This window comes from Sciurus carolinensis, chromosome 1 (assembly GCF_902686445.1).
Source record: "Sciurus carolinensis chromosome 1, mSciCar1.2, whole genome shotgun sequence".
Lineage (NCBI taxonomy): Eukaryota > Metazoa > Chordata > Mammalia > Rodentia > Sciuridae > Sciurus > Sciurus carolinensis.
In genome coordinates this window covers 195,895,760-196,180,208 of record NC_062213.1, presented here as the reverse complement: position 1 = coordinate 196,180,208, position 284,449 = coordinate 195,895,760, and the positions used below count along the sequence as shown (strand labels likewise).

At 48.4% G+C, this 284,449-nt stretch overlaps 7 protein-coding genes, 1 non-coding gene and 1 pseudogene across 23 annotated transcripts; 5 read left to right on the top strand and 4 right to left on the bottom strand.

Annotated features, from left to right (window-relative positions):
* The first annotated feature begins 37,987 nt into the window (after positions 1-37,987).
* LOC124988457 (keratin, type II cytoskeletal 8-like) lies at positions 37,988-40,292 on the top strand (annotated as a pseudogene).
* Positions 40,293-71,565: 31,273 nt separating this feature from the next.
* Ubr4 (ubiquitin protein ligase E3 component n-recognin 4) lies at positions 71,566-205,034 on the bottom strand. 10 transcript variants are annotated; one of them, XM_047542310.1, is made up of 109 exons: positions 204,836-205,034; positions 197,171-197,268; positions 195,774-195,877; positions 194,872-195,001; positions 194,628-194,767; positions 193,392-193,494; positions 193,118-193,259; positions 192,838-192,962; positions 188,738-188,862; positions 187,945-188,004; positions 187,661-187,851; positions 185,170-185,269; positions 184,891-185,028; positions 184,069-184,186; positions 183,123-183,310; positions 181,724-181,883; positions 181,521-181,606; positions 175,189-175,358; positions 173,578-173,860; positions 172,825-172,960; positions 171,694-171,773; positions 171,110-171,238; positions 170,094-170,276; positions 169,828-169,950; positions 169,510-169,739; positions 167,837-167,958; positions 166,803-166,900; positions 165,906-166,063; positions 164,976-165,185; positions 163,975-164,076; positions 163,563-163,663; positions 163,118-163,316; positions 162,549-162,737; positions 161,979-162,042; positions 160,673-160,864; positions 160,075-160,145; positions 159,734-159,881; positions 159,087-159,314; positions 158,308-158,478; positions 150,465-150,647; positions 149,457-149,615; positions 148,971-149,123; positions 148,311-148,538; positions 147,833-147,990; positions 146,702-146,873; positions 146,278-146,479; positions 145,069-145,232; positions 144,409-144,625; positions 143,395-143,611; positions 142,615-142,647; positions 141,418-141,481; positions 140,867-141,001; positions 139,785-139,959; positions 138,994-139,077; positions 138,764-138,904; positions 137,252-137,373; positions 136,482-136,593; positions 134,302-134,432; positions 134,006-134,183; positions 133,446-133,550; positions 131,755-131,910; positions 130,760-130,934; positions 123,026-123,122; positions 122,321-122,428; positions 121,657-121,773; positions 120,484-120,693; positions 118,957-119,106; positions 116,992-117,219; positions 116,121-116,199; positions 115,420-115,665; positions 114,401-114,569; positions 113,763-113,907; positions 113,039-113,124; positions 112,533-112,620; positions 112,078-112,271; positions 110,134-110,373; positions 109,590-109,728; positions 108,629-108,754; positions 108,388-108,516; positions 107,051-107,394; positions 105,503-105,593; positions 105,126-105,210; positions 104,822-104,949; positions 103,161-103,290; positions 102,893-103,050; positions 102,067-102,176; positions 101,474-101,615; positions 101,047-101,128; positions 100,544-100,717; positions 98,343-98,464; positions 97,315-97,512; positions 96,531-96,611; positions 94,100-94,187; positions 93,445-93,572; positions 92,480-92,587; positions 91,887-92,006; positions 91,050-91,240; positions 90,472-90,645; positions 89,789-89,888; positions 86,075-86,293; positions 85,216-85,329; positions 83,818-83,960; positions 83,065-83,220; positions 81,457-81,651; positions 78,815-79,039; positions 75,116-75,206; positions 74,312-74,474; positions 72,619-73,102; positions 71,566-71,733 (listed from the first exon to the last, which is right to left on the bottom strand). In XM_047542310.1, the coding sequence occupies exons 1-108, from the start codon at positions 205,009-205,011 to the stop codon at positions 73,038-73,040; spliced, it is 15,711 nt and encodes a 5,236-aa protein (XP_047398266.1). In that variant the 5' UTR covers positions 205,012-205,034; the 3' UTR covers positions 71,566-71,733; positions 72,619-73,037. The 10 variants fall into 10 exon arrangements, with proteins under 10 accessions (XP_047398266.1, XP_047398276.1, XP_047398282.1 ...); XM_047542320.1 differs by having other exon boundaries at positions 131,755-131,892; XM_047542326.1 differs by having other exon boundaries at positions 131,755-131,886.
* Trnaa-agc (transfer RNA alanine (anticodon AGC)) lies at positions 74,499-74,571 on the top strand. The gene has a single exon. It is a non-coding gene; the product is annotated as a tRNA-Ala (tRNA).
* Positions 205,035-211,994: 6,960 nt separating the features above from the next.
* Positions 211,995-238,948, bottom strand: Emc1 (ER membrane protein complex subunit 1). Of its 4 annotated transcripts, none has more exons than XM_047557308.1 (24): positions 238,822-238,948; positions 236,101-236,225; positions 234,891-234,956; positions 234,619-234,712; positions 233,497-233,625; positions 232,264-232,390; positions 231,547-231,696; positions 231,053-231,220; positions 230,513-230,584; positions 230,100-230,162; positions 229,360-229,482; positions 228,516-228,612; positions 227,641-227,763; positions 227,015-227,023; positions 225,861-226,060; positions 225,565-225,714; positions 224,323-224,484; positions 223,860-223,979; positions 221,060-221,197; positions 217,489-217,662; positions 216,739-216,949; positions 214,771-214,855; positions 213,659-213,788; positions 211,995-213,503 (listed from the first exon to the last, which is right to left on the bottom strand). In XM_047557308.1, the coding sequence occupies exons 1-24, from the start codon at positions 238,914-238,916 to the stop codon at positions 213,324-213,326; spliced, it is 2,991 nt and encodes a 996-aa protein (XP_047413264.1). In that variant the 5' UTR covers positions 238,917-238,948; the 3' UTR covers positions 211,995-213,323. The 4 variants fall into 4 exon arrangements, with proteins under 4 accessions (XP_047413264.1, XP_047413273.1, XP_047413281.1 ...); XM_047557317.1 differs by having other exon boundaries at positions 230,100-230,159; XM_047557325.1 differs by lacking the exon at positions 227,015-227,023.
* Positions 238,949-239,062: 114 nt separating this feature from the next.
* Positions 239,063-245,516, top strand: Mrto4 (MRT4 homolog, ribosome maturation factor). 3 transcript variants are annotated; one of them, XM_047556085.1, is made up of 8 exons: positions 239,063-239,233; positions 241,129-241,187; positions 241,948-242,051; positions 242,455-242,536; positions 242,855-242,922; positions 243,159-243,310; positions 243,645-243,721; positions 243,833-245,516. In XM_047556085.1, exons 1-8 carry the CDS (start codon positions 239,206-239,208, stop codon positions 243,980-243,982), a joined length of 720 nt encoding a protein of 239 aa, XP_047412041.1. In that variant the 5' UTR covers positions 239,063-239,205; the 3' UTR covers positions 243,983-245,516. The 3 variants fall into 3 exon arrangements, with proteins under 3 accessions (XP_047412041.1, XP_047412048.1, XP_047412057.1); XM_047556092.1 differs by having other exon boundaries at positions 239,177-239,233; positions 241,926-242,051; XM_047556101.1 differs by having other exon boundaries at positions 239,199-239,233; positions 241,860-242,051.
* Positions 245,517-246,044: 528 nt separating this feature from the next.
* Positions 246,045-254,733, bottom strand: LOC124987103 (aflatoxin B1 aldehyde reductase member 4-like). The gene is made up of 7 exons (XM_047556073.1): positions 254,458-254,733; positions 251,533-251,720; positions 251,259-251,363; positions 250,490-250,586; positions 250,187-250,286; positions 247,535-247,664; positions 246,045-246,443 (listed from the first exon to the last, which is right to left on the bottom strand). The coding sequence occupies exons 1-7, from the start codon at positions 254,669-254,671 to the stop codon at positions 246,282-246,284; spliced, it is 996 nt and encodes a 331-aa protein (XP_047412029.1). The 5' UTR covers positions 254,672-254,733; the 3' UTR covers positions 246,045-246,281.
* LOC124987122 (40S ribosomal protein S27-like) lies at positions 248,794-249,123 on the top strand. The gene has a single exon (XM_047556114.1). It carries the CDS (start codon positions 248,817-248,819, stop codon positions 249,069-249,071), a length of 255 nt encoding a protein of 84 aa, XP_047412070.1. The 5' UTR covers positions 248,794-248,816; the 3' UTR covers positions 249,072-249,123.
* Positions 254,734-260,939: 6,206 nt separating the features above from the next.
* Positions 260,940-268,232, bottom strand: LOC124966302 (aflatoxin B1 aldehyde reductase member 4). Its single transcript, XM_047527351.1, has 7 exons — positions 267,878-268,232; positions 265,766-265,953; positions 265,491-265,595; positions 263,798-263,894; positions 263,495-263,594; positions 262,828-262,957; positions 260,940-262,222 (listed from the first exon to the last, which is right to left on the bottom strand). Exons 1-7 carry the CDS (start codon positions 268,200-268,202, stop codon positions 262,061-262,063), a joined length of 1,107 nt encoding a protein of 368 aa, XP_047383307.1. The 5' UTR covers positions 268,203-268,232; the 3' UTR covers positions 260,940-262,060.
* A 135-nt stretch (positions 268,233-268,367) lies between these two features.
* On the top strand, positions 268,368-284,086 carry Slc66a1 (solute carrier family 66 member 1). 2 transcript variants are annotated; one of them, XR_007104995.1, is made up of 9 exons: positions 268,368-268,462; positions 268,851-268,959; positions 271,937-272,180; positions 277,256-277,385; positions 278,017-278,104; positions 278,972-279,125; positions 279,214-279,306; positions 279,822-280,007; positions 281,245-284,086. XR_007104995.1 is itself a non-coding variant. In XM_047525054.1 (9 exons), the coding sequence occupies exons 3-9, from the start codon at positions 272,017-272,019 to the stop codon at positions 281,314-281,316; spliced, it is 876 nt and encodes a 291-aa protein (XP_047381010.1). In that variant the 5' UTR covers positions 268,368-268,462; positions 268,851-268,959; positions 271,937-272,016; the 3' UTR covers positions 281,317-284,086. The 2 variants fall into 2 exon arrangements, 1 of the variants encoding a protein (XP_047381010.1); XM_047525054.1 differs by having other exon boundaries at positions 278,972-279,114.
* The last annotated feature ends 363 nt before the right edge of the window (positions 284,087-284,449 follow it).

The following is a 284,449-nucleotide window of genomic DNA, read 5'->3' as shown; positions in this document are numbered from 1 at the left end:
CGGAGGAGGTGGCCTTGAACTGGGTCCAGACGGAGGTGGAGACAGGAGGGCGCTCAGGGATCCAGCTTGCCAGCTGCTCCGCACAGGCTGCGGGCAGCAGAGCTTCTTTTATGTAGCTTCTACCCAGCACTTAGCTCATGCCGCGTAACTACCTCCCTGTGATGTGGCTGTGATTATGCTGGGGTTATAGACAGGGAAACTGAGGCTCAAAAGTATGACTGACGTGTCCAGGGCGGTGGCCTGGTGGTTGAAACCCAGGCTCATCTGATCCCACCCCTGCTCCCTGAAGACCCCAGCCAAACCAGCTCCCCACAGGAGCCACCCCACGTCAAGACACAAATACAGTCCAGCTTTCCACCTCAACTTGCTGTCTTATCTCAGAAAATGTGCTCGCACTCTCTGATCCTTGGTTCTCTGTAATGTGGGAGAACATAGGAGACCAGACTTGGCAGGATTTCTATGAAGATTAAATGAGAAACTTCATCTCAAGTGCTCAGTGCAGTTCCTGCATGTTACACACACCTGCCAGTTATTATCGTCACGTCATTACTATTGTGACGACTATGGTTTCTACTAGTAAGACGAAGAGCACATGTTAAGCAGCAATCACAACTCAGGTGCCTGCAGGGGCTGAGCAGAAGGCACATCTATGAACTGAGCGGTGTAGAACACCAGGGAGTGGTGGGGTCTGCGGCAAATTGGAGTGGGCGTGCCGCTTAAAGACCTCTGTGGTTTAATGAAAAATAAATGTTTAGTGTTTGTCCCCATTTCCTGGCTCTTGGTAGAGAGCATCTAAAGCCCTTGGAATCTACTCTCTTTTGCACACTAATAAGATAACTTATGGGGGTCTTAGATACCTTCAGAAAGGGGATGATGGTCAGAAATAGCAATCACAACTACAGTTGGACCTCTTAGCCCTGTCCCCGGCCTCTGGGGGGAGGGACAGGAGACAGGTGCATCGCCAATGGCCAATGACTTAATCAATCACCAGCACATAATGGACCCTCCATGACACCCCTGAACACGCTGTTTAGAGGGCTTCCGGGCTGGTGAAGGACGGGGGTGCCCCAGCTCTGCGCCCCAGCCCCACACCTGGCCCACTTGCTCTCCGTGAGTTCTGACCTTCCTGATGAACCCACGCACACAGGTGAGGTGTCTCCCTGGGGTCTCCGCGTCATTCTAGTGGATTATTAAGCCCAAGGAGGCGGACATGGGAAACCCCGATTTATGGCCCATCCGTCAGGAACAGGGGAACCTGGTGGCTGTGGATTGGTCTGGCTGAGGGGCGCCTTTGGGGCGCTTTCTCAAAGATGGAGACCTGCACAGTGTGGCAGCCGCTGGGCAGGGGAGAGCTGGCAGGCCCGGAGCAGGACCCAGGCGCTGGGGCCCAGCGGCTCCTCCTGCGTAAACTGCGCGGTCGCTCCGGCTTTTCCGATGGGCCGCTGAGGCCGCTGGGGCCGCTGGGGTCTGAAATGCCAGAAAGCAGCCTCTCGCTGGGGGCCTGACTCTGGCTCACCCCGCCCCCAGGCAAGCCGGGGCAGGCGGGTCACACACGAGCTGTCCCTTCGCTCTTTTCCAAGGTCCAAGCGGCCCAAGGACATCCTTGAGTCACCTCTGATGCGATTTTAATTGTTATTCTAGTGATGCTTTTAAGAGATGCTCCAAAGTGATGTCTCATCGGCCGACTCCTCGTTATGACGCGCGTCTCATTAACAACAGGACCAAGAACCGCCGTGACTGCTGTGACCGTCAACTCGTCGATGGGCGGTCTCTGGACGCTGGGCGAGCTGACTCACGCACAGGTGGACAGACAGCGGTTTTCAAAGCAAATCGTGGCTCTAGGTTAGAGCTCAGGACCACGCTGAGACCACCAGCAGGCTCCTGGGATGCAGCCGACACTAGGGTCCATCCACGCTGCTGAGCACCCAGGAGCAGGGATCATGGGGGAAGAGTCTTGCTCTTCTTTTCCTCTGTCCTTGACACCTTTCTGTCACTTGTCAAGGGACTCAGACCCCTCCCTGGGCCCATCTAGAATAATAACGCAGCTCACCTCCCGGGTATGTTGAGCAACGTGAGTACTCAGGGTCCTTTCCCAGTAAGAGGCAAATCTAAGGAAAGTACGAAATAACAGCCAACTGCGACCCACAGGACAAATCTGGCCCGCTGCCTGGTTTTGTGCTATTCGTGAATTCAGAATGATTTTTGCATTTCTAAATGACTGAGAAAAAAAATCAAAAAAAGAATCATGTTTGGTGATACGGGATGAATATATGAAATTTACATCTTAGAATCTGTAAATAAAGTTTACTCGGGACACATCGTTGTCTTATCTGTGGGCGTGCATTTGTCCTATGATGGCAGAGTAGAGTAGTCACAGCAGAGACGGATGGCTGCAAAGCCGGAATATTTATTATTTAACTTTCCGATAGAAAAACTTGGCTGACGTGCCTCAGGAGGCTGAGGCGGGAGGATCACAAATTCAAGGCCAGCCTCAGCGAGACCCTGTCTCTAAATTTAAAAAACAAACAGGCTGGGGATGTGGCTCAGTGGTCGAGGTGCCCCTGGGTTCAATCCCTGGTATCAAAAATAAATAAATAAAAATAAAAACTTGGCTGATCCTGTAGGAAGTGTTGACTGATGTGGGAAAGATACTGATGACGGTACCAGAGTGAACGAATCCCTTGTTGAAACACTGGGAGATTGTTTTCATTCGTTTCCACCCAGTTTACAGAGGAGGGGGAGATGGAGGCTCAGAGAGGTTTAATGATTTCCCCGAGGTCACACAGCTTGTCGTGGGCAAGCCAGGATTTGAACCCAGGTCAGATTCCGAAGGGGCAGGGTTGCCCGGGACTGAACATCCTGCTCTGGACTCATCTTTCTTCCCACAGCTCTGCACCACTGCGAGTGTCTGCAGATCCCAGCTGGCCCCATTTCCCAGGGCATGTTCGGAGGGTGGGTGGGACTGGACATGTGGGCCTTTGGAAACCAGGGGCTGGGAGACCCCTTACTTATCTCTCTATCTTTAGAGGTCTATGACTTCCAGAGAATTCCCGAGGAAGGTGTCTGCAGTAGCCTGTACCCTGCCCACCATGAGAGTCCAGATCCCAGCCAGGGCCATCCTGCCAGGGGCGGGGAGTTACCACTTGCCCCCTGGCCTCCCTGCCTGCTGCCTCTGTCCTGGGTGGCCTCCCTCCCAGCCCTCCACGCAGCCTGCTTTCTCCTGACCTCAGGACTTGGCTCTGCTTCCTGGCTGCTCGGTCCCTGTCCCTTCTCTGCAGTCCAGTGCCTCTGCGACCCGCCTCTGGGTGACGCCCCTGTTGGCCTGAGCCGGCTCTCCTGCCAAAGTCAGGGGTCACTCCCTCAAGGACGTGTCTGAGCAGCTGCCTGGTGCCCAACACCCAGGACGCGCAGGGACAGGACGCGGTCCGTGCCCTGATGCGCCCCTCAGCCTGGAGGAGGCAGAAGCCTGAGGGACGGAGGGCAGTGGGGTATCATGGGAGCAAGTCCGGGGGCTATGGAGTAGTGCAGGGGAAGTGAGGCCAACTTGGAAGGCGGGCTCTGTGGGGACAGCAAGGCCACGGCAGAGAGGGCAGAGCGTGTGCAGGAACTGCTCGTGGCTCTGGGTCGCTGGGGTGTGGAGGGCAGAACCGGATCCAAGAGAGCCGGGGTCTGCGAGGACTCTGAGTGCCACGCAGAGGAGTTTGGAACAGAGGAAGTAGGAGAGGATTTCAAGCAGGAGAGGGCTGGTCAAATCTTTGGTTTGGAAAAGAGGGGCCGGTCAGCCCCTCTTACCTGAGCCTCCAGGCCTCCCCTGGGCCTCTGTGCTGCCAGGCACTTCCAGTACCTTCCCAAGCTGTTCCTGTTCCCTCCCTCCAGGGGTGTTCACGCCTTCCCTCTCACAGATTGGGACCCCCTCCCTCCTCCTCCTCAGTCAATGACCTTCCTCCCTATTTACTGAAGAAACAGAAACAACCAGAAGAGACATCACACACCCTCCCTTTCCTCGTCCCGACCTGTGTGACCGTGCTGTGCTGTCCCCCGTCCCCCCTTGCTGTGCGTGAACTCTGGGCCCCCCTGGGTGCTGGACCCTTTCTGCTAGGAAAGGAACTGCTCCGTCTGCTGGCCCCTGCCTGCTGGCCAGTGTTACCAGCATACAACTCTCTCCTTTAACTGAAGGTCTTGCTTTTTTCCTGATTCTACTTCTTCCTCCTGCTACTGGCTCATTTTTCTGATTATTTTCATAGTACAATTTCGCAAAAATAGTTGTGAATTTTTCTGCAGTCACATTCAATTTCAAGAATGAAATAAATTAATCAAATGGAACGAGACACTATAAAATGACCAGGAAGATTTCAGATGAACTAAAGAGTATGTCTGCAGATGAAAAAAATACACACATTGAAATTTAAAAATCAATGACTAGATTAAAAAGCAGATTATAGAAGGCTGAAAAGATAATTGGGAAAAAGCATGAGAGATCTGGAGAAGCTACACAGAAGCTGACACAGAGAGATGAAGTTAAAGGCTGAAAACACGATTGCAGACCGAGAGGACAGCGTGGGAAGCGTCCCGTGCACTCCGCAGCTCTGTAAGGAAATAAAGGAGGAAATGGGCGTGGCGGGCTGAAAATGTCCCCTCTAAAGAGACTCATGGCTTAATTCCTGGAACCTGTGAAGGTTACCTTATATGGCAGAGGGCGCAGCAGCCTGTGCAGATGCAATTAAGTCATGGCTCACAGGGCGGGAGATTAGTCTGGATTACCTGGGTGGCTCTAAATGCAATCATATGAATTCTGTATATTAAAAGGGAGGCCGAGGAAGATTTGATGATATGCAGAGGAGAAGTCTGTGTGAAGATGGCGGAGAGAAATGCAGACAAGCCTGCCTTTGAAGACCGGGCTACTTCTGCTGGTCAAGGAATGTTGACAACCAACCAAAGCTCAGAGTCAAGGGCTGGATTCTCCCCTAGAACCTCCAGAGGAAGGATAGCCCTCCTGATACTGTGGTTTCAGCCCAGCGATGCTGATGTAGGACTTCTGGCATCCAGAATGATGAAAGAATAAATTTCTATTGCTTTAAGCCACCAAGTTTATTACAGCACATGAAACCAATACAATGGGAGAGAAGCAATAATCAATGAGATGATGACTAATAAATTTTCAGAACTGATGAAAGACAGGAATGATCAGATTCAAGAAGCCCAGCAAATCACAAGCAAGATGAACGTTTAAATTCACATCTCTAGATACATATACGCTGTAGGACAACATGGCCAGAGATTAAATAGAGAGAAACCATAGATCACCAAAAAAGAAACAAGGAGTAGTCGGCAGCTGACTTTTCAAGAGGGACAACTAGAGCCTGATGATAGTGGAACAATATTTTCCAGGAACAAAGGGAAAATAACCACCTAGAATTGTGTACCCAGCAAAACTAGGTGGGTACAAGGAACAAGGACAAGGACAGAACAAGGACAGAAGTCTTCAGTCAAGATCAAGTGACTGACCACCAGCAAACTTTCACCCAAGGAACTTATGAAATACACCTGAGGAAGAAGGAAATGGTCCCCAATGGAAGGGTTACACAGCAAGACAGAAAAATGAGAGGGGCAAATGAATACTAACTACATAAAATATAATGTCTTCACAAATTAGCATATTATTCAAGGCCATTCCAAATAAAATCCCCAATAGGTGTTCATGACACATGACCATCTGTTCTATGTAAGGAAAAGCAAAGAGTCAACAGATTCCCAAAGAAGAATAAGCAGGAGTTAGGTGTGGTCTGCCAAGCACCTATACACACAACAGAAAGTACATTCAAAACTCGTTTCAGAGCATCAGCAATTGAGAGAGAGTGGTCATGGCTCATAGGCCAGAGGACCAGCCTAGAGAGTCCAGGAGAGATTCAAACATAAGTGGAAATAAAATCTGCAGAAGATACAGTTTTGCAAAAGAATATAGAAGATGAATTACTCAATAAACAGAGCCAGGGCAATGCTTAGTGCTTATCCATATGGAAAAAAACTGAAATCTGAGAGACGTACGTATATAATCAATTCCAGGTGTATTAAAGACCTAAGTGTGCAAGGCTAAATAGTTAGGAGAAAATACAGGAAACCACTTCTCTGACCTCAGGAAAGGGAGGAATTTCTTTAAAAAGAAACAAAAAGCGCAGACCATAAGGAAAATATCCATCAACTCCACCGGGCTAAAAATAAGAACTTCTATTCACAAAAAACACAACATCTAGAAAACGAAAAGACAAGCCACAGATCAGACGACCACACTTGGAATGCACGTCCTGTGGAATATCTGGAGGGCTCAGAGAAGCACAAAGAGGGGAGAAGTGCACTGAACAGAGCTGAGAGCCGCCGAGCGTTGCCCACACCAGGCAACGGGCTCTGCCAGTAAGCATGGGGGAAATGCCCAGCTCATTAGGAATCAGGGCAGCACAGAGCAGAGCTCCCCGGAGTGTCCGTTTACCCCACCAGGCCGGCAGACCTGGACGCCTGACAGCAGCAAGGGTTGTCAGGGCAGGGGAACAAAAGGGCTCTGATCACTTCCTGGGGGAGGCGAAGTCCACACAGCCACTCTGGAAGGCGGCTCGGCACCGGCAGGTCCCACTCAAATGCACAGTCAGCCCACAGGCATTTCTATCCCCGGGAGACCCTGCGCCAAGAGATGTCGTAAATATGGATGGTGGCAACCTCATGTCCCTCCAGAGGACGGGTCCATCGCCTGTGGTTTGTCCACACCACACAGGATGCGGTGGCGGAGAAGAAGGGATCACATCTCCACTCGGCAACCAGGCGAAGCCCACCCTGCCCATCCGGGCACAGTTCCGATCCCTCCAAGCGCCAAAGCATGCGCGACTAGACTCAGGACAGCCTCCTTCTCTGAGGGAACAGGGCGGAGGGAGAAGAGATCCCAAGTCCAGGGTAGTTCCTGCCTCGGGGTGGGCGAAGAGCAAAGCGTGAGGAGGGGCGTTGGCAAGGGAGGCTGGGGGCACGTGGCGGTGGGCATGTGGGTATGTGGGTCAGGTTATTATTTGTATCGCACAGACGCCTTTAATGTGGATGTTCTCATTCTAAAGAGGGAACAGCCACTCCTATCCACATACCTGTATGCTGGAAACCACAGGACCGCGTGGACCACAGATGCCAAAGAGAGACTGGAGAGAGACCTACTCTGAGGCTGGCACCTCTCTGGGGTCTATGGGCATTATATGGACTCATGGGTGTAAAGGGCTTCAAACAGTGTCTTCCCCGAATCAGCATGTGCTCTTATTGGGTGTTGAGAGTGGGTTTAGGGGAAAGGAATGCATTTGCAAGACGCTTGCAGCTTCGGCTGGCGGGGAGTGGGGACAAGAGAGTCCAGCATGTTGTTGCTCCACCGTACTTATTAGTACTCTTAGTGTTTGCAGAAAATCAAGCAGGGACTCTCAGGAAGATGGGTTAGAGGTAGCAGGGGTGGTACTGGTTTCTGATCCAAGCATGGGTTGTGTGGACGATTATTTTTATCAAAATGTGTGTGCACTGAACTGGGGGAATGAGAGAGAGGTTAGATAGAGCGTTGTAAATGAGGCAGCACCCAGGGTCCCTGGAGGAGCTGCCCCCAGTGTGCCCTGGCCACCACGTGCACACTCCACAGCCCCTGAGCGGGGCAGCTCCAGCCCCACACAACTCCGGAGAGTGTGCTGGTCACACAGGCACCTTCTATCATGTGACTTGCCCCGGCCTCTTAAAAATGCCTGGCGTCTTGGTGTGGGAGACAGATACTACCTCTCAAGGTGACAGCGCGTGTCGCTAATGCGCACTCGGACTGTGCCTCCATGGATCCCTACGGGACCTGATTCTGACCTGAGCTCTATGCGGACAAAGTCCTTGGAGAGTCACCCAGGGGCCTTGGCATTCACAACCAAGGTCAAGGTTCACCAAAAGTCAGGGTTGACCTTGCTGCAGATTCCAGGACTTGTCCTATTGTCACTGGAACCTCAGATCCAGTTCTAGAAGGGACTTCGTAAGGTCCCTGGTAGCTCTGGGTCTGAAGACCAATGTGGCAGACTTTCACCTCTTCCTTCTCTCCAGGTGTCCCACGAGGGAGGTGCCACCGATTCCCTTGGGAACAGTTTCTCCTTATGGATGAGAAGTTCTTCTGGAAAAATTTGAGGGAAAAGGGGTTTATGGGAACATCCTGCCCCATGGTTCTGCAGCGAGCTTCCCGCCTATGCAAGGCCAGATGCCGCACTTTCAAGTAGCTTCAGCCCCGCGTAGGGTTCTCATAAAAGCCTCCTGAATCAGCCACAGGACGACTGTACAAAGACGCACAGACAGGGCCGTGTAACGAGAAAACTCAGACAGAGCTGCGCGGTGGCCTCAGGAGATTTGAATACATAATGGCAAATTCAGGCCGCATAACACTGTGCGTAAGGACACCCGGCTTGGGAGGATGAATGTCCTGGAGATGGTCACAACAGAATGAAGAAAGCAGGTCACAGGAGAGTACAGTCAACAGAGTCATGTTTTTATTTTTGAAGCACAGAAGATTTGGAAATACACGTATGAGACCTTAATAATGGTTATCTTTGGGGTTTAGTATTGTGGGTGTTTTTTTTTTTTTCTCCTTCATTTTGTATAACTGCATTTTCAAAAGATTTACAATGGAAAAAGTATGTATATATATATATATATATATATATATAGTAAGTGAATAGTTTTAACTTTCTCGTGTTGTATATGGTGCTGGGGAATCCAGCCCAGGGCCTCACACATGCTAAACAAACCATCCCTGGGCCACGCCCCAGCCCTTTATCTTTTTAATTACACATGTAATACACAAAGACAGACTCACAGTGAAATAGTCAAACGAAGCCCAAACCCAGGAGGCCACCCTCATTCTTAACCACCGCCTCCACCATCCACCTAGCACCTGTTCCCTCCCATGGGTGACCATGGTGGCGAGTTCACAGCTGTCCCCTGCAACCCTTCCTCCTGCGTGGGTCTAGGTCTAAGTTAGGAGCAGACAGCAGTCTGTAGGTTTCCTATTTTTCACACAGTGGGTATCCGTGAGGTACGCCCTGTACTGATGGGTAACTTGCTTGTTCTCTTACCCATGGGAAATCTTTCCATGGTGTGTAGTGAGATCTACCTCAGTCACTTTAACTGCTTCTGGAACCCTCAGCATGGAGGGATCAGTTTGTCCAACCCATCCCCAATGGATGGGTACTTAGGTTGTTCGTTTACAGTGTCTGATGCAGGGAAAATCCTGGCCCATGCCTGTATACCTCCAGCGCATACTCATTGCTCCACAGGAGACTCTGAGAAGTGCAGTCTATGGACGTGCATAATTCAACTTTAAATAGATCACCCCAAGTCCTCTCCAAAAATGAGATTTGCCTCTTGGTTTTCCCACTAACAGTATTTAAGACATGTTTCTCTTAATTCCCTGCCAACACATGACATCATCAAACTTTTAAATTTGTGTGTGTGTGTGTGTGTGTGTGTGCGTGTGTGTGTGTGAGTTCAATAATAAGGAAGAAAATGGGCTTTTTAAAGCCTTCCTGCCCAACCCCTCCACTGCCCGATGACCGACTGGATCCGTAACACCTCCAAAGGGCCCGGCAGCCTTCTTGGCCCATCTCAGATGACCAGGACAGGGTTAGGCCTCGCGCCCTGGGGACTGAGCCTCGTGAGGGCCGGCAAGCACCTTCCCCCTTGAGCACCAGGGGTTCCACCTCCAAAATAAATGCCAGCACCACCTGCCTGCTGCCTCTGTCACCACCGTTCAACTGCCACCAGGACCCTGCAGTTGTCCACGACAGTCCCCACGTCTCCTCTTGTCCCTTCCATCCTTCAGACCATTCTCCACTCAACAGCCAGAGAAATCTTTCCTAAAACACATCCCTCAGATCACATTCCTCTCGTGCCCAAAGCCCTCCTGGAGTTTCCTGCTGAACGGGGATGCTCATCCCCTGGGTGACCACAGACCCCTGTACCAGGGACGCCACCAGCTCCACCTGCCTGGTTCAGCCCCTAGGACTCCATCCAAGCACCCAGGTCCCTTCCTATTGCACACAGATCCCCAGCTCCTTCTGCCTCCGGTCCTGGTTCGCTGTACTGCCTCTGTCAGGGTCCCCAGTTCCTTCTTCCCTGCTGGTCCCTACCCAGCGCTCAGGGTTTGGCTTAAATGCCAAGCACACTGAAAAGTGCCCTCCTCTCCTTGTTCCACTTTTCCATCCTTTGCCTTCATAGTACTTGCCAGAACCAAAACTTAGGAGCTGACTCTACGTATTGTTTTGAGATTATCTTCCCACCAGAGCAGGAGACAACGATGACAGGGATTTGTCCTGGTCCTTCTCTATATCTCCAGCACCAAACACCATGCCTGGCACACTGCAGGCACTTAGTGAGTACTGGTGAGAGAGTGAGGGAGTGGGACGTCGCCAGGAAGACGGAGGGGAGACAGCCTGGGAACCAGGAGAAAAGAGAGAGGGACGAGGGGTGCGGGCAGGGAGCGAGGGAGTCCTTCAACCTGCAGAGACAACTTAGGGGAACCTCAGCCAGGAGGAGTCCCGGGAAGCCGTGGTGACCTGGAGCTTGCTAAGATAAGCATCCAAAGCCACCTTGGCTGCTTGCTATTGTCTCTGTGACCCCCCAATTTCGGGAAAATCCTGTGCTGCTCACGAGAGTGATCCCAGGAGGAGTCAACGTAAAACGGGCTGCTGGAGAAGGGACAGACAGCTGCAGGGGACAGCGGCGACCCGGAGAAATCCAAGCACCCAAGAGCCCCTGGTGATATGTGCCAGGTGCACAGGGGTCTCCTTGGTGGGGATGGGCCAAAGGCAAGGTGATGCCACCAGATTGGAGGAAATGGGTGACTCCATTTTTCGGCCAGATTTGCCATCTTCAGAGATGAGTGTTAGGGGAAAATCCCAGAGAACTCGCAAAGACCAAGCGCTCCTCTGAGGAGGAGGGCAGGGGTGCGTGCTGGAGCCTGGGCTTTGGACTTAGATACACTTTGGGTCCTCCTGACAACTTCACTTCCTCATATGCAAAGTGGCCTGTCAACCATCGCCCCCCGCCCACTTGCCCCCAGATGTTGAAAGATAACAGGAGACGAATCTGGAAAGCCCCGGGCACTAGCTGCAATGCTTTTAGCCTCCTCACAGCCGGTGGAGAAGAGGAAGACAGGCCGTACAAACAGTGGGGACCTGTGTGTCTGCACAAGGTGGTGCAGGGTCGGCTTCCTGGGGTGCGGCCCTGGGCTGAACACTCTCCGTTCCACCATCTTGAAATTCGTCACATGTGAACAAGGGAGTCCATGTTTTCTGTCTGCCTGGGGCTCTGCAAATTAAATTATATAGCTGGTTGTGTGTGCATGTGTGTGTGTGTGCATGTGTGTGTGTGTGTGTGAGAGAGAGAGAGAGAGAGAGGAGGCTGCTGTGGCAAAGGGATGCTGTGGAGCGCCCAGCCAGTCCCCACCCCACGGTCCTGAGCCAACCCCACACACCAACAAGCCGAGACTTCACCCAACAATAGCCCCTCTCAGCTCCAGACATCAACAGCAAAAACAACCCCTCCTAGCCTTTAGGCTGTTACCCAAACACCCTCACACCCACAGGCCGAGGCCTGACACTGGCAGCGATAGGCGTGGGCTCCCCACAGATTTTCCCAAGGTCCCATCCAGCTCTTGGGAGGCTCAGCTGCCCAGGAGGCTGTGTGCGGGGGTTTCCATACACTGGGCACGTGATCCGAGGGCTCCATAGCACTCTGTGCAAGGCCCCACGCCACCCAGTGCACACCCTAGGTGATGTGTAGGCCTGGGTTAGAGGTGAGCCCCTTGAGGACAGAAGCTGGGCTGCCTGCTCCTCCAGGTCCCAAAGGCAAGGTGCTATGTCAAGAACACAGTCGGTGCTCCATAAACGCTTGTTGCAGTCTCTTATGCCATCCCTCCACAGATTTGTAACCCATGGTAGAGGTTGTTCATAGGCAAGATTGACGTGAAATAAAGGAATGCTAAGAAGTGCACAGTCTGAGGAAGAATTGAAGCCCAGCAAGATCTGGAACCGGCGCCCTACCTGGATGGACCAATCAGAGCAGAGCACGCGCCTTTCACCGCTAGGATTGGCTCGGGCATGACACGTGACCCCCAGGCCGCCGCAATGGGACTCCATTTAGTTGAAAGTTTGGACCTGAGTGGGGCTTTCCCCTGGGGTTAAGGGAGGTGGAGGGAGCCCTGGACCTGCAGGTGGCCATCTGGTCGCTGGGCCAGAGCTTCTGCCTGACAAGGAGCCAGCACAGGGGCAGGAGGACCAAGAGTGAGAGTCCAGGTCTAACACCTGAGCCAAGATCTCTCACTAGACTTTCCTCTTACCTGTGTGTGTTGGGGGAATCCATTTCCCTGAAGCCAGTTTTTTGGGTGATTTTTGTTTTGTTTTGTTTTGTTTTTTAACTTTATTGCAATGTCTTTATTGTATTCCTGCAGCGAGTTGGTCAGACTCTCCCCTCTTGGGGAAGGTAAAAAACAAAAGTCCCCAAATTTTCTCCCTCACTCTCCTGCCCTTGCCCACAACCGCACAGCAATGTCTGAACACATTTGGTGACGAGAACTTGCAAAAGTGGCCCAGGAACTACATTCTGAATTGTCCCAACACCAGACCCATAGTTGGCTTGTGAATCAGTTATTTTTAGGTAAACAACATGAATTTTGACTACATCAAGGACAACAGAATAGGCTTCTCACAAGTAACAACGGGGCACCAAAGTCACAGGCTAGAATCTGCAAGGAAATAAGGAGGACTGTCGCAGGTGGCTGGAGCCAAAGCCAGGCTGACTCCAGGTGCTGGGGGTCCCTTCTGCACCCTCTGCTTCTGTGGCCATTGAAGCCTCCCAGTGGCCCACTCTGGGGTCTTAACGGTCAGCAGAGATAACAAGAAACCAGGAATGGCCCAGATGTAATTCTTGATCCTAGAGAATGCCCGGGCTGTTTGCTTTCAGTCCCTGAAGCCCGTGTGACCTGGAATTGTGTCCCCTGAATCCTGAATCACACTTGTTACCCCCTCAGCCTCTGCTCAAGTGACCATGTTTGAAAACCCTGCTCCTCCCTCTTATGCCGGTGCCACCAGCCCCCGCCCCGGTCCTCCACCCCAACACTGCCCTGCCGGGCCCCAGCCTCTTCCCACGCAGCCACCCTGCCCTCCCGGCCCCCTCACCGGGATCAGCTGCTGTGACACGGAGCCGGCCCTGGGGTCCCGCTTGGGCTTTTTCACAGGCAGCTCCCTTCCCCACCCCCACTGCACCCCCACTTCATGGACTTCGCAGACTCCTCAACTTTCAAGCCTCAACTGCACTGGCCAAGGCCTCGGAGGACCTGGGTGTTGCCAGCTTCAGCCGCCAGGCCGGTGCCCACGTCTTGTGCGTCTCCTGACAACACTTTACACCGTCCACCATCCCGACTTCTTGAGGTCGTTCTCCCTCGGTCTCCCTGGTGCCTCACCCCTGCCGCCTACCTCGCTGACTCCTCCTTCTCGGTTTCTTCTTTTATTTATTCTTTCATGCGCCGCTTGGACAAATATTTGCCAAGAGCCTACTGTGTGCTAGCCTTGTCCTACACAGGGAGTCAGCAGAACAGAATGGCCGCCCTTGTGGAGTTACCTTTGGGGGCAGGTCTTTATTGATGCTTCCCTGCTACTTGGCCTCCAAAAGTTGGCCTTTACTGCCCCTCGAATCCTGTTTGATGGCTCTAAACTCCATCCACATGTTGCTGAGCCCTGAATGTCTAGACCTGGCCCTGGCTTAGCAACCTCAATTCCACGTGCACAGACCCAAGTGCCTGCTTGAGGTGACCATTCGGGTATCTACAGCCATCTCAAACCAGACCTGCTGGAAACAGAAATCCCGGCTGCCCCGCTCCAGCCTAAACCTGTTTCTCCACCTGTCAATTTCCATCTCAGACGACGGCACCACCATCCACCCAGTTGCTCAGACCAAAAGCCTACAGTCATCCTGATTCCTATCTGTTCTTCTCACCCCACTTCCAATCCATCAGCAAGTTCTGTCAACTCTGTCTCCAAAGTGTGTCCTGGAACTATACCCATCTTCTCTGTGCTCCCCGCCCCTGCCCCCCTAGTCCAGGTCACCCGCCTGCCTCCCTGGGCCACTGGAATGACCTCCGACATGGCTTGGCCGCTTACACCCATGCCCATCACCCCGTCTACTCCTCATGCCACGACCAGAGCGATCTCTTAAAAATGCAAATCGGATGTCACTGTCTCCTTACCCTCCAGGAAGCGGCGTGGGAGAAGATATGTGCAACATTTATAAAAGACAATGGATTAGCGACTCCGATGTCTGAGCGACTCCGATGTCTGAGCGACTCCCACAAATCAATTAGAAAGAGATGCGCTTGTGGGAAAGGGGCAGGGGATGCGAGGAGACAGCTCACAAGAGAAGAAATCCCAAGAGCCAATAAATACAAAATTACATGTTTGACCTCCCTAGTAATCAGGGAAACGCAAATTAAACCGAGTTACCATTTTATGCCCAAAACATTGTCAAATTTTTAAAAGGCTGACAAGATCAACGGTTGGCAAGGATTTAAAGAAACAGGAACTTTCAGAGGCTGCCAGTGGAAACATAAATGAGTGTAACGACTTCGGGGAACCAAGTGGCAGCTTCTCATAATGTTGAAACTGTGCCTACCCTGTGCCCTCTGCACCCCAGAGCCAGCTGTAATATGAGAGAACAGGATGCATTTGCCTGTAATTTGTCCAGTACCTGGGTCCAAAAAATGCTGGCAACCCAGGACATGGGGGAGTGTCCGTCATGTCGCCTCCTGACGGCGGGGCTGTTGGGCACTGCGGCTGTCCAGCATCTCCAGGCTGTCCTCTTGCATATCAATAGCAGGGCAAAGATCAGAATCAAAACGCGAAGCGTGGTTCTATTAAAGGCAAGTCACTCTCACCCCATCATAGAATAGAAAATCATTAAGTCAGACCACCGTGAGTAGAAAACCACTACTGTGTGGCAGTTCAAAGGACATGACGGGGCTCCGTGACACACGCCTGTGATCCCAGTGGCTCAGGAGGCTGAGGCAGGAGGATGGCGAGTTCAAAGCCAGCCTCAGCAACTTAGTGAGGCCCTAAGCAATTCAGGGAGACCCTGTCCATCATTAAAATGTATAAAAAGGGCTGTGGCTATGGTTGTGGCTCGGCTCGGTGGTTAAGCACCCCTGGGTTCAATCCCCGGTACCAAAAAAAAAAAAAGGAAATGAACTAATTTATACCTACATCTGTCAAACATTTCACATGGGAAGGAGACCGGAGAAAGATGAGGCACACGCTGCTTTCATGGTGCGAACTTAATATTCTAAACTTAAAAAGAAACACGGTCTTTCATGACTATCTGGGTCAAATTGCAACTTCCTGCCCTTGGTCACAGGGCCGGTGTGATCTGGCCCTTGCCAGTGTCTCTACCTCTGTCCGCAGACCACTCACTAAGCTCCAGTCTTGCTGGCCACCCGCCTTTCCATTAGCCACAAAGCCTCTGCTTGGCACTTCAGCTTGGTCTGCCCCAGGTCCCCCGCCATGGCCTCCAAATGTTCTTTTTTGGTTTATTGCTTTATCTTCTCCTACCAGGCTGTATGGTCCAGGAAGGAGGAAGGCTGCCTGTCTTGTTCAGCCGTCTGTCTCCCGAGGGATGGCATTAGTAGGTGTTCAGTAAGTGTTTGTTGAGTGAATAGGTGTGACTTCCTCCAGGATGTGTTCCGTGAACTCCTCGGAAACATGCCCGGGCTCTGCGTTCCTCCAGCCTCCTGGCTCGGCCTTCTCAGCAACGTTCCCACTGTGACTCAGGGACATTTAATCTGGGGTTCTCGAATGGACGTCAGGGGAGTTCATAAACACCTTAAGGTTCTCTGCAAAATGTCCCACGCCTGTGCCCGTTACATTGTCTTCATCCAAGGGGTCTGTGACACAAACAAAATAGTTTTTGATGCTGTTCTCTTTCAGGTGGGCTGCAGTTGACCAGATCCTCCAGACCATGGGTGGCCTGGGGACTGGAAGGTGCCGCGTCCACCACCGTTCCCGCCAATGCTAGTGCCGGCCTGGTGTGTAGCGGGTGAGTCTCTGTGACATCTCGGCGACGGGAATGAGTGAGTGGAGTAATGAGGCGCCGGCGCCCGAGGCCCAGGCCCGCACTGGCACTTGGACCTCTCAGGAGCCTGCGACATCAGAAAGTGGAACAGACAGGAGACAGGGAGCTGACCTCAGAGCCAAGACTCCTGGGCCTGGCAGGTCCTTGGACAGGGCTCTCCTCTTGCTTATCCTAAGCCCAGTTCTGAGGACCCGCAAGAGTTTTCAGCCCCAGTCCAGTGACGGCTGTGGCTGCAGGGACAAGCTGCCACCCTCCTCCTCTCCCTCTCTCCTTCCATCTTGTCCTGGAAGGAAGGCTGCAGGCGCGGCCCCCTCCTGCGTCTGGAGGCCTTGGTAGCAAGGGTGTTGCAGCCAAGATCAGTGCCATCACCAAGCGGGGCAGCCCCATGGAAACCCCACAACAAGACACCAAAACAGAAACCAAGCCCTCTGGGGGCAAGGAGGGGTGCCTTCTCCACCAGCACCTTAGGAATCTAGAAATTCCGGTGGGGCCAACCGGGCCACGGGTGCGGGACACCAGGCCTCTTTCCATATAAAGACATCCCAAGCTCCATGACGAATCCCCGTTTACCATGTGGCCGGCCTTTGTCCAAGGCCACAGAACCCTGTCACACACTCCAGAGGGGAGGGGCTCTTCACCCTGAGAGCCCCGGTCCCAACCCTCCCACTCGCTCTCCAAATACACACACTTAGGTGTTCGTAAGTCATAGATACATTATGCTGCTGTGGACCTTATACAATCTACATTAAGATGCGAGGCAGAAATTTTGAAAGGGGAAGGTTTTTACATATGTATGCATATAAAAGAGAAGCTCTTCTTGCCCCACCCCCCCAGTACCCCCTCCCAGACTTCAGGAATGAAGCCCAGGCAGGCTGGGCCCTCAGTATCACCAGGAATATTTTATAGTGTTGGCTTCCATTTATTGAAGTCTGCCATGTGCCAGGCCTTGTGCCAAACGATCTGCCTTGTTGTTGTTGTTGTTATGCCTAGCTTTGCTTTTGCTTTTTGAGATAGGGTCTCACTCTGTTGCCAGTTGGTCTCCTGCTCCTGGGCTCAAGCAATCCTCTGGCCTCAGCCTCCCACATAGCTGGGACTACAGGTGCACACCTCTGCACCCAGCTGATGATCTATATTTTTTAAAAATTTAATCCTCATAGTACCTGTGTCCCACTGGACAAAGCAGGAAACCAAGGCAGGATAGGCCACATGACTTGCTCAAGGCCCCTGTGCCAACCAGAGGCAGAACTAAGATTCAAACCCAGGTCACTTGCTACCTGTGACCTTATCCTCCACCCTAGAGCCCCTTCGTATGGAGCCTGTCCTCGGTCACACAGGGCCACCCTGGACTGCTGTCAGTCATCACAGAAACCTTCACAAGGGATCACCATTGCTTTCCCCCTTCGACAGGTGCACCGAGACTCAGAGACTAAATAATCTGCCAAGGCCACAGAGTAGGGGGAAGTAATGGCAGAGACTTGGGCCCATTGACTTCAACATGCTCCTAACCCAAGTCTGGAGCTGTTTTTCCTGAGTGCAGGTGAATCCTTCACTAGGTTGAATTTCAAAGACAAAAACCAGCACCCAAAACAATGACTGGCAAATATTCTGAGCTTGGATGGATGGATGGATGGATGGGTGGATGGATGGATGGATGGATGGATGGGTGGGTGGGTGGATGGATGGATGGATGGATGGGTGGATGGGTGGATGGATGGATGGGTGGGTGGATGGGTGGATGGATGGATGGATGGATGGATGGATGGATGGATGGGTGGGTGGATGGATGGATGGATGGATGGATGATGGATGGGTGGATGGATGGATGAACTAACAGGTGCAGAAACGAATGAACATATGAATTTCTCTGATCACATCTTTCCTCTCAGAATCCCACCAGGAGAGACAGATCCTGGTGCCCACTAAACCTTCTCCAAAAGAGGAACTCTGGGGGGCGGTACCAGGGCTTACCTCACGTGCACCTAGAGGATCAGTTCCATCAGCTGCACAGTAAGAGCCAGCCCTGCATCTGCACACCCTCTTTACCTTCTTGTGGGCTTCTCTCCAGCGCCATGCCAAGGTCATTACTACTTGCCCATAGAAAAGATTGAAGAGCCTGTAGCACAGAGAGGGGTAGTGAGTTGTCCAAGGTCACACAGGAAATAGCTGGCAGAGTGGCGGGTCTTACCTGCTATCTCACTTATCCTCCAGCCTATCCCTGTGAATTGGCACCTGACCTTAAGCAGTCACAGTTTCTTGATGGGATTGCTAGGGGCTTGCCCCAAATCCACAGGCCAACAGGTCAGAAACAAGCATTCCAGACCTTATTCTAAGGGATCCCAGTTAGCCCCACCAGGCCTAGAGAACTTCAGGGAGCTACCTGGCATACCCCAAATGGTTCGGCCCAGGAACCAGGCAGAAGCAAGAACATCAACCAAGATGGGAAAAGCAGGAACAACCCCAGAGAGGTTGGCCTCAGGAAGCTGGGGGCAGAATCAGCAATGGTCCTGCCCTGCCTTCCTGCCCACCTTCCTGGTGGGGCTCAGTATCACTGGGAAAGCCAGACACCAGGTAATGGGCCAGGAGAGCAGAACCTCTCTAGAATGAGCACCGGGCTGGAGTACCCGGCCACCCCGCTAGCCTGGCCCGCCTAGCCCGCCTGCCAGGTCTCACCAGACTACTAAGCACAAAGGCCCTCTCAGAGAGGCAGACGGGTCAGCCCCCTAGGCCAGGGCGGCCGGGCTGCCATTCCCTGGCTCTCTGTTTCTCCCTGGCTCCTATAAGTGAATCACTGGAGGAACAGCCCAGGAACAATGCAGGAGGAGCCGGTCTGGGCTCTTCTGGAGCAGACAGAAAGCTGGGTCTGTTTCCTTGCTGTTGATGGAGACTGAGGCGGGGCCAGAAATCCACACAGCAGGGCCACAGAATCACACCGGCCTTGGTCATCAGAACCACAGAAGGTCAGGGTCCCAGCACTGCGGGACCTGTCAATCGCTGAGCCAATCACAGAAAGCCAGTGTTCCAGAAGCATCAATTATTACAGTCTTAGTATCACCTGTCCAAGGAGACACAGACTTCCAGGACCACCAATCCTCGTGACAGGAGGAAAGAGACTTGGGCACCATCTTGTCTGAGGCTTCATTTTGCAGTTGGGGAAACTAAGTCAGCTGATCAAGGTCACAAAGGTCGGGCCAGTGCGCAGGCCTCACCACCCCCCAGCCTCACTCCACTGCTAAAGGAGAGCATTGGCCTGAGCTGGGTCCTCGTCCAGGGACCTGCCCCCTCTGAAGGGTCATCTGACACCCTCAGGGAACCATGGTCGAGTTCCTCCATTGTGTCGAGATCCGAAGATTTGTGAGCTCCAGTGTCAGGACACTGTGCTTGGCAAGCCTGGGCAGGCCTGGATTCCCCTGCCTGATATGGGAGAACGCTTGTGATCTCACCTGGAGCCTGCCCATGGTGACCGCGCAGGGGAGAGCTGGTCCTCCCGGGCTTCCGCCCAGGGTACCATCACCTCATCAGGGTCACTTCAGGTCACTGCCAGGACACCCGAGGAAACCCAGCCTCATTTTCCCAGGGCCTATCACCTGCCGGGCTTGGAGAAGTAACTAAGAAGGGAGAGACCCTGTGCCCACCTCCAAGTCCCATAGGCATGTAATTATTTCAAGTGATGGTCGTATAACAGAAGGGACGGAAATGAAGGAAGTCTTCATGAGAAAAGAGTAGCATTTAAACGGAACCATAAAGAGTATTTCTTGTATCAGTTCCTGATTTCTGCCCTTTCCTGTGTTGGAGTAACAAGGGCTGAACTTACCTTCCCACTCTAACCTCCCAGAAATATGAACAAAATGTTGGAACAATTGTTTCCAAACATTGCAAAAGAGGGGTGACCAGATGGAATCCCTTAAAGAAAAGAAACAATGTGGGGAGCCCTGTGATGACCTGGTTTTCTGCCTGGACCCATATTCGAGACCAGAGTTCAAGAACAGACATCCCAAGCAAAACCTTGTCATTTTGCTGAATTGAGGATATGGAGGTTGGAGTTCAGGGATGCAGCAAAAGTTCTAGAAAGGAGGAAGCTGTGTAAAATAAAAACATTGCTGGGAACCTGCTTGGGATTTTCTTGGGCTATTGCTATGCGCTGGTCACTTGTGCACAGGACAGAACACCGGAGGACTGGGCAAAGAACAACTGGAAAGTTGCAAGCTCAACAATACTGACTTGCAACTGTTCAGAAGGGTAAGAACTCACTGAAAACTATTCACTGGAGACTCAGTGGAGATTCGATAAAGGTTGTGCCTTAGCAGTAAACAGAGCTATTCCCAGAGGGCTAGTCCAGATTAGCCATAGCAGAGCTTAAAACCAGGTTCAGATGAACCAAGCTGGGGTGCAAGTAACCTGCATGCCCATTATAACAAAACCAGACATTCCTTAAAGGAAAACAACAAAGTAGAGACAATCGACACTATAATATCCATGTCTAGCACCCAGCCGGAAATCCCTACATATGCCATAAAGCAGGGAATTGTGACCCATCACAAGACAAATCAGTCAACAAAAGCAGACCTAGAAATAAGAGAGATGATGGAACTAGCTTACAAAGATGCTTAAACAGCTATTATAATCATGTCGAAGTATTTAAAGGAAAAGATCATCATAATGAAGAGAGAAATTTGATATGACATCAAATGCACATATGTGTAACTGGAATTCAGGAAGGAGGGAGGGAGAGAGAGAAATGGGGAGAAGGAGAGAGAGAGACAGACAGAAACAGAGAGCGAAACAGAAAATGTATTTGAACAGGTTAGAACGGCTAGAATGTTCTAAATGTGATAAAAACTATAAACTACAAAACCAAAGATCCAAGAATTCAACAAACTGCAAGAGGATAAACATGAAAATCCCACATCAAGGCATATAATGCTTAAATTGCTAAAAACACTGACAACAACAACTTAAAAACAAATAGAAAAAAAGGCACGGTTACCTACAGATAACAATGATAAGAATCTAGAGACTTCTCATCAGAAACTATGCAGACCAGAAGACAATGGAACCTCTCTAGCGTGTGCGGAAATCTACCCAGCAACAATAGCCTAAGCCGTGGAAGAGAAATAAAAACCTCTCCAGACAAACAAAGCTGAGAGAATTTGTCACCAAGAGACCTGCCCTGCCAGAAACAGGAAGGGAAGTTCTTGAAGTGAAAGAAAAATGATACTGGGTGGTACGCAAAGGACCAGCAAGTACCAGGAGTGGTAAATATGTGAGTTGACATATAAAAGTTTGCCCTTTGTTTTTCAACTTTTAAAAATGATAACTATTTAAAACAAAACTAATGACAGTGTATGGTGACATCTGTAAGGAATCTAAAAACAAAATGTATTACGATGGGCAAAATAGGGAAAGGAAGCACACTGCTACGTGCTTTAAAGGTTTGGTAAAGTCCAGTAATGAAGCCGCCCTCTCCTGGACTTTACTAGGAGGCTGATTCAATCTCATTTCTTTTATTGGTCTGTTCATTTTCTGTGTCTTCATGGTAGGTCGTGAATGTCCAGAAATTTCTCTATTTCTTCTAGATTTCCTAGTTTGTCGGGGTGGAGTTGTTGGTGATAGGAAGTTTCTCATGCTATCTGTGCTGGTGGGTCTCTGTGATGTGAACTAAGCTAAGTTGGAACTGTTTCTTAGGATTCCTTTCCTCATATTTAGAATTGGTTCAGATCAGAAGAGATGTTTTGCTCAGCCTTTGGAAGGTAAGTAAAACAGTAGCTCTTGGATTTTTAATTTTTTACAAAATTTTTGCAGAGAACTGGTGCAGGAACACCAGGTGCTGTGGCGGCCTGCACACACAGTCGCCTCACTGCTGGGTCACCTTGCTGTCGCCAGCCAGCAGCTGGGTCCCTGGCTCCTCTAACTCTGGCTGGATTGTCCTTTGGTTGCTCTGACCTGGGACCAGGTGTGTTTAGCTGCATGATGCAAGTCCCCAGATTCTCCTGTAAGTCACTCCCATCACTGAAGGTGGATGGGCAGGCGTTGAGGAATGACCCCTGAGTTCTAGATTGTTCTTGCTCTCCCCACTCCTATGCCAACCTTAAATACATCTCTCCTTCCCAGCTGCTTCCCTGCACCATCAGTACCAGCACCAGACACAAGAAAAGAGCCTTCTATAGACTGTTTCACCAACTCCACAGAATTATGTAAGGTCAGGCTCCTATAATAAATCCCTCATTTTTTATCCCACTCTGTGGTTCTGTTTCTCTGACTGAACCTTGACTAACAAACATGCGAAGGGGCATAAAACTATGTGAATACTAAGTGATAATTTAAAGATGTATGTTATTAACCCTAAAGCAATCACTAAAAAAAATTTTAAGAGTTAAAATAAAATGGAATAATTCTTAACTAATGAATCCAAAAGAAGTCAGTCAAAGGGAAGTTAAGGAACAAAGAGGTTATGGGACAAATAGAAAGCAAATAGCAAGATGGAAGATTTAAACCTACCCACATCAATCATTCCATTAAAGGTAAGTTGTCTAAACAGTTCCATTTACAGGTTGAGATTATCAGATTGGATTTAAAGACCACAAGACCCAATCGTACGCTGTCTACAAGAAACCTACTTTAAATGTAAAGATACAGATGGGTTAAATGGGAAAAAAAATATGTACTAGGAAAACATCAGTCTCAAAAAAGTTGGAATGGCTACATTAATATCAAAGTGGACATAGAAGAAGGCTTATTATCAGAGGTTAAGAAGGACACTTATCAATGAGAAAGGGATCAACTAATCAAGAGGACATAGGACTCTTAAGTGTCTACGTGCCTCATAAGCAGAGCTTCAAAATACTTGAAGCAAAACGTGGCACACCTACAAGGGGAAAGCAGCAAACCCGTTCACTCCCGACGCCAAGTGAACAGGTGAGCAGAAAGTCAGGGAGGATGCAGAAGACTTAAACACTGTCCATGAACTCGAACTTGCTGACGTTTACGGAACACCCTGCTCAAGGGCACACAGACATTCACCAAGGCACACAAAGGTGAGGCCATAAAGCATGACTTCATACAGTGAAGAGGACTGAAATAGCCGCACTGATTCTGGAGAAAAATAAGGGACTCACAAGTTCCCGGAGGTAAGGATGGAAAGGAACTTTCTACGTAATGCACGTGCGTCATGTTCGATGGTGATGTGCTGCTGCGGGGCCTGCAGACCTGACTCCTTGCAAACCAGGCCGTGAGTCAGGAAGGACCATGGGGCCACAGAGCGGGTCACTGAAGGTCTGTAGAACTCTTCAGAGGAGGCAGTGGCGATAAAGGTGTGAGTCGTCTGGTTGACAGCCAGTTCCCTGAGCTCCTGAGATGAACCCACTGCTACACCTCCTCCTGGTGTCCCTGAGGCACCTCCATGCGCCCAACACCTAGCCAACTGCGTTCCCAGTACTCCCACCTCGACCCACCACCTCAGAACTGTTGATCTTCTAGAAAGATCCATACATATTTCTTGTCAGAGAGCATTTAATACAGATAAGCAAATTCAAAATAAATGAATTAATAAGAAATAAAAAAAAAAAATCCTTCATTGCCTATTGGCTCAATACCACCCAGTGGTAACCACACCTAACATTTTGGACAAACAGCTGGGGATTGAACCCAGGGACACTCGATTACTGAGCCACATCCCCAGTCATTTTTATTTTTTATTTAGAGATGGGGTCTTGCTAAGTTGCTTAGGGCCTCTCTAAGTGGCTGAGGCTGGCCTTGAACTCGTGATCCTCCTGAGCGGCCGGGATCACAGGCGTGTGCCACAGTGCTGGCTGCTTTTCAGCCCTTTCCTAAACATTCATTTAGATCTTTTACAAACCAGAATTGTACACGTACTAGAGTGACCCAGTTCAACCAGGGCTGTCCTGGGGTTTGCACGGAAGGCCTCAAACCCCAGGAAACTACGGATCCTGGCAAATGGAGAGAGTTGGTCCCCTGCAACTCCCCACCTCTTAGACGAGCACCTTTGGAGGTTGACAACGTGCACTCGTGTCCTCATTTTAATAACTGCAGGGAGGCCAGTGTGCATAGAGGTCCCAGGGGCCTTGGAAGCACCCCGAGGTTTGCAGCAGAGAGCTCCAGTGTCGCGGGCAGCAGAGTCCAATACGAGAAGAGTGGCTGGCTCCGGGGAGAAGGGCGCCGAGCCTCTAGCTCTACCCTCTCCTGCCTCACGTCCCAGCCGCTCTGCTCTGTGCCCCGGTGCGTGATCTATTTGTACGACAGAACGTGTATTTCGTTCAGTTACAAATAAGTCTCTGGGTAACGGAGGTTTTCTGCTGATTTCAAGCAGAACCTACAAGTTGGACACATGATCACTGATGGCGTCTCACCTCCTTGACAGGCCTAGGGGGTCCAGCCCGGTCCTGACTCTGCTCCCCAACCCAGCGTAGTCCACCACTGCTCCCACCCAGCAAGCCATGCCAACCCGTGCCATTCCTGGAGCAGCCGATTCCCGCTTCGAGCCTCTGCACAAGCAGCCAGAGGTCCCTATCGTCCCCCTCCCCGCTCCTAGCCAGCGAGACCCAGACCAAGGGCCACCTCTGCCGGGAAGTCTTCCCAATACAGGGCTCCTCCCAAGTCCAGGCTGGGTGCCCTTCTCTGGGTTTCCATAGCGTCCTGGGTTTACCTGTACCCAACACTGACCACGTGACTTTACAGTCGCCTATTTAGCCCTCTGTGACCTCCTCAAAGTCAGGGACTGCCCTTCAGGACTGAATCCCCGGTCCCCGCCCAGCCCAGCCGTCTCTTGGTGAATGGCAACAGAATAAACAAACAATAGCTCGCACGTGTACACAGCCCTTGGAACTCGCCAGGCCCTCTCGAGAGCACTTCACAGACATTAACCCATTTAACACGAAAGACAACCCCACCAGGCAGGTGCTTTGGTTGTCTGCACTTTACCGAGGAGGAAACAGGCACAGAGAACTCAAGGTACTCGCCAGGGTCACACAGCAACTAAGTGGAAGAATGGGGACTTAAACTCAGGCAGAGTGGCCTCAGCATCAGTTGCCATGCCTCTCGGTGAAAGAATGAATAAATAAATGAATGTACAGATGTCACAAGGAACGAAGACACCGATGAAGGCTCAGATAAGGCAAGGAGCACGTAGGTGAGGTTCCAGTAGCCTGCTCCACAGACTGCTCCATCTTCAAGATGCCCTGGTCACTGTTCATCTGAGGACATTCTTCAGTTTTAGTTGGTGCCTGGGAAGGTGCCAGAAGTCTAGTTTCTCCCCCTCTGCACCCCTTTCCTAGCACCCACCCAGCAATCCTTCCATACCTGTTCATGGGGCATCAGTACTGTAGAATCACTGAGTGTCAGAACTGGGAGGTGCGCTTAAGGTTGTGCAGTCTAACCTTCCATTTCGTAGATGGGAAAGCTGAAGCCCAGAAAGGCAAAGTAACTTGCCCAAAGTCACACAGCAGATCAGTGGCAGAGTCAGAATGGACCCAGTCTCCTGGTTTCCAATCTCCCTTTACTAATTTGTGTCTGTTCACTGTGTGCGCCTTGTCTATCAAAGGGCATTTTGGGTAGAAATGCAACAGATGGTTTTAATAATTACTCAATTACAGACGCTACCCTAAATCTGCTTCTGTGTTGGTTTGAAAAGTTCCTGGGAATAGGGAGCTGAGAAATTCAAGGTCAAAGCCCTGCAATTTCCTCCAGGCAGAAAAATAAGCAGCCGAGCCCATCACTGAGGACGGGGCCTGTGCTGGGTGCTTCCTCCCATCACCCCACGGGCTCCTGAGCCTGATGCTAGCGAGCCACGTTGCAGAGGTGAGCACACGCAGGCTCTCAGAGGTGGGTGGTTGACTCATCCCAATGTCCCTGAGTCTGTCCCGGCTTTGAGACCAGAGTCTGGCATCCCAGGAACCCCCTCCATCCCAGGCAAAGCACAGGGCACTGGAAGGATTTGCTCCCAAGAGCCACCCAAGACCCCTGCCCACCCTGCTCCGTCTCCACGCCCTGACACCTGCTCTGGATAAACAGATAAACTTGAGAGAGAGGAGCAGACCCACAACCCAGGGGCAGGTGGCTGGGAACTGCAGGAGGGACCCAGGGGCAGCTCCGGAGCCAGGTCACAGTCGGGGCCACTGCAGCTGAGCCGTCTGGGAGGTTGAAGGCCACCAGTGTCCCATTAAGGAGGACAAACAGGGCTTTATTCCCTTCTTCTCTCTCTCCCAGGAGACTATTTACAGCAACGGCCCTGTTATCAGCCAGGTCTCTGGTTTCTTGCCAGGCAGTGACAAGGAGCTTAAGGTCTGTGACTCTGACCAAACCAGTCTCCCTGGGACCCTTGCCCAGAAGCCTGACGAGGCAGGGAAGGGCGTTGACCTCGGAGGCCACTGCCCAGACCAGAGCAGGCTGGTCTCCCTCTGCTGGGGAGGGCTCTGGAGTAGCCAGTCACCTGCTGGGAGCAGACGCACTGGCCTGGCCTCGGCTAACCTTGCCCTGCCCAGAGCTCTGGAGTCAGGGGTCATCACTGCACATTCAGGAAAGGACACTAAGACCCCGAGGGGGACGCCCCTGGTGAGGTCAACAGCATCGGGCACACAGGGTGTCAAAGGCAGAGCCATGACCCCAACTCTCCCTACCCCCAAGCCTGGCACTTTCCTCTGCCTGAAGTTGTAACTTGAGGACACAGAGTGGACGTCTGTGTGGCTCCTGCTTCCCACACCACACCTGCCTGGACACCTCTCGTGCCCTCCTGCACCCAGCCCGCACCTCCTGGTCCTGGGATGCCCAGAGGCCCGCCGTCGGCCACCTTCCCTGAGCCCAGGCTGGGGCGAGGACCTTGCCTTAGAACTGGGGTGGCCTGCTCTTGGGCAACCACAGTTCTCGCGGTGGTGTCTCCCCTGCGCTAGGACAGGGACCACCCGCCCGTCCCAGCACTGCAGATCTGTTGACTGAAGAAGTAGATCATTCTTCAGATGACCTCCAGCTCCCACCTCAACCACGTGGCGCCCGGCAGGGACCTCCGTTGCACACCCGCCCCTTGGCCCTGCCTGCCACTCACGATCCTCAGTGGGATCCCTGACCACAGTTTACTGTCACCAAGATCCTGTTGGAAATGCAGAAACTGAGGCCCCACTGAGGACCTGGCACCTAGGATGCGAACCTGGCGCTTAGCGGGAGCTTAGTGACTGTGCGATGCCGTGACACGCTATCTTGTCCTGCTGCGCGCCCGAGTCTGCGGCTGCTGTGCGCTGAGTTCAGGTGGGGAGAGCGCCGTCCAGCCTGGGCAGGCAGGAAAGGACCAGGGGTCCCCTCACCCAGGAGGCTCTGGGAGTTAGCACTGATATTCCACCTGGTGCAGGAAGAGGGGGCGTCACTCCTAGGGGCTGGGTGCCCAGGACACGCAAAGCCCTTGAACTACTTTATCCCATTTAATCTTCTCAACTGCTTATGCAGTGGAGGGTTCCGTCTTCTCACGTTACAGCTGAAAACAGGAGCTCAAGCCAGGTGAGGGACAGTCCCTGTGGTCCAGCTCCTGGGGAATCCGTCTGGGCAGCATAGCAAGGTGGCTGTGCTTGAAAGAAGGAGGGGGGAGGGGGGAGGGAGGAAGGGGGAGGGAGGAGGGAGGAGGGAGGAAGGAGGAGGGAGGAGGGAGGAAGGAGGAGGGAGGAGGGAGGAAGGGTGGCTGGCCCAAGCCCACAGCTAGGAAAGAACAGAAGGGACGGAACCGGCCCTCTCCGCCGGGTGCCTGCAGTGTTCCCGGCCCTGTCGAGTGGACCTGGGTCGAGGATGGATGGGCAGCTTTGCAGAGCAGTGACCCTGGCTCCCAGGGCTGCCAAGCTGCTCCGCTGACACCTGTCACCTCAACCACCCGAGAGCCAAGGCCTTGGGCCACACTTCCTCTCCCTCGGTGACCTTCAGCCAATCATCACCAGTCCAATGAACACAAACACACCCATGGCTCTCTGATGGGTGATGTCAGCCCCCAGCCATTTCCCTCGCTGGCTGGAATTCCCGAGGTGTCCCGGGCCCCTTCCGGCCTTCCGAAGGCTCCCTGGCGGACCATGGGAACAGCCGGGCAAAGGCACCGCCCCTGCTGAAGATGCAGGAGAGCGGGCCAGAGTCTCGGTTCCGCGCCGTCCCTGTCCCTTCCAGCTGAGACCTCTGCGGATTTCCTCACCTCTGAGCCTCTGCTTCCTCATCTCTGAAATGGGTGGGTAATGATCTGACCTCTGGGGGTGGTGTGGGCAGCAATTAGCAGCACCTGGTGTCTGCAGTTCTCACTGCCGGCAAACTGAATGCAGCCCAAGATTGGGGGCATGGCAGGCACAAGGGGGCAGCCAGCAGGTGTCAATCAATCCATAGAGGGGCTCATGGGTCACTTGGAAGCAGAGGGAGCATGGGAGTTGGACACGGGTGAGGGTGTCCCGTGAGGAGGTAGCGCTGAGGGCAGGCAGTGCTGCCCTCGGAGGAACCTCTACCCCACATGTTTTTGGTTCCAGGAATTAAACACAGGAACAGTTAACTGAGACACATCCCCCGTCCTTTTCTCTACCTTGTTTAGAGACAGGATCTTGCTAAGTTGCCGAGGCTGGCTGTGAACTCGCGATCCTCTTGCCTCAGCCTCCCTAGCCGCTGGGACAACAGGCGTGTGCCAGCGCACCCAGCCCTCTACCCGACTTCTGCAGGAACCCCACATCACGGCCAGGGTGAGAGGGCAGTTTCAGAAAACAGCTTCTTGGCTTTACTCCACATTCCTGCAAAGGACACTGGCCACCATGGCCAGGCCCCCTCGGTGACTTCAGGGAAATGACACAGAAGGGAAGAGGTGACCCAAGAGAAGGCTGGGGCTGGTGGTGAGGGAGCTGGGCTGCGAGCTCAGGAGGACAGACACTCGGAGAGCTTCCCCGGTAGGGCTGGAGCCCCGCTGGCGGCCAGGCCCATGGACACTCAGGTGGGTGCCGTCCAAGCGACCCTGTTTCTGCCCTGGGCTGGAGGTGGCTGGAGAGACGCCGGAGAGGGGCAGGGAAGGCCCCGCCCGCAGAGCCCAGCGTCCAGCCCGGGCTCACCCGGCTTGCCCTGTCCAGACCTGGACCCGGGACAGAAGGCACGCCCAGGGGACCCTAGCAAGTCCTTATAAAGTGAAAACTCCCGGTGAGTAGCCCGCGGCCGCTCGCTCACTGCAAAGGTATTTTCTTTCCACCTCTTCAGCAAAGCTTCCACCGCGGACGTGAAGTCACGAGGCTGAAGGCTCTGCCTTGCCCTAATTTCCTCGGAATTCTTTGCTTCTGTTTAACCAGCCAAACCTCCACAGGAGCTGGAGGCCAGAGCGGCCAAGGTCACTGGCGCGGGCTCCACCCCCTCTCGCTGCAGGACCTTGACCTGTGCGTGTGCCACCACGGGGCCTCCGACTCTGGGTCTGCAAACATCAGTCCCTGCTTCCCACAAGCTTCTAAGGGGACACGCAGCCCTGCACCCTCACCCAGGCAGCCCTGTGTGGAGCCGTGTGTGTGCAGCACGTGCTGGCTGGTGGTAACGATGGCCAGGGAACGCACACGCTCACACACGCGTGTGCACATGCAGACAGATAGGATCGCGCAGACACACATGCACGTGCATGCACGACACACTCACTCAACGCACACACAGAGTCCCGACCTGTTGCTCCTGGAAGGCGCACATTCTAGGGCAGGATTCAAACACTAGTCCAGGGACCCCCCACTGCAGAGGGAATAGAGCCGGGAGAGGTGCCTGTGACGGGACTCCTGGGGGGCAGGAGTGGGACAGGACAGGGATCCCAAGCAGCAGAGCCCAGGGGGGGATGGGAGAGCTGGCCAAGCCCAGGCAGGGAGGAGCAGTAGGCGACTCCCTGCAGAACTGTGGCCCCAGCCCGGAGGAGGTCCACACCCGGAGCTCGGCACAGGCACAGGGGTGAGGGGAGCAGTCACGGGGTGCAGGGGGGGCAGCGCTGAGCTAGCAGCCCGGGGCAGTTTCCGGCCCTGAGGTTCCAGTTCCCCAGGTGTCCAAGTGGCTTTGTAGGGAGTACTATGAGGGGCCAGTGCGTTAAACTTAACTTGGGGCCAGATGAGACAGGACCGTACCCAGTCACGGTGTGGACAAAAGGCAGTGAGTCCCACAAAACTGACAACGGAACATTCTACCCATTCGTTTATTTTTCCTGTGATCTGACAAATGACCACAATCTGGTTTTGGTGATCTGGAAAACGCCAGCCAGCGGACAGAGCAGCAGCTGCCTGCAGGAGGCCGGTCGGGTGCAGCCAAATCAGCACCTGCCTTCCCAGACTCCGCATCCAGAGGGCCACCAGGTGGCAGCTGGTGGGGGACGGGGGACAGGAGCGGGGGACAGGAGCGGGGACAGGGGGCAGAGGGCACTCTGGGCGGTTGCTGGAGAACAGATAACACGGTGATGGTTCCTGTCCGTCATCCCAGGAGCGGAGGAGAAGTAGGTCCAGGATCCGGGTCATGTTGGACATAAAGAACATGCAAAGGGGGCTGGGGAGATAGCTCGGTTGGTGGAGTGCTCGCCTCGGAAGCACAAGGCCCTGGGTTCGATCCCCAGTACCACAAAAAAAAAAAGAACATGCAAAGAGTGGCCTCCCTCCTACAGCAAGTCCTTGACCACTAGTCCCCTGTCGTCCGGTGGTGACAGAATTCAGAAGCCTCTAACCTGCCTCGTATGCCCAGCCTGGCACTTGGTCACTTGTTTACAGAACTACGTACAGAAAGATAAAAAAGGGAAAGGAGGGGGATGGGCCCCCGCCGGGCGGCCACGCGGCCTCTTGGCCAGGCCAGCTCTCGGGAGCACTAGCTGCGCTCAGCCCTGCCTTAACAGCACAGAGGCCCAGGGCGAGGGTGGTCTGGACAACGCGGGTGTCTACGAAGACGGGGCTGCAAGGGCGGAAGTGGAAATGTTCCCCTCAATTCAGTCCTTGCACCAAGCCGGGGCGTCCAGAATCACCCCTTCTGGCCCAGGGGCATGGAGGACGAAGGGAGGGAGGGGCGAGAAGAGGAGAAGGGACGTCGCAAAGCACCTCCCGGCCCCGCTCCGCGCCCGGCCCCGTGAGCCAGCTCAGCCAGGGCCGCCAGGGAGGCCTCGGAGATGCTGGTCACAATCAGCAGGACCATCGCAGGCTTCGCATCCAAGGGCTCCGATGCGAGGCCCCGGCAGCAGGAAGAGGTTCTAGCCCCACATCCGCACTGGACCCTCGGGGACCAACAGGCAGGCCGCCGGCCCCCAGAGACAGGGGCCTGACTTCCAACCCCAACTGTGCTGCCTTCTCACTCGGGAAGTTCCCTCTGCACTCGAGCCTCAGTCTTCTGGACTGTGAAGTGGGCCACCACGGTTGTGTGGCGGGTATTGACCAGCTGCAGCCCAGCTCTGGGGGAGTCACCCGGGCGGGGCATCCGGGAGGGTTCTCAGTGGGACCGGCGTGAGTCCTTCCGGGGCGGGAGCACCCGGGGAAGGCGTGGGGCGGGGTGCACTGAGTGCCCACCTCGGTGCTCTGTACGCAGGCAGGCCTGGCTGGCCTCTGGTGACAGTGGCGAAGGTGGCTATTTCCTATTCTCTTTGAACGTGATTGACGTTTAAAAGAGGGCCCACCCTCGGCCACTCCGTGCTCCATGACCACCTGCCTCTGTTGACTCCAGCTCCAGACAAGCCTGGGATTAAAGAAAGCTTACCAGGAAATGATGGCCTCACACTTCCCTGAAAGCCCGTGGAGAAATCCACGCGCCATGAGGCCGCGGAAGCTGAGCTAGGGTTGAGATAGGGTCATGGAACTGCAGATTCCAGGCCAAGGGCGAGGAGATGCGTGTCCACACAATGCACAAAAAAGCAAACGCCAAGCCTGGTGCTGGGACCCCATCGTGCTTAGAATCACTGAAACCTACTGAAGGCCACAGATGTCACCGTCGGGAACCTTCCCCCAGAAGCCTTTCTGTTCTTAGATGGAAAGACATCTGACACAGCTATCACGCCGCGAGACTTAAAAGTTCACACTTTTTAGCCAGTGTGGTGGCACAAGCCTGTAATCCCAGTGGCTCGGGAGGCTGAGGCAGGAGGATCACAAGTTCAAAGCCAGCCTCAGCAAAGGCGAGGCCCTAAGCAGTGAGACCCTGTCTCTAAATAAAATACAAAATAGGGCTGGGGGTGTGGCTCAGGGGTGGAGTACCCCTGGGTTCAATCCCCAGCAAAAAAAAAAAAAAAAAAAAAAAAAAAATTTAACGTCTTTTGACCCAATCCTCTCCCCATTATAGGCTTCTTTTCTAAAAAACATCATCTACACTTTTGACAAATAGCTTCACCACAAAGATCTTCACAGAGAGCTACGCATGTTAGAAGAAATTAAATCCAACAGTAGAACAGAGAGAATTCATCATAGGTGCGTTTATTTTTGGCTTGTGAGGCTTTCTAGTCAAGACTTGGTAAAATTTTGGTGATAAAAATCTTCAGCAAGGGCCAATATGTATTTACACTATGACTGAATCTGTAGCTTCCAACAATATCTATGCACGGAGCTGATTTCATCCTGCCCTGCATTTTATTCAGTTGCTTCCCAGTCTCTGCCCTAGGCTGGAAGCTCTCCAAGGAACAAGGCAGTGAATTTGTCACCACATTGAAAGAAAGCACATTAGTCCATTTTTTTGTTGTTGTTACTGTAACCAAATAACCAGAAGCTGGGTACTTATGAAGGAAAAAGGGTTAGTTAGCTCACTGTTTTGAAAGCTGAAACTCCAAGGTCTGGCAGTCCCACTAATTTGGCTTCTGGTTACCAAAATCATCATGGCAGGAACAGGCATGAGAGGGGCAGACCACATGGCTAAACAGGAAGCCAGTACGGGGTTGGGGACTTGAGCCTTTTGTAACAAGCCTCTGGCAAGAACCAACTCAGGGGCCCCTTAGGAACTACCGCGACCCCCACGATGGCCTAGGACTTCCTGTTAGGCTGCGCGCCTACACATCCACACTAAGGACCAAGCTGCCCGCACACGAACCCCTGAGGGACAAACCAAGTTCAAATGATAACAGAAAGGACAGGAGATGAGCGGATTACGGAGAGTCTAAGTTGTTCGTTTAACCATAATAAGAACGGCTCCCGTTCATGGGTAGAGCTGCGTTCTGAGCCGACTCGTCACAGCCTGCCGCTGGACCCTTGCACTATGATGCTGAGCCACGCAGTGTAGCGAGGGCCCTGTCGCCAAGGTGATCCCTGCGACGGACAGCTGGGAGTCACCCTTCAAACCCAAGTCCGAGGCCAGGTGGGGGCAGCGGTCTCTGCTTTCCCAAGCTCCCCTGAGGAGGGGGCTGCCACCAGGCATCCTAAAGGGAGCTCCATCCTCCCCCGTCCACCTGAGGCCACCAGAACAAGCCGCAGTGCCACAAAGTCACATCAGCTGGGCTGCTCAGTGGAGAGGAAGCACCTGAGGAAGCAAGAGGAGAAGGTGTTCTGAGAAGGATGGAAGGTGTGCGGTCCCCATGGGCTCAGAGCAGAGCCGCAGGTACAGGGATCAACACCGTGAGTCTGACAGTGGATCCGAAGTCCCGCTTCCTGGGAAGGGAAGCTGCAGAGTTAAGACAGGTGTGGGAGGCTGGGTCCAGAAAGCCCGATCCGAGCCTCCGCCTGGGCTGGAAACCAGGGCTGTCTCTCTGTCCAAGCAACTGGGACCCTTGGGGCTCTGTTCTTACCTCCGTCCCATCCCCGTGAGTTCCCACTGACAGGACGTCAAAGAACCAGGCTCCCGGTCCCCTGACTCACTGGAGGACAGTTTCTCGGTGAACAGAAAGCAGCTGTCCCCGGAAGGGAGAGTGGCAATGACGGGTCATGGCTGCGGCATGACCTGGGGGCAACACGGCTTCCCGGTGACTTTACAGGTGGCCGTATCCGTCACTCCGGACTGACCGGTGGTGGCCCCATAGGTCCCTTCTCAGTCCAAGCTAATTTTCACTTTGTCAGCTTGAAGGAGTCAAATGGGTTAACGTTCATAACGTGCTCAGCACTGCACCTGGCAAACAGTATGATTTTGTATGAAATATAAACTAAATAAAAGATGGTGTACTGCCATGTTTAAAATGTCCATTAGCTCAGCTCAGAAGGGCTCTGGCTAGATAGATAAAGGGGAGAAAGGTTTCCTTTTTTCTTTTCCCTCAAGCAAGGCTATGGAACGAGAAGCATCCCAGGCTTCTGATTGCAGTCATCAAAAGGCCAGGTTGAGAAAGACCCTGGGTTCCGACTCAGGCGTGCCCAGGCGAGGGAGAAGCCTTTGCCGAGTGCTTCTTTGACCTGGGGCTTATCTACTCCATAGGTCAAGGACTGTTATCCCATTACTATGAAGGGCAGTTGAGGTAGTTGCCTAAATTCGCCGAGCTGACTAGCAGCAGAATCAGGATTTCAGACTGGCCACAGCTGAGTCCATAGCCATCCACGCATCATTTTTCTTTAGGAACCTGGAATAGAGAAAATACAACAAAATGGCCTTTAAAATTTTTTGTCAAGTCAATGTCCTCGCCACAATTAAAACTCAGTGTGGGTTGGGGGTGTGGCACAGTGGTAGAGCACTTGCCTAGTGTTCTGGCCCTGGGTCTGTTCCCCAGCACTGAAACAACAACAAGCCTCAAAAATAAATTTCCCTCCAAAAAAAATATGTAAAAAGATAAGGGTATAATAGTCATTATCATCATTCTTTTTTTTTTTTTTTTTTTTTTTTGTCTTAAAACAACACACATTTATTTTCTCACAGCCTCAAAGATCAGGAGTTGAGCACAGAGTGGGCAGGCTTTGGGCTTTTTACCAGTCTGAAATTAAGACTTCAGTCAGGGTCTGATCTTTTTTTTTTTTTTTTTTTTTTTTAATTTTTTAATTTTTTTTTATTATTGTATACAAATGGGATACATGTTGTTTCTCTATTTGTGCATGGAGTCAAAGCATACCATTTGTGTAATCATAAATTTACATAGGGCAATGATGTTTGATTCATTATTTCCCCCCCACCCCTCCCATCCCTATCATCATTCTTTATACTTTCAAAAATGGGAAATAATCTAAATGCCAAACAGTAGAACATGATTAAATTATAATATATCCAGATGGTGGAATATTATGCAACCATTACAAATGACATTTAAGTATATGGTGAACATAAAAGATGTTCATGATATATCATTCATATATTCATACTATTTTGTGAAAAAAAGTGTTAAAAACTGTGTATGTCATCTCAGAGTCAATGCACTCCCTATCAAAATCCCAACATCTTTTGCAGAATAGGAAAATTCATCCTGAAATTCATATTCATAAAACAACAGTCTTAGAAATCCAAAGGACAATATCAAGCCTTCTAACATATGTATGATTGTAGCCCTAGAAGGAGAGAAAAGAGGGGCAGAAAGAAAAGTGTTAGAAGCACAGTAGCCAAATATTCCCGAATTTAGTGAAAAACATTGACTAACAGGTCCAAGAAGTTCAACAAGAAAGGTAACACAAAGGGAATCATACTTAGATATATCACAGTAAAACTGCTAAAAGACAAAGGAAAAGTTTCAAAAGTGAAGAACAGTGATATGATAAGCAGCGGAGTCCTCGCTAGAACCAGTGGAGGTGAGAAGACACTGGAGAGACCTATTCACAGTGCAGGAAGAAAAATCTTGTCAGTAAAAATTTGTCTATTCAGTAAACCTGACCTTCAAAACAAAGGTGAAGCAAAGACATTTACAGATACACAAAAACTAAGAAAATCTATTGTATGCAGAACTACATTACAATAAAAACTAAGTGAAAACTTCAGAGAGAAACGAAACCTGAAGGTAATCCAGATCCATAGATTGGAATCCATAAAAGTGTGGGGTTTTTTTGTTTAGTTTTCTTAATTTTTTTTATAAATAATTGATGGCCATTTAAAGCTAATGTGATAACACTGTACCATTGGGTTATATGTCACACATATAATCACAATAGTGCAAAGGAGGGGTATAATTGAACTACATTGGTGAAAGTCCTTGATAAATTAAAATAATTGTGACAAAATTAAGATATATTGCATGGTCCAGAGAAGTCACTAAAACCCCACAAAAATATTAAAAAAGAAAATTTAAATGATACATTTAAGAAAATTTGCTTAACACAAAGGAAGGCAGCATAATAGTGACCAAATTATATTGCTCTATTGCGTACATGTTTGATATGCAGCAACGAATCCCATTACAGGCAATATAATGCACCAATAAAAAATGAGGGTAGAGGAAAAAGAAATCAGAAGAGGTGAGAGAGAGGAACAACAAAAAGCAGACAAGCAGAAAGCAAACAGCAAAATTTCAGATCCATTCCACCCATGTCAATAACTACACTAAATGTGAACCAACTAACCCCCCCATCAAAGGCATGGATGCTTCAGACTGGATTGAAAGCAAGTTCCAATTATATTCTGTCTACAAGGAAGTAAAAGGATGGGAAAGAATGTACCATGCAAATATAAGCATGAGAGAGAGAGACTGGTCACATCGATAACAAAGCAAAATTGACTTTAAGGCCATTTCATAAAGGAACATTTTATAATATAAAAGAATCAACACAGCACAAAGATAGAGCAGCTATAAGTGTATATGCATAAGACAGTAACAACCCAAAGTACATGAATATTTAAAAATTCTTCTTAGTAATTAATAGAAAAAGTGTCAGAAAATCAAGGATACAGGTTATTGGAACAATACTTGATATAATTGATAATTATAAAACTCTACCTGACAAAGAATATAATTCTTTCAAAGGGTACATGGTACCTTCACAGGATAGGTCTTGTCCTGGGCCAAAAATAGATCTCAAAACACTTGAAAAAATTGAAAACATGCAGCATATATTCCTTAAACACAAAATAATTAAGTTGGAAATTAATAGCAAAAAGTAATATGGAAATCCCCCCCAAAACAAGTGGAAATTAAATAATATACTTCTAATTAAATAATGGCCAAAAGAAAAAAATCATGAAAGAATTCAGAAAAATATTTTGACCTAACAACTCAAATTGAAATTTTCAGGATTTAGTTACAGTAGTGCCTCGTGGGAAGTTTGTAACTTTTAATGCTAGTACTATAAAAAAAAAAAGGAATAAAAGTAATCAAAGTGTCCACTTAGGAGGGAAAATTAGGCCTGAAGTAAGTACAAGAAAGGAAGTAAGAAGAGCAGAAACTAATAAAATAGAAAACAAATAATTAAGAACATCAATGAAATTTAAACTCATTCTTTGTAAAGACAAAATTAATAAAGCTTTAGCTAGATTGATTTTTTTACAAAAGAAAGAAGTCACGAGTCACCAGTAAGAGGAATGAAATGGGGCATCACTACAGATCCTACAGACAGGAAAAGGATCATCAGGATGACTTCCACTTCCAGTCAAAAGGAAATAACAGGGACACAATTTACCCTCCTCCTTGAAACAGCTGAGAATGCAGACATAACATAGTAAGCATCCATTTCCAGACATCAGATAACAGGCAACAAGCTTCCACGATCCCTGAGGGACAGAAAGCCAACAAAGTGATCCCTGCAATTAGTCCAGCTCTCTGCCTTGAATGAGTTGCTAGATGCAGCCCAGGAGGGGGAGCCCAGATGGACCCAGCAGATTCCCTGAGTTGAGGAAACTGTCACGAGTCCAGGGAAACTGCCAGGGTTCAATCTGGAATGTCCCCCAAAGGCCTCATGTTGACAGCTTGGTGCCCAGCTTGGCACTATTGGAAGGTGGGAGAACCTTTAAGAGGTGGGGCCTAGTGGGAGGAAGTTAGATCGTTGGGGCGTGTCCTGTTTTCACCTTCCGGTCATGCAGTGAGTGGTTTTGCTTTACTGTCTTGCTTCCATCTTGATATACTGCCCCACCACCAAGGGCCAAAGGGAAGCAGGTCTATCAGACCATGAACTGGAATCTCCAAAACTTTGAGCCAAAATATACCTTATCTCTTTATAAATTGATTGTTTCAGGTATTTGTTACAGTACCAGAAAGCTGACTAACACTGAGATTAAGTTGGCAAGAGTTGCAGGGCAGTGTACTGAAGAGAGAGATGAACAGAGAAAGCACCCCAGAATTCTGCTTAGAGTCCCTGGAAAATGTGCATCAGAATATTGACTGGTTCAGGATTGTGGGAAAACCAGCTCAGACCGTGGATAGAGCCATCCTAATGGATGCGAGGGAACAGTCACCAGAGATCATACAGGCTAGATATAGTACCTTTCTATCCCCAAACTAGAAAAACTCATAATTTGTAGGTCCCTGGGTAGTATTCAGGCAGGTCTTGGTAATCATTCTGTTCTTCCATTTTACAAACCCTAGAACAAGACCCAAAGAATTGGACTTTTTTCCAAGTAGCTTAACTGTTTTGGGTGGGGGAGCTCAAGAATGTTTATGGGGAGTCTCTTGTCTTCAGTCCTCCTGCCTTTACGCCAGCCTCCACCATGTCCATCAGGGTGACCCAGAAGTCCTACAAGATGTCCACCTCTGGCCCCCGGGCCTTCAGCAGCCGCTCATACACGAGTGGGCCCGGTGCCTGCATCAGTTCCTCCAGCTTCTCCCGGGTGGGCAGCAGCAGCAGCTTCAGGAGGAGCCTGGGCTCCAGCATGGGTCTGAGCAGCCTGGTGCTGTGGGGGGCATCACAGCAGTCACTGTAAACCAGAGCCTGCTGAGCCCCCTCAAGTTGGAGGTGGACCCCAACATCCAGGCTGTGCGTACTCAGGAGAAGGAGCAGATCAAGACCTTCAACAACAAGTTTGCCTCCTTCATCGACAAGGTACGGTTCCTGGCAGCAGAACAAAATGCTGGAGACCAAGTGGAGCCTCCTCCAGCAGCAGAAGACTGCTCGCAGCAACATGGACAACGTGTGAGAGCTACATCAACAATCTTCAGTGGAAGCTAGAGTCCCTGGGCCAGGAGAAGCTGAAGCTGGAGGTGGAGCTCGGCAACATGCAGGGACTGGTGGAGGACTTCAAGAATAAGTATGAGGATGAGATCAATAAGCGTACAGAGATGGAGAATGAATTTGTCCTCATCAAGAAGGATGTGGATGAAGCTTACATGAACAAGGTGGAGCTGGAGCCTCGCCTGGAAGGGCTGACTGACGGGATCAACTTCCTCCGGCAGCTGTATGAAGAGGAGATCGGGAGCTGCAGTCCCAGGTCTCCGACACGTCCGTGGTGCTGTCCAGGGACAACAGCCGCTCCCTGGACATGGACAGCGTCATTGCTGAGGTCCTCGTCCAGTACGAGGAGATCGCCAACCGCAGCCGGGCCGAGGCCGAGAGCATGTACCAGATAAAGTACGAGGAGCTGCAGACACTGACTGGGAAGCACGGGGATGACTGCGCCGCACCAAGAACGAGATCTCTGAGATGAACCGCAACATCAGCCGCCTCCAGGCGGAGATCGAGGCCCTCAAAGGCCAGAGGGCATCCCTGGAGGCTGCCATCGCCGATGCTGAGCAGCGCGGGGAGTTGGCCATTAAGGATGCCAATGCCAAGGTGGCTGAACTGGAGGCCGCCCTGCAGCGGGCCAAGCAGGACATGGCGCAGCAGCTGCACGAGTACCGGGAGCTCATGAACGTCAAGCTGGCCCTGGACATCGAGATCGCCACCTACCGCAAGCTGCTGGAGGGCGAGGAGAGCCGGCTGGAGTCTGGGATGCAGAACATGAGTATCCATAGGAAGACCACCAGTGGCTACTCAGGAGGGCTGAGCACATCCTACGGGGGCCTCTCCTGCCCTGGCCTCAGCTACGGCCTCAGCTCCTTCCAGCCCAGCTTCAGCTCTGCTGGGGCTCTAGCTCCTTCAGCCGCACCAAGGCCGTGGTTGTGAAGAAGATTGAGACTCGCGATGGGAAGCTGGTGTCTGAGTCCTCAGTTGTCCTGCCCAAGTGAAAGGCCTCGGTAGCTCCTCCCCGTCTCCTGCCTTCTGCTGCTGCCCCAGAGCCTGGAGGGAGGCAGCTGTAAGAGGGGAGCACAGGGAACAAGAGACCGCCCGAGGCTCAGCCCTAGCCCTACCCACCCCTGGGCATCCCCTCTTTTGCCTGGAGTACCCCCTCTTGCCCATGCCCTTAACCCCAAACCAATTCATTTTTTTTTTTTCCAAAATAAAGCCTCCGGTGGCCCTGCCAGCTGACCTTGCAAAAAAAAAAAAAAAAAGAATGTTTATGGGAGGCTATGGTTTGAATATGGTTGAGTGTGTCCCCCAAAGATTCACATGTCAGAAGCCCAAGAACATCCCCCACGTGGAGGTGCTGAGAGGTGGTGGAAACTTGAAACGTGAGGCCCAGGGGAAGGCGATGGGGTCCTTAAGAGGGATTCACGCTTTTCTCCCTCTTGGGAGGACCCCCAAGATCAGGTTGTCATACAAGAGCAAAACTGGACCCTCCCCTGTTTCTTGCTTCCCTGCTCACTCACGCACACGGCCCTTCTGTACGTGGCAGGTTCCCTTCCCACTTCCCCACCATGTTGTGACACATCCAGGTGGCCCTCTCTAGGACACCAGCACCATGATGTTTAGCCCTTTGAGTAAACAGGATGGTGAGCCAACTAAACCCGTTTCATGATAAAGTTCCCAACCTCAGGTATTGTGTTCCAGCAACACAAAATGGAGTAAGCTACAGGAATACAAAATATTTAGCATCCAACAAAGCAGAATTTACAAGTTAAAAAAATTCACAAGGCATGCCAAATACAGGAACATACCCTTCATTCCTAAAGAGGAGAAGACGCAGTGAATTAAACGGACCCGGAATTGACACAGATGCTAGACTTAGCAGACAATGGCTAGCGCTGGGGCTGTAGCTCAGTGGTAGAGTGCTGGCCCCTCATGTGTGAGGCCCTGGCTTTGACCTCCAGCACCGAAAACATAAACAAAACAAAACAAAACATGTAACTGAATCCCGTGTGTTTAAAATCCAGAGGAAAGATTAAAATGACTAGGTTAGGGTTAGAAGGAAAAAGACCCAAATCAAGATTTTAGAAATGAAAACTGTACAAAGGGACACAAGGAAACTGCTGGGGACGGACCTGTCATCACCTGGGACCATGGGTTCACAGGCACGTGCGGGCGTGCGTGTGGCTTGCGCATGCTGGAGAAAACTAAAAACTGGACCCTTTAAACATATGTATTTTGTTGTGTTGATTATATCTCAATAAAACCATTACAAGATAAATATGAAAAAGAGAAGAAAAGGTCAACCGAGAGCATGACAAACACCTTTATGCCGAGAAACTTGCGAATGTGGAGGAAGCGGACAAATATCTCAAAAGATGAAGAATTCTCAAACCGACTCAATAAGACCCAGAAGATGTAAATACCATCACGTCAAGTAGATCAACTGAATTGGGCATTTTAAACATTTCCACAAAGAAAAAGCCAGGCCCCGAGGGCTTCACGGGTGAATCCTGCCCCATACGGAAGGAGGAAAGCCCACGGGTCCTACAGAAACTCAAAAAGACGACAGGAAGAAGCGTTTCCCAGTCCATCTCGGAGCCTGGCAGCATCCTAACGCCAAAGCCAAAGAAATCACAAGGAAGAAAGTCATAGATCAGCGATCCTCACGAACGTGCAGACAGGAGCCCCTGACGCACGTTAGCACGTCAAGCCAGCCGTACGCACAGGGCGAGACCTGGTGGCCCAGCGCCATCAAGGCGGAGTGACGTCCAGCCCCTGGCTCACCCGCTACTCCACACTATCAGGCAGAGGGGAAGCCACACTGTCCCCTGAGGAGAAAAATCATCAGACAACGTTCAACGCGGCTTCCTGAGAAAAACTTTCAGCAAACCAGGAATCGGAGGAAACGTCCTCAACCTGGTGAAGGACCCCGTGACCCAAGGACTGGACAGACACTGCTCCTAAGACCCGAGAGGAGTCGGGGCCGGTGCCTCCACCCCCGCGGCAGGACCAGAAAGCAGACCAGGTGGCCACATCCACGCTGGCCAGAGCCTGGGGGTGGGACCTGTCCCCTCGTCATGGCCACCGGAGGGGCAGCTCAGCCGGCTTTCTAGAAGGCACTTTGCGTGACCCTCCGGCATTTCTAGTCCTAAATACAAGTTGGGCGTCCCTTACCTGAACGGCCAGCATCAGCCGAGTTTGGACGTCCAGCTTCTAACCTCTTATGATACGTGCTCAGACGCAATGAAGTACCCCGGGGAGGGGACCCGGGCTGGCCTCGGGCTTCAACCACCTCGCACGCGGCTCACACGATCTGAAGGAATGTCATGCACCGTTGTGGGGAGCCTGTGCCTTGACTGTGACCTGTGACGTGACACTGGTCACTCGTGGTGTCTTGTCAGTGCCCCGATACTTCAAAGATTGGAGCTTCATGGACTCAGGACCTGGGGGTCGCATCCGCCTCAGTGAGAGGAAACACAAGCATGTCAAGTTCCTACACAAGCAAGCACAGCAGCGCCATCTAAATATAAGGAAATGGGACAAAGCATCAGTGCGGCAGGCCAGGGACGGCCCTCCAATGCGTCACCTCTGAGAGAAGCGCCACTCCGCAGCCCGCACGCTGTCCAGGCTCATGTATGAGCAGAAGCGCCGTGAGAAACACCAGACCCGTGGTTTCCTGGGGCTGGACACAGACTGGCCTTGGGGACACCGGCTCGCTCACCTGACTGCACCCCGCGCACCCCTAACGGAGCTGGCCAAAGATGGGCCACCTTCCCACGTGTGAGTGACACCTCGGGAGAACGGCAAAGAGGGCGGGGGACACGGGCCCCGGGGAGCAGGGGACTGTGGGACAAGGCCGGATGCGCTGACCTACATTCACGTCTGGTCTGCCATCAGGGGCTGCAAACTGCCAGCCTCCTAGGCGCCACTGACCAGGATGATGAGCTACCATGGAGACCAGCCGCCCGCCGCTGGGCAGAAGGACGCGTGACCCACCATCGCAAAGCAGGGTGCGGGATCCGCGGCTCCCAAGCTCCGTGGGCGCACCGACAGGGGAACCAGCGGCCCCGTCCGGGAGCGGGAGGCCTCCCAGGAAACCAGGTGCCAGAGGGGGCCAGCCTCCCGGGATCGAGATCACGGGGACGCAGGGCCGTGGGCTTGGCTTTCTGCACAGCCTCTCTCCCTTTCCTTCCTGCCCACCAAAGGGCCAGGTGGCTGTCGTCTCTCTTTTAATTAAAGTGAATCTAATTCAGTCTTGCCTCGGGAGTTTCCTGATCCCTTCTAGAATAATTAGAATCTCCCTGGGATGTTGCAAAAATTGGGTTGGGCCTCTTGGATCTAAACTCTGAAGGTGGCCACGGTGACCACCTCCCGGATGCCGATTTGAGCTCCACGGAATGGGGGACAGGACAGCAGCAGGAAGGCTAGGGCTCCTGCTGCATGCAAAGGCCCGACCAGTGCGCAGAACTGTCCAGAAGCTCCGCTGACCAGAGCCCAGTTAGCAGCCACCTCAGGGAGACTGGGAGGTGTGGGTGTTGACTACTGATTCCAAGGGCAGGGCAGAGCCCCGATGTTATGTCACCCAGCCCAGCCCGGCCCTAATCGGCTCAAGGGCGTTACTTCAGCCCCGCTCCATCAGCAACCCCTGGAGGGCAAGTCTGTCTGGTCAAAGTTTCCTCACAGGCCTGAGAAAGAGGCGACAAATGTTTATTGCAAGCCTACTGTTTACTTTATGGGCAATGTGTATGCACTCAGGCAACACACACACACACACATATATATATGGATACTAATTTCATGGTCCCCATTTTAGGATAAGGAAACAGGTCCAGAGAGATGAAGTGACTTGCCCAAGATCACACAGCAGCAGAACTAGGATTCAAACCATGATCCGTTTTGCCAAAACCCCAGCTCAGAAATCCCTAGGAGGAACTGGCCTGCTCATTCAGCTCATTTCCTAAGTCCCAGCACCCAGGAGGGACCCAGCAGGTAGGCACCTGGCTTCCTGCCTCAGTTGTCCTGGGTGCTAGGAAAGTCAGATTATCTCAGGGATGACTAATGCCTGAGAGATGTACTGAAAGTTAGATCCAGTGACTAACAGGAAGGAAGGGGTGTCCCTCGGCCTCCCCGCCCCAGCCCCACACGTGGTTTCCCAATTCCCTCTGCTGGTCTGGACGAGTCGGAGGAGGGAGCTTGGGTCTGTGGATGGCAACAGCCTGGCTGCCCTTGGCAACCTGCCTTGCCCATCCCTCCTGACCCCGGCAGGCTGCCCACGCGTCCGCCATCACCACTCAGACCCCTGGAGGTTCCCCATCCCCAGGGTTTTGGCCCAGTCCTGACCTGGTACAGGATTCCTTGCCCTCCAGAGTCACCCCAATACCTTCTGCCCCAAATACCTGTCTGAGCCCCAGCTCACTGAGCCTCGGGATGTGCTCCAACGTCCCACCCTGCTTTCCACGGGTTGACACTGGACTCCAGGTCTTCAGACAGTCCTCTTCTTGGTCACCAAATCAGCTCTGATAACCCTGGTTTGGGGGACTCGGCCTGCTGTTCACTGGGGTCCAGCCTGGGGTGCCTGGCGTGTTGAATCACCTGTCTGAAGGCCTTTCCTGGCTCCCAGGGGATTGCAGGGTCCTTGGAGGACCCTTCACCCACTTCCAGGCAAAGCCAGAGTCCTGTCCGGCAACCGCTCCTCCCTGAGCAGGTCCCTGACAGCACAGGGGACAAGGGGTCGTGGTGACTTGTTCCTGGTGTGGTTCCCATTGGATGTGAGTCTCTGGCACACAGAGGTGTTCAGGGGAAGTTTGGAAGTGGAAGGAAGGGAGAGAGGGGGTGGAGGGAGGTCTAGCACAGTGCCCGACCTGGACGTGCGTACTGACACAGAGACGTGATCCGGTTGCCTCTGCTTGCTGAGGGAGCTTGACGACCTTCCAAAAGGGATACGTGTGCTGTCTCCTTATTATGGCAGCGATACCTGCCAGCGCCGATTTCTTCTAGACCAAGGGCTGGCAAACGTTTCCCTGTCAAGGGCCTCAGTACTTCAGGTCTTGTGGATCACGCGCCTGCTACAGCACATTCTTCTGTTGGTAGTGGTTTTTACAACCCTTTAAAAACATGAAAGCCATTCTTAGGTCATGGGCCAAAGGCAAACAGGCCTCGGCCTGCAGTTGTCCCTCAGGTCACATACGCTGGCCCTTGGTGACAATCCGAAAAGACACAACTGAGGGGTTAAGGGCGCAGGCAGCTCCCTCCTCCAGCAGCCGGGCTTCCTCCCGAGCCCCTCTCTGGACGCGTGTCCTGTGTGTGTTTTGCCAGCCCAGGACTGACCCTCCCGGCTGCCTCCAGGCAACGGCGGAACGTGGACCCAGCTCCCGGCTACTGAGTGTGGATCTAGGACAGCGTCTTCCCTGACGGGCGGCGCTGAGTCGCGGGAGCCCGATGTCCTCGGCGCCTCTCCCGAGGGTGGAAGAGTGATGCTCGTCCTGGTTGTTTGTTCAGAGGCCAGGAGGTGGGGACGATGGAGCCCACTGACCGGGGCAACCCCAGGCCCGGCCCCTCCGCTGCCTCTGACGCTGGGCTCCCTCCTGCAGTGCATGGGGCTCAGATCCCGTGTGCAAACAGACGGTGCCCACGGATGAGGGTGCTGGGCGCAGGCTCACCCACTGGGTCAGAGCCCCTGCTTCAGAGCAGGAGCGTGTGGGCGTCAGCCGGTCTCTGGCTGCCCCACCATGCAGGCTGCGACGGGCTTCCCTGTGAGCGCACAGCAGAGCAGCTGGGACGCACAGTGGGGGCACTGCCACGGGATGTAAGGGGGACACGTCAGGTGAGCTGACCCATTAGGGGCCATCGTGGAGAAGTGGCCCTGAGGGCATGGGAGGCAAAGAAGGAACTGTCCTCTGCCCAGGAGCCTCAAGCTCACTGAACAAGGCCTCTCCTCTCAGTCCTCTGCCCTAAAAACTGAACCCAGACATGTCACTCTCCTCTTCAAATGTCTTTGTGCCCCACGGTCTGGGTCTGAGCGCCAGGTGCACCTTGCAGCCTCCACCGCCCCCCTCCCCCCCGTTCCCCTAAGCCTGCCTCTGGGCCTTTGCACATGCTGTTCCTGCTGATTGACATGTTCCCTCTCCTGCTGGCCCCTAGTGCATCCAAACATCACCCTCCCTGACCCAGGCAGTGGGGTGCTCCCTCCGGGGTGCAGCACACAGGTCAGGACAAAGTCCGGGGTTTGGAAACGTTTGTGTATCCACTCGCCCTGGCCCATCCAGCTGGGTCATCCTCACCTCCAAATGCCGGTGCCCACTCTGTAGCCCGGCCCAGAGTCATTATCTGGCCCACAGGGGTTGGGTTAAGGCAGGGGACAGCTGGGCCTGGGCCCCCTCCACCCACTGACCACCCGCCCAGGCCCCAGCCCACGCGCCCGTCTGGGTGGAGCTTGGGTGCCAGTGGGAACCCGGCAGGCCGGGCAAGAAGGCGCTCGTCTGAGAACCAAGCCAGAGATGACCTCACGCTGACTCAGCCTCCCAAACACGCGGCGGGGCGGGTGGGCGGGGCGCTGGGACAGGCAAGGTGCGCCCTGGCCAGATGGAGGGCGAGTGGGAGGGAGCGGCCTCCTCTCACCTGCCCGCTGAGCACATCACTCGTAAAAAGCGACCGAAAAGCAATGGGAGGGACGAGCCCCAAGCCCGCAGCTGGCACTTTTTCTGGGAGGTAATTAACGCTCATTCGGAAAGAATGATGACAGTGTCCGGGAGGAGCCAGAACCCAGCCCAGGTGTGCGCCAGGCGAGGGCCAGGACCCAGCCCGCCCCCAGGCCCAGCGCCCAGGACACGCGCAGCCCGCCCCCCGCCGCCCGCTCTGGCCACGTGGACGCAGCAAGGGCCCTGAGCCTCCAGGGGCGCCTGAGCTTCCCCCCAACAGCCCGGGAGGCTGCCTCTTCCCCAGCCTGCAGAGGGCTGGGCGGCCGGGCGTCTGTGGAGTGCACGGCCCTCTGGTCACAGCAGGGCCACGGCTGGCCACTACAGACCCCGGCTTCAGAGGGAGAGCTGGAAAGAGGACGCAGGACACCGCCAAGGGCATCCTCCTGGACAGAGGGGCGGGATCGGCTGCCACTCCCAGCCGTGACTGCGCTGCAGGGCCCAGTGGGGACAAGGAGGGCCGGGAGCGGGGACCACAGCAACACAGCTGTGGCCATCAGGCAGTGGCCGGGAGGTGGTCAGGGTCCATGCCCTCCCAGGGGCACGTTGGGGGCCTTGAATCCTCCGTGGCAGGTCAAGGCCTTGCAGTCCAGCTGCTGCGAGTCCACGCCGCCTCCTGGCAGCGGGTCCCCCGGGGACAGAAGGATCCTGCAGGCAAGCTCAGCTGCTCCAGGAGGAAGCCGGGCACAAAACCCAGGTCCCCACGCCAGGCCAAACGGAGGCCTCTGGGCAGGGCTGGCGCCACGGCTGGGTGGTGTCACGCCCAAAAGGCCCCCTGACGTCCTGGCCCCCAAACCTCTGAGCATGATCTCACGTGGAAAGGAAGTCCTCGCAGGGGTGATCGGGTAAAACGAGGGCAGGGGAGCAGGACAGGACTGGGACTTTCTAAAACGGGAAAACGTGGACGGACACAGGAGCCATGGAAGCAGACGACCAAGAGACCAGGGAGAAGAAGCTTGTGACCGTGAAGGGCGGGGAAGCCACCGAGCGGCCACCGCCAGACCAGGGAGAGCCAGGGACCCACCGCCACACCTTGTGCTCGGGCCTCTGCTCTCCAGAACCGCCGGACGAGAATTCTGTGGCTCTCTGTTGCAGGAGGCCAGCTTTGGCCAGTCCCAGAGAGGCCGTGCTGCTGCTGTGGGGTCTCTGGGCAGCCTGCGTGGTCCCGGGGGCTCCCAGGGTCTGCTGGCTTTACTGCTCTGCATTCGCCATCCCGAGTCTCCCGACTGTTCAAGGACAGGCCACATGCTGCGCAAGGCCCGCTAATGGCGGGCTGCTCCTGCGGTTGCGCCGCCCTGGCAAGTCCCGGCCACGGGTCCAGCCAACTCCCCAGCCGCCAGGCCCGCTCAGCTCTCCACGGTGACCCCGGAGGGAGCTGCCCCAGCTCGCGTGGGGTCCCGGGGCTCTGACTCGCCTCCCGCCACCTGGGTTCCTCGAGGACCTCCTCAGGATGCTAGAGACTCCTGGGTGGCCTCGCTGATCCCAGATCCTGCCAGGTTGAGGCTGAGGGTTAGAGGCTGCAAAGCAGGTGACCGTCAGGAGACGAGAGGCGGGCCAGGCACCCAGCACCCCTCCGCCAATCAGCCATGCCTCCTGGGGGCGCAGACGCTCCGTGGGGTGGAGGAATCAGGGTCGAGGACCGCCTTGCTGGGGGGCTCGTGGCCACCTCGGGATGGCCGTCCCGCACGCCAGGGGGCCATGAACTGGCTCCTCTCCCTTGACCTGGGGGCGAGGGGCGGAGAAGGGAGAGGGGCCTGTTCCTCTGGGCAGCTGCCACTCCAAAGGCAAGATGGCAGATAATCACGTTAACTCCCGGCAACAAAGCCTGGGCCAGAGAGGGAGATAAAATGCAGCCGGGATAACGGAGGTCCACAGATAATCCCCACCTCTGGCCTCGGTGTCTGCGGCAGCAGCCCCTCACCCTGTGGGCAGGCGGGAGCACCCCTGCACCCCAGCTGGTGAGCAGGAAGGGAAGCGGGATGCCACGCTGGGGGTGGCAACCCGGCCACTGGACCACCCCCTGGGCAGGGCCGGCCGGCCATATCTCTGGCACACAGTGGCCACCACACCCAACTCCCATCCCTCCACTCAGTCAACTCCCCTGTGCGTCCAGGTCACCACCGCCCACCCAGCCCACCTGCCCTGTGGCTCTGTTCCTCAAAGGCATGTCCCTGGATTCTGTCAATCATCTTTCTTCCCAACCAGAGGACCTGTCCCTTGGAGCCAGAGCCTTGGTGATTGAACGCTTGGCCTCTGCCTGCCCAGAGGAGGAAGCAGCACATCCTTCTGGGAGGGGACTCTGAGGAGACCGAGAAGAACGTGAAGACCAGCCGGGAGGGCCAGGCAAGCGAGGGCCACGGTGGCACCGGGCGGTGGCCGCTGAGCTGATGAGCACGGTCAGGTACTAGCCGAGGAAGGAATGGATGACAAAGCAGACAACAGAAGGGTCATGGAAAATAATACTCCTACAAGACAGCTCCCCAGGAAAAATGGAGGGACGTGCGGCTCCATGCGGCTCCGGAGGAGGGAGGGAAATTGGTCAAACATTGACCTCTCCCGGGGCTTCTTTCCTGATAACAATGGGCCCTGGGGGAAAGGGGCAGTGCGGAAAGCTGGGTCCCAAACCTTGACCTTCCCGCAGGGCGAATGAGTCCTAAAGGACAGTGGGCAAGACTGGAGTCCTCCTCCCCCGGGTCTGGTTTCAACCTGTACAGCTAACCCGAGGTCAAAACCGCATGCGCGGTTTCCAGGGATGACATCATCCTCACTGTGCCCTCTAAAACCAGAGTCCCCTCTGTAACTGACGGCCATTTCCCCATCCGGAAAATGGGCCCCCACGGTGCCCGAGCCTGCAAATCAATAAGGTCCCTCTCTGAATCCCGTGGGGCGCGCGTCCCGTCCTCCTGCGCTTACAACGATCTCGGGCCAGTGCAGACGCAAGTCCAAACCCATTTTCGGGGGTGGAGAGGGATCTACAAGGTGGAGGGAGGGGGTGATTTTTGCCCCCTTCCGTGTCCTGATCTCAGCAACCTGGAATGCGCACAGCCCCCTGGGGCGGCAGTCAGATAGTGACACTGATTGAGTAACCTCTGGAGGTTTGGGACATATTCCTGGCATGGACTCCGTGCTGGCAACCAGGAGAGGAAGCGACGGCCGCGCCCGCAGCCCCAGCCCTCCAGGACCGCTCAGACCAATCAGGAAAGGAGGCAGCTGCAGGCGGGACCTGGAAGAATTTCCAGCGAGTCTCAAGAAATCAAGGTTCGCTCCATTGTCAAGGCCAGGCCTGGGAGTCTGGGAAACAGCGGGGACATGGAGCTTGTCGCCCCCACTCCCAGGACAATCACGGTTTCACGTGAGCGCCCTTCCTTCCAGCTCACTCCAGGTGTGACTTTTGGTAGTCGAAAGAGGAGAGGCCAAGGACCTCCAAGGAAGGAGGCTGCCCTGCCCGCAGTCCCCGGCCCCACACGACTTCAGCTGAGCAGCGCATCCCTGCTGGCAGATCAGTCGTCACAGGGGACTTGAGGACTCTGAGAAGGTGGGCGGGAGGGCTCAGGCTGTCCAGGAACAGCGACAGGGAGCGCGGCCCCCAGGACCGTCCCACACAACCCCCTCCTTCCACTCACTCATCGGCTGGCTCACTAGGTGGGTCCAACAGTCAGTCAGCAAACCTTTGGGGACCCAGGGGAAAGTAAGACAGAGTGTGACCACGAGGGTGTTCTCGTGTCGGAGAGGAGACAACCACCCAAAGAACTGGGCGTGCTAAAGGCACGTGGAGCTGCTGACTCCCTAAGAACCCCAGAGGGTTCCCGGGGGGCAGGGGCCCAGCCCCCCTATTCCCGTCCCCCAAAGCCATCACAGAGCTTCCAGAGGACACTCCACAGCCAGGTCTCCCCCAGCAGCCCCGGAAATGCTGGGGAGAGGGATTCTACAGAAAGTCCCCCAGGGGGACCAAATGGCCATGTTCGTGCCCCGAGATGGGGAGACCCTGGCCCTCCTCATTAGGCCGGTCACTTACTGAGGCTGGCAATACAGAAACACTCTGTAAACTGGACACTCTGGGTGACGTTGTCGGAAGCTTGCAGAGGTGGCCGCCCTAGACTGGAGGTCTCAGGAAGGCAAGGGCCGAGCCTGCCCCAGGGGCGCCAGGTGAGCAGCCCCTGAGTCGGGCCGGGCCTCCTCCATCGCACTGCAGGCTCCTGTTTGAACCACGCAGGCCCAGAAGACTCTGCACCAGGGCTTCCTGCTGAACTCAGCCACTCAGGCGGAGGCCGACGGGCCACTAGCCTTCACGGCCCAGCTGACCCACCTGGGCCCCCTCAGCCCCTCAGGAAGACCCTCACTGTGCTCTGCCGTCTGAGTTCATATTTTAGAACCACTTATCACACCCCTTACTTTATATATTACCTACTGCACGCGGTCACTTTGACTTAACTTCATACTAGAATGTAAATGGCTTTACAAGGCTTTTTCAACCGTGCTTTAAATTGACTAATAAAAATCATACGTATGGATGGTGCACAGCAGGATGCTCTGATCTACGTCCGCAGTGTGGAATGGCTAACTCAAGCTAATTACCCTCCACATTACCTCATCTTCACCATGCGTGTGTGTGGTAAGATTTCAAATTTATCCTCTTAGCAATTTTCCAGAACACAATACATTGCTATTTACTATAGTCACTGCCTTATTTGGAAACAAGATGTCATTTGCAGTTACAAAAACACTTAGTGCTCTGGTTCTCAACTTGTCGGCACAGGGATCGATGGCCTGGGCTGCACCTCAGTCCCGTCAGAACCCAAGGACAGGGTCCAGGCAGATCTACTGTTTATTTCCCCAGGTGGATCTGCTACATGACCACACTTCAGGAATGTTCGACACCGCCTCCTTCCCATGCAGGAATCACCATCCTCTATTCGTTCACCATCCCTAAAGCACCTACTCAGTGCCTGAAACCAGGCTCAGAATCTGTTGGTTTTCTAGCCTTTGCTTGAATACTGCCAGTGATGGGGAACTCACTGCCCCATTGGGCACATCTTTTCCCTGGAGCTGGTTCCTGGGTGGTACGTAGGAGCGAGAGGGGATGGGGAAGGGAAACAGGTGGATTTGGCTGGGTCCTACTGTGTGCTGGCAATGGCGTGGGAAACGTCATGTGCTGTTTCTCTGGCACTTGACACCCCTCCCCCTGCTGTGTTGCCAATGAGGAAACTGAGGTTCAGAGAAGAGTGGGGGCCCACGGAGCCGCTCAGCCTGAGGACGGGGAGTGAATCCTCGCTCCAGTGTTGCTGGGGTGGGTTGTAGGTTGTGGTAGGTGAGAGCCCAGGCCTGGCTATTTGCAGGGCTATTTGCAGGTGTCCAGAAAGACCTTCCCTTCTCCAGGAACTTAACTCCAGCCTCCACGACAAGCCTTCCCTCAAGTTCCCTCCTCCTCCTCCCTCTTCCCTCCCTCCCCCACCTCAGTCCAGTGAGTACATTGGTCCCCAGTCCCCAGTCCCCAGTCACCTCCAACCAGAAGCACTTACACGTGAAAGGAACCAAGTGGGCCCAGCTGAAGCTGACCTGTGGGCAGACCCAGGTCCCACTTGGGGGGGACGTCATCCCTGTCACTCCCCAGCCGGAGCTCAGAGGTGACAATCCCAGCCAGCTCCTGACGGGCATGGCCGTGGACCACAGAGGCGGCTCCCCTCCCGTGCTCTGCCCCCACCGGGAGCTGCCCACCGGCTCCCAGCCCTGGCTCGGGACGCAGCTCAGCAGAACGAGCGGCAGGAAACCCCGCCTCCTGCGCCCGGCTTCTGCCTGGACGGCGCTCCAAGCCGCAGGTCCCTAGCGGGCTGTGAATCAGGTGGGGGCCACAGCAGCATTTAAAAATGAAATCTGAGAGAGCAGAAAAGACTAGAGCAGAGCGGCGTGGCAGTGGCCCCATGGGAAATGTCTGCTACTGGAGCTGGGCGCACGGGGCCCTGCCACTGTCCCCTCGAGGCTCAGGAGAGTGGCTCCGTTACTCACTGGGAAGAACGGCACCCGAGGTGAGGCCTCCAGGGATCCCCACGTGGTCACCCTGCCCATCGCTGCCCCCAGATGCGTGATGAGAGGGTGTAGCGGCCACCACCACGCAGGGAGCAGAGGCTCCCTCTGCCAAGAGCGCACTCCTTCCAGAAGTTTCCGTGTTTGAACATCAGCTCCGCACCTAGACGGTGCTAGAGGAAACCCTCAGGAGCCTGTGAGGGCGGAGGAGGCCCGCGTGGCGGGACAGCTGTGGACCGTGAGGGGGCCTCCCACGAGCGCCGCGGTCCGGAGTGAGCGCGACAGGGCTGACGGGCCTCCAGAGCAGGAGGCGGCTCCTCGGGAACAGCTGGGAGCCCTCCCTCGGGCTGGCGAGCTGGGCTCCTGGCCCCTCAGAAAGCTCTGGGCCGTTCTCCGGCATCGCGGCCTGGACAGAGGAGCAGGGACGTGGCGCAGGGGAGCAGGCCGCCAGCAAGGGACAGAGCAGGGCCACAGGGACACGGGGCCTGCAACCACTTCTGCAGCCCAGGCCCCTCTGGCCACTGCAGGGGTGGCGTTCCAGGGGTCCTGGGGGGCCCAGCTGGGCCAGCAGGACCCCTTAAGCCTGTCACCCCAGGCTCATTTTCCCCAATGGCCTAGATGGCCTGTCCCACAGAGTGCCACAGGCGCCACAAGTGTCCTGGAGCCACGTAAACGTGGGAATAAACTGGTGTGATTGATTTTAATGATACGCTATTTAACCCACACTCGGAAATAGCCTCGGTGCCACAGGTCTGTGCCGTGGTGTCAGAGCGCTCCCGTCCTCCCCCCTCCCTCCCCTCCCGTCCTCCCCCCTCCCTCCCCTCCCTCCCTCCCCCCTCCCTCCCCTCCCTCCCCTCCCCTCCCTCTCCCCTCCTCAGTGAAGCAGCCCCAATGGTGAGCGGCCTCCTGCTGGAGGAGTCCCAGGGCCTCCCGGGAGACTCTGGCCTCCCGTTGACTGGCCCTGGCTGATCCAGTTACAGGAAACCGTTCAGGTGGCACAGGCAGGATTTCCTTCGAATGGCAATAAAATGCGTCATTGATTCTGGAATCCAACACACCTGCTTACTAAGCTGTGCACTCTGGGCCGCTCACTCGTCCTCTCTGAGCGCCAGTTTTCCCATCTGGAAACCGGGAGTGACGATGACAGCGCAGTCCCTGCTCCGCTGGCACAGGTTGTTCTAAGGTTTTACGTACATTAACTCTTCGTTCAAGAGTCTGTCACAGGGCTGGGATGTGGCTCAGTGGTGGAACGTTTGCCTCGCGTGTGAGGCACTGGTTCGATCCTCAGCACGGCATACAAGTAAATGAGTAAAATAAAGGTCCATCAACAACTAAAAAAAATTTTTTTAAAAAAGAGCCTATCATTCAGTGTCTCAATTTATAGACAGCAGAGCTGAGGCACAGAGAGGTTAAGTAAATTGCCCAAGGTCACACAGCCAGTATGTGGCAGAGATGGGATTCATACCCAGGACTCTGAACTCCAGAGTCACACTGCTGACTTGAGGTGACCATGAAGATTAAGAGGAGGGCTTGACACAGGCTCCGGCCCACAGCAGGCATGTAATAAACTGCCCTCAACAGAGGCGAGAGCATGTGGCAAGAGACCCTGGGCACAGCTGGGCCAGGACCGACCAGGAGGCAGCCCCTTCTGTGTTTCCCTGGTGATGCTCTGGCCACAGGCTGAGAGGGGAATTTGAGGAGGTGAGACTCTTAGAGCCCAGTGCGGGGGCCGCTGAAGGGGACTCAAGGCCTGGCTGGCTCTGGCGATGGCATGAGCTTCGAGGGGTGGCCCTGAGCAAGACCCCACCAGCAGCCGGAGCCGGCACCTCCACCGTGTCCCACCGAGTAGGGCGGGGCATGAACAGGACCCGGCCACACGGAGCCCTGGAGGCCATCTGAGGAGGTACTGACTTCGCAGGAGAGGCCACACTTGGTCACCATCATCAGACCCTTGAAGGGCGGAATGGCAGAGAAGCATCCCCGGGAGTTCAGAGGGCAGAGCAGCGTCTACACGGGGTGCCGCCAGTGACAGGCTTCCACTAAAATAACCAGTGACCCTGAGCTGGCGACACGGGGAGGGCAGCCTGGGGGAGTGATCTGAGGATTCCCTCACCGGACACGGGCAGGCAGAGGTTGGCTGCCCCTTGGCACCGTGGGCTGGGATCCTGCTCTGCAGGGGTCGAACCAACAGCCCGGGAGCCGGGCCCCTCTAAGGTGCTGGGTTTCAAATGTCGCGTGTGTTTACCCAGCAGGCCCCAGGCTGCAGCCCCATCCCCTCCAACCACTGTCCACGCTGCTGGTTGGCGGCCTTTCCAAAACGTTCCTCTCTCCCACCATGTCGTCACTGCTCAAGTCTTTCGGTGCCTCAGCATCTGTGCCCCTCGCTGCGCCTGGCTGAGAGGCCACCCAGAGCTTAGCGGCGTGGATACAACAACCACTTAATGGTGCCCAGCCCAGGGTCAGGAATTCAGAGATGAGGTCGGCTCACTTCTGCTTGGTGGCGTCTGGGCCTCCGCTGGGAAGACTTGAGGCCTGGGGTGACTCTAGGGGCGGCAGTCGCAGGGCTGGCTGTGGGTGGGGACACCAACGCGGGCTCTCCTTTCCTCTCTCAGCGGCTAGTTGGGCTTCCTCACAGCATGGCGTCCAGGTTCCCAGCGTGACCACCCCAGGACAGCAAGGGGGAGGACGTCTTTACCACAAGGCTTGCAGGCCACAGAGCTCCCGCGTACACACGAAGCATCCGTTATACCTGTGGTGTCACCCAGGCTCAGGCAGAGGACGCAGGTCCCTCACTGGATGGGAGGCGTACCCAGGCCACCTTTGGGAAGCACACGGCCACACGTCAGAGGACGTCCAGCCCTTCCGCACCCGTGGCCTCACTGGGCCCCGGTCCCCTCCACGGCTTTACCTGACGCCCTCTGTGCACCCTCAGGGTAAATGGTGACGTCACTCCTACCAGGACGTCTGCTCTGACCAGCAACCCCTGGGGGAGGGGAAGCATGACAGGAGCTGGGGCCCCTCTCGTCCACTGCCACGTCCGTCACTCTGGGCGTGTCCTTATTGGTCTCCAGCAGGATCAGAGTCCCACAAGGCAGGGGCAGCGTCTATCCCAAACACCAGTCCGTCCCTAGCACCTGGCCAAGTCCTAGTCCCTCGGGGGGTCTCGCCAGCAGCCGCCTCCCCCAGCAAGTCTTCCCAGATGGCACCAGACGACATCAGGCATCTCCATGCGCTGACCCCACCAGCTGACCGGCTGCTGGGAGGGAGCCATGGAGGGAGGCGACTCGGCCCGCAGCGCGTTAACCTGACCTCGGCCGCTCTGCCACAGAGCCTACGGGGCCCGACAGGTGTCCCCAAAGCCGAAGGTCCCCAAGGGCTGACAGCATCCGCCTCACCTGGAGACCCTGCCCCAGACCCACGGGATCTGCCTCCAAGTGCCCAGGAACGTGCCTTCCTGACCTGCTCGCTCCCGGGGCGATTCTGAAGCCCAGGCCCAAGGGGGTGGAGGCTTCCTGGGGAGCTGAGGGACGCAGGTCAAGTTACTGCACCTCTCTGAGCTCAGAAGCTCGACTTCAGGGCCCCGGGAAGGGCCCTCCCAATGGGCTCACTCACAGAAGGTATTTTGTATCTTTAAGGGCCCCCTCCCTGACTTCTAGAAACTTCAGACCACCTCCCCAGAGAACCACAAGGAGCCCGCAGTCACTGGGAGAACAAGCAGCTGTGCCAGCTGCTGGCTCGGAGCCTGGCAGCTGGACGCAGAGCAGGCTCAGGAGTGGGTCCAGCTCTCTCTGGCCTCTGTTTGCCCATCCATAAAGTGGACGTGCAGCCGTGGCCACTCCAAGGTGCTGCGCGAGCTCACACAGCTGAGGCAGGGGGCACCCCCACTCAGCCGCTCGGGAAAGTGCTCTGCACCGGCCCCGCCGGCCCCCCGCCCAGAGTCCAGAGCTCCCGTCAACAGATACCAAAGTACTGGGACAGCCTGTTCTCTGGGAATGCAGGGGGAGATAAGGCCAATTTTACCAAGCCAGATTAAGAGGCAGGGGACTGGACTTGATGAACCAGAGTCTCTGATTCTGGGACAGGAGCGATGGGAATGGACTTGCCCTTGGTGGTTTCAGAGAAGACACTGCTTTGAGGAAGCTGGGGCACGCCCAGATCAGAGGACGCTGGGAGATTAGGGGAAGGGGACAGCGTCATTAGCCCAACCCTCTCCTTTGCTTCCCGTGCCATAAGCACTTGTGAATGAAAATGAAACACAGGCCAGAACCCAGAAGATGCAGAGTGACCAGAGTCAGTGATGTACATGACATGTCCCTGGAGGGCTTCCTGGAGGAGGTTCCTTCTGAACATCGAGGGAAACGGCAGAGGTCAGCAGAAACAGAAGGCAAGGCCAGCAGATGCAGGGAGCCGAGAGTCACCTGCATAATCAGGAGACATTAGATGAGCACATACTACGTCCAGACTTACCTAAGTGCTGCTCAGGTGCTCTCGCTCTTTGGAACATTTTTCTTGATGTTCATTTTATGTCTTTATATTAAGAATGATTTTAAGGGGCTGTGGTTATAGCTCAGTGGCAGAGCACTTGCTTAATGTGTGAGGCACTGGGTTCAATCCTTAGCACCACATAAAAATAAATAAAGGTATTGTGTCCATCTACAACTAAAAACACTTTAAAAATAATAATGTTAAGTTCTGAAGAAACTGCAAACCTGTATAAAATTTGCATGTGTAATAATGCAGAATATTTTCCCCCCGGAACCATTGAAAAGTTGCTGACCTGGTATCCCACCATCCCGTTTTCTAGTGTTTATTTTCTACAAAGAAGAACATTTCATGACACAGTAAAACCTCAGGTCAGAAGTTGGCGTTCATAGTTCACTAGTTGATAGTTTTGGCTCCATAGACCTCACGCCAGCTTTGCCAACCATCCCCCAAATGCCCTGTGTACCCGGGGGCCCCCTTCAGTGTCCCGAGGTGTGAGCCTCTCAGGTCTCCTTAGCCTGGGCCGGCCCCCCAGCGCTCCCTCCACCGCCTTGACGCTTTGGAAAATCCCAGGTCATCTCTCTTGTAGAATTTGGGCTCGGCTGCTGTTTCCTCCTGGCCAGACTCAGGCTATGTGCTTGTGGCAGGGCTGTCCCTGGTGGCGCTACTGGGTGCTTTGCATTTGTGACATTAGTGGTGATGTTAAATCTGGTCACTTCATTAAGATGGCGGCGGCCAGGTGTCTCTACTGAGAAGTTACTCTTTCTCCCTTTGTAATTAAATAGTTTGTAAAGAAATACTTGGAGGCCGTGTAAGCATCCAGGCCTCACCGAATCTCACCCCCTGACTTCTGTAGCCTCTTATCCCACAGGTTACAGTCCGCGGCGGTCGTTGTTTCTTAGAATGCTCAAATTGTCCCAGATTTGGCCCGCGGAGGCCCCTTCAAGTGGCTGCAGCGCATTTTGACATATCTCCATCTTCCTTTGCCATTTCCTGACTTTCTGGCACTAAGAGGTTTTTTCAGGCCCCCTTGTCTCTTCCCTGCCCTGGAACCAGCGCTGGAGTCCCTGGTGTGAATTCGGGTCCTCTTTAATTGGCCGCCACCCGCCACCCACAGAGAGGCCCTCAGCCGCCCTTCCCCCCGGGCTCTGGCACTCCCCTCCAGGCGCCCTCCGTGGGTCACCCCTTCCACGCTCTGAGCCCTCTCTGGGCCGCTTCGCTGTGGACACCCACACTCCTCAACAGAGCTAGCAGGTGCTCAGGCCAAGCTGCACGCCAGGTCCGTGTGATCCAGACCGCAGGCTCTTCATCGCTTTGTTCGCCGCAAAATCCTGCGGCTCCTCTGGACTGCTCGTGATTCTCCCAGCTGGGGCATCTAAGGACGGAGCTTCGCCACAGACCGGCTCCCCAGGGGGAAAGAGCAGGCCACCTCCAGCCTTCCCTGGGGCCGCAGACTGGCCCTCTCTCCCGCTGGCTTGCAGCCTCAGTCGGGACCTCGGGCCTCCCCAGGGTGAACTGGGGGTTGGGGTGCCTTCCTGCCTGTGGCAGATAATAAAAACACCTCACTTTTTCAACAGCACTTTACAGTTCGCAAAGCTCTCAGGAAACTCGAGTCTTCCCGACGGTGAGGATCCAGTCTGTTTTATAGTCAGTGGCTTGGAGGCTCAGGCGGTGGCCGGCAAGAGCTTGACCCAAAGAACTGAGACAGCCAGTGTCAGAGGTGGGAACCCCATTTAGGCCTGGCTGCCCAGGTCCAGGCCTCTGCACCCCACCATCGGCTTCCTTCTTTGGGGGTGGCTTAACTCAGAAGGGCTCACCTCACCTCACCAAGGCCTGAGGACCCTTGGCGTGTGCTCTGGATTCCACGTGGTGGGAGCGGGTGGCTCCATCCCTGCCCTCCGGAGCTCGCGATCTGGGGCAGACGTCATGGGGAGCTGGGGACCCACACCCTCTCTTCCTGGAGGCCCAGCGCCTGTCCCTTCCCACTGGGACCAGTCACTGCAGGCCGAGCCTGTGTGTCTTATGAGGTCATCTGCCTCACTGTCCCTGGTGAACCCATCGGCACCCAGGAAGCATCTCCCCTCGAACTGTGTCCCCCCTGCTTGGAGTCCTGCAGGAGGAAGCCAGCCCCGTGAAGGACGGCTCCCCACAGTCAGCGGGTGCCGATGGCAGGTCCGCCCGGGGCTCGGGGCGGCTCCCCCAGCCCAGAATTTGTCCTCCTGCTCAGGCCCCGTCACAGGCGGGGCAGCCAGCTGGGCAGGCACGGTTATGAGCCCTGCACGTGTACAGGGACGGAGCCACCGGTGCTGCCTCGTGGGAGCCTCAGGGAAGCCAGGTTCCTGCAGCTGGGCCACACCACCGGGCCCTGGGAGAGGCGCCTGCTTGAGTCAGCCTGAGCTGAGCTCAGCACGAACTCACCGCCCTGCCCAGCGCCACTCCCTGCAGTGGGAACAGCCTTGGTCCCCCGAATTCCACAGGCTGGGAGCCGAGTGCGGCGCAGCCCAGGGCGTGCAATGCCACCCTCGGAAAGAGAGCCGCTGCCACCAGGCAGGACCGTGGGGCACTTCCAAGGCCTCCACCCACCCCAGAAAACCTCAGGGGCCTCTAACCCTCCCAGGGTGGAGGACAAGGTCATGGTCAGCAAAGGGGCCGTCAGGGGTAGGACCTTGACCTGAGTGCCCCCTGCAGCCCTGGTAAAGACGGACTTCACAGACAGGCAGCATCTGCTGGGGGCAAAGTCCACGCTGGCTGGGATGGCAAGGCCACCAGAAGAGAAGGGTCTGTGGGAAAGTCCCTGGGGTGTCCGCAGCTCTGCCCGCCTCTCAGGGCCGTCGTGAACCCCCATGTCAGGGCCCGGCTTCCCGAGGGGTTTCTGTACTGCTCTCTGGGAGCCTGAGGTTTCGCACAGGGTCTTGGCCCACGGTGGGAGGGCAAGGCCGAGTCCCAGAGCTGGCGCTTGGGTGCCTCTCGCTGCTGCATCCGGGTGGGAATCAGGAAGGGCTAGGAAAGAGCGAGTGTGAAAACCCGGAGGAGCCTGGAGCCCTCGGGCCACCGTCCAGCCTCCCGCTCCCCGGGCCTCTTTCAGCGGGCCTGCTGTGCAGACCACTGTGCACAGGAAGGGACGGGGAGGAGGGCGGACAGCACCTCAGGGCCCCTCGGCTGCTCATCCCTGCAAGGCCAAGAGGGTGCTAGCTGTGGGGCCGCTGGGAGAAATACTGCAGGAGCAGGGTGCGGGGCGCACAACCCAGCCACTGGAGAGGCCGAGGCGGGAGGACCACAAGTTCAAGGCCAGCCCGGCAACCTAGCAAGGCCCTGAACCAAAATAAAAAATAAAAAGGGCTGGGAGGGTAGCTCAGTGGTAAGCACCCCTGGGTTCAGTCCCCAGCACCACAAAAAGAAAAAGAGGAGGAGGAAAAAAAAGGAGAAAGATAAAAAGAAATACCCCAAGGTCCCTCGTCCAGTGAAGGGGTACAGGGACAACAGGGTGTTTCTGCCCGGGGATCTCGGGGTACCTGGGATCTGACTCTTACCATTACGGCCCTAAAAGCTAAAACTAGAACTCCCATGTGCTCCAGCAATAGCGCCTCCGAATGCACACCAAAGGGAACGCAGTCGGCACGGCGGAGACCCTGTCCCCGGCAGCAGAGGCAGGCGATCCACCTGGTGTCCGTCAACAGGGGGGTAAAACGTGGCCATATACACGCTCCTTGGCCTTCAGAAAAGAAAAAGTCCCGTCCTCGGGGCAACACGGATGGACCAGGAGGACATTACACTAAGCGAGCAGAACCAGGCCCAGAGGGACGGAGGGCCCACTCTGCCACCTACACATGGGAGCTAAAACCACGGAGCGCTGCAGTCACCCGCCCACCCAGCCTCACACCCGCTTGAGGGGAGGGTGGCTGGGCGCAGGACAGCCTCTCTGTGGTCCCCAGGGTCTCGGGCCACACGCTCTGCCCTCTGGCCCTGCTTCTCTGCCCGGGTGAATCTGGAGGCTCCCTGCCACAGCTCAGTCCCCCCAACTCCAAAGCAGCTGGCCTCACACTCGCCCTGGCTGTCCTGCCCGGAGTGTCCATCCCCGACCAGTGGTGCCACCGTTTGCCTGCGTCCTGTCCCATCCTGTTAGTCGTGGGGACTCAGCCCTGGAAGCCCCCCTGCTACTCCTCCTCCCTGGCGCAGTCATGTCACCTTCGTCATGGCCTCAAGACTCCTCCTGTCCACCCCTAACGAGGGCTGGCTCTGTCCCTTCAGGAAGACACCGTGAGAGGCAGGCCTAGCATCTGGCACAGGAAAGGTGCCCAGGAGCCATCAGGCCAGCAAGGGAATCAGGGAGCAGTCCCCTCCAGAGCCGCGGTCACTCTCTGTCCCTCGTGGTGGGCAGACGACACTCCGCCAAGCTGCCAGTCCCCACACACAGAAAGCACAGGTGGCGGAGCCGCTCAGCAACACTTGGAGTCATTGCTTGAGGGGAAAGTTGGGTGGTGATCTTCTAGAACACAAAAGAATAAGAAGACACCAGACAAACTCAAATCCACTGGCTGCCCCGCCCTGCCAGGCCCCTCTGCCAGGCCTCGGTCTGCCCATCTGTACAATGAGAGAATAAAGCCACGCAAGGCCAGGGAAGAGCAGGCAGAGGGGGCCCAGAGATGGAAGGTTCCAGAAGGAGGGGCTGGCGTCCAGGATTCAGAGCAGGAGTGGGAGAAGGAGCAGGTGGAGGCGGGGAAGGGTGCGGGGTGCGCAGGTGAGCTCAGCGGAGCGGAAACCAGGCCTTGAAGGAGCCTCGTGGAGGGGTGAAGGGGGCCGCGGCCCCTGCTGGCTGCACAGGAGGGACCCACCCCCTGTGGCGGCAGCAGCTGTCCCCAAGCAGCAGTAGCTCCGGCAGCTCCCAGGAGGACCCTCAGGAACCTGGGCACCGCTTTCGCCCCTCCCAGCTCAGCCAGGTGACTTGCATGTCCCCTCGTGAGCAGATCACTGTGGACTGGGGTTCGGGACAGTTGGACAGCAGGTTCTGTCCGCATCACAACAGGGACTTATTCTGGGGGACTGAGGACAGGGCCTCCTGCTCTCCTGTCCTAACAAGATCCAAACAGGCTCCTCTGGAAGAGGGCTGACCCAGGGTGGTCATGTTTCTGTGTCACAGACATTTGTCAAAGACCGGCTCCAAGGGCGGCCCAGAGCTGACCAGCTGACCAAGGCGGAACGGGCTGGCCATGCCCCCTACCACCACACAGTCCCCTGGGCAATGGCTCTGGGCTGAAGTGCAGCCGCCACTGCTGTCTCAGGTGCAGGGACATGTCCACCCTGGCAGCCCCTCCAGGACAGGGCCTGGGCAGAATGGGTGACTCAATGGGTGACGCTGGGGCCAGGGACCTTTGGTCCAGAGCAGAGCAGGGGTGCAGGTGGACAGCAGGGGCTTCCGGGCTCCATCCAAGTTCTGAGATGAGTCCTTCAAAACAGAGGTCAAGACTTCAGGCTCCGACTTGTATTCCTGATTTGTATTCCTGCTCTGTCTTCCTGCCATGTGGCTTCAGGGAACAAACCTTCCCGAGCCTCGGTTTACCCCTCTGTCAAACAGGAGCGACGTGGACAACCCCTCTGAGGCGTCCAGCAGAGAGGAGCGTCCACGATGGTCGCCGCAGTCTCGTCATCATGGCTGTGGTCTCCGTGGCCATCAGAAAGGCAGGGAAGAGCTCGGGGAAGGCCCCCCTGATGGTCCCACTCAGAGCGGGGGTCGGGGACCCGGGTCCACTCGACTTGTCCGGGGCATGGCAGTGCCTGGTGCGTCTCTGAGTCCAGGAATGGCGACCTGCAGGTGCTCAGAGTGTTGACTTAACCCAGTGCCAACAGAGCTCAGCACTCATGTCCACTGGCACCGCCAACAGTTCTCACGTCCACCGCCAAGTCACGTGGAGGGCAGGTCTGCCCCACTGTCCCGCGGCCCCGGAGGTTCTGGGGGCCGGGGGCTCTTGGAGATGGAGGAAGGGGAAGCGCTGGGTTCCGGGAGCAGAGGCCTCCTGAGTCGGAGGTGGACAGCAGGGCTAGGGCCCTGGTCCTGTCCCGTGCTGCCACGCCCCTCCTCCTGTGTCCCCTCCCCAGTGGCACCCTGCACTGCAGCCCCGCAGCCCCCCAACGCCTTCCCGAGAATTCCCAGGGCAGTGGCCGCACCAGAGGCCAGACGGGCCCAGGGCTTCCAAACTCCCTCCCCGCGCCCCGGCCCTGGTTCTGCTTGCTGCCGCTGCCGCCCTGCCGCCTGCACGCCACCCTGCCGCCTGCACGCCACCCTGCCACCGCGCCTGGCTTCTCCCTCCCTCCAAACCCCAGCCGGCCTTTCCCGCACTCAGTCCTGCAGCCCTGCTCCTTAGGTTTTCCTCTTGCCACCTCAGGGCACCTGGCCTGAGTCTGGCAAGACCTGGGCTGCAGGACAGGGACAGGCTGAGGGGCTCCCTGCAGGTCCACCTTGAGCAGCACTTACACTGACCGTCACATGGTACCAGGGACGCACAGGACTCGCATGTCCAGGCATCGAGCTCAGTGCTGCGCAGCCACAATCTCACCTAGCTCTCCTCTAGGTATTATCAGTCCTCCTTTATGGATGAAGAAACAGTGGTCCAGAGAGGCAAAGCATTTTGCCCAAGGTGCACAGCATGGTAAATAGCAGAGGTGGTAAGACTTCCTTGGCACCTAAGCTTTCCTGTAAACTACCATCTCTGCTTCCAAGGTCACCACCTGGGGTAAGCCAGTGTCTGTCTATGGTGGATAGTGTCCTTGTTTTTGGCCTGACTACCCAACTCCTGAGCCTCTGTCCCACTCTGGGGCCCTCTGACCTTAGTCTGGTGGAGGCCACGCCCTCCTCTAAAGGCCTTCCCAGCCTCCCTTGGGCAGGAATGTGACCTGGGCCCAGTCAGTCGCAGCACCTGCCCAGGCTTTAAAGCCAGTGCTAGTGGAGCACAGCAGCAGGCCCTGAGGGGACCAGTTAGGGGCAGTGGCAGTGGCAGTGGCCATGGGCAGTCATGGCCAGAGTCTGGAGCGTGATGGCCTGTGTTGACAGTTCTGCTGGCAAGAATGGAGGGAGGGGCTGGGGCTGGGGCAGAGCGCTGGCCTAGCACACGGGAGGCACTGGCTTTGATCCTCAGCACCACATAAAATAGATGAGTAGAGGCACTGTGTCCATCGACCACTAGAAAAATTAAAAAGGAGGAGCAGGAGGAGCAGGAGGGGGAGGGAGGGATGAGCAGGGCAGACACCCCACTCCTGTCGCTGCCACCAATGGCATCCCCCTCCCCCTTGCTGAGCACCACCCAGCTGGGGACCAGATCACAGTCGTCCTTGTCTCCTAACAAGGACAGGCGTGCAGACGGGCGAGGGCCTATGCTCGGCCCATGAGAGGTGATGGGGGGCCTGTGGGGCTTCAGAGGTCTGGGAAGTGGCCACAGCACCCTGTCCCCTTCCCGTGTACTCTGCTGGGGGCAGGAGCCACGTGGGACTTCCAGGGAAGCGACCTGGAGGCAGAGCACAGACTCAAGGCTCTGACCACCCGCCGAGCCACTGGCTCAGCAGCTCCTGGTCGCCCGGCACCCCGCCCGTCAGCTTGTCCGCTGCGCCATCATTATTAGTTATTAATCCTCCCCGCGGCTCTGGGAGGTGGGTGCGGCCCTCTCCAGCTCCTCTGGGAGGAGGCAGGTTCGGGTAGATTCGCTTGCCCAGGGCCCCAGTCAGGCAGAGGCGGAACTCACATTTGAACCCTGGTCCGTGTGATCCCCGAGGCCAGTGTCCTTCTCCCACCCTGCACTGTCAAAGAAGGGGACAGATGGCCTGTGGAAAGGCTGCTGGAGGGCCGGCAGGGTCCCAGGCCTGCACCCTTGGCCAGGCTGAACCAGACCTGGCGAACCTCCTCTGTAGAGTCAACAAGGACTTGAGGCTCTGAGGGCCAGAGAGGGTGGCCAGCCCTGGTGAGCCCCCCTGGAACGCGTCAGCCTCCCGACAGCAAAACGCTCCTCAGGTCTGCCCCACAGTCCTGGCCAGTCAAGGGCCTCTATTCTCAAGATAGTGTCTGACTGGGACAAGGACCAACAAGTGGCAAGGAATGTGGACAGTGGCCTCAGCCATGGATGGAAATCCCTGCTCTGTCCCCTTTTGATAGGGTGGCCTCAGTTTCCACATCTCTAAAATGGGGGTGATGGCTGAGCACCTTAAGCTCTCTCCCTGGAACAAGGCCCACACCGGCTGCTGTTGTGACCTGGTTGAGCAGCACCTAGCTCAGCTGTGGGACCAGACCGCCTGCCCACCACGTCAGACACCCATGAACTTGGGCAACTCCGTGCCTTCTGGGTCTGTTTCCGTCTTTAAAAGTCAGACTGGACCAGCTCATCCAGGGCCCTTCCACCCTCCAGGAATTCATAAAATGGAAACTCATGCTCAGGAGGGCTCTCCCTGCCCACAGCGTCCCAGCTGTGCGACCCTGCGCTGGGTGCTGGGGCAGCTCAACGCACCGCCGAGAGAACCGCCCATCTGGCTGCTGCTGCCTCACCTCCCCCGGCAGGGAGAAAACACAAGTCTCTCCTGCAGGTGTCGGGCGGGTGGCAGGGCTGTGTTCCCGCAGCACAGACACTGGCTCTGAGACGCCTACCAGCGGTTCTCACCACCACACAGCCCCGCCCCCTGGGGACCAGCCAGTGGCAGGGAGGGGGACAGGGTGGCTCCCAGCCGGGGCCCATGAAAAGCTCCTCCGAGGCCTCTCCCCACATCGGGGAGACGATTCCTAGAAGCCCCGACTTTGGTGTCTGCACAGAGCTGGGCCCAGACTGCTCGCGGTCACACCGATCCTGGGAGGTAGAGCCACTGTCCCAGGCGAGAGGCAGCTTGTCTGGAGTCACGCAGGCAGGACCAGAACCCAGAACCCCGGGCCTGCAGAAGAAGCCCTTTAGCTGGACGTGAACCAACACATCAGCCCCTGAGGCCAGGCCAACACATGGCAGGTGGCGGGCCCTGCCTGGACGCCCCCTCCACGCAGCTCTGACCCTGCAGAAGTCCGCCCGCTGGGCTGGGATTTGTTGTCGCTGTTTTGCTTTTTCAGATGGACCCCAAGCCACTTTGCAAAGCCCTTCCTGGGACTGCCATTCATAAGCCTAGACCTCTTCACAGCCTCCCTGGGACACATCCAGTTTACATATGAAGAAACCGCGGCCCCAGCGTGGAGGGTTGGGTTCAAGCCACACAGCCAGTTCCCGACCCAAAGGAGACCCCAGACTCTGACCCCAACTACTCTGCCTCCTGTTCCTGGCCACCAGGGCCACAGGCAGAGCCAAGCAGCTGGGCAGAGTACAGCAGGGTCGGGTGCTAGAAAGAGGCCATGGGAAGGGTCAGGGGACCTGGAGCTGGCCCATGGGTCTCAGCACGGTCCACGAAGGGCCGACGAGGGTGCTGGGACTGCGTCCCCTGCTTACTGTCCTGGGACAAGCCTCAGCACCAGTCCCTGATGCCCCCAAATACAACGCTCCAGGCCTGTCACCTGAAGTTCCCCAGACACGCTAACTCGCCTGCGCTTCCAAGCAGGGTGTCCACTGCTCCTCTGGCCCCTCTGGGGATCTGTGCCTGGGTCTGGTCACCCCCACTGGAGGGGCGCCTCCGGGGAGCCATCGGCGTGTCCGGCGAGGACAGTAAGGTTGACCAGATTTGGCACAGGACGCTCAGTAACACTCTGAGAAATTATGGGCCACTTTTTAGTACTAGTCTAACCCAAATATCGCATGGGACATGCTCATACTAAAAAGTTGTCCTGTGCGATATTTGAGAGACACTTACCTTAAAGTCATTGGTCTGAAGTTCAAACTTATCTCGGCCCTGGCTCTGCTCTGGCAGCCTGGTCTGAGGACAGACTGCAGAGGAGGCACCCCCATCTTGAGCCCTGGTCTCACTTTAACAGAACCAGCAGGTGACCCCAGTGAGTTGTGGGCACAGGGAAGTGGCCGTGAGCTACTGACTACAGTCCTGCATAAGCAGGTACAGGGGCCCCTGAGGCAGAAGCTGGAGGGAGCAGCTGTGTGAAGGGCAGTGGGCCTGGAGCACCTCTGAGCCAGTCCCTTGAGAGGTGGCAGGAGCCCTTCGCCCACCAGAAGCAGGAGGTGCGTGGCTGCGGCCCCGTCAAGACGCGCTCTGAAGAGAATCGGCCTACCAGCCGCCCCTGCAGAGCCAGGAGAAGCAACAGAGCAGCATTGTCCGACTATCTCAGTCACGCCCCACAGGGCTGTGACCCTGTCCCCATGGACGAGCAGATCCCTGCCACGCGAAGGGGCCGGGGCCAAGAGAGGCTGTGACTGGGGTGGGGCCCCCTGCGCTCCTAGCCTAAGTCCAGCACTTTGGCCCCACCAAACAAAAGCCACCTTCTAATTGCCCTGTTTGCCCTGGCATTAGGGCCAACTGGAGCCCACGGATTGGGCCCATAGCTGGTTCCCAGGGCCTTGCAGCTCATCTGCCCAGCCCTGGGCACAGCTCCCAGTGGGAGGGCAGTTAGCCTTCAGCTGTGGCCGCCCCTCCTGCCTGCTGGGCACCTGGCCAGGTCCTGGCTCCCCAGGCTGCTGGGTACTGGGATGATCTAACCGAATCTATGTCTAGGCCAGATAGGAAGCAATACCAGATGAATGAGCAGGGCTCAGGCTGGCTGGACAGACAGGGACTGCAGCCCATTTACAAGCTGTGCAGCCTTGGGCAAGTGAACTTGCCTCTCTGAGTCTCAGGTTTCTAATCTGCAAAACAGAAGGAAAAGTAGTAACTGAGGATTAGCAATTGTGCCAGGCATTGTGCTCTGGCCAGAGAAGGTACTCAATGAGTATTGTGGGGTCTCCAAATTTGTACTCTTTCTTTTCTTCCTTCCTTCCTTCCTTCCTTCCTTCCTTCCTTCCCTCCTTCCTTCCTTCCCTCCCTCCTTCCTTCCTTCCCTCCCTCCCTCCCTTCCTTCCCTCCCTCCCTCCCTCTCTCCCTTCCTCCCTCCCTCCCTCCCTTCCTTCCTTCCTTCCTTCCTTCCTTCTCTTCCTCCCTACCTCCCTTCCTTTCCTTCTGTACCAAGGATTGAACCCAGGGGCATTTAACTACTGAGCCACATGCCCAGCCCTTCTCATTTTGTGAGACAGGGTATCGCTAAGTTGCCGAGGCTGGCCTCAAACTTGTGATCCTCCTGCCTCAGTCTCCTGAGTCTCTGGGATTGTAGGTGTGCACCACCACACCCAGCTCTTGCAAATTTCTAAAACCATTAGCCTGACAGGGGGTCCACTAGGGACTCGTGTAGACTGAGCAGGATGGGGGACAGCAGGGGAAGATGGAGTGACAAGGTCCTCAGGCAAAGGAGGTGGAGGGATCTGAGGGACAGTGTTCAGAGGGCAACAAGCACAGGCCCCTCCTTCACTCCTGCCCAGAACACTGATGCCAGCCCGGCGCTGCCCAGCGGGAGGTGCTGGGCTGTCCCACTGTTCACCCCCGTACTCATCGCCTGGGTGGATTCTGGTCTGGGTGGCCCCTGGACCCAGCCCCAGTGAAGTGCGGGTTTTGCTGTACCCTGCCACATGCCACCCTGAGATGCTGGCCAACCGTGTTTCATGCCAACATCAGCTGCTCACTTCCTGCTCCCTTTGCCCATCCCAGGAGGTTGCTGCAGGGGACAGTGCCCCTCCCTCGGGAGGAAGCCCAGCTGTCCCAGCAGCCGAAGTTCATCCCCAGGCTACCCCGGGCCTGGGCTGGAGCTCTGGCCCGGGTCTGAGCCCCAGGTGGACAGGGGTGCTCTGCTCGCTTCCCGGCCCGTCTTCTCACACTCTTTCCTGTGGGTGGCAGCCTGGAGTGCCTCCTGAGCCCTACGTGGGACCACTGAAGGTCTGGACGTGGGAGAGCATGGATTGAGTCCTGGCCTTGGGAAGTCCTTTCCTTCTCTGTGCCCACTGTCCCCGGCCCTAGAGAAAAGGGATGGGAGCAAAGGGACACAGGGTGAGATGTGGAGGCTGCACTGCACCGACATGGCCGGGCAGCAGGAGACAGCTCTGCATCTGCACGCCTGGCCCCTTCTCCAGGCCCCTCAGGGGCCAGCTCCAAGATCCGCAAGGAACGAGGGAGGAGCCCCCCCGGGGCAGGAAACTTGGTGCAGCAGGGACAGAAATAAGAGCAAACAGATCCCTCGCCAAGGCGACTGAGCTGCAGGCTGGGGAGGCCTGTGCGCGCCTGTCAGGTGGGACACCTGCCTGCCAGCTGGGCGCGATGCCGGTGCTGCTAAGGGCCCACCACCTGCGCACTGCTGCTGCGCACGCCAATGACCACAGCCGAGGCCAGCGTCGCCAGGCTGGGCAAGGTTCTAGGCCCTTCTCCCACACTCGGCATCCAAGTCACGGCAGAGCAGGACCCTGGGGAGCCCTCGTTCTCACCATGCATCAGGCCACCAGATGGAGGCCGCGTGCTACCCGCAGCCCATGACCCGCAGCCGCTTTAGCCAGGAAACGCACCCGTGCCACACGACCTCTGGCTGCAGGACAGGAGGGGTCCCCCTGGCTCACACTCCGGCAGCCTCTGCATCTCCCCCAGCTCCTGCTCCAGCAGGAAGTGCAGCCAGTTCTCCTGACCCGGGCGGAGCCAACAGCCCTGATCCGACTCCGCTCTCCCTGGCAGCGGTGGCTGCGCCTCTGCCACCTGCTGTGGAGGCCAGGTCTGGAGGGGCTGCAGCCAAACCCAGCTCCCCTGGGTCCAAGCAGAGGTCCCCATCCCTAGCTCGTTCCCACACTGTTCTGCTCCTCCTTCTGCAAATGAGCTAAGGCCCAGAGGCAGAGGCTGTCCTGGCCTTGCCCGGGATAACCCTCGGCTGCCAACTCCAGGGAGCTCAGCCTGGGGACTTACCACATCCCTGTCTGTTGCTCCTCAGTTCTGCTTTCAGCCCCAGCTAAAGACGTTTGCTGTGGCCTGGGACACCAGAACCAGTTCCAGGTAAATAGATGGCCCTGCCCCTGGTGGGATCTTAGGAGAACAGGACCCGGCCCAGTGGGACTGTGACAAGGATACTCCCTGTCTGTGGGCCCAGACCGCCTAGGTGACCATCTCCCTCACTGGAAGCTCCACAAGGACAGGGCGTGACGCGCTGACAGCACCTGGTACAGTGGGCACGCTGGCCCTGGGATGCCGGGTCCTTGGAGTCCCAGAGCCCACCAGCCCTGACTCCCTGGCAGGTGAGGCACCTCTTCCGGGGTCTTCCCCTCCTCTGGAGACTAGAAAACTGCCGTCTAACGCAGGGTTCAAGGAAGAAACGGAGAGCGCCTTGCACAGCCTCGGCTTCCCGACAAACAGGCGGCGGGGTATGGGGGCAGGCCTCGAGCGAGAGGGGTCACCCAGCTCCCTGCGACCTCTAACATGGAAAGCTAGGACACCAAGATGGCAAGGAACACTGCAGGCTGGAGCAATTTGAGAAGGAAGGGCCGACGACCTCCTCTATCAACTGCTGCACAGGCTCCAGGGGCTTCAGCTGCAGCTGCCACCAGGCCGGACCAACAACTCCACAGTGGGGCTGAGAAAGACAGCAACCTAGCAGCTCCGTGACCAGGGACTGGTTGAGGGCAGAAGAGCTTGCTGGTGCTGTGCCCAGTGCCATGGGACATGGCCAGGGAGGCGCTGCTCTCCCAGGCCAGTTTCCACTCCTGCTCAGGCACCAAGGCGCAGCCCTGGAACCCATCACGGACTCGCGTGACTACTGTCAGCAGCTTGCCTGGCATGGTGGCAGGGCCACTGGGAAGCTGTAACAGTGAAAACGAGGTGTCTGGGCTGGGGCCAAAATTCTAAGGCCTTCGCAAGAAATAACAGCCATAGACAGAAAACAAAGGCAGACACTTGTACTGAGCTTTGGTGAGTCCAGGTCTGCAGGCCAAGGAGACACAGGTCTTGGTTAAGCCTTTGGAGGATCTGGGTCAACACTAACCGTCTCGAGGTGTGACAACACATGCAGTTGGCCTGCAGTGAGATCCAACCCAGACCTGGCATCCAGTGGTGGGTCCGACTCCCTGTTCACATCGCCCCTCGTCCCGGCCCCACAGGATGCTGCTCTGATTTGCTCCCCACCAGGGCGTTGTGACAGCAATTCTATACAGCCCCCATGCCTGGGGTGCCTCCTGGGAGACCACCGGAAGGAAAAGTGAGAGCGCACACGGAGCGCGGGGCCCACGACACTCCCAGCGAGACCCAAGAAGCCACAGCCAGATCTCCACCCCCACCAGACACTCCAGCACCTTGTGCAAGACGTGGAGCTCTGGAAAGGAGAGGCAAGGTCTAAAGGAACTGAAAACCAGTCCCTGGTAACAAGAGGAGTCACTACGTACCCACAGGGCAGGCAGGCCACCTCGAGCAACTGCACTGCCATGCAAACCTGCTGGCTCTGTTCCCATTCAACAGCAGAAGGGACTGCAGAGGCCGCAACTGGGGTCCAAGCCGAAGGAGTGCCTGACCTTGCTCCCACGCTGCTGTTCCCCTCCCTGAAAGCCAAGTCAGTCCCTCAGACTGTGTCCCCTGTGTCCCCAGAACATAAAGTGTACCCGTGCTTGTGGGCACACACACTCTGGTCTGCCAGGGCCTCCAGCTGGGTCGTCACAAATCTCCTTTGTCTCTGGCTTAGCCTAAGCACGACATCTCGCCTGCTCGTGGCTGCCCAGTCAGGGGCTCTGGGGAAGGGACATGCAGTCCGACTGTGAAGTCTGCCAAAGGGGCCCTGCAGCACCCTGGTCCCAGATGGTCTGATCCGAGCCATATGAACTGAACATCCAGATGGGAGGCTGATAGCACGCACGCGTCGGCAGAGTGGCCACAAGAACAAAGGAAGGTGGGCATAAGCAAGCTCTTCCTCCCCGTGAAACCACGTCTTGTTCCGCCTTTTGCTAAAATCTGGGAAAGGCTCTTAGGAACCCCCATGAATGTCAGGGAGAAGGCCTCAGGTTCAGGATGCTCTGGGGAAGGGACATGCAGTCCGACTGTGAAGTCTGCCAAAGACACAAACCTGCCAGCTCTGGTTGCTGACCTTGGGCACGTGAGGTTAGTTCACTGGTCCTTCCTTATAATGACACTGGGGAAAATGGAAACAGCAGCTACTCTCAACATTCTGAGCCCAAGTCTGCCCTGACCTCTCTTCCCGTGACAACCCTTAAGTCACCAAGGACTCCCAACAGCAGCCAGCATGCTCCAAGGTCTGTTAGAGAAAGACCAGGGGCTGCTCCACTGAGCCCTCCCCTTCAGGCTGGGCACTAGAACACTACCAGGGTCCTTGAATCCAGATTCCAGCTCTTATGGCCAAAAAATTAAGATGGAGGCCATGGGCTTTGGGATAAAATAAAAACACAGTCATTAAATGCAGTGCCCCAACTTACTGGCTGGAAATAGATGGACTCCCCGTGGAGTTGACAAGAGGCCCAGAGGGCCATGCGCTCAAGGACCAGCACAGCGTCTCCGGGATGGGAGCAAGCAGCAGTTGACACCTCAAGTCATTCGTTTATTTCTCAAGATGTGCACACTCAAGTAGTAAGTTGGCCAGGACAACTCATGGCTCCTAGGTATGTACAGGTCCTTCAACAGCTTGGGTTACAGACAACTTCATAGCTAGTGCACCACACACACGAGATAAAACAGGAAGCCTAAAAACCCCAAGCCACTCCAGGAAAAATGAGGGGGGGAGGGTAATAATGCAGCATCCTGTGGGGGGACTCAATCAATGCACGAGGAGGGACAACAGAGGAGTGGAAGGCAAAGCTAGTTCAGTCTCCATCAACTGCAGCTTCCGTGGGGATGTTCAGGGCATCGAGTTCAACAGGTCCTTCAGGAAGCTCTCTGGATCAGTGATTTCTGATAGAAGACCTGGAAAACACAGAGCAGAGGGTGGGTAGGAGCAGCACCCAGCCCCAGCAGTTAGCGAGGTCAAGAGAGACCGAGGTGAGCAGGGCTGCATGTGGCCACACAGACGCACAAGTAGGCCCTGGGCTGACAAAAGCCTTCCGCTAAGGCCACTGCTAGGAATAGTCAAATGCAGAGGCCCCAGGCTCTTGGAAAAGCTGCTCAGTTGGCAGTGGGCTGGGAAGAAAGAGGAATTCACACTGCACATCATTCTAGACCTTCATCCAGTCTCATTCCCAGAGAATGAAAAGATGAATGTTAACAGAGGCATTCTCTCAAGAGTGAGATCTGGGGCAATTTTTTTTTTCCCTGCATTTTTACTATTTTACACAATCCTCACAATGAGCATTGGAAACAGTGAAGCAGAAAACCAAGCTAACGAATCAGAGCTAGGCGTACCGTTACCTCTGCTTTGGCCTGGGGCAGCTCCCTCTGACAGAAGGCCGGAGGCAAGGGCACCGGGACGAGGGGGCCCTGAACTTTACTCCTAGGTGGGCTTCCCCGGTCGGGGACCCAAGTCACCTCCCCCTGCTGTTACTTGGTGCTTGGTCACAAAATCCAAACATAATTTTAATGTGTTTGCCATTTGGATGACAAATTTGTTATACAGAGAATTCACACCCAGGAGAGAATAGTGAACCTCAGTTTCACTAGCTGTGGGATAAACAACTGTCGGCCAGTGTCCCCTGACCTGTCTAAAGTGCTGCCCTATTCATACACTGAAGAGGTGCTTTTTGCTGTTTGATTTACCATCTGTTAAGAATCAGAGTGAAAGTCTCCCATATCTTGCTGGGGTACCTGTGACATGAGAGGCAGGAGGAAGACAGATTCACCCCGTTTCTCATGTTAAGGCTCTTAACTGTTATAAAAAGTCAAAATTGAAAAGGGGCTCTACTGTTTCCTGGCTATGTTCACTTGGTCACTCACTTTATCTTGAAAAACTCAGTCACTGTGTCTATAAAAGTGGGGATAAGCAGAGTGGCTGGCTCACACAGGGCAGCTAAGAGAACTGAACTCAGACTCCATAGCCCAGGAGGCGGCGAGTGCTCAGTGCACAACAGAGCTCCTGCTGGCTTATCCATGGTTTGGTATTTACACATCCTTTCTGGGGACTTTTGGAGGGAGCTGGTTCACACCTGTGGATCTCATAAAAAAACAAGCCTTGAGACTGACCGGCTGCATCGAGGAACTCTGCGAAGGTCTCCACTGGCATGAACTCGTCCTGGAAGGTCTTTAGGGCCTTGTCGGCGGCTTCGTAGATGGGCATATCATTGTGACGGATGTACTCAGCCAGAGAGCAGGACCAGCCGCCCTCCGTGTTACTGGTAGGCACCTTCTACAAGAACCAACAGACAGGGCTGGGGATGTAGCTCAGTTGGTAGAGTACTTGCCTAGCACGCACAAGGCCCTGAGTTCAATCCCCAGCACTTCCTGGTCTTTGGGCTGCAGCTGGTCAGACCATCTCAAACCCACAGAGAGAGTCCTCCCCATGCACAGAGCTTCCTGTGGGTGTGTTCTACCTTCAGGACCATCAGAATCTGAGTCACGCCTCACAGAGTCCTCACAATGCACCGTGCAACCTGAACCTAGGAGCACCACCACAGCTGCCCACTCCTCCCCACACACTGCACAGCTGCACGTCAAAGCTAAGGGAACCATCACCGTGCTCTGATTGGACTGTTTCACTCAAACAATGACAGGAGCCACCCTAAACACTGATTTTTTTGAAGACATAGCTCCCCAGAGAAGTGCATGAGGAGCTGGCAGCAAGCTTGAGGGGCATGAGGAGTGACCCAGCTACAAATGGACACTGGATGCACGGGTTTGGCCTAAGCCCTCCTCACAGCATGGACTAGATGCTTCTAAGGCCTCCAAGTCAGTGAGGGGCAGCCTGTGGATGCTGAGGCAAGGTCAGAGCCAGGAGCAGAGACATCCTACACCCCTACAGAAACCAGCTGGGCCCCCTGGCTTCCTTACCTTGAACATGTTGTAAATAAGATCGACGAGGGCCCAAAAGAGGAGGGAAGAACGATAAACAGAATAGTCCTTGACTGCCTTATCTGTCAGCCTGGAAGAGAAAATCAAACCCCATGCCATGAAGTTCCTAGAAGGATACTCGCAAGGGCAGAGCAAAGCATTTTGGGGCTAAGGGCAGAGTTATTGTGATCTCTGCCTCACATGGCTTGGGCCATGTGCCTTGTCTTCTTGGAAAATGCAGCTGTGGGCAAGGACTTCTGAAGCCCTGGACCAGAGGGTTACTCATTACAAAGACATTCCATGAAATGCATCTAACTCTCCAGCACTATCTTCCAAAGCATAGTAAAACAAATGGGAGGGAGACCTAAGTTCAACATGGCAACCAAAGGCTCCTGACTTAAGATTGTAAAGGGGTCCCATGTTTAGCCTTATACTAGCTTTTGGACAGGATGGTGCCTAATATATAAAGACGGAAACAAGGTTCTATTTCAATTTTTCAATCTTTTTTTTGGTACCAGAGATTGAACTCCCAGGGGCACTTAGCCACTGAGCCACATACCCAGCCCTTTTTATTCTGATACAGGATCTCACCAAGTTGCTTAGGACCTCACTAAGTTGCCGAGGCTGGTTTTGAACTCGAAATCCTCCTGCCTCAGTCTCCCCAGCCAGTGAGATTACAGGGCTGCACCACCACACCGGGTTATTTCAATCTTTACATTCCCACCAGGAGAAATTTTATAAACAGCAGACCCAAACCAGACAAATGCTGTCATTTGTCAAACACATGCTCTATTAAAAAAACAGAAAGCTGGTAGAAAATCGGTGTTGAGCAACAGTTATGTCTAGGATGGAGCATGCCATCACCCCAATACCTCCTAAATCCTGGGGTAATCCCAGAGCTAGCTGTTCACCACACCCCTTTATTCCTAACCTGCATTGTTGCTAATGATTCAGTTCAGGATTAAAGACTAGTCAGTACCTTGGACCATCAGGGGCTGCCCCTGACAAGGGCCATGGCCTTCGCAACAGACAGTCTTGGCTTGAGGAATGATTACACCAGGTGGTGTCAATGAAAAACAAAGACTGGACTCCCCTCAACACAGGGAGTGAAGTTTCAGAGTCAGGATTTGGTTTCTACCACCCAATCTCTAAGAGAGGTCCCATTTGCAAATAGCCACCACATCTGTAATAAGTAAGTAAAGGTCAGATAACCCTTGCCTTGGAGTTTTCTATACCCTGGAACACATCCTATGACTAAAGGGACAGGTACTGAACGTTCAGTACTAAAATACATGCACATATGAGTATCGGTATTTACTAGAAGCTAAAACCATGGGCCTCAAATAAAGGGAGTGCCTAGCATGAGGCAGGCCATTCACACCTGCATTCAGCAGATGCTCAAGTCACAAAAGTAAAGTAAATAAAACGAGATGAATGTTAAAATACGCTGCTTGGAGCTCCCGTCTGCCCAGGATCTCCCAAAGTGCCCCCTTTCTCCCCTTGTCTACAGCCCAGGGATGCTGCAGCCTGAAGTAAAAATTACTGTCAGGTGGGCCCCTGGATGAGGGCAACTGTGCACTTCTCTGCACCCCTAAGTCCTGGCAGATAAGACAGTAGAGAAGGCTGTGATGAAGGTCTGAGCAACACCCAGGCTTAAATACCTGCGAATTCCCAGCAGAGGAGGAGCTATTTTTTTCTGAATGTAAAATATGCAAGTCATCAGTCTGTCTTGAGCTACTTTTGTGTGTATCTGCTACTGCCCCTACCTCAAAATGTACCAGACTGAGGACAAAGTGACAGTGCCCAATCCCAGGAAGACACTCTGACACATACTGAAGCTCAAGGTCATGGAAGCAAGGACCACTTCCTGAAGTGCACCTCCTCTCTGGGAGGTGTCCCCATGATTAGGGGAGTGGATCTGGAAGAAGAAAGGCTCACGGAACACGGGACAGATGGGATAAATGCCCGTCAGCCACAGCCTCCCCTTGGGGGGTGTCCCTGCACTAGGAAAGCCCTCAGCACCTCTGCGAGTCTGTGTCATAGGTGGCAGGCTTGAAACCTCAGACCCTGGCCAGGCTTGGCTCTTCTCTGTGGCTGTCCTGCCTGCTAAGCAGAAATTCTTGGGTAACCCTGCCCAATTTAATTATTTAAGGCTAATTAGTAAAAGTGACTAAACTGCTACAGAGAAAATGGCAACACATGAATGCAGCTCACACTGCGTTTCCTAATTAAGTTTTGACCTAACTGGCTTTTCTTTACCTGCCTGGGACAATAGTGCATTCCAGTCTCCTAGCTGAAGGCTCCAGTAGGCTCAGATTTCACACCTGCCATGGAGGACCTGCGCCCAATAAAGAGTCACTCCGTCTGCCATGAATGCAGGCTCAGTCTGGCTTATCAACAATGTTATATTCACAAGAGCCAACTTTAGATTTCAAGTAGCTAGTTAACTATTAATGCTCAGGCTCTTAGGAAACGCTGGCAAGTGACATGTATGGAATGGGGACAGCGGTTATATAAAAAAACTAACAAGATTCACTGCCCGCCTCCACCCAAACAGGCTGGTATTGGCCAGATTCAACAGGACAGCTCCAGTCTGGTTCTTCTGGGGCATGAAATGCCTACAAACAGAAAATGCTTGCTATCTCAGAGCTGGCAGAGGTAAAGACACCAGGTGTGACATTTCGGGCCCCTGCTGTTTCACTTGGTTTGTCATTATCATGAGCCTGAAAGTCCCTGTCTATTCCCCTGCTGGTCTATATGTGTGGAAATGATCCTCAGATCCTAAACTAAAGGATCCAGAGGACTAGAGCAGAATCAAAGGGACATCTTCCAGAAATAAAGCAGGGGCACATTTCACTCAAGTGGTAACAGCAAGCCACTGGACTACCTGACATCGGCCTGAGTGGGGCCCAGCGCTCCCTCCACACACGGCCACCACCGTGGTCATCTTGAAGAGCTGGGGTGGTTGTTCTTGTTTGCAGTTTTCTCCCAAGACACCTCCCATCTGACCCAAACAGCAACACAAAGTCATGGAAGCAAGGACCACTTCCTTCCTGAAGGGCCCCTCCTCTCTGGGAGTGTGCCCAGGATTGGGAGAGTGGGTCTGCAAGAAGACAGGCTCACAGAACACGGGACAGGAACAGCAACCAAGAAGTGAGAAGGGCGAGCTTTTAATTATGAAAAAAGAAACCCCCGGGCTGGGGCTGGGGCTCAGTGGTAGAGTGCTTGCCTAGCATGTGTGAGGCACTGGGTTGGATTCTCAGCACTGCATATAAATAAATACAAATAAAGGTCTGTCACCATCTTTAAAAAAAATTAAAAAATAAAAAAAAATAAAGAAATTCCCTATCATGGTCATGCTGAAACTTCTTAGTTTATGACAAAACAAACAAAACAAAAAACCTAGTTACCTGGCTTAGCCCCTGCTGGTCCTAATATTCTCATTAGCTGTATCACCCGGGGCCTAGCTGCATTCCTCCCTGAATTTTCTACAGGAGGTAAATCTGGCTTCACTTTTCCAGCGGATGAATACAAAACCCAGAGAGGCCCAAGCAACTGCCAGCCAGCAGCCTAGACTCTCAGTGTCAATGTCAACTGCTGAGTCAGATGAGCACACCTTCGCCTAGCACACATGGATCGGTCATCTTTGAAACACATCAGATACAATCCAGACAGCAGCTTCCTGAAGCAGGTACTTACCTGGTGGCCCCCCCTGGAGCCACTGCCCGGGCCTGCGAGGTCACCAGCAGCCTCCGCAGGATCTCGACGCGCGTGGCCCTCCACTGCTCAGGGGGCAGGACGTGCAGGGCCAGGACTGTGAAGTAGTGGGGCCCATCCACATCAAAGGCACTCTCCACCCACTTCTCCTTGGGCTGCTCCAGGAAGCCTTGGAGGTTCTTCTCCTCTCGGGATGTTGCTCGGGTTCTGGAAGAAAAGGGGCGTGGTGTCACACAGTGGGGAATGGATCAGGGTGCCAGTTTCCTTCAGAGCTGGTTGAACTGAGCCCCTTCCGCCATCAATCCAAGTCATCTGTGCTCTCAGGCCCTTGTCTGTGGAAGCTTCTCTGCCCCTCCCCGACCCTGCTCAACCCAGTACTGCCTGCTGTTGAGCACCCTACCAAATGGCATGTTCACTAACACTCCAGCGCAGACTTACCTGACCTCTCTGGAAACCCAGAAAGTGAGGAGACTTCCCTAACATCACTAAGCTAGTGAGTGGCAGCAGCAAGCATGGAAGGATCCAGACTCCCTGACTCGACTCACAGCCTGAACGCTCCCTTTCTCCACATAGCCACTGCATCTGGCTGCTTTCCCAGGCTCTCTACTGGGTTTGTTTTTCAAGTGTTCTCCCTCGTTCATAAGAGCAGACTCTACCGGCAAGCACGGCTGGTCGCTCGCACTCCTGCCTGAACTACACGAGGGTGATCATCACGGCAAACTTGAACTCCAGGCACCATGCTCAGTGCTTGATCAAGAACCTGTGAGGCAGGTACTACCACTGACCCAATTTTACAAAGAAGAAAACTGCAGAGCAGAGGAGTTAAGTACCGGCCCAAAGTCACCAACTGGGCTGAGAACCCTCCCCATGATGAAGTTCTGACATGTGGCTACACTATCTTATCTAGCCGCTGCTAGATTGTTGGGGGGAGAATGGGAAGTAAACAAATTCCATGTCAGCAGCCACCAGAATCCCAGTTCCCAGGTCTGCAGATGGCACCGTCACTATAGCTGGGCTATGGAGGAAAAGCGGGGAGCGGGGTAGGGATAGGGCAAGGATACCCTGCTTTCTGCTGCTCCCTATAGAATGAGCCTGGCTGGAAAGGATGGAAAGGATTTGACAGGCTCTTCCAGCCCCTCAGGGACCTCAGACTTCTGGACATCTTAGGATCTGCTCAAGCTCTGCTCTGGCTTTATGGGAGTCATGGTGTGACAAACTCACCTTTGTACATGTCCACCAGAGACACTAAGTGCTCTGTAACCAAGCTAATGAGGGAAGACGGAATGTGGTGGAGGAACAGAAGCCTCTGGGTCAGCCTCTGCCTGCCCAAGGTAACTGCCAAGGGGCAACTCCCCTCTAACTCAGGGACATGAGCAGGAGTTCTAAATGTCTGGCATGTAGGAACATGGTGATACCATAGGTAACCAGCTCCATCCCAGCAGGCTAAATCACGGAAAGTGTTTTCCTCACTGGGTCTGCTTCTCTCCCTGGGGAATGGAGCAGTTCACTCCACCCCACGGCTGCCTAGACATGTCTCTACAAAAACCTGCTGTCAGGGCCTCAAGAACACTGGTAATGAGTACTGCCAGGCCCGCGGCATGGTCTGGACAGTGGGCATGTCTGTGCCGTCAGGGAGACCAGGTGTCTCTTCTGATACCCAAGGAGTCTAGTGATGATGTAACGCACTCCAAAGGAGCCCTGCCCTGCCTCTGTAACAATGAAGACTTCGTTCCTGAGGTCAGCCTTTTATCTCAAGGACAGGAAAGGAATAAGAAAACAACATTGTTGATGACAGGCCAGAAAGGACAAAAGCCGACTGTACTGCTGCCTCCACAGCACGGCAGTGCCTCAGGTGGACTGTGCAGCTTTCCACAGGCGGCCAATTTTCTGCCCACCAGAGCTGTGGGGTTCTGCCAGGAACACGTCCTGCAAGTACAAAGCCATTCACACCCAAGAGCTAAGGTACAATAAAGCTCTTAATTTGCTTCTAAAACCTGGAGTGGAAAGGAAGAATCTTTTCCACCTCCTGAGTGTTCTTTAAAATGACACTTCTAGGTGTCACCTAACTATGCCATCCTGTGCACACAGATAGAAACACGTTTTCTTCCTGGCTGCCTTCCTTCTCAGCTGACTTCCCAGATAATCTTCAACAGGCCCTTCCCCTCTCATTTGCCAGAAGCATTACTTGCTGGAGAGAAAGCAGGAACAATAAGCCCAGATTCCAGGCCTGAAGCAGGGCTTTAGTTCCCTTGCCTTGCCTCAGTGGGGAGCCTCCACCTGCAACAGCTAGTGGGTCCTGATGAATGCTGTGCTCCAGTCATGGCCCCCCATTCAAGAGGACAGAATGGCTTTGCCCATTTCACTACCTTCCAGGCCAAAGGCCAGTGCAAGGATGCAGCCCATGGCTGCCCATGGTGGGACACAGGAGAGCTCTGGAAAGTCACCCACTCTACTTTATTCTGGGCAACCCCAAAAAGTTACAGATGCACCTCCCTACCTCAGTAAAGACTGCCTAAGGTCAGACACTGACTCTGGAACTAAGCAGAGAGGGGATGGGAAAGCCAGGGGAATTTGTTGGGCAGAGGATGTGGGGTAGGTCAGCCAATGGGCTACAGGATACTGACGTGTTCAAGACGTAAAGCACAGTGTGAATGATGTATGGGATCAGGTGGATGTTACTCTCCCGGCCACCCCCGCCGGTGTCTGCGCTGAACGACTGTTCCATGGCAAAGCGCAGGAAGAGCAGCTTGATGTCATGGATGTTGAGCTGATACGTGGGCTCCCGCTGGCCCGTACACTCCTGGAGGTAAGTGTTATGCCTGGAGAGAAGCAGCACAAACAAGGAAGCAGAAGTGAGTTCCTGGTGACGGCCAGGCTGGAAGGCAGAAGCCCCTCTGGCACCTGGCCTGATGTCTGCAGGGTTAACAGAACCCAAGGGAGAGTGGGGACAAGGCAGGCCAGCAGGACGTTCTCATTTCTTTTGTGACTGAGTGTGATGCTCCCTAAGTATGGACAGATGTCATAGCACATGTCACGGACACATATTTTGGAGGAAGAAACGTGGAATTTATTCCATTATGACATGATGATCTACCCATAGGAACTCTCTTCAACCTTCAAATCTGTTTTTGTTTTTGTTTGTTTGTTTGTTTTAGATAAGTCAGCGTCTATTCCTGTCCTTCTGGGCCTTGTCTCTTATTAGGTGGGTGACCTTGAGTAGACTACTCAACCCCTCTGTACTGCTAGAAGCAACATACGGAAAAACCTTTAAACATGTTGCCCGTTGTTACTTTAATCATTATTACTCCAGAAACCTGGCTTATAGTGAACACCTTCTCATCATTCAACTTTAAAACAGGACTTGGGAAAGGGTCACCATGCCACAAGGCCCTGCCAAAACACAAGGTCTCAGAGAAGCTTTAGCTATTCCACTTTGGATTTGTGGGAGCAGGGAGGCCTTAAAAGAGCCCAGTATCCCCGTGCAACTAAGCTGCTTTCCTTATTAGTAGTATTATTCTTTTCTTTCTTTTTTTTGAGGTACTAGGGATTGAACCTAAGGGCACCCTATCACTGAGCTACATTCCCAGACAGGGTCTCACTTAATTACCTCAGCAGGCCTTGAAATTGTGATCCTCCTCCCAAGTAGCTGGGATTACAGGCACGCATCACCTGCCTGGTTACTGTCATTAGTTAGACAGCAGGGCCATACACCATTATAAGTGAACTCTGGGACATTCTTGGCCTGACCAAGTCAGGGGTCCAAGTCTTATGTCATCAAATCAACAGAAGATTGACCAACCAAAATTTTAAACAGTGCCTCAGAAACTGAGGGTGCTCCTTTCTCTCCCCCTGTGGGTGGGCCTCAGCAGGTCAGGACTTCGGTAAATTTCCATTCCCTGTTCCCACCTGCTCTGCACAGCTCCTTAGTCAGCAAGCAAAGAGGGTCATGGATGCCCAAGGAAGCAGGTAGGAAAAGGACCGGACTGATAGTGTATCTTTCCCATCTCCTGTAAATCCTTCCTTTTTTTGTGGTACTGGGGATTGAATCCAGGGGCACTTCGTCCCCAGTCGTTTTTAAATTTTATTTTGAGACAGGGTCTCACTAAGTTGTTGAAGCTGGCCTCAAACTTGCAGTCCTCTTGCCTCAGCTTCCCATTGCTGGTATTATAGGCGTGCACCACTGTGCCCAACAAATCCCATACTTTTTACCATGGGAAATGCTCAATACTCACCTTGCCAAGCAAGTGGCAAAAGCTGATTCAGGGACGTGGGGTCCCCAGACCGGGAGGAGCCCATTGCATTTAGTGTTGGCATTCTGCAGAGCGGCACTTTCCCACTCTTCCCGGCCTCGCGCCAACCTGGGTGGGGAGTAGAGCAGGGACAGATGACTACTGGAATTAAGCTGGCACCAGACACCTGGGCGAATGGGTGGAGGAAGGCTTGTTGTTTAACAATATGTACGTCAGGCCACGCTCTGACCCGAGGGGGAGAATTAGCCACTTATAATCTCTGGACTTAAGGACCAGTTCTACAGACCTGAGTCTTATGTCATATCAAGAGAGAAGGGGAGTAACCAATCAAAATTTTAAACAGTACCCCAGAAATAGGGTGCTTCTTCTCTCACCCTGTGGTGTGGGCCTCAGCAGGTCAGGACTTCTGTAAACCATGGTAAATGCTGGCTTCACTATCTCAGGTAAATAAACTACTTTTATCAGCCTTGGGTCAAAGCCAAACACATGTCTCTACTATGTCAAGAATGGCTTCTGGCCCACATGGTTTCAGGTAGAAAAGATTACTCCCCAGAGACTAAAGAGTAGGTTTAGAACCTCGGGGCTGGCAGTCCTACTCCCTGCAACTCCAGGGCCTTAGGCAAGTGGGCCACTCCTCTGAAATAATGTAGGTGCAGAGCTGAAGCGCACATGAGCGAGAGGGGAGTCTCTGGGAAGGCCTGCTAAAGGAGTCACTCTGCAAAAGTCAGTGCCTACCTGACAGCAGCCAGGTGACAGTCGTAGTGCACAATGTTGAAGTGGGACACGGTGCTATAGCCCTGTTGTTTCCGGGGCTTGTTCTCCATCTCCTCCAAGGCTACCCGCTTTGTGAAGGTGTAAATGCCCAGGACCTTCGTGGGCTGCAAAGACAACAGATAGAAGAGGAGAGGCAAAGAGAAACGCCACCTTGGGTTAGGAAGGAGGTAGGGCAGAATGAGGAGCACTGAGTGTCCTCCTTCCTAGGCAACGCCCTGGGATTCAGGCTGCTTTACACAGGAAGTGCTCAGAAGAGCGGGTGCTTTGGTTTAAAATGGTTTGTTCCCACCAAAAATCAAGCTGAGGCTTAATTCCTCAGAGCAGTGTTGAGGGGAGGTGGGACCTTAAAGATTAAGTCGGGGGCTCCACCTCATGGGGGATCAACAGTTCCCTTTCTGCGGGTATTGTGAGAGGGCCTACTGCCTCTCTTGGCTCCCCCAACACGTCTCTCTTCCACACCACACCCTTGCACTTTGCCGGAGAGCTTACCAGAAACCACGATTTCAGTACTATGCTCTTGGACTTCCAGAACCATAAGCTAAATAAACCTTTGTTCTTTACAGATTAATCTTGGACATTCTGTTATGTACAGCAGAGGAAACAGACTAGGACAGTGGCACCTCAGCTGTGAGTTAGGCACCCAGCTGGGCACAGTCCAGGGAAAGGGGTATGAGAGTCTGCCCAGGAGGGGCTGGGCAGAGAGAGGCAGAGAAGCAAGCCCAAGCCGTCCTTCTCTCCAGGCCTCATCTAACTGGAAACTTCTTGAGAAGCCGCTTGCTTTCTGAGAGCTGAGAGGCTGCAGCACAGCAGGACCAACAAAGGCACTGCCCTTCCACAGCCTGGGTGCCCAGAGAGCAGGAGGTTCACACTGAGGAGGAAGAGGCCTCCTGCGAGGCCTTCAGGGGAACAAGCAGGGCACTTGCTGCTCTGTTCCTTTCAGGTTAATCTAGCTTGGATGTGCCTAGAAAGTGGGGGTTCTGAACTTCTCCCCATCATCCTGAATAGAAGCAGCATGGCATGCTGTGAAAATCCCTGGTCTGGAGCAAGAGCAGTCCCAGCGGGAATTCTGGCTCCACGTGTGTCCTTTGCTCTCTTAACTATAAATTGGGGCTTTTCACATGTTTAAAGACACAATTACTCAGTTGACACAGAGCTCTGAGCCCGAGGCCTCACATACAGAAGGAACCCAGTGGGTGCCATTTGTCTCTGAGTGCCTTCTTGCCTTGAAAAGAGGATAGCACACAACCTTGACCCAGTCTAAGAACAGGGTCTACAGGAGAGGGCTGCCTCCTGAAAAAGAGGCCAGACATGCCATCAGAGCCCATGCCCCTGAGGCCAACTGCTGTCCAGCAGTGGTACCTGGAACTTATATCCCTCTCTGCAGATGCAGCACGTGAGGCCCGGCTCCTCGATCAGCTCTTCCATCTGCTTCAGGAGTGCCGTCTTGGTCACCACCTGGCCTTTTTCGTTTGTCTGTAAGGGAACCCAGGTGGCATGTCAGAAAGCGATTCTCACATGCCCTTCCACCCTGACTCAAACACTGTGACATCAACAGAAAAGCCCTTCAGACCCATATTCTTCTGCTATTCTCTACTCCCTGCAGGAACCCCTGAGGCAGGGGAAAACTTCATATAGGAACTTCCAAATGGTACTTCCACTTGTCACCAAAAAAGCCCCCTTTCTTTGTTCCAGCAATTCCAGGCCTCAGCTGGGAGGGGCTGCTGCATTCTGATTTGCTCACCATTACTGTGTGAGTGTTGAAACTGCTGACACTCAAGTTTGCTGGTTGGAACAAGGCACTTCTAGGGTTACTGCTTCCTCTAAGGTGGGACAGTGAAGCACAGAGCCCTTTGTATCAAACAGATCCTGGTCGAAACCCTGTCAACCAATTAGTTTCAAGCCTCAACCTACTGACTTCTCAATTTCTTCATCTGGAAAAATGGATATAACGCTATCAACTCATAGAACCACTTGAGGGCTTAAATCTTACAAGTAAGGTGTTCCAGCCCTGGGCCTGGCATGTAGCAAACCCTCAATATCCAGTGGTTATTATCGACATTTTTACTATTTTTGTGAACTTGCTAAGTCAACCCTGAGCCCCATCTATAAGCAGAGCGGCAGTCACACCCCTGAGGTACCAGTACACTTAGTTCCTGCCTCCTCCTGCCCAACCTTCACCTGCACCACCCTCAACCCAGGACTGGAGAGGTGGCTTTACCGTCATGCCCAGGGTGCCCAGAGCCTTCTGCCTCATGGCCATGGCCATGCGCTTCTTCTCAGCCCGGGTCTCCCTGCGGGCCGCGTCAATCTTCTTGTTTACATCAGGGTGTTCCCGCAGTGCCTCCAGCAGGTTCTCTGCCAGAGTCCCGATGCCCTCGTCACTGGACACCTGCTCCAGTTTATGCAGGTTTGTGATGGAGTCGGTTCCAATCAGAACCTGCCAATAAGAGACCAGAGATACATGTATCCAACTACAGAGACAAGCCTTCTTCACAAGAGCACAAAGCTTTGGAAAATCACCCATGTGCACAATCTGTCACCTGCTCAATTACAGTCAGACCCCCGACTCCAAACTTCAAGCGACGCCAACACATGGAAGGAGGGAGGCTCTGCCACTCCTTTCACTTGTTACTCAGATCTTTAGCTTCAACATTCCCAATTATAAAATGGGGATAGCCCCGGCTGAAGTAAAAACTAAAAATCAGGTAACACACATACAGAAGCCAGCACAATGAGTGTGAACAGGGCCAGCAGGGTCCCTTGTCCTGGTAAGAGAAGCAGCAGCACCTGAGTGCTGTGCCCACCAGGCAAAGCAAGTCCTGCCATGTATGATACACTGCCCTTGAGTTCTTCATCCAGGAGCCCCACAGGTCCACTGAACCTGGGGGCAGTTTCCTCAACCCAGGGATATGAGAGGCACAACTAATATACGTGGGGGTAGAGATAATAAAAAACAAACAAAAACAGATGTCAACCCCCATGCCCGAGAAGGTTGGAAGTCACTGCACTGTGGCACCTCGCCATCAGAAGGCATGGAGAGTATCAGCACACCTCAGGCAGACGGCACCTGGAAAAGGCCCCAGGTGAGCTCACTGGGCATTACCACCACTCCGTCCCTAGTGAACTGATGACAATGACTACATATCTGACAATAAGTTGAAAACAACAAAGCTAATTTGCAATGTGAAAACTCAGTACTCAACTCCGATCATTTACTAGCTCGTAAATCTATTCTCACTGCAGCTACGCTTCAAATTGCATCTCAGCAAAATTACATGTTATCTTCTGTCTCATGCTTCTAAATGCTGAGCCCATGATTTAAATCCTATTGAACTTTCCCCACAGGCACCCCAAACTGAACGCCCGGCCTGTGTGTCTACTGTGTATGCATGTGGACGTACACGTGTGTGTGAAGCAGTTTTTTAGGTGATGGGGAAATAAAGACCCTCTCCCCACTGAGTTCACATTCCAGCAAGGAGGAGAGAACACACACCCACAGTGTATGCCAATGAATCCTCCCACACACTCTCAAACCTCCCGTGTCCACTGTCTCCTTCAACCATGCTGCCATTCACCTCGACCCTCGATCCAGAGACTGAGCCATGTTCCTGGTTCATTTGGCTTCTTCACCTTGTACAGTCTCTAACTCTCATCATTCTACCTCCCAGATCTCTGTTGAGTCTACTCATGAACTAGTTCAAGCTCCATTTCACGCTCCTTAACTAGGATAACAGCCTACTTCCCGTCTCACCTCCCTTCAGTCCCTTCTCTGTAACATCAGGGCCAGGGACCACCCGCTAGAGAACAAGCTCACTCCTCTCCTTGGAGAATGTGCTCTGAACCCAGCGTCAGCTCTGGCCATGCTTCCTCTCCCCAGACATCTGCTTTGGTTTCTTGCGATGCTTCAAACTTTCTTTTGCCTTTGAGCCTTTGCAGGTGTCACTCTCTCTTCCTAAAAATTCTCTTTCCTTTGTCCCCTTCCACACTACATCTATCTCACTGCATGGTCACTACTATGTTTCTGGTTCCATCTTCCACCAGACACAGTGAACATCTCGTTCAGCAACTTAGCTCAGCCAAGTACTAGACGTGACAGCTGCTCAGTAAATTCGTTGAAAGAAAATTGTGAAGTTCAAGTATTTAACTAGACAAAGCCTTACTCTAAAGAAAATAGTTTGATTTAGCAATCAGAGCAAGTTCAGGAACCAGCTGGTTTGAGACTATGGGGCTCAATCATAGCTCTGTTCCTTGACTTATTCCTATGCAAAATAGAGCTGCTACAAGGCTATGGAAAACAATGTACGGGAAGACCTGTACTACAAAAAAATCACCTCTACGAAAACTGCTAATTATGACAATCTGTACTGAGCTGACCAAGAGTTTGGAACAAAACAGAGATCTGAGTGGAACAACTGGAAGAATCTTTAATCAAGTTACCACATTTTTGGAGCGAGTTATCAAAACAGAGCATCAAAAAAGATGTGAGAACTGCATTCAATACAGAACATTATAGACATTAAAAAAATACAACCCTAAAGACGCTCAAAACTCAACATTAAAAAAAAATCAAATGAGCCACCTAAAAAATGAGCAAAAGACATTAAGTCATTTCACTGAAGAGACACAAATGAATCAGACAGAAAGGTGCCTATGTGCCACAACATAGCACCAGGGAAATGCAAGCCAGCATGGCATCAAGAGGTCACTGCACATCCACAGGAGGCGAAAAATTAGAATTACCATCTCCAAGTGCTGGCAATGACGCAGAGAACCCAGGCTACTCCTATGCTGCTGTGGGAATCTTCAGTTTCTTGTAAAACATTCAACTACTATTCAACTGAGCAATTGTACTCTTGGGCATTTTTCCCAGAAATCAAAAGCTTAAATTTACACAAAAACCTGCTCCTGAATGTTCACAGCAGCTTCATAAATGGTCTGATACTGGAAACAACTAGTTGTCCTTTACTGACTGGATGGTTAACTTGATTGGGCTACGTCTCCATCATCGGACACAGTGGAGCAATAAAAAGGAACACACGTATTGATACAGGCAACGGCCTGGGTCAGTCTCCAGAAAATCATGCTTAGTGAAAAAAGCCAATCTGAAAATGTTACGTGCAGTATGATTACTCGCATGCAACAACCTTGAAACGGAAGTCAAAGAAATGAAAAATAGATCAACTCCAGTGTTTCAAGGCAAGGGCACAGGGGTAAGTGGATGCAGATATAAAAGGGCAAAAAGAAGGACCCTTATGGTGATAAACTATCTTGTTTCTTGACTGTCAGTGTTAAATACTGGTTGTGACATGTGCTGTAGTTTTGCAAGATGCCTTCATTAAAAAAGACTGGGTAAAGGGCATGTCTGATTTCTCTGTATTATTTAACAACTGCATATGAATGTGTGGTTATATAAAATGAAGCCAGCCCTGGTCACCTGCTGTCAGGGGCCAGTTAGGGTTTGTGAGGGGTTAACAGACACCTCAGCCCAGTGGGGAGAAATCAGGAATGGGCTACAGAGTAGAATGCATGGACTTCCCTTAGCATAGTTTTCAGTTGCCCAAGGCAGAGCAGAAAATGCTGGCAATGGTATTGTGAATGTCCCAGAAATTGTGGTCAGAAATCTCAACTGTTTTATAGTCTGGTCAGTCATGATCCTCACAGTTCAAATGCTCTACAGCTGATTCATGAGACAAGGAAGTCTTGCTTATCACTGAGTGAATGTGGAAATCACAAAAATAACTACGTCCCTCTGCACACAGAGAGAAACAGATGACCCCTAAAAGTCCCTTCTACTCTAGGAATTTCATATATTTGGGTGAGTCACACTGGTCTTTATTTGCTCAGTTGGTGGTAGATATGAGAGAGTACATGGCTCTTTCCCACTTCATGTCTTGTCTACAGAATAAGTTCCACATGCATGCTGGCCACTCACCTGGGTGGCAGGGTGCTGGATAGCCAGCCCTCGAAGAAGCCTCAAGATAAATGGCAAGGCTGGGCGAGACAAAAACTTTTTCCAAATGTCAGCATCCAAACTGCAAAACAGAAGACGACTAAGAGTATTAGCAGGCCAGAGAAGCAAAGCACTTGGAAGTTAAGTTGTTCATTCTGGCTTGTTGACACTCCCAGGGACTACATGTTCATTTGCTTACTTTTTTGGTACCAGGGGTTGAGCCTAGGGGAACTTAACCACCAAGCTGCATCCAAAGTCCTTTTTATTTTTTGAGACAAGATCTCTTAAGTTGCTGAGGTTGGCTTTGAACTTGTGATCCTCCTGCCTCAGCCTCCTCTGTCACTCAGATTACAGGCCTGGACTACCACACCTGGCTTTCCCAATGCTGATTTAAACCAGACCCTCCAAGAATGTCACAAAGAATCATTAAGAACCACCCAGCTCAGTTGAGAAACTAGAAAGAAGTGACGAGTCTGAAGAGAAAACAAACAAGCTGCCATCCTTTCCTTAAGGAGTCTGTAGTTGTTGCGTGGTCACCCTGATAGTTTCCAGAAGGGAAGGAGGCCCCCAAGGAGAGCAACAGGCACAAAGCTTTGCACCAAGATGGTGAAAGAGCAGATCAAGCACAGGGAGGGAAGCCCAATTCCTGAGGGACAGCTTCTCACTTCTTGGCACTAGGGATGTGCTTCTTCATGTAGTCTAGTGCATTCTGGGTGATTCCCTTCTGGAGGATCAGATCCTTCAGCTGATGCCCATTGCTGTTGTTCTTGATGCCAGCTGCGATTTTGCAGAAGCAGTCCAGAAAGACTTTATCATCGCCACTATACTCTTCATCATACCTAGGAGTAGAAAGCAGAGTCTGAAGGTGTGAAGGCAGAACAAAAACCCACCATGTCATTCATCAACCACCTCTACAGTCGAGTCCAAACTCCACAGTGACATAAGAACCCTTGGACCTGACTTGTGCCACTCTCCCTCTTACCTGCTTCGTGCCCAAACTCATAACACTGTTTCGCATTTTCAAGCTTTGCGCACAGGGCTCCACCTTGTCATGCCCCCTTCCACCTCACAAACCACTTTACCTTCTCTACATTAACACAATATATTTCAATTGTTGCCTGCCCCCCCACTAGACTGAATCCCTTAAAAGTCAGAACAGGGACACAACAATCCAACAGAAATTCAGTGTTCCTTCTTGGGTCTCACGGAACTAGTTCAGGGTTTTGTGGGGACTCTCACGTACTTATCAAAGTTGCAGTATGGTTTGAACCGCTCTACCAGGATCTGCATTTTCTCCACCTCTCCAAAGGAGAGATATGGGATGATACGAAGCAGGCCCTGGAGAACACTAGGATTAGAGCGAACGAAGGTGCTGTTGATCTGGTCCAAGAGCATCACAAGTTGATCCTTGTCACCTGTGAGGAGGAGGTTGCCCTGTAAAAGAGAAAAGGATGAAGTCAGGACTGTGTAGTCAACAGTTGATCCCTAAAGGTCATCCACTCCCATCAGACAAAGAAGAACCGGTTTTCAACACTTTCAGGGCAATAATGAACAGGACGAGTTTCACTTGATAAATTAGTTTCTAAGTTTCTGGGATGCTCTTTCAACAGTCTCAGGTCAAAATAAACCAGTATAATCTCCCCTCCTCCCAGAGAAGGCAGATGGCTGAACATTCATCTGGGTTTATTTCTGGCCAAATCACTAGCACCAGCCCAAATCCACCAGTAATTAACTACAGGACATTGAACAGCTCATTTCATTTCTCTGGGTGTAAGGTTTCCTCAATTGAGAAAAGAAGGGTGAACTAAGGTCCCTGTCTATCAGCTAAGACATGCCCAGATCCCATCAAGGGACACTTTTTTAGTAAAAGCACATCCTTAGCAGTTTTGTTTCTTCTGAATATAAAGGTTTCAGCTCTAACACAATCATGTCACCATAGCTGAATCCTGTCATTCCCATGACTTGAGAGGGCTCAGTCATTCTGTGTTCAGTTTGGCTAAAACACAGACATGTTTGCTGCTGGAATGACACGGGGCTGACTCCCAGTGTCTATGCGGGAGAGACTGGGCCCTATACTCACCTTGTCTTCACTTAAGGGTTCGGCATTGGACTCATCTAGAATGATCTCCATGATGCTAAGCACCTGCTCAGCCACAGCCGCACCCCCACTATCCTTGCTTTCCTGCTCAGCTACCAGGGCCTGTAGAAGAAGGAGACCCAGACACTCTCAGGATACAACCATTGCTGATGACATCTGATGCCCTCCATGGCCTTAATTCCCAGAGACAGTCTGAGCATATAGCATGTGCCTATTCTGAGAAGGAGACAAGTATGTGGGTTTTTGAGGACAATGAAAACGTTCAGGTCTCTTTCTTGGATGCCCAGAAGAGAGGAGTACTACTTTTCTACTACTTTTCTGTGGCATACAGTCTGTTTCAGGAACTGCCTTCCTCACATCTCTCATCTGAATTCAGAAAAGGAATGAGGAAGCTCTGGGGTGCCACAGCAAGAGCACAGGCAAAAGTCAGCAGGAGGAGAGGGGCACCTGAAGAACCCATGCTTCTCTACCAGTCAGTAAGTCCATTTCACCTAGCCACAACTGAAGATTCCCCCCACCTTCAACCCAGATCTGCTAATGCTCCCTCTTCATCGTCTGAAGCCTCAACTCCTTACCAAGTTTAGAGTTCCCAGCATGACATTCAAAGTGTTCATTTCCAGCTTGACCAACTGCTGCCGGTTGACTTTCACCTTCACACAGTAACTGAACAACTTTAGCAGCACCTGACAAGAGAAGCCAGTCAAAACCCATGATAGTGTCCACAAGATGTGGGGGCCAGCAAGAATGAAGGTCCCAGAGGGTTTATGCATAATCAGTAGGTACTCCTGAAATGCCGGGGGTGGCAGGGCAGTGAACATTGAGGGAACATGGTAAGGTGGTGGGGCTCTTAACAGGCTGGCACTTAAAAGAGCAATGTTCTCCAGAGACCACACCCCAAAGCTGAGCTTATTTCTATCATCCCTAAATGATGGTGGTGACACTAGTTCCTAATGGGACAGGTGCTATTTTTCTGTCTTGGGAAAATTTCAACACTAAGACCCTAAACCAATGATAAACAGACTGATGCCAGAGTTCCTAGAGACTGTGGGAGCTCGGCACCAGGCAGGTCATTTAAAACAGACACAGTAATATTGAGCCTCGTGTACAGAGTGATAAAAATAGTAGTGAAATATTTGCGGTACCTCTGGAATCCTGTAATTCTGACTAACAAAATAACTAGAAAAACCTCCAAACAAAATCATACAGTGTGAGAAAATAGTTATATTAGAAGATCCATTTTAAAAGCAATAAAAAATAATGATCAATGATGATTGACACAGTGCAGTTAACTGGAGGAAAACAATGAGATCTTGGTCCCTTAGATGACTGAAGAAGTACTAGAGGCTTCCATGACACTGGGTGCTTGGGAAGTAAGCCAGGAAAGAGGAATGGGGGTCGCAGACTCAGAAGGTGCAGGGAACTACCAGGTCCTGCACTGATCCATGGCACCATGCTGCCCTCTAGGGTTAAGTGGCACCAACAGCCACAGATTTGCCCTGCACAGAGGCCTCTCCTTCCCAGCCTTGCTGCCCCGACTTACTGTTAGAAGGTGGCGCCCCTGCTTGAAATCTTTGATTCCTGCCAGTCTGTTAAGCATGCATTCCAGGCCCCCACACTGGGCCATCACACCAGCCATCTTATACACTTCTTCTTCATCTTCTTCTTCATCTGGAAGAGAAGGAAAGCCACGGAGGCGGGTGAAGACAGGGAGAAAACAGAATCCCCAGAATGAAACTACCTTCTTCCAGGTTGAGAGCTGAAGGCCCTTTTCCCTATCGCCAATGAAGACGTAGCCACTAAAAAGGGTCACTACTGGATACTAAACCACACAATGTCATTTCCAATAGGAGCTCTTCTTAAGGTTCCAGTCAATTAAAATCACTTACTCAAACAGGAACATACAAGTAATCACTATCACCAATGGTGGGGAAGCGGGGGACCAGGGCAAAAATAAAACTGAACTCAAATTTGTCGCTAACTGCATTTTCCCCCTAAAAGCTTGATTGTTCTCAACCTTCAGATGTGTTGAAATCAGGTCTTGATGTCTGCATTTTTCCTCAATGGAGACGTAACTCCATGCCTCTCACGCAGAGTATAAGAGATTATTTGCTGAGAATACCCAAATTCCTGAACATGACAATGTGGTCTGAAACCCCAAGTTCAATGTGCAGCACTGTGGGTGGAAGGGACGGTACCTGTGGTGGAGTCCAAGGACTCAATGAACTCCTCCGTGGCATCACCCAGCAGCCCCCGCATTCGATAAACAATTCTCATGGGCTCTCCCTGAGCAGAGAAAGTTAGAGAAAGGTACTTGTGAATAAGCCGAGAAAAATGCAAAGGACCTGGCAACCTGTCATGCTTAATGCCCTGGCAATGTGAAGCACCTCTGCTTTTCAGTTTTCTGGGAACCAGGTCTCCCAGACTCCAAATGCACTGCAATTCCCTTAGGAGAAAGGAAGCAGCCCAGTGTCTACTGCAGGGTAAGCACTGTGTAAAGACTTTACATTACTATCTCATTCACCACAACTATTTATTGAGGGTTAAGTAGGTCCTATGCTAATTAAGCACTTTACATTATCCTTTTGTACCAGACTCAACAGCTTGTTCAGTTATCCAGCTGTATGCCCCAGTCTAATTCTAAGCCTATGCCTTGCTCAGGAAAAACGCCAACCCCTGGGACTACTACCCAGAGAATCATGACAAGCAAGTTCATTTACATCAAAGAGCTTCAGTGCAGGTCTCAGGCACCAAGGGAGAAACGAGAACCCATCGGTCTCTACCTGGGAGAGTGTGAAATCTCCATATTACCACATAAGGAGAGGGTTCGACCAGACTGCTCCACACCAACACCCACAGCCTAACTAGAATGGTGAGGAATGAGCCCCTGTGCGAGACCACGTGGTGCCAGGCACTGAGTTAGGCACCCCAGCACAGGTGCACTTGGTTTGGAGGTGATCAGGAGCTTGCTTCTCAAGAAGTGGTGAATGGGTACCACCCCAATGGCATCCACCTGCTTCCAAGGCCATGTACAGCTTTAGAACAAGAGTCCGTCAGAAAGGTCAGTTCCATAAGGGCCTCCATCTAGGGAAGCCCAAAGGGGATTCCTCAGAGAGAACCACCATAGACAATAGACACCAGAAAGTAGCTAAAGAGATGGGCTGTTTATCAGGCAAACGGAGGGAAAAGGAGGGACAGGAAGTTGAAGGCCCAGATAAAAACTACCACAAACTCTGGAATAGTCCAGAACCCCTCAGTGAAGTAAGCACACCAACATGAAGAATGAATGATTCTCAACCTAAATATGACTTCATGGTTCAAAAGGGGAGAAGCTTACATGCATTCTTTGGTGTACTACCACCACTTACAAGAGTGCCCACAGATGCTTAATCTTCATTTATATAGATATATAAATGGGTATATATGCATTAGGGATTAAGCCTATATTGTTCCACTTGGATGCTAACAAGTTACTGGCAAGATATAACGACTGGGACAGTCTTCTGCCTGTCCCTCTGTCAATAGTGCTACATTTACCCAAATGGCAACAGACTAACAGGAAACAGGACCAAGATTCCCGGCCTAGTGGGAAAACAGAAAGGAGAGAGGCAAAAATGCATGTCAAGTCAAAGGCCAAAAGGTACAGTGTATTACCAATTTATTTCCCTACAGAAATATTTGGAACTAAGTATTTTAAAAGTTTGCTGTGCCAGGGATGGCAGTGCATGCCTGTAATCTCAGCTACTTGAAAGGAAGGCTAAGACAAGAGTATGGCAAGTTCTAGGCCAGACTGGGTAACTCAGTGACATCCTGTCTCAAAATAAAAAGGGCTGGAATGTGGTTCAGTGGTAGAGCACTTGCCTAGCATTCTCCAGGTCCTAGCTTCAATCCCTAGTACCACAAAAACAAATAAAAAAGTTCGCTATGCTTCACTAGTACACTACTTTGCTATAATTAAGTTAAATATTTTGATGTTTACTAAAGACCCCCAGCAGAGACAAAAGAAAAAGGATAGGAACATAGAAAAATGGAGAAGGAAGGACACAGGAAGAGAAGAAAGAGGACCAGAGAGAAAGAAACATGGAAAGAAGGAAAGAGGAAGTGAAATGTCTAAGACTTTCCTAAGAGGACAAAAAGCATCAAGGTGACCAAAAGCACCACAGCACTGTATTTGCTTTGCTTCCCCTATTTGAGTCTCAGTCCCCCCAAGGAGTAAAACAGGAACAACGCTTCCTGACCCAGCTACCAGAAAACCCTTTTGATGAGGGAGTGGGCCTGTGACAGCTGAACAACTCTGAGGAGGTCTACAAAGATCAAGACAGCTGGCATCCCCATCACAGCACGGCCTCAGAAAACGCCACCTGGTCTCAGATCTTTGGGACTCGAGATCTTGCACAGAGAGAAAATGCTCGTGCTTTCTTCATTATCAAATGCTCTTTGATCTTCATTAGTCAGATGCCTCCAAAAGCAGACTAGAGGACTGGCTCATTCTCCACAACCACAGAGGAAACAAAGCCCCTAAGTGTTCCTCTAAGTTGGGTAAGTGGTGACACATGATGGCTCCTCCTGTACAATCTGTTAAGTCAAAGAAGGACACCCTCACCTCCGAGCAAGAAGACAAGCACATACCTCATTTGTGGTACACCAGACCTTTTTGTAAACCTCAGCCACAGGAAGGTCCAAACTAATGATCTTATTGTTCACTAGAAGCTAAAGAGAAAAGATGAGGCGGTTATTCCAAATAATTGTAAGGCAATTAAGTCCCGACATCAAAAACATCTTATGGCAGTGGTTCATAATGCAGAATTTCTGGGTGTTGTGGCCCTCTCCATCAAACTCCTGCTCCAAAACCCGCACATATGTGTACAACAGCCAGCATTTTGTGCAGTTTCAGGGACAAACTAACCCAATCATGGACTCCAGCTTAGAAACCCCTGCTGAAGACCTTCTATCCTGAGCTCACTTTAGTAACCAAAAAAAAAGCAATGTTTCATTTTATTCAACATGTCCTTCACAATGTGATTTAAATGCCAAACCCCAGAGGCCGTCTGCCAGAAGGTATCAGACAGAATGCCTTACACAGGTGCTAAAATGCCAGGATTCTGGGAGCACCAATAACTTGGAATCTCTCAGAAATCTCTGCCAGAAGCAACAATGGTAATGGAAACATATCGCCACTACAAACAAAAGCCATTAACCACGTGCTTATTCCATGCCAGGCCCTGGGCAGACCATTCATGGGTAATTAACTGTAAAACCCAGCAGGGCAAAAGGTGGGAATCATTAAGCCCACTTTACAGATGAGGAAGCTGAAGCCGGCTACCTTCCCAAGGCTAATCAGCCATGTAGGACATCAGCTGTATTTGATCCCGGCCCACCCTCCTAGTCACCACAGACTGTCCTCCTTCGCTACCTCCATTCCACTGTCATCCTCCAGGAGAGCCACCAGGTCACAGTCCTGGCAAATCTTGTTCTTTATATCCCTCATAAGTGGCCCAATGCCTGGCTCATTGCTGCTATATGGGTTCCCAGGCATCCTGCCCTGTAAGAAGTCTTCTTGTTGGGGATCCTTCTCAAGGGTCACGAAGAACTCAGTGACTTCATTCTCCTCCTAAAGGAGAGAGAGAAGGACATATCAGAAGGGACAGCAGAAGCAGAGATTTATACCATGCTACACTATTCTACGGACACTCCAAGGGAACATGCCAAATGCATCCAGCCCTTACACATGAAAACTATAAAGGACAGGAAGTTCACAGGTCATTCTAAATGGCCAAATACAATCCAAATGGCCTTAAATATCAAATATCTCCTCCGACACTCAGTGTGGACTAGGAGAGGAAGCCTAACACAATAAGCAGATAAGGAGTGACATGCTCGTCTTGTGCAAGTGTCTCTGAAGACCTGAGGTGAGAAGAGAGCCTCTCTATATGACATACACTCTGTATGCCCAGCCCCAATGCCCTCTCATTGCTGTCTGAGGAGGAGACTGATGTTTTCCATCCTTCCTTCCTCAATAGCAAGAAGGGGTCTTGGTTCGCACTGTGCTTCCACGTAGCTCAGGCTGGGGAGAAAAGACACTTGTACTGTATGTGCACAAAATGAGGGGCTGTATGGAAGGAAGGAAAGAAGGGGAAATGCCTTTATACTCTTGTTCAAAACTGCTTTTTCCAATAGCATGCTGGATTGATAAGCAATGAGATTTTTGGCAATTAAAAAATACAGACTAATCTTAACCTAGAATCTAGGAAGTAAAACCAAGGAAGACCACTGGATTGAACATGAGGTTGCTTCTGTTCTGTGTCAGTGGATCTTCCTACAATGCTGACTAAAGGTTCACATGTGGCAACATTCCCTAAGACTCTCATGAATTCCCAAGAGGCTTCAGAACCATGGCTTGTGCTGACAGCTGAGGGCTACAGGGAACACCACGCTGCTTACAGGATAAATGATGCTACAGAGCCTCTCGAAGATGAAGACAGGAGTCCGGTAGTCATCCAGATTGTAGCGCTTGGCTGTCTCAATGCATACAGCCATGAAGGCCTTGGTTTCTGATTCTGTACCTGCCAAAATCAAAGCGGCCAAGTTAATTAGGAAAGAGTTTCACCAACAAGAACGGAGACAAGGCTTTCAAAAAAGTACCATCACTGACATCTTTCTGCCTAGTTACGTCTTTAAGTGCTCTACATGGCAATATCAACAGTTCACCTGGAAACCTGATGCTGACTGGTTTTATAGTCAGACACATTTGATTAGACATCCTTAACACCCAAATCAACACACTGCACCCTGGTTAGCTCTATACGTGTGCTGCTTTCTCTGAGGGTATGACCTCCTTATGGAGAGGAACTGACTACATATGCCTTACTCAACTTAGCATCCCCTTGCCAAAAACACATCTCAGGACCAAATCAATTAATAATCCTAACTGTATACCAGTCAAATCAAAGGGCGGATACAGTTTTAAGCTTCTTTCTAAAAGATTAAATAGACTGACCTCTAAAAGCCAAAGAGAACGTTAAGTCACCTAATGGGGAAGAAATATGGTCTTTAAAAGGGTGGCACCACAAGGTCGCCAGCCAGTTCAGCATGGCATGATGAAAGTGGCATCAAAAGGACTTCATTTTACAGTACAGCAAGCTAGGTTCCCAGAACTACTCCCCACTTCCCGCTGCTTAAAAGCAATTTAAAAATGTTGAATGAGTACGTATCTGTGAACTGCTGCACTAACAAGAAGAACCAAAAGCCAAAATCTTTGAGAAATCAGGAACCCAAGGAGATGAGCAAAATGCCAAGATGGTTTTGGCCTTGAGCTTTGGTTTCCACAATCTACCCCGATCTGAAAGCTGGGTATGGAGCCCTGGACCTGCCAATGCAAGGACTACAGCAGGAAACCTTTCACCACCACCTCCCACACAAACCCGTCATCCTACTCTTGGCATAAGGATCAACTAGAAATACCATTCTTGTTCTTCCATCCAAATAACAAAAATAAATTTTCTTTCCTTAAAATATGGCATTTTAAAAAAATTAATTTTTAAATTGTTCTAATTAGTTGTACATGACAGTAGAATGCATTTATACATTTTGATAGATCATACATAAATGTAATTTCTCATTTTTCTGATTGTACATATTATAGGATCATATTGGTCATGCAGTCATATATGTACATGAGGTAATAATGTCTGTTTCACTCTACTTAAAATATGGTACTATTTGAGTAGGGGTGCAAATCTCCTCTGAGAACTACAACAAACTATTGCTTGAAGGGGTCTGTGGCTCAAACTTCCTGCTACCCAAGGCTGAAAACCCTGAAACTGAGGGCTTCGTTGAGGTAGCTCTAGAATGGCAGTGCTCTGGGATGCCTCACAGAAGCAATTATAAAACCCTCTCTAGAGAAATACATCTGGGAATGAGTCCTAAAGAAGTTCCACAATAAATCTGAGAAATACAAGGTCACAGTTTAAAAAAAAAAAAAAAAATCACAAAATACGATAAGACTTAAGGCATTATACAAGAACCTGAATAACAAACAGCAGCACCAGAGCCATGAAAATTTCAAATTTTAGAATTTTCAGAAACAAATGTGTTTAACATGCTTAAAGGTTATTTATTAAAAGAGATGTGCGACATGAATAAAAAATAAAAGACTATAAAATCTAGAACTAAAAGAAACTACTGATAGATTAAACAAATTACTCATAGCAAAAAAAAAAAAAAAAAAAAAAAAAAACCTGAAGAAATTATCCAAACCGCAGCACAAACACACCATGAGACGAACACCATGGAAGACAGGTGGAGGAACGAGGATGACCGGGTGGGAATAAAGTGCCACAGGAAGATGGAGAACAGAGTCGAGCAAAGAGACAATGGCTGAGACTTTTCTAGGCTGATTAAAAACACTAGTTGGAGAACTCCTGGCCCCTTCCTGTTCTAGAGCGTGACATATCAAGTCCAAGGCGACAGAGTCCAAGTTCTAAGAACCAGAGCTTTTAAGAGATGGGTTTCTCTCCTTGAATGTGGGGAGATGTTTGTCAACCCTTCTCTAGCTCTGTGGCACTTGGGGACATCAGAACCATGCACTTTGCCAGCATAGGAGGGGTGTGTGAGCCTGGGCTCCAGTCCCTGGGAAGTGCTACCTGTGGTCATGTCCTCCAGCATCTCCAGCAGCATATCCTGGGTCTCATCAATCAGCTTGGTCCTCTGCACCACCAGCTTTCGCAGGCATAGATATCCATTCAGCACGGTACCCACCAAGCGACTTTTAAAGTGCCTTTTGATGGATTCCACCTCAACAAAGGAGGAGAGAAGGCCTGTGGGGAGAGGAAAATAATGATGCAAGAGCTCTGGATGAGAATATAAGCAAGGAAGACCTGTGTCACCCAAAGATCGTGAGCAACTCAAAGCCCAGGGCAAATCTATCCTTGTGGATGACACACAGCACATGTTCAATGAATCAAATTGGTAAATAGTGAACAGGAGCTCAAAAGTGCAAAGTCATAAATGAGGGGAAAAATGCAGAGCTTAAATCTGTACCACAGTCAGCACAAGAGGAAAGAGAGTTGACTCAACACCCAGAAACTAAGTGTCAGTCCTTAAAACAGACCCAGGTTGCCCTAATGGAAGGGCCAGGTGGCTCTACCTGTGAGACTTTTGAGGGCATAGCCCTGCTGCAGGTCAGTGCTCAGGGTGGCCTCCTCCAGTGCCAGCAGGCGGGCTATTTCCTAAACAGGATGACAAGCACAGTGTGACAGCACTGTCAATGATCCCAGTACCCTCCACCGCCATCCAAGGAGCCTACAACACCAACCAAAGGCACTCGGGAGTGGTGCCTCCTCCTTCTAACCCTTGGGACTCCTTTCCAAGAAGTCACAGACAGCTACAGGGCTGTTAGAGGACTGCTTAAACCTGGAATCAGCCTAAAGGCCCAACAGACTGCTGCAGTCGTATGACAGAAAATGCTGTCTTGAAAATATCTTCAACCAGTATTTTTCCTCAGCAAAAAAGAACTTTGCAAAGTTTCTATTGAAATATGATAGAATGAGAATTAGAGAAAGAGGGCAGAATACCTTGGTGATGAGGTTGCCCACATAGGGCAGGACTCCCCGAGCCGCCAGGTAGACTTTCCAGTGAGCTGAAGTGATAAGCTTTTGGTAGAGAGCTAAGTACTCGGCAGCACACTCTCCAGCTATGCTCAGCTCGTCCAGGTAACTGGCATCAAGAGACAGGACATGGCTAGAGAAGTGCTCTAAGGGACCCAACACTCCCTCTTACACGTCTTCTGCTTTGCCTCTCTTCCTCCTCCTTCTAAAGGTGCAAGAGGACAGCTGAGAATCCAGGAAAGCCCTTCAGGGCACCACAAGGAATGAATGCCATGGACTCTGAGCATTCATATTTTGGTGTTAGTGCCACAAAGATTACATAAAATAACGCATGATAAGCATTTGTGTGCTCACAAATCTTAATAAATACTACTACTGCCAACATTACTACTGCTACCACCACTAAAATGCAGCTTCTTACCCTGTGTTGTTTCTGCAATAGGCAAGGAGAGGGTTATACATGTGTGCTCCCAAGCCCTCATCTGTGGATTCCCTTGGGAACAAGGGAACCATTCTAGATAAAATCTAACCACCCTCTGCATCGCATCCTGAAACGGTACCTGGTGAGGAGGTCGAGGACCTGCTGCTTGCGGCTGGGGATGGTGGCTAGAGCTTCCACAATGGTACAAGCTGCCTGTCGAGCAGCCTGTGTCGCTGGAGTGAAGAGGACCTACAGGACATGGGAAAGGACCAGCTCAGAGACACCCTATCTAAACAGGCCCCAGCAGGGCAATAAATTGCCACCCATCCAGAAATCCTCTGGGAACCTCTCTAGGAAAGGGCTAAAGGTTCAAATCACTGGCTAACACAGGACCCACTGCTGCAGACTAAGAAAGAGGCAGCTAAAAAGCCCCCTTCTTCATGGAGATTTCTCCACCAAGGGATCTGGAGACCATACCTAGGATAACTAAAAGAGAAAAAGCTAAGCCGGCATTTTTCTTGGCAAAAACTTTGATCGTTTTGGGCATACTTATAATTGAATTTAAAACAAAGTATTTTGTTTATTCATCAATGAGAAACATATAACGGGAAAAAAAACATATAATGATTTCAAGCCTTTAAAACTTTAGCTAGGAAGAAGGGAGAAGGAAGGAAAATAGACACAGAAAGATGAACAAAGAAAAGGAGCACAGGTGCTGGGGTTTAGCTCCTTTAAGCAGAGAGGGAGGCAGACAGCACAATGAGTTTGACGAGAAAGGCAGAGGAAAGTTCTGTTTGGCCAGTCCACCATGCTGGTGGTTACAACCAAGAAGCTCTACTATTTAAAAGGAAACAAGAACAACAAAGAGAAAGAAGAGAAAGCAGAACAGACATTGGGCGAGGAGAGAGACACACACTGCTGAGATCAGGGCGTGGTGGGCAAGGGACCAGGAGGCAGCCACTCACCTGCCGAAGCCAGTTGTTATGCCCTAGTTTGAGATCCAAGGGGGTGGTCCTCTTCCCACGGCGGCTCAGGAACTGCTTCCACCTCCACACGTATTTCTCGGTCAAATAGAGATGGCGGAGCTCTGACTTGCTGGGGGATTTCCCATTGCCATCTATCCCTGCAAGGCCAAGCATTGCAGACAGAGGTGAGTACAAGGAAGTGACTGAAAAGGGGGGCCATCAGGACCAAGGCAGGAGGGAGAGGCTCTGACATCTTGGACAGACATACCTCTGATGGGAAGACACTTCTTCCAGGCTTCGTAGGATGCTTTGGGATCTCTCTTGAGCCACAGCTGGGCCTGGGCATGGATCTCGTTGCAGTATGGCTTCACCGTGGTGAGGGCCTCCACAGGGACGTCCTGGAGGAAGCGAGTAGAGCGAGGAGAGAGAGTTCAAGAGCACGCCTGACTCCCAGCTCCAATGAAATTGCACTGACTCCCAAGGAGTGACATGCAATGGCAGGAAGATCAGGAGGAACAACATGCTTATCTTTTGGGCCAAAATATGTATTCCTGTTAAGCCACCTTGATCCAATTTATCGGCAGCATCTCTACACTGAGCTTAAGATCACTGAGTTCTACAGTGCAGGAGAAGGTGTAGCTGGTCTCCTACAGACAGTCCTATAGCCACATACGTTAACCTCATCCCAAGGCTGATCTGTAGTTTCCAGAAGCACAGATCTTCCAGGGTTCACTGTACACTCTACAGAATGTGGAGAGCCATCACTAACCAGAAAACAGCTCTGTCTGCACAGATGCCCTGAAACTCGTGGGAATGCCCAGGGGTCTGTGAGCCAAATCTTCAGAACTACTGTTCTCTCCAGGTTAAACCTGAGCAAAAGGCAAACATCAATCCTGGGCTTCAGTACATAGGAGGTAAGTAATTCTGTGAAAATCTCCTTTTGCTTCACATGGTGGAAAAAAATGGCAGTTTTATGGGGTTTGGGCAAAGTTCCTCTTTCCATTCAAGGACTGATTTTATTAGCTAGGAATCAGCTCTGGGGAAATAATTCTTCATCAAAGAAAAGAAATGAGGGTGCTCTAGCCTTGTCTTTGCTCAAGACAGGCAGGTTAGACCAGGACGAGGGAAACACAAGAAACTGTGATGCCTAGTCACAACCCCTGGTACACAGCAAGCACAAAGCAATCTTCTGCCATGAAGACAGCCCACCATCACCAACACTCTGGCTTGCTGAAGGCATGGTCCATCTAATGGACCTAAGAACCAACCCAGGGCTGGTTGGAGGCACACAGCCTCAGGCATGCCCAAGAGAAATAATTAAGGCCTACATATTCTACAAGCTGAATAAGCAAGTCAATCTGTGGCTAAGCTATAGTTATTTTAGGACAAAAACTTAGCTTTATTCATTTAATAATTTACTGAGCAGCTATTATATGCTAGATACCACATTAGGTAGTAGAAATAAAAAATGATAGTAAGACAGGCCTTAGATTCAAGGAACTCACTAAATCATTATTTTACATAATACTTCAAGGTAGAGACTGCTTTACATTTTACAGATGGGAAACTGAGGAACATAAGTAACTTCTCCAAGGTCATGTGCTAGTAGAAAGAAGAGGAGGGATTGGAACTAAGCCAATTCCAGGGTCTGGAATGCCCCCACTGCACCATGGTACAGGTGCAAACACACAAGACAGGAAAGAACACAATGCTGAGCTGCAAGTCATCTGATGTGACTTCAGAAAGACACAGTCCTTACTGTGTCCTATGTGTATGTACTTTCATGCTTATTTTACTCTAAACGTTTCCCCACCACCACCAAAATCCCAACCCATCTCTGCTGAACTAAGGCAAAGGCAGTGTAGTTCAAAGTAAGGCAGAGTCCTCAGGGAGGCAGGGCACAGTGCCAAGAGCCCCCTAGCCCAGTACCTTGTTCTTCTTGCTGGTTGGAGCAGGTGGTTTAATCAGCTTCTGCAAGATTCGCAGGCACATGAGGGTAATGTTCTCAACAACCACAGGAGTCTTAATGTTCACAGCCATGAGGAAAAGGCTGAGTGCTAAGGATGGTCAGGAAAGGCAGAGTCACAACCACAAGATTCATGCCACCTGTCCCAGCAGAGGCTACCCAAGTGTCCTCTTTCCTTCACTTCTCCTCCTCTGCAGCCAGGACTATGCCTCGTCGGTCCCTTTCCATTCCTGGAAAAGCCTTGACTTAGATGTTCCCCAAACTCACCACAGCGTAACCGGAGCTCCCAGCAGCTGTCCTCCTTTGAGATGGAATCTGTTAGCAGCAGCATCTCATACTGAAGGCTACTTGCCTAGAAAGCCAAAGGGAAGAGACACATGTCACAAAGGCTCTAAAGGGCAGTCCAAGCTCCAGTCCAAGAAACCTAGCTAAAATGTCTGGCTGTGGGCAGCTCCACCAGAGAAAAAACAGTACTGGAGACCCTTGTGCTACAGACTGTACCTAGGAAGTCATTCTGGGACATGAGCTCTCCAAGAGTGCCCCTCCTTCCCTCCTTGGTCTCCATTAATGGGACTTGCGGGGGGAGAAGCCGGAGCACAAAGGGATGCAAGGGAGGAGTCAGAGAGGGCAGCTGGCCTGCTCACCAGATCCGGATTGGCCCAGTGGCCCTTCAGCGCTGTGGAGACTTTGCCAATGATCAGGTCATTCATTTGCTGGGTGGCTTCTGGGTTGTCTCTGGGAAGGAAAAGCAATGGAGTTCATTATTCACAATAGGTTATGCCCTTCCTGTCCACCTGAAGAGGTCCAGAGAAAATGAATGGCTAGGGCTCTCCTCCACCTTTCCTGGGAACAAGTGCTGGCTGAGGGAAGAATAGCACTAATGTTTGGGATCCACAAACCAGGCTGCAGGGCCCCAGGAGCTCTCTAGAGTGTCGATATCCAAAATCGGGGAGTCTGCCCTCCATGTAGGACACACCTCTTTCCTCATCTTCTCCAATTGCCTCCATGTCATTTCCCACACAGCACCCAGACTTCCTAGCTATGGCCCTTTGTAATATCTGTTTCTACCAACAACAAGAAAAAAATAAACCACACCGTGCCACTCTCTAGCTTCCAAACACACTCTGCATGAAGCCCTAAGTCCACCAATGCCTCCAAGACCATGGGGCCTGCTTCTCTGCAACTCCGACCGCTCCTTCCCTCTGATTGTACCCTTCTCTCCGCAGCGGCGCAGGCTTCCCTGTCATGACGGCACTCCCCACATAAGCCTGCGCTGCAGCCTCTGCACCAGCTGCTTCCTCTGTGCACAGCCACTGTGGGGTGCTGACAGGGCTCACTGTCTTCCTCACCCCACTCAGAGAAGTCTCCAACCACCTTACTCAGAACAGCAAGCCCTCCTACACCTGGGTCACACTCCCTGCTTTATTTTTCTTCACAACCTTTACTTTCTGACATTATATTGTATCACTGTTTGTTTATTACAGTTCTCCTCATTTAGGAGTAGGCCACATGAGAGTAGGGACTTTATTTACCATTCTATTCCCAGAATCTGGCATTTAACGGATTCTCAATAATGCCTGTTAACGAGTGAATAAATAACATAGCAGGTAGCATTTACCGAGCACCCAACATGTTCTCGAACTTACGTCACACAGTGATAATCCACACACAGCTATGCATACAGTACTGGGTCCCTACTAAGTACTCAGCAACAAGGGTCCTTACTTGCTGGACTACTGCATCTCTCCTCCACAAGCCTGTAAGGTACTCGCTCACTAGGAGGCCACAGGCTCAGAGAAATTAATTTCCTTAAGGCACATGGTACAAAGTACCGTGTCTGGCACCTGGTTCTTTCTGTTCCAGAGCCTGAGCTTATGCCTCTCCTCTCCTCTCCTGTCTTCTTGCATGTGAGTTTTCTTAGTTCAAGAAAACCACCACTCTCTCACCTTCCCTCACCAAGACCCAGGGACACTTTCCTCAAGACACATACTGGAACCAACAAAGCATAAGTCAAATAAACAATCTGCTCCCTAGACCTGGATATTTTGCACATCTCCTCTGTAATAAACTAACCCATGTGGCGGCAGCAGTACAATTCCTGGTACCCTTCAATGCTCCCAGCAGCACTGCTGCTACCAACCCCAGTGTTAGTAGGAATCAACAGGCCCAATCATCACGGAGCAGGCTCTGACCGAGTCAGGAGGCACATGAGCTGGCGGACCTCCTCCCGCATGGCTGCAGCCCCTCGGCGAAGATTATAATCGAAGAGTTCCCGGATAAGGCCTTGGGAGACGAGGATGTGCCTCAGGGCTGGATTGGTGGCCAGCGCCCGGAGCAGCGTGATACAATGTTCCGTGACAGCTGAGGCACAGCCATAGCACTTGGTGGAGGAAGTGTGGCCACAGCCTAGAACAGACAAGGCGCGGTACTGGCTGGCAGTGAATGTGGGCTGCACGGAGGTCCGGGATGATTTGGTGGCTGCTTCCCTTTGCTGCAGGTCATATTCCAACAACTCTTTGCGTGAAGCGAAGACTTTCTAAGAATGAAAAGACATCAAAGAAAAATTGGCAAGTAAAATAAGGAGAAAGAAGTTAATTGGAAAATAGCTTTGCTTTGGACAAAACTAAATGTGCGTGATACAATTCAACTTTCTCAATAACCCTACATGTTATATATTTTAACCCCATTTTACAGAGGAGGAAACATAAACTTACAAAGGGTGGCTTGACCAAAGGAAGAGGCTCACACTCAACTCCCAGGAAACTATACTTTAAAGAAAGGTATGCTCATGTAGCAAAGAGAGCACACTAGCAATTTGGCAGGTAGGCAAAATGGGTGCTCTCTTGGTATAAGGCTCCACTGCCTGTAGCCAGTTTCCTTTCTCATGGACATCGGGTCAAGTACACTAATAGACACACAGTCACTCTGGTCAACTACAGCTGATGTGCCCTGATCCTCCCTCTAGCCTACAAACCTGGCATATCAGAAAAGGAACAGAATCTTGGCACCCATCTTTTTAAAGTCAGTAATCCCTCTACTAAACAAAGAAATAAGCTGGGTATGTTGGCACATGCCTGTAATGCCAGCAACTTGGGAGTCTGAGGATCTGAAATTCCAGGATAGCCTCAGCAACTTAGAGAAGCCCTAAGCAACTTAGTGAGACCCTATCTTAAAATAAAAAAATAAAATGGGTTGGGGATATGGCTCAGTGGTAAAGTGCCTCTGGGTTCAATGTCTAGCGCCGAAACAAAAAAAAAAAAAAAAACAAAAATAAGCTAATGGACAAGAAAAACAGACCCATGCTAACCCCTTATCACTATCATTCTGTTTTCCAGCACAAACTCAGCTCTCTGATAAATGCCAGAAGTTACAAGGTGAGAGGTGCTATTTGGTGCGGTTACTCTGCCTGCTTTAGCAACAGCAAAGGCAACACCAAGAATGTAATTGCTGGATGAGAGCAACAGAATGCTTTGAAGACAGTATCGATAACACTTGGACAAAACATTTAAAAGTTACCCCCGTTCCCTACCTGGATAATTTTGGAGAGTTCATCGAAAGAGTTCTTACAATCTCCACAGTACTCCTGAGCCAGCTGCAGGATATAACGATTCACACTTGCTGAAGTGGAGCTGATGCCCCCTGCTGTCCCCGAGTCTTCCTGCAATCCCAAGAGGCCGACACTCAGACTTGTACAAAGGATACCTCACCTGGGGGCAGTCTTCAGATCACGGCCCAAAGATCTCTCTAAGTGCTCTCCAGGTTGAGATTACCTGCGGCTTTTCCGGAGCTGCTTCATTCACTTTGCAGAGCAGGTTCTCCAGCTGTGGCCGATGGCCCATCAGCTGATGGTACACTCGATCGGCTTTGTCCAATAGAGTGTTGATGTTAGAAACAGCCTACCCAGAAAGAGACAGGAACTGCGTGAACACTCAAAACACTCACCAGTATGACGACTTTCCCTGAGTAATTCCAATTGCCAACCATTTACTAAAACATTTTCCATAAGTCAAGCGTGATGTTTCAGACATTATTCTTCACGATAATCCTACAAGCTGGTATATTTTTCATAATGGTATACAATAAAAAACAATGCCAAGAAGTAATTCAGGCCAGGTCACACAAGAATTAAAAAGCACAGCTAGAGGGAAGGGGTTGTGGCTCAGTGGTAGAGTGCTTGCCTAGCACAAGTGAGGCACTGGGTTTTATCCTCAGCACCACATAAAAATAAGTGAATAAAATAAAGATATTGTGTCCATTGATAACTACCAAAACAAAACAAAACAAAAAACCAGCTAGAATGGGAACTTGTGTCCTCGGTTCCAAGCTAAATGCTTTGCTGTTACCCCAGGAGGTCCCCCCTTGCCACTGCCCTTCACTACCCAGACCCCCATCATGCTGACTGGGAAGCAGCACAATGCTGAGGGAAGGCTTGACGGCCTCGGTGTGAAGCAAGCTCTGCAACAAGCACAGGGCGTGCCATCTGACTTCTTTCTGCCTAAACTTGGGCTCTGGTTTCAGGACCAATCGACACCTCTCTGAACTCCTACGCAAACTGTGAGACGGATATACCTTAGGCCATTATTCACTCCCACCCAAAAGCTGGGCCCTAAGGCCCATTATTTACTGGGTTGAAGAAGACATGTGCTAAAGGAAAGACCACTGTACCATACCAGACCTGCCCAAGTTCAAATTAAAGCCACTGCCCTGAGTCTAGGTCACATCTGGCCTCACCTTCTTCCGGTCTTCTTCATTCTCAATGGGATCCACTGCACAGCAAGGCTTGGCGTACAGCATGAAGTCGAAGCGAGCATATTTACAGAAGCCACAGGCATTGCAGAGGAAGGGATCCTTTTCATCATAGTTGATGGATCTGAAGAACCAAAGTATTTGAGTCACTGGGGCAGCAGGTTTGCAGGAGTGTCTAAGGAGATGTACTATGCCACATCTATACTCTGGAAATAATTTCAGGAATTACCAAAGAAACAACAATAGGTGAAAATGATGTACGCAACCAGGTAACCAGAAAGGCAGAACTAGAACTAAACTCAATTCCCTTCTTGGGTCCACCCCTGCCACTGGATAGGCAACCATACACACACACATACCCCACTGTTCTGCCTCCTTCCGTTCGTTCTATTCCCAATCCTTGCACCCACTATACATACCCATAATCCTCTAAATATGGAGGGTACCAGACCCTGAAATTGCCTGTAACTGTTACAGAAAATTACAAAGAAGGTGCTTGGCCCTGGCCAGGGGGCAGTCACTGCATTACCTGCATTTGTGACACTGGTACACATTCTCTCCACAGTTGCCACAGACCCCTGGGTTGGCAGGGACAGAGGCGCTACAGCGTGGGCACTGCAGGGTCTCTGTGGAGGCCTGGTAGTTTTCATAGAAGTCTGCAAACTCGATCATTAGGTTGGAGGCCACAATGGGCAAGGGCAGGTCAATCTTCACCTCTGTCTGCCCAGGGGTCAGCTGAACTTTCTTGGCTTTGTGCCAGCGAGCCGGCCTAGGAGAGATAGTGTCAGACAGAGGAACAGAGGGCCTGAGAGTCATTTAACCCTCCATGGTGACAGTCTGGATGAGACAAAAAGAAAGACTGCCCTATATATTTTTCTAAGGCAGTTAAGTGGTTACTCTAAAGAAATCTGAGAAAAAATTGCAAGTTAATTTAAATTTTTTCCACTATGTTTTCTCTATAAAAAAGGACAGATCATATAAATGCTTTAACTGTTACATATGATAAATTGAGATTTGAAGAAAATAACACAAGTTCATTCCAAGGGAAGACATTACTCCAAAAATAAGCCACACTAATGCCTATGATCCTAAGGGGCACAATGATGTCGGCCACCAAGTTCCCATCATGATGTCTACCTTGGTAGGATAAAGCTAGGCTACTTTCAAGAGCAGAGGCATATACCAGGATCTGGTTAGGGACAAAACCAAGTGCTAAACTGAGTCATAAAGAGAACAGGCATATAGTAATTTAGGGGTAACTACAATAATATGATTAGAGTTATACTTTAATGAGTACTTACCACATGTAAGGCCGTTTCCAGCACTTTACACATATTAGGTCATTAAATTCTTAAAGACCCTGAAAGTGGGAACCTGGGTTCATTTTATAGTTATGCAAATTGAAGTTTAAGTAAGTTCTTCAAAGTCACAGAGATGGGAGTTGAACCACACCATCTACCAGTAGCTATGCAGACTGAACACAACAGAAAGTCAAATGTACCTCCTCTGCAGGTGCTACCAAAATTGGCAACAGCTGGTTTCAGGTTACCAATGTTAACTCTGCCTCTCAAAGGAAGAGGAAATACCCTCAAGCAGAGCTCCTGGCAATGCTGATGTGGTGCACTCACATTATTCTGCCTTTTGGAATAATGGTCGACAATTCCACTTTCTATGTGCAGAACAGCACTGCAAGCCTAGTCTTGTCTTTTTCTTTCTTATACTAGGAATTCACCCTAGAAACCCTCTTCTACTGAGTCACATTTCAGACTTTTTTTTTTTTTTGGTCCATTTTGAGATAGGGTCTCCCTAAGTTGCTGAGGCTGCCCTTGAAAGCATCACAAGTCTTAATATGCAAATAGCATCTAACCTATGTTCTCTGTCCAACAGCAAGGCCTGAGACCTCAATAGAAAGAGTTCTGTCTCTGTGACAAGAGACATAATAACACAGCTCAGACCTCTTTGGACCCATATGACACATGCTCTGATCCAGATGCTGGGGCCCAGGGGTTAAAAAGACTCAACATGGGCAGATATGGAGGGTAGGCACTATGCAGAAATGGAACAAATACACACTAGAGAACACTCTTGAGAAATACTTCATGCTGTATGTGAAAAAATATAGCTGTCTTAATCCAAGAAATGGCAATGTAGATGGTTTTCCTTACGACTAGAATTACTCTAGTTAAAATGGACATGAGATGCTGGAAGGCCCTTGTCGACTCCCTCTCCCGAGGCAGGCTGCTGAAGAGCTTCCACAGCCCCCTAAGGTGCCACTGACTTAATTTAAAAATAATCTTTGCCAGTATCTTCAGGAACTAGTATTTCACTTTTGTCCCTCAGTTACTGACTCAGCCATAAGGACATACTGACCTCTAGGGACGTGCAAATCTGTGCCCTTCCAGGAACCAAAGACAACAACTAATATTAAGCCTTACAAACCTGCTACCCCACCCCAAGTCTGCAAATCCCATACTTGTTTTTCAACTCCACGATGGCCTGCACAGTTCGGTTGTTATAATACAGGTTGATGGTCCGCACCATCTTGGTCCGTTTCAGGTCCCCAATTTTCACTGTTACTTTGCTAATGGTGTGACTGCCGATGAGCTTCACAACCTGCTGGGTGGTGGTATACCGCGTGTCCACTTTAATAGAAGACAGCTTGATATACTAAATACAAGGGTACACAAAAACAAGAATTAGTTCAAGAACTAACAGGCTCCTCCTGCCTTCTTCAACATTCATCAGCATATTACATTCTTCATCCATGGATGAAGCTGCTACTCACAGTAACAAATGCGGCATGCAAGAATCTACACTACTGGTGACCAGACATTAGGAGAGGAATCTACACAACAATAGCCAATCTTTGGAACCAAGAAACCCACTGCACCTGCAAGCCCAGAATACCATGCTAAAGGTTTTACTTACACAAAATGGCACTTCTGGATTGTTACACACCAGGCAGGGATCGCTCTCCAGGTAGTAGCCATCAAACTCCACTAAGCCAGATAAAGTGCTAAGGAAGAAACATTTTCAGCATAAGGAAAATTCATTTTAGAGAACCCTGAGCTTTACAAAGAAGTACAATAAAGCCAATCAGCATCCCTCAAACTGAGCCATCTCACAGCAAGAACATATGGAATACGAGAAAATCCAAACGGGGTTTAGAAGTTATGGGAAAAAATTTCAACTAATTGACCTTAGACGTGTTCTCAGCTGATATTACTCCTTACCACCCTGTGAACTCAGCGAGTGCACTCTGAGTGTCTTCCAAGTGCAAGGGCCTGAGCTATAAGGAGGGAGTCAGACTTGATCGACTAGGTGGGTTTGCTGTTCCTAAGGAGTTTCTCAGTTCATACAGTCTATCAATAGGTACAGAGCTATTCAAAAGGGTGAGTGTGCTTCAAACAGGCAGGAAACAAAACAAAGCTCACTTGTAAATGTTGGAGTTGGGATGGTTGGTAAGAATATGGTTTTGAGTCCGCAGAATCTCCACAGCCTTCTGTGAATATTCCTTCAACTGAAATAGGATCCAGTGAAGAAACATAGTTAAAGGTCAAGTCTCACTAAAAAGACTTTTTCTGGTCTTTTGCTTTCTGGCTGAAGACTACTCTCCAAGTACTAGACTTCAGTCCCCATTCACAATCATACAAAGTTGGTCCTAATTCCCAACTGTTTAATTTCCCAACTCCTCCTTTAAAAGTTCCACAGACTCAGTGATAGTTCACCCTCAGACGTTATGGAAAAAGATAATTTTTATTCCTGTGGAGAAGTCATGAAATGGTTATGTAATTGTACAAACATTTTTAGGCACAAAAACGGGCTACCAGCACAGGCAGGCCATTCTCTTTCCTAGTCAATTGTGTACTGGGCTGCATTTCCTTCCTTATTTGACAGACTTCTGGCCAAATCAAATTCAGACTATACTTACTTGCTAGTGCATATTATCTACACGATATACAAATTTATTGGGCATTTTTAATTAGAAATACAGAACTAAATATATTTAAAAGAGATTTCACAACACACACACATACACACACACACACACACACACACACACACACACACACACCCTGCCATCTAGGGTAGTCATAATTTTCTTTAGAGAAAAAAGAAATAAGACAAGTTAGTCTCTCTGACCATATTGATTATTACCTTCTTCTCTGTCTGTGGGGTTTTCAAGGAGAAATAGCCCAGCAGGTCTACAAACTGGGCAGCCTTACGACCATAAGCTGGGAGTTCTGGCCAGATGGACCACATCAGATCTAGCAGGAGCTCCTGTTGAGATTTGCTGGAATTTCTGTAAATAAACAGTTCCTGTTAGCAGGCAGCAGAAAATCCTGAGGCACCTTTATTTATCACCACAGCCCAGGTACTATTTCTGTAGACATATCTACTTCCTAAAACATAGGTTAAGGTGGAATGGTTTGGTGGTTCTTTTGACAATTAATCCTAACAAAGGTAGCACAGTCATTTAATCTTCAGTAGGTGGTCTATTCTCATCTGACCTTACTCTAGGGCAGGTAACTGAGCTTTTTTAGTCAATAGTCAAGTCTGCTCATTTAAAAAATTCCTAAACAGGCTTATGAGCAGAAAGCAGTCTCTTGTAATTAGCTGAACAGCTAGAAAGCGACAGATCACGGAAGAAATCTTTAATACTAAAGAGGATTCAGGCTGGTGTCAATACTGACAATGTGACCACGAGTATGTGACAAAAAGCCAAGGTAGAACTACTTCAAATGCACCCTGTTTCCAGACCTATGCACATTTGGCAAACCAAGCCCTGGCCCCACCTGTAGATATGCAGTGTCAGGCAGTGGGCCTGCCAGCGTACTGAGGAAGAATTAGACTCCAACAGGAAGCAACGCAGAAACTGGATCAGGGTTTCCTTATCGGCAAATTTGTTCAGCTGGTTCACCAGAGCAGTGCACAGCTGGTCCTCCTGGCTGCCGGAGCTCTCACCTACAAGATCAGGGCAGGACTGAGGACTAAAGACAGGAAGAAGTCACCCAGGGGCCTAGGTCTGTGCCATCAGAAGGAGAAGAGTGAATTCTGCCTATATCTCAAAGTTTCTACTAAATGGTTATAATTTGTAAAATAATTTTCTGTTTACCAGGGGAAAAATGGGTTGGCCCTAATTGAAACACAAAATAATGTAAGGTAAAGCACCTCCCTTTGCCCTCAATTGCTGATGACCTGTCTCAGGTCTTCAAGGATCATGAAAAGCAGCAAAGCCAAAAGAGCTGACATCCACAGAGCATCCATAGCTGACTAAGCAGTATTTCACTTTCTTAACTCTCACAATCATGTCACAGAGCAGGTACTGTTACTTAGTATTTCACAGGAAAAAAAAGTGGCCTACTAAAAATGTTCAGTGCACTTTGACCTTTCCCATTAATCAGTTGGTATAAGAAGACCAACCTTCAGCGTAGCTGAAAATGAGATTAAAAAAACAGATACTAGAAAGCACTTCAGAAAACCGGAATGAAGGATCTTTCAGAATTTCAGAACAGAAGTTGGGCACAGTGGCACAGGCCTGTAATCCCAGCAGCTCAGGAGGCTGAGGCAGGAGGTTTAAGAGTTCAAAGCCAGCCTAAGCAAAAATGAGGTGCTAAGCAACTCAGTGAGACCCTGTCTCTAAATAAAATACAAAATAGGACTGGGGATGTGGTTCAGTGGTCGAGTGTCCTGAATTCAATCCCCAGTACCAAAAAAAAAAAAAAAAAAACCCACCAGAATTTCAGAACAAAGCATGTGCTCCAAAAGAGAGTTAAACAGATCACCTAATAACCAAGACCAAGGGGTGACTTACCATCTTTCTCCTTCTCTTTTTCTTCTTTCTTGCTCTTTTTAGTGGAAGACTTGGACTGTGTTGTGGCTTGTCCAGAACTGGAGGCCACAGGGGCCGAAGAGGAAGCCACACCAGAGGACCCCGTGGAGGCTGCCAGGGCAGCAAGCACTTTGCTGCCACACAGAGCACAGGAAAGCAGCTGCAGCAGCACCGGGGACACCCCCTCATCCACCAGGAAACTCACTTGGAGGAGGAAGTACAGGACAGCTGTAAGCAGAGGGGTGGTGATCAGCCACACAAGAATGGGACAGCTGTGCCACACTGCCACAGCCACTCTATTCCCACCAGCTTTCTCTGAGTTCTCTGTGGGACATTGCCCAGAAGAGGAAACAGTCAAAACCATTAGAACAACTGCAGACACCTGGACCTGGTCTCCACTCCTTTGCATAGGGGATTCTCCAAACGTCTCTACTCCTCTTTAGCTTCACTGCCACAACCTCAAGGTCAGATACTCCTACTCTGTGTTCCCACAGCACCCCAAATTTTGACATTCAGTCCTTATCACACTTAAGTTTTTACTTTCTTCTTTGCTAGGCAGAGTTTTGTCTCTATATCTTCTTATGGCTCCAGCATCCAGTTCAGTGCTTATTAGCACAAAGCAGCCTCAATAGACAGTTCTTGAAGGAATGAACACTATCAACCAAAAAAGCAGCTGTGCTTACAGTCGTCTTTGATGCAGAATTTCTGCCAGTTGATGGTTCGCTGGGCGGCAATTTCAGCACAGGCTTTCAGGTGCTCCATCTGAAAGGGAAACCAATCACGAGAAATGAGCAGCTCCACCAAACAGCCCAAATAAGCCCACACCTGCTGCCTCGAGCGGCTGTCACCTAGCTTGGGACTGCAAAGTGACCATGGTCTTCCATGCAGGGACTGCTAATAAACCTGGGAGCAGGGCTCACAACCACTGCAGCTAATAGGAGACTGCCTCTGTTCTGTTTCCCACCACACAGGGGGCCTTGGTTTTCAGGGAACCTTCAGGCTACTCACTAAGGCAGAAGCAAGGTAGACCACGCCCTGAGAAACTATAAATCCACTTCACTTTTTTTCTTGCTACAAACACAAAGCAAGAACACTAGATGAGCAAGCTAGGAGTTATTAAAATTAAAGATTTTCTTTCTAGATGCTCAAAAGCAAAAGGTTCCATTACTCCCCAAAGTCCAAACAGTATCTCTTCAGGCAGTAATATATTCTATACTTCAACCTCCATCATTTATTTAGCATTCAAGGACAAAAACCAGAGGTGCATACGTTTTGGCTTGATCCTATCTGTGACATGAGTAAAGGACATGAGTAAGAAGTTCAAGCCACCTCAATCTCATAACAGGAACTGCTGCCAGGTACAGTGAGGAATTCCAGACCTTGAAACCAACTACACAAGACACAGCACCCACCCCAGTGTTACATTCTACCTGGAGCTCAACTCTGGCCAGGACACCCTCTAAACGTTTTAAAGCCCTGTACTGCTCCATCCCATAACCTATTGAGTCTCATCACATGCCCTTCCCCTACCCTACAATTTCCCAGCCCTCGTACCAGACTGATGAGCGTGTCATACTGCAAGGCGGAGCCTGAGCTGGCTGTAACCACACTTGCCCGGAGGAATATTCCCTGTTCCTCCAGCAACTTCTTGATCCCACGCACATGGGAGTCTAGAGTGTGCAAATCCCGGAGCTGGCGGTACTTCTCCTTTGATCCACAGATGAAGAGCAGAAGTTTGCGGACTTGGCGGCGGACAAATGGAGTCTGCTGGATCATCAGGTACTTGAGGGGATAAACACAACAGGGTCAGTGTCTCTAGAACTATATCTATACCACCTTAATTCTAACACCCTGGGTTTTAATGAACTCCAATTAAAACTGGTGAGTAACACAAGACAAGACACAGTTGTCCAATCTACAACCCAATCCACAGGGATTGGTTCTAGGAGCCCCCCTGCCACAATACCCAAATCCACAGATTTTCAAGTCCTTTATATAAAATGGTATAGTATTTGCATAAAACCTATGCACATCCTCCATATATTTTAAATAATCTATTACTTATAACATCCAATACAATGTAAATGTTTTATGAATAGCTGTTATATTGTATTGTTTAGGGAATAATGACAAGAAGAGGTTCACAAATGTTCAGTAGAGACAAATTTTTTTTAAAACACATATTTTTGACCAGGCACAGAGGCACATGTCTATCTCAGTGGCTCAGGAGGCTGAGGCAGGAGGATCGCAAGCTCAAAGCCAGCCTCAGCAACTTCCTAAGCAACTTAGTGAGACCCTGTCTCAAAATAAAAAAAAAAAAAAAAAGGGCTAGGGATGTGGTGGCTCAGTGATCAAGTGCCCCTGGGTTCAATCCCTGGTACCAAAAAAACAAAATAAAACAAAAAATATTTTTGGTCCAGCTGGTTAAATGTGTAAATGTATGGATACCAAGGGCCAACTGAATTTCCTCCCAGACACGTCAGCCTCTGATGAACTCAGGTATCCCTTAAAGGGACCAGAAGAAAGAAAAACATAGAAAGAAAGAATTCAAAAGGGAAAAAAAGAACCACAGTATTAATGTTCCTCTTCCTTCCTCAAATACTTAAGATATTTGCAAGGAAGCTGGCAGTTTCTCACTTCCCACAAATACCTAGAAGGAAATAAGCATTATGAGTCACTTTTCCAGGTAAAAGCTAGGGAAGAGGCTGAGGTGGTGCAGCTATTCAACTCGAAATGGGCGTCTGAGATTCTTCTTCCCAGGTTTGCCATCTGATTAAGCTACCACTTCTGGGTTCCAACCCCACCCACCATACTCCACTGTGGTACCCAGGCCAGAATCACACCACTTGCACTGCCTCACTGCCAGCCAGCTCCTTCCAAGTTTCTGCCAATGGGGAGCACTGGAGGGAAACTGGGGAAAGAAAGCAAGGAGCTAACTCCCTCTGCAGTCCCACCGACAGCCTCACACAGGACAGTCGCCAGCTCTAAACAGCAGCTTCTTTCAGTGCTTCCCAAATCTTCACGTCACATCCCCTCAGAGCTCAGGGGGTACCAGAAACAGTACCTGCTCCTCAAAGAACTGCTGCCCAGATTCATGGGCTTTTCTTCTTCATTCCAGGGTTGCTAGTAGTTCTCTGGGTTACCGCAGTGTTGCATTTATGTCCTTTTTGGTTCTCAAACAGGCATTTAACCAATACCCTACACTAAAATCTCTGAAGGTAACTAGAGTGCTTCCTGTTTTCTCTGACAGAGTCTAAATGAGTGAACCTGCCCATCACTGCCCCATGTGAGGGAAGTTAAACATACACAATCAGAAACTAGAGCTTATGACTTGCTTGGATACACACTGTCCACAGTCTCTCTCAATGGCAGATTCTAGAGGGGCAAGATCATGACTTAAATGAATGGGAGGGCCCTGCTGGAGGAACACTGAGTGAGGATTAGGACGAAACAAGCCAAGAGGGTGACAGCAGATGTGTCTGCCTCTAGATTGGAACACTGCTCAGGACCTTCACTCACCTCCGAAAGGAAGTAGAACCACGAGTGATCAAAGACAGGAGGTGGAATTCGAGAATTGGTGTCCGCAATCTTTTTGATTTGATATGGAAGCCTCAGCACCATCTCTGTGAGAAGTTGAGTATAGGCCTCAAACACGTCAGCAGCATGGCCCTAGGAGAACATGAACGTGAGAACCGGTGCTTGCCACAATTAGGAAAGGGTAGCTATTGCTCACTAGGCGTTATCTACATTCTGGAGTTGGCAAAGGGCACTTTTTGAAGCTACCATCACCACTGACAGACAAGTTAGTTTTCAAATACAGAAAGACTTAGGACAACTTGGTTAATGCAAAGGTTACAGAGGTGACAGCTCACTGCTCTTTGATGTTCTGGCATTTCCTTCTGTGGTTTTAGACAGTGCATCAACTGTACTCAGCTTACACAAAAATTAGAGCTAGACTGGCAAAACTTGGGGGAGAAAATGGAGTAGTTAAGGATTTCCCATCTTTCTATGAGAGATGTATCACATTCCCTAGAACCAATACTTTCTATTATAACAACAAATATTTAAATAAACCAAGCAGGCCAGAATCACCAAGTTTGGTCAAGGTTCCTGGGTTCACATCATACAAACAGGCAGACGTGCTGAGAGATTTGAGGATGATGGGAACAACAGTTATCTTACAAGCTGTGTAGTCCCACAGGAAGGATCCACAGAAGTCTAGGAGTACAATATGTTCCATATATTCAATCCCCAGTTTCTTACTGCCTCTATACTAAGCACTGAAGATAAAAGTAATAATTTAAAAAATAGTTTTTGCCAATAGTTTAGAGGGAGAGACAAGAAAATATGTACTGTGTGCTCAAGGATCCAGGGAAAACTGGTAGCAGAAAAGTGTGTTAGTTTTCCAAGGATCCAATGCTTGAGGTGGGTGTTGAAGGAGGAGTAGGAATTCACTAAATGGAAGGAGAAATGAACACAGGAAAAGAATTTCAGAAGGCACAGCATGCACACAATATAATCAACACCCAGCCTGGTAGGGCTGCCTGCAGGGGGTGCTACAAGCGATAATGCTAGAGAATTAAGGTGGCTGGATCCATAAGGGACTTTTTGACCTAAAAGTCATGGCTGGTAGATAAGAACACTGGTGGGAACTGTTCATAGACTCTTCCATCAGAAAGCCCATGGTACCTAGCATGTTCAAGATTTTCTTGTGACACAACAGCAGAGGGCTATCTGATATACACCAAGACACGACCCACAGCAGGTGGCACTACTCTGCACACTTCTCATCCTTTTCTAAGGAGCTTAATGTGGAATGAGATGACTGATTTCATTTAGAGCCTCAGGTTTCCAGAGGCAGGAACAAGAAAGCCAGATTGGGGTGGTAGTCATTTATTAAATTATGCTGAGATTAAACAGCACCAAGGAACTTGGTTCCCTCCTGCTGCAGCTCACTTGAGGCTGCTTAAGCTTCGTTCCCTGAGTTCAGAGCAGAGCGCTCAGGAGGAGAGCTGCGAGTGCTCCTTTGACCAGGGTAGAACTCACCTTCACATACTGGCGGAGAAAGAACGGGCTCATATCTGGGGGGGATGAAGTCGTATGAGGCTTCAGCAACTGGCTAGTAGCCACGGGCTCCTCATCATTCTGTTGGCCCTTCCAATACTCCAGCAGTGATTTGAGCACATGCAGGCAATAATCCACAGCCCCTGAGCTCAGCAGGGCTGCTGCTGTGGCACTGGAGATGAGGGAAGATGACTGGAAGGGAGAAAAAATACACACAGAGAAGGCAAGAATGTCTTGTAAAAACTGTGCAAACTAGTGCTAAGGGGTTGGAAACGCATTTACAACAGTCTGCAATGGAAGTGAGCTCATCAGTCTCTTGCATTAATATTTCCCCCAACTAGCTCAAAGATTTCCCCCAACTTTTTGGAACAACCCTCATGTAAGAGAAAATGAGTACCAGTGCTTAGTCTAACTTCTCTGCATGCATGTGCCAGAGACCAGGGAGGTGATGACTAGAAGAACCCTTTCTGCTGGAGAAAGGGGGAAAAAAACTCCGGGTTTTCTCTTTTTCCTTGGGCAATGAGAAAAGAAGACCATTTCAATGAGGAAAGAGAGAACTTTCCATATAGGTTCTACAACAACCTCACCCTCCCAGTAGGGGTGCTTCCATAGAACCAGTTTCCAAAGGAGATGGGGGTGAGTGATCACATGCATAAAAAAGTATGAGAAAAGCTACTGTAAATAAGACCATTAGGAGAGCCTTGCAAATCCCAGCAAACCCCACAGCTCATAAGCTCATTAAGATTGGATGCAGTTCAGCCTCAATTTCTACCTTCTCCGCTCTGTGCTAATCTCCTTTCACCACACACACTTCGCTTTCTTTCTGCTTTATTACCATACCTTATAGCAACAGACACCAGGGGAATCCTCTTAGCCACTCTGTGCCTTGCAGAACAGGCCCTTGCTTTTCAATAATAGAACTTCCAAACCCTTTAACCCCTCCATTGGAGGAATTGTTGGCAAACACCAGAGCTTGGAAGGGATTCTGAAAAAGGTGGAAGTTCTGTTCTTGAAGAGGTAACAGTTTCGACTCTTACTCCCCTCAGGTAACAATGGCCTTATTCTAAAAGAGGACCACCACCTCTGCCCTCAGCCTGCACCAACTGGACAATCCTCTTACCTTTCCCCAAATTAATAAGCTAAAAGCAAAAATACCTCACATATGGAAGACTTGGATCCGGATTTGGTGCGAGACATGAAGACACTGAGGAGGCGCATCACTACCAGATGGACTTCATTTAGGGCACTGCGCTCATTCTTCTTGGAGACATCCTGCAGGCAGAAGCAGAAGCCCAGATGCCTATACTTACTTTAAGCTTGAGGCAACCTCTGAATAAAATTCCCTCAAGTCCATTGGCCCTCATCTTTCTTGGGTGGAATCACAGAAAAACCAAGCTCTGGGGTCTGCATGGACTGTAACTGAGGTATCGAGAGCGAGAGCCTACTACACTCAGAGAGCCATAGTAAGATGCAAACACCTAAGAAGATGTTTTCACTGAGCTACGAAAGTGAGGGTGGGAACTTTGTCTTTTTTTTTTTTTTTTGGTGCTGGGAATCGAACCCAGGGCCTTGTGCTTACAAGGCAAGCACTCTACCAACTGAGCTATCTCCCCAGCCCCAGGGAACTTCGTCTTATTCATCATTCTGCTCAGTATCCAACAGTATGCCTGGGCCAAGGTAGGCCCTGAACCCACACAGTGAACCTATAAAATGGAAGCTGTCAGTGGATAGCTACCCTTAGAAGCCAAGTGAAGCTCCTCCACAGAAAGGATCTCAGTCGATTTCTGCTTCTTACACAGCATGCCTCTCCCATTTTTACCTTTTTATCCATGCCCAGTTCCGCAATAAGCTGAGAGAGGAGGTTGTCCAGGGCACCCTTGTCTTTCTCATCTTCTCCATCCAGATCTGTAGTGAGCATCAGAATGACCTAGAAGGCAAAGAGAGAGAAAACATGAAAGCCAATCTCCTAAAGAACAGTGACTATGAACATAGGCATCTCTAGAGAAATCTCAGTCCTACTTCCCTGTTGACCATAACTGTAATGCACTAAAGAGTTCCAGGTTTTCTAAAGCTTAAGAGTCCAGAGTCATAAGAGTCATATTTTGACATATGCCCATCATCACTGAAAAGGTTTTGTAAAAAGTGAACAAAATTGACTAACCTACATTATATCCATCCAAAGAGAATTAAAATAAGGCAGTGTGCTGAGCTAAGAATTTCAGAACAATTTTGCCTCCAAGGAAGGAAGCTAGAAGAATAGCACCCAGACAACATTCCAATACTTAGAGACAACACAGACTAAGACTCAGGAATAGGCCTTTGCTCCTGGCTCAGTTCATAACTACAGCAATGACCTTGTGCATTTTAAAAAGCTTCTCATCTAAAAATGAAGGGCTGTGACTTGTAGCTCAAGCCTGCACTCCATCCTCTGTGACCTAACACCAAGGCTTCCAGGTCCTCTGGAAAATGTGTTCCCTCCTTAAGGACACTGTAATGTAGCAGACCCAGGAGAAGTGAGGGATACCTGCATGTATGGGATGGCCCGGACACCTCCAACATTTCGTAACTGGGGCAAGGTCTGCAATAATCTCTCCAACAGCATTAGTCGGACCATGTGCAACCTAAAAGATAAAGAAAAATACATGAAACATAAGTTAGTACACAAGAGAACCAACTGAGTATAGCGCTTTCCTCCTGTCACCAAAGGAAAGGAGGATCTAAATTCTTAGGAACAGCCCTAGCATTAAAAAGATGTTAGGAAATACACCAGCAACATAGGAGGAGAAATCTCATTCTGTTAAAAGGGAGCAAAACTATTCTAATCTACAACTGATGGTTAAAAATATTTCCCAAGCAAACTATCAGGTTCTAGCCATTCTAAGTATTAGAACCAAACCCATGCTAGGTACGGTGGCACACGTCTGCAATCTGGGAGGCTGAGGCAGAAGAATTTTAAGTTTGAGGGCAGCCTGGGCAATTTAGTGAGAACCTATCTCAAAATAAAATTTAAAATGGGCTGGTGATGTAACTCAGTGGTAGAATGCTTGCCTAGCATGTCCAAGGGGAGACCATGGATTCAATTCCCAGTACCAAAACAACAACAAAACCAACCAAACAAAGAACTAAACCTCTAATTGCAGGTTTTATGGTTTCCCAACACATGCCTTTAACCGGCCTCCAGACATTATTTTCTGGAATCTGATGTACAAGTTCTATATCTCTCAGTTGCACCGTAAGCTGACCTCTTCTTGTTTATGTTTCCTATGTCCTCAGGAAGGTCAGTAAAACTACTGTATTCTCTCTCACATTGTATCCACATTGTCCTAATGTTGATATCACTCTCTTACTGAGCCCAGGAATTTTCCAACATATTTAGTTGGCTCCAACCTAGCTAGCCCTCTTCATCTAAAAACCCACAGTTGGTCTCATGTACCAAGAGCACACCTCTGGAACTCTAGCTAATATGCTGGTTCAAGAAGAACAATATGAACATGTATTAATTAATTAAGTTCCTACTGATGAGTTGATTGGCAGCCTCACCTAACACATGATCACATACAGATTTACTTTCATTATTAGTAAACTGCCCCTGCTTCATTCCACTTCAAGGACTATTTGTAAGAAATGTGCATGATTTTCATGCATTACATATCCTAACAGATATCTAGAATATTTTTAAAATCATAAATACTTGAATAAAAGTATAGGATCTTACTTGAACCATAAATGGTTGTTATTCTAAAAAGAACTCAAAGGAATGAATTAACTGTTCCTCAGAGTATGATAATATATAAAATTCCACACATACATCCATGAATAACTGGGTAAGCTGCAAGCTGTGTGGGAACTACAAATGAGTAAGAACTGCTCAGAGATGGACAAGGTAGTGAGGAAATGTAAGATAACACCAGGAGTTCAAGAGTTTTGTAGATAAAACAGATTTTGAGATGGAATCATGTCTTCAGATTTGGAAAAGACACATGTGGACACACATGTACGAAGGAAAAGGACAAAAATAAGTGCAGTCAAAACCTCAACCAAGATCATGCCATGTTACTGACTTTTCAAATAAATGCCATTATTGAAACTTAACGAGAAAATGAAACCTTAAGCCCCCAAATTGGAATTTTCTTCGCCTTAGTAACTTAAAGTAAAATTTAGTTTTATTCTTTTAAAAAAATTCAGTGACCATTTAATTAACTTACTCATGAAAAAAAGTAATTGAAAAGTACTATAGACTCCCACCACCAATATGGCTAGGTTACCTAAACTGACTCTTCTCCTAAAATCAACTGAAAATCCTAAAAAGATATTATAACATTTTAGAAAAAATGATAAGCCTCCAGAAGTTAAGGCTGGGAGTGGATGGGTTGGAGGGAAAAGCAAGCCAGAAGGTGCTACAAGCGCTTCTAGTAGTTTCTAGGTGCTGCCAGGTGGCGGGCCTGTGGTTGTGGCTGTAGCTGCTTGGGAGTTGGTGGGGGCATGGTAGGACAGCCGATGGTCAGGTGGGGTGAGGCCAACCCGTGATGGACTGTGGAGAAGCAGGCAGATGCCACCAACATCAACAATGGGCACCGGACAGAGAGGGATGCTTCAAACTGGTCCACAGAAAAGCTGAAAACACTGATCCTGGCAGTAAGGGTGCAAAATGTGAAAGACAAGCATGAGGTAACGGAAGTGAGTAAGTTCGTGGAGAGGCATCCGCTAACAATCAAAAAGGCCAACTCATTTTCTTCTACAAATGAAGCAGCAAACTAAACTGGATAGGTACCTCCCAGTCAGGAGTTCAGTACAAGGGACATGTGGAGATCCCCAATTTGTCTGATGAAAACAGTGTGGATTAAGAGGAGATTAGCATGAGTCCTGACAAAGATGAGCCTGACACAGATCTTGTGGCCTTAATGAAGGAAGAAGGGGTGAAACTTCTAAGATAAGCAATGGGAATTTACATCAGCACCCTCTCCTGCTGGGGCTCTCAATTTACAGGATTGCATCATTCTAACCACAAACTTGGGGTCAGGGTCCCTCCTCTTGGGCTTACCCATGTTTTCTGCTGGGTGGGATCAGAGAGTGATTTCTCTTTTATGTATACATATGCTAAATAAACATAATTTCAAAAAATTACGTCTCAAGAAATTTCAAAGGACTAAAATAACCTAGTATGTCCTCCAAAACAAAAAAATAAGCTATGAATCAATAACAGATTATCAGAAAATTCTCCAAATATTTAGAAATTTAGTTAATACTTCTTAATATCCCATAGGCCAATGACTAAATTACAACAAAATACAGAAATACAGATTAAGCTGAACAACAATAAAGACATGTCATCAAAATATGTGGGTTACAGTCAATGGAAGGTTAAAAAGAAATTTTAGAATGAAATATAGTTTCAAACATGTATTTTGAAAGATTTAAAATCAGTAGTTTAACTTTCCATCTAATGGAGCTAAAAGATAATAGAAAATTAAGCAAAAAAGTCAGTAGGTAAAAGGAAATAATAAAGATAGGAACAAACACAAAGCAGACAAACAATAGAAGAAAACCAGTCCTTTGTAAGTTGATAACCACTAGCTAGATGACTGTTATAAAAAGAAGATACTAGGGGCTGGGGAATAGCTCAGTTGGTAGAGTGCTTGCTTTGCATGCACAAGGCCCTGGGTTCAATTCCTGGCACCACCACCACCAAAAAAAGAAGATACTATAGACCCTAAAGACATCATAAGGATGATAAAAATAAATTTACAAACTATGTGCCAATAAAACTGGCAACTTAAATAAAACAAATTCCTTACATGTTTATAACATGCTAAAATTGATACATGAAGAAATAGAAATAATTTTCACTGAAAGAATGAATGTATATAATTAGAGAAATGCAAATCAAAACCACCCTAAGATTTCATCTCACCCAGTTAGAATGGTTATTATCAAGAACACAAGCAATAATAGGTCTTGGCATGGATGTGGGGGAAAAGGCACATTCATACATTGCTGGTGGAGTTGTAAATTGGTGCAGCCACTCTTGAAAGCAGTATGCAGATCCTCAGAAAACCTGGAATGGATCCACCATTTGACCCAGTTATCCCACTCCTTGGTTTATACCCGAAGAACTTAAAATCAGCATAGTACAGTAATGCAGCCATATCAAGGTTTACAGCAGTTCAATTCACAATAGCTAAATTGTGGAATGAACCTAGATGCCCTTCAATAGATGAATGGATAATGAAACTGGAATATATACACAATGGGAAATTATTCGGGCATAAAGAAGAATAAAATTATGGCATTTACAGGTAAATGGAAGGAATTAGAGAATATCATGCTAAGTGAAATAGGCCAAGCACAAAAAAACCAAAGGTTGAATGTTTTCTCTGATAAGTGGATGATAATACATAAGGGGGGTGGGCGGAGAGGAGTAAGAGAAGAATGGAAGAACACTGAATTGTGCAGAGGGAAATGGGGGCGGGGCAGAGGGAAAGATAGTAGAATGAGAGAGACATTGGTTACCCTATGTCATGTATGGTTACACAAATGGTGTGAATCTACATCGTGCACAACCATAGTAATGAAAAGTTGTATCCCATTTCTGTATAATGGATCAAAATGCAGTCTGTAAAAATAAAAGTTAAAAAAAAAAAAAAAGAAAGAAAGCATAGTTAAAAGACCAGAATATGCTATAACAGCTATAGATTTTTGATACTTTAAACAATCTTCTAGTTTATCCTTTGGTGAAATATTTTTGGGATTAATTAATAAATGATTATTCAGATAAAAAGAATGAACCTATAATTTATAAAATCTTCCCTTAAAGCAAGTCTATCTCTAGATGACTTCACTGGTAAAATTTTCAAGAATTTATGGTTAAAAAAAAAAAATAGCAATCTTATTACACAAACCCTTCCAAAGAAATGAGGAAGGGGAATATGGCCTGACTATTTTAAAGGAAAATTATGAGGCTAGACAAAATACTAGCGGATCAAAAACCCCAAAATATAAAGGATAACATAATCATCTAGTATGCTCATAGGGTTGATTTAATAAGAGAAAAATCAATGTAATTTACAACCACTAACAAAATAAAGGAGAAAAAGTGATATAACCAACACAATAATCATGCAATGAAGTTACTGGAAAGCTCTAAAATATCACTGGAGATAAAAAGTCTCCTAATAAACCAGAAATAAAATTTCCTTGATTTTATAAAGAATATATGTTAAAACAAACCCTCCAGCTAATAACAGGATACTTAATGGTGAAATTTTGAACCTTTTAGAATGAGATAAGGATGTTCACCACGACTGCTTTCAACACTGTCCTGGTAATTCTAGCCAATTTAATAAGGTAAGAAAAGGAAATTGGAATGAGAAATGCTAAACTATAATTATTTATAGGTGACTGTATACCGAAAATACACCAGAATCTGTAATTAGAATTAATAAATAAATTTAGAAAAGTCTCTGGATACAAAGTCAAAATAAGAGTAACAGTGAACTCACTAGAAATTAAGAAGTCATCAGGCCAAAGGCTGAATAAAGATAGAATCCAGAAAAGTAAGCTGAGCACTGAGACTGATTTTAGGGTTTCTAAAAAAAAGGCCAAGATGCTCTGAAGGAAACTTAAGCCTCTGATTTTGAGGACCTAATAGGGTATGTGAGAATCTCATGGAAGAACCACATAAGGATACACTTTCAGTTTAAAAGTAAATAGTAAAAACTACTTTCCCTTCATGCCACTCTTGCCCCCACGCAGAAGTCTACAAGAAATGTTAACCAAACCAAATTGGGTGCGGGGGTCCTTTGGTATAACACTACTTGTATCCTTTTTATGAGCTCTTTGCCAAGTCTGAGTTATGAAAATATTTTGTCTCTTAAAACTGATAATGGGTTACCTTTTAAAATTACGCTTATGATTCAATTGGTTTTGTGCATAATGTAAGGTTTATTTTATTGTATGAATTTCCAACTAACCCATGTTTACTGGAAACACCATCCTTCCCCTAGTGTACAGTGTCATCTTTGTCATAAATCAGATGACCATGCATGTGTGAGTCTACATCTGAACTCCAGCCTGTTCTATCAATCTACTTGTGTATCCTTACACCAATCACACTGCCTTAATTATCAGTTTCAGTTTTATAATAAGCTATCGTTGTGTCATATTTTCTAATTTTATGAATTTTCTTCAATATTGTCTTGACTAAACTTAGTACTATACTTCCAAATAAATGTATCAACTTGCCAATTTTAACACATACATAACACCAGCTGGAATCTGTGACAGGGATTATATGGCTCTGAATCAATCTGAAGACAAATGTCATCTTTAGAATGAGCCTTTCAATCCACAGACACAGTGAGGTACCTCAATTATTTAGGTCTTCATTAATTTCTCTCGTTAGGTTTTGCAGTTTTTGGTATAGAAGTCTTAGCTGTCAAACTTATTCCTACGTATTTATTATTATTTAATTCTACTCAAATAAATCTCAACAAATAAAATAAGTACAAGAAACAAAAATGAAAAGTGATATTAAGAGAGATGGCGAGAGACTATGATGACTTAACATCTATTTAAATGGACCCCCAGAAAGCAAAACAACAGAAAGTGAGGCAGAAACAACCTCTGATGAGATTAATGAGAATTTTCCCAAACTAATAAGATACTAACCCACACATTCAAGATTCACAGACAACTAAGGAAACAAACATAAAGAAAGCCATCCTATTTTGCTTGGTGGTAGAGCACTTGCCTAGTGTGACTGATTCCCAGTACTGGGAAAAAAAAAAAAAAAGCCAGCAAACACAGAGCCCACATTATCCAAACACAATGGAATTAACCTAGAAATCACACTAAAATAAAAAAATAAAAAAAGATTCAGTAGAAAACCCTCTTAAGAAGTTTTTTAAAACCTGCCATAAAAATATCATAGTTAACAGTCTGAGATCTTCATTCAAAACATGTTATAAGTGGCTTCAGCTGAAGCAGAAAGATGGGGAGCAGGGGATGGGAGACGCTCACGGATGTTCTCTTATGTCTCTAACACCTGACTGTGTCAGTAATTGTTTTCTTCCTGATGGAAATCATTCAGTTTAAAATACTGACTCATTGTTTGGCACTAATGTGATAACTGTTGGTCTCAATAAAATCAACAAACATATCACAAGTATTATTCCTTTTTGGAGGGGAGAGTGTACTGGTGATTAAACCCTGAGACATTTCATCACTGAGCCACATCCCCAGGCTTTTTATTTTTTATTTTGAGATAGAGTCTCACTAAGTTGCCGAGGGTCTCACTAAATTGCTGAGGCCAGCCTTGAAGTTGCAATCCTCCTGCTTCAGTCTCTCAAGTAGCTGGGATTATAGGTGTGTGCCACTGTGACCAGCAATCACAAGTGTAATTCTTAAATTTTTCTTCCTCCTCTTCTATTTCTCTAGCCACTCTTTAGTTAAGAATACATTCACTCACCAATCTAGTACCAAATACCACCAAGTTTCCTTAAAGGGGAATGGATTAGAAACTCACAGATTACCTTGTTTCAAAATGTTCTACCACTGGAATTTAGGAATATCAATGCTCTGTCTTATTTCTCCTTTACCTTCTACACAAGCTGAATAAGGAGTTATTTCTAGTATAATCTACCTAATAACTTAATGATGAGCCTCAAACAGTGCCTTTTACAAAAAGGATGTAACATAACGAGTTCCAAGTAATAATGAAACAAAAAAGATTTTAATAAGGAAAATTCATGGTTTTATGACAACCATTTTAGAGTTATTATGGGATTTAGGGAGCATTCAGAGAAAGACTATTTTCTATTTTCTCTGAAATTGATCTTCAGAACTCTAATCAGACAACACAGATCTAAATTGGGTAAGGAAGCATACAACTGTAATCTAGCTACCTGGGAGGCTGAGGCAGGAGAACTGAAAGTTGGAGGCCAGCCTGTGACAACTTATCAAGACACTGTCTCAAAACAAAACAAAACAAAAAAAGGTGGGGATGTTCATTATTAGAGCACATTCCTAACATGCAAAAACCCTGGGTGCAATCCCCAGTACTGGGGGGATAAAGAAGGAGGAGGAAGATAGAGGAGGAGGAAGAGGAGGAAGATAGCTCTGGAGCACTTCCTAAGATGTTAATCTGCTTCATGAGTTTGTTGCCTTTATATTTCATAAGAAACACACCATTGTCACCATTCCACCTCCTGTTTGTGAAACACCCTGACAAAGCTTAAGACTGTGAATGGTCTGTCCTAACCTGTTGCTAGTGTGAACGTCTCCTTCAGCTTCCCCTTCTCCTTCTCCCTCTGAGCCATCTCCTTCCTGGTGCCCAGTGGTGGTGCTGATAGCGCCAGTGCTTGAACTGACACTTCCTGGTCCAGCTGGGTGCCCCTCAGCTGTGGCATCACCGTAGGCACTGCTCCGGCCAGACACTAGAGGAAAATGGTTAAAAAAAAAAACACAAATTGACTCCAAAGAAGAATGGAACACAGTGCACTCTGAAGTCAGCAAAGGATGGACAGTAAGAGGTAGCTTTAGAAATCATTTTCTTCTATATGAAGCTGAATGAGGACTGAATTCATGATCCTGACCCCAGAGCACTAAACTAAATCACACTCTCCAGTGACTCGACCTCCTACAGTACCCAAGTTCCACCCACAAGAATGATCTTCATTTCAACTGCTGATCAATCTACCAAATACTTGAGAGGAAACAAACCTTAAGATATGTAAACCTAGAAATTATCAGCTACTCTTAATCTCCTCCATAAAAAATCTGTCAGTCAGTTGTTAACTACAGACTCATTTCCAAGACCAAACCAAAATGGCTTTATCATGCTCCCTCATTCCAGAGTCCCACCTCATTAGCTAGTGTACTGGGGGGCTGGCTTGCTACATCCATACATCTGCTCTTTACCAGGACTGCCCAAAAATAAGTTCTCCTCAGTAAACAGCAAAAACTACAGGATAATGGGTTTCACAGTCAGTTATTTTAAATCACGATATAGAACTGTGTATGTCACTGCTTTTCTTCCACTAACAAAACTAACAGATGCCTGTAAAATATTTCAATGTCAACTCCATTGAGTGTCAGCAAATCCAACACTTGAAACCACAGTGCTGCAGGTAAATGAACTCCACAAGACTTTCAATGAGTCCCCACAACTTCTCTTTGCTGAAAGTAGTTTCAGACAGGGATTCCTATTTGTCCCCACCCTCTACCCAATAAAAACAGGACCCCCAGGCACATTACCACTGTGCTCGCCAGCCACTGAGTCCACTGCACTGCCCCCGCTCTCCGAGCCCACACTACCACCATGGTCAGCAGGAGAGGTCCGCAGGGTAGAACCGTCAGTCGCTGCTGTGCTGCCCTCGTCATCTGAGGCTGGAGCTGAGAGAGTAACAAGAGCTGTTACAAGTAAAGACCCCTCCTTGGGGTGAAAGCATCAAACTACATAGTGCAGAGAACACAATGCAGTTTATGTATCCTATAGTCAGAGAAAAAAGGGAAAGATTTGCTTTTCTAGTTAATCACTAACAGGAACAAACACTGTACATGGTGGTGCATTGCAAACAATACTGAGACAGAAGTAAAAACCCAGTTTACTGGGCATTTCCTTCGCTCTTACACTACAGTGCAGAGATTCAGTAGGAATCTGTGACGTGGACACTGAGTCTTCTAAGCTAAATGTTTCATGGTCACCATTGTCTAGGTGTTACTGACACCTGCTGAGAGATCTGAAACTAGCCATTGCCATTCAAAGCATCAAACTCTGTATTTTAATGAAATTTGTTTTGAAATCAGTCAATTTGTGCTTAGGAATCACATCATGAGCTCCTGAATCAACTGTTTTTTGAAATCAAGTAGTCCAGAGAGGAGCTCACTGGGAAATTTCACACCTCCTAATCATCCTCATCAGATGCTAATAATGAAGCAAGGAAATTCCCCAGAGACAGCCACAGCATCCAGGATCAGGGCTGAGCTGAGACAGGAGGAAAATGCTAGATGAGATACCCAGGGAAGAAAGCCACAACAGCCACAGAGCATGGTACAGTATGAACACAACCAGACAACACAACAGCGACCTCAGCCTGCAATGACAGCAACTGAAGAGACCTCAGAAAAGCAACAAGCCATGGCAGCAGGTGGGGACAGCCAGTTTCTCTTTTTCTTATCTATCCAGGGTCAAACTCCCACAACTTAAAAAAAAGAAAAGAAAAAAAGAAAGAAAGAAAGGAAAAAGAAGCAAATACAGGGACTCATCAGTCTGGAAAAGTATAAATCAACACTTCTGTTACTCCAGGGTTGATTCTCCAGTGGGCTTCTTGGGTATGCCATCCTCTGTTTGGTTCAACTCTCTATTCAGAAATATTTATATTTTTTCTTTTCACACTAGGAAAGTGAGTGAAATTCAAATCAAAGAGTTCTGAAGATTTCCTGTGAATTTTGGTTACCCACAAACCCCTACCTCTCCTGCTCAGGTCCCTGATGATCGGCCACACAGCCCCACAACTCTGAAGCACAACCCAGTTGCTTGCAGCTCTATTTTTACTTGCAAATAAAGAGTAAAAAGTTAAATGGTATGAGCTCTATTTCTTGTCTCCCTTTTAACGTTTTTTAACATGTTAAAACTCTTAACAAAGAATACTAAACAACATAACTAACTCAAGGCCTAGTGTAATCAGCCTACAAAAACTGCCCTGTGGGCCTCTCCTCAAGAGTCAGCTCAAGCCAGGTAGCATGCACAGTGTGAGGAAGCAGAGCCATGAACACCGGTGCCAAATTCAGCACTATGCCTTCCACACCCACATTCCTAAAGCCAGGCAGAAGCAGGAAGTCCAGAATGGCCTGTCAAAGCAGCTGCCCATTACACTCTCACAGCACTAAGACAAGGCCCAAGGGTCCTGGGGCCCTGAGCCATGCTCCTTGCTGTGGACAGTTACCTGATGCTGTGGTGTCAGAGAGGGTTCCTGCGTCCAGAGAGGAAGAGCTGGGTGCCTGGCCGGACAGTCCTAGGCTCTGAAGGCCCAGGGCACTGCTGCTGCTGCCTGGGAAACAAGTGGAGAGTGAGCACAACATCCCCTCCAGACCCCATCCACAGCTGCTTTGGCCACCTGCTGCCCTCAGGAATTTCTAAAAGCCAGCACACAACCCCCTCTGGCCTACAGGAAGTTAATCAACAGTCACTGCTGTCCACCCCCAAATTCAGTTACGGAGGTGGTAAAATGCTTCCTTCAGCTCAGGCAGAACGGAGGCTGGAGGAATCTAGGAGATTCAGGAGGAAATAATCCAAAACCAAACTAGCAGACCATGAGATTGACTCCCAGTCCGAAATTCTCACCACAATCCCTCTCACTCTCCACCTGTATCCCTGAACAGCTCTCACCCAGATCAACCTCTCCCCAAAATTGGGGACAAGCTAAGTCAGCTGGATATCAGTAACTGCCAAATCCTCTTTGTTGTGCAAGGCAAAGGTCACTCTGTTCTTGGCATTGCCTTCTACCTTGCTGGTCCTGCTGCAGGCTCAAGGCAATTGCTAGTTCAACCATGGTCTCATCATCTGCGTCAGGCGGGATGTCCAGCATGGGAGGGAAGCCCTCTGCGCCTGCCAGCAGAGCCTCCAGGGGAGAGGGGTTGCCATTGTTGACATTTTCAGCTGTCTCCAGGACCATCGACTCAGACTGCAGAGAGAAAACTCTGTCAGTGTCCCTTAGCAAACTGTGACTTTTGGAAGTCCACTGAATAAGAACTAGAGGGGAATTTGAAGATCCTCTTTCCCTCTCCTGCTGCCAGACTCACCACCATCTCAAAATCTCCATGGTCCACCTCACTCTGCTCCTGGCTTTCCTGACGGATGTGCCCACCATCTGGGATTCCTGATGACTGCATTTTCTCATCTGCATCATCATCGTCATCATCATCTTTGTCTCCTGAATTAAAGAAACCCCAATCACCTGAAGGTGTTTGTTTTTCCTTCCTTTACATGTGGTGGTGAAAGTCACATAGCAAAAAGTCAACGGACAACACCCTGTGCTTCCAAGGTAAAACTACAGGGTGCTATGCCAAGAGGCTTTTTTTTTTTTTCTTTTGCTTCTGCGACCTAGCAGGATCTAGGAAAACGGAATTAGCACAGACAGCTTGACCCCAAGGAACAGGACTGAAAAAGGATTTGAGAAGGATTTCCCTAAAGCAGAGAAGTCTAAGACCAGTAGGCCCTACAAACTCCCACCTATTTTCACAAAGACTTAGACAAGACATGAAAAATAATACAATTGACGTGTTTGTCATGAAAGTTAAGAGTTTATTCTCTATTTATCTCCAAAACAACTAGGTTAGTAAGATTTCCACACTACATAATCATTATGAGAAGAATTAGAATTAAAATATAAAACCATCAAATGCGAACTAAGGACACCACAACAGGTCCTAGGTAAGCCCACTTCCATGGCAAGGTGGGAGGGCCTTCTAGAAAAGAGGAAGTTCAGAGACTCCTGATGGTCAGGAGACTCTATGTGTTTTGTTTTGTTTTTATTTTTGTTTTTGTTTGGATGAGAGGGCGCTGGTAATGGGGATTGAACCCTGGGGCACTTAACACTAAGCCACATTCCCAGCCCATTTTATTTTTTGAGATAGCATCTCATTAAGTTTCTTAGGGTCTCTCTAAATTGCCAAGACTGGCCTTCAACTTGAGATCCTCCCTCCTCAGTCTTCCAAGTCGCTGTGATTATAGGTCACCCTGCACAATAATCAATGGATTATTAAAGCAAGCAAATTCACTACTCCATGTCATCTCACACAGAAAACATTTTTTCAATTTACATGTAAGAATTATAACTATTTACGAGGTTTAGAGGAAAGTTTCAATAATAGAGGATTAATAAAAAATATTAAATATAAAAAACAAAGCAAACAAATACGTCCTTAATTAGAAACACGAACTGTTGGCAATGTAGGTTCTAGCTAAAGAAAAGACCACAAACCACAACCTAACTCATCAAAAGCTTAGATAAGATACATGTTCCTCAAGGAAGAATGTCTGAAAGTCACACGCTGTATACACTTCTCCAGACACACACTGTCCCATCCAGCAGGCACAAACCACATGTGGCTATTGAGCACTAAGAGTTGGCTAGTCCAGACAGAGATGTGCCACTCGTGTAAAACACACACTGGACTTAAAAGGCGGTGCCACGAAACAAAGCATTTCACCAGTAGTTTTTTATATTGGCTACATGCTGAAATAATATTTTTGTTATACTGGATCAAGTACATTTTTAGTAAATTAATTATCCATAGCTCATTATACTCCTTATGTGACTGTTAGAAAATTTAAAAACATATGTAACTTTCCTTTGAAACTTATTTCTGAATCAAATCAAGTAACCAGAGTGATGTAGTATAATGCTTATTAGGCAGTTTGTAGAAATGCTCTTACTAAAATGTAAAATGGTGAACCCCTGAACCCGTCCAAGTGTATTATGAGGGAAATCTGTGAAATCTGCTCTCAAACTTATTGTCAGTAAGTCTATTGAAGATTCTGCCCCTTAGGCAACAAAATGGACCCTTAAGAAGAGTTTTTGTGCCAGGGATATTTTTTTTTCCTGATAAGTTCATTTTGTGTTTGGTCACTAGGATCTTTACAAATGTTCTTATGCTGGAACTCCTAAGACACTCAGCCAAGTATGAAGTACTCACTAATGACCACGCGGGACCTTGTCATGCAAATTCCTGTATCCTTTGCTTGGTTTCTGTGTTACCTTTATTTTTGCATGGTCTGGATTTTCACTCTTTTTAGTCTACTTACCATATGCATTTTTATATGCCACCCTAAAATTCTTCTCGGAATAGTAGAGTAAAAAACAGAAAAACGAAAGCAAAAGCTCTTGGTCAACATGAGCAGCACTTCCTAAGGCTGTACCTCTTCTCCCACCTCCCAAACCCCCCAAGAGACAGAAGCCTACACCCAGACCTCACATTACCCATTGGTGTGTTGCTTCGAGGGGAAGAGGGTAAAGTCACATGTCTCCGTTTGTTCCTGGGCCTTAGGACTCGAATTAGAGCTTGTTTACAAGAGAAGCTCACAGCAGGATCCTGAAGTTTAAAAAGAAACTGTTATGTTTATTGACAAAAAGCAGCTGCAACACTGTCACTCATACACCATGAAGACCTATCTCTCCTGCACTCAACTGACCAAATTCAGCAGGTTAAGCTGACTGGACTTCTAACCTGGCATAAAGAAGATCCATTCACTGCCTTCCTATCTTTCAGTTCTCGGTGACAGGCTGGCAGGCTATTTGCCCCTGAAGTCACTTCTGACTCCCTACAAATGGACCCTGGTTTTTCTTCAGATGGTCAAGTCCTCAGTGCTCCTCTTAGCTCTGTGCTATAAATGGTAATTCCAACATCCAGCTTCTGTGCCAGGTAACTAGAAAGACACATCTTAGTGTACTATATTCATTCACGTGTTCATTTAAGTAACACTTACTTAGCAATACATAGCAAGTACCAGACTAGTCTTTGAGGATTCAGCACTAAACAAGAAAGACTAAGCCCACTCACTCCCTTTCCAATCCTTACTCTTCCATGCTGTAAGATCTTAAAGTTTTTATTGATATTTGGAACTATGCATTCCCATTACTTTCCTTTAAGTCTACTTTATTTCATTAGGTTAGCACACTTATTAAAATGTTTTTCCAGACATTCCCATGGTGTCTAATGAGAGGCATCTGGGGGTGGTACTAATACGTACAGGACACAATAGCATCTGCATGTAGATCTTGGATGCAGTGTTGATACAGTCCAGCTCACAAGTACAGTAGCCATGGATAATGTCTACCAGTGCATTGACAGTAGCTTCAATATGAGTAAGGCCTAAAGGGAAGAAAAATATTATCTGAAAACTTGGTGGAAAAGCCTCTAGATACTTGGGAGCTTAAGACAAAAGTGCAAATTCTTACTTCCACATAAAGGTCAAGCTAACAAAAGACAACAGTTGCACAACTCAGCAGAACAAACCCACAAAACACACACAAAGAATGTGGACTGTCAGCGGCACTTGTGATTTATCTTATTAATAGTCTTCTAATCTCCCAAACTGTCTTCAAATATCTTCCAGATATCCTGCATGACAGAAGTAAGCAGCTATCTACTCTGCAGCTATCAAAAGACAAGGCAGGGAAATGTGAAGAGGTAGGTAGACACTAAATGCCCCCTCCTATCCCCAAACCTCAGGCGATGATAAAACATGACCTTGACAATACTGTCGGTCTAGTGTCTAAGCAATCTCCAAACACAGATGAACACCAGGTCCCTCTACTATTTTCTGTTGCTTCCTCTTCCACCTAAGCTTTCAGTATCATGAGAAGTTAAGATACCCACCACAACAGCAGCTTGTAAATAAAATAATTCTCAAGGCTGATACTTAATTTTCAACTTCTCAACGAGCACTGAACCATGTTTTTTTAATGATCTTTTTAGTTGTCGATGGATCTTTATTTAATTAATTTATTTATATGTAGTGCTGAGAATTGAACCCAGTGCCTCACATCTGTTAGGCAAGTGCTCTATCACTGAACCACAACTCCAGCCCCCTGAACAAAGATTTTTTTTTTTTTTTTTTTTTTTTGCGGTGCTGGGGATCGAACCCAGGGCCTTGTGCTTGCAAGGCAAGCACGCTACCAACTGAGCTATATCCCCAGCCCCTGAACCAAGTTTTAAAATATGTTTTTAAAAATAATAATAAGGGGCTGGGGAGGTAGCTCATTTGGTAGAGTGCTTGCCTTGTAAGCACAAGGCCCTGGGTTCGATCCCCAGCACCCAAAAAAAAAAATAATAATAATAATAATAATAATAATAATAATAATAGGGGCTGGGGAGATAGCTCAGTTGGTAGAGTGCTTGCCTTGCAAGCACAAGGCCCTGGGTTCGATCCCCAGCACCCAAAAAAAAAAAATAATAATAATAATAATAATAATAATAATAATAAATACCATAGAAGATACATACACACAGGAATATCTCTTTATGTGAAACATGCAACTCCACATGAAGAGATATAGTACAAGAAAATCCCACTCTGCCACAATGCTAATTCCTGAATCAGGAATAATGCACTGATCTCACAGACTTCTATTTCCCAATTATTAATTCTGGAAGAAATGAATGATGAAGGCTAAAGGTTAAGAGTCATAGCAATTCAAAGACAGAACTTATATCAACTTCACTGTGTATCAAGTGTCAAATATCCCTTCTAACATGATACCTGGCAGGCAAGCAGGGGCCAAGAAGGCATTCTTGGGTTTGGATGCATGGAGCTTCCAGAAGTGGTTCACAAGCTGGGTGATGAAACTACAGCAATCTCCTTCCACCTGCTTCTGCAGCTCCTTCCCCTCATCCACTCCTTCTACGCAGGAGAAAGAAGATTATTAACGATGGTAAATCAAAGATGGAATTTAATTTGTTTTAAGGTTAACTCAGGTCAAGGAAGCTTGCCTGCGGAGGGAGTTTCAAGTGGGGCCCCAATCAACATGCCAACTATCCCTAGATTCCAGCAGGCACATCTAGGAAAAAAACAGTCTGGGAAAGGAATGTCACAGAAAACATTGTATGTTAGAATTAAGTAGAAAGGGGAGCATTCAGGATCTTTACAGCAGATTAAAAGATGTCCATTCCAACTGTTCAACTTCTAAAATCTAGGGGAACATCTGAGAATGATTCTAGGATCGTAGTATTAGGAGGACAAGCAGGACAATGACAGCACAGGCGAACGTGCAAATAATAAGAAAACGTAAAGGCATCGATTCACAATATTTGAAAATGGCAAAACATATCAGCTACCCAGATAATGTGAGGAAAGATGAGGAAACAGAATCCAGCACTGAGAAAGGTCGCTGCACATAGTAATAAAGCACTGGCAAAAAGACAGTATGAGAGTGCAAGATACAACCCATTACTTCAATATGAGCAGGGCCACCCAAGCTTGGCTTTACCCTGAAGATCACGATAGGGGTTAAGTCCAGACACGTATTATACCTGATGACAAGAACACTAAATAAACTCAAGTATAATCAAATCAAACTCGAGATGAGCACTAGAAAGGGCATTCAGTTAAAAAGGGGCAATCCTAACGTCAAAGGTCCTACAAAGTACAGAGCAAGGAGCAAAATCCTTGTCGCAAAGCCTGAGATCAATGAGAGGCCAGTGAGTACAGAAAGAGGAGGAGAGAGGGTAAAGAAGGTATATTAAGCAGATTTCAGGACCACGGCCACACAGGCCAAGTTCACCTGTTTCCATCTGAGGCAGCTTTGACTCCGTAAAGTGGACAAGGTTGTTAGGACGCATGATGGCGATGGAACGAGCTGTGATCACCAGCCTCTGGAACACCTCGGGGTCCAAGTCCTTGCCTTCTTTGGTGGATGCATTGAGACACTGCACAGCTTTGCTCAATAAGGCCTGATCCTATAAGACACGGCATCACAGAGAATCAACCATAAGCAAAGGCTGGACACTAAAGCAAAGAATGTCATCCCCTCTCAGGAGAGCAGATCAATTCCAACCAACCACCCAGAACAAACCTTCAAAGCAGCCCAATATGTTAAACTTACTAATACATAAAACATTAAAGTCAAAAGTCATGCAATCAGTATCAAAGCATGATAGGAAAATTAGTCCACTCAAGTCTCCAGGACTGCAGCAGCCTGGATCTCCCTCCAGAAGAGCAGTTTCTCAGCAAGTTCCTAGTGCCTAAGGGCAACATTTCCAAAATGTCCTTTCCTTGGGAGGGTCAGCAGGTTAAACTCACGTTTCTCAGTTTTATGGGCAGGAGACAAAGAAGTAAACAAGGCTTCTGGGCTGGTAGCTTCTAAACTGTCATCTTGTCCACATAAGGAAACTGGCCTAATTCACCTCCTTTAGCAGCCACTGACTTTATGGGTAAGGCCCTCTCTGCCCAAATTTCCCCTTCAGATGCTCCTCAATGACTGCCTCAGGGAACAGGATGCCTTTCGCATCATCCTACAGCCAGGAGTGGGGTGAAAACACTAGCAGCTCTACCCGCTGAGTGACTACCCTCCCCTCATTCTTCTAGGGAGAAGCTGCCACCCTTAGTATCCCTCTCTTTCTTAAGTTTTGCTGATACTCTTAGAGGAATAGAAAAACAACACAAATCAGTGGCCCACTGGACAGCTAATCCTCAGCTTTGAGTGGTGTTCGTGCATTTCCCAGGAGAAACTCTAGACTTGGGTCTAACCTCAGTGCAGCTTACACAGCTGTGCCCTTGCTTCACACACAAAGACAACTTACTCAACTCCCCGGCAGGGTCACAACTTCCAACTCTACCGAAGCCTCCCTGAAAGGGAACGATTACCTTGTGGCTGTGATAGGCTGAGCGGCTGGTGTGGAGGCTGGCCAGAAGGCTCTTGGACTGTTGCTGGACACTGGCAGGTGCTGGCAGGGACAGCAGCAAAGTGGCCAGTTCCTGAGCTGCATTCTTGTTTCTCTCCTGATGTGAAAGACAGCAGTTATCACTAACCCCACCAACGCACTGCAGAATGAACTCCCTATCTGCCCTCCCCATCCTGCCTTTGAGGCCACCAGAGCTAGGTCATATGGCATAGGCTGCAAAGACCAAAAAAAGGAAAAAAAGAAAACCTGTTTCAGCAATCATAATCTTCCTATAACATAGGTGAAGTACTAGGATCCAAGCTCACAACTACCTATCCTACTCTATGACATGGCTCACTATGGGCCCCCAAAAGCAGGATGTGAGGCCCAAAGCCGAAGACTTCTCTGGAGCTTCTCTGAGAATCAAGATTAGGCTGTAAGTGTTGGTTAGCTGTGAGGCCTTGGGCCTCAGACAACTCCACTGACTTCCTGCCTCTTCAGAAAGCTCCCATGTGCTTTGAAGAAGTAACTTGCCTTCTCGATGATTGGGCCAACAGCAAAGCAGCTTTCCAGGGCTTCTAAAGAACTCACAACCAGCCTGGGGAGACAGAAAACCTGGCTTGAGTACAACAACCGTTCTCTCCGTCTCGTGCTTTAGCCTAGGCAAACTATAGTCGTAAGGACCTTGGGGACAGCTAATGAATGCCAAATACAAAATCAAAGCACAATAAGACCTGCCACAGGCACCATGCATATCGCTGCCTGTGTTACAGGCCAGAAGAAGCCCAGCTCCTGCTCGGAGATCAACCTGAGGCCATGTTCATAATCCGTAACTCAAAGACAGGGCTTTTCTTGCTCAAAGAGGATAAATGTGCTTCCTTCTGCTGCCTGTGGCGAGGATCACTGAGATGGGCTTAGCAGTCTTGATGCAATGGGACCCAAAGCTCAGGTGCCCAGAGATCAGTGGGCAAAGGGAGATACAAAGGGAAAGGTTAAAGCCAGCTTCCCATACTGAGGAGGTTAGATTTTTCTTACATTTACAAGAAAATGCACATGGACACTTCCCATGAGTCCCTAGGTACGGCAGAGTGAACAAACTATTTTTGGTGCATGCCACTCGCCAATATTCAAAGGGTAGTACAAAGCATCTCTCAAAAAAGTGACAATTCTTCCTTAAGGAAGGAACAGGAGTCCCAACTAGTAAGGTACCAAGTAACGTTCCCAGGGCTTACTCCTCTGAATTTAACGTAGCACAGTAAAAAGACCAACGTCCTGATAGCTGAAACTGGACGGAGAAGGATAAGTATTGAGAGGGGAGCTGGGGAGAAAAGGCGTGAGAGTAAAGGAAGGCAATGGAGTACTAGGGAAGAGGACCTGAGGACAGAACAGACGCAGATAGGACAAGCTCTCTATGGCTAGTGAGCTCACAGGGCTTTCTGCTGGCCCCTCCACCCCGACCCCTTCTCATCTACTACAGAGGAGTAGAGAGGACTGGGGTAAGGGGGAGAGAGAGCTGAGAGAGTCTAACACGGCCAACACCAAGGTGCACTCACAATCCTGGGTATGCTCCATTTTTACACAGGGAGAGCTCTGCAGCCATGCAATGACCAGAACAGAAAGAAGCAGTAGGACTCTTAACAGAAGCAGAATCAACGCAAAGCCACACCATTGCATACGCTGCTCTCTGACACACACTCACTCGTGCAGAGAAAAGAAAGAGGGCATACTAACCGGTCCAGCTTGGTTAGGGACTCAGTTTCAGAACTTGGGGGAGAGGCAAAGAAAAAAAAGGAAAAAAATGTGAAGCTCAGAGAATCCTGGAAACATATCCTAAGCAAACCATATATGAATAGGGTGGGGGTGGGGAGAAAGAGAAAGAAGGAGGTGGTTGCTGCTGGGAGGCACTAGTTTCAAGCAGGGCTATTCTTACAACTTACAATGTAAGAACTCACAATCTTACATCGTGAATTATTTCATCTACCATGGCAAACCAGCAGCTCCTAGCAAACAGAAGCCAAGCACTATGCTTGTGAATGCCACCATAGGGGGACATAAGGAGACTCTGCTACAGGGTGCAGCAGAGCCTCTCTTGCTGGCAATGTCATAACCACAAAGTAAGTAGCTAGTGCAGAGGAAGATGAGAAGATGATGCAATCAGCATGGAGGGAAGATGTTTCCCTAGTATCTCAGCAAGTCTGGATCCTAGTCTACAATGCAGACTTAAGTACCTTTCAGTCTGTGGCCTCTGCTGCTCCAAAATGTACCAAGAATTAGGAGAAAGGATAAAACACCTGCCTGAGCAGAAACTGTGGTATCAGATGACTCTGAGCCCACCTTTCAGGCTTTAGCTGCACATTAAGGAGAAACTGAACATGGGGGAGTTATGTGAAAACTAGAAAATCACAGGCTAGACTTGGAACAGGCGCAGAGGCAGAATCTTAAGACACAGCAAGGTTCTGCAGTCAGTGGACCATGGTGAAAACTGAAGCCAACCCCCGCCACTGCTGGTACCTCTCCAAGACAGTGCCACTGGTCGTGGTAGGGGCTGCTGAGTCGCTGTCTCCAGTGCCATTGCTCTGGTTCAGGTTGGAAGGGCAGATGTTGCTGACAGAAGCAGAAGGGAACTCTTCTGGGGGTTCATCAGGCCAGCCAAACTGTTCCTTCGTCTTGCCATAAACTTTAACAGCATCTATCATGGTGACACCTGCTGGATCCACTGAGGCACCAACTGCAATAAGCAAGAGAAGCCTACAGGAAGCACATCCTCTAAAGAGCTAGGACCACCCTAGGCAAAGAGCCAGAGCAGTCTGGGCAAAGGGGCAAACCACATCAATTTTATAAACATAGAGCATTTTTATCTCTTGAGACACTAGTGGCACTTTAAATGGTGACTGCACAAAGAAACAGTTCCATGCACCAAAAGTCTATGAAGTTTCAAAGAGTCCCTAAACATCAATGCAAGGACCCTCTTGTGCCGTCTCATCCCCGGCAGTCTCTGAACACTTCCACTGTTCAGAGTAGAGGTCATCAGCATGCACTATTTCTAGAACAAAGGACGTCAGATGGGTGGCCAGTAAATTACAGAAAAGATAGCCAGTCTTAAGAAAAGCTTAGAGATTTGTACCTGGAAAGCTTTTTTAAGTCTTTAAAGGCTCAACAAGGACTTGCTAAAACACCTCTCAGAGACGTGGGATTTGAGGCCTACACCTGCACTTGGAGAAAGCCCTGTAATTTCATATGCCAGTCCTGCCTCCCCTCACAGCCCCATCAGTGAGGTTAACCTGACACCACAGAAGCCAACAAGTGACTGAGGCTACACTATCTTTATCCCTCCCATCCTTAGGTATACTCTGTTCCTGGCACTGCCTCTTTTACATCCCAAGTGAAGAGTCCTGATGGCAGAGACCACAGAGAAATCAGTAAAGCTGAGAGATCTTATATCACTGGTGGGTCACAGACTAGTGGCCTCTAATCCAGCACTCATAATGAGAGGACAGAAGTCTGCATGCAGGGTAGGTGACTCACTAAATAGGTTTAGCTTCTTATCAGCTTGCAGGGCTTCTTCTCTTGTGAAGGGGAAATCAAACCAGCGTGAGCGACTCAGATTAAGTTGCATAGTTCTGCCGAAGATCTCAATATACGATGGGGCCCGTTCGATAGCCTGAGTCCCAATCTGGATCCGCATGCCTGTCATCACCATGGTGCTGTTGTTGTTACTAATCTCGATAGTGAAGCCACCAGGCTGGAGGGAGAAGGCACATATCAGAAAACTAAGAGAAGTTCTTAAATTAAATTCAATGCTGATATTGTCACAATGTGTGTGCCCAGATAAGACTTCTTTCTTCTAACTCCTCAGTAATGACTTTCTTACTTACAAGAATGAGAAAACAGGCAGGGAAAGGACTCTCTTTCATGTCTGACTTCTTTCTCCCCAGCATTTAACAACATTCTGCTGCCCTCTTACACAGTAACCACAAATGGTGGAAACCAAACTTATAGGATCAGAGTCTTTCCGCATATGAGAGAAAATGTTTACTTATCTAAGGACTATTTAGCCAGAATTGAGGGTCAGTGATTATGACTACATATTTTATGCTTGTAATCTAAAAGGAGATATGTTTTTAAACCATACTATTGACCAGTCCTTCTATTCAGGGCTTAAACCCAGTACAACAAAGTCCTCACCTTGGTGTTGGCCACATACATGCCAGTGGAGTTCAGCCGGTGCTTTATTTGTTGTGCATTGTAGACTTGTAGGAGATCATTACCACCAAATTCCACATCTGTCAGCTGCTGGTTGTGTTCAAAGAAGTCAATGGGGAAAGTCACCTGGCTAGACGTGCGGGTTGCTATGGAGAACAGTACCAGATTGACAGCATCAGTATGTGTGGTCTCTGGTACCTCCATTCCCACTCCACAGCTAAGGACTCCTCTCAGACTGAGGTTACACACTCCCTCTCATCTTTCTAAGCAAACTCTGATCACAGAATCTGCATCAGCATGATGCCTACATGCTACCTACTAGCTCTCCAGTAGTTATTATCCCTAACCAGTAGACCTACCAGTGCCAAGAAATCTCATACTAGCAGTGCACGGGTAATCCCAGCAGCTTGGGAGGCTGAAGCAGGAGGATCAAGAGTTCAAAGCCAGTCTCAGCAACTAAGTGAGGCTCTAAGCAACTTAGCAAGACCATGTCTCAAAATAAAAATAAAATGATCTGGGGAAAAGGCTCAGTAGATAAGCGCCCCTGGGTTCAGTCCCTGGTACCAGAAAAAAAAAGGAAAAAAAAAAGAAATCTTACTCTGATGGTGGGTGTATGGAAAGCAAGAATTATCTCTGGTTTATCGACGATAAACAACAGAAACTATTTCTGTACGAGAGAATGTGCTACACCATTATCTCAAACCCAGATTCTAGAATGATGTAATATGACAATACCTGCAATGCTCCTTGCTCAGCCAGTTTCACTAACTCCTAAACTCAGTTTTCTCTCCCTTAAAGAGTCCTCTATCAGCCAGGAGCAAGATCACCAGCTCAGAAACCTGTGATGGATTTTCTTCACTACTCTGGGAAATTAAACACCTAAGGAGATCTATTCTTCAATCAGTTCAATCCTGTAAGCAAGTTATTTTCCCTAAACTCAGAAAGAAAACCCCTCAAACAAGGTTGACTACCTTACTCTTCATGGAGCACCAAGCAACTGATGACCTGCAGCAGACAGCCAACAAGTGCTTGCCATCTGGAATCTTTCCTTTCAGGAAACTAATACTTATCTCTGACTATTTTTTTAACCAAATGTACAAGCAAGATACCATTTCTTCTCAAATCTTTACAGTGGTTCATTCTGTCACTGCCTAGAAGATTGTGTGCCCATTCCCCACAGAGGGGCCTTACTGATGGTAGCTGTTTTGCGCTTTCGAACAGGCTTCATTATGCTGATGACACTGCTGGGCTGCAGGGATGGCTGGAGCCAGTAGGAGGTGTTCTCCACATTGGCCATGTAAATGCGGAGGCTGCCGTCCTCACACAGCAAGATCATGGTTGTGCGCTGCTGCTCATTGCAGGCAGTGTGCCTAATGGCAACCATGTCTTGGATCTGAGTGGAGGAGACAAAGGAGGGGGTTATTGCCTTCACCTAGAGCTTAGAACCCACAGAGAGAAAGACCCAGAAAGGCTACTGGCTCCGTGCTCAGGTAGGGTTGTGGAAGGGTAGTGAAGAAAAGGCATCTGGGGGATAGGGACTGAAAAATCTTTTAAAGGTTTCCATTGAAAAGAGAAGGAAAAGTTTCATAACCATATGGGAGACTCAGGCACTGACCTTTGCTTTAGCAGGAAGAGTCTTAATCTCCTGGATGAGAAAAGTGTCTGGTTTCACCATAACTACCAGTGGCACACCTGTAGTTTGCTGGACGCAACACACCAAGCCAGGGTGGTTCATCACCTCAGACCACTGGCAAAGGGCAGGAGAAGTCTTACTGCCACCATTGGAACTGCAGACAATAAAACTGTCCACAGTTAGGGTATCAATCACCATTTAATAGTTCTCTTGACCAAAGGCCGCCCTCCAACTAGCTATGATCCCAGAATAACACCCTTGACCAAGGATTCACATTATCTATGAGACAGTTTTGTTCCAAACCCCAAGAAACACTCATACACTCCCAGGACAAGTCCTCATTTAAAATCTAAACTGCTAGGCCGTCATGGTCTGAAAAACAAGTGACACTAAGTGCCCACAGGTTTTCAACTCATAGGGTCATGGAGTTGCCTAAGGCTAATGACCATCAACCTGTAAGGATCTCTAAGCACGTCAAGTTATATCTGAAGTAGTATTGTTCATTTTATTTCATCCCAAACCAGGTAATTCCCAAAAGAGAGGCCTGAGAGAATGCCATAATGGCTCTTCAGTGCCAGATAATACTGAAAGAGATCCTAAATGTCTCCTTTCTTCTCCCTAAATAAGATCCATTAGCACACACACGACTCTCATCTGGAAACTGGGTAAAAGTGTCTGCCTCCTCCAGTTCCAGTCATGCCTCCAGTACTGATAACAAGTTCTACTTCCTGATACAGTGATTTTCTCACAAGAAAGAAATGTAAAGGGCATAATGGCAGGATAAATGCCTTATGATGTCTTCTTAAAACTTGGTAATTATTACAATCACATTTGCTGAATTGACTATAGATCTTTACCCCTTCTGCATAACAGGAACCCCACCCCCTAACACTGCCAAACTACTTCTTATAGCTTGGGGGTCTCCATGGTGGAGGACAAATCTGACAACCTTGGATGTTGCTTGATTTTAAGGATACCTAGCAGGAAAGATGGTTGCTAGAGAAAAGTAAGTTTCTTACATCTCTTAAGATGGACACCAACACTTGGGAGGGGAGTGGACAGCCCCTGTTGAATGATGGTATTGGAAGATGGACATTCAAAGCTCATTCCTACCTTTTGATGTTGATGGGGAAGAGCTGCAATACCTCCAGAGTTGTCCTGCTGATGGTGGCAGCAAACGATTTGCCCTGACAATAACTGAAGAACAGCATCTGCAACACGTGGGAGTAGTACACAGAAACACCTCCACCTGCCACCTGGCTGTTACTGTCCTAGCGGGGCAAGACACACATGTGCATTAACTTGTTGTCCTGGCTTCCAGCTTCCAGGGTAGGCTATTATGAGTTTTTAATCACAGTCAGGTACTCTCACATTCTAAGTATGAGATCCCTGTGGGGAAACTTCAGAAATGCCCTGTGAATAAAGAAACTTCAAATTGAATCAGTTAGTCATAAAAGATAAGGGCTTTTACTGTTAGGTTAACAAGCTAGAAGCACAAAATAAGAAAGAAAAAACAAAATGGAACAAAAACAGAGGAGTTGCTAAACTAATGAAACATGGAACAGAAGGAAATGCCAATACATGCACTAACCTTTAAGTCCTCATGATTGATTTCTAGGACGTTAGTGACATAGAAGGGTCCCTGCTGGGCACTGCTGGCCTCCTCCATAAGCTGAGTATAGATGTACCCAGCTGAAGACATTATGACAATGATGTTCTTTCCCTCCTCATTGAACAGAAAGGTAACATCTCTTATCTTTGAGCTTGGCAGGAGAAAGTAGAAGGTTGGACTCAAGGCATCAACAGACAGGTCATAAATCTGCAAGATGGAAGAAAGCCTAAATAAAGGGTGATCTATTTCAGTCCCATCCCCCAAAGATTCTGGAGAATTCTAACAGCTGCAGTTGGTGAGTAATGGGCATTCACTCTGCATTCAACAAGCTCCTACTAAGTGTTAGGCACTGGGCATACAAACATGAATGAAACCATCTTTTACTCTTCCTCAGGAAATGAGTGGGAAACAAACACAAATTCTGTAACAAGGACAGTAAAAGTGTACACTTACAGTGAGGACAGAAACTATCAATTCCGCCTTACCTACAGACAGAAAGTACCTACTTGGTATCAAAACGAAAAGAAAAAAAGTTGTTGTTTTTTTTTATTTCTGATTTCTGGGAGAAGCTAGCATATAATGGAGATCAGATATTCTAAATTTATAAGCCAGAACATCATCGTAGAGCTGTAACTGTACCTTCACAAAGTCTGCAGTGACAATTGCTAACTCAGTCTGAGAGCCAGGCAACCACACAGCTTTGATGATGAAGTTTCCTGTCGCCAACTGGGGGTGCAGCACCAAGTGATCCGAAACAGAGCCTGAACTACTGAAGGTGAGCACGTGGCAGTCCTGGACACAGTTTAAAGGTAAGTGGTTAAAAGGTGATTTGACAAGCAGACCCACTCATCTGAGTCTTCTTGCTTCCCCTTCTTCCCTGCCATTCCCTGCCATAAGACAGTATTCACACTGTCTAGTAACATATTCAGGCTTGCAGAACACACATAGACGTTTCAAACACAGGAAAATCTGGGAGACCTGGAGGAAACTCAGAGATTTCTTCTGCATTCCAATAGCTTTTAAGTTTCCATTCAACAATGAGTAAGAAAAATGTTGTTGAGAACAGGATATAAGATGACCAGGGCCCACAGTTCAAGATAACCAAATTGGGATCAGCATTCTTACCTTCAGCCCACAAACTGCCAGGTAGTCCTCCTTGCAGGGATTTCCAGTGAGGCTCAACACAGTAAATGGAACTGGGGCAGAAGCCAAGCGAGTCAGAGTCAATTTCCTTTTGCTGGAATCTGCTTGCTTTAGGAGTGCAGAAAGCTGCAGAACAGTGATCTGCAAAGGAACCATTACCAATTTGTTCTTAACCCTAGTCTTCTCAGAGAACAGAAGGCCCAGGGCACGTGACAAACCTCCTTCAGAGATGTTAATTCACAGCTTTTTTTGTTTTTTTTTTAAATGGAAAAGTCTTTTAGGAAATTTTTAGGCAGATATTAGCCTCTATTTCTTCAGGCAAAAAGACACAAAAGGACTTTCATTCCCACTTCATAAGAAGGCACTGAATGCATAACAAAACCAACTTATCTTTGTAGAATCATTTCACAAAATAAATTCCCCCTATGTACTTCTATCCTTTTCTAGTTTCCTGTGAAACTGTTTTTGAAATGTTCTGTAGCTGTTTTAAGGACCATTGACACTTTCACTTTAAGTTTAAAATAAATCATAGTTGTGATGAGAAAGGGCAGAATCCAGAAAAACACAAATTATTTAGCACTCTTCCAGCTTCTCCACAAAACACAAATTTCCCTGTCCTGAGAGCTGGGAAGACAGAGAAGGACTAAATAAGGAACACAAGTCTTCCCACAGAGGTTTTAATCTCTTAGTTTGTACCCTTATGGTGACCAAACTGGGAAAGACAGGGGACCAAGGTCTCCTAAGTACCTTCTGGTCCCTATAAATTTTATAGGAGCTTTGAGTGGGAATTTACTAAGTAGGCCAGTCTTTGTCCTAGTCATATCAGCTCTAAGTCTAGTCAAACAACTCAAGGTTCAAGTAGAAAGACTCCATGGAATCTGTCCCTAATGCACTCCTAGAACCCAGTCTGAGCATGGCACCCTTTCCATGCTGCTTAGCATTTAAAACAAAAATGACCAAAATTAAGTGGGAAGGAATCCAAAGACTCACCTTGCCCTTCTCATGACTGACAGCCAAATGCTGGCGACGCCCATGGGGGGAGGAGAGCACACACATAGCCACCCGCCTGAGTACATGAGCACTAATCAGCTGCCGTATGGTTTGGCCCTGGTCTCCACTATAATTCATTCGAACATTCTCAAAGGCACCTTCCTGGGAGCCTAAGGTGGGAACCTGGCAGAGGAAAGCAGGGAAAGCAAGCAGTAACAAAGCAAGTAAGATCAAATGGATTCATATGGTACTCACATGACAGACACTGCATAATTTAGTCGTTCAAAAGCAATGGGTTCCAACCGCTCATTCATGCACATCTGGGTAAATCTGTCATGTACTGTCAGCCCAATAAGAATTTCTCGTAAAACTAAATTTAATCAATACAAAGTACTGGCCTCTTATAAAATGTTAAAGGTGCTTTCTCTTATAAAATTATGGTGATGATACATGGAATTTGTCTTTTTTGATCTAAGTTGGCAAAATGTAAAAACTACTTTTTGAGTCACCAATCTAACTTTAATATAGTTTAGTTTCATCTTTAATATCAAAAAGTCTAGATAGCTCAGTTGGTAGAGTGCTTGCCTTGCAAGCACAAGGCCCTGGGTTCAATCCCCAGCACCGTAAAAAAAAAAAAAAAAAAGTCTAAAAAGCACTATTCTAAAACTTATTTTTAACAAAATGCCAGAATATGTGTGGATGTGTATACTTCTGAATGATTACTATTCCCTCAGTAATAGCCACCTTGTGAGACCCATTCAAGGGTCTCACTCATAGTTGTTCACTGCTCTTCAGAAATTGCCTCCACTTTACTTCATACTCACCACTACTACTTAAACAACCAGGGAGATCCAAGATGGTGGACTAGAGGGAGGCTGCATTCCTTGTCGCTCTGTAACTCAGGTTTTAAGCAGAGGACAGCTGTTTCTCTATGAGGCAGTCTTTGTTGCTTATTGATCCCCTGCTGTTTGCCCCATTTGTCCACCTCGATTACCCGATTACCCGCAGTCAGCCAGCATATCGACTACTTTTTGAATGCAGATTGTTCACTGACTGCTGCCTATCATCCGCCATTTGCCCGTTTGCCTGCCTCTTGCCTGCCCATTGCCTGCCTTTCACCTACTCATCACCCACCACCTGAGGTCCACCTGCTGATTGTCCACTGCAGACTGACCGCAGATTGCCAGCAGATTGCCATCTGCCTGCTGTTGCCTGGAAGTCCACTGTCACAGTACCCTCAGGATTGGTTACACATGGTTGCAGCCATTTTGAGACAATAGTCAGGACCTGCAGGATACTTCAGTCCAACTGACCACGCCTCACCTCCAGGACCCCTCAACCAGACCGACCACAACCCTATTCCAGGACCCCTGCCCGACCAATCGTACCTCGCCTCCAGGACCCCTGGCTCAATCACACCCACGCCCTGAGCTGCAGCTCCCCATTTGCCAACACATTTGGAAGCCAGTGTGGCCATCTTGGATTATCCTGGAAGCACAAGCTCCCATCTTTAGGTGGGGCAAATTCATCCTGAGATGCCTGCTGGAGACTGAAAGCTCACTGTCAGGTACCTCTCATACATCAGGCTACTGAAGACTGGGAGGTTTGAATACTAAATGACTGTTTTAGTGTAGATTTTTTTTCTTTTCTTTTTTCTCCTTTTTGAAAAATTTTAAGATTTTATTTCTTTACTTTTCTTGCTCTAGTTTTCTTTTGTTTACCTATTTCCTCAGAGTTTCTTTCTTCCTTTTCTCATGCTAACAACCAACTGCTTTTGATTATGCTTTTATTCTGTCTACAATCTAGAACTTCTTTGTACTTTTTTCTTATCCCATTAACAGTTACATCCTACACCCCTTCCCATCCTCTTTGTCCTCCATTGGAACTGCAGACCTTATTACAAATCTATTTGTTATACTGCAGATAATAGTTGAACTCATCCTCTCTATTATGACAATATTGTTAACGTCTTCATAGGTGCTATTTGGTTTAGGGCTGCATATTGTCTGTACTGGGTGCTGCTAATATTGATCTCCCCCATAAAGAAGAGGTTTTAGAAATCTGTAGGGTCACTATAAGCCTACGGGGGGAATCTTCAACAACCCAGATCTGCACTGCTAGATGGGAAGATACGTGAACAACATGAAAAAACAAGGAAAGGAAATGTTCCAAACAACCTAAATTCTATATTAATAGAATCCAGTGACAGTTTGGTAGAAGAAATGTCAGAAAAGGAGTTCAGAATATACTTATTTAAAATAAGTCGTGAAGCAAAGGATAAGAGAGCAAATGCAGGCAATGAATGATCACTCCAACAAGAGGTTGAAAGCGCAACGGCAGAAAGCAAAAGATAATTTCAACGAAGACATAGATTCTCAAAAAAAAAAAACAAAAAAAAACCAGAAATCCTTGAAATGAAGGAAACAATAAACCAAATAAAAAATTCAACAGAAAGCATCACCAACAGACTAGATCACTTGGAAGACAAAATATTTAACCTTGAAAATAAAGTTGACCAAACAGAGAAGATGGTAAGAAATCGTGAAAGAAACCTCCAAGAACTATGGGACATCATGAAAAGACCAAATTTAAGAATTATCGGGATTGAGGAAGGCACAGAGATACAAACCAAGGGAATGAACAACCTATTCAATGAAATAATATCAGAAAATTTCCCAAACCTGAAGAAAGAAATGGAAAATCAAATACAAGAGGCTTACAGAAAGATCCACACCAAGGCACATTATAATGAAAATGCCTAACATACAAAATAAAGATAGGATTTTGAAGGCTGCGAGAGAAAAGCATTACATTTGGGGGAAAACCAATACAGATATCAGCAGATTTCTCAGTCCAGACCCTAAAAGTTAGAAGGTCCTGGAACAATATATTTCAAGCTCTGAAAGAACATGGTTGCCAACCAAGAATCCTATACCCAACAAAACTAACCTTCAGATTTAAAGATGTAATAAAATCCTTCCATGATAAACAAAAGTTAAAAGAATTTACAAATAGAAAGCCTGCACTACAGAATGTTCTCAGCAAAATATTCCATGAGGAGGAAATGAAAAAACAACAATGTAGGTCAGCAAAGGGAAAACCAATTAAAGGAGAAACCAAATCAAGTTAAAAACCAAAAATAAGCCCAAATGACTGGGAATACAAATCATATCTCAATAATAACCCTGAATGTTAATGGCCAAAACTCATCAATCAAAAGATCCAATAATATGCTGCATTCGAGAAACTCATCTCACAGAAAATAACATCCACAGTCTAAAGGTGAAAGGATGGGGAAAAACCTACCACGCACATGGACTCAGTAAAAAAGCAGGGTTTCCATCCTTATATCAGATAAAGTGGACTTCAAGCCAAAATTAGTCAGAAGGGATAAAAAAGGACATTTCATACTGTTTAAGGGAACCATAAATCAGGAAGACATAACGATCGTAAATATTTATGCCCCAAATGATGGCGCATCCATGTACATCAAACAAATTCTTCTGAATAGACCGCAACACGATAATTCTGGGTGACTTTAGCACACTGCTGTCACCACTGGATAGATTTTCCAAACAAAAACTAAACAAAGAAACCATAGAACTCAATAACACAGACTAACTTAACTTAGACTTACGACATATATAGAATATTCCATCTATCAACAAGCGAATACACTTTCTTAGCAGTACATGGATCCTTCTCTAAAATAGACCATACATTATACCACAAAGCAGCCCCTAGTAAATGCAAAAAACCCAGAGATACTACCTTGTGTTCTATCAGATCATAATGGAATGAAATTAGAAATCAATGACAAAAAAAAAACCAGAAACAACTCCAACACCTGAAGACTAAATAACATGCTACTGAATGAAGCACGGATAACAGAAAACATCAGGGAGGAGATAAAAAATTCTTAGAGGTAAATGAGAATGATTATACAACATAACAAAATCTCTGGTTCACTATGAGAGCAGAACTAAGAGGAAAATTCACTGCATGGAGCACATTTAAGAAAAGAATAAAAAGTCAACAACTCAATGACCTAACATTACATCTCAAAGCCCTAGAAAAAGAAAAACAGAATACCACCAAAAGTAGTAGAAGACAGAAAATAATTAAAATCAGAGCTGAAATCAAAGAAATTGAAACAAAAGAAACAATTCAAAAAATTGACAAAACAAAAAGTTGGTTCTTTGAAAAAGTAAACAAAATAGATAAACCCTTAGCCACACTAACAAAGAGGAGAGAAAGCTCCAATTACTAAAATTTGTGATGAAAAAGGAAATATCATGACAGACACCACTGAAATACAAAACATAATGAGAAGCTAATCTGAAAATCTATCCTCCAACAAAATAGAAAATATCAAAGACATTGACAAATTTCTAGAGACATGTGATCCTCCCAAACTGAACCAGGAGGACATACACATTTTAAACAGATCAATTTCAAGCAATGAAATAGAAAAAGTCATCAAAAGTCTACCAACCAAGAAAAGCCCAGGACCAGACAGATTCTCAGCTGAGTTCTACAAGACCTTCAAAGAAGAACTCATTCCAATATTCCTCAAAGTATTCCAGGAAATAGAAAAGGAGGGAACCCTTCCAAATTCATTCTATGAAGCTAATAGCATTCTGATACCAAAACCAGACAAAGACACATCAAGGAAAGAAAATTTTAGACCAATATCTCTGATGAATATAGACAAAAAATCCTTAACAAAATACTGGCAAATCACATACAAAAACATATTAAGAAGATAGTGCACTACAATCAAGTGGGGTGATCCCAGGGATTGTTCAACATCTGGAAATCAATAAATGTAATTCATCACATCAATAGACTTAAGGTTAAGAATCATATGATTATTTCAATACATGCAGAGAAAGTGTTTGACAAAATCCAACACCCCTCATGTTCAAAACACTAGAAAAAATAGGGATAGAAGGAACACACCTCCACATTGTAAAGGCTATTTATGCTAAGCCCATAGCTAACCTCATTCTTAATGGAGAAAACTGAAAGCATTCCCTTTAAAAACTGGAACAAGACAGGGATGCCCTCTTTCACCACTTCTATTCAATATCGTCCTTGAACTACTCGCCAGAGCGATTAGACAGATCAAAGAAATCAAAGGGATACGAATAGGAAAAGAAGAACTCAAGCTGTCACTATTTGCTGATGACATGATTCTATATTTAGAGGATCCAAAAACTCCACCACAAAACTTCTAGACCTAAAAAATGAATTCAGCAAAATAGCAGGATATAAAATCAACACGACTAAATCTAAAGCATTCTTATTAATAAGCAATGAATCATCTAAAAGGGAAATGAGATAAACAACTCCATTCATAATAGCCTCAAAAAATAAAATAAAATAAAATACTTGGGAATCAATACAACCAAAGAAATGAAAGATCTCTACAATGAAAACTACAAAACATTAAAGAAAGAAATTGAAGAAGACCTTAGAAGATGGAAAGATCTCCCATGTTCTTGGATAGGCAGAATTAATATTATCAAAATGATCACATTTCAAAAGGCGCTATACAGATTCAATGCAATTCAATTAAAATCTCAATGACATTTCTCATAGAAATAGAGAAAACAATCATGAAATTCATCTGGAAGATCAAAAGACCCAGAATAGCCAAAGTAATCCTGGGCAGAAAGAGTGATACAGGAGGTATCACAATACCAGAACTTAAACTCTACTATAGAGCATAGTAACAAAAATGGCATGGTATTGGCACCAAAATAGACAGGTAGACCACTGATACAGGATAGAAGACACAGAGACATACCCACAGAAGTACAGTATCTCATACTAGACAAAGATGCCAAAAACATACAATGGAGAAAAGACAGCCTCTTCAACAAATAGTGCTGGGAAAACTGGAAATCCATATGCAGTATAAAATGAAATTAAAGCCCTATCTCCTCTCACTCTGTACAAAACTCAACTCAAAATGGATCATGGTTCTAGGAATTAGACCTGAGACCCTTCACCAAATAAAAGAAAAAGTAACGGGCTGGGGAGATAGCTCAGTCGGTAGAGTGCTTGCCTCGCAAACACAAAGCCCTGGGTTGGATCCCCAGCACCACAAAAAAAAAAAAAAAAAAAAAAAAAAAAAAAAGAAAGAAAAAGAAAAAGTAGGCCGGAATCTCCATCCTAAGTCTGGCTTAGGACCAGACTTCCTTAACAAGACCCCCATAATGCAAGAAATAAAAGCAAGAATCAACAAATGAGATAGATTCAAACTAAAAAGCTTTTTCTCAGCAAAGGAAACAACTGATAATGTGAAGAGAGCCTACAGAGTGGGAGAAAATCTTTTCCACAAACACTTCAGACAGAGCACTTATCTCCAAAGTTTATAAAGAACTTTAAAAACTTTACACCAAAAATACAAAGAACCCAATCAATAAATGGGCTAAAGAATTGGGCTGATATGTCACAGAAAGATATACAGGTGATCAACAAATATATGAAAAAAGTGCTCATCACTCCTAGTAATTAGAGAAATGCAAATTAAAACCACCCTAAGATTTCATCTAACTCCAATTAGAATGGCTATTATCAAGAACACAAGCAATAGTTAAAGGTTGGCGTGGATGTGGGGGAAAGGGTACACTCATACATTGCTGGTTGAGTTGCAAATTGGTACAGCCACTCTGGAAAGCAGTATGCAGATTCCTCAGAAAACCTGGAATGGATCTGCCATCTGACCCAGTTATCCCACACTCCTTGGTTTATAGCCAAAGGACTTAAAATCAGCATACTACAGTGATGCAGCCACATCAATGTTCATAGCTGCTCAATTCACAACAGCTAGACTGGAACCAACTGAGATGCCCTTCAATTGATGAATGTTTAAAGAAACTGTGGTATATATACACAATGGAATATTACTCAGCCATAAAGCAGAATAAAATTATGGCATTTGCTGGTAAATGAATGAAGTTGAAAAATATCATGCTAAGTGAAATAGGCCAAGCCCCAAAAACCAAAGGCCGAATGTTTTCTCTAATAAGTGGATGATGATACATAACATTGGGGGGTGGCAGCAGCAGGGAGAGAAAAATGAAGGAACTTTGGATGGTTTAGAGGAAAATGGGGCAGGAGGGGGTGGAGGTAGGAAAGATAATAGAATGAGACAACAGTATTACCTTATGTATATATATGATTACATGAATGGTGTGAATCTACATTGTGTACAAACATAAAAATGAAAAGTTGTACCCCATTTGTGTATAATGAATAAAAATGCAAGCTGCAAAAATAAAAATTTAAATTTAAAAAAAAAAAAAAAAAAAAACAGAAAGATCACACTGAGAAGTCACAATCAGTGCTGAGCAGCTGGTTTTAAAGTGGATAATGACTTACACCTGATAGCACATGCAGAATCACAGGTCAGCTATCTAAAGCACTATAAGCAAAAGAGGACAAGCACTGTTTGGCAAGTTAGATGAACACTGGGGAAGAATCAGTAAGGAGATTTTCTATTTTATATAAAAAGCAAATGTATAACTATTATAATGACCCCAAAGTGTAGTACCCACATCTTAGGGGTTCATATATTCATGACCTACAAAGAAGACGTAGATCAACTAGGTTGACTTAAATGCCTCTGATTATCTTCTTTTGAAGCACATTACATATGCTTCATTATTACACTGTTCACAGTATGGTGGGGGATGTCACATCTTAGACACTACACCCTGCATGGCATGGGACTGACTTCTCAGGGCCCTCCTCAGAGGATTTAGCACACCTGGGTATTCCAATGAATTGCTGGTTCCTATAACCACCAAATTTCATGCCCCAACACACTCACCATCAGCTGGTCTGTCATCTCAACCACCTTGTCCACTGTGTGCAGCTCACTGAGGGCTTTCTGTGCCCGGCTGCTGCTCCCCACAGCGGAAGCCTGCTGAAAGTTGGTCTGAATGGCATCCATGAGGAAGTTGAGCATGTCTAACACGAGAGGAGCGAAGGAGAAATTGGCCTGAGAAAAATTGAAATACACAAGTGAAAATAAAAAAAGAGAAAAAACGAATGGGTCATACTCATAATATTCTTGCCAATAACTGCCCTCAGAATCCAGTTTCTTCCCTTCCAGTTGAATATCCTAACCATCATCTCATTCTCTCCATAATCCTGGATTTGATTCCAATTAATATGCTACCATGCTAATAACTCTGGAGGAATATTTCCAAACTAGGGGTCCAAAATCCTAATGATACAAGGCATCCAGCAGATATAATAAGCTAACTTCTCTCCCATGCATATAGGATGGGAAAATTGAGAAAATAATCACTCAAATCATCTTCTGCATTCTGGGGTCCAGATAAGGAACCCAGGACAAGAAAGTATGCTCTAGAGTATTACGAAACTAAGAATTGCCCTCCACCAACCTCTGCACTACTAATACTCCTCAATCATAAATCCTTGTCTATAGTCTGACCACACATACTATTTATATTTGCACTATGAAAATGAGAGAGAAAAATGAAAATAAGCTGCAAGGGGAGCCCCAGGCATTACTGACTTTCATACTAACTTGTCAGGCTCTGAACTCTTCCTACTATACCAAGGACCATCCGGAAGTCTCACCTGGTTCTGCAGCTCCTCCCGGCAGCCCTCTACTGTACGGCATAGGCTGCTCTTCTTGGGCTTCTCTTCGTCAGTTACCTTTCCATCACTGATGGTGACCTTGGCCTTGTCAGCTGGGGAGGTGCTAGCATGGCGCACCAGACTCTCTGAAACCCTGGGCTCACTCTGAAATGCTGACTCCTTCATGGTGGAGCTCATGCCACTGCTAGGAGTTCGCTTCACCAGAGCCTGGGGACAGAAAACATCAAGGTCCCTAAGTTCTTGCCACAGCAGAGATGAAATACTTCCTGAGATCTTGGAGTCAAAAAAGAAATTGCCTAAGCATGTATTTAATTATCCAAAAAGCTAAAATTAATGATATTCACCTAATATCTAACTTTGCTCCCTGTAGTATCAAGCTTTAAATATAACATCTGAAACCATGGAGTTCATAGTAAAAACTGACTGCAAGATCTCTAAAGAGGCTGTGAGTTCTAATACTCAAAGTGAAGTGCTTAGGATACAACTGTACATATCATACTGAACATACTGATGGACCCAGGCACCATGGAGGTGACGTGGGAATTTTCCAGTTAGGATTAAATAGTCATTCCTGTGCCATTAATAAGTCGCCCTTTATGGCTCAGAGAAGGTTGCAAATCTCTTACCAAGCAGCTGCCATCTTCCTTGGCTCCACAGTCACAGAAGAAGGATCCATATTTGGCATAGGAAATCTCGTGATCCTTGTGGCACACCTTAGCACATACTGTGCACACACCAACCCCATCCACCATTTTACAGGTGTGACAGTGGTACCTACAAAAAATAAGAACCAGTGCTGGCTTATAGCCCATAACATAGAGTGCTTGCCTCTCAAGCTGGAGACCCAGGTTCAAGGCCCCAGCACTGTTGGATTGTGGAAATTCAAAAAATAAGAACCAGCAAGCAAGCTCAGAAGCATCAACAATCAAAGCCTAGCAAATCCTCACCTAAAAGGAAAAACACTTACCAATGTTGGTTCATGAATTCTTTCTGTGTGATTGTAAAAGTGCAGAGTTTATTGCAGAGAGAATCTTCATCCTTAAAAGACAATAAGTAATTTTAATCAGAAATCTATTCCTACATATAGATACTCACAAAAACACATGGGGTTCAACACTCTATGAAGACTCACTGGTGACCAATAGACATCTATCCAAATTGAAACAGCCAATTGGCTGAAAACCTGCAGCAACTTCAGATACGACCTCAGGATTTTGTGGTAAGAGAAAAATCTTAACACTTTCTCTACAAGTGCACTCCCTTTCCCATGAAGGAATCATCCCTGAAGTTCTACTTTGGATGCAAAGTCTAAAAAAGCAGGACAAGTGATTCTGGACAAAAGAAAGGCATCTGCTTATTGAAAAGTTTCTTCCCTGAGAGAGTAACTCCCCATAGCTTGCTCTGCAGGCCTACAAAAGCCAAGCCTGGCATGAGATATGGGAGTTGGAAGAAAGGAACAGGGTGGTGAAGTTTTTTATGAAGGGGCTGGAGAAAAGTGCCAAAGAAAAGTTAGCACACTAAATCCTGATCTTAAAAGGGTAACTTAGAGGGTAGTTATTACTTACTGAATCCTCAGCCTGGGAATCTTCCTCTTCCACTGCCAATTCCTCCACCCAGTCTGAGTCCACCTCAATAGCTCTCTCTTCACCATCCACTGAGAGATGACTTGGCCCTTGACCATTACTCTGGCTCAAGGCATTCGTGACATCAGCCAAGTAAGACATAATATGGCACGTGCACTCCAAGACTACCACGTGCTACAAGAGAACACCAAATTCCCACAGAAACTTGGTTCCCTGTGTTTTATTATGTAAACCACATTTTCTCAATAAAGATCGAGATCAGAGGGATGGTATATAGGCAGAGAAGAAAACTAAGATGTTTTAATTATCTGTTTCCTTAGCTCTTCAAAGTCTACACATAGCTGGTCAGTAAGTTATAGTGAATTAGTGTACATTCAATCCTTCTTAATCACAAAAATAACGCTTCACGAAATCTTATAAAGCAGAATCGAAACTGGGAGAATGGAGTAAAATTAGAGACTAAATCATTCAAGACAAGACCAGGTTGTAAATACAAAGAGGCTCTCATTAGTCTTTTCCCTTACCATCTGCTTTTTTTTTTTTTTAACATTGTGAAATCATTTTAATTAACTGAACTAATGCGGAAGGGAAGGAGTAACTTTAGAGGTAAAAAGTTTACAACAAACAACTATAGGTAGTTGATATTTCCCTAAAAATACCAACAGTCTGTCAACAAAGACTCTGATATCTAAGTTCTTTGCTCTGTGATTTTTCAGTGCCAAAAGGATAACCATGAGCAAGAAAGGATAGAGAGATGAATGCTGCTGTGGTGTGTCAGAGGCCAGTTATCTGCCCCTAGCCACCATATCAGATTCATGAGTTGGGTGGCAGAAAAAATGCCTGAATGAAAAATTTCTCTCATTCTCAAACCCTTTTTTTCAGCAGAGACCTGAATCTGCAGGCATATTAGGCAATTACAGCATCTGAACTGGCGTTGAGGAGACAGTCTTCAACCCAACCAGCACTGACTCAGAGTGCACAGATGCCAGGCAAGAGCAGGGAAGCAGTTTTCCACCGTATACCAGGGTCTTAAGAGTACCAGGAAGTCACTATGTTTTAAGACATATTCTGCTGGGTATTTACCAGAACAATTTCCTTCCTATCACTTCTTGCCACCTGGAAGAGGCCTGAAGGCACACAGTTAGGAATCACATACTGCTAGGTCATTGAGATCATCAGCCTCATTCTTTGCAGCCTAGCCCAGCCACAGAAAGGAGAGATTTCCACTCAGTCACAAAGATAAGACCATCTCCACCCATTCCCTGTTCTCACTTCTCATTTTGCTTACCTTTCCATGCATTACATTGGCATTCAGTTTTTCAACCACATTCTTCTGTGACAGGTATTTCTTGCTGTCCCAAAGTGGAGGAAGGGGAGGAGAGGAGAGAAGAAGGAGACAATAAATTGTCTAAGGCATCAAATAAAGCAAAAATCTTTATGAGCCTTGGATCAATTTTGGACTGTGAAGCAAAAATATTCTCAGAAAACCCCATAGTTATACAGCTTGGGGGGGCTCTGGTCTTAGGACTACCATTGATATTTGGTATATTTTCCCAACACTTCTCAAGAATAATAAACAGGAAACTACTAAGAAAATAATGACGTCAGGCACAGTGTCGCATGCCTGTTAAATCCAGCAACTCAGGAGGCTGAGGCAGGATGATCCAAAGTTCAAAGGCAGCCTTGGCAACGTTGTGAGACCCTATCTCATAAAAAATGTAAGGGCTGGGATGTAGCTCAGTGGTAAAGCACCCCGGATTCAATCCTTAGGAGAGGAGAAGAAAGGGGAAGAGAGAGGAGGGGAGGGGAGGAAAAGGAAGAAAGGGAAGGACAGGGTCCTCTAATTTCATCATCTTACCATCTGCCCAGCCAATCCACAGCAGCATTATGAAGTTGAAGGTGACCAGCACCTTGACCTGCACTGGCCAGGGTGGCCATCACAACCATGAGTTCAGGAAAGCCAGTGCCATCACCATTGGCCAGCATCTCTGTTGCCATGGGAGTCAGGGTGCCCAGAAGCACAGCACACACACCTTCCCCAACTTGGCTGGTAGAAAAGAAAGAGCAAATTGGTGAGTAACCAATAGGAATCTGATTCTCAAATCAGATTTCAAATTTATAAGAGTAATTAGAAGAAGTTTTGATTAAATATTAAATACATGACTCTATATACCAAACCCAGCTTTGGACTGGGGCTACTGTAGCACAAAACATCCACTCAGATTGCAAATGCTGGGTCAAGCCATTCCAGAGGTTTTACCAAAGGAAAAATCAGGAAGCCAGACTAGATTCCTAGAGTCCATCAAGAGGGAAATATAGAACCACTGAAAATGCTGAGATTAATGCCAGAAGGGAAAATAGCTACAAATGCTCTCCATGTATTTCTGGGATCATTAGGGACACATGATACACAAGCAGGTAGTCTACCTGTTTTCTCGAACAATGTATGTGGTCAGTAACTGTAATAGCTGCCGGTTCTCCTGAATTACATCCAGCTGATCGGAATCTTTTGGGGGCGATGTAGTCATGCGCGTGAGCCAGGCCTGCAGGCGCACAGGCTCCACACAAGCCAGCTGTGCCAATGAGCCACAGAGATGTAGAAGGCTCGGGTTAGGGCTCTTCTCAGCTAGGAACAGACCAAGAGGAAATAGTCCATAAGGAAGGGCTGGGGAAAGGCAAGAAGGGGACAAACAGAGAGCCAGAAAAGGGGAAAAGGCTCCAAGCAGTTTCCACATCCTTCCCAACTTTCTCTGAGGGATTCTCTCCACTTGTTAGCATTTTCATGCAGCAGTTAAACTCAGGCAGAAGATAGGCATAGTATTAGCTGGACATCAAAGTTCCCATAAGAAGATTACTAAAAGCTGTCACTCACTCAGCTGGAAGAGTTTGGTGAAGAATTTCAAGACTCGGTTACAGAATTTAGCAGAGAGGTTCTCATTGGCTGTTGCCATCATGATCTGCACAAGTTCTCCACTGGGAGGCGGGAGGAGGGGGAATGAAAGAATCACATTAAGCCTCATATGAAAGGAATCCATCTCTATTTCTTCACAATCTCATCTCCTCTAGGGAAGATGGTCACTCGTGAGTCAGCAACACAAGGTGTTTGTGAAATCCAGCCCCTGATGGATAACCCCGAGGAGTCAGCAATTAATCCTGGTCCTCCTCAAGGGAGACACATAAGCGGGCCTTCAGTATTCCCTGGAAAAGAACACCTAAACCAACTGCTCCTTGCTTTCAGGAGGCATTCAAAAATGTTCACATTGCATAAGTAAAACACAGCTCACCTGTCAGAGAAAAACTCCTCCATAGCTTTCCGGGCCTGGCTACTTTCCAGCTGCTTTTCCAAATACTGAAGACATTCCTCTAAGATGGATTCATCTAGTCCACTGAGGATCAAAAGGAATAATTAACCAGCAGTAATCAGATCAATCAGATACAATGTCTTCCTCATACTGTCTGAAACCCTAAGCAGTTTACAACTAGACCTTGAGGGAAATTTCCAGTTGTATTTTGTCAAAGGATAGCAGAAAGCAGTATTCAATAAATGTTTAATGAATGAATAGCAACACCTCAATTTTATTTTACTAACCCTTTTCTTAGGAAATTAAATAAGAAAGGCACCTAAAGCCTGAAGTCCTAATTCAGATTTAGCCAATAATTGTTTTGGAAAAGGCATTTCACATGAGTCATTTCTACATAACTAAATTGTCTTGAATTCCTTATTTAAAAAGAAAGAAGAGAGGAGCAGAAAAAAGGAGTTGCTTATGAAAACCTGAGCTCAAAGACTTAGGAAATTCCAACACTGAGACCCTTGTATTTTATAGTTCTCAGAGGGGTAAGTACAACATGACTTTCTTTATAGGACTTATCTATATCAACAAATCATAAAATACCAAAACCAAATGATGCAGCAGAACCTCCAATTTCATGGACCACCCATTTCAAAATTATGGTGACAAGAACACTAAAAACTAATTTTTTATGGTACTCCTCTATACATCTCATCACATCTAGTACAGCACTCAATAATCGTTTGTTGAATTATTTAAGTCTCCAAATCAGAACATTAAAACCTTTCATTTTCTGAACATTTATCCCTAAGAATCACAAAAGAGGACTGCAAATAACTCTTCACAAACTTCGACAAAAAATGCAAAATGCACACAAGCACAGAATTTCCTATTGAAAAGCACAGTAGTAACAAGCTCTCAGCAGTAGTGTACATCTCAGAGCAGCAGCATTCTCAGGAACCTAATTGCTTTCCTCCATCAGGCTCCAGGCTCACCTGTTAGGATCTGCATGATTGGCCAGAATGTTGTAACAACCAGTGATTAGCTTCTCATAAACACGAGCCAGGAACTCATCAGACTCTGCAGGGCCCAAGATACGTTCCAGAGAGTTACTACTAATCTCGGCAACACTCTCAGTGCTTGACTCCAAAAGAAGGGGTAGTAAGGTCCGAATGACCTGTGGTGGATTCATCTCATCTGACCACCTTCAGCAAAGAAAATGAACCAAGTTAAGTGAATATACAACTCCAAAACTCTGCAAGGCAAGGTAATTCAATTATTTATTGGGGAGAGGGCTTTTATCCCAATCTTCTCCTTGATAGTAGCTTTTTATATACATATAATCATATAATTTCATATTCTTTTTCACTATTACAGAAGAAGAAAAATCATTTCCATATGAAAATACACTACTAAATGTCAAATTAATAATATTTTTATAACATTCAAAAAGAAAACTAAACCTAATAAAATAATTCATCCTAGAAGGTTTTCTAGATGAACTCAGAAATCTGACTATTCATATAGCACTGAAGTATAGGACTTTACCTGTCACCTATGTACTGGAAGACAAACTGTGCCTACCCTACTTCTTAGGATGGTAAAGTCTAATTCCTGCAATGACTGGAGAAACATTAGTAATCAGTCCCTATCACTTTAAAATTTAAACCCAAAGCACCTCCAAATCACAATATGGTTTAAAGCCTCTTGCATAAGCACGAAAGTTCTCTACTGCCCTTCAGATTTGAGTTTTTTAAAACCATTCCAGGGTAAGTGCTTATCCTCTACTCTAAAATAGCAAGTTCTCTTGGATCAGGAAGGATATATGAAAATCTCTGTTATACAGTTATAGAAACTCTGTCTATCCTTTAGCTACAACAGAGCACAGTTGTAGAAAGCACAGAAGTCTAGGTACTGGTACTCACACAATCAGATCTCCAGTCAACCTGACCAGTGAGAGGAGGGTGTGCTTCAGGGATGCAGCCAGGGGCAGACTTTGGCCACAGAGAGTTCCCAAGTGAGCAGCCTGCACAGCGCTAATGTAACTCTCAGAAGGGATGGTGTCATTGGCAAAGGCATTACGCTAAAAGAAAGCAAATCAGATGTGAATATATAGACCATCTACCTTGGATAAAATTATCTAGTGGAAAAAAAAAAAAAGACAAAAATTAAGGCTCCACTGAGGTTTATAAACTGTGGCCTTCACCCAGTAATACACTGTTATTCATCCTAGGAAGAAAGGCAGAGGTTTGGAGGGCAGTACACAGATTCTAGTAAATTCAAAGTTAACAAATGAAACTAACACCCAATACCAATTCAAATGAGTGGAATATATAATATACTATATTTAGGAGTAAAACTACTGACTGTCTATAATGACTGAGAAGGATGTGGATTTTGTAATGCATGTGTTTTCCATTACAAAGATCATAATTATCCTTGTACCACAGCTCTGGGTGATGTAAACAGAGGTCACAATTACAAAGCAGGGATTATACAATTATAATACTTTACTTTTCCAAAGAACTTCAATGACAAAATAATCTACTAACAGAGGTAGTGTGAGTAGAGCATAGACAAAGATAAAATAAGAGAAGACTCAATAGCATCTAAAAACCTAGAGAACTTAAAAGTTACCCGACAAAATCATGGCAAGGAGAAAGCTCCTGACACATAACATAAAAATGAAAGGAACAGTTAACACAGCAAATACTGCTACAACATATGAAGATCTCTTTGGAGGTAGCTTAAGCATGTAGAGTAAGAACAGAACACAAAACAGCTGGTGTTCAGCATCTATCCCTAGAACAACCAGGACTCACCCAAGAGCCAATGTTAGGAAACTCATTGGTGTTGATATTATTCCAGGAATCACACACAGCCTGCACCGAAGACGGCAAATTCTGAACCAAAGTTGGACCTGGAGGTAATGGAAAAGACACAAAATCATCACAAGAAAAAAGGAATGACACAAAGCATTTTGAAAGCCAAGTTCAAATAGAGAAAGAAACATTACAGCCCAGGCTGTCAAAATAATTACTAAGACTGCTTAGATAGATATTCCAATAGCAGGACTATGTCCAAGAACCAGTTAATTGCTTACTAGCTAACAATCTCAATTGTAAGGTTTTCATATTTCATCATATCTACTTTCTAATCTTGCAAGTAAAGACAACTGAAAACAAAGTGAGGGGGAGTCATTTTAGCAGGTCAGGCTAAATTCACCACTGAACATTGCTCCCACTTCTATAAGCATGGGATCTCTTTTAATTTCTTTTCTCCTAAAGACAAATCTGGAGGCCAGAGATCATTAAGGCACATTAAGAACAGCATTCATGGAAGCATAATGAGACTGAATAATAAGAGTATTTAAAGCTTGACATTAAGGAAAACACAAATGGCCATAAATTTTAAAGGGTAATTTCTGCACCTAACTCCAATCCTGCTCAAGTTCTTTGACTGTCCACTCTAATAAATTTCTTCTAGATCACTCCTAACCCAGGAAAGAGATTATTCCAAGCATGAAATAGTAGTTGGCTAGTCTTCCTAACCTCTATAAATGAAAAGAATGCCAATCTCTGATAAACACAACAGAGCCTCATGCTTTATAACAAACTGATCCTGGTTTGGATCCCAGTTAGCTCCACCATTTGCAAGATACAGGATTTGAGGCAAATAAACTTCTTTCTCTAAGTCTCACTTTCCTAGTGAATAAAAAAGAAATAATACTTCCTGGAGTTACTATGAAGTTCAAAACAGATAATCCTATGTAAATGCTTGACTCACAGTAAGGCACCAAAAAATTGTAAACGCCAGTAAACAGGTAGAGAGAGAGGTAACACGTTCATTCACTTACCCAGAGTGTTCGCCTTGCACCTACTAGAACCAATGGCCAAAACAGCAGCAAAGCCTTGCAGTTTCTCCTTGGAAGGTTTTTCAGTGGTTCCCTCTTCATTAAAGTTCTGTAGCAAATAGGCTCTGAAGGAAAAAAGAAGGGCAGAAAAATAGGAGAAGCTGTAGGAATCTAATCCCATGGTCAGGAGAAACTAACCCCAGAGAAATTGCAAAGCTTATATCTTAGTTTCCTAACCTACTAAATATAGTTGACAATGCCAACCACTTCATAGAAACTTCAATGGGTAATTGTTTCTCAAAGAATATCTGATCCTCTTGAAATACTCCCAAATAGGATTCCATGACAAATAAATTTGGGAAACAATGAATATTCTATCTACCTTCCTTCCTCAACCTTGGAAGATAGGCAATGTATATATCAATGGCTCTAATAAGTATTATATTTTAAAAATCAAAATGAAAACCTATTTAATTTACCTAGCATTTCCCAAACTTACTTGCATAGGAATACCTATTAACAACTCATTTTCAAAAGCACTGGCCTAGTAGGCCAGATTGGAACCTAGAAACACCCACTGGGCAGTAACTGGGTCTGCTCTTGTTACCACTGTGCCCCTAACACCAAAAACAGTCTGTGGCACAGAGCAGGCATTCACATTTGTTAATGTTTACACCTCATATTTGTTTTTTAAAAAAAAGCCTTGAGCCAATAGCCTTCTCTCTGCTGCAAGAAATGCATACAATAAGACAAGGTGAGTCAAGTTTTATAATGATCCAGCCTCACAGAGCAGATGCTCAACAGTGAGATACTACAAGGAACCAGATAAAATAAATGAGCTCAATAGAGCCACCATTAAGGCAGGCCCTCCGGCAGGCAGAAATCGCTCCTCTGCTCCAGTCTATTACTGTCATGAGAGAAGTCAGTCCAATTTTGTCAGTTCTTCTAATTTAACACACACACAAAAAAAACTCAATTTTTAAATAATCTTCCAAATTTTATATGTTAAAAATAAATTTTAAGTTTGATTGGTTTTGTTGTTGATGTTATTTGTTTTTCGGGGGGGTTTTTTGGTTTTTTTTGGTTTGGTTTGGTTTGGTACTGGGGATTTAACCCAGTGGTCTGAGCTATACACTTATTAAGAAAAGGTCTTGCTTACTGCTGAGGGGCTAAGTTGCTGAGGCTGGCCTCAAACCTGTGATCTCTTCATTAGTCTCCCAAGTTGCTGGAATTACAGGCGTGTGCCACCATGCCCAGCAATTTTAAGGTTGTAAAACATCATTTACAGACCAAAATCTACAGGACATACAACTTGCAATGTTAGTTGTAGAATGAACAAAATTTTAAGGTAACCTCTAACTCATTAAGAAAAAATGTTTTTCCTCTATCTACATACCATGAAATTTGAAAAGCATTTACAGGGTTCAACTCAGTTAATAATAGGAATGATGGTGCTTTTACAACTTACATTTCTTTGAATCCTACAAATAAAATTCTAGAAAACATTTTAAAGAACAGAAAGCAAATTTCCTTCTGACTCATGAGCTATGTGAAAAATTCCTCAGTAGGCACCACTTCTTACTAGAGAAGAAAACATTATACCAAGCTTGGGGCGGTTAAGGGGAGTCCCCAGAGTAATCCATACTAGCACATCTCAGGTGGGCAATTCATCACACCTAGTGAACGATGCATAGGTGTCAATGAGTTGGAGCGTGGCTGGAAGGAGGTTCTTGGTGATCTCGGATGACTTATGAGGATCAGTCTCTGCAGCCATCTTAGAAAAATGTTCATCCAAAGAGACCTGGACCTTCGAGATAGCAGCATCAAGGGTGTAGATGGACTGCAGACTAGGAATTTCATGGAGCTGCAAGATGGTGGTACAGTCGATGCTACAGAATGATGAAATCTTTAAAAACACCCAGGATATTAATTAGTTGTGGCCAAAGATGTGGTAGAAGCCAAGTTCTGTCATTATGGTTCCAACTCTACTATACCTGTCGAGCAAAGTATTCCTCTACAATTTCAACGTCATATTTCACTGAGCTACACTTGGTAGATGCCAATTCTACAAGAGAGCCAGCATGTTCGGCCTTCATTCCCTGTTTAATAAGATGATCCTGTTTGGATGGCAAGAGAAAAAGTGTTTTAAGAGATCAATATGAAGAGTCCAAAGTTTTCATTAAATTTAAAAGACCCATACACATAGATCACGTCAGCCATGAATACCCCTTGCAGCAAGCTCTGTGTTCCACTGTGGTACCTTTATCCAGTTCACATAGGAGCTGATCCGGAGGCGGGAAGACCATCTTAGAGTATGTAAGATGTCACATTCACTCATCTCAGGTGAGTTCATGGCCAGCTGGTTCATGTAAGTCTTTGATGGTGGCAAAATACCTAGGATCCTCCACAGTATCAAGAAGTAATACTGAAGGGCACAGGCCTCCTGGAGAAAGCAAACAGCAGTAATAGAGGCAGCATGCATTATTGCCTCAAGATCTAACAATAAGAACTGCTTCAAATACAAAGTAGAATTGTGCAATATCCTTATTTTCTTTTCTTCTTTCTTTTTATTTGCACCGCATTTTTTTAAACTGGTACAAAATAGTCATACATAATGGTGGGAATTATTCTTGCATATTCATACATTCACACAATATAAAAATATAATTTGGCCAATATCACGTCCCTACATGGAGTTCCTATTTTCAAATGAGATTTGGCCCTACAGTCTGCTCTCCAGATCTTTCTAGAAAGTATACCAAAATGATAAAGCAGAAAATGGAAAAATGAACATACAATTTGTTCCACATTCTGCACACTTCTGAGGCCAAGAAGGTTGCTTGGAGACCAATTTGGAATCCCCCAAATTCAACAATTAACCAAAAAAGAACAAGACATTCTGCTTGGCAGGTCCATAATCAGCCCTTTGTGTGACCTGGAATTGCTGCTATGGCTTCTAGAAGTACAGACACATGTTCAGAGAACCATGAAGAGAGCTCAAGTGTGAGGCTTTTGACATTACATGTCAACCACAGTCACAGGCGACACAGCTCTAGGGTGGTCACCGAACCTCGGTCACATTTCTCTAAATACTAACTAAATGGGGGGGCGGGGACTTTCTCTACAGTGAAGAGAACTACTCAAATGACATAAATACTGAAGTTTTGATTAATTTTGCAGATATTCAATAACTGATTAGATCCCAGAAGGAAATTTCGGGTAGAAATGATCAATTATTAAACACAGCCCAAGCTCCCCAGGCTTCCATGGTCTTACCAGGGCTGTTACATTCTTGTTTTCCTTCCTCCTGACTGTATCAAGCTGGGATCCAGCTGCAAGCAGGGTTGTCAGTGCAGTGTAAAGTTCATCGTACTTCATGAGCTTGGAGAAAAGAACTTCACATGCCTGATATTAACAAAGAAACACAATCATTTCATCTTATTTTTTGAAACTTTTTTGCTTATATCCTTGCACTATTTGCCTGACCTCACAATTGACAATATATCCCATCGAAGTTTACTTATTGGTTTCTCCCTGTAGCAGATTCCACATTCTGGGACCCCACTCACTCTGTGGACCACTGTGAGCATACAACCACAAGCTTCAGAATGAGGAGTGAACTATTTTTTGTCCATTAAAACATCAGTCTACAGAAATTAGTGCCAGAGGTAACAACCCTTCAGCAAAGGTACAGCCCAGCAAATTCCAAAGTAACATTTTCCTTTAAACAGAAATTCAAATCCTATCAAAGACCAAATTTCCTCATTACAAAAAGTAAGTCATTCCCCTTCTCCCTGAAACACTGATTTGGTGGAGACCATCAGGCCCACATATAAAACAGGGTTTTAAATTCCTAGTACCACAGCATCAAGTCGGTTCAAATCGTCTTCTGAGGCTTCTGGGGACAGGACACAGTAGAATCTGGGTTGTGGGATGGCATCTGGAAAACAATGTGCTTATTAAAGGAACAGTTTCATTCTCAAGTCAGTCTAACAGACATAAAACATAAAAATCTTAAAAATACTTTGGAACAAGGTTCTCACACCTGAACTGCTGATATTCGGAACCAGATAATCCTTGGCTTTGTGAAACTGCCCTAAGAAACGTAGGAGCTTTAAGAGAATCACCGGCCTCTGCCTATAATGCCAGAAGCACCCCCACTAAGCATGGCAACCAAAAAATGTCTCTAGACATTAGCAAACATCCCATACAGCAGGGCAAAATCACCCCAGTTTAAATTACTGCTCTAGGAGTCAAGTAAGGCACTCTGCAATCAAGTTGATCAACATAACTGTATCATTAGACTGAATGCATTAAACATATAAGCTATTTCCTCAATAGCAATGGGGCTAACCAGTAAGTTCACACTAAGGCTTCATGAAAATTAACATTTAATGATCCTTCAGATCAAACACTAAAAATGAACCCAGGAGTCCCATAGGGATATAGCTCAGCAGCAGAGCATTTGCCTAGCATGTGCAAGGACCTATGTTTAATCCACAGTTCTGCCCCCAAAAAAAGAAAGAAAAAAAAAGAAAAGAAAAGAAAAATGAATGAAACCCAGGGATACCTCGTCAAAAGAATAAGAAAACTGCTCTGCTATATGAGAAAAACACTGGAGAAAATATTACATTCCCATGATTTTCAGAATACTGTATCACCAAGACCAAAAAGAAAATTTAGCTGTGGGTGAGAACCACATCCTTAAGAGGAAAATTAATCACTGAGAGTGACAAGAATCCATACATTTTATCCTAGAGTCAGACACAAGGATTTTTAATTCCTACATCTCAGTTAAAAAAAAAAATTAATATGGGATGTGTGGGAGTTAATTTCTAAAGCTGTTTTAATCCCATAGGTTATTTGCCACCCACAGGGAGCAGACTAAAGCAAAAGCAACTGCCCAAAGATCCTCCAAGCATCTCCAAACTTAACGTTCAATCCTGCCAAGAAGAAGCAGTATGCCAGTTTCTTATGACTACGTTTCTGACCTGATGAGAAATGCTTAGACCAGTTTTCTTCTACTTCTTTGAACCCATGATAGAGAGGAGTGGTCACCCGGCGGCTGCTGCTGTCCTGGGATCCATTTGCCCATCCAAAAGGAGGACTCAACAGATTGTGCTGAACCTTTTAAAATAAAAATACTCAAAATAAGATACACAGTCACCTTTTTAGCTTTTCATCCCAGGCAAGATAACAGATCAGCGTAACAAGCCAAAATGAAATCTTAATCTTCTGAGACTTCTTTTGGAAAGCAATTTTTGACAGAACATAAAAGAAATAGTGCTCAATGAAACATTTTGAGAATGCTGGACATAATAACAACTAACTTGGCCTCCCATCCTCAGACTGAATCCTTACAAACAACTTTACAAATCCATAAAATTCACTGTTTGACCATTCTTCAACCACCAACAAATACTTATTGAGGACCAGTGTTCAGGTCACTGTGCAACACACAGGTAAAGTAGAGTAATTCAAGAAGAACACCTGTGAACACAGCCTAAAATCTAATTTTAACAAACGTATCAAATCAAGTAATCTACACTTGTCACTTCTGGCTAAATATAAAGTGCAACTGCACATACGAAAGTTCCAGGAGCTTTCTAATCCTACTTATAAATTTACATCAAATACCTAAACCCTAAAGTGAGCAGCACAGGTCATTTGGGTCTTGATCATAACAGCAGAGAAGAATCAAGTTCTCAGTAATAGTAAAGCAGACAGAATGTGTTGGTCCATACCTGCTCAAACAGATACACAGGGGCTTTGGAGTATTGATGAAGCAGATAATCGAAGATCAAAAGGAGGCGAGCCAGGACAAGAGGCACAGAACGCATCTGAGCCTCCAAGCTGACACTCAATTCCTGGATGATCTGAACAAGCAGGGTCAGTATGGCCCGCCGGCCTTTCTCAGACAGGTGGTGGAAAATGAGGAGAAGCAGCTGCAGGTGCTCTATGTTCAGATCTTCTGTCTCACTGGGTACCAGTCCTTGTAGGGCATTCTGCTTCATTGTAGACAAAAACCTACCAGAGAAGAAGGGAGAACATATCTACAGAGAAAACACCAGCAATACCTAAGTTTACAATATCCAGTGTTGGAAGTTAAACTTTTTAGACCCAGTCACTAAGATAACAAATTAAAGAAGAAAAAGAGCTACACGATAAAGGCAAAAATTAAATTTTGCCTACAAAAAAGATAAACTTAGCCCCCAAAATATTTACAAGAGTGCTCTGATTCTCTCAATCATGGTCACAGTAGCATCACTGTCCACACTGCTATTTGTGACAATGGAAAGAACAGTAAACTCCCCAAGAAGTGTTACTGGTGTTGCTGTTTAAAGAACCTGGAGATGTAGAACCAATCCAAATACTTCTTTCCCCTATATTTTGATGGCCTCAGTCTCTTTCTCTCTCTCTCTGTCCACACACACACTATGTGTGTGTGCGTGTGTTAAAGACTGAACCCAGGACACTTACTACTGACCTACACCCCAGCCTGATTCTATAATTTAATTCTAGTTTTGATAGTTTAGAGGCTAAAATCATTGCATAATAATAGTTAAAAATAAATCAGACACAAAATAATAAAAGAGAAATTAAAATACTTGAGGATGTGTCAGAAGAGCTTTTATGCAAAAAAAGAAATAAACATAGCATGTAGCCAACTGTGTCCACTGCCTTTGGCTATTAGGAAAGAGATTTGTGTTTTAATAAGGCCACCCTTCCCTCACACACCCCCACCGCCAGCTCCCGGCCTTTTTGCAAGATTCCACCAGGAAAAATATAGTGGGCCTCTGGCATTCAAGGAGGTTTATGATTTCTCAAATCCAACATTAGAGCTATTTGATCCTAGAATGAGGAATAGAAAACCAAAGCCTTTTAGGAAAACAAACTGCTTTGAAGACTTCTAACCATGTAAACAAAAATGGCAAATACAGGTCCATCTAAGGAGGATTTAAATGATTAATCTGAGCTTCCCCCAAGGAAACAAATTCTTTAAATTTTATCCAAAAAAGACTGCAAGTCACTCTAAGTGGTTTCATGTTGAAAGCAAAATAACCAAGGATAGAGTTAGCTTCCTAGCTCCCTCTGTCTCAAAAAACCAGGTCAGGATAAAATTGGTTATGTTCAGGATTCAGGTTTTATCTAATAAATATAACCCAATCGCCCACGTGCTACAGGAAGGTTCTGCAGCCTGACCACAGGTGGTGCGCATCTTCCCACAGCTCCCCCATCACTCCTCCACCCTTCTCTAAACACACCAGCACAGTAGCATCTCAAAGGTTAACTATAGGGAATTCAAACAAATAAGGACAGTAAATCTTTATCTTCTTCTCTTGGAGTTATCTTACCTGTCCCAAACTTTAAGGCATTCAGGGACATCAGGGTCACCTTGTGTGCTAGCTTTATGTTGCCAGATGAGCAGGAGACGTGAAAGTACAGAGAGGCCTTGAGGGTGAATGTACAAGGGCCAAGGTCCCTCAGAAAAAGGAGCGACTCCCAGCTGCTGCAACAGTATGTTCTGACAAGAAAGACACACATGACACCATTAGGGGAAAGACACAGGACAAGGCTAAAAAGTCACTCATGCTCCTTAATGCTCCTTTTCTTTTTTTCTTTTTTTTTTTTTTCTTTTTTTCATATTGGACAGAGTAAAGAAAAATGGATCCAGAAATTCAGAGGTGATATGGAGAAAAATCATCCAGTTCAACAAGAGAAAAATATAAGTAAAAAATTATTAATATATCCCAATAATACCCATAGTTCAATTCATGTTTGAAACAGGCTCCCAAAAGGAGAAATGCTTTGAGAATTTCCAAAAGAAAACTTTAAAAAAAATTTTTTAGCTGTAGATGGACACAATACCTTTATTTATTTATTTTTATGTGTTGCTAAGGATCACAGAGCCTCACACATGATAGAAAGTGCTCTACCACTGAGCCACAACCCTAGCCCTAAAAGAAAACTTCTTGACCTGTAATAGCTGACTATCTCTTTCATAACCAGTTACATAAGACCAAAATAGCACCCAAATAACCCAAGGTGTGGTGAGATGCAACAATTTGTCAATCCAACTACTCCGTAGTAACAGTACTAACAGAGCACTTCTGCCTATAAGATACAAGGGGATTTAGAACTAAGCAAGGCCACTCTTTGCTGCCAATTGTAAGAGAACTTCTAAATGAGCTTCATTTTCAGGTCAGTTAACTATTAACTACAACTTGTGCAACTTATTTTCTCACAGGCACACACACACACACACACACACACACACACACACGAGAGTAAAAAGATTACCAATGGGAAAAAATGTGCAGGACGTTTTCTTTTTTTTTTTTTTTTTTGGTATTAGGAATGAAACCCAGAGGCACTTAATTACTGAGCCACATTCCCAGCCCTTTTTATTTTTTATTTTGAGACAGGGTTTTGCTAAGTTACTTAGTGCCTCACTTAGTTGCTGAGGTTGGCCTTGTACTTGCGATCCTCCTGACTCAGCCTCCCAAGCCACTGGAATTACAGGCGAGTGCACAGCTCTGCATATTGTTTAAGTGAGGGTTTGTGTTTGCATCTTTCTGTCTGCTTTTTTAGGCCTCAGAGCCATAAGCAATGAGTAAACATGTGAGACAAAGCCCACCTGCCTGTAATCCTAGTCACTCAGGAAAGAACTGCAAGTTTGAGGCCAGCCCAGACAAACTTGGGGAGGCAGCTCAGTGGTAGAGCACCCCTAAATTCAATCTCCAGAACGGTAAACAAAGAAATAGGAGCAAATTTTCCAAAGGAACCTGGTTTTTAAAGACCTCTCTATCACTTAATTTTTTCTAAGAAATAAAACCACAAAATCCTGAATGAGTCATCCCCCTCCACTCTCAAGATCCCTCCTCCCGCCACCACCACTGACATCCCCTAGGTGGGAGCCTTAGCCCTGTTGTTCTCCCCCACTCACCTCACAGTTTTGGGACACGTCAAAGGCTGCCCACATGAATAATTCCTGAAGTCATACAGTCAACCTGAATTTTCTAACTCTCTAACTTCAAACTCATATTTCCAATGATTCTTCTAGATACCTTCCCCTTACTGGCACCTCACAACTTCATATTTAAAATGAAAAGCATCGTGTACATATACAAATATGTAGCCACACACATCTCCCTCCAACCTCACCATCCCATATAATTCAAGACATCTTTATTTCTTCATGCCTATAATAAGCAGGTGTTCAATGAATATGAAAGAACCTAGAAACTGCAGTATTAAATAGTAATATTATTATTAAATAGCAATATTATTAATAGCTAACATTTAGCTGTTACTATACTATTTGCCAAGCACTATATTTTTGCCATTTTTGTGTGATAAAATATCTTAACATAAAATTCACCACTTTAACCTTTTTCATGTACACTTCTGGCTTTACATGTGTACACATTATCATGCAACCTTCACCACTATCCACCTCCAGATCTTATTTTCAGCTTCAGCTGGGTCTGCCCTAGTAGAAACTCATTTCCCATTCTCCCATTAGCCCTGGCACCTGCCCTTCCACTTCCTGCCCCTATGAACCTGACTGCTCTGCATGGAACCACACAGTTTGCCCTTTTCTACCTGCTTCATTTTACTTAGCATGTTTTCAAGGTTCATCCACACTGCAGCATGTGCCAATATTTCCTTCCTTTTTAAGGCTGAAAAATATTCACTGTAACAAATTTTATCCATTCAAATTTTGATGGCCACCTGGGTTGTTTCCATCTTTTGACTAGTGTGAATTATACTGTTATGAACATGAAGTATGCAAATTGTGTTCAAGTACCTGCGTTCATTTTTTTTTTTTTTTTTGGGTATGTAAGTGGAATTGCTGGGTCATATGGTAATTTTTGCTTTTTTCAGTATTGGAGGAGGAGACCCAGTGCATGATAGGCAAGCACTCTACTAATGAGTGACATGCACAACCCATTTGGTAATTCTAGATATAATTTTTTGTGGAATTGCCATTCCATTTTCCACAACAACTACACCATTTTACATCCATACTAGCAATGCACAGGATTCCACTTTTTCCACATTCTCACCAACACTTATTTTCTGGGCTTGTTTGTTTGGTTTTTTGTAATAGCCTTCCTGATGGATATGACATGGTACTTCTGTTGTTTTAAGCCAGGCGCTTTTCCCCTGAGATACTAGGGATTAAACCCAGAGGCACGCGACCACTGAGCTACATCCCCAGCCCTGCCAGGCACTATTGCAAACACCAAGCTCTGGGTCTCCATGTTCTCCAGTGTTCATCCTACTACCACACTAAACGTATAAAAACATACTCCAGTGGCTCTCCACTATTTCACTTCCTTTATGTGGATTTCAAGACTCCTTAAAATGTGTCCTACTGAGTTAGGGTTGTGGCTCAGTGCATGTGAGGTACTGGGTTCAATTCTCAGCACCACACATAAATAAATGAATAAAATAAAGGTCCATCAACAACTAAAAATACATATAAAAATATTTTTAAAAATCTGGCCTAAACTATTTGGTATCCTTCCTCACCAACATGAATGCTGTATCATGAAGTGCCTAACCTCAGTGAGCACCCTCCCATCTCCTGCATGGCACTCTAACATGATCCACCTACTACACCACGGCACGTGCTACCTTTCCACTCCCACGCCACCCCTCACCGAGGGCATTCTCCCTCTTCATCCAACTCCCGCTCCACTTCCTCTACTGGACACCCAACAGTCTATTACATTGGCTATCTGTGTACCTACCACCCTATATTCCTAGATGACAGGGTTTGTTTCACCTTTGATTACCTCACAGCACTTAGCAAGGTACTTTGTTCCTTTATGGTACTAATACTTATTAAAGAAAGAATCTAGGGCTGGGTGCAGTGGCACATGCCTATAATCCCTGAGGCTTAGGAGGCCAAGGCTGGAGGATTGCAAGTTCAAGGCCAGCCTGAGTAATTTAGCAAGGCCCTAAACAACTTAGGGTTGGGGATATAGCTCAGTGCTAAAGTGTCCCTGGGTTAAATTCCCAATACCAAAAAAAAAAAAAAAAATCAAGGAAGACAACCTTCCAACAAAGGACATCCTAGAATCCAGTAACGCCAAAAAGAACCCTCCAGCTACCTTAACACTTTACCAGACTGCTTGATCAGAAAAATTCATAAAAATAACAGAGAGGACATGCCAAGTACATTTCCCCACAACCTTTCAGCAGAAAGTCTACCTTCAAAGATATTCAAACACCACTAGTTTTCATTTCTTCTCTAATTAGTGAATAACTTACTGGTCTTTCTCAGTCAGAATCATAGTCCTTTAATGTCCTAAGACCAAGACAAAGACCAAGTTTAAGGCTTAACTTCTGTACATTTATTTTCACAGATTGGGTACACTTTAAGTTTCCTCAAGGACACTGTGTGTGTTGTCTTGCCACAGAAGTCAGGCACCTGAGTAAAGATGATTTTCACATTACTCTAAAGAAATAATAAGTAGGGAAGGGAATTCAAGTGCAGATAGATTAAACCAATTGTCCTTTACTTTCTTCCATCACAGAAAAGAAGTTTGGGGGAAGAATTTAAAGTCCCATGTTTGGAGATGGAATGAAAAGGGAGGTTTAATGATTTTCTTTGCCATGAAAAAAGTAGTTGATGCAAACAGACTTCATGTTCACACAAGGTCTGTAGTTATTTTTAAATAAGAGGATAACATCATTATAGGAATCTTAAGGATTCCTATTCTCCAGAGAAAAATATTTCTTCCTTATTCTTTGGGCAAGTTTAGGCAGGAAAAGATTACATCTGTGAACTTTGAAACTTCCCTAAATAAACCTGATCTAGGAACTGTCAACTTTGGAAACACACCTGTACTGTCTAGAAGGACACTGTGGGCTATATGCTAACTGAAGCATTTCCTTTATCTTAGGTCAACAACCTCTCAATTCAATTTGTTTTCTGCCAAAATACATTTTTCATTTAAATGAAACATAAATAACCCTCCCAACCTCCATGCTACAGGTGCTGCCAAGCAAATGCTTTACCACTGAGCCCTGCCCTCAGCCCACATAATCACGTTTTTAAACAAAAGGCATTTTTAAGAAACTTCTCAAAATATAGCTTCCTTGATGTTGTCCCTTTCAGAACAACTGACAAGTCCTTAAATTATATGTTAATCCTATGAATCTAAAATAATCCTAACAGTAACAAATACTTTTCAAAATATATTCAGGACAAATAATTGGAGACCTACCTAATTAAATCCTATTGAGGGAGGAAGTATCAGGTTAACTAAGAATCTGCATTATTTTTATTTTTTAAGGCACTAGGGATCAAACCCTGGGTCTTGCACATGTTAAGGCAAACATTCTACTACTGAGCTACACACCCAGACCTGGAATCTGCATTTTTAACAAACGTGCCCTGGAATCCTTATGGACTCTGATGATATTATGAAATTATCAAAATAGACTGCAAGCCAGGGCAGTGATGCATGCCTGTAATCCCAGCAGCTCAGGAGGCTGAAGCAGGAGGATCACAAATTCAAAGGCAGCCTCAGCAAAAATGAGGTGCTAAGCAACTCAGTGAGACCCTGTCTTCAAATAAAATACAAAACAGGGCTGGGGAATGGCTCAGTGATTGAGAGGCCCTGAGTTCAATCCCCTGAACCCTCTCCCCTACCAAAAAAAAACAAAAACAAAAATAACCACACACACTGTGAAATGTTGGGGAAAAAATGCAAATCCACATGATTTGACACATCAATGGTGGTAATAAAAACTGTTCCAGCTACTTTAGAGACGGTTTGGTCTTATGTGCTGGAGGTCACACCTTGTATAACCTGGCTCCTAATTATATTCCCTAAAGAATCACTTGTCCTTGTATAACAGGGGACCTGTATAAGAAAAATCAGCAACAGCAGAAGTAGCAATAAAACCTAGACATAACTCAAATGAACTTCAGTGGGAGTGGAGAGGAAAAAGCTGGTAGTTGTCACAATGGAATATTATATAGAAATACACAATACAGATGAATCTTGTCAATACAATACTATATAATTAATATCAAGAAAAAAAGAAAGCCTAAAAAGATTGCATAGAGCATGCTGTCATTTGCTATAAAGTTAAAAACAATTTTATTTTTTAACTTAAGGAATATAGACATGTATGGAACAGAGGAAATGACAAACTTGAAATTTAGGATTCAAAATGTCAGTTACTTCAGTGGAGACAGAACTGTAAGATTATATGTTCACAGTAATGAGTTTGCAAATAAGTATATATTTGAGAACATCTCTTTCCTTTAATTTGATTGATCTTTTAAAATGCATTTTAATTCACATCTGTCAACCATTACTATTGAAAATTTTTTCCTATGTTTCTTGGCCATTTATATTTCTTTTTTTATAAATGGATTTTTGTATATTTTATCTGCTTTCCTCTAGGTATAATTATTAGGGTTTTGTTTTTACAGTTTTTACCTTTCTTTAAGCTTACTGACTTGGGGGGAAAGGATATATTTTCTTTTTCTGGAAATGGTCCTATATAAGGCACAGAGACATGTAAGAATAATCTCTCAGTGCTCTTTACAGCAAGGTAAATCAAGAACAAAACATTCTTCAACAATTTGAACAACTGCATCCTATAGGAGCTGATGTAAAGAGTTCCTGGCCTACTTGGCCACACAGTGCACACAAACCTGCAGGTTGGGGGACTGAAGGTCAGAAGTCACCAGAGAGTGGTTGAAGTGATAGAGAGCAGCAGCAAACTCTTCATCTGATGAACCTTCAGAGAGATGGGAAGTCAGTTACTCAAGCAGCAGTTACTGATGCATCACAAACACCCTGCCAACAGCCACACTCCACAATAAAAATCCACTAAGCACAGAGTCCGCCTACTGACCCTTGAGTCCATCTTTGTCCACCTCCTTGATGATACTGGCCAGAGTAGCCATATGGTGTTCTGAAAGAGACACACTCAAATAATTTCTGATAAAATTGTTCCGAGAGTTCAACATGGAAGAGGTAATGAAGTTCAAAATGTTGGACGCCAGACCTAAGAACTAAAAGGAACACAAAGCAACTCATTATCAGGATCATAAGCCCCAAGTTCTTACAAACCCTTATTATAAACAAAAATATGCCCACAGGTCTCATGCAATAAACACAATGAATTAAAGAATCATATTTAAAACCACTTCCTAAGTTTAATTATGAGAATTTTTCCTACATAACTCTACCAGTTATATAAAATGATATGCTAAGGCAATACAACAGACTTCAGAATATATTGTGTGAAGATAAGAATTTCCAACTACTAACCCATTTCCTTTGTTTCTCGAAGGGCCTTTGTCCAGTTCTAGAAATTAGCAGAGTGAATTCTGATACCTATACTTTTGCTTTTTTTGCAGTGCTGGGGATTGAACCCAGGGCCTTGTGCTTGACAGGCAAGCACTCTAAGAACTGAGCTATATTCCCAGCCCCCTAATACCTATACTAATGATTATTACACATACATAGAATTCTTGGCTCTTTACTTCTCTATTAATTTTAATTACTGAATAAATATTTTATGTTCATAACCTTACCTATTCTGTAAACTGTATGAAACTAAGAATTGTATCTGAGTCATTCACTGATAAATTATGTGTCAGGGGCTGACACATAGTAGATAATCAATAAATACTGGATAAACCAATAGTTAGGAAACACATATGATATGTCAGACCTATGCTAAGGTTTTTTCAAATGTTTTTCTCCCAACATCCTTAGAGGCAGGTACAATCGTTCCTACATAAGGAGACAAAACTTTCTTTTTTTGGTACTGGGGATTGAACCCAGAGACACTTAACAACTGAGCCACATTCCCAGCCCTTTTTTATATTTTATTTAAATAAACTATATGAGTTGCTGAGGGCCTTGCTAAGTTGCTGAGGCTGGCTTTGAACTCATAATCCCTCCTGCCTCAGCCTCCCAAGCCACTGGGATTACAGGTGTGCACCTAGCAACAAAACTTTTTAAAGCTTAGAATAAGTAGTTCAGATTCTTACCTAGAGTCAGTGAGTAGTAGACATAGATAGTTCTGTCTAGTCTACAGGCTGTGCTAATAACCATCAATCAGAGAAACAATACCAGAAGTACAAGCTATTTAATAAAACATAAATAATACACATAAGTTCTAAGCAAAAGTATATTTAAATGCTAGTCATCCAACCTATACAATGTTTTAGTTTAAATGATCTGCTTCTCATAACCATTTCACTCAAATCCTCTCCCACTAAACCTCCGAAATTCACTCTTACCAACTCAGGATCTTTGCGACTAGCCAAAATGTTGCCCTTCTCACCAGGAGCTTGCTTACTGGGGCTTTTAACTCTAGGAGAGCTCTCCAGTGGAGGGGGTGGGGGAGGGGGTGGAGGTGCCACTTTTTCTTTACTTGGGGAGATGGTCTCCTCAAACCACTGGCCCAAAATAGGCTCACTGTCATCATCTGAATAGAGAAAGAAAAAGCAAAAGAAAAAAAATTTTTTTTTTTCCAAATCAGAAAACAAAGGACATTCTGATCATAGAAGTAGTTACAGAGTACATAAATTTGTCAAAACTTCTCTAAATGTATACATAAAATGAGAGCATTTTATTGTATGTTATAACTCAATAACACGCAATTTTTTAAAAGAAATCCAACAAAGGAAGAGAAATAATTTCACTTTACTGATAATAACTCAAATGTTTTATGAGAGGAAATTGATACTTGTTTTACCAAAGGTAAACTCTGAGATGATAAAAATCATACCCCTCTCAATATTTCACATTGCTCTCACAACCTTAACTGAAGAACGAGGCAGGAGGGAACGTTTGGCCCTGTTGTTCATTGCAGTCTTCCATTTCTCCCCCATATTTATTACCCTACTACAAACCTATGAACAACAGCCCAACCAAACACCTCAGATGTGATCTTTAGAGTTGCACTGAGAAAACTGTACATAGAGGTCTCATTACAGGGGTCAACACAGGGAGAACTATGAACTTAGATGTATTCTGATTTTGGTGGAAAAGGAGCAATGTGAGTTTAGCTGAAAGTAGCGTTCCTCATTCATTCTTCAATGTTCAACTTGCTCTTATTAAATATCATATCATCTTTGAGAGCACAAAAAAGCCAGGCAAGTGAACACAAAATGGGAACCAAGAAACTATGGAACCTGTTGCACTCTATAACGTAGCCGGGAAAGAAAAAGGAGAGGCCTCTACCTTGGCTGCTGTCCTCCTCTGTGCTACTGAAATCATCCTCGTAGTAGGTGTTGGAGTCGGTGGAGGCACTGGCGTCACTGCTCATGGAACCCTTCCTCTGCCGTTGCAGGACACATGCCTAGGAAATGACAAGATTTCTGTAACTGACGATCATAAAAACAGAGCCATTCTGCTTAATCTCATTCACCACATGAAGTATTTTCTCCATATCTTTAATTTTTTAGATCCAAGAGTATCAGACCTTCTGGTCTGTGCCTCCTCTGAGGATCATGCCCAGTAACGAGACCCTTGTGTTAGGGAAGACATGGTCTCCACTCTCACGAGACTTAGACGACTGATTAACCAATGCTCTAAGACAGAGAAGATGTAGGGAACAGACTGTGTCTGGCTAACGGGTGTTTCTGCAGCTAAGCTACAGTGACCATGCAAATGGTGGTACTCACATACCAGTTGGTGGTAGTAACAGACATGGTCTAATTACACTATATAAAGTTAAACTGAAATTGGGGCATGGCACACACCTATAATCTCAGTGACCTGGGAGGCTGAGACAGGAGGATCACAAGTTCAAGGCCAGCCTCAGCACCTTAGCAAGACTCTATCTCAAAATAAAAAAATATAAAAACAGGGCTGGGGGATGCAGATCACTGGTAAAGAACCTCTGGGTGGTTCAATCCCTAGTACCAAGAAAAAAAAATCCTCTCCTCAAAACAATTACCACAAATTTGGGTTTTTACAGAGCATGGTGTATGGTGAATCTTATTCATTTTGAGAAGGGTATTTAAGTTCTTCCAAATTAGCAATGGTTTGATTTCCACTCACCTTTCTGTAAGAAGTTGAGAGCAACGTCAAGAGCAGGTTTGTCAGAGGGACAGAGTCAATTAGCCGTTGAATCCTTTGTATGGAAGTGCTCTGGGCCATAATGTTCAAGACAGCAGGGGGACCATCTGTCTCCCGACCCTGAAAATATCAGTATCAAAGGGAAATTAATGATATGACTTGTGGGGGGACAACACACACCTGTGTTAATAGATCAAGCTAGCTGACCTCAAAGTGGATCTAGCATTTGATATGCTGATTCCAAAGTAATAACCTCCTCACCTTATAAAGAGCCTCCACTTGCAGGTCTTGAAATAGAGATGTTAACAGCTTGATGGCATGGTTTGCCAATATCACTGAGAGTACCCCAAATCCCTGATGCCTACACAAAGAAAATGGAAAACACAGCCTTGAAATAATTACCAATGAATTATAGTCTCTAAAATGATGTATCTTGTCATTCTGGGGTCTTACATCCCTTGTAGGCTCTATGAACCTCCCTTACACTCCAAAAAAAATTATACATACACACAAAATTGGCATTTAAACAGAAATATAGTCTCCCTGAAGCCCATCCATGGACTGCCAAAAGATCTGCAGACATCAGAGCAAGAACTCCTGGACTAGAAGAAACTTTTAAATCCATGGATTTCTGGAATTTAAACTACCAGTTCAAAGCCATTGTGGTCATATAAAAATACTAACATGTAAGCGTTAGCAGGACTTTTAAATAATCATTCTTTTAGGAAGAAAAAGATAAAAATTACCAACTTATATAGAATATCTGGGAACTAACCAAAGAGAATAAAATTTCATATCCCATTTGAATAAAACCTTCTATATGCTCAAAATATCCACTTGACAAAGGGTTTATAAATCAAATATATAACAAGACACGTAAGTTAATAAGGAAAAAATAAAGAGGAAAGCTGAGACAAAGGACATAGGCAGTTTACAAAAAAAAGAAACACAAATGACCAATAAATAGGTAAATAGGAAGAAAACCACACTAGTAAGTACAGAAATATAAATAGCATTTTTTCCCCTCTAAGATTAACAAACATAAAAATTAACCATACCCAGTGTCAAAAAGGACATGGGGAAATGTGCATATGAACAAAGGGTGGGAATGCAAATTATAACTTATAAAGAGTTGTATGGCACAATATTTTAGAATTTAAAATATTTGTGTCCTTTATCATCACAATTGTACTTCTAAGAATTTACTCTAAGAGGACAGTTAAACAAGTTCCCAAAAGTTGACATTTCAGGAGATTTACAAGAAGTATGATTTATTCCTGGGCATGGTGGCAATCTTAGCAAATCAGGAAACTGAGGCAGAAGGATCACAAACCCAAGGTCAGCCTTGGCAATTTAGCAAGATACTGTCTCAAAATAAATAAAAAGCGCTGGGGGTAAAGCTCAATGGTAGAGAGCCCCTGGGATCAATCCCCAGTGCTTAAGGAAAAAAAATTATCAAAACAAGAAATCTGGAGCAAATTAAGTATAAATCACTAAGGAAATTAGTCAATTATGATACAATTACATAGCAGAATATTGCCAGTCATTAACAAACTGTACAGAATAAGACACCAGCTTCCCTGCATCCTCCTTCCTTCTAGGTCCCTGCAGCCTAGTCTTCACACCAGCTAGGTTCTCAGATCACCAATAAATCAGGTCACATCTCTCCTGGTAAAAACCCTCAGACAGCATTTAGCTCTAGATTATTTGGCCACTGGCTATCTCTGTGACCTAATTTTCTGCCACTTTCTCTCCTTAATTTCTCCACTCTACTCACACTGACCTTGTGATCCTCAAAACTGCCAATCACACCTCTGCCTGGAATCTGAACAACTCTACCTCAAACACTTAATGGGTTCACCCTGTCACTTCATATATGGTCTCTATGTACTGTCTTCAGAGTCCTTTCCAGTTCCGTCTCAACTAATAACAGTCCCTATCACTCACTAGCCCCTTGCTCTGGCTTCTTTTCCTTCCCAACACTTACATATGATATTCTACAAGGTACTTAATGGTATATTTGTTTGCTATTTCTCCAATTAGAAAACAAATGCCACAAAGGCAAAGATACTGCTCTAAGTGCTATATCCTCCAAACTCCACAGAAAAGAGCTGAGAACATGGTAGGCACTGAAAGAATACATAAAATCCAGAAATGCCTGGGTTTAGAAAACTAAACCTTGAACAGCATATGAATCATATCTCCTCCTTCCAAGAAAGGGTGGCAACAGTGGCCAATGTGCCAGGAAGCACTCCATCATGATCTGATGACATCCTCACCTCACAGGTTAAACATGTGCATAAGCACTCAACTCTATATCAAGGGAGCCCATTTTACAACACAAGCATTTTTTTCTAAGTTGACCTTGATAATAATTCTAAAATACCCATTACAGATATTTTCTCCTTCTGAGAGATGAGAAAACAGGGTCAAAGGAAACCAGTGACTTATCCAAAATCCCACAGATTGTGGACCATGATCATTATCTTCATTGTTAAATTCAAACCAGGTAGAATTTAGGAAGTTGAATCTTTCTATTGATAAGGAGAGGAGAGGCTGCAAGTGCAACTCAGTGGCAGAGCATTTGCTTGGTATGTCCAAGGCCCTGGGTTCAATTCCAGCACACACACACACACACACACACACACACACACACACACCCTAATACAGAGAGGAGAAGAGTTATACTAGCCCTTCACCAGTGAGACAGCACAACAAAACCAGAGTGGCAGCCACAGGAACAAAAACATACCCTTTGCCAGGCCCCAGTTTGGGAGAGCCTACTCCTTCTTTTGTACGAGAAAGGATGTCTCTGACTCGGAGGGCAGCCAGCGGATCCTTCTCTTTCCCCTTATCAGCCAAGGCAGTGGGACTGAGATTCAATATAAGGAAAAGGCTGTTCAACAAACACCAGGCGCCCAGCAACTGGAAGTTCTGGTAGTGCTGTTACAGAAGGCACAAAATAAAACATGAACATGGAGACATTCATACCTTATAGACTACAAAATAGGAACCCAGCAGAGACATACTTCTTACCTCACCACCAGCCCGGCGGGAATTACTTATTGCTTGCCCAATCATGTCATAGATTTCGAGCTGTTCAGCATCAAACAGACACAAAAAATTTCAGCAAGGTGACATATTTCATTATTAATACTAAATCTTAACCCTAATTAATTTAACTTGAAGAGTTTAAATATCCACAGGTCACTTTTCAATGATATAATTCCACCATACTTTCTTGATCTTCATATGGAGCTAATGGCCACTTTCCATTTAGTTTAAATATCACTTTCTCAGAGGTAGTTCCTCCACCCAATCTAAAATAGCACACCATGCCTGCATGAGATGGCTTTTGATCACAGTTCTAGCTTACTGTATGCCTCTATTAAATCAGGAGGCTGAGGCAGGAAGATCACAAGTTTGAGGCTAGCCTCAGCAATGTAGACCCTGTCCCAAGATGAAAACTGAAAACGACTGGGGATATAGCTTGGTGGTAGAGCATCCCCCAAGTTCAATTCTCAGTGCCAGAAAAGAAAAAAGAAAAGAAAGTAGTATACAAACACCTAATAAGCCCTCAAATGCATTTGCTGACTGAATAATCTTCCACAAAGTCCACTGCCACCATAAAGTTGCAGTGTTTCCTAAAGAGTCAAAAAAGGGATACATCTTTGCAAACCAATATGCCAAATAAATCAGTCTTAGACTTACTTCCCAGGGAAAAGAATGGAGAGAATACCCTGAACCTTCTCCTCTGCTGAGGGAATGGAACTGGTATGTCCCCTCATCTGAATGATCAAGGGTCCCTATACCCAGAAGCTTGGCTTACACATTTCTGGACAATTGTAGCTGCATCACTTTCATAGTCTTCTTCTTTGGAGCTTGTGGACCCTGTCCGTACTTGCTGGGCACTACCCACATGAAGGATGGCCATGCAGGTTGCCACACTAACACCTAAAAAAGAACAAGCAGATTTCAAAACTGAAAGACAAATACACACCCCACTCATAAGCAATAAGCAATTCCATGACTGAGTATTAAACTCCATAAGAGCAAGACCATAATAAACATACTCACTCCACACAATCCAATAATCACACTCCTAGTTTACCCAAATGAGCAGAAAACTTATAACCACCCCACCCGGCCAAAAGAAACCAGCACATGAATATTTATTGCAGTTATATTCATAACTGCCTACAAATGGAAGTAAAAAAGACGTCCATCAATGGGGAAATAGATAAACAAACTGTGCTGTGCTGACAATGGAACATAAGTCAGCAATAAAAAAAGATGAGCTATCAAGTCAGAAAAGACATGAAAGAACCTTAAATGCATGTTTATCAAGTGAAAGAAAACAGTCTGAAAAGGCTACATACTGTATGATTTTGACTACATGCCATTCTGGGAAAGAAATACAAGAAAATACAACAGAAATGGTAAAAATGTCAAAGGTTACCAAGGGTTGGGTAAGAGGCTAAGGGTTAAATAGGTGAAGCATGGGGGATATTCTGGGCAGTGAAACTATTCTGTATGATATGATAATGATAAATACATAACATTATACATTTGTCAAAATCCATAGAGCTCTACAACACAAAGAGGGAACCCTAAAGCACTAAGGACTTCAATAGTAATGTGTCAGACTGGTTCATCAATGATAACAAATGTACCATACTTATTCCAGATGTTAACAGGGGAAACTATGCACGGGGAGAGGAGGTACAACAGACTTTTTTTTAATACTTGTTTTTCTTTTTGAGACAGGATCTCACTGTATTGCCCAGACAAGTCTCAAATTCCTGAACTCAAGGGATCCTCCTGACCTCAGCCTCCCAAATAACTGGGACTACAGGCATGTATCAACATACCCAGCTAAAATCTGGGTAATTTTTTTTTAATGAAAAAATTTTTTAATTTAAGATTTTGGCCATGCGAGGTGGCACACACCTGTAATCCCAGCAGTTCGGGAGGCTGAGGCAGGAGGATCATGAGTTCAAAGTCGGCCTCAGCAACTTAGCAAGGCCCTAAGCAACTCACCAAGACTCTGTCCCTAAATTAAAAAATACAAAAAACGGCTGGGGATGTGGCTCAATGGTTAAGCACCCCTGGGCTCAATTCTCAGTACAAAAAAAAAAAAATTTTAAGATTTTGGGGACGGGGTTGTAGCTCAGTGCTTACCTAGCACATGTGAAGCACTGGGTTCAATCCTCAGCACCACATAAAAACAAATAAGATAGCCAGGCGTGGTGGTGCACACCTGTAAACCCAGCAGCTCGGGAGGCTGAGACAGGAGAATCAAGAGTTCAAAGCTAGCCACTACAAAAGCAAGGCACTAAGCGACTCAGTGAGACCCTGTCTCTAAATAAAAAATACAAAACAGGGTTGGGGATGTGGCTCAGTGGTTGAGTGCCCCTGAGTTCAATCCCCAGTATCCCCCACAAAAAATTAAAAATTAAAAATTAAAAATAAAATAAAGGTATTGTGCCCATCTACACATTTTTTTCAAAAAAACTAAAAAAATTTTAAGATTATGAACCAGAAAAGCCAAACTTTATTTGGTATTTTTCAAAGGCATCGAAGTCAAATCTCTCTCCTTAAATTCCAAAGGATCAAATTTCAATAGTAAACTGAATCTGAGATATTAATCCAACTATGAATTTTTTTTTAAGTTGTAAGATGAACACAATACCTGTATTTTATTTGTTTTTATGTGGTGCTAAGGATCAAACCTAGGGCCTCACATGTGCTAGGCAAGCTCTCTACCACTGAGGCAAAACCCCAACCCCCAACTATGAATTTTTAAGAAATCTGTCACTGCCAGATGCAGTGGCACATACCTGTAATCCCAAAGACTCAGGAGACTGAGACAGGAGGATTTCAAATTAGAAGTTTGAAACCCTGTCTCAAAATAAAAAATAAAAGGACTGGGGATGTAGCTCAGTGGTAAAGTGCCTCTGGGGTTCAATTTCCAATACCAAAAAAGAAAAAGAAAAAGAAAGTTTTAATTCTTATCAATTTTAGTTACATTACATATTGACTAAATGCATTGAGATCCATGTGCTAGTCAAGAAATTCACTGAAAATCTAAATTAATAAACCCCAAATTAAAAAATATAAGATCGAATCAGATGGACACATAACAGGAAACTAAACACTGGACACTGAGTAGAGATAGCACATTTCCACATGTATCTTGAATTTCTTATTCTTAAGGCTACTTCTTTAGCTCAGGTCCTAAATGTGTCTTGCCTAAATGAACAGTAAATTTTTCCTAATCCATCTTCCTACCTCTAATATTTCCCCAGACAAAAATACCCTGTACTCCAATGCCTAAATGTTCTTCCTGTAAAACAAACTCAGATGCTCACAACCTTCAGAACCTTTTGTTGTCTATTGGATGTGGTCCAAATGACTTAGTCTGCATTTCTACATGAGCCTCCTTTCGGTCCATCTATACAACACCCACCAGGACCCATAAAACCCACAGACTTATACACTTGCATGCTTATGTAATACTTTCACCCAAATTCCAGAATACGTTTGGTCCTGCTTTTGACTCTGCCAAGGTGAAATCCTGTCTGTCTTTTAAGATACAGCATCAGAACTCCTTCGAGACTACTGCCTTCCTTAACTAAAATGAATTCTACTTCTAAAATTCTATAGCAAATTCCCCTCACCTCTCAGTATCTTTGACATAAAAAAAAAAGTTTTTTACTAATACCCTCTTAAACACAGATACCTTTATGTTTCTGTTTGTACGAAGATGCTCAAATTAAAGCTGTTCAGAGAATGTAGGGAGATTGGGCCAAGAGTGGTGATGCATGCCTGTAATCCCAGTGATTCAGGAGGCTGAAGCAGGAGGATCGCAAGTTCAAATGTAGCCTCAGCAATTAGTAAGGCCCTAAGCAACTTTGGCAGGTCCTGTCTCAAAATGAAAAATTTTTAAAAAGGGATGTGGAGGTGGTTCAGTGGTTAAACACCCCTGGGTTCAACACCCCCGGTATTACAAAAAAAAAAGAATGAAGGGAGATGAACCAACCTCACGATTTTCTTTTTAATATTTTTTAGCTGTGAACGGACACATACCTTTATTTTTATGTGGTGCCTCACACGTGCAAAGCAAACACTCTACCACTGAGCTATAACCTCACCCCTCAACAATTTCTTGATGCTCCCTAGGTCTAGTTTCTAAGACTGTCTGCACAAACCCTCACCTGCAGAACCAAGTGAATTTCTGAAAATGCTATACCTTCAAAGACATACCAGGCTATGGGATGTCCAAGACTTAAAAGCAAGGATCAGTTTTGAGTTAAAAAGTCACTTCAACAATAACTTCAAAGAATAAACACCAGCTGTCAGGAACTCCCTCCAAGACAGCATGGTCAATAGGAAGGAGGGATTTTATGGAAACACAGAGAATAGCATTCTTCATTTATCAACATAAACAGAAACCTTCCGTCCCACAAAGCCTCCTTCAAACCTGTTGCCACACCAAGACTCAATTTCTCCCTTGCTTGTGTGCCCAAAATATTCTATAAATCTTTTATTGCCTTTTTCATCTTCTCTTTTATATTATACTACTTAATCATTTCTTTTCTTCATGCTCAGGTACAGGCTCCCTGTAGGCAGGGATGATATATTATTCCTCTCGACACCTCCAAAGTTCTTGGCATTTTGTTCTTCATGCAGTAGACACTTAATATCCACACATACTATGAAATCCAATGTGCTATAACACAATGCCAGCAGTTAAACAGGAACCTTTACAAAGATTCCTACTGAGATTTTATTTCACCTACATGTGACATTAGAGAATCTCTAGGAGAAGGGAACAAGTAAAGTGGGACAGAGTACTCATGATTCTCATTGTCTCCTGAAAGTATATCTGTGTTTGAGAAAATAAGACCAGACATTTTAACTTCTCACCTGCATACAGACAACTTAGGCTGAGAACTGTCACGTCTTGTAGACGAGAAGGATTGAGAGGTTCCAACACAGGTAGAGAAAGAGTATCCAATGCCATAGTTACGTCAATCACCAGTGAATGAAAACTGGAACATAACAGAGAAAATCAAGGAAGATCAAAGGTGTCTCCTAGAATTGCTTGCTTCTATAATTTGGTTAAAAAAATTAGCATGCCATAAAAATGAACCAGGTATATCTCTTTCAATTAAAATGTAAAGCACAGCTCAGAAGAGCACCTCACCCATTACGAACAGCTGTGGCATCTGCAACCGTCGCAGGCATGATGAAGAAGGAATTGGCTGACACTGCATCCTGGAACCGATTGATGTAGCGTAGGAAATACGGCAGGTTCAGACACACACGTAGTAGCTTCTCTGAGCCACCTGCATTAGTGAACACACACAACCTCACAAACAAGACTCTATTTGATGTCTGTTTTCTCCACATGGAAGAAGCACGCTTAAGGAGTTTTTGTAAGCACAGAAACCATTTTCCAACATCAGCTAGTGTCTTACCAAGCTCTTGAAGACTAGCCACATTCTGAGCTATAAATACATTCTTGGTTTTGATAGCAGAGGCTTGATCTGTGGATGACTGGTCATCATTTTCTCCTTCCACCTGAAAAGTAACACAGGTCTATCAAGACACTACCTACCACCTGTTCACTGCAAGCTACCCTACTATATACACAATGAAAGGTGAGCAGCAGCTCCAGGGATACTCAGACTCCCGAATGATGGGAAGAACAAAAAAAATTCCTCACGAATAGTGGAGGAAAAAACCACTATTTTCCCAAGAGGAGGGAAAAATACCTGTTCTACAGCTAACATAGAGTGATGGCTTTTTTTTTTTTTTTTTTTTCTTCTGGTAGTGGGAATTAAACCCAGGCGCACTCTGTCACTGAGTTATATCCCCAGCCTTTTCTATTTTACTTCTTAAATTCTGAAACCAGGTTTCACTAAATTTAGAACTAAACTTAGAACCTTGCCAAGTTGCTTAGGCTGGCCTTGAACTTAAAATCCTCCTGCCTCAGCCTCCCAAATCACTGGAATTACATGTGTATATCACCACATCCAGCTAGAGTGATGCCTTTTACAGAAAATTGTATATATGGTCTTTTTTTTTTTTTTTTTTGCACTGGGGACTGAACCCAGGGGAACTTTACCACTGAACTATATTCCCACATTCCCAATCCTTTTTTTTTTTTGAGACAGGGTCTCACTGAGAGTCTCATTAAGTTACTGAGCCTGATCTCAAACTTGCAATCCTCCTGCCTTGGCATCCCAAGTCACTAGGGTTATGGGCATGCACAACTGTGCCCAGCTTCTATATGGTCTTTATGCATTGAAATTGCCTACAAGAATGATCACCAAACTAGTAATAACTGTGGACAGAACCAATTGGGATGAATTTTACTTTCATTGTTTTGTATTCCTTTTTTTCTACCACAGGCATGCACAGTCATGCATGGCTTAACAGGAAATACATTCTAAAAAATGTATCATTGGACAATTGTCATTGTACAAACATCTCAGAGTATACGTACACAAACTAAGATGGCTATGAGGTCACACTAGGTGATATAACTTCATAGGACCACCATTGTATATATGGTCCATCTTTGACCAAAATGTTATATATGGTATGTGACTATCACTTTATATCACAAATACAAAATACATAATTTTTTTTTCCAGTGTTACCACCTTAACAAATCCCAGAGATGAGGCTATTTGGCTGAAGGAACTCACCAGAGCCTGTGGACTGATAGGTGGTGAGGCTACAGTTCTAGGGTTAAAAACTGAGGTCAGCTGGTTCAAAAAATTCATCTGTACCTCCTTCTGCCTCAGCTCGGGGCTTACTGGTGAGGCCAGCTCTTTCTGGTCTTCCACTGTAACATAACAAAAGCAAAAATGGGGATTAGCAGAGTGCCACCGAAAGGCGAAGCTGGCTGATGAGGTGGCCATAAACTACGTCTGGAGAAGGAATACGCACCATCTGAAAGTGTCTTCACTGTTTGAGGCAGCTTGGCAGATTTCATCATTGCTGTAAATGTGATAATTTCAGTTCTATCTAGTCGGCTACAGCCAGTGCACAGGCCCTTGATTAGGAGAATCAAGTGTTTCTGAAAAGAAAACAAATTCAAATATGTCTTTCAGGAGATTCTACTCTTTTGGGAGTTCCAACGGGCACAGGGCCAAATTTACGTTGCATAAAGAACTGCAGTTCAGCAGGGAAGGAAAACAAACAAACAAAAAAAGCAGAGATGGAAAGCTGATGATCCTCAGACCCCACCTGACTTGCAGATTTGTCTTATTCTCATAGTCATTTTGTTTCCCCAATTTGACATTATGTGCAAGTTTTTTAAAAATGGAAGGTTTCACATGCAAATCCAGAATTCTTACGTCTCTCAACAATTCACAAGATATTACCACTTGAGGCCCCCATTTCTACATGGCAACAATTAGAGCCAAGTAATGGCTGGTTCCTTTCAGTGGGGCCTACGACCTTGTCAACCAGCACAATTCACCCTTGCTCTGTCACCTGCCTGGTCCCTTAAGTACATAAGTTTGCAATCCTTGAAAAAGACTCTACAGTCCTATCCACCAAAGGGTGACAAACTACAGCCCCAATTCAACCCACTTCCTGTTTTTCCAAATGAATTTTAATGGAACTCAGCCATATTCCTTCATTTACATATCCTCTATGGCTGTGTTCACAGTACAAAGGCAGAGCTGACTAGCTGCAACCATTATTACAGAGTCCACAAATTATTCACTATTCAATTACAGAGGTTTACCAATCTCTGCTCTATGCCATCCGTTTTCCATCAATCCCACTGGTTAATCACAAATCCTACTTCAAAGTAAGGTCCAGAAAGAGCCCATCACTCTCACCTGGGACACAGCACAAGCCTCATCTGGATTCTCAAGACGCAGGAGAGAAAACTCAATTAGGACTTTACAGGCTGCTGCCACCGACTGAAGTTGGTTCCGGGGAACTGAGAAAGTAATAAACCTTACTTAATCTGACTGTTCAGCCTCACAGTCAAAAAGCCAAATAAAACAAATGTTGAGTTCTGTATGTTCAACATTCCCAATATCATTCCATGAAAATAATTATTCAAAACCAACAAGCCAAGGAGTAAAGACATTTTGGCATTGATAACCATCAATTGCTTATAGATTCATTCATCTTACGCTACTGGAAATTAAAATAATGATAATAGGAAATATGTTACACTAAGTGCCAAGCACTTCAAATGATATTAACTTATTTAATCCTTAGACATAAACCTATAAGGCAGGTATTATTTTCCTCTCCCATTTTTAAAAGACAAACAAACTAAAGTACAGAGAGGTTAAATGGCTTGCCCATCACATTAAAGTTCAGGAAACCTGCCTCTTGAGTTTATGCTCCTGACCACAAGAGTAACCTCCGCTCTTTTCCCATAGGTTCTAAATAACTTTTTAGTTTCTTTTTTTTTTTTTTTTTTTGGCAATGCTGGGGATCGAAACCAGGGCCTTGTGCTTGCAAGGGAAGCACTCTACCGACTGAGCTACCTCCCCAGCCCTGACTTTTTAGTTTCTTAAAGCTACAGTGGCTTTCTTAGCAGCTGTCAGTGCCTATATATAAGAAACAACACTGGACACAGATTATTCAAAGGCTCTGTAGTTTCTTTTGATTTACATGCTTAGCAAACGATTCAAATAAATAAATAACTAGAATTCTTCAGAACTATTTAATATAGGATAAAAATAAACTGAAAAAGCAAAAGTTCAGAAATAATGAAAAATAGGGCTTGGTCCCTCTGAGGATAGGAAAATTCAGAAAATGAGGAACTAAAGTTGAAATCTTTTCATAAACCAGAGAACACAAGAGGAGAATTCACATTCTCACCAAAACCAACAAGGAACAGTGTCTTGATTAACTGATAACCCTGCAGATTAGCAGTTAATTTCTGGGGATACCAATATCCCACCAAATTCATATACCAGTAATTAATTGTGTGAAATCAACAAAATGCTTCTGATTAAGAAGGAAAGGAAGGTTGACTTGATGGTCATAAAGCAGATGCCAAGGCACAACAGCTTTTACAGGCCACTCAGCTGGCCTAGGTAAGGGAGCCACCGGAACCCAGCACAGCTGGCAATTGTCTCCACTCCTCAGTGAACAGCTTAGGAGTGCTAAAACACAGACCTCATTAACAACTTGCTGGGATGATCTGACAAGAGGATAAACAATCCCCCTATTCACAAGCCCTCAAAGGAGGTGACAAGAGTAGAATACTTACTAAGGCTGCAAACTGTTGTAATATAGTGTGTGGAAAGCGCAACAAAAGAGGAGTAGAAGGGCTCGTACTGCTTCTCATGGTGCAGGATTTCTGACTCACTGTAAAGAAAACAATGCAGTCAACATTATTAAGTGCCTACCATGTGTCACACATCCCTTTATATCCCTTCATTTAACCCTTTTCAACAGCCCTGCATGGTAGGTAGTATTCTCTATATTCAAGATTTGGAGCTGGGGATGTGGCTGTCGTAGAGCACTCGCCTAGCATGCATGAGGCCCTGGGTTTAATTTCCAACATCACAAAAAAAATTTTTTTTTTAAATTCGAAGGTGAAGCTTATAGACTTAAATATCTTGTTCAAGGTATCAGGCTTAGTAAGAAGCAGAGGCTGATAAACAGAAAACATTTTCAAACTCATTCAAAGACACACAAGTAAAAACATAAGAGGATACCAGTTTGTCCTGTATTATTGATTGGCAAAGACCAAAAGCTAATAACATCTTCATCATTGATAATCAAAAGTGGGTAGAACAGAGCACTCAAGATACTGTTGGTAGAATTGGACGTGGCGGTGCACGCCTGTAATTCCAGCAACTCAGGAAGCTGAGGAAGGAGGATCCTTAAGTGAAAGCTAGCCTCAATCCCCAGCCCCAGGGGAAAAAGAAAAAAAAAAAAAAAAAAAAAAAAGACTGTGTTAGTAGAAATACAGATTAAAATAACCCATTTTGAAGACCACATAATACTAGCCCAGAATTCAGTGATTTGTAAAGAATTAATTCAAAGTTTTAAAAAAATTAAATAAAATCCTATGAGCCAAGTTAAAATCCAAAATTTACCACCAGAGTACCATAACATCTCCCCTCGTCCACACCCACCCCCTAGGAAGTTAAAGTTAGATAATAACAGATTTGGTGATTTTCGAACCACATTCCTCCTCTCTAGCTAAGGAAATGCCCTATTCTATGAAAATCTGAAGTCCAACTAGTTCTAAAGGCTAGATACAATGAAGTCGTTTTCTCTATCAAGTCAGATGCCACTCCACAGAACATGAAACACAGGACAAAGAAAAGAGTAAAATGTATCTTATTTAATGGAAAGAGTAGAGTTGCATGGCTCAATAGTTTCCTTAGTAAATTCATCCCCAGCAAGAAGTATCAGCCTAGGAAAGGAAACAAACAGTTGGAACTCTATTCACTGCCAGCAAGACTATTCACTTGCAAAATGAACATAGGAGCCAAAAAGCCAAGGCGATGTTTGGAAGGTGAGTGTTGAATACCTCAAGTAACACTGCAGAGTCTGGCATTGCCAGGACTTTGTTATTTGGAGATTTATCAAGATTAAGTGGGTATTTATCAAAGATTAGTCCTTTATTTTAGAATAGCTACATACATATATATGTAGCTATACACATATATACACATGTACAGAGAGAGAGAGAAAAAGAGAACACCTATGATGTACAAGGATCTTCCTGAGGCCCGGAGTTCGATCCCCAGTACTGCAAAAAAAAAAAAAAAAAAAAAGGATCTTCCTGTCCAACAAGGGTCATTTTAACCCTACTTGTCATGCTAATTAAAATAGAAGAAAGAGGCAAATGAGGTGGAACATGCCTTTTAATCCCAGCAATTTGGGAGGCTGAGACAGGAGAACTACAAATTCTAAGTCAGTCTCAGCAATTTAGCAGGACTCTGTCTGAAAATAAAAATAAAGTGCCAGGGATGCAGCTCAATGCTAAAGCATCCCTGGGTTCAATTCCAGCACCCCATCCCCCAAAAGGAGGAAATATCAGGTGCAGTGGTCCACACCTATAATCCCACAGACATTGGAGGCTGAGGCAGGAAGATTGCAAGTTCAACCTGGGAAACTTAGTGAGAACTTGTCTCAAAATAAAATTTTTAAAAATAGCCGGGCATGTAGTTCACAGGCAGAATGCTCCTGGATTCAATTCCCCACACCACAAAAAAAAAAGGAAAAAAGAAAAAAAAAAAAAAAAAAAAAAAAAAAAAAAAAGCACTCAAAATTCTTGATCAGCTCATTTGCAACTCATGTGTTCAGTAAAAAACTACTAAATCCCCTTTCTTCTCCCTTATGCACTTGGTTTTTCCTTCACTTCAATTTACTTTCTTATTCACTATTCTAAGGTTCTCCTGCTCCGTAATTTGATGTGTTTTACGAGTCATTTACCTTCACTGCTTTATTTTTAAAACTCAGAGCTGCTTACCCCATTTTTTTGAGCTGAACAGGTTTACCAATCTAGGAGAAACACTGCCCACCCAAAGAACAAACTCGTTCTGTGCTTTCACTCCCAATCTGGTAAGGAAGTGCATCCAAACAACACAGCATTAAACCCACTGAGGTGCCTGGCAGTGTCACTCATTGCTTGTGTTTCATTTAGGGAGAGGACTGGACCCAGGGCCTTGTGGATCCATTGAGACTTAACAAACTTCTTCCCCTAGATATATACAACAGTCTTACTTCAGGAAGGAAATGGAAGAATGCACTTTGGGGGGGAAGGGACTGGGGTCATGGCTCAGTGGTAGAGTACTTGCCTAGCACGTGTGAGGTACTGGGTTCAAGTCTCAGCACCACATTAAAAAATAAAGGCATTTTAAAAAAAGAATGCACTCTGGGGAAAGATGAACACTGGCAGAGGAAATAAGAAGCACTCTTCACCTCCACTTATAATTTGCTTAGGACAACTAAGGATTAGTTTTTAAAAGACTTGAAGAAGAGTAGAAAAGTATCAGACATTTTTGTCACTTTTTTGAGACAGGGTCTTGTTACATTCCCCAGGTTGGGTTTGAACTTGTGAATCCTCTAGACTCTGCCCCGAGTAGCAAGTAGCAGGGGTTACAGGCACATGCCACCATGACTTCGTTGTCAGATCTCTGGATTTTTAAAGAAAGTGTCAGAGTCATGAGTCACCTAATAAAAATGTACTGCCACACTTCCCTACCCCACCCTCATTCCCCAATAAACTGACAGACACCAAAACACCACAGTATGCTCAGAATTGTAGGGCAAGAGGTTAGGTGGAAAGACAGGAATGAAGAAATTGAAGGCAGATACAGCACGAAGGAGAAAAATAGACTTAAAGGTGAAAGTATGCCTGTATTCTGGTCAGTCAAGGTCTCTTCCTGAAACACCTGCCTCCTCTAACACACATTCCAACAATAGCACCACAGAGGTTGAAACACTGTGGATGGACATGGAATCTGAGGCTTTTCTGTTCCGTGATAAATAAATGCAGTGCAGAGCACAAAAGGAAACAGCAGCTAAGCAGCCAGGTCAGAGAAATCCAATTTGATGTGTAAGTGAGAAAAGAATTGACTGGAGTTTAGAAATATCTACCTCACTTTAGGAGGAGATGGAAATCTAAGGAGAAGCATAATAAAAGTTTCCGGATTCACCTCACTTCTCCCTCTTTGGTAACATTGTACATGTTTCAAAAACTGTAAACTCCACAAGTACCCAACATCTCAGCAGATACATGAACTTCTAAGTACAGAATCCATTACATTTGTTTCATAATTTACACATACATACATATTCTATTGTTACCCAAAAAACTAAGTGCTTTCTTTCAGATACTTTCCTCACACATTGACAGATCTATGGTGAATGACTTAGAAGACATAGAAACATCAGTCACGAGAATTCATCTCACCCTATCTTTTGATGGTGAGCTTTTTGGCCCTGTAGGTCAACCATCAACCTATGCCCCACAGTTTACAAATGCTAAAGCACATTTGTGCAGTATAGCAACACAAGCTCCTTTTCAAGATTTTAAAGAAATGACTGTGTGGTACCTAATGACAAGATTGTAACAGCTTTTCCTTCCCAAGTAGATGTCTTTGCCCTAAATTCTATCAAATATCTGGGAGGCAGAGATTGTCAGAGGCTTATAAGTAAAGAGGTCAGGTTAGCTCAGAGGAAAAGTTTGTTTTGGAGTTTGGTGTTTTTTTCTTTTCCAGTTTGTTTTAGATCTATACTCAATGGCAACGATGTTCACCAAATTATCTTGCAGAGTTAAGAAATTTTGTACACTTTAACACAGAAAGCTACATTCAGCAATTATACCAATTAATCCTATGAATAGTATGTGCTCCATTGAACAAGTTTTAACTCCACTTCTGATCTGAAAAGATAATCTTGTTTAAAAGATTTTTAAGTCTTTACTACTAAAAGACATGCTAGCTATAGACAATGGTGACACAAACCTGTAATCCCAGAGGGTTGGGAGGCTGAGGTCGGAGGATCACAAGTTCAAGCCCAGCCTCAACAACTTAGCAAGGCCCAAAGCAACTTAATGAGACCCCCATATCAAAATAAAAAGCAAAAAGGGTTGGAGATGCAGCTCAGTGGCAAACAGATCCTTGATTAAATCTCCGGTACCAAAAAAAAAAAAAAAAAAAAAAAAAAAGAGAGAGAGAGAGAGAGAGAGGGAGACAGGAGAGAAAAAATAAACTACCCTGTCAATATTTCAGGTATCTTTTTCCTTTAAAAACCTAATGACAATTTTTTTTTTTTGGGGGGGGCAGTGGTACCAGGGATTGAACTCAGGGGCACTTGGCCACTGAGCCACATCCCCAGCCCTATTTTGTATTGTGTTTAGAGACAAGGTCTCACTGAGTTTTTAGCACCTCACTTTTGCTGAGGCTGGCTTTGAACTCATGATCATCCTGCCTCAGCCTCCAGAGCTGCTGGGATTACAGGTGTGCACTACCAAGCCCACCTCCTAATGACACTTTTTACTTCACAATTTATCCATGCTAATGCTAATCCATTCCTCCTTCATTTCACAATTTGGTTCTGAAGTCAAACAAACTTATCAAAAAAAGTCTAGCTCTAAGAAATTGTAATCTATCTTTGCCTCAAAGGGTCAATTTCAACCATAAAAGCATGAAAGAATAGTTAGGAAGTAGAATGGTGGAGTACTGAGGAATCTCTCAGAATAAGTGTCATCATATCCAACAATCAAAGGAGAGGAATTCAATAGATGAGCAGGCTGCCAGACAGGAAGTAAAAGCTGATACGATGGAACCAGGACATCAAAAAGGGAAGCAGAGAATGGTAAATTACAACAGAAAAATAGAAGGTCCCTGGAGACAGGGAAGAAAAACAGGGCAGGCATAACAATAGAAAGAAATAAGGGAACTACAGAAATTAGGAGTGGCAGCCACACAAGCAAAGTACAGCCTGGGCATCTAAACCTGCGATTAAATCGGAAGACAAACCCCACCTCGGTATGTCAGTGTCTACTTTGATCCGGTACTATATACTCTGTGGCTATAACTCAATATACAAGAAATGATTCCACAATTTGAGATCCTCTCTTCAGTTTTTGGAAAGTCACAGAAAACTTCTCAGAACGGATGACATGGTATAAAATTTGTGTGTTCTAAAGTAGGAATCAGTGCACTATGACTGGCAGGTCAAATTCACCTAGTTGCCTATCTTTGTACAGCCCATATCTAAGAATTTTTTTAAGATATATGTGTGTGTGTGTGTGTGTGTGTGTGTGTGTGTGTATATATATATATATATATATATATTTTAGTTTTAGGTGGACACCTTTATTTTATTTTTATGTGGTGCTGAGGATCGAACCCAGGGCCTCACACATGGGCAAGAGCTTTACCACTGAGCCACAACTCCAGCCCCTAAGAATGGCTTTTCAATTTTTTTGAGGGTTTAATATTACGTGACATGCAAACATCACATGAAATTCAAATTTCAGCATCCGTGCCTAAGATTCTGAACATAACTGCACCCCATTCATTTATGTACAGTATTGCCCATAGCTGCATTGGAAGAGTTAACAGGCCAGAGACCACAGGACCTGCTACTATGTGGCCTTTTTCAGAAACTTTGCTGATACCAAGCTCTACACCAAAATGAACATTTGATTTGTTTAACTGTTATACACCATAAAGAACATGTAAGCCAGATATTTCTTCTGTAAATTTTTCTTATGATCATACTCCTCTTACAAGGCCTGAAGAGGTCAAATGACAGGCATTCAAAATTAACTGAGCCACAAAAAACAAAACAGAGCCTTCAAAGATCTTGCCTTCCAATAAAACTATTACTAAACCCATCAGTTTGAACTTCTTTTCTAAACCAAAGAGAGAGGTCTTACTAATGACTACAAACACAGACAACTATTGATTATCTGAGCTAATACAGGGTGTGGGAGGGATCACTAGTGCCTCAACTGTCAAAATTCAAACCTAGTGTGATGAATTTGGTTTTGGCTCCTTCAGCAGGTTGGAGGAGTTGCTTAACTATTACACTTTAAAAGGTGTGGCCCCAGAATACAACTATGTTCAGGAGGTTTTATAACCTTCTCAGTTCACATCCACAAAACATATAAGAAAATGTTCTAAACAGAGTGGAACATTATTAACTGCAAGTAACATTATGAGTATGATTCTGGGGGGGGGGGATACCACTAATCTAAATGTTTAAGACAGTTTTTAAAAAAGGCTACATAATTTCAGAGTGCTATCTTTGACACTTGTTTACATCTTTAGAACATTCACAGCTTACTAAGTAGGAAGGGAAAAAAATCCACTTGTTAACTCTGAAGTTACCAAACCTGACAATTATTTTATTATAATTTTTAAAATTCTGCATCCAAAACATCACAAGTCGAAGAACAATAATAAGCACCAAAATAGATAATATGTCAAACCATGAGCCTTCCTTGATTAACCCATAGCAATTTCTAACCTTCTTGATAACACTTAGATATACCCTTGTTGGCAAGAAGCTAAAGTGACCCAGTTAGCAACTGCAGGGAGTCGCGGAAGCAAGGTTTGGCTAGAAAAATGAAAGTGAGACTGGCCTTAAAAGTGTTAAGTCTACTACTAAACTAATGAAAGACAGCTCTGAGTACATTATGTCAGGAAAAGGTAGACACTGAGACCACCGCCTTCCTGTGAACATGACTCTTGCAGCCTAAGAATCTCTGCAAAACAAAACCAAACCATGAAACAGCAAGGCAACAAACAGTCCCGTGTAAGTCTGAAGATATTTTATTGCACGAGAGGGATGAGGAAGTACACACTCCTTTGAGAAAACGCTCTCTCAGACTCGCAGGCTGCGAGGTCTTCAATCAAACACTGTTACAGCAGAAATGTGCAAGGGATGCAAAGTAAAAAGAAAGTCATCGGGGGAAACTAGTGGCTTCAGTCACAGAAATAACACGTGCCCCTGGTGATTACAGCACCACGAGAAGACCGTTATCAAATTATGTGGTAGGTCTCCAATTTAAACCCCGGGCTGCGCTCCGGCCCAGGCTAGGAGGACGAGTGCGGGCGAGAAATGCAAACTCATCCAAGCCCTGACCTTAGCACGGGACAGCCCGGAGGACGTTTCACTTAGGGCGCGATGCATCTCAAAGTCACTCCAACGTGTGCGGCCACGCCCTCCCGCGAGGCCGCCTCAAAAGTTTTGCTCTGGAGGGGAAATTGAGGCACAGATGGCTTCCAGGGGCTGGTGAGGGAAGCGCGGCAAGCCCTGGCCTCCAGGGTCCGGGCGCCCGAGGCCGCGGCTGGGGCGGGGGTCCCTGAGAGCAGCAGGCGGCCCGGGAAGCGGGTCCAGACGATCCGGCTCCCCTCCCCTCCCCCCTGCGCCGCCCGCCGGGGCCGCCGCCCGGTACCTCTCGATGACTGAGGCCACCAGCTGCGGCAACTCCTTCATCTCGAAGGCGGAGTAGGACGCGGACAGCAGGGGCCGCACCGCCACCTCCCAGCCCGGGGTCGTGTCCGCCCCCGCTGCCGGGGCCCCGGGCGCCGGCGCCGCTGCCGCCGCCTCTTCGCCGCCGCTCGTCGCCATCTTCCGTCGTACTACTGCGGCTCCCTCCGGGGGCTTGCCACCGGCTCAGCGCCGCCTCCCGGGAGGGGGCGGAAGTGACGCAATCTGTCGCGTCAGGCTGCGCGCCGCAGTCGCCGGTCAAAAAACGCGACGCGCGGGCGGCCTCGGCCCTCACAGGAGAAACGAGGCGCGGCTCCGGGCGGGTCGGAGGTGCTGCGCCTGCGCAGAACCTAGCTCCGCGCGCGGGCGGGGGGAGCGCTGGCCTCTGCGCCTGCGCGCCGGGGGCGCTGCTGCAGGTGGGTTCGATGTGGCCCCGCGAAGCCCGGGACAGGTGAGCTCCGGGTTGGATTCGTGGGATGTGCGGGATGGCAGGGCGGACTGCGCATCCGCGAAGGTACTGGCCTCAGCCCGGGCAGGCCGAGGAGGAGAAGAGCAGACCGCAGCCTCATGACTCACACGCGTCCCGCTCCTAGCGTGCCTACAGCGGTCATATACTAGCACTTCACAGGATGCACACTTTCTCCATCTCACTCCACCTTGCAGACACCACCTTGCAGTTATTTTACTCACTAATCCTCTTCTCTTCACTCTCAAATACTTTATTTGGATTTCCCTCAGCAACAATCCTACCAGCTTGTATTTGCATCACTTTCCAATGTTTCTGGCTAATAATTGGAGAAGGCGCCCCAGATAAAGATTTTCCTTGATAAATACCACATTTATTTCAATATTGGAGGCTTGTTCTTGTGTTGCCTCAAAGATTTGGGAATGGCATCGACAGCCTAACTTTAGATGACAAAGAAACAGACTAAACCACTTCTGGATGAAATAAGATTTTGAAATATCTGACCCAGAAAACAGACAGAAACTAAAGACTAGTAAGAAAGTTTTATGAATTAACTGAAGGACTTAAAATCCCAAGCAAAGAACTTTTGATCCCAACTGGCTGGGCATGGAACTGAAACTAATTTTTAAATTGATAAAATATATGATATAGTCCTATTATACAGGAAATACAATGAAAGGAAAAATTAAGCAAACTTTGTTGAATGATGTGGTTTAAAGATCAGTGTGGAGGTATTGATAGACCCCCTACTGAAAGCTAGAAATATTGTCTTGCTGGGGCAATGGTGCCCACCACTCCAGGGGTGGGGGGGAGAAAGTTGTGTGTGTGTGTGTGTGTGTGTGTGTGTGTCCGTGCGCGCGCACGCGCGTTTACATATAAATAAATAAATATGTGTGTTTATATATATGTAAACACACACACGTGTGTGTTTCATTCTCTCTCTCCTCCCACCCCCAACATACCCCCTCCCTCTCTCCCCTTGTACTTGGAATTGAACCCAGAGTGCTCTCTCAAACTTTCTGGCACTCTCCCTGTGTGGTGGTGCACACCTGTAAATCCCAGTGGCTCCAGATACATAAGAATCTCAAGTTCAAAGCCAGCCTCAGCACTTAGCCAGGTCCTGAGCAACTTGGCAAGTCGCTGTCTCAAAATAAAATATAAAAAGGGCTCAGGGCCCTGGGTTCAGTCCCCAGCATGACAGGGGAAAAAAAAAAAGGCTGGGGTGTGACTCAGTAGTTAAGGCCCCTGGGCTCAATCCCCAGTTTAAAAAAAAAAAAATCTTGCCTCAGCCTCACGAGTCAATGCAAGTGCAGGTGTGCAACACCACGCCAGCTCAATAAAAATGTTTAAAAGAGCTGAGAGTGTAGTTCAGAGGCAGACCACTATGGAGTTCAATTCCCCAGTACCACAAGGGGGAAGGGTTAGTTGGAATTACATGGATATACACACATAGTATTTTCACTGAGTTATTTACTTATAATTCGTACACTTTAGTGGTTGTAAATTGTACATCAAACAATCTAAAAACAACCAGAGGTGGATGGGCCTTACTGCAGGAACCTAAAAAACAAGATATTGACATTTTTATTTTAAAAAGTCCCATCTGATACAGAGTTGCTTGAAATAAATTCTAACAGATACAGTGTTTTTAGAAACAATGGAGTGAAAAATCCATAGCTTTTAGCTGCCAGGGACCAGCCACAGAGGTCAACCTGTCCTTAAGCTTTTACAAAGTTACAATAAAAAGTAATTGTGCCTATTTTGTGGAAACTCCCACTGTAGTTTGAATCCTCAAAGATACAAATGGGGAGCAACTTTTTTTGGTGAGTCACAACAGATTTTTTCCAACTAAAGATTTAGAGTAGAAACAATTCAATTTAGCAATATGACACAATTATTTGTAATCTACAAGTATTGATTATTTGCCCAATAATACTATGAATTTACAACAAAGATGTGTCAACCTTTTTGCTTTAAGAAAGAAAGAAATTTGGGACTAGAATAGGAGGAAGCAAGACTTACAGGAAACCAAGGAAGGAAAGAAGAGCAACATTGAATTTTGAAAATCAGTATAATATGATGAACATCCAAATTTGCAGTGGTGTTATTAGTAGCCAATGTGAATTAGTAAGAGCTTGACTCACAAATTGCTAGAAAATGAAGTTTAGATATGCCAACTCAGCTTAAATAACTTACATAAAAGCAAAAATAGAAGAGTTTAATAAAATCTTATTTTTGATTCCCCAATTCTATTACCATCTTTTAGGATTTACAGTCTAAGGAATGTTTTGACCCATCAGGTTGAGGGAAACACAGGAAGAAAGATCAAGAGGGAAGGAGGGCTGGGTGGGGTGGTGCACACCTATAGTTTCAGGGGTACGGGAGGCTGAGATAGGAGGATTGAGTTCAAAGCCAGCCTCTACATCAACAGTGAGGTACTAAGCAACTTAGCAAGACCCTGTCTCCAAATAAAATACAAAAAAATGGACTGGGGATGTGATTCAGTAGTTAAGTGCCCCTGGGTTCAATCCCTGGTACAAAAAAAAAAAAAAAAGAGGAAGAGGAGAAAATATAGAAGTAATTTAACAAAATCAGATCAGTAGACTAGAGGGAAGGGGATGGGGAGAGGGATATAGGGACTGAAATTTTGAAATCAAAATTCCCTGCAGGTATGATTTTGTCAAAATGAACCCAACTACTATGTGGAACTATAATGCAGTGGTGAGGCATTTGTTTTAAAAAAGAAAAACTAACGTTTGGGGAATCTGGGTGGAAGGTAGCTGGGAATTCTTTATAATTATATTTTCACACAATTTCATAGAGAAAAGTTGTAAGTTGTATGAAAATTAAAGTTAAAAGAAAAAAGTTCGTAACATTTTGCTTTATAATTAGGAAAACATGATTAGAGTATAATGACAGATAGGCTATATGTGCCAGACACCTAAAAGAAGGAAAGTAGTATCCATATAGGGACAGTGGAACCAAATTACTATACTTTATTTTTTAGCACTGTTGGAGTTGGGGCACAGAAAGGCTGTCCTGGTCAGTCCTCACCAGCGAGATTAGTATTGTTTCTTTTGCAGATACATGCCTATGGTGAAAACCATGAGTAGAATAGATAGCACATCTCCTCTTCTTATCCCATAATGAGCAAGCAAACTTACAGTAGCATTTTAACTTACCAGCTTTTTTGCAGGAGATTAAAAAAAAAAGTTAACTTTTTTTTTTTTTTTTAATTAAAGCATTGTAATTCTACACAGTAGTTGAGTTCATTTTGACAAAATCATACCTGCAGGGAATTTGATTTAAAAAAAAAATCTGTAGATGCTCAAGTCCTAATATAAAATGGCATAGTATTTGCATATAACTTTTAAGTATATCTTCCCATACACTTAAAATCATCTTGTTATTTATAATACTTAATGCAATATAAATGTCATGTAATTTTTATACTGTATTGAGAAATGACATCCCCCCCAAAAAAAAAAGTCTATACATGTTCAGTACAAATGTAGGGGGGGGTTGGGGTTTTTTTCCAAATATTTTCAGTTCAATGTTGGTTGAATCTGAGGATGCAGAACCCACAGATATGGAGGACCAATGATATGGACTTCATTATCAGTAAACTGGCAGCCTGATTTATCAGTTTTTGGCAGCTTTGGTTTTTTGTTTTGTTTTCTTTGGTACCAGGGGTGCTTAACCACTGAGCTACAGAGCTACATTCCTAGCCCTTTGTATTTTTTTGAGATAGGTTCTCACTAAGTTGCTTGGGCCTCACTTAATTACTGAGGCTGGCCTCAAACTTGTGATCCTCATGCCTCAGCCTCCCACTCGGATTACAGGCTGCACCACCACGCCTGGCTGATTTCAGTCTTGTAGTCCAACTCAGTTTATCACAGCACGTGGGATACATAATGCTATCACAGCCATGATGTGAACCATGAGGTATGATGGAGTTTAGGAAGGAGTATGCCTTTCAAATTAATTTCTACTTAATAATTTGTTTTCTTAACTTTCATTCTTTTCTTTTGGTGCTACTAGGAATCAAACCCAGGGCCTTGTGTGTGCAAAGAATGCACTCTCCCACAGAGCCACACCCCAGTCCTTCATTCTTGCTCGGGATAATGGAGCAGAGAGCTTCAGTATAAATATGGCTAATTTGTAGAGACAGCTTCCTGAGTGGCTTTAACTTTTATTCTGGAAAAAATAAGACACTTTCTTGGTATTAAGGGTCAGAAATTTATGTCAGCCTTGGGGCTGGTGGCAAACAGCCTTCTCAGTTGGAGGTCAGTCTCAACCAGCATCATACTCTTTTAATTCCTAAAATAAAGGGGGGGGGGGGGCTGCAGGTTGTACACATTCTTTATGTTATAAATTCTTACTGGAAAGATGGCTTAAATAAGATAAGATAGACTTTCCTGAGAGTGCTTGACTGATCCCATAAAAATCTCTAATGGAATAACACTTCAGAATTTCAACCTTGTAACCATTAAAAGTGGCATGGGAGATTCATGCTGTGGATGATGGGAGCTCTCCATGGTACACCAAGTGATAAAATCAAGTTGCAGAACAATTGTGTGGCCAAGAGAGACATACCAAATTGCTCAGTGGTGATCTATGAAATAGTCTGAGGGGAGAGTTGGGTTCTTGTCTGTGCAGCGCTGGGGATGGAACTGAGGGCCCCTCGCATGCTAGCCAAGCACTCTATCACTGAGCTACAGCTCAGCCCTCGACACTTTTTATTTTAAGAAGAGCGGGGAGTAGACCGGGGAGGTAGCTCAGCGATAGAGCACTTGCATGACATGCATGAGGCCTGGATTCTATCCCCAGTACTGCAGAGAGAGAGAAGCTGACAAGGATTCATGGCTAAGCAGCCAAAGGACTGCCTTCAAAGAGTTTTACACCTGCCCGGCGCAGACAAGAATAGACAGGCCCAAAATTCCAGCCCACTGAAAAAGGCAAATGATTTACTCACAATTTAGAATGTGGACTCCGGTAACCAAAAAAATACTGGAGAATGCTAACAAAAATTATTTGGGTTTCAGAAAAGTGGAACTCTATAACTCATGTGGTAGTTAAGTTACAAGGTCAGCTGTCTATTAGCGTCACCCCTAGGTTATGGCAATACAATCATAACATAAAGGGACAGGGACACACAAAAACTAATCTCAAAACAAAGCTCTTCCTAACCCTGAATCTTCTGCTGCACTTGGAATTGTTTTTAATTCTTGCACATTCCTCAATAATTGATTCCTATCCTAAGTCCAAGGCTAAGGAGAAATCAACAAAAGTCACAAACCATTTACATGATTCCCAAGAGGGATTTAGATCACTAAGTACTCAGAAATACTTAGCTGCAAAATTTATGACAGAGATCTAGTATGCTGATCAAATTTTAAAAATTAGCCTAGAAAATACTAAGGAATCACCCTTTTTTGTGGGGGAAGAGGGTAACCGGGGATTGAACTCAGGTACTCGACCACTGAGTCACATCCCGAGGAATCACCCATTTTCAGTTAAACGTTGTAGGGGATCCCAAAACTAACCTAATTAATAAGACCAGGACAGAGAAAACTCAAGGGATGTGCATGGAAAAAGAAGACAAGCAAATGGATCTGAGAACCGAGAGGAAACAGGGTCCCAAGCTGTGTGGAGGTTGATTAGCTGGTAAGGCCAAGTGCTACTTGGAGGTGAAGGAAGACTGCGCCTGCAGGGAGACGCGGGTGTGACTGGCACCAGCTATTTTAAGTACCTGCTCTGAGGTAACTGTCGATGGTAACAGTTAGAGCCAAAATAAGGGAATCTTATGAAAGGGCAGGTCACTTCCCTCCCATTAGATAGTTGAGATTTTGAAACATAGGTAAATGAAACTAGAATCTTACAGATTATCTGGGCTGAGGATACAGAGCAGGCAGCAAGACATCAGCTGATTATGTCACTTATGCATCTTTATACAAGGCAGCCCAGCGTTCCAACCATGTATCTCAGAACGAGGGCAACATTTTTTTAACTTGTACTTACTCCTTCCCCCAGGTTACTTTATGTATTTATTTAGTACTGGGGATTGAACCCAGGGGCACTTTACCACTGAGCTACATCCCCAAACATGTTTATTGTTTTATTTTGAGACAGGTCTCACAAAGTTGCCCATGCTGACTTCAAACTTGTGATTCTCTTGCCTCAGCCTCCCGAGTTGCTGGGATTACAGGCATGTTCCACTGACCCAGTACAGGTTACTTTAAACAAAATACACTGAGTCCGGTTGAATAGATATATTTTTTCTGCCAATACATGATCATTTCCCAATATCCATTTGACCTTATTACTAAAGTGAAATGATTATCATGTTTCTTCCTTCTCCGTGATAACCTACCATCAGCATAAGACCAAAGAAAGAGGAAAAATTGTTTTTAAATAACCGAAATCAACTCAATTGTCACATTTCCTTACTAAATACACTCACTCCATTTCTGCACTGCTTTTCTCCACTCTAATGCAAAAGCGAGTGATCATGCTAAGACGCAAAAAAGGACTCAGGTCAGTCATTCATCACTTTATTCTGAAGCTTGAGTGTACCTCTCAACAAAGGGCTAGAGATGATCTATACTGTGTTTTATTCTTCACAGTAAAAAAAAAAAAAAAAAAAAAAAAAAGCCCCATTTTCCCCCAAATCCATGAATAAGGGGAAGCCTCCAGATTTCCTTTCATTTGTAGCAGAGACACAGCAGCCCAGCTAATCAGTGCTGCAACATCCGCACATCCTGTCTTGTTTAAAGCTTCAAAGGTAGGTTGGGGACTGGGTGATGTAGCTCAGTAGTAGATCCTTGCCTGGCATGAGTGAGGCAAGCACCACAAAGAAAAAGTAAGATCAATAAGATTTAAAACCTCATCTTAAAAGGAAATATGACCCACGTGTTAATTTATATTTAAAACTAGCTGGGAGCTCAGTGGTAGAGTGTGTGTTTAGCATGCATGAGGCCCTGGATTCAATCCCCAGCCCCAAAACAAAACAAAAACCCTAAACTAAAAATAAATAATAGGGTTCTTAAACAAGGACACTTTTCTTGAACTAGGCCAGCCCACAGGTAAAGTGAGGGTATGAGGTACCGGGAAACAGGTGGACTCTCCATTCACGTGAAATCTGTTCAAGGTTCAGATAATTCAGTAGTTTGTAAAAGGCCTCAGCTGGGCTGGGGATGCAGCTTATTGGCAGAGCACTTGCCTGGTATGTGTGAGGCCCTGGGTTCCCTCCCCAGCACCACAAAAAAACAATATTTGGGGGGGGGGGGGGAGTCTCAGCTCTGACACATCTCTGGAGAAAAGCACAGGTAATGACCAATAAACCAAGATGTAATTATGCACTTGGCCTCGACGGACTGAAGCAAAGCCTGGGTGGCCTAACCTAATAAATAATCATGAAACAAGAGGTTCTGACACCACACACAGGTTCCTCAACCCCCGTTACTGCAGAGAGAAGTCAGGACCCTCAGCTCAGGATGAGCCTACGCCCACCCCTTCAAGGTCAAGCGATAAATGCACCTATAAGGTGGAGCTGGCCAGAAAAGCTCCCTCTGGGACTTTGAAGCAAGAGGCAGGGAAAGTCAGAAGGATTTCTAGATAAGACTCAGAAATAGAGGGAAGCTGAAATCACATTCCGCACACCTCACAAAAGAAGACAACCATTTGGCAGTCTTACAAGAAATAGAACTTCCATGGATAGGCAAAGAAAGGGAGCCGAGCAGCAGCCATGGACTTGAGGAGGAACCCCTCAGGTGCCTGGGACCCTCAGCTGAGTTGGAGAGTGAGGTCTGCAGCCACAGGACTGTGTTCCAGTATCCCAGAAGCAGTTATGCGTGATGGTTCCTCGTCTTTCCTCCAACTCCTGAGAAGAGAACCCGACACACATGCACCGACCCAGAGCACACTGCTACTCCTTAGCTGACCCATGTCCTTATGGCTCACCACTCTGGCACCACGTCTTCAGTCTTTACCGCCAGGCTCGATTCAGGAGTTTCACCTGTGCCAGTCTCTTAGTGATCATGGTGGCAAAAACCAGGCCAAAGAGGACACTGCTGATTAACACGTAGTCATAGTCATCCTTTAAGACATCAAACTGTTTGGATGGGTAGACTCGAGTTTGGTAAATATCCAAACCATAGGCCACAACCTGTGAGGCAGACGGAATGAGAATTAAGAAGAAAGGCAACCAGCAAGCCACCATGACCTCACACTTGGGGAAAGAAGGGAATGATATCCTCAGCTGTTTTCCAAAAGTGGAACGAAGAGCAGCTGTCTTACAGGGTGGCTATGGGCTCCACTCACCAAACACGTGGACTCCAGGCCTGAGGGAGCCGTGTAGATGCCTCGCATCCGGGAGACCGTCTGGTTGTAGTTGATGAATCGCTCTGCATGTATCTGTACGTCTGGAGAATACGGGATCAGGTTCTCCTCCCTGCAAAACACCAGCGGGGACAGGCACTCTGAAGCTGCTGTACAGGGACCTCTTGGCTGCCCCTCCTCCATCCCGGGATGTTTCCAGGCCACACATCTAGCTTCAAATCTCCTTTGGGGCCTACTTGCATTAAATGGTTAAAATTTTAGTGGCTGAATGTTGGGAAGGCTGTCTGGAGGGTCAGACTGAGATCTGGATTCTTTGCTGTAAACCTGAAAAGTAATATAGTACACGGTTGGCGGTATCCCACACCAATGAAGTCAGGGCCGTTTTCACACCGCTACACCGAGTCACCAGGCCCACTCTGCTCTTCACTCCAGGGCTCAGTCCCGCTCCCTCCCCAGCTCTACCCACCCTTCCTGGCAGTGCTCTGACCCACACTCCTCTGCTCCTCACCGCCAAGGACAGATCTGCTCTGTCTTTCCACTGTCCACACTTGTCCACGCCCCGAACTGAACAGAAGTCAGGATGGAGGTGGGAATATAAGCAGAGTGCTGACAGCAAACAACCTAGCGGCTAGTGGCTGCCCCAGGCTCTGGCCCCATGACTCCCAGGACTGGCCAGTGTCTCCACACTCACTGCTCCAGCCACACAGGTCTGTCCTCCCAAACTCAACGGACATGGCTTCAGGGCCTCAGTGTTCCCTCTTCCTAGAAAGTTCCCCCATCCACAACATAGGCTCCTCCACTCCTTTAGAGCTTTACTCAAGACAGTCCCCATTTTCAGAGGGGCATTCCCAGGCCACCTGATCTCAAATCCCACCTGGACACATCCCTCACCCTTCGAGTGTACCCCATATTACTTTTCCTCCTTAGCATTTACAAGTACCTGATACTGCACACAATTTACTTGTTATTTATTGCCTATTTTCCCCAAGAAGGTAAGCCCCTCCCCAGTCCCTGGCTTGGCCAGGATGGCACAGGGCAGGCTGGTGAGGTGAGTTCCTGCGGTCAGAGCCTTGGGCACTGCCACAGGCTCTCACCTGCTCTGTTCCGTTGGGATCTCAGGACGCCGGGGATCCAGCAGGGCCTTGGGGAGGGAAAGAATTGCTCCAGAAGGGAGCCCAACTGCAAAGGAAGACGAGAACGTTCACTTACCTAAAGCAAGCACAGGGTCAGTTACAAACTACTGTCACAGAAATTTCAAATAAAGAGTTTAAATCAAGCAAAAAATTGGTCAGTGAGTTTCCTTTAAATCATCAAAAAATCCAATAATATACATGGGTCTGAGTGAAGGTTCCCACTTTTGAAGATGGTAGTTTCTTCACATACCATCATCCCCAGACATTAGAAGTTCTAAATCAAGCAACCGGTAATGGTGAAAGGGAAGAGTGTAGAAGGCCACTGGGGTCTCCTCATCCCTCTGCCTCCCCTGCAGGCGTCTCCTTCCTGTTAAGCAAACAAGGCTGTGTCTGGCACCTGGCCAGCCAACAGGGGCAGAGGGCCAGGCAGTATTAGTTAGTGCCAGGGTCAGCGATGCTGATCAAAGTTCATATGCTGCCAAGAGGGTTGCCTTCCTCATACTTGACAGTCAATACGGTAGCCAGCGGTCGTCAAAGCTGAGAGTCCCAAGTGTTTCTAGTCAAATGAAGTAGGCCCAGGAGACCATTAAACAATCACTGAGTCCTGAACTTGGACTATACACGATGAGATCTTGCCAGTGTCTACACAAGTCAACACAAGCTATGTTAAAAATATTATCAGGCTGGGCTCAGTGGCAGCTCGGGAGGCTGAGACAGGAGGATTGCAATGGCAAGGCACTAAGCAACTCAGTGAGACCCTGTCTCTAAATAAAATGCAAAATAGGGCTGGGGATGTGGCTCAGTGGTTGAGTGCCCCTGAGTTCAATCCCTGGTACCAAAAAAAAAGAAAAAAAGAATATCAGGGGACTGGCTGGGGATTTATATAACTCAGTGGTAAAGCGCTTCCTAAGCACTGGGTTCGACTCTCAGCACTGCACATGAATAAATAAAAATAAAGGCCCATCGGCAACCAAAAAAATATAACAAATATATATATCAGGCTACATCACGTACAACCACAAGAATGGGATCCTAATTAGAATAAGTTATACTCCACGTATGTATAATATGTCAAAATACACTCTACTGTCATGTCATATATATCTAAAAAGAAAAAGTTAAAGAAAAATAAAAAAGAATGCTGTCAGAACCATAGACAGTAGCACACACCTGTAACCACAACTACTCAGGAGGCTGAAGCAGGAAGATCATCAGTTCAAGGCCAGCCTTTTTTTGAGAACTTGTCTCAAAACAAAAAAGGCTTGGGTAGAGCACCCCTGAGTTCAATCCCCAATACCACCAAAAAAAATAAATAACATCGGGGTTGCTTTTCTTTTGTTTTTTCTTTTTCTTTTTTTTTTTTTTTATATATATATATTTTTAGTTGTCAATGGATTTTTTTATTTATTTATATGTGGTGTTGAACCCAAGGCCTCACACATGCCAGGCAAGTGCTCTACCACTGAGCCACAACTCCATCCCTGCTTTTCTTGCTAGGTGAAAAAACCAAAGAAGGAAAGTAGTTCATCAGAAATAAGGACTAAGAACCAGGCGCAGTGGTGAACACCTCTAATCCCAGAGGCTAAGGAGGCTGAGGCAGGAGGATCTTAAGTTCAAACTCAGCCTCGGCAAAAGTAAGGCACTAAGCAACTCAGTGAGACCCTGTCTCTAAATAAAATACAAAACAGGGCTGGGGATGTGGCTCAGTGGTCGAGTGCCCCTGAGTTCAATTCCTGGTACCCAAAAAAAAGAAAAAAAAAAACAAAAAAACCCAGAAGTGAGGACTAAGAAGAAGTGGTCATCTTTACAGGGCAAGGCCAAACTTTCCCACTGAAATGGAGCCCTCCTTGCCAACCTTCCCTTACACTGCCCTTCAGGGTGGCTGCCCCAGGGAACCCAGTCATCCCAGAGCCCTCCCCTAACACTCACTGAGCAGGTGTCGGCTGGTGATGCCCCGTTCGGTAATGGTGGCTTCCATGGCACTGATGGAGGAGGGGAAGATGTAGGACTGCTGGAGGACCTGGGGCAGCTGGGGACGATCCAGGGAGCTGAAGGCAGTGGCATTGTACTGCTCAGTACCCTCGTAGAGCTCCAGGGCAGTAAACTCGTTGCGCCGAGCCTTGGTGTTCCAGTACTGGTACTGCAGGGAGAGGGAGGCAGCTCAGGGCTCAGTGCTGCTCCAGCTGGGAAGGGAAGCTACACTGAATGGCACCTTTAAATCAGCTCCAGACGGGGAAGGAAGCACCCAGCAGCACCTCACTTCCTGGCTCCTAAGTTTACTAACTTTTAAGCCAATTTAACTAGGCTATCCACAATCTGCCACATGACAAAGGAATTCTCAGTGTTCTTAGAAGTTATGTTAACAGCTAACTAGGTGCCTTTGAGTGCTCACCAGGTCCTAGGAACTGCCCTAAGCTAGAGGAGGTGGCTGCATCATCCCTATTTCACAGTGATGCAATGCAGAGAGCTCACATAATTAACTTGCAGTCGACAGTTAGGACTAGGAAGAGCCAAGACCACACCTAGGCAGTGTCGTTCCTGAGCCTGCCCCTAACAGAACCCATGCTGCCATCCAGGGACCTTGGGATCCTATGGAAACAGAGCAATGGTTGGATTTCTGGAAAGCACTTAAAAGGCAGGAGACCTCCTGGGCTGCCTGTGTCCCCGGCCCCTCCTTACCACAACCCAATTCTCCGAATGCACAATATGCACAGGGCCCTTGGCTTTCTTCTGCACGGACGAGTGGATGATACGGCCAGTGACACCATCAATGAGGAAGATGCCAATGAAGGTGCGCTCGTGGTGTACATCCACGCTCTCGGTCACCACGGCCAGCAGGTTGGGGTTCAGGCTCTGGGGAGAGACAGGAAAGCTCCTTCAGAACAATGACGTGTCTTGTGCTCGGCCTCCCAGTGAGCCCAGGTCCCCTGTGGGCTGACCCGGGATTCAGAGGCCTGGCAGAGGAACCAGGAATGAGAATACTGCTTCTCACTCCTGTGCTTGGTGTGTGTCCACCAGGGACTGGGGGTCATCCCTGGTGGCTTGACTCTCCCTTAATCCCCTCGACGACCCTGTGAAGTGGCTACTACCATCCACATTCCAGACCAGGAAGTCAGAGCAGTGAAGTGACTGGTCAAGTCACAGGGCTGGCACCAACATGGTCAATTCGAGACCCGGGTCTGCAGCCTGGGACCTCAGGACACCACTCTAGCACTGTGGCGTTCTCCCCAAGGTCACCAGTACCCTCCTGCCCCTAACTCCAGTGGTAAGTGCTGGTTCTCATCATCTCACCTGACCTAATAGAACCACTGGAGAGCGAGCACATCCTCTTCACCCAGGAACCTGCCCTGGTCTCCTTCTGCCTCCCTGGCCTCCCCTCCCGGTCTCTGGAGGAATCCTCCTCCACACTTCCTGGCACCTTCGTGATGGAGACACCCACAGCACCCAGGCCGTGGACGTTCCCATCTACATTTACCTCCTGGTGACCTCAGCAACCTCGTGCTTTACCACTATTTACAGGTGCCAGCAATGTCCCAATTATGCATCCAAGCCAGACTCACGCTCCCCAGAACTGCAGGTGTTACTACAACCCGCCATCACCCTCTTCTTAGATGCCTCCTCTGAAACTTCACCCACCCGGACTGACCTGTTGATTATGCCTGCCTAACCTGGCTCTGCCCGGGCCCCCCAGCCAACAGCACTCCATGTGTTGATGTCTCAGAACCAAACTGCCCAAGTCATCCTTGTCTCTCTCTCTCTCTCTCACACACACACACACACACCCTATCAACATATTCTATTGGCTCTACTTTCAAAAAGTATCCAGAATAAGTTTCCTCCTCACCATTTCCTCGACTGCCACCCCAGTTCTGCTGCCAGCTCCCTGAAGAAGACAACATACAGTCTGTCGTCTTCCTGCTTTCCTCCGGGGCCCTCTGCAGTCCAGTCCAGGCTGCGTGAGCCTGTTACACATCAGCCATTTATGTCACTTCTCTGCTCGAAGCTTCCCAGGGTGCTTCCTCTCACTCCAAACGAAGGCCCGAGTGGCAAGCTGTGGTGGGGTCCCAGCTGACCCCACAGCCCAGTGCCCTTGCTCACTCTGCTCTGGTCATGTGGCCTCCTGCTGTTCTCCCGCACACCGGGCTGCTCTGGCTCCAGTTCGGAAGGCTCCCCCACAGGTATCCATGACTCATTTCCTCCCTCCGAGTCTTTGCTTCCATGCTACCTTCACAGTGAGGACCTCCTTGCCACCTGTTTTAAACTGCATCCCTGCCTGGTCCTGTGTCCCTTTCCCTCCTCCTGGTTTGATTTTACCTACAGAACCAAAGCCTGCCAACATACTGATGTACCTACATATTGTTTTCACTATTGGCCACTCCCACCTACAATGGCAGCCTCGTAAACACAGCAAGTTCTGTCTACACGGCTCACTGCTCTATCCCACCACCTAGGAACAACACATGGCCTCCTGCCAGCACTCACAAACTAGCCGCTGCTACACCTCTATGGACCTCCTTCCAAAACCTACGGCCACGGGGCAACCCCAGGAAAGCATCAGACAAACCAAAACTGAGCACTCATCAAAACTACCAATGTGCTGGGGTTGCAGCTCAGGGGTAGAGCACTTGCCCTGCACGTGTGAAGCACTGGGTTCGACTCTCAACACCATATGTAAATAAGTAAAATAAAGGTCCATCAACAACTAATAAAAAAAAAAACAACTATCAAGATCATGAGCCAGGCGTGGTGGCACTCACCTGTCATCTCACCAATTTGGGAGGCTAAGGCAGGAGAATCACAGGTTTGAGGCCAGCCTCAGCAACTTAGCAAAACCCTGTCTCAAACATAAAATAAAGGGCTCAGTGGTAGAGCACCTCTGGGTTCAATCCCCAGTATCAAAACTAAAAAAAAAAAAAAATTACTAACCTAGAATGTTTGCATAATGACTACGAATTCACAAAGTCCTACTGCTAGCTAATTCCTACTGGTAGCTACTGTTCTTTTCAGAACATGAAAGCACAAGTGTTCTAGTAAATTTTAACTTTTACATCTTACTAATATAGATCAAAATGTGTTCTTTAAAATTTATATATGTATACATACGTTATTATGATTTTTTTTTTTTAATGATCCTGAGGATGGAGCCCAGTGTCTTGTGCATACTAAGCAAGTGTTCCACCAGCCCAAACTGTATGTTAGAATTTGTAACATTTGGGTCATTCCAAATGAGCTAAAACTGACTGCTGTCATATACAAGGTGTTCATCAATAAAGAATTCAAGTTAAGGCCGGGCAGGGTGGTGCAGGGGCTTGGGAGGCTGAGGCAGGAAGACCAGGAGTTCAGTCAGTCTCAGCAACTTAGTGAGGTCACAAGCAACTTAGTGAGACCCTGTCTCTAAATAAAAATGAAAAGGGCTGGGGATGTGGCTCAGTGGTTAAACACCCCTGGGTTTAATCCCCAGTGTGCCCCCAAAAAAGAATTCAAGTCGACAGGATTAATAATAATGTGACCCACATGGCAGGCACCTCTCCAATCATGATACCTCTAACCTCAAGACAATCCTCAGAAGTCAGTGCTATTAACCCCGTGATACTGGTGACAATGGAAGGGTAGGCAGACTAAGTAGATGACCCCCGCTGAAGAGTGAGTCTGTGGCAGGGCAAATCTGGACCTGACAGACCCCCTGGAGGCTTGCAGCCTGCTGTGCTGCCACATGCTCAGCAAAGCAGCTTCTTGGTCAAGTTCCATGGTCTCCCTACCCTATTCTATTGTACCCTTCTCCAGCTTAGTCTCTGCTCCATTAAAAGAGGTATGAATGGTCATTACTGATAGGATTACCTTCTCTCACAGGACAGTCTGCAGGGAGCCCTGTCTCCCTGATGGACTGACTAAGGGTCACCCCCAGAAGGCAGAATCAATGCTACTACCAATGATAAAGCGAACATCTATTGGGTAGTTACTATACACCAGTCACTGGGTTCAGCGTGACTGTCCCATGTGATCATCACCACAACTGTAGGAAGAAGGTATACCTGCCCAGGCTGGGTGTAGCTCAGGAGCAGAGAGCTTGCCAAGCACAGGGGAGGCCCTGGGTACCAGCCCCAGTACCCAAGGAAAAAAATTATACCCACCTGCCAAATAATAAATTAAGATTCAAAGGGATTAAAAGCAAACTAGTCCAAGTGCCAGAACTGAAGTCCTTATTTTCCTGATTCTAAAGTCCTCACTCTGACAGATTACTGTAACATACCTTATAGAGCACACTGCGGTCCCCCATCACCCGGCCCTGGGAATGGACATGCTCACTGCTGCGTTTCCCCTTCACTTTGACAATCCGCTGTACTTCCGGGGGAATGGTCAGCTCCCAACTCAGTTCAGTAGTGAGATCCTAGGGCAGAGGCAAAAGTGCTTGTGATCAAAAGGGGACACACAGACCTGAGACAGCTGTTGCTGGCCCATCTTGTAGTTCAGTGTCTGAAGCCTCTGGGCTGGAAGAAGCAAGATCAGAACTCTTTGAAATTAGCAATAAAGACCTGGCTCATGAAGATGTGTGGAACCCTTGGTTTGATTAAGAGAGATACTAAAATACCAGGCACAGCAGCCCACACGTGGAATCCCAGAAGCTCAGGAGGCTGAAGTGGGAGGATCACAAATTTGGGCCAGACTAGACAACTTTCTATTTTTCTCAAAACAAAAAATAAAAAAGGCTGGGGATGTAGCTCAGTGGTAGTGTCCCTGGGTTAAATTTCCAGTATTGAAATGAAGAAAGAAAAATACCAAAGCCAGTAAAGAAAAGAATACCCAACAGTGTTCCAATAAACAGTATTGTTTATCAAAGGAGGATGTCTTCAAGGGAAGTTTGGCATTTATTTATAAAATCTAAGATCTCTGTACACCAGGGCCACAAGTGACATGGCCTCAGTTGGCCAGGACCTCAAAATCCTTCCTGTGTGGTTCCACAGTCAAAGGAAATCAATACACTTTTGCCATTCAACATGTAATTAGATGTTCACACCACAGAATTACGTGGAGCCCTGTGGTAGAGGGTCAGGACTGGAAAGGGACAGGAGTCTTCCTGGGAGCTGGTGCTCTTGATCCTAAGGTGACTGCCACATACACAATGGACTCCTTTTATGAAGGTTCACTGAGCTTCTGGATTTGATACTTCTCTCAATGTTTCACTTTAATCAACATGGGATTCTGAACAAAAGGTTGAGGCAGAAAACACATCAGAAAAAAGCAAATAAATACAGGCCAATTCCCTTTCAGTAAGAAAACTTTTGTGAGACTCAGGTGTGTGTGCACGACTGAGGACACGGCCTCATAAGTGCACGTGGACAGAAGAGGCTGCAGAGCTGCAGGACAGCAGCAGGGAGTGCCGCCCAGGTCTTGCTGCGTGCCTCCGCAGCACAGCATCTTCAATGGTGACAACGAGCTGGCGTATTACTTGTGTAAGTGTTTTAACAGACCTTTTTATTAATACCAAATAAGGTTCTGTGCCAGCCTCCTCTGAAATCCTGAGGACTCACTAAAACACTCCCAGAGTAACATCCCCACACAAGGGGACAGGCAGAGAACACACGTGGCAGTGACGGAAAGCCACCCTGGCTTAGGCCCGCATGAAGGTTCGCCTCCTCCATCGCCCGTTGATCACTGCTGACTCAGATGAGGTCCTCAGGGCTCCACTGATGCACAACAGCCACGTCCCGTTTGTTCCCCTATCTACAAAAAACAGTCTCCTCCAAGGTTCCCATTTTATGAACTTGAAAAGACAATTTCTCTTTTCTCCCATAAGGGTAAAGCATGTGTTTTCCGAGCAGACCACTTCTATGCTCTTTATGATAAAGCTTAGCTGCTGCAACTATGTCAGGAAAGGGCATCACACTGTCAAAATGACAAGAGCCCAACCTCAGATGGCATGTGCCATGTGTCAGGCACTGTTTTACATGACTCACATGTATTAACTCACTGGATTCACTGAATAGCAACCTTAGGGTGCAGGCGCCTTTACCATCTTATTTTATAGACAAGAAAACTAGGAGATGTAATATGCCCCAGTTCACAAAGTAACCGTGATAAAGCTAAGCAGGCAGGCCACACATGCCTATGATCCCAGTCACTCAGGAGGCTGAGGCAGGACTGCAAGTTCAAGGCCAGCCTCAGCAATTTAGAAAACCCTGTCTCAAAACAATATAAAACCATCTGGGGGCGTGACTCAGTGGGAGAGTAGCCCTGGGTTCAAACCCCAGTACTGCAAACATTAATAAATAAATAAATAAATAAAAGGCCTTGTAGGACAGGAGAGGAGTGTATTCTCTGCTGAATACACTCCACCAAGGGCCCCTCTATGCAGCCCTGCTAACAAGGCCACCCCCTTGGGAACCTCCAAGTCAGTATGGACTGCTGTATGGAAGAGCTCAGCTCAAGTGTGTCAGGATCAGAGCAAACCAACCCCATTTCTAGAAATAAAATTTAAAGTACATGCTCTAACAAGAGCTGGCCAATAAAATCTTCTTCATACAAATTACAACTCATTACTAAACCCCCATTCCCACCTCCCACCATCTTTTCCTCCAAGAATGAAGGGAAAACATCCTTTCCCTGAGCTATAGACGAAACGTGGAATGAAAAGTTCATGAGGGTTGGGCACGGTGGCACAGCCTGCAAGCCCAGCAGCTCAAGAGGCTGAGGCGGGAGAATCCCAGGTTCAAAGCCAGCCTCAGCAACTTATTGAGACCCTGCCTCAAAATAAAAAATAAAAAGGGATGGAGATGTGACTCAGTGTGTTAAGTGCCTCTGCGTTCAATCCCTGGTACCCATGAGGGCAGAGACTTGGTCCGTCATGTCCTGCTCTGTCCACAGCACCAGAGCCATGTCTTCTACCCAGAACCTGCCAACCATGAGCAAGTGACCGATTTTCAATCAGACCGCAGGACTGTGCTGATGATCTAAGTTTACAAAAGGATGACCAGTATGGGTGCCTCTCAGCTAAGTAGCCAGGCGACGCCCACATCCTCCCACAGACAGCCCTGCCAGAGCACAAGTCCTACCTTTCGGAGTCGATATCCACTCAGCCATCCCTGCTCTGCATCCACCAAATAGAAGAAGATGGAAGGGGCAAGCTCATGCAGCTGTCTCAAGACGTTCCGTGTAGCTGGGAAAGCTGTGACCTTGAAAACCCCATAAAAATGGTTAAAGAAAAATTCAGGAATTGCTAAGCCCCATTTCCCAATCTCATTACTGCATCCTCATCAGAGACAGCCTCAAAAATAAAACAGCAAATACTAAAGGAACAGGATTAAACTTAATTCTGTTAAGAACCTGAGTATTCACAAGTGCAGAAATAGCAGTCACAAAAAAGGCAAACACAGCAGTCATGTCTCTGAGGGATGGAATGAGGATGAGCACGGACTGACTGACTGCAGACAGCATCCAACTGCTTCCCACCTGTCTGCCCAGCCCATGCCACGCCCGACTCCACTTGGGTATCTGCATCCCCCAGGGATGTAGTACCTTGTACTCGTTATCGATCAACAGCAGCACCTTGGCATAGTCTTGATCCATGATTGGGAGAAGCAAGGACTGCAAGATGGGGCGCTTTAACACTGGGGGAGCCACCTGACTCCACTTCCCAAAAATGGGATTGAAGACGTACAGAGAACTCATTCCTGTTTCCTAAATGGGCAGAGCAAACTGTCAGAAAAGACTGCAAATCCTAAGGGTAAATCAGTAAAGCTGAGTCTTTGGCTCAATGGTGAGCAATTCCCTATTCTTTTCCTTCTTTGTGGAAATAAGTTCTTGGCTGAAGATAAACAGTTCCAGAGCTAATGTCAAAGGAAAAAAGTCAAATTGCCTCTGGCTCCAAACATAACCAAGAACTGGACATGGTAAAGAAAAAATAAGAACTGGGTATGGTGGCACACGCCTGTAATCCCAGCAGCTTAGGAGGCTGAAGCAGGAGAATCCCAAGTTCAAAGTCAGCCTCAGCAACTCAGCGAAGTCCTAAACAAATTAGCAAGACCCTGTCTCAAAATAAAATATAAAAACGGCTGGGGAGGGCTGGGGAGATAGCTCAGTTGGTAGAGTGCTTGCTTGCCTTGCAAGCATAAGGCCCTGGGTTCGATCCCCAGCACGGCAAAAAAAAAAAAAAAAAAAAAAAACAGCTGGGGATGCTTAAACACTAGAGTGCTTAAACAAACAAAAAGGTCAAATAAATACCAATTCGGCAGCAACCCCACAACGGCCATTCCAGAAGTGTCCAAGTTCCCTCTCTCATACTGCTAGAGTGAATCCTCCAAATCCATTCTAATTTGGGGAGACAGAGATATAAATAGCTTTGTGTTCTACCCTTCTACATACAAAACACTCACTCAGCCACCAACAGTGGTCTATGACTGGAAAAAGAGGAAGCTGGCCGAGGGGCTGGGTTGTGGCTCTGGGGTAAAGAGTTTGCCTAGGATGTGTGAGGCACTGGGTTTGATTCTTAGCACCACGTATAAATAAATAAAATTTTCTAAAAAGAATGTTGCAGTGAGTTAAAAAAAAAAAAAAAAGAAGAAGAAGAAAGCTGGTTGAAGGTAGATCCTTTTGTAGTCAATCCTCCACACAGGCAAGAAAGTAGAAGAAAAAATCCCCAACCCCTGCATGTTCCTCTTGGACACTTGGAGAATTCCAAAAGCCTGCGAGAAATTTAAATTACAAAACACCAAAAGAGCCACACCCACTTTGCCTCAAGTCACAGGTGGACAGCCTGACCTTGTCCTTCACCAGCAGCGTGCACTGGGGCGGGTGGGGGAAATGAGCAGTCGTCCTCTGGACCATCAGCTTAAAGGAGGAGTCTGGCTTGACATTGGGGAGATACTGCTTCCACAGGACGGTGCCAGAGCTGCTCTCAATGCCGAAGAGCTGCAAGGTACACAGACACCGAGTCACTCAGAGAAGCCGAAGGATGGACTCCGTGCCAACTGGAACCAGCACCATCCCCTAGCAGGCTCTTTGACTCCCACCCTCTAAACTTCAGAAGATTTGGTACCTGGGCTTCCAGTCCTCACCTTGCCTGAGGCTGTTACCATCACCATCATCTTCTGCAGGTTGAACTCATCTCTGGCCAAGGTGTCAATGTTGATCTCATTCTTAATCTGACTTCGGGGTTTCCGAGCATCGTAGAACATTTTCCAGAGGTGGGAAGTCCACGCCTGCAGCAGGATGAGCTGAGACGAGAGTCGTTTCAGGAACATCCCCAGCAGGCCATCTGGCATCAAGAAAAGGGTAAAGCACTGCCCATCAGACAGGGTGTCTGGCAGGAGGTACCTCTCCCAAGAGGGACCCTGCCCTCTCCTGTGGAGCATCCTCGTCACTCTCGCTCCAGGCCACAAGCCCAAAGGGCAGTCTGCTCCAATGCCAAGTCTCACACTCAGCCATGCTCAAGCTTCACAAACCCACTTTCATGGCTCTTTCAACCATAACTGCCTGGAACTGGGACTAGAAAACTAAGAGGTCAGGTTCACCATGCAGGATGCAGCCATGCTGTGAATGTCCAGCACAGTCCCACACCCAGGTGTGGGGAAGGCTTCTGGGTGCCGCAACACAGCCAGAGAGCGTGGGGCGGGGGCGAAGGGGAGCAGGTGTTCACCTGTGTACCACGAACAGGCCCTGTCATCTCCCACTGCTTCATTCCTGCTGTCACCTGCTGAACATCACCTGACAACGTATCCAAGGCCCTTCTTCCCTCTACCCCTAACTTTGAAGCCACCATTCTTCAAATCTCTACCATCAGAGACTGAAGACTTGGTGGCAGCTGCAAGGTGACACAGTGAAGAGTGGTGTCTCTGGAGTTTGTGGGCCTGGATTAAAACCCCAGATCTACTCCCTACTCTGGTGTGACCTTTGTGCCTTGAGTTCCTCATCTGTGAAACGGCCTGCATCCTAGCGGGCTGTCAGAAATTAGACCAAACAACACGCATATAGGACTTAGCATGGCACCTGGCACCTAAGTGCTCACTATAAAGTAGAACATTTATTTTTCTATTTGCTGTTCATCTCAGCTCAAGGAAGAGAAGTGAGAGGTAGAGAGGACAAGTCACAAGTAGAGCAGTTCACACACACACAGCATATACCTCATTGATGCAAGCCAGGAAAAACAATCAACTGAAAGCTAGCCATGTGGGCAGGCAACAAGCGCAAGGCAGCAAGAGGCGGACTTTACCTTGAATCGCTGGATCCAGGCAGCAGAAACAGAGTAAAGTCAAATTAATCCTCCGTTTAAGAAAACCTGCAATGCCTGGCAGGGCACCTGGCCCAGGGCAGACCTCACCAACCACCTGCTGGAGAGCTCCAGGAATGGACGGGGTGGGGGCAGGCCCAGGACCGAATCAGAGTGGAGGGGACCAGTCTCATCCGGGCAGCCGGGACTATGGCTGCCTTCAAAGGACATGGAGCTATTTCCACAAGAAACAGATTCATCCGTCATGTCTCTCCAAGCATATGCAGCTGTTGCTTTGGGGACAATGAGTGGGCAGTGCCTAACGACGGCACCTGACAACTTTTAGGTATTCAGGTGATGAAGGCTGTTGCTATACTGTTTTTTGGCCTCAGAATCTTTCCCAAGAGGAAAGGATAGTTTCACAACTATCTTGCACTGAAAGGATAGTTACACAAACCACAGGGCCACCAATGCATTGGAAATGGAGCTCATTCACAACAGACTAGCCATCTGGCTGAACCCAGGAAGCCAGGCTGTCATGAGGCAGGGTCTCTTGTGCTTCAATTAGCAAACTCAGTCTGAGAGCAGTCCCTCCAGCACCTTTGCTGCCCCATCCCCTGGGTTCATACCTGCCTTCTTGCCAAATTCTCCTTCCAGTTCAGCCTGTGCCCCAGTCAGGGGGAGGTCCACCATCTCCAAGCACACCACTTCTGCCAGGGACTCCTCACGGGTCCACAACACCACTTTCCCTGCTAAGGGAAACCAGTTTGCAAAAGCTCAGCCTGACTCCTTGACCTTCTATGTGGAAAAGCCAGGCACGCTGGTAAATGCCTGTAATCCCCAGAACTCAGGAGGCTAAGGCAGGAGGATCACAAGTTCAGTGATAGTCTCGGCAATTAAATTAAACAATAAAAAATGGCTGGGGGGCCAGGCACTGTGGTGCATGCCTGTAATCCCAGCAGCTCAGGAGGCTAAGGCCGGAGGATCGAGAGTTCAAAGCCAGTCTCAGCAACTCAGGGAGACTCTATCACTAAATAAAATATAAATAAATTTGAAAAAATAAAAAGGCTGGGGGCTGGGGTTGTGGCTCAGTGGTAAAGCACCTGCCTAACATGTGTGAGGCACTGGGTTTGATTCCCCGCACTGCATATAAGTAAATGAATAAAATAAAAGTCCATCAACGACTAATGTATATAGAGAGAGAGGAGGGGAGGGACTAGGGGTATAGCTCAATAGTTCAATCCCCCATACCAAAAAAAAAAAAAAAAAAAGAAAGAAAGAAACAGAAATAGCAGAGTAAGGAGTGGGAATTAACAAGTCAAAGGTGGAACGTTCTATATGTCACCCTACAAGGCTAAGGAATTACTCAAAAGTAGGTGACATATGGCTCTAGAGAAAATACTCAGGCTATACTCCACTTGAACCTTTCCCAGAAACCTGTTCACAGCCTCAAAACCAGTCTGGGCAGACTGAAACAAAATTGGGTTGAATGGGGTGCACTCACCCAGTTGCTGCAGGAAAAGGAGCAGATGATCCTGCGTCTGCACCAAGGCTCGGTAGCCCACTGAGTCATCCTTCTTCAAGAACACCTGGATGTACAGCTAGAAACCGAAAAGTCCCTGAGAATCCAAATGGTTCTCAGAGCAACAGATCCCAGGATTCAAAGTACAAGGTGCCCCAGAGGTCGAGGTCATGGCATTATCTCCAGCTATTAGCCACACACCAAGAAGGTAACATGTACCCTTTGGAGTCAATGTGACCATGGTCCCCTGGCTCCCTCAGACCTGCCCATGAAGGAACCCAAGCACCTGGCAATATCACATCACCCTTCCATGCCCCACAAAGCCAGCAGGAGACCAGGACTACACTTCCAATTGTAAGATGAAGAAGCCACAGCTGAGAAGCTGAGGGACACAATGCAGTGTCCCTGAAGGAACACCGAGAGGGATCACACGCACAGGCTGTGCAGCTCAACAGCCCCAGTTGGACCCAGGGCAACATGTCTTAACAGCTCTGCAACTCTGGATATGGTACCAAATTCCACCAGGCCACAGTTACATCTATAAAACTCAGTCAGTAACTAGCACTTCACAGGACTGTGAGAAGTTCACATCGGTTAGTGCATCAGCAAAAAGCCTGTCACAGTGCCTGGGGCACAGTGACAACCAGGCATAAAAAATACCTGCCTTAGCTGTTATCTGTGACCAGTCAGAGGCTCAGGAAAAACTAGAACCCATGTCCAGAGTCCTAACTCAGGACCCAGGCTGTGACCTGGCTCTGAAGACAGGAAGCGCCACGCTGAGAAGCCCACAGGACTTCAACGTCTGCAGGCCAAGGCCCTGGCTCACCTGCTCCGGCCGAGTGTCATTTTGTTCCAGGCTAAATGAAATCGCGGTATCCAGCAGTCGCCGACCTGTCTCCACTAAGTAGAGGTTAATGGTGTAGGTCTGGTTGAAGCATGCCAGCGACTCCTAAGGGTGCAAACAGCACACATCAGCTAGAGGAATCCGCCAAAGCTAAGTCCCCCAAAGGATGTCCAATACCAGGGACAAATACCCCAGAGAAGGCTCCAGGCCAGAAGGAGAAATATGTGCAAAGGAAAACAAAAAAGCAGAGAACGCCAAATATTGAGGCAGAATGAGGCACCTGGGTGAATAGGTGACACTGCAACTAGTACACTTGTTTTAGAAGGAAACCGGTAAGCGGAGTGTAGCAGAGGCATCCCAGAGGTGAGACGGCACAAGGACAGGAAGCAGGGAAAAGCTCACACGAAGCCACAGCTAACTTGTGCCTTCAGCCAGGCCACACTTCTGCCACACAGCAACTGCACAGGGGACACTCAGCTCTACCAACTGAACCCCAAGAGAAACAGGGAAACTGAGGCCCAGAGAAGAATGCAGTTAGCACAGATTCTAGGGATTCTACCTCCGCATCTCAGTGAAAAGGGGTCAAGAGCACCACCACTGAATTTACAGGAGTTAGAATCCAAGGGACTCAGGGAGGCCTGCAAGCCTCAGCTGCTCCTCAGCTCCCCCCCGTGGCCTCCTGTGTCTCCAGGTCTGGCATGCTGCCGGATGCCACACCCTACCTGTGCACCAGACTTCTCCGAAAAGCTTCCCACTGACCCATCTTCAGAATTGCTAGGTTTCTGCTAGAGGAAAGAGAAGGACAGAAGAAATTTCAGATAAAGGGCCCCTTCTCATTCACAAAACAAAGCTTTTATCTCTGTCTTCCCAGCACTTAGAGAAGGCAAACCTCACTACTCATCCTGCCCACACAGTCTATGCGGTTTCTAACGCTCAGGTCAAAGTGAGAAGGTTCTATTAAAGTCTCCTTCCTAGGGAAAGAGGGGGTGTGCAAAAAGCTCCAGAGACAAGAATTCACTTTTCGGCAGCCTCCTACCTTTGACCTGACCAGGAGAATGCACCCAGATTACTAGCTGAGGGCTCCCGGCAGGAAGAGTCAGGACCCCCACACCCACCTACTGCCCTCCGTACTCACTGCTTCGTTTCGACAGGTCATGACTGCAGCCACTGTCTTCTCCCCAGTGGTGGCAAAGCTCACCAGGGCAGTCTGTGGGGAAAGCAAGGGTCAGCTCCCAAATGGGACCTAGGTCAGCTGGCAGCCTTCTGGAGGGTCAATGTCCCTTGGCCTTGGAGGTCCCTTGGCCTTGGAGTTCAAAGCGTTCCCAGCTTTGGAAATGATGGCCAGAGCGTCTGTGAGCAGAGGAGGCCCCAGCTGCATCTAACAACTACCCTACTGCCAACCAGGCGCCAGTCCCACTAGGCCCCGTGTTGCTCTTATATCCCTAAGGAGGCTCTGACTGCGGACTCCAAGGATGGTGGCAGTTTTACTCTTAAGACCCTCTGTAACACTCAGAAGAAAACGTATTCCATTCCTACCGTAAGGCTACCCTCTCAAGCCACTCAGGGGTGGTGCCACCAATCTCCAATCTGGACAGGTTCGAGGGCACTGTTTCCTAGCATCAGTAGCCTGGCCAGACACTCCTGAACCCCAGCAACCCACACTGCCAGCAGTTACCTGGGGGAAGTTTTTGAGCAGACTCAGAGCCCCGTGGTGGTAGTGCAGCAGGGCATAGTGGTTCGGGGACAACTGTAGGAAGAACTGGGCCCGAGAAGGATCCACTGGGGTGGGTTGTGTTGGCAGCACCCGGGGTTGGAATCCACTTCCAAATTCTAAGTCAAGAGACTAAGGGAGAAAAGAACAAGGAGGATGGGGGCAGGCGGCTGGTCAGTGACTGACCCAGCAGGCTGACACCCTCTGCCCCACTTTCTAGGGGATGTAACTAAACCAGGCAGGTGGCTCCAGAAGCTCCCATTCGGCTTCCTCAAAGGGGAAAGTGGCTCACTTCCCCTGACACCAGCTCTGCCAGAGGCCCAGACTTCTCCCCAGGCTACCACAACCCAACAGGGAAGCAGCAATGCCACCAGAAGAAGGGCCCCCATGAACTGTGTGCCCCCTCCGAGCCCCACAGGCAAAGTTGAGGGCCAGTGAAAGCAGCTGCAGCCTGTCACCTGCAGGGGGATCTGCCGCAGTTCCCACTCGGTCTCCAGGGCCAAAGTGTGGAGGGAACGTGAGCCTGGGTCAGGGCACACCAGCACGGCCTCATCCACCAGGCCACAGGCTCCGGTGAGACGCTGCAGCCATGGAGTCGAAACCCTGACCTGCAGAGAGATCATAACAGGAAGCCCACGCAGGATCGTCAAATTCCCTCAACTCGTCAGCCGCATCGCTGCCGGAATCCCGTGGAGGGTCCTAAGCTCAAGGCTTAGGTTGCAGTTGGTTCCATGGGGGTCTTCCTGTCCCCACCCCCACCACCAACCAGCCTCCCAAGAGCCTCCAAAAACAGAAAAAAAAAATCAGGATTTTCTTTTTGGTTACTGGAAAAATACACCAGATAACTATAAATGCTTGACACTTCAGAGAGGTATTTCTCTACTGTTTGTCACAGGTGGTTTCCTCTTGTTATTTTATGGTATTAGCTTAGAAGACACTTACAGGCAGGGACTAGATCTGCAGAATTTCTTAGCCACACCAAAAGAGCACCACGACCAAATGCAAGTATTTTAAATATACACAGATGAAGACAAGACAGTGGCAACTGACCACAATCAGGGACTAAATGACTTTTGCAGTTGCTCAGCCAACTTCCCTGATCCCTAGTGCAAAGAAGGGTCCTCTTGACCCCCTCCCCATTCACGAGGCTTCTCATGTAAGATGTCCCCGCATACCTGCTGAACAATCTCTCCATCCTCCACATTGAACTTGACAATGTTCACATGGCTGAAGGGAGCGATGCCGAGGGCCCACACCACCCCAGAGCCATAGGAATACACCATCTGGTAGTGGATGCTGTCACTAAGGGGCAAGAGAGAGCAGGGTTTTATCCCTCAGACAGGAGCATCCCTAGGGGTCTTCCAAAGCTAGGGTGCCAGTCCTCAGATGTCACAAACTCAAGTCCTCAAATAGGTTTCTTTAGCTTGCACAGTTTAGAGATGTGCTTCTAGGTTGTTTTTTTCTGCAGTGCTGGGGCTGAGTTCAAACCCAGGACCTTGAGCCTACTCAGAAAGTGCTCTACCATAGACCCCCAGACTTTTTTTTGTTTTGTTTTGTTTTTTAATTTGGTTGCTTTTAGGGGTTTGTTCAGCAGTACTGGGACACCCTGGGGCACTCTACCACTGACCTACAATCCCAGCCCTTTTTATTTTCAATTTTGGGACAGGGTCTCAGTAAGTTGACCAGGTTGGCCTTGACCTTGCGATCCTCCTGCCTTAGCCTTCAAAGCACAGGATTACAGGCTGGGGATAAAGCTCAGTTGGTAGAGTGCTTGCCTCGCAAGCACAAGGCCCTGGGTTCAATCCCCAGCACCACAGGAAAAAAAAATCATATTTCTAACTTTTCTTAGGTCAGACATGTGGCAACACTGGACCTAAGTACATACCCACCTACGTACCTATAGAGCACCAATCGGCTGAGTAAGGCTGACCCCTGGAGGTAGGCCAGGTACACTGCAGTTCCCAGCAGTCCTGAAGGGGCCAATGTGACTCACGGGTGTACACACTTGGCCCCACAGGAATCTGACTTTGTCCTTCTCAGCTTCAAGTTCCCACCACCAGACCCCTGGAAACAACCCTCCTTGATTATTCTGACTCTTACAATGAATGAAAGGCTCAGTCTAACTGAAATTAGAAGCTAAAAAGCCCAAAGTACCATGCCCAGGAGCAAGTAGTACTAAGCCTATGGCTCCCGTGCGCGGCCGCTCTGGCACCCCAGCTAGTTTTCTCCTCCCGCAAAGATACTCCCCGCACAGCCACAGCTGCGTTCAGACCCACATCCAGGAGCACAACCCACCACACGTGACGCAAACGTGCAGGGGCCTGGCAGACCTGGAGGCCCCTTAAGGAGAAGGAGAGCTTATACAGAGTGGAACAAGGTAGCCGTGGCCTGGGAGGTGACAGCCTTACCTTTCAGGGAGATGTTCTACCCACTTCAAGTGCCCACTGGAGAGGTGACGGAGGGCAAGCGTCGTCCTCTTCAGGACCGCGACGTACCTGACGGAGTCCTGCAGGCCCACCAGCCCAAGCGCCTGGAAACTGAGCACAGGTACAGGGTGAGCCTCAGGCCAGTGAGACAGTCCCACCACTGCCACTGTGGCTTGGTAGACAAGGAAATAGGCTTCGAGTTCAAACATACCTGGATCCTAGTCTGGCTCTGCCAGCTGTCAGCTGCCTTGAGTCTGCATTGCAATCACACAGCCACACTGCTTCCCCGAACCCCCAAATCTCCTAAGGGCTGTTCCTTTCTTCCCCTGGAACTTCACAGCAACCAGGCCAACCCTCTCCCATGCACCCATGAGACAAGTGCTGCCATTATTGGGCCACATGCCTATCTCCCCAACTGTGAACTTGATGATAGAAGTTGTCTCACATTCATATGTGCGCCCATTGCCTGGGGCCACCATGAATTTACCAGGTGAATTACCACCCTAAGATGTATAAGTTAATGTAAATAACTCTATAACTTAACCTTAGCAAAGATGGAAGAGTGGCCCACGCTGTTTTCTAAATATAAAACTAAAACACCAAGTTTTACATTATGTTCTCATACCTAGTACGTGGCAAAGTTCACATATCACAACTAGGAAAAGAATTCAAGTAGAAGAATAAGCACTGTGGCTTGCACAGAGCTCTGCATCTAGTAAGTGCTGAGTAAATGCTGGCTGAGTAAACATATGCCACACAGAACACCAAGAGCAGATACTTGATAGCCGGGCACAGCGGCACACACCTGTAATCCCAGCAGCTCAGGAGGCTGAGGCAGGAGGATCAGAAGTGCAAAGCTAGTCTCAGCAACTTAGTGGGACCCTGTCTCAAACTTTAAGAAAAAAAAGGGGCTGGGGATGTGGGATTAAGTGTCCCCTTGATCCTGAGTTTAATCCCTAGTACCCAAAAAAAAAAAAAAAAAAAAAATGTTTGATGATCTTTGCCTCTTCAGAAAAATCAAAGGCCTAAAGTTGCTGCCCATGCAGATCTATGCTCCACAGAGCCTTTCACTCAGCCAAAATGAAACACAGCTTCTTCCCTTACCTGCCACTGTCCAAGGTTATCTCCCAGTTCAGGCCCCCGATGTTAGTCTCCCAGGAACGCATGATGCGGCCTCCATTGGATACAGTGATTGCATCTGGAAAAGACAAGACCAAGATGAAATTATTTCCCAAACCTGCTCTGTCACCTCCTCGGTCTATATAAACAGATGTTAACAGGAACACCCCCCTCCTTCCCTAGCAGACACTGTACAAAGAAGGAACCAAGGAATGGGGGGTTGCCCCACCCTGGGAACCCCGCAGGCCTCTGCTTACCCTGTCCGTGGAGTAGCATGGCATCCACCGCTCCCTCTGCCGTGCCCTTGTCAACGTGGCGCCACACTGAGAGACACAAGCATCAGGCATTACTGTGAACATTACCATGACACAAAAAGAAGACTGAAGAGGTCTCTGTTTGCATAAAAGTATCCAATTTTATTTAGAAGAAGAGACAAAATACAGCTAACTGACCATGATCCAGTTCCACTCCCTGTGGGAGGGGTTGAGAGGAGGCACCAATATCCCCATCTGAGGTGCCTGCACATCCAGTCCCCACTGCCACCCCCACCAAACACATAAATGAGCTGGGTGTGGTGATGAACACCTGCAATCCCAGCTACTCAAGAGGCTGAAGCAGGAGGACTGCAAGTTGGAGGTCTGCCTGGGCAACCTGGCAAGATCCAGTCTCAAGACAATTTTTTAAAAACGGCTGCAGATGTAGCTCAGTCTATAGTACTTGCCTAGCAAATATAAAGCCCTGGGTACCACAAAGAAAAAAAAAAATATATGTATATATACATATATGTAAAAGCACATATATAAATAAACAATGATAGCTGGGCACAGTGGCACACACCTGTAATCCTAGCAGCTCAGGAGGCTGAGGCCTATCACAATAAAATAGTGATTAAAATTTTTATTTTCATGATTTCAGTGCCTAAAAACAATCCACCCAGACTGAGACAGACATTATTACCCTATGCACATGTATGATTACACAAATGGTGTGAACCTATATTGTGTACAACCACAGAAATGAAAAGTTGTACCCTATTTGTGTACAATGAATCAAAATGCAGTCCGTAAAAATAAAAATTAAAAATTAAATAAATAAATACATCCACACAAATAGTAGTAACTGACCCAAAAAAAAAAAAAAAAAAAAAAAAACCCCACCCAGCAGAGGTAACCTGAACGTAGGAGTTACTGCAAAATAGTATAATGTGTCTTTTGCAGCAGTGTCTTATTTAAGGATTCTCAAGATTGAGAGAATAAACTGCAAAAGTCCAGTGGTAGGAATATATTAAATATTCAAAAAAGAGAAGTCTGAAAAAAACTATCAGAATCCACCAAGAAAGGCCCCTTTTGGCCATCACGGCCCTGATCTGGGGACTAGCCAGGCAGGCATGGCAAGCCACAGGCCACTTAGATTCATGGCTGTCAGCCTTCCACCCCGGAAGCCAGTCGTTCTGCATGGCTCACTCACAGATCTCCCCAGTTCGAGAATTTAACGCTGCAATCACATTCTTCTCTGTGGCCACAACCAACTTCTTGGATCCAGGAGAAAATTCCAAGGAAGCGAACTTGAGCTTCCCAACATACTGCTGTCTCCTGAGAAAAAGAGTACAGGGGAACATAAGGGGCAAAGTCATCACTGGCTTCGTGAAAAGGCAGCTCACTGGGTTATCACCACCACACCTACCTTAGGACAGGTAAGCTGTGGTTGTTAACGTAGAGATCAGACTAAAGGCAGGTGGAGTCAGAAGCAAAGGGAACAAAGGCATGTACCTCTGAACAGATGAGAAATACTAAGACTCCCAGCCAAATTTAAGTACATATTTGCTCAAGGTGATACTCAAAACAGCCCCTGTCCCAAAATCCACTAGAACAAAGCTCAAGTCTTTCCTGTATTCACTAATAGTGAAACTAGGCACTCACTTAGAAATGGGAGAACCCAGGCCCTGCCTTCAATAACCATATAATCCAACCCTTTTCACCAGCTATGGGGGAAAAAAAAAAATCACACAAAATTTCCAACCCAACTCCACAAACTGGGTGAGAACTTTGTCCTCTATGACCCTTTGTAGCCCACACACACTCAGATCCATCAGATCAGCACACATATTCTTGTTGGCTTGTATCTACCACTCAACACTCTAACCCGCACAAAAAGGGAACCTAACAGGAGTGCTTGCCCCTTGCTATTAATAAAGGTCTGCCATCTGTAGCATACCAAGCACATGACATTTACACTGCATTTCTCCTAACATGATGTTGTTTGGTCTAGGTTCTGTTTTGGTTTTTGTTAATTTTTGTTCTTTTTGGGGTTTTGGGGTTTTTTGTTTGTTTGTTTGGCAGGGGGGTACCGGGCTTGAACTCAGGGGCACTCAACCACTGAGTCACGTCCCCAGCCCTTTTTTTTGTATTTTATTTAGAAATAGGGTCTCACTGAGTTGCTTAGCACCTCATTTTTGCTGAGGCTGGCTCTGAACTCGTGATCCTCCTGCCTCAGCCTCCCAAGCTGCTGGGATTACAGGCGTGTGCCACCATGCCCAGCCTATTTTTTGTTTTTTGTAGGTCAAAATCCACAGGCACTCTACCACTAAGCTACATCCAAGCCCTTTTTCATTTTTTATTTTGATACAGGGCCCGAAACACAGGCTGGCCTTGAACTTGTAATCCTCTACCTCAGCCTCCCAAGTACCTAGTCCAGCTTTTTGTTTTGTTTTATTTTTTTAAAGAAACTAAACTAGTAGTAGAGATGGGTTTTTATTTGGCAGTTTGTACATATATTTGCACATACTTTATTCTCACCATATACACTGAAAACCCTATAAAGTATGTAAGACAAATAATAGTACCCCCATTTTACAGGTGAGAAACCCAAAGTCCAGAGTGGTCAGTTAATTAGTTAGAACGAGGACTCGAAGTAAATCAATAAATCTTTGACAATAAATCACATTATCTTTTGAAATACTGTTGTTTTGTCCAGTGCAGTGACACACACCTGTGGTTCCAGCTACTCAGGATGCTAAGGCAAGAGGATCACTTGAGGCCAGGAGTGTGAGACCAGCCTAGGAACACAGCAAAACCCAATCTCTAAATGGGGGAGAAGGGAGGTTTATAGGTAAAGCACATGCCTGGTGTGTGTGAAGACCTGGGTTGATCCCCAGCACTGCAAAAAAGATGGGGGAAGGCGTGCTGGGGTGTAACTCAACGCATGTGCAAGGCTCTGTATTCAAGTCCCAGCACTAAAAATGTGGGTGGGGAAGAGAGGGGTGTAACACCACCCATATGGAAAATATGAAAAAAGCATAAAGGTATAAAAACAAACCTACAGTACCAATGTTATGGACTGAATATATGAATCTATCTGAGACAAAAACAGTTCACAGAGGAGTAGGTATCTGAGTTGGGCCCTGATGGGTAACATTTATTGACTGCACTGATGAGTCAAACTTTGTGCTAAGTACTTTAAAGAGATCATCTCTCATTCATTCTCTCAACTTCTGTAGGAGGTAATGCACAGTTAGTAAGCTCATTTTACAGATAAGTAAATCAAGGCACAGACAGGTTCAGTCACTTTCCCAGTAAGTGGCCAAATGTACAAACAGAAGCAAACCATCTGCAGGGCCTTAAGGAAGGGGTGAATAAATTCATGGCACTTCCTGGGTGATGAGTTTTGGGCCACCATACTCTGAGCCCAGGGTTGACCTGGGATGAAAAAAAGGGGATCGAGGACTCAGTTTAAACACTTAGAAGACATAAGACCATGTTTTCATGCCTAAGAGACAACAGCCAGTTAGAGAAAGAATGAAAGTCCACTGAGGCCTGGTGCCTCTGACACCCGGGAGACGAGCAACCTGTCACAGAAATAGGACCTGAAGCGGGAGGAGGGAATCAGTGACCTCTGACCAGAACGCCAAAGCCTGTCTGGATGGTGGCGCTGACAGTGGGTATGCAAGCTGTACAGTCACAGAAGGATCAGCTTAGTAGAGGCACCGACGCTTGGCTTAATGCTCTTGGGTCGATGTATAAAAAATCTTGATCTTTTTATCAAGAAACCCCATATTTTCATTTTGCACGGGGTGCCGCAAGTCATGTAGCCGATCCTGCTTCAATGGCAACCTCCCTCGTTTCGGCAGGTAGGAGACAGGTGCTGGGAAAACAGCCACCTACTTCCCGAAAAGGCCGCACACGTACGCACCAATCAAACTTGCCCACTTGGTCTTCATACACTGCGGCCGCAGGGACAAGCAGCGCAGCCCAGAGCCAGCACCGGGAAGCCAGCGCCGCCGCCATGACTGGAGCCCAGGCACCGCCTGCGGCCCGGCATGCACCGCGCCGCAGGCTCCGCCCCCGCAGACCATAGAGTTGGGGCCGCACGCGAGGCCCTAGTGTGCGCCTGGGACTTGGAGGCCACCGGGACTTCCGGGAAGTCGCTCTGCCCGCGCGAGAGGAAGAGGAGAGTCGCAGAGCCGATTGGGTCAGGCACACGCGAGGGCAGCCCCCGAGGGCCGTCCCAGAGGCCCCCGCGCCGCCGGGGTCCTATCGGGCCACACAGCCGTCTGCCGCACGTGGCTTCAGCGAGATGCCGAAATCCAAGCGCGACAAGAAAGGTGGGCGAAGGGCGCTTCGGTATGTGGTGCGGAGCTGCGAGGGCTGACCGCCCGGCTTCTGGTCGGGGCTTTGGCCGATGGGGACACGAAGTGGGACGCAGGAGCTTCCGCGGGTGGCGGATGCGGGGCGGCGGAGTCACCGGAGGGAGCTGGAACCCGGGCGGGTCCAGGGACCGGAGACTTCTACACGGCATCGAGTGCTCTTGCAGCTCTCCTGGGCCGAGAGGCAGATTCCAAACAGCTAGGTTGTGCGCGATGTCGCTTTGGCCCACCGTTCCCCCCTCAGTCCCTTCCCATTTTCCTTCTTTCTCTGGGCTCCTGCCACCCCGGTGTCCTTTCCCTTCTTTCGGCACAGGCTTGCTCCCGCCACGGCGCTTTGCCTTTTCTGCTTGGCCTGCCTGTGCTCCGGTCTTCGTAGGACTGGTTCCTTGGTTGTCAGTTTACAGGGCACCTCCTAAGAGACCCTTCCTGACTATCTCCACTGTGCTGTCTTGCGCCTCACCCTGACCCTGGAGCACATTCACAAAACAGATAGGAGTCTGGCACTTCGTGGGGGGTCGGAAGATAGTATATCAGGTGGTGATGCGTCCCATGAGTAAAAGTGGGGTTGTGGCTCAGTAGTAAAGCGCTGGCCTAGCATGCGTGAGGCCCTGGCTTCGATCCTCAGCACCACGTAAAAAAATAAAATAAAGGTATTGTGCCCACCTACATCTAATATAAAATATTAAAAAGAAAAGTGGGGTAAAGAGAAGGCAAAAGTGACATTATTTTGTATAATGCCCTTGGGAAATTGATGAGGTGACAAATCCGCAGAAACCTAAGGAAAGGAAGCAAGCAACCTGTGGAGTTATCTGAGAGAAGTGTATTCCAAGTGAAGGAGGCAGGAAGTGCAAAGGGCTTAAAGTGGGAGTGTGGTTGACATGTTCTGGGACAGGCGGCCAGTGTGGCAGGAGCAGAGTGGGCAAAACAGAATGGGGGAACGCCTTCATAGCCTTTGTAAGGAATTGGCTTTCACACCCAGGTGAAATGCGTGGACATCCTGGAGCTTGAGGGGAGGAATAGCATGGTTTCACTTGACTTTTAAAGGATCGCTTTAGTTGCTTTCTTGAGAATAGCGTGGGGAAGATGGGGTCAGGGGGCAAGGATGAAAGCAGCACGAGCAGCAGCAATCCAGAGAGTATTGCCATGTTGGACCAAAGTCACAGCAATGGACATGATGGGACAAGGCCAGTTGTCATTTTTTGCCCTCCTTTGCTGCACTTGCTGCTGACTGGAAATGAATGCCTTTGACAGTGTGTGCCTTGTAAGGAGGACTGAGTACCAGGCAGGATGAACAGAGGGGACCAGGCTGCTTGTTGGAAGCACCCAGGACTTTGCAGCTGGTGCTCTGGTGTTTGTGGGATATTTGATTCTGTGGAGGCAGTCCTGGTCAGATATGGCAGAAGTCAAATTCTAGGCAGGGAACAAATTGAACCCCAGTTGTTTCTACAATAGAGGTACTTGTCCCTTCCCCAAGAGGCATTGCTGCATCTGTGGATCCAGATTGGAAAACTGAAGTGCACATATGTAATGGGACAATCCCCGGGTTCAGCATTCTGTTCACCGCATAGGCCAACCATTGATGGCCTCTGCACCATGGCCAAGAGCAAAAAGGGACCCACCTCAGCCAGCAGGTTCAGGCTGCCACTGAGAGCACTCCGACAGAAGAGCAAGCCCCACCTCCCCCCACTGTGGTTAATCGTGTAAGTTAGAGGAGACCTGCCTAGGAATCACCAGGCCCGGGGACACTAGAGAGTAGTCGCTGCACAGAGCCTGGAATGGCCTTGCATACAAGAAAAAAAAGAGTCCCCAAGACATCCAGACTCATCACCATTTCTTTTTCTTCTTTGTATTAGTTTCCTTAACCAAAACCACCAAGAAAGGCTTGGAACTGAAACAGAACCTGATAGAAGAGGTAAGAGTTTGTTCCTTTTCTTCTTTTAGTGCTTGCGTTTGATTTATAATGGTAGGGATAAGACTATTACTAGGGGAGCTTACTGGGGTGTTTTTTGTTTTTTAAGGGAATAAAAGACTCCTGATTGAGCCCTTTTTCCTTTAGCAGCAGCAGTACCAATAAAAATTCTCATAATGAGGATCTCCAACTTTGATTGAGCCTTTCTGTGTACCCAGCACTATGCTAAGTGTCTCATTTATTTTTCCACACCATCCTCTTAGTGTTCCTGTGATGTAGACACCAAATTATGTTATTGCTGTTTTGTTGTTGGGGTAACTGAAACTTAGCCAGGTTTGTTTCCTGCCCAAAGTCAAAAGACTAGCTCGTTACCAGGGGCAGGTGACTGTACCCACCCATCCGCTACTTCTGACCCGCCGGCCCTGAGCTGAGCAGGTCGAGAGCAGTCGGTCTCCTGCTGGACAGAGATTTCATTCCACAAAAGTTGAATTCTGTGCCAGGCATGGTGGCACACACCTTGGGAGGCTGCGGCAGGAGGATCGTGAGTTCAAAGCCAGCCTCAACAACTGAGCAAGGCACTAAGCAACTCAGTGAGACCATCTCTGGGGATGTGGCTCAGTGGTTAAGCCCCTCTGGTTCAATCCCTCGTAGCAAAAAAAAATTTTTTTTAAATAGAGTAGAACAGATTCTCTCCCATCTGAGACCACAGTTGCCCTACCCATGCTGCCCCTTGAACTCCAGAGCCTCATGAATTGTCCCACAGCTTCGGAAATGTGTGGACACATACAAGTACCTCTTCATTTTCTCTGTGGCCAACATGAGGAACAGCAAGCTGAAGGACATCAGGAATGCCTGGAAACACAGCCGGTGAGTGGGCAGAGGGAAGAGAACTCCTTGGAGCGGGGAAGGTGCCAGCCTGCTCAAGAACAAACTGTAAGAGCCGTGCGGCAAGTTGTCATCCTCGGGTGGGTGGCTTGGGGTTGACCCTCTGTGCAGGCCGTGGTGGAGACTGCTAGTATACCTCTGTCCACATCCACAAGGTGCTCAGGGTGGGCCCATGGAAGGGTGTTATCAATGTTGGTTCCTGTGGGTAGGAAGATAACGAAAGGGACCCTGGACTAGCAACAGCATGGTGGGCTGTGTGGGGAAGCGGGAGCCTCTAGCCAGGCCTCCTGTCCTACTTGGGCCTGGGCTCCTAAGGATTCGAGCTGCACTGAATGTAACTGAGGGCCAGGGCCCTTCCTTCACAGCCCCCTCTTTCTCTTGGTAGGATGTTCTTTGGCAAAAACAAGGTGATGATGGTGGCCTTGGGTCGGAGCCCATCTGATGAGTACAAAGACAACCTGCACCAGGTAAACCCTGACTTCACGGGGAGGGGCTGAAGCTAAGCTGCCTTCTCTCCAGTTTCTCCCACATGCCGCCCCCAGCCATGTGAGCAGACTGTTGGCACAAAGAACACAACCTATCTTAAAGCTCTGGGTTCTCCCTTCACCTTGACACTTCAGGAGGGGGTGTGTGTGTGTGTGTGTGTGTGTGTGTGTGTGTCCGTGTCCGCGTCCGTCCATCCCTTCCTACTCCAACAAGTAGAAATGTCTTCAAACATTGCCAGATGTCCCCTGGTGGGCAAGACCACCCCCAGCAGATAATCAGGGCTCACTTCTGGTTTGCAGGTCAGCAAGAAGTTGAGGGGTGAAGTTGGTCTCCTTTTTACCAACCGCACAAAGGAGGAGGTGAATGAGTAAGTGCTGGTGAGGAATAGGAGGAGGGAAGGTGGGAGCGTCCCAAAGCATCTTGGAGCCGGCTCCTAGAAGCCTCTTACTGAGACCAGGGGGCTGTGACCAGAGGCATCTCTGTTCTCTCCAGCACAGTGACCAGCCTGGCTACAGGGCCACAGCCCACTAGCTGGGAGGACTTGACTTTGGCTGGCTGGTGGCCCAGTCTGGACCCTCCCCCACCACTTCTCTTTTCCCTAAGGTGGTTCACAAAATACACAGAAATGGACTTTGCCCGAGCTGGCAACAGAGCAGCTTTCACTGTGAACCTGGATCCAGGGCCCCTGGAGCAGTTCCCTCATTCCATGGAGCCACAGCTGAGGCAGCTGGGCCTGCCCACTGCCCTCAGGAGAGGTACGGACAGTCCCTAGAGCTGAGGTCATGCCCAGAGCCCAGGAGCATGCGCATGCAGGCTCTCCCCTTCCTGGCCGGGCAAGGTGTTTCTGTACCAGCCTCCATTTTCTCAGGTGAAGCGGGTTGACTGCCCACCTCATAGCTGGGGTGAGAGTGGACAGTGAGTGAAACTAGAGTACAGCACTTAGGGATACTGAGGAGGCAGCCACTGTCCCACTGGGTGTTGAGCCATGGAGACCATGAACCATCACCACATGCTTCCCAGCTCCTGCTGCAGTGGCAGCGAGTGTCATGCAGGCCTCTGTGCAGGAGTAACTCAGCCACCCGCCCACAGGTGTGGTGACCCTGCTGTCCGACTACGAGGTGTGCAAGGAGGGTGACGTGCTGACCCCGGAGCAGGCCCGCGTCCTGGTGAGTCTGGGGCACAAGGGCTCTGGCAGGAGGGACGCCACCTTTCGCTGCTGGAAGTGTTCCCCTGTGCCTGGGGTCACGCTCATCTTCTCATCTTCCTTCCCGTTGCAGAAGCTTTTTGGGTATGAGATGGCTGAATTCAAGGTGACCATCAAATACATGTGGGATGCACAGTCCGGAAGGTTCCAGCAGATGGGAGATGACTTGCCAGAAAGTGCATCTGAGTCCTCAGAAGAATCAGAGGACAGTGAAGATGACTGACTCAGGGACTTGACTGAAGGCCTTTTAGCACATTCTGGGTCTCCATCAAACCATGTGGAATTGTTCCTGCCCCTCTGGAGGGAGCAGTTATTTATTTTTGCTGTTGATGAAGATAGGTGTGGGTGATGGGAACTGACTGTCCCATAAAGAATAAAACTTGGTCTGTAGGTGTCACCCTGTAGACAGCAAGAGGCTTTTCTTAGGAAAAAAGCCTTGGGTGTGTGCCTCTGTTTGGATTCCCATAGATTCCTCTGTTGACCTAGTCGGCCAGTACAACTTTGGCTCCTGAGGGACTGCAATGGCAGTGCAGCTTTGCAGTTCTGGGGACAGCCAAGAGCAACCCCCAGAGCTGAGCTTTCTCCTCTCCGGCCTGGGCTGTCCTTTGCTTGGAATGGAGATTTGCTGAAGAAAGTTAGGCTCTCTGATGGCCCTTCCCTGCCCTGCATAAACACTCCTTAAACCAGGGTCTACTGGTGGATGCCAAGAAGCCAGAGACCTCAGGGTGAGAGTGGAGCCTCTGCTGGAGGCGGGAGTGAGCGTGTGGCATCCCACAGCATCCTGGAGGGTTTTTCCTGGTGGGAACCAGGATAGGTTTTTGTCCAGATTGTCTCATACGCAGGTATTTAGTGAAAGCACCGAATGAGAGAACATCTGTTTCACGCAACATCTCTTCTTTGGTTTATGTCTACTCTTCGTGGCTTCTAACTCCCTGTGATCTTCTTTGTCTTTAGCTGAGAATAAAGGTGTTCTCTGGGGCCTGCGTGGGTGGGGGTCAGTGGGAAGTGCTTGCCTAGCATGCTTGAGGTCTTGGAATCAATTCCCAGCATCACAAAGGAAAAAATTCTGTGACCTACCTGTTGGAATAGTAGATTAAGACCCTCATTCCAGAGGGATCCTGCCCCATATCCTCAAGGGAGGAAAGCTACAGAGAGGCCAAGAAAAGCTGAGACCACCAGCTCTGCTGGGGATCCCCACCCAGTCTGTTAGTCACCCTGTCTCTGCAGTGCAGCCTCCATAAAAACCGTGGAGGGCTTGGTGTGGTGCACTCTTAATCCCAGCCCCTCAGGAGGCTAAGGCAGGAGGACAGGTGAATTTGAAACCATCCTGGGCAACTTAGTGAGACCCTATGTCAAAAATTGTTGATAAACAACTGGGGGTATAGTTAAGTGTGGGGTGCTTCTCTGGCATAGGGTCAGTCCCCAGATGCAGTGTCGCACACCTGTACTCCCAGCTCACCAAGGCTGAGGCAGGGTTGCAGGATTGAGGACAGCCTGGGCAATTTAGCAAGACTGTCTCGATAAAAAACTTAAAAAGGGGAGGTAGCTTAGTGGTAGAGTCCACCAGGGTTCAATCCCTAGTACTTTAAAAAATGTTCAGAGAGCTTCCACAATGTGTGAACAAGGCAGTTCCCCAGACAGCAGAGGACAGCACACCCAGAGAGGGCTGGAAACTGCACCCTCACCCACCCCAACATCCCTCCCCTGCGCATCTGTTTCTTTTGTAATGTCCTTCATAATAAAACTGTAAACCATGAGTTCTGTGAGTTGCTAAAGCAAATTAACTGAAGGGGAACCCTGGTTTGTAGCCAGTGGGTCAGAAGCACAGGTAAAGCAATGTGGAGTTGATGTCATCTAAAGCACTGGGGGACAGTCTTGGGGACTGAACCCCCACCTGTGGGATCTGATACTCTCCCCAAGAAGGTGGTTTGAGAACCAGACTGGATTAGAGGACACCCCACTGGTGTCCACTGCTGCCAAGCCGACTGTTCACTGGCTGGTGGGAGGAACGTCCATGTCTGGTGTAAAAGCCATGTTGATAGGTGTGACAGTGGAGGGAGGCCTGGCGATTTTTCTAACACAGCTTCATGCACGGCCCTCTCATCGGGCGCAGAAGGGTGAGGTCGCCTCTAGCCCAGCTGTTGGGAGGGCAAGCTAGATAGAGGAGGTGAGGGCTGCGTACGCCCTCAGACCAGCCCTCAGACCAGCCATGCTCCTCCCTTGTGACCAAGCCTCCGGAACAACAGGAAGCAGCCTCGGACAGCAGAGGAAGCAGATGCACCAGGTTCACCTCACGCCTGGGCTCCAGCCAGGCCAGTGCCAGCTTTATTCAGGAGATGCTGGGGCCGAGCTCAGGGGGCCCTCACTGGGAAGGCACCTGGGAATATTGCAAGAAAACAGGAAAAAAAATGACTCACGAACTGTGGTGAGGAGGGAGAGAGGGCTGAATGGACTGGAGCTAAAACCGGCCAGGTAGCAGGGCCAGAGGACAGGCGGTGCTCCACACCAGGTCAGGGTCAGGCCTAGCGGAAGTAGTTGGGACACTCGTGAGCAACCAGGTGCCAGGCTTGATCGAAGGCGTCCACAACAGCCGGCTCCAGGGGCCCCTCCTCAGTGGCGGCCAGGTTCTGCTCCAGCTGCTCCAGGCTGGACATGCCCAGGATGACTGCGTCTCCCTGGGCGCCCTGTGAGGGGAGAAGCCCAGACCAACGTGCTTCCGCTGCCCCGTGGCTCCAGTCACACGCCCTCCCTGCCCCTCCCTGCCCCTCCCTGCCACGATCTGGGACCTGTTATTTATTTAAGTCTTATATGGTTCCAGCAAGAATTCCTGTTGCCTCCAAATAGCCATGGCTGTGTGGCTGAGAGCGAGGGGAGCCTCAGCGGCCGGGGAACCTGGGCTGGCTGACCTGGCTTCCAACTGCCTTTACTTCGGAGGGTGGTTGTAGGAATTACAGATCGCATGAGGTACTCCGCTCCAGGTCTGGTACCTACCAGAGGCTGGCTAAAGGGGAGCCAGTACCATAGAATGCCCACACCGGAGGAACCAGTCAGGAAGACAGGGCAGCAGGGAGAGAGAAAGCCCCCCACCCCACCAGTGTGTAGAGTTGGGTTCTGTCTCCAGGATGGGCAGGCAGGGAGGCAGGATTACTGATATGGTGGCCTGTAATCCCAGCACTGGGGAGGCCAAGGCAGGGAGATCCCAGCCTTAGCAACTTAACAAGACTCTATCTAAAAAGGAAAACTAATAAGGGTGGGGACGGACTGGGGTAGTGGTTCAGTGGTAGAGCGCTTGCCTGGCATGTGTGAGGCGCTGGGTTCGATCCTCAGCTCCACATACAAACAGATGAATAAAATAAAGGTCCATCAACAACTTGTGAAAAAGAATTTTTTTTTAAAGGGCTGGGGATATAGCTCTGTGGTAGTGAACCCTGGGTTCAATCCCCGGTACCATGAAGAAACCACAAAACTATTAAAAATGCAGATTTCAGAGTCAAACTCATACTTATTCCCTACCACATGTAGCTGTGGGAACTTAGCCAAATGAAGTAGCATCTCTGAGCCAATACTGTAAGCTGGCACTTAAGTAACTTCTCTAAGAACAATAGGATTGCCACCCAAAGAACAGGGCCACAGAGGCATTTCAGAGGAAGAAAAAAGAGTAATTGCAGAAATAGCCAAATAATTGTGTAGCCCTCCCCTCTTCTTTACCTCAACGCCCCCCCCCAACACACACCAATATAAAAGCAGAAGCTGTGCCCCAGGGACAGCTGGTTACCTGCAGCTGCGAGTGGTGGTACATCCACCGCAGGGCGGCCGAGGTCATGCTGGGGGCGCTGGTGCCATAGGTGGCCTGCAGGGCCTTCTCCACCAGGGCAACGGCCTTGAAGTGGTCCTTCTTCCAGAAGCTGAGCGGGTGGGGAGGGTGGCTCAGGTGTCAGTACCTTGGGATCATTCCAGGGTGACCCAGTCCCTACACGCTGAGAGGCCAGCATCCTCAAGTGGAGGTGTCAAACTCTGAGCTTCAGAATGCATGCAGATTTCTGGGTTCCCGATTTTCAGTCCGTAGTGAGGGGAGGGGATGCAGTGGGCAAGAATCCTAGCATTTAACCTGCCCGGCAGGTGTTAATAGCACAGCTCCCCAAATCAGAGGCTCAAGTGCTTACAGCACCCACCTGTGTACCCTGGGTCACAGGAAGGACCCATGACGGGTCCTGGGCCCAGGTCCAGCTTCTGTGGCCTTGGCTAAGCCACCTCACTTATCTGCTCAGTGAGGAAAGGAAACATTCCCTGCCAGCCCCATACAGTGACTACAAGAGGTGACAAACTGGTCATGCCTTGGTGACTGTAGAGGGTGCACCAGAGAAGGCCATCAGGCCCTGATTCTCCAGAGCTGAGGCCTGGTCCCTGGCAGCATACAAAAGGCAACTTTTGAGAAGCATAGATCAGGGCTGTGGCTCCTAAACCCAGCCAGCAGGACCAGAAACCCAGAGCAGGGGGAGGAGGTGCAGATAAGCATTTAAATCAGCAAAGGACTCAAAGTGAGCACAAATATGCTCGGCCACTGTGTCCTTTGCCATTTCAACAAAACTAGCATGGTGTCTCCTGCACAAAGCTTGACTTGCTGGGCCTTCCCGCCCTGCCCTGCGGGTGTGGGACAAAAGCAAACAGCTAGCATTTACTTTGTTCTCTGAGTTCACACTTTGTTGCCATTCTTTAATTCATTAACTTGAGATGTCCTCTTGGACTGCTGAGAACTATTTCTTGATTTACAGAAGTCAAGCCCCCAAGGTTCATTTCTGTGCAGTCTGGCCTGTTTTCCCGTTTTGGTGGTGAGTCGGATAAAGGGCAGGGGGCTGGGCTGTGGCTCAGCAGGAGAGGGCGTGCCCGGCACGTGAGAGGCACTGGGTTCGACCCTCAGCACCACATAAAATAAATAAATAAAATTAAGGTCCGTCAACAACTTAAAAAAAATAAATAAAGTTTAAATTTAAATTTAAATTTAAATTTAAAAAAAAGCAGGGCAGGCTTTCTGGCGGTGACGACCTCCCCATGAGAACATGCCTCTCACAAAAGATCTCCTTCATCCCTCTCCAGAAGAGGAGAAAAGGAAACACAAGAAGAAGCGCCTGGTGCTGAGCCCCAATTCCTATTTCGTGGATGTGAAATGCCCAGGATGCTATGAAATCACGACAGTTTTTAGCCATGCACAAACAGTAGTTTTGTGTGTTGGCTGTTCAACTGTCCTCTGCCAGCCTACGGGAGGAAAAGCAAGACTTACAGAAGGATGTTCCTTCAGGAGGAAGCAGCACTAAAAGCAGCCTGAATCAAGATGAGTGGGAAAACATCCCAATAAACACATCTTGGTTTAAAAAAAAAAAAGAAGGGCATAGATGGTCAGGGCAAGATGGCGAGTGAGGAGGTCAACAAAGCAGCAAGGAGGGTCTTGTGATGAGGGCGGCTTCCTGCTTGACGGAGTGCTGGTGGACACAAGCTGGGGACCCAATCAGACACTTTCATATCAAACTCCTAAGCAGGGGAATCCAAAAGAAAAACTAAAACAGGCGGCAGCAATCAATAATAGTGAGGAGCAGGTGGACGGGGAGGAGACGGGGAAGGAGAAAATTCCAGAGACCATAAAGAGGACAAGACAAAACTCCCCCACGGGCCTCCCTGCTCTCTGGAGAAGTCTATCTCTGTCACTTTTACAATAAACCTACTTCTTTGCTTGCTATAAATGTCCTATTCTTCAATTCTTCGCTGAACGGAGACAAGGACCTCAGAAACTCTAGATGGTAACAGTGGCACAGGCCGGTAGTATAATCCCAGTGAGTCAGAAGGCTGAGGCAGGAGGATTGAGACCAGCCTCAGCAATTTAACCACACTCTCAGCAACTTAGTGAGACCTTGTGGGTGGAGTTCAGTGGTAGAGCACGCTGGCTTTAATCCCCTGGGATTCATAAATTCATAAATGAATGAAATATTTTTCAAAAAGAAAAGGAAGGGAAAAAGTGGCTGACCCCAACAGCTGTCCAACCAACTGACTTGAGACTCTGATCACAGCGTTGCTGCCCAGAGTGACAAGACTTGCCCTCACTGTGCCCCAGGTGACAGGGCCAGCGCCAAGTCCCAAGTTCCCCCAAGTCCGTCCACGGTTGTTCCCTGCCATGGACACTGGAGGAGCTATCCACACAATGGTGCAGAGGGGAAGAAAGCCAGGGATCCACACCCCAGCCCCGCCTCCCAGCCCAGCATCCCTCCCCAGAGAGCCCACGTGGAGATGGTGCTCAGTGAAGCCCCTGGGAGCCCAGAGACCTAGGTCGAGCAGCAGGGCAAGGGGCTGCCCAGGAAGGTGGGTTCAGGGATTCCCTGCCTCAAACTAAGGGAACCCAGCACCCCCACCCCCGTCCTAACAGCCCCACCCAGCTCACCGATTCCGGTAGGTCTCAGCCCACTGAGTCCCAAAGAAGCGGCCCAGCGGCTGTTTCCCGTCCTTGTCCTCGTACTTGTACTTGCCGGTCAGCAGGCCCCCTGCAGGAGGCACGCGTCACACCCAGCCACGCCCTCCCAGAGCTAAAGCGGGAGGGACCCAGGAGGGAGGACCCAGCCCAGCCTCTGTCACAGCCCCCTCTACTTCCCAGGGCCTGGGCTGGGAATCCACCTGGGCAGGAATGGGCAGAGACAGGGCCAGGAATGCCCACCCTCCCCACAGGGCCCTGGCCCCAAGCCCGTACCAGCCAAAGGGTTGTAGGCATAGAATCTCAATCCAAAGTGCCTGAGGCAGGGGAAGAGCTCGGTCTCCACCTGCCGGGTGGTGGCGTTGTACATGCCCTGCAGGGAGAGGGGCCAACGGGAGAGGGTGTGTCAAGGGAAGGAGCCCGGATGTAACCCTCAAAACCCACAGCTCAGGCTTAATGACCCTGCCAGTCAGGGCTGTACTGAGAAGCAGGAGTGGAGGGGGCTTGTTCCCAGGGAAATTAGTCCTGCCGATGTCTATGGACAAATCATCATCTGGATGCTGGACTCAGAACCACAAGGTAAAAGGACAAGGTCCCCGCCCTCCAAGACTTTAGAGTAGGGTCTGGAGTGTAAACAGATGTAACCGAGTAAGGAGGCCTCTTACTACACTAGTAAGTTCTGTGACACTCGCTGGGCAAACAGTGGTGTACAAACACTTGGTGACTGAGGAGGAGGAGGAGGAGGAAAGCTGAGCCTGAGACAGCAGGCTCCTGGGGACCGTGAGGAAGGGCTCCCAGAGGAACAGCCACCTGACACCTGAGCACCTCTCCCAGGCAGCAGGGCGTGGAAGGGAGAGAGCCAGGTGCACCCGGAAGCAGGAAGCAAGCATGTGCCCAGTGGCCAGGCTGGGGAGCTCGGCCTGAGGGCACCTGGAGCCACCCACGGCTTTGAGAGGGGTGTGGCTGATAGGCAGAGGGCACAGGGGTCAGTCCAAAGGGCGAGGAAAAGCTGGGGGCAGCAGACCCGCACCCCAGCAGGCCTCACCTGGTACACGGTCGGCAGGATCCAGCCGTTGCTCCTGCACAGGGTACAGATCTCAGCCACCTCCCAGGCGGCATAGTTGGAGAGGCCCAGCTCCACGAACTTGCCCTGTGGGGTGAGAACACAGTCAGAGGCACGGGATGGAGGCCGGCAAGGGGGCACGGGATGGGGGTGTGGCCCCAGCTCTGCGCTGGACGCACCGGATGCCCCATTCCTCTGGTAGCGCCAAGAGGAGAGGGGCAGAGGTCACCTCCCAGAGTTCTAGAGCCACCCTCACCTCCTGGTGCAGCTGGTGGCAGGCACGCAGCGTCTCCTCCACGGGGGTGCCGTGGTCCGGCACGTGCAGGTAGAAGAGGTCCACTCGGGGACATTGCAGCCGCTTCAGTGATGTCTCCAGCTGGGACCGGAGACCGTCAGGCTTCAGTGTCATCTCACCCCATGAAACGGCCTTGGTGGCAATTTTCGCTTTTTGGGGAAAGAAATGGAAGCTCAAGCCAGATCACCAAACATCAGTGTAATGATTAAGAGACAGATCTGGCTTCATTTCCCAGCTTTGCCATTATTAGCTTTGTGGCCTTGACTAAGTTGCTTAACCTCTCTGAGTCTCAATCCTCTCTCAACTGTAAAATGGGAGCGAAAAAGATGGTGTCTTGTGAGGACGTCCTGACCACTGATCAGCCTTGGTTGAAAGGGTCTGAGCTGCTGATGGCCTCACTCTGGTGATCATATATAGGGCACAGGGGCTGGCCCAGGAAGGGGCTCCCTGCCCCACGGACTCAGTCTGAGGGGCCACTCAGGAGTAAGGAAGACAGGAACACACGTGCTAGAGCAGAGCAGAGGCGTGCAGCGCCTGGTCACTCGGGAAGGCTCTCCTCAGAACCCCAATCTGAATATCCAAGGGTAAGTCAGAGCCACCAGTTCAGGAAACATGGGAGGTTCACTCCAGAGCACGGGACACAGCAAGAGTCCAGCGCAACGCCTCTGGGGGCCGTGCTTGCTAGTCTCGGAGCACCAGTCTCGGGTCGCAGACATGCAGCAACAGAAGGGGCCACAGACCAGACGCCAACCAGTCCTGACAGCATCCAGTAGAATCTGGACGTTAGGGGGCTGAGGGTGCCTCTGAACGCCTTTGAGTGGGGAGCTGCACGGTCAGTGTTGTAGTTTTGAAAGATGGACCTGAATGCAGTGTGGAGGAAACACGGGTGTGGAAACGGAGCGGAGTGGGAAGGCACCACGGGAACTCAGGAAAGAGACACCGGGAGGCTTCAGCCTGGGTCCCGGGAACCCAGGCCCGCTGCAGGCCATCCCAGTGGGTTCACACTGTTCTCCCCGCCCCTGCAAGAGGCCGAGTTAGCTGGACAGATGGGTGAGAGGAGAGTCCTCTTCGAACTTGCCATGTTTGGAAAGTCACAGGGGCAGAACAGAGGGCAGTCACCGGTGTCCTTGGGACCTGGTGAGAACAAGCTCGAGGAAGCATGCATCTGGAACGTTTCCACCCCAACCCTCCCTCTCTGCCCCCTTCTTCTTGTGAACTTAACTTTAGATCTGAGGTCTGTGGACTTGGGCCCAGCCAGCCCTGGCGTCTGGGATGAAAGGGAAGGAGGTGTTGTGAAAGAAAAGGAAAACAAATCAGAAAGAAGAGATCAGAGTTCTCACTGAGAGGCAGCCAGGGGCTTCAGAAAGAGGCGGCACTGAAGTAGACACATGTCCTTTTGTTCCAGATCTACCAAGTTGTGAGGCCAAGAGCAAGACTCCACCCGAGGGGGACAGGAAAAAGCCAGAGTGGAAGGAAGTGAAGGGCAATATTAAAAAGAGAGCAACTACAATATTTTACCTTGTAATATGGTGTGCATATACAAATATGGAACAAATTCAACCATTATGTATGATTATAATGTACCAATGTAAAAAATGGGGGCAGGGGGAGGAGAAGAAAGCACACAGCCTGGCGGGGTGGCACACACCTACAGTCCCAGCACTTGGGAAACCCAAGCAGGAGGATCGTGTGAGCCCAGGAGTTTGAGATCTTTTTGGGTATCATTTGGGTAAAACAGGAAGACCTCATCTCAAAACAAACACCAAGAAAAAGAAAGCAACAGCCAACATTTCCAAGCCTCACTGTGTGCCCGCAAGCACTTTAAATGGCATCAGACGTGCCCCCATACACACGTCTTCCCCTGAAATGTCATAGCTTCTTCCTCCGCCCCTCAGCACCACTAGATCTCATTGCCCACCGCCTGGAAGCCCCTTCCCCTCTTACTCCCTCCCTAGGAAACTTCTTTCCTTTCTCTAAGGTCACCATTCCCTGAGGGGCCTTTCTTTGATGGCTCTCTCCCGGGAAGTGCTCCCTCTGGGTTCCCCAGCCACCTCTAATCCCGAGCTTCGAGAATGAGCCAGTGTGGATTTCTCTCTTACAGATTCAAGAGATCAGTTGCACCAGTCCCTTAGGGAGCTACTATGGCTCCCAGGGCTGCCACCTGCTGAGGCAGGAGACACTGGCAACCCAACAGTCACCTGCAGCTAGCTACTAGGAGCTAGGTCGAGGACCTGGAGAAAGACTGACTTGAGCAAAGAAGGAAGTAGATTTGCCAGGTCCAAAGTGGAATCTGGGGCAGTGTTCCAGAACGCCAGGGAGAAGGACAGGATTTTTTCCCCCTTAGTACTAAGGATTGTACCCAGGGGCACTCTATCACTCAGTTATAAGTCCTTTTTAATTTTTGAGACAGGTTCCTGCTGAATTGCTGAGGCTGGCCTTGAACCTGCCATCTTCCTTCCTCTGCTGCCCGAGTAGTTGGGATAGCTGGGATTACAGGCGTACCCCCACCCGCAGAGGGCAAGGACAGGATTCTTGGAAAGCAGGCTCCTCAGGGAATATGGGGGGGACGAGAGAGGAGGGCTGCATAGTGCCGGATTCCAAAGTTCTCCGGGACTCCAGAAAAAACTAGTCCAGTGGCTCCAGGCTAGACCAAGGCTAGGGGCATCGCTCTGGGAGGGATCCTGGGCCACCTTCCCAGAAGGGAAAGAGGAAGAAAGGAAAAAGGGAAAAGCACCGTTCAGCTGTTAGAGGCTAGATATGCGCGTACTAAGGAGCCCGGGGTTCACGGAGCTGTGGGGCGGGCAGGGGAGGTCGGTGCCTGCAGGAGGAAACTGCTGGGGAGGGATCAACTATGCACGGTGCAGGGCCAGGTCGGGCAGCAGTTACCTCTGCAGTCGCTGCCGCCCAGCCCGAGCCCCAAGCCGCCTAGGACGCTCTCGGACTGGCCGTCAGCGTACACGAAGGCAGTGTCTATCTCCGTGTGCCCGCGCTCCAGGAAGGCTCGCACAGTCTCCGCGCTGGTGGACACGTCCATGCGGCGCCCCATCTCCATGGCGCCTAGCACCGTGGCGGGCCGGGCCTGTGACAGCGGTCGGGACATGACTGCGATAGCGGAGGGAAACCCAGACTGAAGGCAGCGGCCCGCGGCAGTCAACTACACTAGCTGCCCTGCGCGCCCCGATGCCGCTTTAAGGAGCCGGCAGGGTCACGCCCACTAGGGGCGGGGCCGGCGCGCGAGGGGCGGGGCCGGCGCGCGAGGGGCGGGGCCGGCGCGCGAGGGGCGGGGCCGGCGCGCGAGGGGCGGGTGCGCAGCTGCTGAACTAGTGGAGCTGGCACTGTCTTCATGCTGCATGGGGGTGAACCACTGAGTCACATCCCCAGCCCTTTTTACTTTTTTATTTTGAGACAGGGTCTCCCTAAGTTGCTCAGGCAGGACCTCAACTTGTGATCCTCCTGCCTTAGCCTCCTGAGCAGCTGGGATTACAGTCGTGGACCACCACACCTGGCAAGATATTCTTGATTCTTTGTATGACCAGTGATTTTTTTTTTTTTTTATTGAAACCTGGACATTTTGGCTATTAAGAGATTGTGTGTGTATATGAGGTTACTGAGGATTGATTCCACGGTGCTCTACCACAGAGCTACATCCCCAGCCCTTTTTATTTTATTCTGAACCGGTTTCACTAAACTGCTGAGGCAAGTCTCAAACTCAGTTCTTCTTCCTTGGCCTCCCTGGTAGTTGGAAATACAGGCTTGTGCCACTGTGCCCAGCTTGCTATGAGACTCTAGATTTTTTTTTTTTAAACCTTCTGTTTGCTTTACAGGAGTCCTAAAATGTCTTTTGGAAGCTGCCAAAATAGTCCCACATGAGATTATTTGAAGACCTGGATGTGGTAGTGTTGTGCACCTAGGGTCCCAGCTATTCAGAAGACTGAAGCAAAAGGATTGCTTGAGCCCAAGAGTTTTAGATTAGATTATCCTGAGCAACACCACAAAACCCCATCTCAAAAAAAAGATTACTTGAGAAGTATTGCTTGGATTTTGTACTCATTCAAGGTCCCCCATTTTGGGGGGAGTACAGGGAATTGAACCCAGGGGCACTCAACCACTGAGCCACATCCCCAACCCTTTCCTTTTTTATATTTTATTTAGAGACAAGGTCTCCCTGAGTTGTTTAGGTCCTTGCTAAGTTGCTGAGGCCGATTTTGAACTTGAGAATCCAGGGGCACTTTACCACTGAGCTACATCCTTTTGAGGGGAGAGGGTGGAGGGGATCTTGCTAAATTTCCCAAGCTGGCCTCAAAGTTGTGAGGCCTCAGCCTCCTGAGTCACCGGGATTACAGGCCAACGCCATGGCGCCCACGTTTAGTTCCATTTTTGTAATTAAATGCTTGGACATCTGTCCTCTACAGACATTTTTGTACTAATGTCTGTCTAACCTGTTAAGGAAATAAACCAGAAGAATATTGAAAATCCTGGAAAGAACGAGAACGTATATTGCATATCTTGCCAAGTGAAACATTGGGAGTGTTTTCCACCTTTTGCCTGATTAGATAATGAAAAGATATTTGAAGTCCAAGGTCACATGCCAACTGCCAGTAATGGCAATAATTTGGTCACTAATGTTCAGTGCTGATGGAGCAAAATTAGCACCTTTTACTCAAGCTTCGGTAGTGCAGAGTGATTTGCCAACCAATTCCATCTTTTTTCATCTACAGACAGTGCTATTAAGCTGAGAAATAGCATTGTGTTAGTCCTTGAATGGAGAGAGTATTTCCCCGCCTCTGCTGCGTGTGGTTCTGGTAATTCCTAGACTCATGCAGGCTTCGGGCATGTGCGGTCGCTCCTAAATGTGCTCCACCGAATGCATGCAAGCAACCCCGTGGGGATCATGAGCGCTTCTAACCAGCAGGTCCGAGCACTCACACCTTGCTCAAAAAGTTCTAAATAGACATCTTGACTATGCCATCCAGTAAGGGCAGGGCCACTGTACTCCACACAAAACACTCACATGCTCTCCTGTTATTTTATATAGGTCTTAGGTATACTTTATCCATGTTATTTAACTCTTAGAAACATCACTTCGCATGAAGACAATCTCTGGGGAGAACCTCACCAACAACAACCAAAGTTGCACGCACTCTCTTTCTCTCTCTCTCATTTTTTGCATTTCCTCCCTCAAGGGAGAGTGTATATCTATCTGCACCGAAGAAAAACTATTCTAACAGGATTAGACAAAGGCAGAGTCAAAGTCATTTTCAAAGAGCCAGATCCCTCGTTCATTGAATATTAAGCACTGGATTTCCATTTCTCAAGAAAGTTGATAATACACACATGGCTTATTCACAATGTCAGTATTTGTCTTCTGTCATGAAGAACAACGATGTCACTGGCTACATGAAAAGCAGAAGAGAGATAGGCACAGGGGCACATGCCTTTAATTCCAAACAGCTGGGAAGTTGAGGCAGGTGGATCCCAAGTTCAAGGCTAGCCTCAGCAGCTTACCAAGACTCTGCCTCAAAATAATAATTAAGGGGTTGGGGATTTAGCTTAGTGGCAGAGTGCTTGCCTAGCACCTGCAAGGCTCTGAGTTCAGTCCTTGTCCTGAAAAAAATTAAAAAATAAATAAATAAATAAATAAATAAATAAATAAATAGATAGATAAAAATAAATTAAAAGGGCAATGTGGTCTGGGTACAACCTCCGGTACAAACCAGGGCCTGGTGCATGGTAGGCAGGTACTCTACCACTGAGCTACACTCCCAGCCATGTAATTGATTTTTGAAGATTACATCTGAAGAAAGTTATTTAGCTTGTGCAATGAAGAAGGTTCATTTTCTTTTTTTCCTTTTTCTTCTTTTTTCTGCTACTGGGATTGGACCCAGGGGTTCTTGATCACTGAGCTAAACCCCCACTCTTTTTTATCTTTTTTTGAGACAGGGTCTTTCTAAATTGCCCAAGCTGGCCTTGAACTTGCCATCCTTCTGTCTCAGACTCTCAGGCTACTGGGTTAAAGAATAGCTTTTTTTTTTTTTTTATTATTTATAATTATAGATAGCATGCCTTTATTTTGTTTATTTTTATGTGGTGCTAAGGATCAAACCAAGTGCCCCACACATGCTAGGCAAATGCTCTGCCACTTAACCAAAGCCCCAGCCCCTAAAGTATAGCCTTTGAAGCTCATTTTTTCAAAGATGAGGTATTGACACTTCTGTGAATGCCATATTAAATTTAGTTACAACGTTCAACATTGAAGATAGAAATTCGGTTTTGCACAAATTCTGATGAGACACAGTGTCAAGATGAAAATAGCCTCATTAAAAATCTACAGAGCAGAAGTGTACATGCTCATAAGCACTTATGGTGCCTGACACTCTAACCTTCCAGTTGCTTCTGGAATGTATTCAGAACGCAAATTTGAGACACTGGAGAAGTGAACCCTCACCAATCATTAGCAACAAGTAGGCCAGAAATGAACACCAACAGGTAGGTCAGCCCAGAGGCTCTCTCTGCAGTCTTCAGGGTCAGTAGCTTCCCTTCTTGTTGATTCCTGCTATGATTCAATGTGAACTGTCCCCTTGGAAACTCACATTGAAATTGGATTGCCATTGTGGTGGTGCTGGAAGGTGGGACCTTCAGGAGAATTTAGGGTCACTAATGCTGACCTCACAGAACTGGGTCACTGCTCTTGGGAATTAGTGAATTCTCCCTCTGGCAGGCCTGGAGAGTGGTGGTACAGAGGGAGGCTGTCCCCTGTGTATTGCCCCTTCCCACACATGCCCACTCACCCTTTTACTTTCCCCAGCGAGTTGAAGCACCAGGAGGCCCTCACCAGGATCTGGGCAGATGCCGGTGCCATATTCTTGAACTTCTCAATCTCCAGAACTGTGGACCAAAAGGAAAACCTCTTTCCTGGTGCAAAGGCGCATGCCTGTAATCCCAGTGACTGGGGAGGCCCAGAAGGGAGGATTGCATTTTCAAGGTTAGCTTTTTAGCATTTGGCAAAGCCCTAAAAACTTAGTGAGACCCTGTCTCAATATAAAAATAAAAAGGGCTGAGTGTGGCTCAGGGGTAAAGTGTCCCTGGGTTCAATTCCTGGTTCCAAAAACACAAAACAAAGACCTCTTTACAAATCTCTGAGTCTCAAGTGCTCTATTACAGTTACAGAAAACGACCTAAGACAATTCCCATATGAAAACCTCTGCGGCTCCATTCTCCAGCCTTTCATATTCTTATGCCCAGTTTTCCTTATTTTGATTAAAAATGGTTGGCACGTTGCAGATCCAACACTGTTCCTTTGCCCTTTTTATTTATTTATTTTGCAACCCTAGGGATTGAACCCAGCTTTGTACACACTGGCTAAGCGCTCTACCACTGAGCCACACTCCCAGCCTTTTTTATTTTTGATGTAGAGACAGGGCCTTGCTAAGTTGCTGAGGTTGACTTTGATCTTGCAGTCCTCCTGAGCTGCTGGGATTACAGGCATGTGCCTCCGCGCCCAGCTCCGTGTTTAATTTTTTGAGCAACTGACTTTTCCAAATAGCTGCTTCCTTTACCTTGCCACCAGCTATGTGCGAAGTTTCCACTCTCTCCAACCTTGACCAACAATTGTTATTCTCTCCTTCCTTCTTTCCAACTGTAGGCATCCTAGAGAGTGTGAAGTGTTTGATTTGCTTTTCCTTGATGATAATGTTGGATAGTTTTTCATGTGCTCATTGGCCATTTGCATATCTTTTTTGGAGAATGGTTCATTTGGATTCTTTGCCCATTGTTTAATTGTGTTGTCTTTTATTAAGTTGTAAGAGTCCTTTATATATCCTGGCTACAAGTTCCTTAGAAGATGTTTTGAAAATACTTTCCTCCATTCTGCGGAGGTGTCTCAATGGTGTCTCTCGAAGCTTTTTCATATCGATGGTGTCCAGATTATCTGTTTTTCTTGTTGTATGTGCTTTTGGTGTCACATCTAACCAGGGTCATGAAGATTTACTCCTATATCCTCTTCCTAGGGTTTTATAGCTTTAGGGCTTACATTTAGGTGTTTTATCCACTTTGAGTTAAATCTTTGTATATGGTGTGAGGAAGGGAGCCAACTTCATTCTTTTACATGAGGACATCTAGTTGTCCCAGCACCATTTGTTGAAGGTGATTCTTTTACCCACTGAATTGACTTGGGCCTCTTTAAAACTAATTGTTACCTAAGGTACATGTAAGGGTTTATTTCTGACCTTCTGATTCTATGGTATTGATCTATGTGTATCCTGATGCTAATTCCACATTGTCTTTATTTTTATTTATTTTTTAAAATATTTTTTTAGTTGTTGATGGACCTTTATTTTTATTTATTTATATGCATTGCTGAGAATTGAACCCACACATGCCTCACACATGCTAGGCAAGTGCTCTACTGCTGGGCCATGACCCCAGACCCACATTGTCTTTAATACGGTAGTTCATAGTAACCTTTTCAGGAAATGTTTAATCCTCCAACTTTGTTCTTTTTCAAGACTGAATTTCCATGAATTTTAGGATCAGTTTACCAATTTCTGTTTATCAAAAAAAAAAAAAAAAATGCCAACTGCAATTCTCATAGGGAGTACATTGACCCTTTAGATCAATTGGGAAAGAATGTATTAACTCAAGTGGGGGCTGCTTGTTGTGCAATGACAATGGACACAACAGCCCACTGGGGAGATGAAGACAAAGGAGAGTGACTTCTTCCTGTAAACAGACTGAGCTGGTTGCAGTGGCACCACCCGTAATCCCAGCAACTCAGGAGGCTGAGTTAGGAGGATCTCAAGTCCCAGGCCAGCCTCCACAACTTACGTGAGACCATGTATCAAAATACATTTTAAAAAGCCGGGTGTGGTGGTGCACACCTGTAATCCCAGCAGCTTGGGAGGCTGAGGCAGGAGGATGGCAAATTCAAAGGCGACCTCAGCAACAGTGAGGCGCTAAGCAACTCAGTGAGATCCTGTCTCCAAAAAAAGGCTGGGAATGTGGCTCAGTGGTCGAGCACCCCTGGGATCAATTCTCAGTACTGCAAAATGCTGCTGCTGCTGCTGCTGCTGATACTGCTGTCCACAGGGCGTCTCCCTCTAGACGGGAAATGGGATTTCCAGGTTGAGTCCTCTCACCATTCCCAGAGGGGGCTCTTAATGCCAGCTGCTGCTGCCCCTTGCCACACAACCTGCCCCTCCTTCTGCCCCACCCAGTGATTTGCCATGATGGAAATGGACACAGGGCAACCCCCAGACCTGGGATTTTTCTTCTCCGGCCTTGGTTGCCTCCTGTTTGGAGGAGAGATTTGCTGAGAGAATGGGGACCCTGGCTGCCTGTCTAGCCATGACAAAGTGCCTGAGAAAAACAGCTGGAGGGGGAAAGGTTTATTTTGCATCACAATTTCAGAGGTCTCTGTCCCTGGACATGGAGTCATTGCTTTGGGCCTGCAGCTAGGCTGAGCATCAGGTGGGGGCACGTGCAGAGCAAAGCTGCTGTCCTCAGGGAGGCCAGAAATAAAACAGAAAGAGAGGAAGGGGCCAGGTCCCAATGCACCATTCAAGGGCACATGCCCAACGACCTCCTTTCTCTAACTAGGCCCCACCTCCTAGTTTCCACCACTCCCAACAGCACCACCAGCTGGGGACCAAGCCTTCAACACATGAGCCTTGGGGGACTTTTCGGATCCAAATTATAATACCCTGTGCCCCCACCTCCAACAGGAGGCGCAAAATGAAGGCCAAGCATCCTATGGCTGACCTGGCAAGAGGCTTTACTAAGACCAGAGTAAAGCCACCGCTGACACTGAGAGAGAGCATGCACCTGTAGTCCAGCGGCTCCAGAGGACAGGGTGGGAGGATCGCTTGAGCCCAGGAGGGTGAGGCCCTCAGGGGCAACACCGCAGGGCGCCATTTCAGAAACAAACAAAAAAGAGGTTGGCAGCATCCTGAGTCACTTCTTTATTTTTCTTAGCGTTCATGCCAGTGGTAGCATTTGCCCAGTTTATTGTTTCTATCAAGTGAGGTGATTCTGAATGAGAGGAAATCTCCTTTCGGGGTGCATGGCCCATTTTTCTATCACTGGTAGAAGACTGAGTGATCGGGTTGGATTCTGGAGAAAGTGAGGGGACCCTTCAAGGATAGCATGTTCCTGAGACCCTCCCTCTGCTCTCTGGAGACCCCAGCCTATGGGGCCAGCCCCTTTTCAGGTCCCCAGGAGGTGGAGCAGCAGGAGACGAGTCTGTGGCTCTGCCCAGGCCTGGGCTGCAGCCAGACGCCTGCTTCGCTGAGACCGGAAATGCTGGTGTGGGCCTGGGCTCCAGCCTGCCCTCATCAGGCAGCAGGGAGCAGGGCAGGAACCTAGAAAAATACTGCAGGATCGAGACAGTCAGGAAGGACCGTGGGAAGGCAAAGGCTTAAGGCAAAGGCTGGCCAGAGTGAAAGAATAAGGGAGGTGATAGAAAAGACTCTGGTACCCCCAGCCATGTCAGGGTCTAGCGGAAGTAGTTGGGACACTCGTGAGCAACCAGGTGCCAGGCTTGATCAAAGGCGTCCACGACATCTGGCTCCAGGGGCCCCTCCTCAGTGGCGGCCAGGTTCTGCTCCAGCTGCTCCAGGCTGGACATGCCCAGGATGACTGCGTCTCCCTGGGCGCCCTGTGAGGGGAGAAGCCCAGACCAACGTGCTTCTGCTGCCCCGTGGCTCCAGTCACACGTCCCTCCCTGCCCCTCCCTGCCCCTCCCTGCCACGATCTGGGATCTTTATTTATACCCTGTACATCCAGAAAGAGCCCAAGGTGCCCTCAACAGTCACACCTACACAACTCCAGACCCCTCTTCTCTTCTCTTCATCCCCTACTTGTCCAGAGACCTATGTACGTCTGCCACCCAACAGCTGGGCCAACAGCTTCGTTCAATGACGTCTCTGAGACCCCCTCTTCTTCTCCATTTTCAATGTGGTTATGAGAGAGAGAAATCCTGGAGAAGAACACTTAGGCCCTGTGTACTGAGCATGGACGACATGAACTCCTGAGGCCAATGCTAGAGGGATTTTCACAAGGCAGACATGGCCCCGGGAGAAGGAAACCCAGCTCCGCCAGAGGAGCGAGGCCGAGGGGTTGCGGAATTGAAGCTGTGCTCACCGCTAACTGGAACTGGAAGAGTTTTCAGAGGAAAAGACAAAACACACTTTAGAAACTACCTCAAGATAATTCTGGGTCCCCTACAAGGGCAGAAGCTGTGCCCCAGGGACAGCTGGTTACCTGCAGCTGCGAGTGGTGGTACATCCACCGCAGGGCGGCCGAGGTCATGCTGGGGGCGCTGGTGCCATAGGTGGCCTGCAGGGCCTTCTCCACTAGGGCAATGGCCTGGAAGTGGTGCTCCTTCCAGAAGCTGAGCGGGTGGGGAGGGTGACACAGGGGTCATACCTTGGGTGTCACACTGGGAGCCACAGCCAAAGAGCCCACCAGCGTGCTCCACCCCAAGGCCTGAAGCAACGAAGGCCCAGGTCCTCCCTGAGTGGCTTCCTACTGCACCTGGGCTGCTGGCCACCTCACCAGGTATCACTGACATATTTACTCCTGGGAACACGTCAACCTGCCTTGCTTTTTCCCAGTGGAGCAACACAGCTAGTACAGCGTGAGATCCAGCCCCAGGCCTCCTAGGCCTTCATCCGGGGTTCTTTCCTTCCTTCTCAGCAGCTGCTCCTCAGGGAAGATCTCTGACTTGGAAGACCACGTGGCCCTGGGATCCTCATGGCTCACAGAGGCCCCAAGAAAATACAGAGCCTGGCAGAGGGTTTGGTCATTCTTATAGGGATTAAAAGTCACAAGTATGAGGAAGCCCTTGACCCAGGAAATAGCCTGGGACTTCATTTCCAGACCAAGGGGACCTTCACCCCTCCCGTCCTAATGTAGACAGGCGGCTCACCGATTCCGGTAGATCTCAGCCCACTGAGTCCCAAAGAAGCGGCCCAGCGGCTGTTTCCCGTCCTTGTCCTCGTACTTGTACTTGCCAGTCAGCAGGCCCCCTGCAGGACGCACGCGTCACACCCAGCCACGCCCTCCCAGAGCTAAAGCGGGAGGGACCCAGGAGGGAGGACCCAGCCCAGCCTCTGTCACAGCCCCCTCTACTTCCCAGGGCCTGGGCTGGGCATCCACCTGGGCAGGAATGGGCAGAGACAGGGCCAGGAATGCCCACCCTCCCCACAGGGCCCTGGCCCCAAGCCCGTACCAGCCAAAGGGTTGTAGGCATAGAATCTCAATCCAAAGTGCCTGAGGCAGGGGAAGAGCTCGGTCTCCACCTGCCGGGTGGTGGCGTTGTACATGCCCTGCAGGGAGAGGGGCCAGGGGAGAGGGTGTGTCAAGGAAGGGACCCAGCCTTCCTTTAAAAAAAAAAAAAAAAAATTTTTTTTTTGAACTGTTGTTTGTTTGCTTGTTTTAAGAGACCAGGTCTTGCTCTGTGGCTTGAGCTGGTCTTGAACTCCAGGGCTTGGGCGCACCTGCTGTCCGAGTCTAGAGTAGTTGGAGCACAGTGTGTCCACCAGTCTTGTTTTTTAAAGTCCACCCCAGCCCAGGATCTTTCCCACCCCTGCCCCTTCTTTCTCTCCTTCCTTCCTTCCTTCCTTCCTTCCTTGCTCTTCTCCTCCCTTCTTCCTTCCTTCCTTCCTCTCCTTCCTTTCTTCCTTCCTTCCTTCCTCTCCTTCCTTTCTTCCTTCCTTCCTTCCCTTCCTTCTTTCCCTCCCTCCTTCCCTTCTTCCCGCCTTCCTTCCTTCCTTCCTTCCTCTCTTTTTTTTTCTTTTCAATACTGGAGATTGAACCCAGAGCCTTACACATAGTAGGAAAGTACTCTACCACTGAGCTATTTCCCTAGCCCATTTTATTTTGTTTTGAGACAGGGTCTTGCTACATTGCCCAGGCTGGCCTCAAACTTGGGATCCTCCTGCCTCAGCCTCCTGAGTAGCTGGGATTGCAAGTGTGAACCAGAACGCCCAGCATTCAGACATTATTTCTAAACACTAGTGCTGGTATGAAGTGAGGAGAGAGCGCTGGGCTCAGTGAGGAGAAACTGGCCTTGATTTATCATTCTACAAGTATCTATAGGCCCCACTCCACGGTCTGGATACTGGATTTCCGACCACTGATAGGTTTGTAAAATCTCTGCCTCTAAGAGACATTATAGTCAAATTTTTTAAAAATAGACAAAAGGCAGGGGGACTAGCTAGTGGTGGAGCACCTGCCTAGCACGCACAATGAATGTGCTTTATCCCCAGTACCACTAAAAGGAAAAAAAATCTGAGGCTAGTGGCAGACACCTATAATCCCAGTGACTTAGGAGGCTGAGGCAGGAGGATGGTAAGTTCAAGGCCAGCTTCAGCAACTTAGTGAGACCCTGTCTCAAAATAAAAAGGGCTGAGAATGTGGCTCAGTGGTTAAGAGCCTCTGGTTTAGATACCCAGTACTAAAAATAAATAAATAAATAAATAATAACAAACAAATAAATAAAACAAAAAGAACTGCGGATATAGCTCAATGGTGCGTGCCCTGAGTTCAATCCTCAGTATCTCCCCCCAAAAAAGACAAAAGAGAATTACAATAAAGGTAGGCTCTAAGACCACAGTGGGTACGTGTGAGGTTTGAAGATTGGAGGTTCCTGGGGTCCGTGAGGAAGGGCTCCCAGAGGAACAGCCACCTGAGACCTGAGCACCTCTCCCAGGCAGCAGGGCGTGGAAGGGAGAGAGCCAGGTGCACCCGGAAGCAGGAAGCAAGCATGTGCCCAGTGGCCAGGCTGGGGAGCTCGGCCTGAGGGCACCTGGAGCCACCCACGGCTTTGAGAGGGGTGTGGCTGATAGGCAGAGGGCACAGGGGTCAGTCCAAAGGGCGAGGAAAAGCTGGGAGCAGCAGACCCGCACCCCAGCAGGCCTCACCTGGTACACGGTCGGCAGGATCCAGCCGTTGCTCCTGCACAGGGTACAGATCTCAGCCACCTCCCAGGCGGCATAGTTGGAGAGGCCCAGCTCCACGAACTTGCCCTGTGGGGTGAGAACACAGTCAGAGGCACGGGATGGAGGCCGGCAAGGGGGCACGGGATGGGGGGCGTGGCCCCAGCTCTGCTCTGGACGCACCGGATGCCCCATTCCTCTGGTAGCGCCAAGAGGAGAGGGGCAGAGGTCACCTCCCAGAGTTCTAGAGCCACCCTCACCTCCTGGTGCAGCTGGTGGCAGGCCCGCAGCGTCTCCTCCACGGGGGTGCCGTGGTCAGGTGCATGCAGGTAGAAGAGGTCCACTCGGGGACACTGCAGCCGCTTCAGTGATGTCTCCAGCTGGGACCGGAGACTGTCAGGCTTCAGTGACTTTCCTTCCCAGGGGTTGGCTTTGGTGGCAATTTTCACTTGGAGAAGAATGTAATGGTTCAAAGATTTACTACAGCCACTCAGGGGACATGTGACTGGCTGAATTACGTAAGTTCCCCGAGTCTCAATTCCCTAATCTGTAAAATGGGGGTGACAATCATGTAACTGTCTGCACGGGGATGTATTAAATGATGCCGAATCCAAGTTCTCAACGTTCACCTTCCAATCACCATCATTAGTCACCAAATGGCTGGCTGCGCGAGGCCCTGCGCTGCAGACTGAGGGTGCAGCGATGGGCCGAGCACACTGACCTCTGCCCTTTAGAGGACAGTCTAGGGACTGTCACTGCGGTATGGCTTAGTACAGTAGGAGAAAGGCAGGTGGTGCCAAAGGAACCCAAGGAGAGGCACGAGGCCAATCCTGGAATCCCGGGGAGGGTTCTCCAGGGGAGACCTCAAGTGGCGTGCCCAAGAGTGAGTCTTGGCCGGCAAAGGACAAGCCTGGGAATACAAAGTCACAGAGGTAAGAAAACACAGATGTGAGGCCGCCCAGCTCCAACACTGAGTTATGAGACTAGTAATTCCAGGGCAGGGAGTTGTGGGACACAAGACAGGAGACGGGGGCACAGACCCAGTCTCAGATACCATCCCACTGAATCTGGGCTCGAACATTCCCATGTTTTGTTGGGTGTGAACCAGTGAGCTAGTTCCCACTGGCGGCAGGATGGAGAAGGAACTCAAGAGGGCAGGCCTGGAAGCAGGGAGACCAGTAAAGGCCACTGCAAGAATGTAGGCGAGATGCAGGCTCCTGAATGTGGGCCCCTGGCAGCAACCAATCTGAAGGAGAGGGAGATTGAAGAGAAGGTCGAGTCCCTCTCTCTTCCAGACCCTCGGCCTGGTGCGCAGCCACCCACGCACTGCAGAGGCAACATCCCCATGAGAACAACTGTTCTGCCATCCAAGCAACTTGGCAGTGAGTTAACTTAGCCCAGTTCCTTCCCTTATGAAGTATCCCAACTGTCTAGACTGAGGGGTGGAGAAATTTGCACTTTTCATAGTTGGCAAATTCACCTCAGCAGGCCAGAGGGGTGCCTTTGATCATACCAGTCATGGGAGGAAAGTCCACAGTTTCTTCGCCCATAGCCCTTCAGGCATTCTTGTGTGAACTTTGCCTCAAGTCTGGTCTGAGGACTTTGGCACTTTAAGGCCCAGGTTGTGTTCTGAGCCCTCCATACTGCCTTGCCCGTGTCCTCCCCAGAATGCTCTCCTCCCCAGAGTGCTCTCCTTCCCAGAGTGCTCTCTCCCCCAGAGTGCTCTCTCCCCTAGAGTGCTCTCCTCCCCAGAGTGCTCCCCCCCAGAGTGCTCTCCTCCTCTAGAGTGCTCTCTCTCCAGAGTGCTCTCCTCCCCCCAGTGCTCTCTCCCCTAGAGTGCTCTCCTCCCCAGAGTGCTCTCCCCGCCACACCAGGAGTGCTCTCCTCCCCAGAGTGCTCTCCCCCACCCAGAGTGCTCTCTTCAGCACCCCCTAGAGCCAAGATTGCTTCAGTTGCCCCACTGGACTCTGAGCCCTCAGTGGCACCTACAACCCTGTGGCAAAGCCTGGAAGGAGCAGACACAGAAGGCTTCTCACCCCCAGCCTTACCACTCCTACTTCTTCAGCTGGGCCCTTGGCATGCTTACCCTTGTCCCAGAGCCCCAGAGGCAGTACCAGATGCTTAGGACAAAGTTTAGGGATGCAGGGGGGCGGCGGATACAAGGTGGGGTCTCCAAGATTACAGCTAGCAGAGAAGAGGAAGGGAAGCCACTGCAAAGCACCATTCCGTTGTCTGAAGCTACAGGTGCCTGAGGACCTTGGAGTTCACAGGGCCGTGGGGTGGGCGTGGATAACCACCGCGGCCAGTGCTCCGCTAGGGGAGGAGGGGATCAGCTCTGCACCGGGCAGGGCAAGGTCAGGCGCGACTGTTACCTCGGCAGTCGCCGCCGCCCAGCCCGAGCCCCAGGCCGCCCAGGATGCTCTCAGACTGGCCGTCGCAGTACATGAAGGCCGTGTCCAGCTCGGTGTGGCCGCGCTCCAGGAAGGCGCGCACTGCCGTGGCACTGGCGGGCGCGTCCATGCGGCGCCCCATCTCCATGGTGCCCAGCACCGTGGCAGGCCGGACCCGGGCGCCCGAGGCAGCCTGAGACGACGGCGGCGGTCGGGACATGATGACAGTGAGAGCTCCCGACCGATCCAAACGACGCGCACTGAGCACCGCGGCGCGAGCCGCGGCTCGAGACAAGGCGTGCAGCATGGGACTGCGCCTGCGCGCGGGGACCTCGCGGGCCCCGCCCACGGCGTGGGAGGAGCGTTGAGGTAAGGGAGCGAGGACAAGGCGCGCGGGGCTTTCCGGCGCACGCACGCTGCGCGGCGACGCCTCCAGGGACCGTCTGCCAAGTGCGCGGCGTAAGAGGCGGAGCCGCGCGGCTCCCGGGGCCTGGCCACAGCGCTCTGTCAGCTGACCCAGGCGGGGACCAAACCCAGAAGCCTGGTCCCGCGGCGGATCTCGACGTGGTGAGATGGCTGGGGGCTGGCAGCGGACCCCAAGGCTGGGGGTCGGGACTCTTGGTGCTTTGTGCCACGTCTTTCCAGCCTCTTACTCCAGCCTCTGCACGGTCCCGGGCTTCTGTCTCCTCCTAGGGCGCGAGAGCCTGGGGCGAGACACCTGGCCGGCACTGGGTAGCCCTCGGGGGTCCCCGGTCGCCCCCACCTCAGGGGCGATCAGCACGGCTTCTCGGGCTGGCCTGGCCAGGGTTTGAGGTCCGGGTCCTCTTTTCACCTGCTGGCCCCGGTCGGCGGGCCCCCTGGCTTTCGATGGCTTTGTTTTCCCCCTGGCGGGCCGGGCGAGGGGGCCTCGCGGCGCTGGCCCCAGCGGCCGCCCTGTCATTATCCCTCTAAACAGACGGCCCGCGCCAGCCTGAGTCACCAGGAAGGAGTTGTGACCGCCGCTCCGGAGGCTTGGAGTGGGTGGAATCCTCAAGCCAAGACGCTCCGCGCCACATTCTGCTCAGGTATGCAGGGAGGGGAGCCCAGCTCGGCCCCTTCCCGCCAGGCTTGGGACAAGTTTCCAAGTGCGTGCTGGGGAGGTGTGGATTTAGATAGGCAAGGACTGGCCAGGGTCTTGTCCATTCAGCTTACTGAAGGCTACCTGTGCGCGGGTCCCTGGAGTGGGATGCAGCAAGAGCAGACGAATGGCTCTCCCTGAATGTTCCTATCCAGTGTTTGCCCAGTGCCAGGCACCATCCTCAGGGCTTAGTCTGGGTTATCTCATTTAACCCTGCAGGCAACAGGCAGTAGCTCTTCTCAATCCTAGGCCCTCTAAGGTCAGAATTTTTGTCTTCTTCCCTTTTCCTTTATCTGTGACTTTTCTTTCTTTTTCTCTCTTTCTCCTCCTTTCTGATTCTCTTTTCCTCCCTCCTGTTTCTTCTCTCTCTGGCAACATTTACTGAACCTTTGCCATGCAGCTGGTATAATAGACCCTGAGAATAGGAAGTATACCACCAGGGTGAGGGGCAAGAGCGTGTGTAAAGACCTGTGGTTGCTGAGGAGTGTGATTAAGCCTTCGTGTGTGGCCCATGCGGGGGAGGAGACAGTAGGTCCTGTCTGGCTACCTCTTGCTGGGCCTCTTGGATAGGGCACTTCAGAACTGGGTCATATATGTCTTTGCCAGGCCTTCAAGGCTGATGAGGGCCTTACTAGGGGAAGAGAAAGCATGTGAAGGTGACTGAGACCCTGAAATGACTCTGAAGACCTGGAGCAGGAGATAAAGTTAGGAGGGCAGTTCTAGGGGTATCTTGGGGCCTTGCTCTCAAGGAATTTGGACTCCAACTTGTATGTCATGGTGGACACTTGCTTTGCTTTGGTGGGAAACCATCTCTCTGGCTGCCCTTGGGATCAGGGAGAGGGTTTAGGTGGGGCTAGAGATTCTCTCTCCAGCCCATCCTTTCTCACAGTGCATCGTGTGCACCAAAGTTCTTTAAGAAGCTGGGAGGAGGGTCCTGCATGAACCCAGAATCCCCATCCACCCCATTTCCTCCCTAATCTGGTGAAAGGATGGAATGAGCAAGAGGCCCCAGGGTGGCCAAGATACTGGACCCTCGTGTTCAAAACAGACACTAGCATCTGTTAGATTGGACGTGAGCTGCGAGGCAAGGGTTATGTGCATTTGGTCAGCACAGCCACCCCTAGGATGGAGTGCCATTAGCCCTGTTTTATAGCTGGGCTCAGGCAGATTAACTCACTTGCCCAAGGCCACTCAGCACATCTGTAAAATGGGGACAGTGTTCCCTACCCAGGCAGGGGTGTGGGAATGACTGTGTCCTGACGTGATACACTGTAGCGGTGTCATGAGAGGAGGCGGGAGGCAGTCCGACAGGGAGGCTGGCTGGGGAACAGAAGGGGTGGATTTGAAAAGCCTTTGGCATCGCAGAGGTGCAGTTCTTACCTGGACCGAGTGTTCATTGGGGTGACCTTTCAGGTCCAGAGACGCACATCAGGTATGTGCTTCCATCAAAGGTAGCCACTGAGACCCAGGAGGAGCCTTTCTCCCCTGTGCCTGGCCCTGGAGACACTGCAATGAGCGGGGCAGACAGTGGCCTGGGATGCCCTTGCCCTCAGAGCCAGGGCTTCTGAGCCTAGCTAGTCACTTCTGGGCTGAGAACCTCAGCTTCCTGAGAAAAGGAGCTGACTTGCTTCCTTTCCCTCCCTAACACTCCCTGATCCTCCGGCCTCAGCATTTCCCTGGGTCTGGCCAGGCGTTGCTTTCTGAGGAGCCCAAGGCCCCCGGCACAAGTGGGAACCAAGGGGGCTGGAGCACGCCCCCAGCTTGGGTGAGGAAACCCCCTCTTGGCACAGCGAGAAAAGGGGAAGCCAGGTTTCTCTTCTGCTAGATGCCGCAGCACTGCCAGACCACAGGAGGTACTGCACAGGCAGGGACAGAAGCATCTGAGGCAGCGTGGCGTGGTGGCTGCAAGCAGGGCCTCGGGTCTTGGCCCTGGGCTTGGCTCCTTTGCTTCCTGTCCAGGTGACCCTGGCGGGTCACCACCCTGCGCTGGTTTCAGGTCCCTCCTGGATCTATCGTCCCTGCTCCCTCAAGTCAAGTTGAGCACCAAAGGCACTAGGGCAGGACAGGCGCCTGGCACAGAGCCCGCTGGTCAGGACCGTGGTGACTGTCGTGGATGCAGGTGGCCCTGAGCAGGCCCTGCTTCCTCTCCCCTCTGTAGGTTAGCACACAGGCAGCGATGGCTCCACCTGACCCAGGAGCCCAGGTCCTGGGAGGTCCTTCTTACTTTCCCCTGCACCAGCCACGTTCGGCTTGGGACGTGGCTGTTGATTCCCATGGGCCACGGGCGCCCCTCGGGGGGACAATGGCCCGAGCATCCTGAGTTTGTACCCCAGCCACCTGGGCCACTTGGGTCACCTTTTCCTCGTTCTCATCTGGTCAACGCATAGGCAGCCGTCCTTCCAATGAGAACATGAACTTAACAGGCCTGGCTCACGGACCCTCCTCGAGTGATTTACAATGAAAACAAAAACCCGGAACCTACCCAAATGTTCATGGGTCATAAGGAAACCTGATGCTGGGGCCCACTTCCACGTGCTTTTCCTATGAACTCACTGAAACAGCTCAGCAGCCGCACAGGACAGGCCCTGTCATTACCCCACTGTCAGGTGAGAGGGCCGAGGCCCGAGAGGCCGGGGCCTGGCCCACACTGACAGCATGACAGTGGGACAGCTGGGGTGTGGACACGCCGTCCCCACCGCAGACCCTACACTCCCGGCGTGTTTGTGGGGTCAGAACTTGATTTGATCTATGTCTCCAGAGGCCCCTTGCATCCCGTCCCGTGGGTGAGGACTGCGACTTCCTCCTCTTCTGGTTCCGGGGCTCAGGCCACGGCGGGTGGTTGGGCCCAGGTGAGCGGAGGTCGGGGAGACCGTGGACAGGAGCTGGCCTTCCACCGCTGAGGCCTCCTCTCTTTCTCCCTGTAGAACCAACCCTCGCCTGCTCTGCACGCCCGCGCCTCCTCTCCCACGCCGCCCTCGCGGGCTGGGGCCCTCCCCCTGCAGCCATGGTCCGGAGGAAACTGGGCCCTGGCAACTTCTCTAACTGCCCCAATGGATCCAGCCAGTGGATATGGGATGTGTTCGGCGAGTGTGCCCAGGACGCCTGGGACGAGGCCAGCGTGGGCCTGGGCTTGATCTCCATTTTCTGCTTTGCAGCATCCACCTTCCCGTGAGTAGTCCCTGGTGGCAGAGCAGGGCAGGGACAGTGGCTGGGCTGGCTCCAGGCCAGGTGTACCCCTTCCCTTCCCCTCCTCCAGCCAGCTCTGGAGGGGCTGCGGAGCCCCGCGTAGGCCGGCCTCGTGCTGGGCAGTGCTGATGGAGACAGGTAACGTCTGTATAGTTTACTGAGCACCTGCCCTGTCCAGGGGCTGGACGTGTTTTTACCTCATCTGGTTCTCCTAACAACCCTGTGACAGACAGGTAGTTACTTTCCCGATTTGACAGTTGAGGGACCTGAAACCAGGGAGGTTAAGGAACTGGCCCTGGGTGGCACAGCTGGGAAGGTGGGAGGGCTGGAGGTGGCAAGCAGGCTCCTGACCTCAGAGCTTGGACAATCTGGGGGTGGAACTGTAGTGTGACCACTGCTGTATGGGGGTCCAAGGACACAGTGCCCGACCACAGGGGTCAGGAGTGCCCGCACTGAGCTCTGCCACCCACCGGCAGCCACACCACTGCTCTGTGTCCACCTCCTCATCTGTGAAATGGGGACGGGTTTCCACCCTGGGGCTGCTGTGAGGATCACATGCACTCGGGCCTTCACACACGTGCACGGGCGTGACAGCTCGTGCTGGTGGCACTGTCATCTCACTACTCGAAGCCGAGGAGAGGGCGCCTCCCCAGTCTGCAGAGGCGGGAGGGGCTGCGGTCAGAAAGGGCCTGGAGGTCGCCCTCAGCCAGGAGCCCTCGACAGGGGAGAACTGGAGCGCGGGAGGGAGCGCCACCAGGGATCAGCGGGTGCGGAGAGGGGACAGTGCCACGGCGCTGGCTGGACAGCGTGGGGGAGGTCAAGGAGGTCGGCTAGGGAGCCACCACCTGAGGCCCGTTCTCCAGTGTTAAGGAACGTGCTCTTGGGCTGGGTTGTGGCTCAGTGGTAGAGCGCTTGCCTGGCACCTGTGGGGCACTGGGTTCGAGTGGGGCACTGCATATAAATAAGTAAATTAAATAAAGGTCCATGGACAACAAAAAATATTAAAAAGAAAGAAAGAGAGAGAGAGAAAGAAAGAAAGAAAGATGCTCTTGTCTCAGTGGTAGGGTGTGTTAGGCATGTGTGAGGCCCTGGGTTCCATCCCCAGAACTACAACAAAGAGAACTGGGTCCTTTATTGTGAGGGACAAAGATAATGGTTTAGTCAGGGGCATGACATGGTTTTATTTGTTTGTTTGTTTTTCTGGGTGCTGGGGATCGAACCCAGGGCCTTGTGCTTACAAGGCAAGCACTCTACCAACTGAGCTATCTCCCCAGCCCCATGACATGGTTTTAATAGCTTTATTAAGAGAGAATTCACAGTAGGGTTGTGGCTCAGTGGTAGAGTGCTTGTCTTGCATGTGTGGGGCACTGGGTTCGATTCTCAGCACCATATAAATAAATAAAATAAAGACATTGTGTCCATCTGAAACTAAAAAAATTAAAAAAAAAAAAAAAAGAATTCACTTATGGTACAGCTAACCCATTTCAATGTATAAATCAGTGATTTCAGTAGATCCCGAGTTGTGTAACTGTTGCCACAATTCACTTTAGAACAGTGTCATCACCCCAAAACAGACTTACACCTGTCAGCAGTCACTTCTCCTTTCCCCTAACCCTCTGTCCTGGCGGGCACCCGTCTCCTTTCTTCGTCTCTGTAGATTTGCCTGGTCTGGACATTTCTTCATTGACATAAACGGAATCATAGAGTATGTGACTTCTGGCCCTAGCTTCTTTCACTTCATATAAGATCTTCAAGGTTCATCCATGTTGCTCATGCAATGGTACCTACCTGTTGTCCACCTGCTTGGGAGGCTGAGGCAGGAGGATCACATGAACCCAGGAATTCAAGGCCAGCTTGGGCAACATAACTGGACCCTGTCTCAGAGAGAGAGAGAGAGAGAGAGGGAGAGAGAGGGGCACAGTGACATACACCTGCAGTCTCAATTTCAGCAACTGGGAAGCCAAGAGCAGGAGGATCAAGTTCAAGGTCAGTCTCAGAAAATTAGCAAGGCCCTAAGTAACTTAGTGAGCTGTCTCAGAATAAAAAACAAAAATGACTGGGGATGTGGCTCAGTGGTAAAGTGTTCTGGGTTCAATTGGAAGGAGGGAGGTAAAGGAGAGCAAGAGAGGGAAGGAAAGACAGAAGAAAGGAAGGTTAGTTGTCCATGTTGTACTATATATCAGTATTTCAGTGCTTTTTATGGCTGAATAATATTCCATTCTACGTACGTACCACATTTTGTTCATGCTTTCATCCATTGATGAACGTTGGCATCATTGCTCTTTTTTAGTCACCGTGGTTCATGTTGTATATATGTCCACGTACAAGTGTTAGTGAGGATTTATGTTTTTACTTCTCTTGAATATTTCCCAAGGATTAGAATTGCTGAGTCAAATGGTAACTCTGTTTAATCTTTTTTGTGTGGGGGGCGAGGGTTGGTACTGTGCTGGGCCACATCCCTAGTCCTTTTTATTATTTATTTAGAGACAGGGTCTTGCTAAGTTGCTGAGACTGAGGCTGGCCTTGAACTTGTGATCCTCCTGCCTTTGCCTCCTGAGTCACTGGGTTTACAGGTGTGTGTCACCGTGGCCAGCCTAACTTGGCTTAGTCTTTTGAGGACTTGCTGGACTACTTTTCAAATGGTCTATGCGTTTGACCTTTCCACCAGCGGTATACAGGAACCTCCTTCCTCCCAGTCCTCCTGGGACCTTGGTATTGTCTTGTTATCACAGCTGTCCTGGTAGGAGTGCAGAGCTTTCTGATGGTGTCCTTATTTTTTTTTACGTGTTCTTTTCTAGAACTGTGATCAGGTGGTAGTATGAGCCCGAATCCCACATGAGCCAGTGCTGCCCGGGCCACAGGGCTCGGCGCGCTTGTGTATTGACCCCTTCAGTCCTTTTATGTGTCTTTTTTTTTTTTTTTTTTTTTTTTTTTTTTTTTTTTTTTGGCGGTGCTGGGGATCGAACCCAGAGCCTCGTGCTTGTGAGGCGAGCACTCTACCAGCTGAGCCATCTCCCCAGCCCACTCTATGTGTTCTTTTTCTTTTGGTGTCATATCTAACCCAGGTGACAGAGATCGGTCCTTTTATTCTACGAGTTTCCTAGATGTAACGTACATGTAGATGTTTGATCGGTGGGTGTGATGTTTTGCATGTGGTGTGAGGTAGGGGCCCATCTTCATTCTTTTGCATGTGGATATCTGGCGGTCCCAGCATTGTGTGTTGAAAGGACTGTCCCTTCCCGGTTGAATTGCCCCAGTGCCCTGTTGGAGGCTGGCATCTGCTGAATTGCCTGCTCCGGGTGTCGGTGAACTATGACATGAGTAGCCAGATGGCTGCATCTTTACCTCTGCAGAGCATCCATTCTGGTCTGAATGATTGTCTGAAAAGACAATCTGGGAGTGACAGGGAAGAAGGGTGGGAGAGACTAGAGCTTGGGAAACTGCGGAAGCCTCCCAAGGGGAGACAGTGTCTGAGGCGCTCCTGAGGCTTCTGCTTCCTGCCTGGGCCTGATTGATTAACCAGTGAGGGGGTTGGAGGCTGCAGAGGGAGAAGGGCAGCTGCCTCCTAGTTATTCCCTAGAACTCTTGGTCCCCTGGGTGGACAAAGTCACTCTCCTGCGATTTATGAGACAAGTCGAGTCAGAGCATCTTAGGAGGAGCCTGAGGCGCTGCCCTCAGGAAGTGTGGGCCCAGGAGGGGTGGGGTTGTCGGGTGTCACCAGAGGGAGGAGAGGAGCTGCTGGGCTCCTGGGGGGAGCCAGGGGAGGAGGCATTTCCGAGGTGTGAAAGGTGAGGAGGCTGCTGGGCCCCGAAGCGGGGCAGGCCATCGGGTGAGCGGGGAGGAAGGAGGGCCAGGCTGGGTGGGGTGGGGCCTCCTGGGGTCGCAGGGCAGGTGCCAGAGGGTGTGGTCCTTACCGAGGACTGGACTGGACGGCCGACTGGCTTTGGCAAGATCAGAGTTCTAGAAAAATCTGAGAGGAAGGCCGGCTCTGCGGGAACAAGGCTTGGTAGGACCCCTGGTCAGGACACCAGAGGGTGCTGGGTGGAGCAGGGCTCCGGGAGCCGCGGGTGCTGGGCGGGTGGGAAGGGCCAGGCCTGGGCGGAGGGTGGGGCGAGATGCCCTTCAGCTTCTTCCTTCCCTTTCCTTCCGGGGCCGCGGGTGGACCCAGGGCCAGCACGTGAAGTGACCCTCAGCCTCTTCTCCCTCCTTTGCCATCCGGTCCTTTCTTCCTCTTTGCAGATGAGTCAGGTCTTTGAGGTCCTGAGGGTGCTGCTCAGAGACAGGGTCTTGCCTGCTGTGGGAGGCCCGGGGTCCATCCCTCACTGGAAGGGGAGGGCGGGAGGGAAGGGAAGTTGGAGCAGCAGATGGCTCTGTTGGGGTCTGGATCCGAGCCAGGACATCAGCTCCTCAGTCCCCCGCGGGGAGGATCACGACAGACCTGCCTTCCTGGGGGCTGTGAGGACTGAAGGGGTCAGTACGCAAGCGTGCCGAGCCCTGTGGCCTGGGCAGCACTGGCTCACGTGGGATTCGGGCTCATACTACCACCTGACCACAGTTCCAGAAAAGGGTTCCAGCACTGGGGACCTTTGGGGAAACACCCAGGGAAGCAAAGCCTGGGACGTTTGCTGCAGAGTGACAGGATCCCTGCCTACACCCCCGCTGGCCCTCTGAGGACGGCCGGGCTGTGGTTTGGCCTGTCATCTGTCATCAAGTGCTCCAGGGTCTTGGGCCCTGCCGCCATGGCCGCCTTGCTTCCAACACCCCCATCCTGATTAAAAAGCAAAGTGCTGCCAGGGAACCTGTGAAGTTGTTCTTCAGCCCGACACAAACTTAGGACCCTCCGTAGACCTAAGTCCCCGGGGGCCCCAGGGTGCGGTGGAGGCTCCTGAGAGCAAGACCTCCCGCCGCTCCTGCCTGCAGGAAGCACGGGCTCCTGGCCATTGCTGCCCACGCCTCCCTGGACCGTGGTCACCTCTTCTGGGGAGGTTCCCTCACTGGCCCTCTGAGGGGGCTTCACAGCCCCTGGCCTCTGAACTGCGTGTCCTCTTCTTCCACAGCCAGTACATCAAGGCCTGCAAGACAGGCAACATGGACCAGGCCCTGTCCCTGTGGTTCCTCCTGGGCTGGATCGGCGGAGACTCCTGCAACCTCATCGGCTCCTTCCTGGCTGACCAACTGCCCCTGCAGGTGGGTGGGTCCCCAGGCAGGGTGGAGCAGCTAAGGAGAGGCCTTGGGCGCAGCCGAAAAAGGGGGTCCAGGCTCCAGGACCCTGACCACGTCTAGAGAGAGCCTCGTGCTTGTCACGCTGTGTGACGGGGGCAAGTTACCGCCCGCCTCTGGGCCTCAGCTTCCCCCTCTGCAGTGTGAGTTCACCAAACCTCTGGGACCTTTGGCTTCTGAGAGGCTAGACCCTGGGTTTTCAGGGTGTGGAACCCTTGAGGAAATGAAGTCTTTGGGAACCCAGGTGGCATCCGCTCCTGTGGCCAGGCAGAGCTGGAATCACAGGAAGACAGTGTCCTCCCGAGGGGACCATAAAGCCTCCACTGCTCCCGTGTCAGGCTAACCCGGAGGCATCACGTGACCAGAGTCCTGTTTTGAGCCGACTTAGCGCTAGCCATGGATCCTTGGCACCTGCTGGGGCTGAATGCTTGGCAGGGCCCACGGCCCACCTGATCCCACGTCCCAGGGTAGGACCTGTGGTTCCTCCTTCCCTGGGGAGGACACAGGTCTGGGAGGTGAAGTGACCGTCAGGTGGCCGGCTGGGATGCGGCAGTCTCGGGGACCACAGCCAGCGCGCACCCTGCCCCTTGTCTTGCAGACCTACACAGCCGTGTATTACGTTCTGGCCGACCTGATGATGCTGACGCTGTACTTCCATTACAAGTTCAAGAAGCGGCCCTCTCCCCGTGAGTGCCAGGAGCTCCACTGGCAGCCGAGAGGGCCTGGAAGAGGGGAGGAAGCGGGCCTCCCACAGGGTGATAAGACTAACCCCCACGGCCTTATCCAAAAGCCGGGACCTCAGTCGGCCAAGATGGAAGGTCAGGGCATGGACACATCCGGGCCCAGACCGCCGGGAGGTCACTCCACTGAATTCTTGTTCAGCAAACGTGGCCTTGCTCCTCCTCTGTGTCCCTGGCCTCAGAGGTGGGAAATGAGGACATGTCACACAGGCTGCCTCTGCCCAGCAGGACTCACAGGGCAAACAGACAAGGTCAGCTTGAGGGCTGACAGGACCGTGGAGGCCCCTGGGAGGGACAGCTCGTCCCTCCTCGTCCACCTCTAGAAGGGTACTGTCGTTACAGTGGTACAGCCTGTAATCCCAGCAACTCGGGGGGCTGAGGCAGGCTGGGGCTGTACTCAGTGGTAGAGCACTTGCCCAGCTCCGGTGAGGCCCTGGGTTTGAACCTCAGCACCACATAAAAACAAATAAGTAAAATAAAGGTTAGTTCAATTCTTTAAAAAAAATAGAGAGACTGAGGCAGGAAGATAGCAAGTTTGAGGCCAGCCTCACCAATTTAGTGAAGCCCTATGCAATTTAATGAGATCCTGTCTGAAAATAAAAAATAAGAAGGACTGGGGATATAGCTCAGTGGGAAAGTACCGCTGGATTCAATCCCCAGCGTCAAAAAAACAAACCAAAAAAACCTCAGAGAGGTTAGGTCACTTGTCCGAGGCACAGCTTCTAAAAGCTTAGGGGCAAGGCCAGGTCCCCAGTCCCAGTCTCCTTTGCCACTCTGATCCCTAACCCTGGCTTCTCTCCTCCTCATGACCAGTATCTGCCCCCATCAATTCTGCGCTCCTGTTCCTCTTGGGGACTGTGTGTACCATGCCCCTGCTGAGCAGCACCAGCCCTGCGGCTGCCCCGAGGGAGGGCTTCCGGGGGCGGACACTCCTGTCTGTGGAGCCGGGCAGCAAGGTGAGGCGCAGGTTAGTGGGGGGCTGGGGATCCCCTCTGGGAGGGATCTCTCTGCACTGCAGCCCACACTGGCCGCTGAGCACTCTCTCCCGCCCCCAGCCCTTCACAAAACAGGAGATCGTGGGCTTCGTCATCGGCTCCGTCTCCAGTGTGCTCTACCTGCTGTCCAGGCTGCCTCAGATCCACACCAACGTGAGCTTCGAGGGGCGGGGTCGCCAGCTCTCTGGGTTGAGCAGTAGCCTGGTGCAGGGCTTGTTATCCAGACCGTCTGGGACCAGCCCCACTGTTGGCTTGGCGAGTTCCTTCCACTCTCCGTGCCTCAGTTTCTGCTCTGGAAAATGGGTGTGGGGAGGGCCGCCATTGAGGAATGCATGAGACCTGCGTGTGTCTCAGGGCAGTTGGGGGTCACGGGAGGGGGAGTGGCTGAGCTCAGCCGAGGGGAGAAGGTGAGGACAGGGATGGGACGCTGGCCGGGCACGGGAGTCTGCAGGGCTGGAGAGTGGGTGTCGGGGGCCAGCCGTCACGGGTGGGGGCTGGGTCAGGTGGGCCCTGGAGAGGCTGGTCTGTATGCCAGGCACAAGTTGGGTGCTGGGCACAGTGAAAAACCAGCTCGGTGTTACGATAGAGGGCCGACAGACACACGGACAGTTACAGTCCAGGGCGACAGGAGCCCTCTTGGGTGTCACTAACCCGCCCTTCGCCCCCAGTTCCTACGGAGGTCGACCCAGGGCATCTCCTACTCGCTGTTCGCGCTGGTTATGCTGGGGAACACGTCGTATGGGCTGAGCGTGCTGCTCAAGAACCCCGAGGTCGGCCAGAGCAAGGGCAGCTACGTGCTGCACCACCTGCCCTGGCTCGTGGGCAGCCTGGGCGTGCTGCTGCTGGACACGGTCATATCCTTCCAGGGGTCCAGGGCCAGGGCAGGGTGGGTGGCACAGCTCCTGCCTACGACAGCTTCTGCACTCGTCTCTCCACCCAGCCAGCCAGCCCTCCCTCCCTCCCACCCTTTGTCCACCTACCTGGGCAAGCTGGCGCCCACCCACCCCTCAGCCCGCCCATCCACCCCTCCCTCCGTCCATTCCTCCACCCACCCATCCATCTGCCCATCCACCTAGGCACCAGGTTCATCAATGAGCAAGAACAGAACGGCCCTCACCTGGTGACCCTGACAGCTCAGTGGGGAGTCAGGACACAGAATCGTCAGCTAGGTACTTCTTGCAGGGATACCAAGTGCTGCAGAGAAAGACAGCAGGAGAGTATTTCCTCGGGACTGCCCCGGTTCAGAGAGGAAGCTGAGGCCTCCAGATGGATCATTTAAGCTGGCCCGAAGGAGAAGTTGGTTAGGCACAGCTTGTGCAAAGGGCCTGAGGAATAGAAAAGAGGGGCTCCATACAGGCCCTGGGAGTGTGAGCTGGAACGTGGAGCCCCACGGAAATGAGTGTCAGAAGACCCGGGGCTCAAATCCTGCCTCCTCCACTACTTCCTAGCTGTGTGACACAGGGCACCCCATCAGCCTGTGCTTCCATGTCTTCGTCTGAGTTAGCAGGATAATGGGTGATCATGTCACATAACGGAAAGCCCTCCGCACGTGACTTGGCACCCAGCATGTGCTCAGCAAATATTTGCTACATGGCAGGACAGGACATTACTTGGGTCTTATTTGGGAGAAGGGAAACATGGACCTTGTTCTAACATTTGCTGAGTCCCTGCAGGATGTGATAAGAAAAGAATTGGGCTGGGGAGGTAGCTCAGCTGGTAGAGTGCTTGCCTTGCAAGCACAAGGCCCTGAGTTCGATCCCCAGTACCGCAAAAAAAAAAAAAGAATTGAAGTTCTAGTGGCCCAAGGTGACCCAGCTACAGGGTGTACCCCACGATGCTGTAGGCTGGGAAGACAGCAGGGTCCTGGGCCAGGGTCAGGTGAGGCTGCCTGAGGAAAGACTTGGCTGGACTCAAAGACCAGTGGAGTGTAGTTGGGCACAAGGAGCCGGGACAGCATGCAGGGGGCAGGGTACAGCGAGAGCCAGGGTGGGGAGGTCGCGCCTCACCTGCGAGAGGGAGGGACATGGGAGGCAGCTCCCGAGGGAGGCAGGTCCAGCCCGGTCCGCTGGGTTAGCCTTAACGTGGCCGCAGATCTCCATCCAGTTCCTGATGTACCGGAACAACACCACCTCCCCCGAGCAGGAGCCCCTCCTCCCCAGCTGACTGGCACCCCAGGAGGACAGGGACCTCCAGGTGCCAGCCCGGGAAGGGAGAGGTGTGGGCAGTGGGGCTGCCGCCGCCCCTGGATTGGGCCTTGGTGACAGCCTGTGGGAGGCCTAGAATTCCTGGCCCAACTGCCTCCCCACCAGATTGACTGGCTCGCCCGGAAGCAGGACGGTCCCCAGGGCTGACCCACCCACCCTGGGTCCAAGGCAGCTGTCCCAGGGAGCTTCGAGGGAGGGGCTGCAGCAGAGAGCCCAGGGCCTCAGAGGACAGTGCCTCGCCCTCCACCCACTACCTCATCCTGCCTGGCTGTCCCGGGGCCACAGCTGCAGGTGCACCGGGGCTGCCCGGGTGCCTCGAGACCACCTAGTAAACGCTACTCCCAGCACCGCCTGTTTCCGTTGCTCCTTCCCAAGGTGCCAGTGGTCTGGGCTGCCCTGGGGAACATGGTGGCCAGTGTGAGAGAGCCAGAGGGGAGGACCCGTCTGCCGGCCCAGCCTCCCGGGGCCCCTGTTTTCTTTGACCTCCATCTCGGTGCCCTCTCTGTGACACACCCCACCCGGTGTGGGGACACAGGAGCCAGAATGACACCCCAGGGGAGTCCTATGCCTGGTGCTCAGGAAGAAGCAGAATAGGGTTTAGCTCGGTTGGCATCGTGGCTTTCCAGTGCCTCAGTGACCTGTGAAATGGGCCGTCGATGCCACCTCTTCCTAAGTCCTTTTAAGGATTAAATGAAGTTTAGCTCCAAACTCTGGCATGTAGTAATTGCTCAGCAGAGGTTAGCCTGGGTGATTTTAGTTGGAAAAGAGGGACAGGTCTCCCTGGAGACGGGTGGCTTCCTGGAGGAGGCGACAGGCAGGAGGGGAGGACAGCGAGGTGGGCAGGGCTGCCCGCCCAGCGCCGCTCCCTGGGCCCTGCGCTCAGTTTGTTTCCTGGCATCGTTCCGAGGCCCCTTACCATCGGTCAGCCCCATGGGTGCCCCGGGTGAGAGGGGCCAGCTCCTTGGCCGGGTCTCAGCCCCACGTACCTCGCCCTAAGTCCAGGAAACCGAACCCGGGGCTCCGGGCCTCCTGGTGGGCTTTCCTTTCAGTCTCCCCACGCTGCTCTCGTGGAAGAGGGCCTGGGCCGCAGGCAGCCTCCACCAGGCCGCGCTGCCAGGCCTGGGCTGCGGTTCCTGCCCTCCAGGAAGGAGACAGTGGCCAGGCCCTGGTGGTAGGAACTGTGACCGGCGGGAGTGTGCCACGGGACTGGGGAAGTAAGGCTGGGCGGGCTCCGCGGAGGACTGGGCTTAGGATTTGAGCAGGCGCTTTATCCCCAGCTGCGGCCCAGGCCCTCCTACTTTTTATTTTGCAACAAGGGCTTGAACTTACACCCCTCCCACCTCGGCCTCTGGAGCAGCCGGGCTTACAGGCGTCCCCTCTGCACCGGCCCCCAGCTGAGGCCAGCCGGAGGCCAATTCCAGGAGGAGGGGCAGGACCTGGCTGCTCCCACTTACCCAGAGCCTTCCTGAATGAAGACCAGGACCAGGATCTGGGGACAGGGCTTGTGCAGGTAGCTCGTGGGTGGAGAGGGTTTGGTTGGGGAGTCTCTATGGCTGGAGAGAGTGAGGGGGCATTGGGGTCAGGTGGGCAGTGAGGCAGGTATGGCCAGCGTCCTCAGCCCCATCTGCTGGCCAGCCCGTGTCCCTCAGTGTTGTCCTCACAGCCCCCCGTCTGTGCCACGACCCCTCTGATTATGATGGCCACTTTAGACCGCAAGAGGAGTTGCGACTTGCCTAAGCGGCCCCTGTTTGACACACTGGGCCCTCAGGCTTGATGGTGTCCTTTACCGGCTAGAGCTGAGGCCTGGGGGAGGGTCCTGCTCCCTCCCTGGCGGGTGTCCTGGGCATGCCCGTGCCGTCCAGCCTTACCCTGCTGGGCTCCGTCCCTCCTTCCATCCCAAGCAGCCTTTCCATGAGTCTCTGGACCACAAGGGAGGGTATCCCTGGTCACTGCTGGCCACAGCCGAAGCTTGCTTCAGGTACTGTGCCAGCTTGACATCTGACTCCCCCTGGGGCCAGGTCCTGGCTCCGTGCCACTCACCTGGGGCCGGGTGGCACCGGTCATCCTGAAGACGCAGTGCTCAGTGTAGCAGTGTGAACCCAGGGCAGGCCAGACGAGAGCTGGGCAGGGGAGAAAACTGAGACCACCAGCCCCTGCCTGCAGGAGCCCCGGTCTGGTGGGAGTGCCTGTCCCTTCCCCGGGAGGTGCCCGGGCTGATGGGAGCTCTCGCTTTCGGGCATGCCGTTCTCTGAGAGCTGTGGCCCCTTCCCTCAGGAAGCCCCAGTCTAACGGGGGAGGCGCGGCCCCTGCCCCTGGGGTGTCCTGTGTGATGAGCGCTGGAGGACAGCTCCTCAGACCTGGCCCTCCTCCACCTTGGAGGCTTCATTCACTGCTCCAAGTGAGTCACCCTGGGGGGTGGGCCGTGTCAGGCGGCACACACCCCTGATCCCAGTGACTGGGAGGCTGAGGCAGGAGGATTGCAAGTCAAAGCCAGCCTCAGCAGAGTGAGGCGCTGAGCATCCCAGTGAGACCCTGGCTCTAAATAAAATGTAAAAAGAGCTTGGCGGCTGGGGCTGGGGCTCAGTGGTAGAGCGCGTGCCTAGCGCACGTGAGGCGCGGGGTTCGATTCTCAGCACTGCGTATAAATAAATGATTAAAATAAAGGTTCATCAATAACTAAAAAAAAGTGTGTGTGTAAAACAAAGAAATAAAAAGGTCTGGGGATGTGACTCTGGTTGAGTAACCCTGGGTTCAATCCCCGCAGGAAAGAAAGCGGGGAGGGAGGGAAGGAGGGAGGGAGGAGGAAAGAGGCTGGTGGCCGGCTCTGGGCTGGAGGAGCTGGTGCTCTGCCGGTGGCACCCGCTGTGTGTGCCAGCGGGAGGGAGGCGTCCACCCCTGGAGCTGCCAGTTCCTCCAGCCCAAGGATGGCGGCCCCCCTGATGGGACACCTCCTGCTGGTGCAGACCTGTCAGCCAGCCGAGGTGGGGTCCCACTTCAGATCCCGACCTCCTGGCTTTCCTTCCTCTCCTCTTGTCCTGCGGCAAGCCTGGGCCCTGAAGGGACAGGAGCCCCCCCACCACTCTGCCAAATTC

Excerpts from the sequence above, each read along its gene's own strand:
- LOC124987122 (XM_047556114.1), top strand. The coding sequence starts at position 248,817 with ATGCCTCTCACAAAAGATCTCCTTCATCCCTCTCCAGAAGAGGAGAAA.
- Slc66a1 (XM_047525054.1), top strand. The coding sequence starts at position 272,017 with ATGGTCCGGAGGAAACTGGGCCCTGGCAACTTCTCTAACTGCCCCAAT. Across the intron at positions 279,115-279,213 it reads CTGTGGAGCCGGGCAGCAAG|CCCTTCACAAAACAGGAGAT; the intron begins GTGAGGCGCAGG and ends TCCCGCCCCCAG. Across the intron at positions 280,008-281,244 it reads TGCTGCTGCTGGACACGGTC|ATCTCCATCCAGTTCCTGAT; the intron begins ATATCCTTCCAG and ends ACGTGGCCGCAG.
- Mrto4 (XM_047556085.1), top strand. The coding sequence starts at position 239,206 with ATGCCGAAATCCAAGCGCGACAAGAAAG. Across the intron at positions 241,188-241,947 it reads AACAGAACCTGATAGAAGAG|CTTCGGAAATGTGTGGACAC; the intron begins GTAAGAGTTTGT and ends ATTGTCCCACAG. Across the intron at positions 242,052-242,454 it reads AATGCCTGGAAACACAGCCG|GATGTTCTTTGGCAAAAACA; the intron begins GTGAGTGGGCAG and ends TTCTCTTGGTAG.
- Ubr4 (XM_047542310.1), bottom strand. The coding sequence starts at position 205,011 with ATGGCGACGAGCGGCGGCGAAGAGGCGGCGGCAGCGGCGCCGGCGCCC. Across the intron at positions 108,755-109,589 it reads ATGAAGAAGACCGGAAGAAG|GCTGTTTCTAACATCAACAC; the intron begins GTGAGGCCAGAT and ends CTTTCTGGGTAG. Across the intron at positions 101,616-102,066 it reads GTCCTCGACCTCCTCACCAG|TTACCTGGACGAGCTGAGCA; the intron begins GTACCGTTTCAG and ends TCTTGATGCCAG.
- LOC124987103 (XM_047556073.1), bottom strand. The coding sequence starts at position 254,671 with ATGTCCCGACCGCTGTCACAGGCCCGGCCCGCCACGGTGCTAGGCGCC. Across the intron at positions 250,587-251,258 it reads TCCTGCCGACCGTGTACCAG|GGCATGTACAACGCCACCAC; the intron begins GTGAGGCCTGCT and ends CTCTCCCTGCAG. Across the intron at positions 250,287-250,489 it reads TGCCTACAACCCTTTGGCTG|GGGGCCTGCTGACCGGCAAG; the intron begins GTACGGGCTTGG and ends TGCCTCCTGCAG.
- Emc1 (XM_047557308.1), bottom strand. The coding sequence starts at position 238,916 with ATGGCGGCGGCGCTGGCTTCCCGGTGCTGGCTCTGGGCTGCGCTGCTT. Across the intron at positions 228,613-229,359 it reads ATGACACTCGGCCGGAGCAG|CTGTACATCCAGGTGTTCTT; the intron begins GTGAGCCAGGGC and ends TTCGGTTTCTAG. Across the intron at positions 221,198-223,859 it reads GTGGATATCGACTCCGAAAG|GATCTCACTACTGAACTGAG; the intron begins GTAGGACTTGTG and ends CCTCTGCCCTAG.
- LOC124966302 (XM_047527351.1), bottom strand. The coding sequence starts at position 268,202 with ATGCTGCACGCCTTGTCTCGAGCCGCGGCTCGCGCCGCGGTGCTCAGT. Across the intron at positions 263,895-265,490 it reads TCCTGCCGACCGTGTACCAG|GGCATGTACAACGCCACCAC; the intron begins GTGAGGCCTGCT and ends CTCTCCCTGCAG. Across the intron at positions 263,595-263,797 it reads TGCCTACAACCCTTTGGCTG|GGGGCCTGCTGACTGGCAAG; the intron begins GTACGGGCTTGG and ends TGCGTCCTGCAG.